This window comes from Corvus cornix, chromosome 8 (assembly GCF_000738735.6).
Source record: "Corvus cornix cornix isolate S_Up_H32 chromosome 8, ASM73873v5, whole genome shotgun sequence".
NCBI lineage: Eukaryota > Metazoa > Chordata > Aves > Passeriformes > Corvidae > Corvus > Corvus cornix.
In genome coordinates this window covers 31,056,468-31,294,429 of record NC_046338.1, presented here as the reverse complement: position 1 = coordinate 31,294,429, position 237,962 = coordinate 31,056,468, and the positions used below count along the sequence as shown (strand labels likewise).

The following is a 237,962-nucleotide window of genomic DNA, read 5'->3' as shown; positions in this document are numbered from 1 at the left end:
CCCCAGGACAGCCTGTCCCACCTGCGGGTGTGGCCGCAGCAGCCCGATGCTCCCGCTGTGCAGCGCCGGGGTGCTGGCCTGTCCCCAAGCCATCCTGACAGGGGCCACCGTGCGGGGGACACTCCGAGCCCTGCAGCGGCCTGGCCCCTTTGTGCCCTGCACTGGGGCTCCCCAGGTGTTGGAGGGGGACACCCCGGTGCCACAGCCCGGGAGAGCCGGGGCCGGGAGGATTGGGACAGCACCAAACAGGATTACGGAAAGTCTATTTAGCAGACTCTCTTTTTCCTGCCGCTTTAGGCTGCGGGCCTGTCGGGGCTGCTAATCTGGGCATCCCGCTAACCCCCTTCCGGCAGCGCCCACCTCCCCAGCCCTAATCCCCCTCACCCACCTGCTGCACCCCCTGCCCATCCCGCCGAGGTATTTTGGGGCTGAGGTAACCACGGGCAGCCCCACATCGCGATCCCTCGGTCCCACACGGAGGAGCAGCTGGTAGGGAAGGGGGTGCACGGGGGGTTATTGATGTTGGGGGCGAACCCCCCAGGGAAATCAAGGAGAAGGAGGCAGCAGGGCTGCAGCGATGAGCCCTTCCCCATCCGTCACCCGTAGTGGGCAGGGCCAGCCCCGGCCGGGGGAACTCAGCCCTGCTCCGCGCTGGGACGAGCCCACCGAGTACCCGCTCAAGGGACATGGCCAAGGCCGAGTGGGCCAGAGGTGGCAGGACAGGGGTGCCAGCCCCACAACACCTGGAGGCGTGACCACGCACAAACATTAAAGGAGAGATGGAGAGAGAAAATTTATTTCACGGGCAGGTGAGGGAGGAAGGGCTGACGGAGCCAGAGCTCCCGGAGCCAGGGCAGCAGCAGAGCCGGGCCCCCTCCTCCCCATCCTGCCGGTCCTCGCCTCCCACCTGGGCAAAGTGAAGATATCAAGAAAAAGGCTCCAAATCGGATTGACACCCCCCCTCCCCCCTTAATAAAGTTTATTATCGGCCGGGCTCTAATCCTTTTAAATCCCCCACGCGGGGGGATGGGCCAGGATTAAGGGAGGGCAGCATAATCCCAATGAATTTGTTACAGGGGGATTTAGGCAGCGCTGGGAGAGCAGATGGCCCCGGCCCCGGCTCTGGAAAACAACCATTTTCCTTAATGATTCCTAACAAGGATAAAAGGGCAGAGAGAATCGGGGACAGGCACAGGGGGCCCACACCCACGGAAGTCCTGGTCCCCAGGGATGCTGCCGTGTGTCTCCCTGCTCCGGACCACAGGCACGGTCAGCACCGAACTCCAGCTCCACAGCTCGTGCCAACTTTTTTTCCATCAGCTTCCTGGCCCCCACATGCCTCATCTCCCTCCCCTGCTTGAGGAGAAACCATGAGCCATCCCAGCCCTGGGGATGTAGCAGCTGTACGGGGGGGCAGCTGGCCAGAGGTGCATCATCCCGAAGGAGAAGGCAGGAGAAAACATACCACAATAATTAAAAATATTGAAAGGATTTTTAAACCAAGTGCTCTTCCCGGGATGGGGGGGAGGTGGGAGCAGGGACAGCAGGAATGGGGGGTGGTAGTCCAGCATGCCCACGTGGCAGGGACCAGCCGACACAGCAGGGCAGGCGTCGGCAAAAATAATTTATTCCACTAAGACAAGCAGAGAATGAACAACGGTGTGGGGAGGGGGCGAGAAAAGGTGGGGAGGCCCCGGGCCACATCTCAAAGAGGGGGATACAAAATGCATCTGAACCCATGACTGCTGCCCCCACCCATCAGCGTCCACTTTTTGGGGCTAAACCTTCACCCTCCTGGCCCTGCTAGTGGTTGGACCCCAATGGGCTGCTCTCCAGCACAGGACTGGCCTTCCCAGTTTGAAACCAGCCCAGTGCCAGGGAGCTTGAGGCCAGCTGGGTGCCAACGCACAAACCACCGTTCGCGTCCCAGCTCCCACACGCCCAAAAACATGGCACTATGACCTGAGAGGGGGATGCTCTGACACCTCCTTCCTCCCAAAAAGAGCCCTCTACCCCCTACCCTGGGCGAGGCAACTGCCTTGAGCAGGGCAGCTCCCGAGGGGGATGTGCCAGACCCCTCCCCGCTGTGGGACAAAACGCTGTCCCAGGGGTGTCCTGACTCAGCAGCCCGCCCACCCGGGGAAAACCCCCGGGCCCCCCGACCCCTGTCAGGCCACGGGGAAGCCGGGGCGGCCTTTCCGGGCGCGGGTGCGCAGGCGGAAGAAGGTGTACATGCCCAGGAGGCACATGGAGGAGAGCAAGTAGAGGGCCACGCAGAGGCTGATGTCCAGGCGGGAGAAGCCCAAGCCGAGCACCCGCAGCCAGGGGCTCCTCCGCAGGCCCTCCCCAGCATCCTCCTCCTCCTCCCGGAGCAGGACGCCGGGGGGCGCGCCGGCGCTCCCTGCCCGCCGCGGCACCGCGGCCCAGGGCGATGGTGTCCCGCTTGCTGATGCGCCGGCGCCGGCCCGCGGCCGCTCGCAGCGCCTGGCTCTTGAAGTGCTGCTCGCTGAAGGAATCCAGGTCCACGATGTCCTCGCCCCCCTCCCGCAGCTTGGGGTTCAGCCGCACGATGCTGGGGCGCCGCGGCTCGGGCGAGCCCGGGCGCCCCGGGACTCTCGCCTCTGCCTCCGTCTCCTTTTCCTCCTCGTCTGCTCTCCCCCTCTCCTCTCGCGGGCCCTCCGTGCCCAGCCTGGCCCCGGTCCCCTCCCTGGCCGCGGGGATGGGGTCGGCCTCGGCATAGTCCATGTAGATGTTGGCCGGGGAGAAGTGTGCCTTGAGGAACGTGACCACGGCGGCTGCTCCCAGGCATGGACCCCCCGCTCCTCCTTGTGGCACTGCGGACACAGGTCCGGCGGAGGCCACTGCAGCTTGGGGAACATGGGGTCCTCGGTGTCACCTCCTGCAGGGACCGGAGCCAGCAAGGGGGTTAGAGGGGACGTGTGATACTCCCTCCCCCCGTATGAGCACCCCGGAGAATCCAGCAGCTGGGGATGGGGACATTTGGAGGAGCCACCTCGGGAGGAAGGGTCCCTCCGTGGGCAAACAGCAGCTTTGGGAAGCTCCCTGTAAGGAGCATGTAAGATCCAGCTGCATCTCCAGGGCAGTCTGACACTGCGTGACCAGCTGCTGTCCCCTGGGACGGGGGACAATGACAGCAAGATGTCCCCGCTGCTGCACCCTGCAGCCATTTCCCAGATCCGTCCAGGAGGAGGGACGTTCCTCCACCTCACCTCCCCTTTTCCCTCAGGAAGCCGCTCCGACTGCCCTCGTGGCAGCCCCCCTTACCCGCCAGGCGAGCGTTGACCTTGTTGTGGTGGGACCAGAGCCAGAGGACGGCCTCCTCCCTGCTGGCCACCCTGTCCATGGACTCGGCCGCCATGGCCTCGAAGTGCTCGGCGCACTCCTGGCAGCCGAAGAAGTGCCGGACGTAGCAGCGCATGGTGCTCAGCACCTCCAGGGGCAACTCTGAGGGAGGCAGAGCACGGGGCTGAGGCTGGACCCCAGTGCCACCACCACGGTCCCATGGCTGAGGTAGCAACCCCACACCCCAACTCTCTGTCTCTCGTCCCCCACGGAAACTGCCCCCGGATGAGATGAAGAAGGGCAGAAACAAACCTTTGTCCACATGCAGCATCCCTATCCATGCCAGAGCCCACCTGGGGACTCCCTCCCTGAGCCCCTGATGCCCCCAGGGACACCAATACCTTTGTCAGGACCGTTCTGGGCAGCCTGGACAGTCAGCAGATGGAAGATGGTCCAGAGCCCACAAGGGTAGCCACGGAAGTGGCGTTCACTGCCCTGGCAGCCCACCCACGTCACGTTGGTGGGGAGCACGGAGGGGTGGGAGGCCTGGTGGACAGATGGACACGGCGTGATGGGGCTGGCAGGCAATGCCAGCCTGGGGGGCAAGGGGCAGGGGTAAGGAGAGCAGGGGCTGGGGGTGCCCACGGGCATCTTACGTCTCTGTTATTCTTCATGGCCTCCTTCAAAACGGTGCGGGGCAGCTCGGGCTCTGTCCAGTTCCTCAGCCAGGCATCCAGGGTCTGCAGGTAGGTCTGCACACAGGGGCGCCCCGGGAAGTACTGCAGAGGGGGAAGAGGGCTGAGAAAAAACAGACTCCATCCTGGGAGCAGCAGGGCAGCCCACAGGCACCCCTGGCTCACCAGGACAGGCACTGGGCAGCACCAGCATCCTCTGTGCTGGAGGGCAGCAAGGTCCTGGCAAGGTTTTGGTGCCTATCTCCCAGGGGCTGGGAGCTGCAGCTTGTCCCCCCCCTGGGTGGCAAGTCCCCTGTGTGCATGTTCAGGCTCCAAACCCCAGCCCCAACTGAGGGAGGCAAAAAGCCACTCTGTCCATAAGTCTGGCAAAGCCGATTAGCAGCTGCACTTTAAAACCACTCCCGGGAGACGAGCAGCCTGGCAGCCCATGCCACCACCAGACAGACGGACAGAGGGATCGATCTGTGGGCAGGAAGAGACACCAGCACACAGAAGTGATGGAGAAGCGAAAGGAAGGAGGAGTTTGCTAAGTCTGAGCTGTTCTTCCTCCCAGGCCCATGGGGAATCACATGAGAAGAGCCAAATTTGCACGGGAATGATCTGTGACCTGACAGTTCCGCTGCACAGTGTCCCCGACTCCTTGGACAGGAGGCTTTGCTGTGCAATCCCCTGCCCCCAGGAACCACTTATTTCCACGTTTCCCCCCTTTAATATCTCTTGGGAATGCAAGAGTTAAGGCTGGGACCTGCTGGCTGAGCTCCCCCAGGCTGAGCCCTGGGCTGGCAATCCTGGGGACGCTGCTCCGTCCTGTGGATGAGCAGGGCAATGGCAGCGCGGGCTCAGCATCCTCGGGGAAGCACCGGCACCCACCACCCACTGCTCCAGCTCATCGAGGGGAAGGTTTGCGGGGAGAATTGAAAATGGATCAAATAAAACCAGTGCTGCTCCCCACCCCAGCACACCTGTACCCACGGGCAGGGAGCTGGTGCCATGGGGGTTTATTTTCCCATCTCCGTAGTTCACATTCAAGGGAGAAAGAGCGAGGGCAATGGTTGGGGGCAAGCAGAGGAGCCACATGAAGGTCTGAGGCACGTGTTTGGAGCTGTTTCTTGGGACAGAGCAGATGGGGGTGGGAGCAAGGGGTGTCTTGCACATCAGTGAGGTCCAAACTGAGTGTGAGACCCTGGCTGACAAAGGAAGGAGCAAAGAAGGAGGGCACGGCCCCAGTCTGCCAAGCAGCCTAGGCTGTGACAGGCACTGAGATGGAGACAGGGCCCCTGCAGGCCCGGCGGAGGAAACAGCCAGAGGCAGCAGGACTCCATCGCAGCAGGAAATTAAACTGCCCTGCTTGTGCTGGCTCAAGATTCTCACTCACTTCAGCTCTGCCAGGCCCAACATAGAAGGAAAAAGGAGACCTTAAATTAGGCTTGTCTGGAGCCTGACTCAGAGTGGGAGTTCCTTTCCTGGACTATTATCAAAGGAGCCTGCAGATTGGCTCCCTGAGCCGAGCATCCAGATCAGAGTGACAAACCCCTGTGGCCATCTCTGACACCCCAGCAGGTGACAGCCTCTCTTCTGAAAAGACCTCCTGCCTCAACACCTCCTGCAAGTGCCGATCCCACTGCCACCAAAGCCGGCAGCACGCATCTTGTTTGAAGCACTCCAGCACCGCCTCGTAGCTCCCACTGGGACTTTGGGCTGAGTGTGGAGATCTGCAGGGACAGGGACAGCCTGACAGCAGCCATGCCGTACACTGAGCACCAGGACACAGGGCCCACACCTGGGACTGCCACGCTTCACTACCCACGAGCACTGGGACACGGTGGCCCACACTGTGTTTGCATTGCATGAACGGACAAGGAGGCACAGGCAGCTCCTCTCCCGACATGCAGAGCTCCTCACCTTCAATAGCGTGGCCACGTAGCACTTGAAGGCGGCCAGCTGGGCTCCGGCCAGCGCGGAGGCACGGGCAGCCTCCACCCGCAGCGAGTAGTGCAGCGCGGACTCCAGGTCGGCCATGTACAGCTTGGAGCTGGGGAGGGCAGCGCAACACGAGGTTCCATCAGCGCCTTCATCCACACCAGGGGTTTTCCCAGGGAAGGAATGTCCCAGCCCTTTGCCCCCCCCGGCACCCCCCAGCCCCGGTGTCCCCAGCAGGGTGAGGGCTCTGACCGGTCGGCTCGCAGCGGCTGGGACGCGTGGTCGGTGTCGTTGGCGGTGCTGGCCGTGGTGTTCAGCTTGTAGGAGCCGCGGGTGATGCCCGCCAGCGTGCGCAGGTAGTAGGTGTAGAAGGAGCGTGCCTCTATGTGCCTGCCGGGAAGGAGAAGCCCTGAGTCCCTCTTCCCTCCCAAACCAGACCCCAAGGAAGGAAGCAAAAGAGAAGGAGGCTCAGCCGAGTGGGTAATTCGGGCCTGGGCAGGGAGGGCATGGTGGGCCATACTCTCCACCTGCCCACATGCACCCTGGAACAGGACTGAGCCCCAGGTAGCCATGTCATGCCACCTCCAGGCAGGTGTGGCAACGGGATGGCTCAGTCACAAGGATTTTCCCTTCTGCCAGCTCCAGCCAGGGCTGGCAATGAAGTTCAGTGCCCAGCCTCCCCTACCCAGCCATGTCTCCTTCCTGACGCGCCTTCCCACAACTACAGAGGAGCACAGAGAGATGGGCACAAGGCTGGCACCCCACCAGCATGCCCGGAGCCACCCTGCTGTGTCCCACACTCACACGGGCAGGCGGGAGAAGGAGCCGTTGCGGAGCAGCAGGTATCCCGAGGGGAAGGTGGTGACGCCGAACTTCTCCACGAGCTCCTCCTCGATGCTCAGCACCCTCCTCACCGCAATGTTCTCGTACTGCAGCATGTCCAGGGCCACCTGCAAGCCCCGGGGTCAGATGGGGGGCAGAGGGATTCCCCAGCCCCACCAGGGATGCAGCAGAGCTGTTCAGTGCCCTGTGTAACATTTGGCACTGGCTAAGCTGTGTGCAAGCTGGGCAGGGAGGCTGCCTGAGGAGAGCTGCCCCGCCAAAGGCGCCTGGGAATTATCAGGCACCAAGGGACACAGGCTCCAAGAGAAATGGGGGATAAATGTAGCTGTACCCACCTCTCTGCCCACGAAGGAGTTGCTCTTCTCGAAGATGAGTGCCAAGTACTGGTCCTTGTTCCTCTGGAAGAAGGTACGGACCTCCTCCGCGCTGCAAGAGAGAGCAGGACGGCAGCAGGTGCCTCGGCATCAGCAGGACGCTCCGCCCTCCCACGCACGGGGAGCTCGACCCTCGCCCGCTGGCATCTGGCAGGGACTGCTGGGGCAGGCTCAGCCCCACCGAGCAGGCAATGCCTCCTGCTGCAGCTTCCAGCCTCCCTTTCTGCTCTGGTTCGCAGGCTTTGAGAAAACCCACGGGGCTTGGCCAAGGAGGTAGAAAACAAAGCACAGGCAGGGAAGGGCAGGGGGAAGCTGCACACTCGCCCAGGGGAAAAAACATCAATGAACTTGAACCAGGGCTGGGGTTTTTTTGGCTAAGACACAGAGGCACCAGAATACCTGAGGCATGTGCCTGGCTCGACCACTGCTTTGGGAAATCCAAAGGCTCCTTCTCAGGACAATGCAGCAACTGTTTGCATCCAGCAAGGACAACTCAGATACCAACAAAATTGTATGCTATCAAAAAAACCCTTTTTCAGGACAGGAGAAAGCTTCTAACGCAGCCTCATTCAGCATGGCATGACACTGCCGTGTCCCAAAGAATTTGGGGCCCAGGAATTGCTTGCTCTAAGTGGAGCTGATGAGCAGGTTCATTAGGAGACGCAACAATATGGCCCCATCTCATTTGGGCGATGGAAATGGCTCTGCCCTGGCCAGGTCATCTGTGTCTCCCTGGAACGTGCATGATGCAGCAGCTGCTGCTTGCTCATTTTGGGTTCAGGATTTCCCCAGAAACCTGCTCCCCATGGGACAGAGGCCATCCTGGCCTCCTGCTGCCCCTACCTTGCTGGCTCCAGCGGAGGACAGGCGGGTGGCCAGGCATCTTGGCTCTGCTCAAGGTTGGTGATGATGGCATGGCGCAGATCCTCAACGGTGGCACTGGGATCTGCAGGGGGACACGACACCAAGGGGTCAGTCCTGGGGAAGCCGATCCCAGGGGCCAAGCCGAGGGAAGCTGCCTGGAGCTGCCACCCCAGAGCTCCCAGATATTCCAGCGTGTGGGAGGTGTGGGCAGCAGGGCCGTTCACATCCGGGGTAAAAAACCCCATGGCTCTGAATACTCACTGGTAATCCTTATCCCATCCTCTGGCTTCTTGCTAAAAGCTCTGAAGAACTGAAAGGGAAAAAAACACAAGGGGAAACTGGAGTGAGTGTTTGGAGTGGGACATGAGGAAGTGCAACCCATCAGGCTGAGGCTCCCTGTAGATCAGCTCTGCCTCAGTTTCCCCACAACACTGCAGAATGCCAGCTGACATCAGCCAGCACAGAGGAAGCTCCCAGCTCTGGCCCCATCTTTCGGGGCACCCCCAGAGGGGAGGGATGCAGGCACGGGCTGGGAGCCATGTCTGGCCAAGGGCTGAGCACTGGCAGGCAGTGGAGCAGGTGTCTCCAGGGAGGCAGCTGGAACCTTCCCAGTCCTGCAAACCAGTCTCCCTGCCCCAGAGCTCTGACAAAGCAGAAAATAGGGGGTTTTCCCACTCCCAGCCTCCTAAAGTGGCTCCAGTAGCCAGGGTAGAGCCAGAGCAGCTACACCAGGTTGCATAAGCCAGGTGTTTGCTTTGCAGGCTGGGCTGGGAGCTGAGGCTGTTTGCAAAAGGTGCTTGGCAGGGACAGGATGTGAAGCAAGTGACTTCTTGGCACGGCCACATCAGCACACCTCCCGGCCCCGGGAGATGTTTCCATCAGTGTCCCAGGGCAGTGCTCGATGAGACCCCAGGGTAGGGCTGGGGCCAAGCCAACCTGCCTGGAAAACCCCAAATCTGACCCCACCTGGAGCTGGGCCTGTAAACTGGGACTGAGGGCATGTCTGATAAAACCCTTATCACTACCCATTCCATCTCAAGGCAATCCTGGTTTTAACTGCTGCCTGTAGCACCTGGAGCACTTTTGCTTCACTGCTCGTGCTGGAGCAAGGCTCTGTTTGCAGCGGGAGGTTCTGCAGAGCAGTGTGTTGACACAGCTAAAGGGCTGGGCACAGGCCCAGCAGGAGGGATGGCTCCTTGCCAGCCACCGCAGGAGGCTCCCAGGAGATGCAACCTCCCGCAGCATCCCTGTGCCCTCCTCCAAAACCTGCGCCTGCAACCTCCCTCTGCCCTCAAACAGCCTTTCCCAAGGGTTTCCAACCCAGGATTCAGATTCTCCCTCATCCTAGCAGAGATCCAGCCTCCATGTTTCGCCACAAAGCAGCATTTTGGTTTCCCCTCCTCCTTGTTGCTCCATCACCCAGCAGTTGCACTGGGTGCAGCCAGGACACAGCACTGTTTTGGGTGAAACAGCTCTGGCCTGCAAAGCCCCAAGGGGAGTATTTTGGTGCAATAGCCCTGTTAGTCCAATTGAGCAAGAGAGGGACAGGCCAAAAAGCAAAGCACAGTGAAACCCAGCAAGCAGCTGGCACAGGCAGTCTCACCTTCATGGTGGGGAAGCCGGTTATCCCGAAATCAGAGCACACTTGCTGGTTGTCCTCGTCGGCACAGTCAATGGCCGCCAGGATCACTGCAGGCCTCCACTCTGTGGGGACAGAGGGTGAGGTCAGCATAGCTCAGCACCCCCACAGCCCCAAAAACCGCCCTCCTCCCCACAGCTGCCTGCAGCGGAGACAGGAGGGATCTCCTGCTGTGCCAGTGACAGAGACCCTCCTGTCCCAAACTGCTGCTTGCCCCTCGCAGGGCAGCGACCAATGGTTTCCAAGCCTGAACACCCGGGGCTGTGGTCCGTCCTGGTGTGTGGTGCCCTACTTTCCGGGCAGCAGGAGCACAGGGAAAGCCGTGTGAGGCAGGAGCTGGCTTTGCACGCCCTGCCCTGCCAGCGCCAGAGCACAGGCAGCTCTGCCCGATGCCGCCTGCCTGGCTGGTTCTGCCTGTCCAACCTCTGCCCCAGCTCCCGGGAAGAGGACACCAGGAGAAGGGGAGGGATGGCTAACCGCAGCTCGGGGAGAGCAAGGAACACGGGCTCCAGCTTGTCTCACCCCAGACCAAGGGCACAGCTGATAACCAAGAGGGAACAACCCAAAACCAGCAGCCAGGCCAGGGCACTGCAGCAGAGCCCGCCCAGGTTCTGAGCACCCACTCCCCATTTGTGACTCCCCACCATCTCCCCAGTGAAGAGCAGCGGGTCCCTGGGGTAAAACAGATGAACAAAAGAGGGCATGGAGGCATTTTAAACAGCAGGCTCTGAAAACCAGCAGGAAAATGGAGAATAAAGCTCTGAAATGGCTTCTTTTTAGCGTAAAGGACACAAGCTGGAGAATGTCCAGCCTGTCCTTAGAGTGAGACAGGGAGGGACATGGCACTGGCACGCAGATGGAGCCTGTGCTGCCCCAGGTGTAAGCATGCTGGAGGCAGGGACACACCACCCCGTGTCTCAGGAGATGGGACAGGTGAGCTGCTTCCCACCGCCCTGGCACTGGTGGCACAGGAGGGCTGGTGACAAGCCCTGCTGCAGGGAGGAGGCACGCTCCTGGACTCAGCGGCACGTGGTGCCCGCGGCTCACCCTGGCATCCTCCCCGTCCAGCCCACTCCTACGAGAATCCAGCCGTGGGAATGGCAGCGAGGACGCTGCGCAGCACGGGGGCGGCTTCCCCGCCCTGCCTCCACGGGCACACCATCGGCGCTCCGGCCTCCGGAGCGGGGAGCCCTCTCTGGAGAGGGGCCAGGAGAGCCGGCATTCCCCCGCGGGGCCCGGGCACACGCACCCCATTCCTCACATCCTGCCCGTCGGGGAGCTCTGACGGCATCCCCAGGGAGGGACGGCATCCCCTCGGAGGGACGGACGGGATGCCCGCCCGGCCGGCCCCCTGACTCACCCGGCACCGCCGCGCTGTATCAATTAGCGCAATAACAGGGAGAAGCACCCCGGGATGCCGGGGGAGGCAGGATGAGTCCCGGCACGAGGACGAGGGGCCCAGCAGCGGGGTGTGCGGGTCCCCAGGCACGGCTGGCACCAGCCAGGCCAGGCATCAAGGTCAAAGCTGGGAACAAACCAGCTGGGATCAGCGCCCAGCAACCTGCCGTCCCCATCCCTGCAGGCACCGGGAGGAGCGGGGCTGTGGGGAGGTCTGGGGGGCAGTGGGACCCCCTATGCCTGGAGCAGGCTCCACCTGAGCTTCTCCCTACCAAAGCGGGTCCAGGGATGCTGCTAAGCCAGGCCTGGATATCGGGGGGAGGGGGGGAAACCTGGACAGCGGCAGGGAGCTGGGCCTTCCCAGAAGGCTGACGATCCAGGGAGGCTGGAGCTGGGCCGCAGGGGGGTTTTGGGGAGCTGAAGGAGGGCAGGGCAGAGCGGACAGAGGGATGGTGGTGGGAAGGGCACAGAGAGGATGCAGGGATGCTGACGGGGACGAGGATGCAGGGAGGATTCAAGAATGTGGGCGGAGAGGAGAAGGACGACGGGGCAAGGACGCAGGAGGGATGCCAGGATGCTCCTGGAGGGGAAGTGGGACTTCCCCTGCGCAGGGGCACGGGGAAGAGAATTTAGGGGTGCTGACGGGTGAACAGACAGAGACGCAGGGGGCATTTAAGGGCGCAGGGGCAGAGACACGGGGATTAAACGGCGTGCTGATGGAAGAGGACAGAGACACGGATAAGGGGTGGGGGCTAAAAAGGTCAAGGGCACAGGGAGGGATGGGGCCGCCGATGGGGCGGGCAGGCGGGGATGGGGAGAAGCGGGGACAGCGGGGCCGGGGACTCACCGCGGATGTCGTGGGCCAGGGCCCGCCATGTGGGCGCGAAGTGGATGCAGTGCCCGCACCAGGAGGCGAAGAACTCGACGGCCCAGGCGCTGGTGGAGCCCAGCAGCCGCCCCTCCGCCCCCGGCCCCAGCAGCTCCAGGGGGTCAGCGGCCGAGTAGAGGCGGCCGGGCCGCGCCGCGGGCACCCGGAGCAGCAGGAGAAGCAGCAGGAGGAGCAGCAGGAGCGGCGGGAGAGCCGCCGGGCCCCCGCGACCCCCGGCGCGGAGCCGCCGCCACATCGCCCGCCAGGCCGCCCGCGCCGCCGCCGCCGCCGCCTTTAGCGCCCGGAGCCGCCGGAGCGCCGCCCCCGGGGCGGGGCCGGGGCGGGGACAGCGCGGGGAACCCCCGCCCCGGGAGGGGCACGAACACCCCACAGCCCCCACAGCCCCGACAGCCCCCGGGCACAGCCCCACAGCTCCCACAGCACCCCGGGCACAGCCCCCGAGAGCCCCCGGCCCCTCTCGGGCGCCCCCCTATCACGGGGAGGGGGCCCAGTACTCCCCTCCCCGCCCTTTGCTGCAGTGTTGCCCTTCCGTGAGGGGACAAATGGCATAAAATGATACAGTTCTGATAAAGTGAGGGCTGCCCAGGGAGGCGGTGGAGTCACCGTCCCTGGAGGTGTTTAAGGAAAGTGTGGATGTGGCACTGAGTGCCGTGGCCTGGTTGACAAGGGGGTGTTGGGTCACAGGCCGGACTTGACGATCGCAGCGGTCTTTTCCAACCTAAATGAACCTGTGATTCTGCAATGGCGAAGGCAGCTGATTCAGCCCCAAAACGCACGTTGCCACCATCATGGGCACCCTGAGGGCAGCGCCCTGGTCAGATGCCCTGACATCAGCCAGCGTCACTGGGCACCACCTGGACATCCTGTGGAATGGGGACCCTGGAGACATCCCTGCCCTCTCCCCAACCCTGCCAGGGATGCCCAGCAAGGATATCCAGTGACACACACAAAATCCAGCTCTACATCTAAAAAAAGCAGCCTTCCATCCCCAGTGGCCCCTTCAATGGAATGTCTTCAAACTGAGACTTAGATTAGATATTAGAAATATCACCACCTGTGAGGGTGGTGAGGCCCTGGCACAGGCTGACCAGAGAAGTTGTGGATGCCCCATCCCTGGAAATGTTCAGGGCCAGCCTGGATGGGACTTGGAGCAACCTGGTCTAGGGGAAGGGTTGGCAGGATGATGGAACCAGAGGTCCTTTAAGGTCCTTTCCAACCCCGACCATTCCAGGACTCTGTGATTCCACCCTCGAGGCCAGGCCCAGCCGTGCCTTTGCTCACGCACACACCCGCGTCACCGGCTCCCAGACGGAAGGTGCCCGTTGCTCAGTGCCCCGGGGCAGAGCCAGGCGCTGCCAGGGTGGACACAGCCCCAAAATCCAGCCCTCTGCTCCCTCCCCAGCCCCTGAGGCCAGGGAGCCTCTGGCACTGGGGGTGCCCCATGGCTGCTGAGGGCTTGGTGCTTGCTCTGTCCCCAGGAAGGCCATTATCCATGCTGGGCCCCACCTAGGCATTTCAGGCGGACTCACCATGCTAGAAAAACAAGCCTGCCAGAGCCCAGGCTCGACAGGGCAGCGGAGGGCAGGGGCTCCCCACGGGGCACGGCTCCAGGAAACAACGGGGCTCCCTGACACAGCCCGGCCTGGGGGGACACAGCATGCTGGACACAACCCATGGGATCGCTCCCACCCGCCTTCTGTGGGTCCAGGCTGATGGGAATGGGGCAGAAGATGGTCTGCTCCAGCCCTGCCAGCTGTAATTAAGTCCTTAAGGGATTATCACACCTCGTTGTCTAACCAGGAGGGAGAGAGACACAGCCCAGCCTGTGCAAGGCCGCTCTGAAAGTTGGTCCCTCACTGACGGAGACCTTGCCAGGACTTGTCCTCATCCAGCTGGTGACTGAAACACAAAAATCTCCGTGTGCAGGGACATCACCACCGTTACCTCACCTTGGGCTAAAGCCTTATTTTAAGGGCTCATCAGCTTGATTAGGTTATCAAGGCAAAGGAGAGGTGCTCAGCGCCAGCGTAATTGCCAGCATCCTCCCCATCCAGCTCACCCCTTCCTCCCAGGCAGCCCAAATTCCTTGAATCCTTTTTTAGATGCAAAAGCAGCATCTAGCACCAAGGCGGAGGGGCAGGAGCCCACACCCCGGGGCTCCGGCTCCTTTGGAGGTGAGCCATGCCATTGCTCATCCCCTGAGGCCTGGGTTGGGGATGCTCCTGCTTCCTGCTGCCCGGGAACAGCCGGGGTGCTGCCGACGACCCTACTGCCCAGCTGGCACGTCCCATCCCCAAGGCTCCCCAGCTAATAGTCTCCTTCAGCAGCAGGGTGTGGAGTTTTCCAGGCACAGACTTGTCCCAAAATCCTTTCTTTTCCTTTGAATGCTGCTGCAAAGCAAGAGATGAGGCTTTTCTTCTACCTCAGACTGGGAAGAGACGTATTTTCATTGCAGAACACCTTGAGACAGGGCATGGGAAGACAAAGGTGGAGCAGAGGCTTTGAAACAACCCTTTTTAAGTTGGATTTGAAAGCGACTAAGATGAATTAATAGCAATCAAGAAGCAGTAGAAGTCTGGGGAGGTTTTAGAAATGCCCTCCCAGTGCTTTCTGCCTTTTTGTCCTCTCTGGCTGCTATGGAACCTGCAGGCAGCAAAACCAGGGGACAGGTGCTGGGTGACTCTGGATGCCGGGCTGCTGAGCCCCAGCAGCCCTAAAGCTCAGCTTTAGGCTCCCATGGCACATTTAGGGACCTGCTTGGTTTTCACAGCAAAGCCTTCAGCGCCCACCTGGGCATCATTAACTTTGGGGAGAGCTGTGCTTCACACTCCGTAGCACGGCCACGGGCTTAGGATGACCACAGAGATTCCTGTGCTGCACAGTCTCTGTGGCTTTAGTTCATTAAGCTCATCAGCCCTGAAATCTCCTTTCCCAGACTAACACCCAGCAGGAATCTCCTTGAAGTCAGTGAGGCGTGGGCAACATCTACAGGCTGAGAACCTCAAAGGCGGCCACGATCTCACCAAAATCATTTAAGCCCTGCAGAACTTGTTTCGTGCACCCAAAATGGATCATTTTCAGACACAAAGCTACTCAGATCACCTCTGTCCTGGGTTAGCGAGGAGACAAGGAAAGAGTGGTTGGATTTTATGTGTTCAGCCCTTGAAGTGATGGAAAGGACTACATTTCAGAAAGCAGAGAGAGGCTTTTATTAGCCTCTCATTTTTAGCAGCATAAATCTGTCTACAAAATGTTCAAAATGGCCAGGCAAGCAGACCCAGGGTCTTCTCACTTCCCTTTAGTTGTGTAGGTTCAGGGCCAAGGAGATCCTGAAATGGACTTTCTTCCTTGAAATTGAAGAACACGTTCTTACCTAATTGTGTGATTCCAGGAACTGACTCCAAGGAAAACACGCAACCAGTGCAAGACTCATGATACAATCATGGCAACCCCGTCACTGGCATTTTGGAGGCCATTCTGAGAGGTTTGCATCCAACTCCCCTGCAAGCGCCTTGGAAATACCAGCTGCAGAGGAGGCTCAATAGTTTTCCTTTCTCCAGACTTCACAAGATGATGAACTCAAGGAAGCCCTCCTTGACCTGCAGCACAGCACTGCATAAAGCATGCTCCTTCTGTGAATAAAAGGAAAAGCCTCATTTCCCTCAGAGAGCGAATGAAAATTGTGCCACCTGCCACCTCCCCGACATTCCAATCCAGGTGGCACTTCTTCCTCGGTGGCACAAGTCGCACCTCAGCTGACACATGGCTTCAGACAAGACCTTTGGCAGCGTCTGTGCCACAAACCTGCCAGCTTTGCTGAGACAGGGAATAACACCCCGAGTGGATGTGCTTCCCACACTCTGCATTGCCTCTGCCAGGCTGACACCTGTGAAGACCAGGACAGCCCCTGGAAGCCCCCACTGGCAGCTGGGAATTGCTGACTCCATGAGACAGGCTTGGTCGGAAATCGTTGATTTCTACCTTCCAAGCCCAACCAGCCTGTAATAACAAGAGGCACAAAAGCAAATCCGGGGTGCATTCTCAGGATGTGATGAATGTGATCACGTAGTTTGCGTCTGCAGAGAGAATACAGCGGCACCAAGCTCCTGCTATTCACCCTCTGCTGATTCATCCCTGCTCCAAAGGATGGCAGCCTCGCTGCCCTTGCTCTTTTCAGAGGAACCCAGGGAGACCAGGAGGAACTGGCCCTGTCATTGGTATGTCTGGGTAGGAAACGTTTTACCTGCAAATTTCAGATCTACTAACAGTCATAAATGATTGCCATGACCCAGGTTGCACAGAGCAGATATTTTCCAGTCCAGCTCATGTTCCCAGCTTTAAGGAGCAGATTGGAGGAGGCCACACCGCCCAGATTTGCCACATCATTATTTGGCAGGTGGTTTAATTGCAGTGCATGAAACTGAGAATACCACAGGGATGACAACGGAGCACTCCTCTCTTGCTGTGACAGTAGTCCTGCAACGTAAGCAAGGTCTCACCAACCAAGGACTGCTGTGCCCAATCACAGGTTCACTGAGCAGCACTCGCTCCATCGGTCCACAGAGCAACGCAGCCGGGCACAGACACTGGACCAGGCTCCTTGCCGAGCTTCTCAAGCCAAGCCACATGAACAGTGGGATCTCCTGCAGCCTCCTTTATTTTGCTGGAATCAAATCAAATCAAATCTGAGGCACCCCCCCCCCCACCCCGAACTGGTGTTAATTCCACCTCCAGCAAATTCTCAGACAAAATCTGAGTTTGAGTCAGTCTAGACTTCATGCAAGAGGAAGCCACTGGAAACCTGCATCAGGGAGGGAACACAGGGAGGAGACACAGGAGGTCTTGTACAAGTGGAGCAAAGGGCTGGAAAACTGGGGCCAAGAAAAACATTCAGAGCAGGAGCTAACCCCCTGCTCCAGGCCATCCTCACACAGCACACTTGGCAGGCAAAAGTAGGCATCTGTGCTTCAAGAGCCCACTCTGTGCCCCTGAACCTGCCCAACCATCACCCTCCTAAAAAGAGCCACTCTATTCTCCTCCTCCTCCCCAAATTTCTGCAGGATCTTATTCAGGAGGAGGCAGGAAGGTGCAGGGCTGGGGCTATGGGTTTTGTTTGCTCCAGTTTCCAGGTCTCACAGGGTGCCTTTCCCTCCCCCACAGGACCGGCATCCCAGAGAGTGCCCTACGCTTTCAAACTCCATTACATCTCATCTGCATTCCTGCCAGGCAATGGCCCATGCTCCGGGCTGGGTGCCAGCGGCTGGGCAGCCCCCCTCCTCTCCTTCCTGCACTCTGAAGAGCTGCTGGCGTTCGGCAGCTCCCCACCAGCTCCTTTTCTTCCGAGGGCTGTGTTAATGAGAGCCCGGACACTGCAGAAGCCCTTGTGCTAGGCAGGGCACAGGACGTCTGGAGCAGAGTCAACATTTCAAGTGCTCCAGTGCTCTGCCAGGCATTTTAGGACGTGGGATGGCTGCAGCTGGCACCACATGCCCAGGGAGGCACCTGGGAGCGGGCTGTACCTAGGAAGGGAGGCACCAAACAGTCCCACTCAATCCAGTGTACCATCGGGAAGGTGGCTGCCTGCCATTGCCCAGCCCAGGAGTTTCACCAGGTCCACAGGTGAAATGGCTGTCAGAGGCAAGCGTGCTCCGAGGGTTCTGGGAAGAGTTGCACAAACACCACTGGTAGAAAGTCAGTGACAAAGTGAAGCAACGTAGACTTGCAAATGAGGAAATGAGAGCCTTCATCACGCTGATTGCTGGGCATCCTGGGCAAGGACAGCAGGAGCAATGCAGCAGTTTGCTGCGTCACCCGCCGGAGCGCCTTGGCAGCATTCCCACCGCTTGAGCCGTTTTTAAAGGAAGCCTCTTCTTCAGCCAGAACAGCACAGATCAGGTTTTTTTTTCAAAGTGAAATGCACTCTAGGCCCCTTCCAGGGATGGATGCAAGTAGACTATTGTCCAAAAACACAGGACTTGAGGAGTAAGATCGCTGCGGGGTGAGGAAAGGCACGACATGGATGCTCTCCCGCTGCTCACTAATGAGCACACAGAGGCTGCAGCACCGCTCAGCCTCGGCCCTTTGGACATCCAAGGACCCACCGCTGCGTCTGGCCGGCTCTACCGCCGAGCCCAGAGGGCTGTGGCATCCTCCTGTGTGTCCGAGGGCTGCAGATGGTGTTTCCAGCACGCTCTGCTGAGGACCAGTCCTACTGCACACTGCCACTGTGGGACTGCAGCAGAGCAGCTTCCATAATGGAAACCTGAACGCAGCAAGTCCTCCTCCAGGATGAGGTACTCTGCCAAGGAAAAGCAAAGAACAAGTAACTGCAATGGTTTAGTTCACACAGGGCTCCACCCACTTAATGCAAACACACCTCCCAGGCAGGTGAGGAGTTGACTGTCACAGTGTCCTCCAAGCTGGAAAGACCAGTGCTGGGTTTTGTCCAGGGTCTGCAATAAATGGAAAGCAAAGCCTTTTCTGCTGGGCTGTACATTAATAAAAGGCACCAAAACACAGCAGAGGTGCTGGAGCAGGAGTGGCCACAGGCACGGAGGAGGCTCAATGAACACCTGTGCTCCCCGGCTCACACCTTCACGCTGCCACTCCATCGCCACGTGCCCACTCCTGTGGCTTGGCACTGCGGGGGCTCGGCCGTCCTCTTACAGGGCCTTTCATGTGCTAAAGTGATTCGGGCTTTTTTGTGCTGGAAAGGAAACAGCAAAGATTCAGAAAAGTTCCCCAATACATAAAGCTTCCAGGGAGCAATGTTTGCCCCTTGGTGAGGAAGGGATTGGTGCTGCTAACAGAAGCTCTACAGAGCTGTACCAATTTAGGAGCCTAATTGAGGGATATAAAACAAGACTGAGGCTCTGAAGAATTTAATTCCAAAACTGTTGTTTAACATAAAAATGTTTTAAACCATGAGTTTTTAAAACATATTTTAAATAAATGTGTGCAAGGAGTAGTTTCCCCCCCCAGTGAACTCCTGCAATGATTGCTCAATGCTATTTTCTGGTTTTATCAACAGTCAGCTTTAACAATAAGGACATTCTAATAAGGTTATGGTTATAATTAAGGCAACTCTAATGGGATTTTGTAGACTGTGATTGGCATCCCAAGTACAGCATCAGACAGAAAGAGGAACGTACAAGGGACAAATCTCCAGGACACCTTCAGAATTAGCAACTGCTTGGGTAATTATAAAGCTCCATTTTATAAAAACCAGGAAACAAGATTAATTTATAAATCAGTTTATTTACAGATTTTGTTCTCTTAAAGTACATTTCAGTTACCAAAGATATTTACACTGGTGTACACAGGGACCACCCTGGTTATTTTACAGTTCTTAATTACAAAAAAACCTCCCTAACTCCTCCACATCCTTGGGTCTGTCTACTGTGCAAAGCTGCTGTGGATGTGAACATGAGCTGAAACTGGCCCAAACCCCACGTTACCAGGTTATTTACACACACACAGTAAATGAGTTTCTTTTCAGCATCTCCACAACACAGTACACTGGGAGACCGAGCCTCCCAAAAGGTGGCTTTGCAAATGTGTATCAAAAGGCTCTGCAAAATCAAGGAAAAAACCCTAGTAAATGCAGGTTAATTACAGTATTCCTTTTCCATCTGTATATAATTTTGCATTTAACGCTTAAATTACAAATAAGTTCAATAGTTTGCTTTTCTCCATTTTAGTTGGTTTGTAAACACTTCAGATGCACTAAATACCTTGTAAGATTCAACTGTTTGTCTGCTGAAAAGTACTTTGTTTTCCTAATATTCTTAAGGTAGCAAAGAGATACGAAAGTGGGAACTGCACACAGTTCCTTGCAGAATAGTCATTTAAAAGGTCTCTGTCACTGTGCTACTGAAGGTCTTCTGCAGGTACACACTTATTCAAGTATTGCAAAAAGCTAAGGCCACTTTTTCAAGAAAGGAAAGGGAACAAGATGGGATTTTTCAATCCCTCATTCCACCTTGTGAGCAACAAGCCTTTTCTGAAAGGCAGACATACTGATATTCCAGGGCTCGGCTCACAGAGCGTCCTGCTGCTAGAGAGGTACTCGCACTCCGTGTTCCCACATGCCTGGGCTTTCCCACCTGCCTCTGAGATCCTTCCAAAGATGGAAAAGATGGAACAGTATGTCCCCAGTGATGACAGCGCTGCCCCAAACAGCTCACGGGTCTCAGCAAAATGTCCCAGCCTTGAATCTTCTTATGTGGTTACACCGAGATGCAGGATGCAGAAATACCATCTTGTTCTTACAAAGGGAAGGTTGGGGGAAAAGCAGAGAATTCAGCCTGTTTGTGGGACCCCAGGCTTCCCCATATCTCCTCACTACCAGCCCAACCCAGTCTGAACCTTGCTTCACCGCAGTAATCATCAGTCCACAAGTACTCAACCCACTCGAGGTTTTGAACATACACTCAACTCAAAGCAACTCACCACACGTGTGGTATTGAGAAGGTAATTCACGTACGTTCAAGTCATTTTAGGGTTGCTCCTAGCAAGGATTGCTACCAAAAAAAATCAGTGATGTCTGCAAAGGAACAAAGCCATTACTTAGACACAGCTTCCTTCTATCCAAACAGCTGTTAAAAATAGTTAGTGCTTCTGTGGAGGGTGCTACAGCCAGAAGACGACAGGCACACGATCTCCAAAGCACCCCGATACCTTGTCAGGCCCGACCGCACAACCTCCTCCCTGCTGCTGGACAGACCAGAAACACCCCATGAGCCCCTCAGAACACCAAAAAGCCACGGGGATGCAGGACAACCTTCTCAACACTGGCCACAGTATCTACAGAACAGAACCTAACCTGATGCTCCAGGTACAAACCTACTCTGCAGGTTTCTGTCTTCTTTCCGTAATTGCTACCTATAAAAATAGCAATCCTTGCTACTGAGAGAGATACACCCAGGAAAGGGAATCTGAGGTGGTGACCCAATCAGTGACACCATGCTGGTTAAATCTAGCAGCTTTAGTTTGCTTCTCTCTTAAGCATCCAAGGGTTTCCTGGTTCAGCATCATGACATTTTACATGAACAAATGAATCACTTGAGAAAAAAAGCTGATCAATGCTCCACCAAGACCATTTGACTTCCAGCCAGCCAGAAGGGCCACTACTGCGGGACAGACATGCATATGCCCACTGGAGGTGTCCCTGTCCACCATTACCTCCTCCTTGTTCTTCCACTCATAGAGCTCCCACGGATATGGCTCACCACTAACTCGCAAGTGAGGTGCTGGCAACACGACATCTGAGAATCTGCACGGACCTCTGGCAAATCCAACATTTCCCAGTACTGTCCCTGAAGAATTACCAGCTGTGTGCAAAATGCAAATATTCCAATGATAGCTTTCAAAAAATCCCAAACAATGAACAACCCAACCAAAAAAAAAAAGGTGGAAAAGAGAAACCAAACTGGAGCAGTAGCAGAGGTATGCACAGCAGGAAGCCCAAGAACCAAGCAGATCAATGAAACAGCTGAGATCTCCCCACCGTGCCTGTTGTGGGCTGCAGCATCTTTGGGGGGCACCTCTGAGGGCTTCAAAGTGTCTGTCTACACTCCAATGCCTGGAGAATCTGACTTTCCTCTGGGTCTTGTCCCAGGTTTGCAAACAGGGACATCCACTATTAAGGCATAAACGTTTGACCCCAGACTGTCCATGCTCCTCCAAGAAAAACACAAGAGCAGGAGGAACAGGTCAGGAATCAGCACTCAGCAGAATGACACTGCAGATGAATCCAGCACCAAATCAACCACATAACATGGTGTAGAAGTTCTGGGAAAGGAAGGGAACAGAAAGAGCTGGGAATTTTCATGCAATTTTTCAGCTCAGCCCCCTGAACTCTCCATCGTCTCTGAACCAGGTGCTTCGGTTTTCAAACTCCACTCCTAGTCCTGTCTTTGCATCCCACCCTTGGTCACTGAGGTTTGGTTCTTCCTACCTTCACCGCCCTCGTATCTGCCTCACGAAGCTGGAGGTTTTGTGCAAAGAATATGGGGCTCTGGAAGTTTCCAAACCAGATGCTCTCTCAAGTTTGTCTGTCTCAAAACACAGGACAGTGCAGCCAACTGCACAGAACACTCTCCTGCAATCCATTTAATAAATTATCTGAAAATAAATAAAAAATCCACAAGCACAAAACATGCAGACAGTCAAGCACCAGACACCGCTTTCTTTGGTGAATACACTCTGTTCTCTAAACTGTTCAAGTAACAGCTTCTCCAATTCATTAGGTGACAGTAAGGGAGAAAGCTGAGGAATTGAAGGCCAAATTTTTGTGAGGAAATATTTTCCACTCCTGCATGTCTCGTGCCTGAGAAAATCCTGAGTATCCATTATCTGGGAGCAGCTGCTGCTCCGGGAAGAGAAGTGCTACACGGTAGGAGGAAAGTTGTCCATGGGCTCATCTTTCACACTTGACAGTAGGTGGGCTTTATCTTGCTCCACCTCGGAGCAAAGCAGCAAGAATTCTTTACTTGTAGGCAGGAAGCAACATCATCTAATTTCCCTGGACTGGGCCGGCACCATGCTTGGTACCACATCACAGAAGAAAGATGAAAACCAGCTTCACAGAGAAGTGAATTAAATGGGCTCTGAAGCAGAAGGAACTGATGCACATTGTTAGGGCTGCAGGAGAAGAGGTGTTACCATTGTAACACTGTTCAGTATGGTAAGTCTCTGGTTATGACCAAAACCTGACCAAACTGTTGCTTCTCCAAATTACTCACATTTCTAAAAGACAAGCTGAGTACTGATGGCTGACCACCATTCCAGCAAAACAGCCAATATCCCAACTTAACCCAACCCGTTCAAGGAACAAGCCGAATGTGTCAGAGCCCCAGGCCGGGGCCCCAGGCAGCCGCCGACAGTTATGCGACATAACTGCATTGGCACATGAACAGTCTTGAGCACTCCTCAAAGCAGCCTCAAGCGAGGGATCAGCTTGTTCCAAACAATAAATCCGGTGCGAGGTCTCGGCAGCCAGTTCAGGTTCTTTTCATCCCATCTGAACCGCCTGGGAACCCCGCGCGTGGAAGTCCAGCCGCAGCACGTGCAGGGAGGAGAGCAGCTCAGGAGTCAGAGAGGCCCGTGACTCCGTGGTTGGCACCTCTGAGCCCACTTCAGCCCTGTCAGACAAGCAGCAGCCTCCGCTGTTTCTCATTTATCTGGTTCAGTACATCAACGGTGTCTCTGATTAAGGCCTCGAAGATCCCGTCTGCCAACTGCATCTTTACACACAGTTCGTCCTCGTCGTAGTTCACCCATTGCGCTTCTTCCTCGTGGAGTTCCTGCACCTTGGAGGGTAGAAAGGCAATACAAACATTACAATTCTGTTGCTTTAAAATAATATTGCCTGCAAAGTTCCAGAAAGAGTCCAAAGCAGAGTGTATCTGCCAACAACATATCTGTCTTTGTAAGAGATTACAGGAAACGCTTGGAATAGCAAAACAAACACAGATCTGTTTGAACCAGACTATTTCACTGTATGAATGAATGTTTTCTACTTTTCACTGTAGCATCCATTTTAAAGGCTTTCATATTCCTGCACAAGTTTTTCACTTGAAAGGACTCAGCTAATGGGATATTCTTGGCCAACAGCAGAATCTCTATTAATTAATTAGTCCCTAATTATGTATTTGCAAGAAGCTGATTCCATGAGGCTTAAACTGGTAAGAAATAATGCAAAGGGCTTGAACAGGGGAGGGAGAAAAAGAAAAGATTTCACTGCAGTTCAGTTTATAATATAATAAGAAAACTTCAAGGAAACAACTAACTTCCAATTCTTCTGCATAGGAAGACAAAATGCTTGCATGTTTTGTAAGACAGCATTACAACTCATTTGCACAGAATACTCCACACTCCGCTGGATTTGACAGCATTACTACAAATGGAATTTTGTACCAGTATATTCGAAGAGTACTTATTTCCTTCTATTACTAAACTGTTGACAAAGAAAATCCTCTTTATTGCTCACTGACAAATAGGTGGTTTAGTATCAGACTGAAATGTGTAATTTCATTCAGTAAATCAAGTCTTATTGAGAGTATCTCCACACTGGACGTCTTCCGTTAAACTTATTAACAATTTGTCTTACTGACCATTTCAATATTACAGACAAACCTTAACACAGCTCAAATTTTTTAGAAAAGAACGAATGAGTACAAACATCACTCATATTTACAATGACAAAGAAAACCTGTTGAAAGCTCTGTCTCTGCTCAGCTTCAGCAGAAACCCTCTTTGCCCATAAATCTTACACTCTGAATTCGAAATACATTTACACTGTACAAGTGGGGCAGACACCTACACACTGCCAAACTAAGGTTAAACATACTGAAAAATCCACTAACCCAGGATCAGTGTGTAATAGCGTTGTTTTCTGGGACAGGACATGAACTATAGCCCCAACATACTCTCTTCCTTTTGCCTGAAGCTAAACCTCCCAGAAACTGGTCTGTTTTGAAGCTGACAGCTGCTGTGGCACAATGATGATTCAATAACCCCAGCACAGTGTGAAGCCCAAGAAGAGGCTGCTATGGGAACCCCAGGGAACCAGCACTGCTGCAGGGTTTGCAGCCATTCATAAAGCCCCAGTTAGACACGGGGCTTCAGGCTGACAGCTCCTTTCTCCCTCTCTTAAGAGAGCTTGGGGAGAGGGGCAGGGATCTCATCCTGCAAACAGCTTTGGAAGAGTCACGCTGCCTGCTTACAAATGTGTGCTACCACAGGCAGCGCCTCTTTCCCACACTGCTGTCAAGGATGAGGCATTAATGGCTTCATTAGGCTTGTTACTAATAAGGAAGAAGCAGCACTCTTTGCAATCAAACTTTGAAGGAGTGTTGTAGGTGAAAAATAATTTAAATGTAAGCCTAACAAGTGGTAGATAATTGCGTGTGGGTTTGTGTGCGGGTGAATGTCTGAAAGAGACTCCTGAACTCTCACACAGAAATGTGCTGCCTGCAACCTGTATGTGCTGGTTGTAAATTCTGATAAAGTAAACAGCAGCATGTCCCAAATCCTCCCATCAATAAAGAGGCGTAAGATAGAAGCAGCAATTTGCAGACTGATCATGTCTTGTATGTCTGCTTCATAGACTATTTAGATAAGGAAAATAAAGAGACAGGGGCCATGAAAAGAAGAGGTGATGCTGAAAAAGGATTCCCTAAAAGCAGAAGTGGTTTGGGAAAAAAAACGGGGGGGGGGGGGCCCAAAGGGGGAAGGTGAAGATGGCTGCTGCAGGAAAGATCCTGGAAATGGTGGAAGATGCTGAAGATGAAGGGGGTGGGTGGAGACAAATGCCAGGGGATGCCCAGGGACCTTGACCAATGACTGACGGGATTTTCTGCCCCACCCTCCCAGGCCAGCAGCAACTCCACTGCTGGAAAGTGAAGTCAAGACTTAGTGAAGGTAACACTGGGGGTCGGGGGAAGCGAGTGAGTAAAATAATCAAGCAGGTTAAGAGCTCTGATCTCACTGGCCTTGAACAAACCCAAATGTCCAGATCCACACTAAGGTGCTGTTTATTCTGTCTCCCTGCTACTGTGTGATAAGACAATTTCTTTACTGTGCTCTAGGAGGGAAAAGATACATGGGATAAAGAAGTAAACAAGAGAGAAGGTACTTGATCCAGGCAGAGAAAGACTGGATATTTAACAGCACCAGAAAGAAAAGCAGTATCAACGATTAATTTTCTCTTGCCTGTATCATTCCCCCCTCTCTCAGAGGCAGAGTGCACAATTTCCTTTGGCATTAGGAGGACTTCCTCAAGCATGCTTCTTGAGAACTGTGAGAATGTGCAATTTGCAGCTGCAGGCAAGTCTTGTTCATAGTGTATTCAGAACACGTGTGGAAACGGCCGTGCTGCTTTGCAGCCCTGGCTGAACCATCTGAGCCAAGGCAGTTGTGACTCCTTTGTCTGGGAAAGGTTCGATCCATTTGTTGTGCTACCATGAACTGCCCCTAAGCAATTGAGACAGTTTCTTTAACATTTGACAACTCTCATGGCTTGCATGGAAATGGGCTTTGCCTTGTCTACAGAACTCCAAACTTTCTCATGACAAAAGTAAAACTTCACATATTTGATACCAGGAAGCAAGATCTCTATACCAGAAAGAAACTGCATTTGGGTAAAGTCAGGAAAACGACAGTTTTAATGAAACTGAATCTCATCCTACAGGAGAAGATAAATAGTGATGCACTGCAGAAGGCTGTGTGGTATTCTTTTCTGTGTGCCTTTTTTTTTTGTATGCACACTTTTTATTAAAAAAAAAACTTGTAAAGAAGGGGGGCATGCACACAAAAGAAAAATCAGGAGGTAACATGGTCACATGATCCGGCTGGCCATCTAGTAAATGTCCAAGTATCTAAAAAAGCACCACATAAAGGAATATAATCAGAAGGAACTTTAGAGAGTGAGTTAGCATGTTTTGATTTCTGGAGATTCCTGTTGAAAACCATTAATATCTCTAAAATAAACTACATTTAAGCAGTCAGTAGACTATTTGGGAGTCTGAAAAGAATAAGCATCCAGATATAAAGTAGTGTCTAGGAAGAACGCCAGCAGGAAGAAGGTGGGCAGGTGCATTCTCACAGCCCTTTGCTCTCAGAGGGCCTGGAAACCTTAAGACACAACTTAGCATGCAAGCACACTCTGAGTCTCTTCTTACTGTGCACTCCCCTTGGGCTTAGATCTGGGGCGCTGCAGCAGTGGCACCTTGAGCTTTTCAATTAAGCCAGCTTGGTGGGAACAGCCCTGCTTTGTTGCAGAGTTTCTGCATGGAGAGAAACATTCTGGCTGTTAATTCAACGGGTCAGAAGATCAAGCACTTTTCGGCACTCTGCTGGCAGGCTCCTCAGGTGTGAAATCCAAACACATAGGTTTGGCAGTATCATGTGGGCTCTGCTTTCTCAAGCTCCAGATAAAAGAGAAGGGGGACTAGGAGGGAAAACAATGGCAGAGTTTGTTCTAACCCCATGCAAACAGATCAGCACAGGGAGTTTTGGATGAAGACTCAAGTGGAAAAAAAAAAGGAGTGGAAACAACCTATTGTCAGCACTTGAACTTAAACAAGGAGATATGAGGGTTCTTGCTGTACTTTAAGGTTTTGGAAGATGCTGGCAGCCCTAATGTATGGAAACACACATTTGACAGTCTCCAAAAAGCACAGACAGCACACATGTGATAAAGGAACAACATGAAGGGACAAGAGGGGAAGAAAGCAAACACCTAGACATTCATTTAACTTGATTTTAAACAAAGCAGCAGCTTTTCATAAATGTGAATCTCCTGTACTTGTTTACTGAAAGCCAAGATTTGCTGTAAATGTTAGTAACTGGAGCAAATATCCAGCAGATCAGAGAGATCCCAGAAGAACCCCAACACAAATGCTTTCTGAGGACAGAGATGCCTGATCAAAGACAAAATGAGTGCTGCAAAAAGGAGAAAAGGAAGATGTTCTTTTGTCACTGGCACTAAAACATGACTCACCACACTGGTGTCAATGCTGGGAAAGCACAGATCAAAGTGAAAATGCAACTAAAGATGCAGCAATTGGAGGAAGCAGCAAAGCTCAAGGCAAAGCAAGGAGGCAAAGGATTAATCCATCCTGCTCTCCCCTTAGTTCCCAGCAGGTGTGACAGCCAACCCACAGGTCCCAGTGTCACAGAGATCACCAGTGCAGCACAGGCTGCTTCTCCTGCTGTGCCCCTTCCCCACAGGGATGCCCCTCCCAGTGGGAATTGGGTTTAATATGATAAACCCAGAATGACACATCCAGGCATAATCAGGGAGAGAATAAGTTCAGTAAAATAGACTGGCATTTGTTTCTGTGCCTACATAAGAAAAAAAAGTCATGCCCAGCTCCTGGGTCAGACAGTATTGGACAGTCAGGTGTGTTCAGTCCTCTCAAAATCACTAAAATACATAGCTGTCTCAACAGAAAACTGTGAAGGGATGTTTTCATTTGAAGGTTAATTTGACTTAAAACAGAAATAAAGAAACTGGGAAGACACTGTTCTCTAAGTTTAAATGCAAATAACAGAAGCCTAAGAATGTTCATCTCTGCTTTAAAAAGATCATGTTTACTTTTCCCAGTCATTGTCTTTACAAGCATCAAAAGAATGTGGAGAATCAATCAGCTCATGTACGTATTCACATGACATCCCCTACTCATTGCAGTGGTGTACACTGGCTACATCTTCACAAAAGCTGGAACTAAGTATTTTGAATTGTGATTTTCAAAGAGGATTCTACAGCACCTAAACCTACAAAACCAGTTATCATTTTCCCTTTCAGGAAATTGCTCTCTTGTAGTACTTCAATACACTTTCAACAAAATGTGGAGAATCCTACAACTGGCCTTGCAGTTTAGGGCTACCCCATGAGCTGCTGGGGATAGGCAGCAGGTCTTGTGCCTGTATATCCACTTCTGACCTTGGATCTGTTACCACAGAACTCATGACCCTAAGCTGGGTCTGACTAGGAGACAGAGAAAGCTGTCCAGGTACTTCATGTTTCATAGAGATTTTAATTAAATAAGGCAAGAGAAACTGAACATCATCCCCTTAGGTGTCCAGTTAGAAGTTCCCCACATGTGATGATAGTGCCTCACATTGCAGTTTAAGTTGGTAAGCAATGCCCCTGAGAGTGCCTTATTCCTAAAGCATGGCATGCTGCAACCTTCACAGAGTTCACAGTCCTCAGCTGAAGTTTTATTACCATATTCTTGTGAGAACAAAATAAAATTAAACACATTATTTATTAAGACAAACTTGTCAGAGCTCCATTAATCTTTGATGTCTGGGTCTGCATGTAAATCACAGACTGGGCTGTCTGAACTTCAAACTTCACCTGAAGCACTTTGGATGCCTTCAACTACAATAAATTTTTCCAGTCAGGAATCTTTCTTTCTAGCTATGCTGCAAAAAAAAAAGGAACTTGGTACACATGCATAATAGCTGTAATATTGGTTCCCTTAGGGATCTAAACATAGAACTTTTTTGTGCATGCTTTAACAACCTCTATATCCCAGAATCAAGTGTATCAGGATGTATTGGAACCTATAAATAGATATTCTATTTACATACAATTAAACCCCTGTGTTGGAAACCCTCCAGTGACGGGCAATTAAAAGACCACATGACCCATGACTCCAAATTACTTCTATGTGCTTGTTGTGTGGAATCAATTCCAGGTGTTATCAAGTGAAGCACAGTGTTAATGATGACTCATATTCCCAAGCAGAACCTTCACTATCATTATAGCCAATAAAGATATTAATCATCCTGGCAATACAAGCCAACAAAATAACTTTCAAAACCTATACACAGCATGCTCCATCTTAGGCAGTTTTAACACTGAACTGTCTCTGCCCCAGTGGCAGCTGCATTCACTAGTTTAACTACACTCTCCGTATCACCATCTCAAAACAAATAATATTACTTCAAAATAAAAACATTTTAAATTAAAGTAAGAGGAAAAACATATTCCCTTCTCAAAGAAAAAGTTTACTCACCGTCAAATATTGGAGCATTTCCTTCTAAAAATTTATGCTTTCAACTTTTTGGGAGTGAGCAAATTCATACTCCAGTTAAACTAGTAGGCAGAATTAACTCAAGTCACCTTCCCTCACTGGCACTGGACTTCTGTTCTTGTCAATAGAGCGCGCTCTCAAATTAAACCTTCTATAACACCTCATGCACACTTTGTACTCTTTAAAAAGCATGACTGAATACTGAAAATACACCCACATGCCATACTTCAGTCTGGTGGACAGGATCTCACACAATTGCTTATTTTCATCCACTTACCAGTATGTGATCCACTCGGTCTCGTTTCTTCCGCCCAAATTTCATCATCTTCTGCCAGTCTGTTTTGTGATTAGGCTCTTTCCTCAGGCTAAACAACTTCAGTACTTCAGCTGCAATGAAGTTCTACAGAACAGTAAAGGTGAGATTTATCACATTTGAGCTAAGAAATTACAGGTTTGCACAAAGCAGCTCCCCTAAAATGTCCCACTATAGAATTCACAGTTTAGCTCGGAGACATACAGTGTATGCAGCAGAAGTACACTGAAAGTCTCTCAAGCAGCTTTACACAAGGCAGGACAATTATTAAACCCAGAAGTGGGGGGAAAAAACAAGAACCCCACTGCCGTAGCAACCTTGAGAACAGAAACTTTCAGCAGTACACAAACAGAGGATTCTGACGATTCATTTTATGGGAAAATATTAAAGAAAAGCAGGGTGGGAATTTGGTGTCCTTGTCCTGTGCCCCTGCTGTCCCCAGCCACACGCTTTCAGAAGTCTTCTCAACTAACAGAGTGATTTAGGTATTATTTCTTTCTTTCTTTGCTTTTCTGGACAGTTAACGTGCTGTATCTTCAGCAGGTTAACCAAAATTTAGTCAACCCCCCTCAATTTCAGAAGAAACAGTGCAGGTGGAAGTCTTTGTTTGTGTCCTGATGAGCCATATGGAAGGCTCTCTGTGGAAGGCTTTAAGGGAGACAGATTTTTTTTCCCCAATGTCCAGCCCTGCAGGTTTAACCCAGGTCCAGTCAGGCTCTACTTTGTCCCCCAGGCTCTGGGGTTTTGTCCTTCCTTGAGCGCTACCACCAGTAACATGGAGGCCTCCTCTGGCTTGTCAAACACAACAATGCCCTCACTAGTCAAATTTTGGATTCCTCTGGGCAATTCCTGCTGTCCTCAGGCTGGCACAGGTGTGTGTGTCTGAGTGAAGAATCTAGTTCATCCCATTTGGCCCAACCCTACCATTGGATCCATTCCAGTTTAGCCATACAGAGTTCCACAGAAAGCTGCTAAAGCAGCAGCCTGTCAGCATAGCAATTTTATAAGATCAAGGTCATCCTGGCAGTTCTGCACAGAGGACTGAGGTTTAAAAACAACCAGTAGCAGCCCTAAGGACAGGGAGGCCAATCTGTTCAGTAAAAAGGGACCATTTTGACATATTTCCTTTCAGGTTTGTTATCTCCTTTCTCTACTCAACTCATCTCTTGCTGGATACACCTCTTATGATCTTCTAACACTCAGGTAAATGCCAGTTCAGTGTTTTTCATCTCACTTTCCCTGCACAACCACGATTTCTTCCTACCTTGATTTCATCCAGATCGTTTGGATCTTTGACTCGGCGAAAATAAGCAGATGCGATCCTACATGGTTTCATCCAGATGGGCTGATTCAGATTAGGATCCTCAGCAAAGATTTCCCCAAATATCTCTCTTGTTAAGTCAAATACCACCTGAAAAAAGGAAGAAGTAAAAGTTACGGCTTCTTGTGTCCATGATAAACTTTCAAAGGGCAAGACCAAAATGTCTGAAGACTGTACCTTTCTATAAACCTGCTTGTTTATGGTGTCGGTGTCCTGCTCTTGGAGGGTGCCACTAAGATCTGTTTTAAGGCTGCAGCTTTGAAGATCGTGACCCAGCTCTTTCAGTTTCCAGAGTTCCTCGGCTGCTGCGTGCACCATTCCTTCCACCTCCACCGCAGTGTGAGGCACTGCCAGGGGCTCCTCGCTCGGCTTTGGCGGCACTTTCTGCGGCTCTGCCTGGGGCAGCACTGCCGGCTCCTCAGCCTGCTTCTGCTGCAGCTTACGGGAGCTCAGGCCATAGTCCTCATCAAACCAGTCTTGATCATCTCCCAGCACACTCAGGAACTCCCGGTTGAGCTCCAGCTCTGCCAGTCTCTTGGCAAGCTCTTCCTGGCCACTGGCACCAAACACTGGACTCTCCTGTGAATTAAGAGCCACAGAGTAAATGTGAAAGTGATGTCACACCGTGGCCTACTCAGCTTACATTTTTAAATGCTTTACTGAGGTAGCTGGCAATAAACAGCTACCAAAACAAGCCATGCAGTGGGATACATAAAAACACATGAGACACATACAGAACATACAGGTAATCTCCACATCATCCAACAGAACTTGGGAGAAAAACTGGTGCCACAACACATTCCTCAGATTCAATCATCCCCAGTCAAAGGCACAAGCAAGTTACAATCTCTTAAAATCAGTGCAACATGTCTGCTACTCACTGGTCTGGGACACATGTCTGGAGAGGAAAGCTCTTCTCTGTCATCTTCCAAATCAGAACTTAGGAAGAAGTTATTCAGTCCGTCTGGAATCTGTTTTTCAGCCTGCTGGGGTGGGGTACTGGCTTCCTCCTTCGCATCACACAGCTCCTGGTTGCTGAGCTGGATTTTCTCATTCTTGATCTTCTTTATTTGCTGTAGCTGATTGACTGTGTCTTTCACAAAATCTCTAAGTAGACTGTCTGTCAGCAAACTGACCTTTTCCAGTTGGTCTTTTGACTTTTCTTGCTCTCTAAGAGGCAGGCTGAGCTGTGCTTCTAACTGGTTCTTTTCTTTTGTCAGCAAATCCAGCAGTGGAGTTGCAGGCTTCTCCACAACACCAGGAGAGAGATCATCTAACCTTTCAGCACATTCTTCTCCCAGTGTCTTCTGCCTCTCCAGTTTTTCAGAAAGGAAATCTGACATGTCATCCAACTGAACAGTAGAAATCTCATCCACAACACTAGAACTGAGAGGAGTGTGGCTGGCCTCCTCTTTTACAGCATCCTTCAGGTAATCCACCACTGACTGTTCTTGGGCAAGTGAACCAGTAGCTACAGAAATTTCCTTTATGCTGTTTGCTTTAGATGACAACTCCTCATCAACCCTTTCCTCAGCTGAGGCTTCTGAGACAGCTGCGTCCACAGGAGCTTTATCCTGGGAATAATTCTCTGTTGCGTTTCTGCTCTGGCTTTCAGCTTCTTTGCCCGGTTTGGAGCTTTCTCTATCTTTCTGCTCAGCTTTGTGTTGTTTCTCCAGTCTATCATCAAAGAATGAGTCTTCATCATCCTTATTTGTGTCTAAATGGCTATCAATAATTTCTGTAATGTGAGAGATTTTTTGAGGAGGAGCAAAAATACCATGCTTTTCTCTGCAATCAAAATATTTAATATCATCATAAGTTCCATTATTATTCCCTTCAGGTTTATCCAATTCCACACCAGCCCAAAACCCTTTGGCAAATTTAGTCAGCCCTTTGAACCGCAGTGTTCCAGGCTGGACTTTACTCACAAGTACTCTATCTCCAATGTTGAAATTGGACAAACTATCTGTTTCTTCTGGGATTGAAGCTGAGGCCCACAGTGGTGAGCAAGTAGGAGCCTGTTCTTGCTCCGCACCTCTGTGTTCAGTATTTTTCATAAGTTCTGTTGGGGACTTCAGTTCCAGCAGCCTCTCTGAGTGCATGCTGCCCGAGAGAGACCTGTCACTGAGGCACTCACTGATTTCACCATCGCTGCCCAGGCTGGTGGATCTGCTTCGGCTGGCCTGGCTGTGCTGGGACTGCTCCCTCAGGGACTCCCCATTAGCTGAGAGCAGGGATCCTTCAAAGTCATCTTTGTAGCGCTCCTCAGGCAGCATTTCTTCAGCTGAAGCTTGTTTTCTCGAAGAGGATCCTTCAAAGTCCTCAAGGTACGATGGCTCTTTTTGACTAAAGAGCTGTTCTGAAAGCAGATCACCTTTTTCCTCTGCAGACTTGCTGAGTTTGTGAGAAGCCTCCTCTACGCTTGGGCCACCTATGGCATCTTTATCTGACCGTCTCTGTTCTAAGATTTCTTCTGTATCCTGAAGACTTTCCACAGCCACATCAAACAGTTCCTTTTGAGAGTGTTTGTTTTCAGAGCAGAGAGCCAGTGGACTCTCCTGTCCTTTATCTAATGTCAGCAAGACGTCAGAACTCTCCAAAGGCTTAACATAAGAACCTCCACTCTCATATTCCTCTGACTTTATGTATTCCAGGTCTTCTGTAATCTCAGATTTATGACTAATGGTAGGACCAACACTGGATGCATTTACCACTTTGTTCACTGACTCAAGGGATATCCTGCTAATGTCTTTCATGTCTTTGAGAAGAGCTGGAGAGGGGACACTGTCTGAGGAACCACCAGATTCTGCTCTGGAACTCTTTGGTAACACTAAACCCAAGGAAGCTGTTCCAGAAGGTTCTCCTGCATGAACAGCTGTCACAGGCACCTTCTTGGTGTGCACAGACACAGATCTCTCAGTTCTTGATGACACAGCATCTTGAAGGAAAATAAAAAGTGAATTTCAGCAGATGGTATAACCCACATTGTTTTATTGCAAACTGCAATCACAGGCAGCTAAATTAATATCAAGGTTTCTATGTTAAACGAAGAAACAAACTGGTGCCTTGGAAACACATACTTCTGGCTGTCCCATGGACATGAGCAACTCCCATTCAGGTTCCAGGCTTTCTTTCTGCTTCTGTTCCTTTAACCAGTATCCCAAGGTAAGGACTCAGTTACTTGTTTGCAAGCCACAGTAACAACAAAGATTTGAATGGCAGATAATGAAGAGATAATCACCAACAGCAAAGCAGTGAAAAGTATCTGAACTCAGTGGTAAAGGAACAAGAAACAAAAGAAAGTAAAAAGGTTGTCACTTAATTACGGTTTCATGTAAACCTCAGAAATAGTAAACTAAATACTGAATACACAGGGTATTCTGCAAAAGCTGACTCCTGCTATATAAAACTGCAAAAAATACAGCTCCATCACTATGGTTTTATGAAGTCTGCATCCTCTCTTAAAACCTCTTAGTGAATCAAGATGGAAAAGGTTAAAGAATTTTAAAACAGTCAGTCTTCAAGATCTTAATCTGCAGTATGGATTTGTCCAGTTGCATACCTGCATGTTCTGAAATGGATTCCAAAGATGCTCTGGATCTCTCTGATTCAGTCAGTGATTTCCAGTTTTTAGCTGTCTCAGGCCTGAATTGGAAAAATCAAATTGCACGAATTACAGTTACACCAGGGTGTTGTTTGTTTGGGTTGTTTTTAATAGATAAAAATGGAGATACAAGCATGTATAATTATAACACCACACCAACGTGGCATTGTAATTATAATGTAAGTAGTTTGCTTTGTCAACATACTGTGACCTTAGAAAATAAGAATGGGGACAGAGAGGAGAGTCTGGAGAGTCCTGGAAAGTGATTTTTTTAAAAGACTAATCAAACTTTATCTATTTCAAGAAAAGGAAAAACAAAGAGGAAAAAAAAGTTGGGTTGTTTCCGTGGCTTTTTAAATTTGAATGCACTAAAATTGCACCATCTACTGGAGAAAAAGAAACACTTAAAAATACAGTGGGAAGTGCAAAAATCAGTTTAATTCTCTACCCTTTAAAATCTAAGATCGAAACCAGATTTAAGTTGCAAAGATGAGTGGTTTGCCTCAGACAGTGCAGTGGACATAATGAGTGACCAAAATAGAAAAAAAAAAAGCCTTCAAGGCTGATAATGCATCCAAAGCATTTGGCAGAATTCTTGCACAACAGAAAATTATTTAAAAAAATCATTAAAAAAACCTTGAAAACAGAGCCTGAAAGGCTGGGCAGGACAAAAGTGAAGAGCATATGATTACAGACACAGTAAACCTTATCTGTTTTGGGTCTGGTGACAGCAGCAAAGAGGTCAATAGGATACTGCCACTGTCTAGTGCTTTAAGGCAGAGCAGCTACCAGCTTTCCTTGCATCCATGGTTTTGGCTAAAACAGCTATCACTACAGTTCTAGAATAATCTCAAAAAGAAGAAGGAGAAATCCCAGTTACCTATGGAGTGGTGGTGCCTTGATCTTAGGTTTTTCAGCAGCAGCTGAGGATGGAGTTTTAATCTGAGGTTTGGCTGTTGGTGATGCCTCCAGATCTCGGCTCAACTCTGCTTCAGTCTTCTTGATAAACTCATCATACGACTGCATATGGAAAACAATGCCAGCTGTTAATACACCAAACCACAACTACAATTCAACGATCAAAACCTCTTAAGTGAATAAAGAATACACTTGGTTTCTCTGCAAACCAATCTATTTAACTTTCCCAAGGTCTACAGCTGCAAATCCTAGAAATTTCAATACTTCCAAAAACAAATTCCATGAGCACTAATCTTTAATCCCAGCTAGGATACTAATGTGCATAAACATACATAACCCCGGAACACTGCCAGTAACCCATTACAGATAGACATTTTAAAAGGGAATGGCATTTTTGCCTCAAGGCTCTGGCTCATGATTGGAAACGGTTGAACAGCCAGGTTGGATGGGGCTTTGAGCAACCTGGTCTAATGGAAGGTGTCCCTGCTCATGGAAAGGGGGTTGGAATGAGAGGATTTTCCAACCCAAACCATTCTGTGATTCTCTATAATAGTCACACTTCTGTCACAACAATGTGTCTTTCACAGCTGTTGATACAATATTCCGCCAAAAACATCCATACTATAAAGATTTATCCAAGGCCAACAATCTGTTAGTTTGCCCTTCTTTATACTGTTCCTAACCTCCAGCTGTTTGATCAAACTGGCTTCCTGGGCCTTCAGTCTCTCCTTCTGTCTCTTTTTCTGCTCCTTTTTCAGCTGGTAAACCACAGATTTCCTTTTCCGTAGCTCATCCTTCAGGGCCCTGATGCGTCCTTCGATGTCACTTTGATCAGAGGTGGTTTCTGAAAAAGTTTAGTTTTAGTCTTTACAAACTTGCCCCTCACAAAACAATTCTAAGCAAAGCAATGAACAGTCATTCAGTAATTACAAAATACAGTCCAAGAAAAATGTCAAAGAACTTAATGTCAACATGTTATTTAACACAGTAAGACTCTTAAAGTGGGATTTCAGATTCTAAACACTACTATGTGTGTAAGATATAAAAAGGTGTTGCATCTTACTTAATTTACAGGAGATTGGCTCTGATACACACAGTAACTCGTTACCAAGCTTATTCACACCAACCACACATATTTATGCTCTTCATCATTAGCTGCTTGTCATGTTGGGTATTGCAGAAATTAATTTTCTGACGTATTTAAAAATGCAACTCAAAGCTGCACACCAAAAATATATCTGAAACACAGGCTTACAATTAGAATATTGAGTTCCAAGTTACAGAGTACACGTCAGTGATGAGAATGTCACCAAATAGAAGTTTCTGGCCCATACAGATTTTCTGTCACCTAGACTAAATACATCTGTGAAACACAGAGCTGACTGGCCAACAGCTGGACGGGAAGTCAATCTGAACAACACAGAGATTGTCACTGTCCCCAGATACTCAGATCTAGTCCCTGCATAATAACCCTATTCTACCAATAACTCTGCTGATTTTCTTATTTCTACTGTATTTCTATTTCCTACTTTCTTCTACCTACTTCTACTTTCCTTATTTCCTCTTAGTCTCTCAGACTCTAGAGAGAGACCACCTCAGTCTCTCATTAGCTGTTTTCTCCCACCCACCTATGTCCACTTGTTTCTTGTTTTAAATGTGTACCAACACAGTGCAAAACAAGATCCTTATCCCAGATTGGTGCTACACAATCAACTATCAAAAACTCTTCAAAGTATTTACCTGACATAGCCTTACTGGAGCTTCTCCCTGAGCTGATGTGCCCTTTCCTCTTGTAGCTCCTTAGAGGAGGATTTTGGCTGGTTTGTTTTTCTAATGCTCAGTACCACCTGTAATGTTTTCTGGATGCTCATAAATGCCAGTTGCTTTACTTAATAGCTTAGAAAGCCAGTTACCGATATCCTTTGGTCAGCTAGCAGGAAGAGCTGGACGTTTCCCTAATCCATCTCATTTCTGAACATAACAAACCACCATAATGAAGGATTCCATCCTTAACAACAGCCAGTAAATGCAATCAAACTACTGTATTCTTTTTGCATTAACAACTGTTGCTAACCATTTAAAGAATTAAAAAAAAAAAACAAAAAAAACCCCCAAAAGAATGGAACCTCACTTGCTAATCAGGAGCACTTTGCGATGCCACTGTAATTAACAGCTCCTCCCTAACAGTAAGTGACCACTATGTAATTACAGCATTTCTTGATCAGCTCATAAGGGAAAGATCTGCACATGCTTTCATCTTTGACGATCTTGTCTATGCATGCATCAGACTGACAGGGCAATGACTTCATTGCTACTCAGCAGGCTAGACCATTTGTCTCTTTACAATGGAATGATTTATTGTGAAAGCAGCACCATCCTGATTGACTTCCCACCTCTCACACCTTTCTTTAGAATCTGAAATCAAAGCCTGTCAATGTTTTATTTTGCACAAGTTTATTTTCATGATCACTGTTGCCTGCTCTACATTTCATAATGGCTTCCTTATATGACTGCTGTGTCAGAGCTTGAAAGTAACTTTATCAAGGTGCTGAAAGCTTCACTGGGTTGGAAACCTGCTCTCAAGACAGAATCGCAACACAAATTACTCAGTGCAAATACCTAGGTGTTTCTCACAGTAAGTTACCAACCATCACAAACAACAGCCAGTACACACAAGAGAACCCTTTTAATTCTTTTTCCACTAAAGACTTTTCATTAAGAAAAAAACCAAGGAGGAAAATGCTATCTCATTTGCTAAGAAGTATTGTGTGGTGCTCTATCAATTGCAGTGTGGAAAACAAGATGTTCTAGAGCCTGAAAGCATAGAAAGAGTCAAAACAGACTTCCCAGGTGAACAGAGTAGACAATGGTGACCCACGGGATGGTGGCTCAGGAACCCCTGCAATCCACATGACTGAGAGCACAGCAGGGAAAGGGCTGCTCTGTTCCACTTCACTTCCAGTATTCCTCCCCTCAGCATTTACTGGCAGCCAGCTTGGGTACTGGACAAAGGGTATAATGAGTCTATATAGTAGATCTTGTATTTTATACCTCAAAATGCCACCTTAGGCCCTGCACATATACCAAACTCTCCTCCAAAAATAAACTCCTGTGTCCTGAAGCATCCACTGATTCTGCACATGGAAGAGCAGGCCCAAGGGTCTCCCCCATACTGCCATGTAACAGAGCTGTACTGCTTCTGGAGCCACGCTGGGTGCCCAAGAAGGGATTTTTAAATTCTAGGACCACCTTAACTATTGACTCTTACCTTCTCCATGTGTGTTTGCAGAACCTGCACTACTTTCTACAAGAAGAGATAATGTATAAACCTTCAGCTCAAGAGATCAAATTACATAATGGGAAAATACTCCCACCAACCCCAAGCCCTGGCAATTTCCAGGAATTTGTCTGCCTCCCCCACCTATGTCTGCATTTCAAGTTTGTTAAAAGCAAAAGCTTTGAAAAAGCAATTTAAACCCAAGTGGATATTACACTTACCTGACTGTGTCATAGATAAAGATTCATCAGACCAGTTGTGAGACGTCTGATGAGACTTCACAGGTGAACGTAGCTGTCCTCCAGTTCTGTGGCTGCCTTTGCTGGAGTCTTGCTTTGATACAGATATGCTGCTTTTGGGAGGAGACTAAGAGAAGAAAAGGATAAATAAGTAATTGCAGTTTGAAAGTAGAAGATCACTGTCATCAGGAGCCAGTTACAAGGAAAGAACAGCAAGACAAGAGAGCATCTCAAACAATAGTAGCTATACGAAGACCTTAAGAAGAATTTAATCTTTGCTAGACAGTAAAACAAAAATACCAAGAGCAGCAATAACTGACTGCTTACTTTGAGCCTAGATGTCAATAAACCTGCTTAGACTACTCTACTACCACCTAAGTGAACTGACATGGCTCTGACTCACAGGTGTTCAATACATTTGTGTCATCTTATTTGGTTACATCCGCAGCAATAGGAACTCCTAGTAAATAAACTAATGAAATCAACCACTTTATGTAAGGGGTGCAAGATGACATTCTGAATCAGTGAAACAACTATTTATAGAGCACTATTTTTCTGAGGCCAGGCAAAAATTCAAAGAGCAAATGTTCCTGCAAAATGCTGCTTAACACTTCAACATTATCCTACAAACCTTTAACACACCTTGGACATAACCTCTGGCATATATTAGACATTTTATTATTATCTTCTCAGCAAATCTGCAAAGAAAGTGTTTGTAATAAGTCTAGATAAGCATTTCTTTTACTCCACAGACACTGCATTTTCTGTCTTATTAAGCACAGGACAAAATTAGGATGAAACTCATCAAAATTATCATCCAACTAGAAATAGCAATTGGAATAGAACAATAAGGCAGAATTAAGCAGCAAGCAGACTTAATCTGAAACGCAAAGGACTGTGCATGAGGTTACAGGTCTGCTTCTTCATCCCATAGCTGCACTTTGGGATACACTACTTGCAAACAAGGCAAAGTGGAAAAACAGAGCATAGTTTCCATGGCCTCCAAGAATTTATACAATGGCAACAAGCTAGCCTACAGCTAATTCACACTGGTAAACTGGGTCAGTGTTCCACCACTTAGCACTGCATACCTACGTGACATACGCAAAATGTTTCGCAAGACTACCCACAAGTTTAAAAATATCTAACTCTGTGCGGAAACAATATTTCCCCAAGACTTCAAAGCACACATCTGATCACAATGATGACACACAGTAATGTGAAGTGGTATCACAAGCACAGAAAACAGATTTAATGAATAGTTTAATCTCTACTTTGACAACTGGGGTGGCTATACTTGCTACTTCTCTGATAGTGTGTAAGAACAGCTCACTCACCAGTTTGCCAGGCGAGGAAGAGGACTTGAACTCTTCAGAATAAGCCATTTCTTCATTAATTGTACTCTGATCTGGGCTTTCTGGCTGTTCATGGCCCATGGGCTCTGATGGGACAGACTCAGCAGCCAGACTGCCAAGATCTTCTGGGATAGAGCTTTCACTATTCAGATGAGAGCAAGAAGGCACTGGAGACTCTTCCTCACTAGCTGTTTCTGAGATTCAACAGGAGGAAAAACAAGGCACATCAGAACTTGCACCACCTTACATGCAGAGGCTGAAGGCATATAAGGCTGAAGGCATACAAGGTTGAAGGCAAACTTTCTATGCTGCCTGCATATAAAGTAGTAACTGCTACCAGTACACGTCAAACAAGCGTTATTGCACTCACCTAGACACACTGATGGTGAAATGTTTAGCAGGAACAAGCCTGCTTCCAGAGAAGTATGACTTAAAGCTATGATTTGTGTTCAAGATACACCTGGATGTGGCACTTAGTGCCCTGATCTAACTGGAAAGGTGGTATCAGTTAAGAGGTCGGACTTTATGATCTCACGAGGCCTGTTCCAACCCAAATGATGCTGTGCACCTGTGAAAACTGCCCAAGATTCTTAGTGATTGCTGAATATCTAAAATAAAGAGGTTTTCAGGATATTCTAACATTTTCCAGACAATACACTCCAAAAAGATTATTAGGGAAACCTGTCCTTCCAGTTGACCATACAGAAGCAAGAGTCACTATTAGTCTGAAGAAGTCATGGAGGAGCATATAATCTGCAGGCCAGATCTTGAATTTAGAATTGATTGCTTCCTTTACAGTAGTTGCAGAAAACATTTTAATGTTATGATTTCATCATGAGTCTCTCAAATGGCAACAAACAAAATAATAAGGTGGGTTTTCAATATTCCTGTTTACTAAGTTCCGTAGGAGTCACAGCATTACTGAGGCAGCCATGGAGAACTATTCAGTGTCTGAGCAAAGGCTGGGGAGAGGAACTTTTCCTTCTGAAGCAGGGCTGAGCTCCAATGCTTACTGGTAGACACAATCAGTAGAAAGCAAGGCTATTTCCTCACTTATTGATGAGAATTCAGCATTTGTGCTGAATTTTTGCTCATTGGAACTTATTGACTCATACACGTATCATCTTTAAAATGTCTTACAATGTCTAAAATCCGCATGACTGCTTTCAGCAACAAGTGTAATAGGGCAGTATTCTGAATTCCCTTTGCACATTCAAAGGATGTGCTGCCTACTTTCAGCAAAGTGGGGGAAAAAGGAAAATAGGTATGTTTTTAGAACAATCCCTGAAACTATCTTCTCTCACTGCAATTCAATCCCTGTGCTTCTGCATGGTCCACTTAAAACTCAACTGTAAAGTTGTAGCTTCCAGCATCTGGGAATTCAATTTTCCCTCACAATAGCATAATTTATACTAATTAGATCCTAGCATACTTTACTACAGCTACACATTTCAAACAGGTTGCATTAACAATGGAGGGAAAAAAAAACCTGTTTCAATTTTTGGAAAACACAGACAATGGCAAAGCAGCCCCTGACAGGAGCCATCCTCACAAACAGTACTAAAGCTAACAGGGAGAGACACTTTGCTCACTACTGGGGAAAATGGTTTTAACAGAGTTAAGTTCAGAAGACTACCAGCAAAAGATCATGCCATATTGCAGTATTTCTGCTTTGGAAGACAGAAATATAGTTTAAAAATTGTATGTAGAAGTGACCAATGGGCTTATGCTGCACTTTTCACTTGGGAGGATACACAGCAAAGGAGAAATACACATTTAACTATGGTGTAAAACAGGCTACAGAGTGCAGAAACTGAGATTCTAGGAGTGTCCAGAAAACAACCAAAATATCAGAAAAGGAAACAATTGCAAACCTAAGCCATCCCTGACTTGTCATATGTGTCACTTCCCTCCATTTCCCATTACCTTTGGGCTCAGTTCTCTGATCCCCCAGCTCTTTCTTGGGTATTTTGGTTTTGAGCAGCTCTTTGTCCCAGGCAGCCAGAGCCTGCTTTTCCATCCGCCGTATTTCTGCCTCCTCCGCATCCAGGCGGCGTTTCCACTCCAGCAGCTCCTCCGCGTGCTGGCGGCGCTGCATCAGCTTCTGCTCCCGCTTAGTGAGGAACCTGCCAGGCAGAGCAGAGGCCAATGGCAAAGCAGCCAGCCACACCCAGAGACCCCAACACCCAGATACTCGACTGCTGCCATTGCCAGAACCGCACTTGTTCAGTTTGCTTTCTAGGATAACACCCACAATAACTACTATCTCCCAGACTTCTGGTGTGCTGCTGAGAAAACCCCACAAGTAGACAAGGCTTCTTTTCTCTGCAGGAAGTAATGGCTATATCATACTGTAAACAGGCCGTTTACATTTTTAAAATCTTCAAAATCATTAAAAGTGCTACAAATTACGCACTAAACTGAACAGAAAAAGTTCCCAATTTCAGGACATGAAAAGTACCTATGGTATTAAACTGGAACCTTCTAGAAAGCCGTGACCACTTGAAAAATGAACTTTTCTTTTTTGCTAATCCCAATGACAGAAAAATTGTAACCTCACTTGCCCCACAGTTTTTTCCAAATATGTAAATATAAGAGAAGGTGATTCTATATTAATAGTCCTCCTGGAGCTTTAATCCTTCTTCCTTGAAGCATCATCTCTATGGCTTGCCACACTTGGAATGTTAATTGTGAGCTGACAGCATCAAGAGAATAACGATGCCAGATTGTTTCTTCCCAGCTACTAACATATCTGGCTGGTAGTTTAAGAAGAAAAAAAAATTAAAGCTCATGCTGAAAATTAGCAGATATTTTCTTTCTGACAAATAGCTCTTAGGTGATTTTAAGATGAAACCTTAGAATTGACAAAACTCTCACAGGATTTTGTAGGGATGAATAGGTTTGTGTGCACACACTTGTTCTTTTTGCCAGCCCTTGTCTCATTTCTGAGCATTGAAGTAACCAAGACCATAGCACTCAACCTTTCAGACAGTAAATTGGAAGCAAGTTCAACATCAATTGCACACACTTCCTCTGGCATGCCAAGTCTAGAGAAGAGTGCCCATCAATCCATTCACCTCCTACGCTGAAAGCGTCAAGAAGTCATAGAATCACTCTGTAGAAAGTACACGGCTTGCCAGCTAGAGAGAGTTTGTCATTGGTACAGAAGTTGTGGTGCTGTAAAAGGCAGACTTCAAAGACTTGTGATGCTTCATTTTTGCGAATGTCTTTATAATTTTCAAGCCAGCCTAAGCACTTAGCATCAAAGTTTTTAAGCTGCAAAGCAGATAATAATCTCACTTGTGCTTTTTAATCTCTCACATTTCAAAAAACCCTTTTATTTACAGAGACTGGAATGGCCAAGTGACTCATGTGCAGGTCTTGCCTGCTAAGGGACATTTCTTGTTTGCTCACTTAGTGTTTGTTCTATTCCCTGGAAAAGTGAGCTGGCAGTTGATCAGAAAGGTTAAGATTCAGATAAGTCCTCCTCTAAGACAGATTCAGACAAAGGGACCAAGTTATGACATAAAAAGTTTCAGAAGACAGTAAGAGATGCTCACAATCTTCTTTCTGATGGTCAAAACAAGATGAGGTGAAAACCAGAAGATCTCTGAACATCTGCCATCTTGAAGCTGACAGATTCCATGATTTTGTGCATTATTTTATCACTTTCTACAGACAAGCATCAAACATGGTCTACACTTAGGCAAAACTGACAGGCTGGTATCATTAACAGAGCAAACTACCAACAGTAATTGCATTACAAACATGACAGGGACAGCCATGACAATGTTGTGTCTTTCACCAGCACTATCAGATTTAGCCACTCTTACTCTCACACACACATCAGTTCCAATTAGTCCAGTAGATCATACGTTTGGAACTTGTTATGGAGGTTATTACTGCAATAACCTCAATACAAAAAGCAACTTTTTCTTCTTTCTTCACCTACTGTTTGATTCCACCAGAAAGTTTTGCAGTTTACTGGATCTTGAGAGAGGTAAGCCCAGTTGAAATAAAATGCAAGAGAAAGTCTGAAATAAATGGATTCAAAGGAGCACGTCTCCTTAAAAGCAGATGTCAAATGAATTAACCTAGAAGACCACAAACAGGAGAAGAATCAATGAAATTGCCATGAAAATAATTACCACGTAAGAATTACTTAATAAGAAAAATAAGTCAACAGAAGTGATGGGAGACAAAGAGGATTCCAACAAAAAACCCACAAAAAGAGGAGGATCAAAGCAGCATGGCCAAAGATGCAGACCCTTTCATAACCTTGGGGTTTTAAAGGCCAGAGCCACAAAATAGCAGATGCATTGCCTTAATATTTGTTGCAGTCTAGAGGGTTCCAGTTGCAATACCAAGCGTACACATTTATTCTCAAAAGCAGAAAAAAAATTGCAAAAGCACATCTGGCATCTACACAGCTGGAAATGTGGGGGAGCAATGAGGAAGCAGCAGCACTCAGATTGCAGCAGCGTGATTTCAAAGTCTGTTTCCTGGTGCTAACATCACACATTTTATCCATGCATTTCAAATATTAGTATTAACCTGCTGCTCTAAACTGTACTTGTACATTTTAAGGTATACTGACTATAAGCCCAAACTATGCGGCTTCAGCAGCTGTTCTGAAGTAGTAACCAGACAGCGGGAGCAAAGTGAACTGTCTGCCTGCCAGAACATAGCAGGAATAAGAGATTAGAATCCTGGAATGGTTTGGGTTGGAAGGGACATTAAAGATCATCTAGTTTCACTCCTCTACCATGAGCAGGAACTCCTTTTGCTAGACCAGGTTGCTCAAAGCCCCAGCTGACCTGGCCTCGAACACTTCCAGGGATGGGACAGGTTGTTTCTCAGGGTGACCTGTGCCAGTGCCTCACCAATCTCCCAGTAAAGAACTTCTGTATATTTAATCTAGATCTACCCTCTCTCAGTCTAAAACCACTACCCCTTGCCCTACCACTGCAGGCCCCGGTAGAAAGTCTCTCTCCATTTTTCTTATAACCTCACTGTATATGCTGAAGAGGCACAATAAGGTCTCCCTGGAGCCTTTTCTTTTCCAGACTGAACAAGCCCAACTTTCTCAGCCCGTCTTCATAGGAAAGGTGTTCCCCTTCTTTGATTTTTTGTGGCTTCCTCTGGACCTGCTCCTACAGGTCCACATCCTTCTTGCACTGGGGACCCCAGAGCTGGATACACGACTGCAGGTGAGGTCTCACCAGAGCAGAGTGGAGGGGTAGAACCACCTCCCTTGACCTGCTGAGATGTTTTTCCAAGCAGCCCAAAATAGAGTTGGTTTTCCAGGCTGCAAGTGCACACTGCCGAGTCATGTCCAATTTTTTGGTCCATCAGCACCCCCAAGTCCTTCTCTCAATCCATTCATTCCCCAGACTGAACTGATACTGGGGATTGCCCTGACCCACGTGCAGGGCCTTGCACTTGGGCCTTGTTGACCTTCCTGAGGGTCACGCTGGCCCACTCCTCAAGCTTGTCCAGGTCCCTGTGGACAGCATCCCTTCCCTCCAGCTCAACTGCACTGCTCAGCTTGGTGCTGAGGGAGGAGTCATCCCCCTGTCTATGTCATTGATAAAGATCTGGAAACAGTGAGGCAAGTGTCAAACACACCCACTGCTGAAGAACCTCTGGACTTTCTAGGACTGAACAGAGCATGCTCTATCAAAGAGTCTATCACTGGAGAAATATACAGTTACCTGACCAATTGGTTGTAGATATACAGCTGGAATTTGGGATGGAGGTTGGGAAAACAGACACTGAGAGAGGCCCAGTGGTGAGACGTAAAGACAGAGAAGAAGTAGTGAACAGGAGAGCAGTGTCTACAAAATAAGGAGGAAGAGTTTAAAACTAAGATAGCAATTAAGACAGAAAGAATGAGAAAAGGATAGCATCTAGCAAAGAACTTTAAAATTAATTGCATTTAACATTGTATAGTTAATACCCAACATCTGCAGTACAAAAACTATACACTGTTATGCAGAAGGTTATAGAACATACACTTACAACACTTCGTTTTCTGTTAATGAAAGACAAGCGACTTTCACACTGCTGTATTTTTCTTCAAATTTCGGAGAGTTTTATTACTTTGATGCAGATTTCCACAAGCACCAGTTAATATATCTCAGCCTGACCTTTCTCATGCTATTCTCTCAAAAGAGTTAATTATTGGTATTAATGAGCACGCTGGTTTTGCAATATCAACAATTTGCTGGTCTGAAACTTCAAACACATTTTCATTCACCTGGCGAAACCTCAGTAAAATTATTTCTACAGTAAGGTAAGCACCAGTGAAAGAGCAAAGAAAAAAGAGATTAAATAATTTACTTTTAAAACATAAACCGTTCCAGGAAGAGTCCAAGACATACCTGCCATTCACACGCTAGCTGCTAACTGGGATTTTTTGCAACAAAGTACAGACTTGATCTCAGAATATTCATATATCTCATTTGAAGTACTAACTGCTTTTAAAAAAATCTCCATAACTTACAGCTCTGCTTAAAATGGTATTTCTTGAAAGTATTACCATTTTAAGCTAATTCCTAATGAATTATCAAATTTATAGAAAAATACCATGCTCCATTTAGCTCTATCAACTACAATGCAAGCTAAGAAGCACGCTAAGGAAAAGCAAATGAAAAAAAGCATTTAATCCATTATTGCACAGATTATCATTAATGCTGCATATGCAAGGAAAGCCAGGGGAAAGTGGTTAATTCTCTTTGACAGAGCATGCTCCTGTTCACATGCAGGCTACACAGACTCATTAGTTAAAATGAAAACAGAGCTATTCTTTCATTCCCCTTTTAGCAGAAAACAAATATTAAAGCTGCCTCCTAAGTAAGGAAGCCAAAGGATTTCCACCTTGCTGTGGAGTACAGCAAATCCAGCATAGCAGGCTTTCCCAATTCCTTCCTCTAGTGCCTTTGTATTTATCATTCAGCTTCATCCCTTGTGCCCTATTTCCCACCCCGATTCCCCTCAAATGGCAGCTTGCTATCATTACATCCTACACCAAACATATTACTCTATTGTTTTATGTGTTTTACAAACAGGATATTAAAAAAAAGAACAAGTCAGCACTGTTTTTCAATCAATAAGCACTGCTATCACTACCAAAACACCTGCCAAAGGTGTGCAGCAACTGTACGATAGGAAAATCAAGTTTCAGAGAATCATTTACGCTTACACAAAATACTTCCTCCTCTGAACACGTACAACAACCCAAGATGTTTAAAACCATAAAACCAAAAATGTATGATCATATATATCACACAGAATTTCCATTTGTTCTACCATCTCAAATCCTGGTATCGAGCTTTTGAAAAGTATTCTCCAGGTGAGCAATATTTCCAACTACATAAAATAATAACCAAATGAGGACTAAAATATCTTTAAAGGTAGAACATACTTTATATCTGCTACTATCCCTTGCAATAGTAACAATTATCAGTATGTAAGTCTTTATGCAATCGTAAATGTTGCTTAGAAATGAAGGTACTTCGAAAAAGTAAGATTTCAAGACCAATATTGACAAAGCCACTACCTGATAACAAGTGGCAAAGGAAGCCTTGAATATACAAGTATATTTGTCATCGCTTTTAGTAACCACTACATTACTATGTCTCAAAATTCATAAGCTGCAGATTGTTTTTTTATCACCATTTGAAATTTGTTGAATCTTGTGTGGGAAAAAAGATAAAGACACTCTTTTAACAAAAAAATAGGATCAGAAGAAAAAAATTATTTTCTTGAAACCCTAGAAGTCAACATGGCCTACAACTCACAAGCTTTTCAAGTCCCCATCTTAAGCCATTTACCAGTCTCAAAAGATACTTTGAGAATTTGCCACTATGATGATGGGGTGGTTTTCATACAGCTTGGAATGTCAGGAGTTTAGTCGGGAAATATGTCACCTCAGAACCTTTTAATGATCAGTGATTTTGGCAGCTGGGTTTACCAGATGCTACCAGAGGAGTCCGAATAAAACAGCCATCGACTCAGGCTAGACACGGAGGCCATGAAACTACAACATGTTTTTAGTTTTTCCTACTTATACCAAAGCCTCCCTTACTGCTACTGGGTTTTATTTTCATTATATTCAAATACACGCATGTGTGGGAAATGTGCTTCTCAAATGATTGCAAGCAAACAGGCTGCTAAGGAGCCAAGGACAGCTGGCCTTTACATGGCACTGCTTGCTTTGTGATGTTTTATCCAGCTGTGTTTGGAGTCTCAAGAGAAAACACGTTACAAAGATCACCCACATGGACTAAAGTGCAGTGACTATCGTGGTTCTAAGCTCAAAATAATTGTTTAAGCAAAGACTATTTCTTGTGGCAACTGGCAGAAGCCAGACTTTCAATGGATTAGTCTCAAATAAGAATTCAGGGCTTCAAACTAATGAGCACAGGTGGGTAAAGTGTTTGAGATGTTTCGTGCACACAAATAATTCCTCCACCGAAAGGCTGCAGAAATCATTTTTTATCTAAAACAATTTAAAAGGTGAAATCAGGAGATTCATTTTAGGTTTTCAGACCCAGGAACTGCACATAGATTTTGTTATTTCCTCTGGAGCCTAACAAACATTTTCAACAGTCTTCCAACCTGTGAACCACATATCTTCTCAGTCACATACATACTACCTCCATTAATACAGACCACCTCCGTTAATAAAGAAAATATTAAAGAATTCATCCTAGCTGGTTTTAATGCAATCAGAATTAAAATTCAGCAGCTGGATAATTAGATAGAAATCACATACCTGACAACCTCAGTGCCTTTCTGTGAGCCAGACCTGAAACTCAGTTACTAGTTGTTGCATGACAATTGCTATTCTAAGTCACATTTCAATTCAAGATAAAAATTGGCACTGTAATTCCAGAGTCTCGCTCCCTATGTTTTTTCCTCTTTAAGGTAAAAGGGGAGATACAAAATAAAGGCACCATTTTGACCATTTGACTTCAGATCTCTCATTGCAAGAGAAACTCTGACAAGCTGTGCAGTGAAGCTGGAACCCATCCACATTCCTTGTACCTACAAATATCAACATCTCTTAAGCTGATGTGCTTTTACCAACTCTACCAAGCACAAAGAATATTAAACCCAATCTTCTACAATAAAACCTTGACCACTTGGTCGCCATAATGTTTGAATCTTAGTACTCATGCAAGAACTGTAGCCTTTACATTATATTCAAAGATTAATATAGTTTTATTCATGCTTCCAATCAGCTGTTTTTCAGGCAATTCAGATCAAAGCGTGCGTGATATCAACACCACTAATATTTCTGATGGCCATTTTTAGTGCAGATGCGAGCCAAACCAATCATTAAAATAGCAAACTTTTGTAAAAGAAAAAAAGATATAGTTACTTTTCATCCATTCTGCTGCGCATTTTTTTAAGTTTCTGCATGATGCTGCTGGTCTCACTGCTGGAGATGGAGATTGGGGAAGGGCTGCGTGTTTCCGCATCAGTTGGAAGTGGGCTGGAACCATTGCTCTGCTTGATGTCATCCTCGCTGGGAAGCTCCTGCAATTAAAGTGTTAAAATAAGGATATTCTACAATCCTTTAAAAATTGTGTTAATTTAGCTTGCTTCTCTCTAGATTACATAAAACACTACTTCAGAAAAGTCTGTCCACTTGCAGATTTAACTTCATTTTCCAACCTCATTTTTATTTGACACACAGCTTTTTAGTACACCCTTTCTCTCCATAATTTAAGTTTTCCCCTAACTGTATCCAGAACCAAAAAAAAAAAACCACCTCCAAAAAAACCCCCAAAACAACAAACCACCAGAATTCAGTTACCCAAACAGGAAACCAATCTTTTCTATAGTATTACTATTAAACTTGTGTCTTCTTAAAATGTTGTAAGGAGGCAGCCAGTTACCAAAACCTCATTTTGCTGCCTTCTAAAGTAGATGCAAGAAACTTAGCATAATTACACTAACACAGCAGGAAGTTTTGGGATTAGTGCTTATATTTAGGAGTTTGGGCCTGACAAATAATCAAACAAAAATCAAAGCCTGAGAGATCTAAGCATCAAAAAACTCACATTCCTAAAGTCATTAGTTCAGCCTGAGAATGAACAAACACCATCTACTGTGCATTTAAAACATTTTGCAACTTCTCCAAAGGCATTTCCTTGAGTGATGCTCTAAAGCAATTAAACAGAAATTGCTGAGATAAAGCAGTGAGACCATTTCAGGCAGACAAAACTTCCAAGTGATAGGTCCAATCTAGTAGCTTCCCATTCCTATAAACACTGAAGCTGCATAGCTGAAGAGGGAAGACTCCAGCTTCTGTGCTGAACACTCACCAGCTTGTTTTCTCCTGCAGACTTCAGTTTTTCCTGCAGCTTCATTGTAGTCTGACGGATTCGCTCGATTTCTGCCTGCTGTTTCAGGATGAGCTGCCTCTCCTTCCGAGCAGCCTTGTTTGCCTCCTGAAGACGCTTAATTTCTGCCTTTTAGGGATAAAAGATTCAGCATAAGAACACTGACAGACCTCTCTCAAGAACACACTCAAAACTGCCACAGTGCCCTTCCTATGGGTTTGACATGACTGCAATTACATGAGGAAGGAACTAGGTTGAACTTCAACAGCAAAGAACTGAAGATCAATTAATACTTCAGAGTCTGAAGCATGAGATTACAGATAGAGAAGGACCCTTTAGAACAACGTGCTGAATATGACAGAAATGCAAATAAAACTTACAGGTAAGAAATACTGCTGGTTCTCTATTCCTATATTGACAGTGCCTGAAACATTTAATGGGTACACATGGCTTTCAACAGGACTTTCCTAGAGGGCATCCCTTACCTTTTCCTGCTGTAATCTCAGCAGCAGACCACGCTGCCTCTTTCGAATAGGAGGCATCTTATCATCCTCTCCCTTGTCTCGCAAATGCCTGCAAATAGATTGGAAGAAAGAAGAGAAGTAAAAATAAAGTAATAAGATTACTTTATAATAGTAAAGTAACATGGAAGAAGTGCACAACAGGCCTTTAAAGTGAAAAATCCTTGGCATGCTCTCTGGTGGAATACTTTGCACTGTTTGGTCAGACAGGCACAGTAAAAAGGCTGGTGCAGGGAGTAGGAGATCTCACAAGAATGGGCAGAAGCTCTGAAGAGGTAGCACGCTCACCTCACCGTTTGAGAAACACAAAAGGAAAGACACTTGGCTCACTACCTTTGTCAAATCCACAATAACAAGAAATTGTAAGAAAATGTCTGCTGAACAATGGTACTCTCATGCTGAGAAAATTACTGATTAAATCTGGCCACTGCTGTTCACTAGTATCAGTGGGTACTTCAAGTGGACTTAGGAAAAAACAGATCTTAGATTGGAAACAAATCACTAAGTACAAGATGTATCCAGATTCACAAAGTGTGGCCTGAGTCAACTAAAATGACCTCAGATACACATCAAGAAAAGAAAGGTCAAACTGTTTGACAATTCTATACCTTCCTGGATTAAGATATGTAGAGTTAGCAACTACACTTGGCAACGACCTTCTCTAATGGACAACAAACATCTGATCTTCTACTGTTTCAGTGACATTCTCTTAATCAAACCACATTCAACGTAGACATCAAAGCACACTTATAACCTGAGTCCTGTTCTTTCCAAGTCCCAGTAACAATTGTACAGAATACTGACATCAGAAGATTAGTTCAACCATTAATACTTAATAAGGGAGAGGTAAGGTGGAAACAAAACCTTGAAAAGTAGAAGGGAATGGTTAGTCAGCAGTAACATATATTCAGAGCTGCCTTACTTTTTCTGGTGTTCCAGCCAAGCCAGTTCTGCCTTGGTCTTCTCCTTGAGAGCCTTCTCCCGGAGCCGGAGCAGCGAGGACTGATGAGCTGCTCGCATTTCCTCCTCTTTCATGTACTGTCTTACCATCTCCATGGTAAACTTAGAGAAGCTATCCTGCCCCCCTGAGAATGGCATGCTTAGCTCCTAGAAGGAAAGACAAAGTTGGCATGGTAAGACAGAAATGCCAAGGCATTTTTTCAATTACAAAGTGCTCGTGTGTGTGGGTATATACAAAGATACACAAAAATAGAAGCAGGAAGGGAAGCTGTTTCTTCTCTGAGCTTTCTGCAGGCCAGCTTTTTCTGCCCTGTGCTGTGCGACAGCTTTGGGAGGTTTTGGCCAGAGAGATGAGGCATCCTCTTGTGTTTCCTAGCTGTGTGTTAGCATAGTTGGAGGACTTAATCCACTGGGCTTTTAAAACCTACCCCAAGTAGTCACTCCTCCTAAGCCACAAGGTAGAGGCCTGGATGGACTCTTCCATAAGTCATCACACTTGCACAACAGTGACATACAGCATGATTCATACACCTCTGTGTTTTGAGATGCTCAGAGAACCACAGGGAGGAAAAGAACCCTCAACTCTGCAAACACAGCTAAGAACAGCTCGCTTGAAGCTTATTGGCTTAACCATGTCAGCTCAGTTAATGTAATTTAACTTAACTATGGTTGCCCAATCTACCTTGATAGATGACAGAGCTGTTTTGTCTGGGGACACGTCCTCATCAGAATCGTCACGACTGCCCCGCTTCTTCTCCAGGTTATTTCTGCGATGACTCTCAGAGGGCAGCAAAGACCGAAAAGATTTTTCTTCAATCTCATCCTCTGTCATGGACTCATCAAATTTCAGGGAGTACTCTGTTGCAACAGAAGCGGAATCTGAGGGAGAAATCAGCTTTACACTCAGGTACGCACCAGGAATGCAATTTTAGTCTGTCTCATCTCAGTAAAGTTAGGGGGGCCAGAAAGACAGGGAGATAACTAATGTAGAAAAATGGGCGTTTAGGAAAGAGGGATTTTGAGTTAGAGGACATCTGTTATCCAGCTTTGAGAGACCTAGCAGACTTGTGTACACAGGTATAAACACATCTGGAGTTGCTGAAACATCTGGTGTTGTGCCTGCAGGTTCAACAAGTGAGCATCTGGCTAAGCTAACACAGCAGGACCTCAAAGGTTCCCATCTCACCGTGCAATCCTTTGTTACTCTTAAGAGACTACCGTTCACCTGGGGTTCAGCTTTCGTCACACACATTCCCTCATTTATTTCAGAAATTTGTTCTGAAACAGCACCACCCTCCCTCCCTCCCCCCTTACCACCTTCAGACCCAGCACATACCAGCAGTGCAACCAACCTTTTTCGTCTGGCAGGGACAAAACACTGTCACTGGGCAAGGAATCATCTGCAGCAGTCTGAGCCTGCTCTTCAATGCTGCTGGTTGTCTTCTCACGGCGGGAAAGCTTCTTCTCGTTCTCCTTAGAAGACGGAATGGAAGGACTCTCCTGGCGGCTGCTGGTATTACTGTGTTATCAAGACATGATTTTTTAAAAAGACTTTGCACATTTCAAAATACTTTTATTACATTACTACTGTACACACATGATTAGCATCACAACAATAAACAACATGCAGAGGGTTTGGTTTTGGTTTTAAAATGCAGCTTGGCTACTTTAAAATTCCATGTTTAATCAAAATACTGATTGTTTTTTCACTCTAGCTTAAAATCCATGTGGTTTGAAGGTATGCACATCCTTCACCTGGCAGTGAGTAGTGATTATAAACGAATGCAAACAAATTTTCTTTCAGATTTTAAAAGAATGAGTTAGAAATTCTGTTTTACAAGTCAGGAATACTACAGAGGACAAAATTTTTCCAGTTCAAGATTGGAGAAGGGATGTGAGAAACTTCATGGAACCTAACTAAATCAGGTAAGTGAATAGGACACAAAAAGCTTCTTACCTCTGATCATGAACCTTTGATCTTGAGGACTCAGAGTAACTATCGAACATTGGTGAGTATGTCTGTTTCGAGTCACCTGTCTCGCCTTTACCTTGTGATATGGCACCGGACTCACATTTCCTAGAAATGAAAAGCATTTGGGATAAATCTGCATTGTCTTAAACATAGGAGTAATACAGTTTTCATGAGCTTTCATCAGTTTACTAGAAGTAGTAACAGCTAAGATTTCTGCTAAAGGATTTCTTAAAGCTTAAACTAGTTAAATCATCCCACAAAACATCTAGATCATCTTTTTCTACTCTTTTATGTAGAGTTTCACAGAACCAATTAATGCCACCTTTGGTGTACACTATTAAGGGCACAAAGATGGAATCTAAGTTCATCTTAAATGCTAACTCATTATGGCATCTTAAAGTTTTCTGCAATAATAGGTGAAGCAAAACCTAACAAATCTTACTTCCCCCTTCCCAAGATGTGAAACATGAAGCCAAACCTGTTTGTATCAGCTCGGGCCCTCAGCTGCTTCAGGAACTCTGAATGGTGCTGCCGCTGCTGGTCAAACAAGGTGGTGACAGGAGCAGCTGGGGCACTGACAGTGTCCGAGATCTGCGTCCGTGTTAATTCTGTCATCTGAGCACAACAAAAAACATGGGAATACAGTGAGCTTATCAGCATCAAAATGCTTCTGGAAGAGAAAATAATCATTCTGAGAGGCAGTTTAGTGATTTATAACAACTGTGTAAGATGTGGGGTTACGGTGGCTTGTAACTACACGCGTCGCCTCTGGTTGTAGGGGTGCATACTGCTCTGTGGATACGTATTCCTCCACACTCCCTTCCTTTACACATAATAAATTACAGTGTACTTTCAAAAATATTCCCAGCACATTGGTGACTCATGTTTCCACTGCTGTATTCCAGTTAAAATAAAAAGCTGTTCAACTGAGTACCTGGAGTCACTTGTGAACGGAGATGGAAAAGCTACTCTGCTGACCCAGCATCAGTGACCAGGTCATCCCCACCAGCCTCTCCACTAGCACCTCTTATGCTCAGACTTCAAACTTCAAGCAAGGAAGAGATTAAAACCCTACACCAAACAAAAGCTGTCTGTTTCTTCTTCACTGTTTCTTAAATAGTTTCTATCCACTTCAGCTCTAAAAACTACAATTGTTTCTTTGTCTTTATCCAAGACCTCACTACCTACTCTCAGTGACCAATACACTGCATCTATGTGAGGTGTCTGAGCTCTTCTGCTCCTTTAAGCCATTCTTGACTACTCAAAAATTATTTAAACTTCACATATTTGGCAGAGGCCAGAACAAGTACATCAGTATTATTCTACAGTTCCATTACTCATCATAAAACCAGCCTTGGTGAGCTCCAACACGTGCACAAGCTGTGAAGAAACAGTTCTGTTCACACTCATCAGCCTTTTGCACTACATCCCGTAACACTGACCCACAGTCACTGTGATTTCTAAACTGTGATGGAATAAGAGCATTTCTTGGTTACTGTGTTCCTTATCCATGTGTGAAGCAGCTGCTACATACTGCAACAAGAAGTATAAAACCTGATAAACTGATATAAAACCCTGAAAACTAATAAATATTCTGTATAGCACAAGAAGAACAAAGAGATTCAAAAAGAGGAAACTTCAAACTCTGTACCAAGTCAAGAGCTTTGCTGAAGATCCTCCCCTCTTCTTTTTTTTTTTTTTTTTAATTTATTTGTTCTTCTACCTTCAGCAGCAAACAAAATTGCAATTCTCTCCTTTTCTAATTTAATTTGCATATGAACCAGATACAGGATCAATCCCTGATGGAGAGCAACTCTTACAAACTAAAGATGCTGTGTTCACTGTCATCAATCTACCCTGGACAAACAAACTTCTTAACAGTTCATTAACTGGCAGATAATAAGAATATGGAACAGGGATTTAAGGCTGCTAATTGACTTCTAAGTAATGATGCCAGAGAAGCCTCCTTTGAAGTCCTATCATTTGTCATGTTATGAAAGTGAAGGAGTTGTACCAAGAATGACAGCAAATAGAAAATAACTTAAAAGCCAAAAAAGTATTCGCAGTAATACTGAAATTAAAACAGCTTTTCTCTTTCCCTAGGGCCTCACCTCACGGAGCTGGTGAGTTGCATCTGTATTGAGCAGTGCAGGTTCTGCCTGCTTGGCTGCAGCCTTGCACAGGGGCTCCTGTCCAGCCTCCTGCCATGGCTGGACCAGCTGCTGCAGTGACTCTGCATGGACCTATGCAGAAAACACAGGCAGTTCAGCTCTTCAAACTGTTCTGGCTATAGTAACTACAGATTTATTTCTCAAAATCTGGCAGAAAAAAGTTTGAAATAGGCCCTCGAGAGTTTCTTTTAGCTATATTAAACCCTTCTGGCACTTTAATGTGTTCACAGCTTCAAATAAAGAATGCCTGTAGGCATGGATTTACTTGCAGCATTTTGCCTCTTACACACTCCACATTTTTGAAGGGCAGCCTTACCTGAGCTGCCTTCTGCCTCGCCTCTTCCAGTTGCCTCTGACTTTCTAAAGCTTCTTGTTCAGCCTTGATTTTCCAAAGAGCCAAGTCCCGTTCATGGCGCTGCTGTTGTGCCTACAGATCAGGAAAAAAAAGTTTTAACCATGCCAGCTAAATACAAAGACCTGATTTGCCTTAGCCACTGGTTGCAAACTACCTCTGAAGGATCTGGATCTACTCTGCTGGGGGTGTCTCTTCTGCTGAAACAGAATTTTTAACCTACTGACCCTCTTCCTTTTTAAGGCAATGCACATTCCCCATACTCTTCCACCACAGTGCAGAAAGAAGTCTAGGAGATCAACTAATTCAACCAACTAGAATAAACAATCTCATCAATGTAAGGAAAATTCAACCGAAAATACTGTTTTTGTGGAATAAAACAAATCATCCAGCCCAAGCAACTACACTGCATGGCACTAGAACCCAACATCAATCCCAGTAAACAATCACGCCTTTATCTGTCTGAGGAACACAACCAAAGCAGTGATTCCAGCTAATGGTATATTAATGATACATATTCCAGAGTAGCTGCTTCCTTGGTGTCAACTTACAATAAGAAAGATAATGTTAATTCTAAGAAATGGACATTATCAGAGATGCCCCATCACGCCCATTACGATTTCTCTGCACTGCTAACAAAGCTTAACTTGCCCTAACTTGATTAATTTTCTTGCTAACAAACAATAAAAGAAGAAAAAAAAAAGAAAGGTTAAGACAAAGAAGTATTTTCCCATTACCTTCAGAATCTGAGCCAAAGAAACACTCTCCTGCTGGGCAAGTGAAATGCCTCGTACTCGCTCCAGATCCGAGAGCTGCCGCACAGACTCCTCGATAGCGCTCAGGTAGTTCAGCTCTGCTGACAAACGCTGCTGCAGCCCCGCGGGGGAGAAGCGCATTCCTCCTGCAGGACAACACGCACTGCTCACCCTCACGGGCCCCAGCGTCCCACACCAAACACCAACAGAAGAACGCTGGAGCTGCTCCGCCATCAGCGTGCTTTTACAAAAACTCACCGCCTGCCGAGGCCGCTCCTGCTGCACACCTGCTGGATCCCAGGCCCATGTCAGGGAAGGCTACGGTTGGCTTCAGCCCTGGGGCTGTACCTCCAGAAAAGCCAGCAGGTGACTTGACTCTTTCTGCTGTATTTCCTACAGAATCAAACTGCAACATTTTTTGGGAGCCAGGAGATGGGGAAGAAGTCGGTGTCTTCTGGGGTCTTCCCTTGTCTGAGAAACTGACAGTGACACAAAAACCGAAAGGAGCCAATAAACTCCTAGTCCAGCCATTTGATAAAAAACAATAAAGCAATAATCTTGTTCTTCCATTCTTACACACAAACAGATCCATGCAAAGGGCACAGTCTGTTATGGTTTGCACAGGCCCAGTCTGTCTTCAGGAAATGGCCTCATGAGATGGGTTTTGTCCCTAAATCCCAGCTCAGAGTTAAGTTTCCAGAGCACCCTCTTCTCCCCCAAGTATTAAGCCTAGCTAGCGCACACACACACACACACACTTTAAAAAAAAAGAAACACAGTATCTTCATGTTCTATGTGACCAGACAAGCAGTTTCAATGCCTCCTGTTAGGAGCCAGGCATGAGAAAGTCAGGATGCAATCATCTGCAAGCGCATTTTAAAAAGTGAACAGTTTACTATCAAGCACATGGATGCAACTGATTGTGACAAGCCACTGCCCTGAGTCTTGATGTCTCTCCTAAAATGGAACAGAAACCAAAACTTGACTTAAACAATTCATAACATACTATGGTAACACTTCTTGGGAGAAGACATTTCTCTTTTAAACAGAGAAAATAATAGAGATGCTTCTTAAATTTACTATTCCAATTTTATTAAGCTGAAGAGGATTAACAGTGGCTGTTTAAATCCCTTGGGAAGACATTCTGCTTTACTTGGCACATCTTAGCATGTTAAAGGACCTTTCAAACCCAATACTGGATGTCAGGAACCAATAGAAGCCAATACCTCAGAACTGCTCTAAACCAACACAGAATGAGAGATCATTCATATTATTTGATGCTTTTAGGAGAAAACTGCAGTGAAAATTGAGCGTTTCATAATCATCTTCATTGGACAATTAGCAGAAAAACTGCATTTTTAGCTAGACAAAGAGGTTGCAACAGAAAACTTCTGATTCTTTATTTTTTAATATACTCTTTTCCAAGGACACGTTCATCTCTCAAAAAGCATCGACTCACAGAGCTGGATAGGCTTTGTCAGTATTAGCTGAACACAAGTACAGCCAAAATTGTCTGTGTATCTACTGAAAAAAGAAATGCGACTGCACAGGTTGAATAAATCCTGACACACTTCTAACAGACCTCTTCGAGAAGAGAGAAGTGAAAACTGTATTTCAATGCTTAGGGTACCAAACACGACAGGACACCACGTTTCATATTTCAAATACATAGAAAAAATGTTTTCTGCATGCACATCTACTAACATTTGACCATTTCTGTTACTTCCCTATTGCATTTCCAAACACACAGCCAGTAACACTACCAAGCATCATTGTATTGGCATAAACTCTTACAACATTCCTGTTACCTCATCAGGGAGTGTCCAGACAAGTTTTCCAGTGTGCTGTCTGTATCTGGGTTCTGCTCATGCTCTTTACTAGAAATTCTGCTACTCGATAAGGATTTCTTAGCCTGTTGGGATCCCCACTCTAATCCAGACAGTATTTTATCTTCTTCCACAGAAAAGTGATGAGAACTTCCGTTGAAAGAGTCCAACCCTAAGAAGCAACAACAGTGTCAAAAGTTTGTTTGGTTCTACATGTGAATACCTTACCATCAAAAGCCCCAAAACAATTAATTGAGAAGATTTTCCCCAATTAAAGTAGATTTTGAGTTAGAAGTCTACAGATCCAACAAGCAAGAAATGTACAACTGGTGATAAATTTCTCTTCTGTGTATCATGTTCACTGCCAAAACTGTCACTCAGCTTTCATTTCAGCACACTATCAGTTTAAATAAACAAAATTCACGTTTGATTCTTTACTACTGATAATCTGAATACAGCTTAGCTTTTTGGGGGAAAGGTAAAGAATTTTGAAAAAATAGGAAGAGACAAAATTTCGAATGCCCAATCCTATTTTTGTCATGTTTCTATTGGCTTAAAACCTAGCTTTTTTATCCATTGCTTATATACTACAAGTACACCAAGCCTCAAGTTTCATTATGCTTTTGTAACATACAGGTAACCACAGAAAGTAATGTATTTATTAATTTGTGCACTTATGAAAACTAACTGTGATCCAAAGACAAAGCATTCAGGCAAATCTGTTGTCACCCTCACAAACACGGCCATAACTCAGAAGCCTTTTGGCATTTTCTCAGTACACCATCTAAGGATAGTTCCCACACAACATTAAAATTAACTGATTTATTAGAAGGCTGGTTTAGGAAAGAAAACTTCTCAATGCTGTTAACAACCTCTTGCTTATTTAACTTTAAATTACTGTATTTTAAGGTCAGAGAATAACCAGAGTCAAAAAGAACCAAAGAAGGAATCACTGGAGGAATAAATCAATCATTCTATCACTATTAGATTACAGTTTCCAGATATGTAGGACTGCAATTTTCCTAACAAGAAAAGCCTAAAGCTTCCTTCATAAAAGAGAATATTCTACAGACAAGTATTGCACTTACGCTCCTTTTTCCCTCTCTTTTTAGAGGAGGCAGATGAGCGGGAAGACGCTGCAGACTGAGCTCCAGACGAGTGCTGCAAACCAAGCTCCACAGACAGAGGCTCGAACGGAGACTTCCTACTTGGAATTTCTTCCTGAATGCTTGAATTACTGCTGCCAGCAACACTAAAACAGAGCACAGTGACAGTGACTGAGGACTTTCAGCGCCCACATTACACTGTGCACAAGAAAACTACCACACTTGGAATGAGAGACAGAGGACTAGACTGAACTAATCAGCCCATTGAGAAAAGCAGTGATTTTGAGATTAAAAGCTACGACAGCTAAGACATTGGGAAGTTTGATATGCTATTGAACATATTGAAACATGCTTCCAATAATAACAAAGACTAAAAGATGGATAGCCACCATCCTCTCCAATTTCAACTCTAAAGAGCTATTTGACTCCACACCTGAACAATATACGAATGACTCAAAATGTGACTGCATTTCAGATAATCTCTAGGCATACAGATATCAACTGCCAGAAATACGAGCAATTTTCAATAAAGGATTACAAAAGACTTGCAAAACAGAGATGTCAGTGCATCATACACTAAATAATACCAACAGAAGAAAGAGGTTTTAATGAGAAAGGAACCATTTTTGGCAGCCAACATTTTCAGTGTGCAAAGTGCCTTTTAACTTATTTTCTTCTGAGAAAGAAGTACTGGTACAAACACACTTGTGGTCTCCCCCAAGGTACCCAAAAGATATAAATATAGCTCATTACAAAAAAGGGGGTCTTAGAAAATTCAGGAAGCCATGCAGTAGACATGGAGAGTCTAGGATCTACAGTCTTCAAATTTTAATCTGAACAAAAGCTTTTAAAAGTTGTTACAGACAATTTATGTATCCATTACTAAGCAAGAACTGACAAATGCTTACTGAAAGCAATTACAGATTTTATACAAAATTTTGAAGTACTGAAGGCATTTAAAGACTTTCAAATAGCTCTTCTGTTTTTTCTAAATTACAAGACTACCCAATTGAGCATTATTTCAGCCACATGAGTCAGAGAACTAATCTTCACTGGACTACAATGAGTAACAATCTTGTCTAAAGCTACCTGTCCAGGCTAAAGAACAGCAAAAATTAGACAGGGAGCAGGAATACTAGACTCTATCTTAACTATGTTGGCTGCTATATTTATTAACTGCAAGGTCTTAAGGAAGTACTTCATCACTTTGACTAGTATAGTACAGCACAGCAGAAAAGACATCCAGCGCATTATGAAATAAAGTTTGTATTAACTATTTTCTCTTGAATTCTGTGTTTTTATTTTTATAGGAAGTCTAGCACAGTTACCTGAGGTCACGTGAGATCTTTTTGTCTGTTAAAGTGCTACTGCCCTGTGATGAGACAAAATCATCTTCGTAAGAAGCCACGCTCTCCGGAGGGCTCGTGGTAGGGAGCAAAGGGCGCAGAAGGGCAGAGCCTCCGTTCAGCCTTTCTTCAAACACTGAAGTGTGGAGAAAGAAGGGAGAGGGCAAAAATTGTAACAAATGCAAAAAATGCATCAAATAGGTGTTAAAACTGCAGGATTTAAAATGCTCCCAACCATGAGTTACAATAACTTCCTTTCAAACACAAATTCATCAGAACAGCCGTCCCATGGCAGTTTTAACATAACGTAACAAGCACATTCTTCCTCTTTTTGTAAATTACTGAATGCTTTACTTCATTAACATACTCCAACCAAAACATTCTTGAAGAGCACACTACTTTAGAGTAGAGCCATCTGCAGAAAATTTCATGCAATCATCTTTAAAGAAAATAATATGAAGGTAAAAAGAATCGAGAAAAACCACAAGAAAAAAATCAACTTCTCAGGAAACATTCCTCCTCAGAACGAGGAGCTCCAGGCCAGAGACAAAGTACACATAAAATGAGGAATAAATTTGTACAAAAAATGAAAATGAAACAAAGCATCTTGCATGAGACAGCTGTAAATAATGTCTTACAGAGATTCACGTTAGAGACCTCTGAAAGCACATTCCTTAAATGTGAAGTAAAAAGTGTATGGAGCAGTAAGACTGGGAAGGAGCAATAAGACTGGGAAAACAGCAATTCACAAGAGCTTTCAGAAATGTTTCCATTTTTACCTTTTCCATGAAGCTGATAATTTTTTGCAAAGATGTTGATGACACTGTGGGGACTTCCCTTTGCCAGTTCCTCCCAGGGCTCCTTGCTGTGTGTGTCATTTGTCTGAGTGAAAAGTGGCGAGCACCTCTCAGCTGCTTTCTGGAACTCCTTTATGGGCTCAAAAGCATTTCTCTCCCGAATGCAGAAATCCTTCTCTTTTAATGTCTCCAGCATCTTCAGTGGCAGCTGCTTGTGCTGGCCTCCTTCCTCTTCCGAGAGGTTTCCATCACTCAGGAGAGGCCCTTCGCTGATGGAGTCGATGCTGGACTCACGAGGAGTAACGGCTTTGGTCAGTGGATACGCCTGGTTCTCACGCCCTGGGGAGTCCGTCTGTCTCTTGGATAAATGTCCTAGGATCCCTTCATGCCTGTTAGCAGCAGGAGACCTCAATCCAAGGCTGACTACGTCAGTAAGAGGCCTGATGGTCTCAGGGAGCTTTTTAAACTCACTAAGGTTGCCTACCCCAGGAAGGTTGTCATCAAAGGCTGTATGAGACACGCAGGCACTCAACATCCTTTGAATTCTGGCTGAAAAAGTATTTTCATTTTCCTCTCTCACAGGAGGACTCACAGCCTTTGCCCACCGTCCATCATCCTGGTTTTCTTGCATAAATTCTGAGTTCCACATGGTACCATAGTTGATACCAGCGCCAGCCAACTTCTTGGCTTCAGTTTCAATCCTGCTAGAAAGGGAAGCAGCTGTAGCTTTCAAAGCTTCAAGGCGATCTAATTTGCTCTTATACTGGCTGGCAGTAGGTTTCACTAAGAGGTTTTCCTGTGCAGCAGATGAATTCAGGTATGACTGAGGCACCAGGGACCCCACAGGGGCAGAATGGATCCTCCTGCCTGCCAACATCGCGTCACACTCCTTTGACAGAAGGTCCACCTGCTCCAGACTCCAGTGCTGGGAACAAGGGCGTCCACTTGAGCCCAAGAGAGCTTGTGGGTAGGGGAGCTGGACTCTTGGGCTCAACCTGTCTGGCTGTACCCATGGAGGCTCCATCAAATCGCTCCTGAAATGAAAAGCCAATGGTTACGTTGATGACTTATGCAAGTATTGATGTCTTTCTTAGAGCACCATTGTCACAGATTTAATTTCAGGACAAAATACTTTTTGGTGGAATCAGAGGGGCAAGGAATGGGACAGTAAACAGATACAGAATGTTATTTAATAAAAAAACCCCAACAAATCAAACAACACAGCACCTCCCAAATCTGAACTGCCATTTATGGTGTTCTCTTTGTTTCAGGATTGTAACAAGCTGAGGTTTTTCACCGTCAGCATAAGTCTTTTCCAAACTTCCTAACTTCAAAAGGGAGAATTTTGGGGTTTTTTGCCTTATCACCTGCCCATGTCCAGAATACCAGAACTCCTCGAAAGTCCCCCCAAGATACTTTTACTCTGATTACTATGAGGGTCTCTGAATACCTTATGCAGTCCTGTGAGTCTCATCTCACCTCTAGTATTTGCAATTACATTTTTTCTTTATGTTACACTAACAATACTTACTATATGTTTTAGCAGTTTATTCTACACACAGTAGTACATGGCATTCCCAGTGAACTTCCTTCAACTTTTCCAGAAGGAAAACAGGTCTCACTGAATTTACTAACTCAGAGTACAGATATTGATGCACGTATACATTTAAGAAGCAGACATTCATTATGTGGTTGAAAATGGAGACACCTGCACAACAGGGATATCAAGGATATCCAAGAAACTTCAGGATTTTTAGTTCCTTACATCTAAATGTTTGGTTAGGCACCTTGACTTGCAGGAAGAAAATTTTGATAATACACTGAACAATTAAAAATTGGGAAAGCAGCATGAAAAGAAATAGGGAAAAGCTGGTTCCAAACAGAAGCAGAGGTTTTTGGTGCTTTATAGAGAGTAACTAATGGCTGAATCCAAGACAATAGATTAAACAGCAACACTGAGCAAATCAAGTAAGAAAAATCAACAGATACATTCATACGATCAGCTTCTCTTGCCCAATGGCAATGGCAGAGGAAATGAGTGTCCCAATACGAAATAAACATCCCACTGCTGTCAACAAAACATTGCCAGCAACCAACATTCACTTTATTTATTTACACACTCGCAAACCAGCCATAGCCAAAATTTTCATATGGTTTCCTGCATCAGCTTCCTCTTTACTGCAAGGAAAATGCTGTAATTGCTGTAAAGACAATTACTCTCACTGGAACATGAACTCAAGAGCCAAGTCTATTTTCACCTCTCAGAGATGAAAGCAGGACCACTTTCCTCTCTCTCCCAAGGCCCCATGTGCTCACCTCAGGAGTGGCTGCTGCGGTTCCGAAAGGGACATGTCACTGCTGGAAGATGCACTCGGAGGACGCTCCTGAGCCTTGTTTTCTTTATCAGATTCCCCAGATGGTTGATAACCAGGTCTGGGCTAGAGATGAAGACAACCAGAAAAACGCATTTTCAAAAGTGTGTCAGAATTTAGGAGCTCTTGCCTCATTACAATTGAAAAGGCTAATACCCAGAATTCAGCTTCTATTTAAAATAGAAAGATGATTTTCAGTCAACTTTCTAGTAGGCTTTGCTGTGCAAAAAGCAGCCACTAGCAAGGAGGCTGCACATTGAAATCATTATGTTTAAGCAAAGCTACACATTTTGCTCTTTGTTCTTAACTGATAACCAGCAGACCAGCACAAGTCACAACCTTCCTAAACAGACAACCTCCTACTCCTGCAAACAACTGCTAGACATTAAGTGAGTGAATCAGCTGTACCTGTGTTTCCTGCACCGCAGGCAGCTGAGGTGGCTCTTCTAACAGCGTTCGTTCCAGCAAGAGTTTGGAATAGGTTTCCTGTAACCGTTTGGCTGCTGAAGGCTCAGGAGGAGGCACATTCTTCACTTTAGTAACAGCCTCCTTCTGCTTTCTGTAGAGCTCTTGGAGCCTTTTGTTCTTCTGTTCTGTTGCCTCCTTTTGTGCTTTCTTCTCTTCATTCTGCTTCTTCTTCCTCTCCTCTTGCTGCCTGACGATGTACTGACGAACCTCATCACTGTCATAGTGGCGTTTCTTAGAGATCACCTGAGGCTCCTCACTGGCAGCTACCTTGTCCGGTTTCCTTTTGGTTGGACTGTGGCTCCTCATATTTTGAGTAGGCAAAACAGATTTTTGATTCTGCTTTTCCACATCTGTCTCTTGCTTTGTACTCATGGAATCCAACTGCAGGTCATCAAGAATTCCACGTATCTCCACGGGCAGGAAGTCCTTCTTTACAGAGGCATGATCTTCTTGGTTATCACCTGGAAGAGGAGCTTCCAGTTTTCTCAGATTGGTCTCAGACCGTACTCTACTTCTTGACCTTTCAGAACTTCTTGAAGAGCTTTTACGGGTAACATCCAGTCTAGAATCAGAACCTGTCCTTCCAATGCAGCCTGCTAAAGAATGAGATGTCAAATACTTCGGGTAACAATCAAATTTGGAAAACAGCTGCAAAAAGAAGGCTGAGGGAGGAGGGCAGATCTTGCTGTAAACAGGTCTTTGCTTCATTCAGTCATGGTCTGAATGTGGCAGCCTTTGCTTACACTGAGTCCACACCCTTTCTACTCTTACCAGCCCCACCACCTCACAGGCATAAGAAGCACAGCAGTTACCAGCATGCCTTATTTGCCCTGTCTGAGATTCTGGATAAATTCGGAGAAGGGCTGGTGGAGGAATCAATGAGTATTTAAGATGCACATGGATGACACTATACTGTATCTGGAAGAACCACAATTCCTGTTAAACTGGCATGCTCAGCCATAGCTTATGGATTATATACAGCATGCCTGGAAAATTCATCTGGCCTGTGGACCACTGCTAGCCATTCCTTTCCCCACTGGCTTCAAGAGGCAAAGACAGATTGCAGCGGCCCATTTTTCTGGTTGCAGCCTATATCTCACGTTTTTCAGATACCCCAAGCACCCTTGCAGCACGTTCCACCCTTCAAGTCCCATGTGCAGGGACCATGACATGAAAAAAACGTCCATAATGCACCCAGGAACAACAGTTATGCATCCCAGCCATGGTTGTGAGCAAAATTTCCCCCCCACCTCCCTCAAATTCCAGGTTAAAAACCGGAGTAATTTTGATAAGACTTCTCTCTCACAACATTCTATCTCAGAAGTCTGTTCTAGTCTGCAGACATGCAGTGTTATATAATAAAGTAAAATGAAGTAAGTCCAGTGATAAAAGAACAACTTACCAGACTTGGCAGCTCTCTCTCGGCCTGTTCTGTCACTGGATACAGCTCTTCTGTCCTGTTCTATTCTGGGAGCTGGACCCAGGATCTTTTTTACCAGCTTTTGTCCCTCCCGCCAGGAGGATGCACTTATCACACAGTTTCCACCTGCAAAATAAGGAATAAATAAAAGTCAAGCACCAGAGGATTTGCCATGGTATCAGAAAGAAGTATTCATCACAGCCATTCATAATTTCTGTGCCATTTAATTCTGCAGAAGTGGTACAGCTGCAGTTACACAAACAGTCAGCACACCGATGTCCCAGGAAGACACTCCACAGCTGCCTCACACACCCACACGTCATGCAGTGTAACACCCAAAACACACTGCAGCACAGTAAAGCCCTACAAAAACTGATTTGAAAAACAAGAACGGGTTATACAGGTCTAAAAGATCCAAACAAGCCTTACTAGGGACAGGGGTAATATTTCTAGAGCTGCTCATCACCACACAAATATGGAAAATAAGAAATAAAAACATGAAAACAACTAAATTGTTGTAACAAAAGGAACAAAAATAAATAAACCTTCCTATTAAAATAATATTAGCTAATACTCTAGAAATAAAACCCCAAAACCACTTGAAAGCTTTCTACAGATAATTAATTGGTGAGATACATGTCTTGTGAGCAGGTTAAAAAATACCAAGCAGCAGGTGTTGTACATCAACGCTAACTCACTGTCCCTTAGCTGGGATTTCTGTTCCAGCACTGAAAACAGTTAAGAATAAACCCTATTAGCTGATACTTAATTCAAGGACAGAATACCTTGCAGGTGACAGAAACCCAATCAAAATGTTATAGGATTATTTTATTCCTACATATAATTAAATGATAATGATGTCTTAGGTTTTAACTTCTATATTTTTCAAATCCTGCACTGCCTAGTGTGTAACTCTGAAGTTTCCTGTGGCCTGTTAACTGCTGTTGTCTCATGCTGGTTAGACATAACAAGCCTCTCTAAGTTTGCTTTCCAAGGACACCTAGATTATCCTAGGCCCAATATGTGCAAACTAAAATCTTAAGAAGAAGAGGTAAACTTGGGGAAATTACATCATTAACTAAAGTTATAATTAGGGAATTAACCCTGATATGTATACAATGATAAATGAACCAAACTTATAAAATCCTGGCCGCAGCCTTTGGACTGCCCAGGGTTTACCTTTGAAGGCCCTTCAAATAAATACCTCCTTTTGTTCTCTTATTCTTGTCTGGTCTCTGTGTTTTAAGTGGCCACCTCAGGCATCAATAACAACTGGTTATGGTGGCATCTTTACCCAGTATTGGGTAGATTAAATGATAGGGTTATTCAACTCACCTTTCAACCCACTAACTTCCAATATTACTAACATTTTTTTAGAAAATAATTACCTTAAAAGCACTTTGGAGAAAAACACAGTATAAAAAAGAAAACTGAAATAGATTTATTCAGATAGTTAATAATATATAAATTAATCAGACCACTCAAGGGTATTTAACTGCTAGAAAAGTACCTAACTTGAATATACAATTTGCAGTTGATTTTTAACAATTCCACTTCAGGCTCTACCTCCAGGAGCTCTGCCTAAAGAAACCCAGCCACTGCAGCGTGAGATCACCACAGCCAAATAAAAAAGGGACTGTACTGGGCCCAATAGCACTTTGAAGACAGGATAGCAACAATGTCAAGTGAAATCCAGGACAGCAGAATAATTCTTTTGGCAATCCCTGTCCTCAGTTTCCAACCTCCTTTCTTTTGTTATTGTATATAACCTTGAAGTCTGCAGCCCCCTATTCAACCCTTTGCTAACGGAACTCCCTGCACTGTAAATTATCCAAATATTTTCTAATAGAGCTGTCACTTGAAACATGTCACTACAAGCCTCTTTGAAACAGAGGCATCAGCCAAAGGGGTTCTCCTGCAGAACTCACTGTTCTCAGTTTGTTCTGCGTGTGTTTAAAGAGCCAGTGTAAAGTGTCATCTTCCATTTCAAGTCAGCTGCTTAACTAAAACCCGCCAACGGGGCAGAACACGAGCCGTGGCTATTAATAGCCTTGGCCACAGTAAGCAGTTTCTTACTGCAATGACTGGAGGAGGATGGACTAGCATGGATGTGCCACTTAGAGCTGGTTTTTGTCTTCCAGGGAATTCAGGCCATCATTTTCCACACACTGAATCCATTATAACAAGCAGTGGCTTTGTATGTAATGGAGGGGCTGGAGCTTACAGCTGCTGACTCCCTTCAAGGCAGAGAGGACTTCCTCAAGGGGAAGCAGAGGGGTGGGCACTGATCTCCTCTCTGTGGTGACCAGTGAAAGGACCTGAGGGAATGGCCTAAAGTTGTGTCAGGGGAGGGTTAGGTTGGGTATCAGGAAAAGATTCTTCATCCAGAGGGTGTTTGGGCACTGAACAGGCTCCCCAGGGAAGTGGTCACAGTCCCAAGACTGACAGAGTTCAAGAACCGTTTGGACAACGCTCTCAGGCACAGGGTGGGATTGTTGGGGGTGTCCTGTGCACTGAGCTCCTACCTCACTTGGAACTGTCATAAATATGTAAGACAGCTGAGTGTGATTCCTTAAGTAGGGACTGATCAGCATAGGAGGGAGCAAATCCATGCTTATCACTTGAAGTATTAGTATTCCTTACCACAAAATATTCACAAGCAGCTTCAGGATTTACAGCATGCAGAAGCACATATTCACTCTCTAAAAATCCTTCATAATAATTTTTAAAGAAGCTTTTATTTCCTTCAAAATGTTTACACATTATGGGTCACTGTTCATAAGGAGAAATATAAAACCTTAAGAGAGGTTCAAGAGGTGCCTAAACTTGCATATATTTAAAGAAATGAAATTGCTATGTGAGTGATTGCAGCCATAACTACTCACTTCGTATGAAAACTAAAATCAAATATGAAGCGTATCTGAAAGTCTTCCTAAGTCTTTTGCTGCCAATATCAAAGATTAATACTACTGGGAAACTAAGAATTCCACACGTGGTTAATTTTATTTTCTTCTATAAGGCACTGCTCTAGAGGAACCTGCTCACATCATCTTCTCTAAATAATTACATTGTATTTAATAATGAGTGGAATTGTCAGACAACAGTGGGGGAGAAAAGTTCTCAGTTGGTAAAAGAGATAAACATTTCTTTAAAAATACCAAGATTTGGAAGACTAGTCAGGGAATATGTGTTTACATTCTTTCACCAACTGAAAAAGCCAGGAGTGGGTTAAGCCAGAACTGAAGGTGCCGGAGAGCAACGACTTGAAATGTGGCAGAACAACAGAGAAGAACCAGAAGCATCCTGCTCTCTGCTTCCCCACTGAGAAATCATCTAAGAGAACAGCTTTGACTGCAGTCCCTCCTCCTCACCTGACAGAGGAAAGCAACTCAGCAAGTCCCATTGGCACTGATTTTAATATCATGTCTCAGCATTGCTGACTGAGCTGTGGGTCAGGCTCTAACCAGCTTCATCACAAGCAGAACAGAAACAGGATCCAGAGCAGAGCTACTGCTTCTTTTTGTCTGCGCTGCCCTGACAGATACCTAAGGATACCTCTCCCCACAAGAAACTCACACTCCACAGCAGTTTCCTCAGGGTGCACACAGCAAGTGGAAAGGCAAAAAATTAAAATAAACCACAAAAAAAATAAAAGTGCACACAGCCACCAACCAACAACAAAACCACACACAATCCCAAATGCAGCACAGTGTACAGACTCACTACAACTGCACTGATGCACATCTAAGAAGACTTTTAAAGCCATATGCTTTAATTTTTCTTTCTTGAGACAAAACTCATCTCTGAAGGACATGTGACAATCCTCCCTCTAGAGTAGAAAACAGTCACCTTGTTTGGACTCTGGACTTGACAACCGTGTCAGTTTTTGCACTTTCCGCGCTGGTCTGGTTGCTTTCTTCTCTTTGTTTCTCTCACTAGATTTTCCTTTCACTGTTGAACCCTCTAAAAACAAACAAAAGCTGTTAAGTGATACCCCACAGAGGAGAACACAGAACAACAAGCTTGCTACAACATTTGAAAAAGCAGAACTCAGAGAAACACAATAGAATTCACTGACTTTCCCAGATTATATACCCAGATCAATGACTTCAGTCCAGCACTTCAAAATCCTCACAGCACGGGAATTTTGAATCAAAGGCTGTTTACCTACGCACGGGAAGGCAGTGAAGCCACAGCAATGCCACAGCAGATCTTTACAGCGTTAATTTTCAATTCTAAAAGAAATGTTGGCAGTTTAACATGAACAACTGCTGGTTCTCTTCTGCTACAGACACTACATTTTACTGCTCTAATGTTCCACAAGGACATGTAGTTCCTTCACTCCTGAACACACAGGCTGCTGCTTCCACATTAATGCATGACAGCACATTCAGCACATAAGGAACTCTGTGGCCACTGTTATCACTGTTTTCTGGTTTCTCTTCTCTAAAGAATGTGATCAGACAGCCTAAAACAACCAAGATGCAACCCCCTCTACGGACAGATCTGAAGCTTTATTTAGATGCCAATGCAAACATTTACAGCCCCTAATTTCATCTGAATCCACTCTCTGATGGATGCTCACAGGAAGCATCAGAGACAGAACAAGAGGTTATATCTCAAAGAAGTAGGACTGGAATTTTAGGTGTCTTTCCCACCCTTAGCACCCTTTCCTTACAAATTTTCTATCTGCCTTTAAGGCTGACAACAAGAGCAGGTAAGACAATCAATGTGCTGAGTACCAGAGGCCTCAGTGACTGCATTTGCAGAAAGTTAACTTTCCTCCTCACCTCTTTTAGCAGTAAACAGCCCTTTCCTGACACCAGGAAAGTGCAGGCTGCTTCCCGCCTGGCTCCTAATTACAGCAATTTTGTTCTAGTCTTTAGTTTTATTCTAGTAACTAGTGTTTTCTTCTGAACATCTGTAAGACAAAATTACTGGAAGCTTGGGGTCCATACAGTATCCTTTAGCCTAACTGCTATACAGAGATGAAGACACACTGTATGGTCTAGGCTTACACATAAAAATCTTTTTGTTGTAAAGAACAGTGCTGCTGTAGATTGCAGAGATCTAACAGATTATTTTAGCACTAGAGAGCAAAGAACAGTTCTGATACAGCTGACTGTACACACCCAAAACACCACATGCTGTAAATTTAATACAGAAGTAACACATGGATAGATAATCTGACACCCTAAAAATACATTTGCAGTATATATTATGTGTAGCACCAGCATTTGTTTACTAGAAATCAGCTATTCAGTATAATCTTTTCAGCTCAGAAAGGAGACACGTTCCACAACAGCTGTTGTACATATGGCATCAGGACAGGAGTACGGATCAACACACACACACAGCTCCTTCCTTTTGTAGGCACTGGACACATGATCCAAATGCCATTTAACTGGATCTCTTCAACGAAGCTTTTTAAAAAAAATTAATTTCTATAAACAGCTCGTTACACTTGCCAAAATTAAAAAAAATAAATGCTAGTGTAGATTAAAAGTCTGTGGAAATTTGGCATTAATTTCACAGACTGATCTGAGCAGTGTATTTGCAAAATAATTTTACTGAAAAGGAGCATCTCTCCTTCCTGAACTATTTTTTTATGAGTGATTCCAGAAAAAGTCCTCAGTAATGTATCAAATTGTACAAAGAAAAAAGACAAGTTATTTATTGCCATACAAGACACTACACAGATACCTACAGACTTAAATCTCAATGCATTTTCCTTCAGTCTTAAATGTTTTGAGCAAAGAGAAAAGTTATTCTTAATAAGCAAGCTCTAATGCTACAAAACTAGAGGTTCTCTGGGGATTTTATTTCCCATTCCCTTCCATTTTATTCACCTGCTCTCTTCCCCCTCCCCCAGCTCAGTCAGTCAGAGGCAATTCAAGCTTACAGCACCGTGCTGTAACCAGCCTAGCAAATAAAAAAGCACGCCTGGGCATCCTACTTCAGCTCACCCAGAGGAAAGAGCTACCAATGGTACTGCAGCTTTTCAGAGTGAAAGATTAATAAAGACTGTGCCTTGAAGCAGTACATTTGAAAACAGAAACCAAAAACGGGCTTTGTCCTTTTAACCAGGAAATTGTATTCATTCACGCAAACATGTATAATGAAGTCACAAAACTGAACAAAAGTTATTCTAATGGAGACTTTTCTTTTTTCCTGTTTCAAAGAAATGCCATTACTTGATTCTTTTCAGTACTGGTTTTCTGTTAAAAGTATTTGAATGAGAGAATGGTGAGAAGGACTTATTTTGTTGTTATTTTAGTGTTCAGTGAGTTATTCCTCCTGTGTAGAGAAGTACAATATATTTAACGCTCACTGGTTCAACTTTTTGTTTCCATGACTTTGTAGACGTGTACAAAATATATTTCTCTGCCTCTTAGAGAAGGTTGTGTGGCTTAATCAATTCCACTTGTGGCTCACCTTTTAACTGGAGTGCAATATCTCTGTAAAGCTCCCGACTGATACGAAACTCGTCCACACGCCAGATCTTTCCATCTGGAGCGCGAATCCCTGTTTCAGCAGGATTGAAACCTGAAAGTAAACGATTCAAGAGCTTAAAATAACTCCATAAAATGTAAATACAGCTTTGTCAGGATGGAAGGGATGGGAAACTGCCAAGTAAAAAAGGAACTACGTGAATTTCTAATGCTAAATTAGAAGAAAGCAATACACCAGTCTGCCACTTGCTCGCAGTTGAAAAACAGCAGACTGGGTGAGGAAAAGATTATTAAAATGTGAAAGGCTTCTTCAATCAATACAATGTTACTAAGCTCAGAGACCATAAAAAAAATTACTGCAATCAACCCAAACACCAATACAGCGAGCTTCTTTTTATAGCAATTCTAAGAAGAGACAGGAAGAATTTCAAAGGAATTTGCACTTCTGAAAATTTGCAAGAATTTAGTTTTTCTTGTGATCTGTGATCAGACCATGTTATTCACCCTCATATTGCCCAAACAGAGCTATGAGCCAGGTCCATGCCTTGAAATGTTGCTCAATGGATTGAGCTCCCTCACCCTGTACAGCCAGCAGGGAGGGGATCAGCACCTCCGTACCTCTGTATGATGGAGCAGCAGGTACAGCTGTCACCTTCCTGACCTTGGGAGTCACCGTGTTCTCTGTGTTAGTGACCACGACAGGCTGCTCAGCATATCCCAAGTGCTGTCCTCTGCCACTGAGCTCCTCAGAATGTTCCCACTGCTTTCGGATCCTCTCCTTCAGCTTCTCCAACTTGGCATCGTGCTGCCGCTGTTTCAGGATTTCCAGCCTATGAGCACTGCAAATACTCGTGGCAGAAGGGGAAGACACTTTCAGTTCACTGTCCTGGGATGCGTTACTCTGAGAAGCTCTAGTGCTACTCTCATCTCCCCTGGAGCCACTGGCTTTTTCCTCTTCCAGTCTTGGAGGTGCTGCAACCCTAAGAAATGCCTCATTATTCTGCAAGGCATCGATTGTTGGCCGGTCATTCAGGTACCTCACGACGGTCTCGTCCGCAGCAGAAGGGAAGGGGCTCTCAAAGCCTCTGCTGTGCTGATCCTGCTCATCCCGCTCGTGTGCCAGATGGGCTGGGAGTTCACTCTTCCCTTCTGCTTCGCCCAGGTCCAAACCAGACAGCAGTTGCTTGGCCTCAAGCTGGCTAGAACTGTGATAAGACAGAGAACGACATATATCCCCAATGTAACAGAAGGGGAAAAAAATTCACCGTCAGAAACACGAATGTAGGACCTTTAAACTCAGCAATCACCACATTCATTAACTAAATGAGTGACTTCCTCTACCTTGGCTCCACTTTAAAGGCAAGTTCTTTTAAAGTCTGATCACCTCACACTTAATAGTGCAAGTCTGATGAAACAGAAAGAGACTTCTGTTCAAAATTTTGTTTGTTGCACTCTCTGTCTGAAAAGAACTATATATAACGTTGAGGAGTAGAAAATCGGCAAGCAGTAATGTCACCCTTCAATTAAAAAAAAAAACCCTTAAATAACAAGTGTAGAATTTAAGACAAGCATAATTAGTACATGAGCTAATCAATTAACAAAATTGATCCAAATCAGTCTCACATGCAACACGGAGAACCACCTCACAACTGACACTAGTGGAAAAAAAGACCAAAACTTAGATAATCAGGATAATAATCGTGTTCTACGGCCTGTTCTGTGTTCTGTGCCATTTTTGTTCCATGAGAAGCTGTTCTTATATGAGTTTCTCACACTCACAGAAATGGAATGTATCTTTAGTACTAGCTCTAGTACTACGCTTGCTCCACACTGTCTTGGTAATACATTTGGGGACATATACTGAAGAACTAATGAAACAAAGCTGGAAAAGCATGAGGCAATAGTCTTTTTGGTTCTTTTTACTGAAACTAAATACCTATCAAACCCATCAGGTCACTAAGGCCACAGCCATACCGCTCGATGACCTGGCCCCGTTCCAAAACAGTTGACCTTAAACTCATATTCACTGAATAAAAAATAAATTTGTAATATTCACTAAAAAGTCCAACACCACATGCTGTCATGTGGGTGGGTGATGGGAGTTGTCAAAACCACCACTATTAGCTTAAATCTAATCTTAGCATATTTTTCTTCAGCAGTCAGCTGTCCCAGCACTAACCTGTATGAAGCCAATGGTTCACGAAATTCCACACGAGTGCATTTTTTCACGTTGCTTTCCAGAGTGGTTGCTCGAAGAGGGCTGCGTGAGGACTTCTCCTTGCTCGATTTATTTTGGCTGGAGGACCGGGAACCTGAAGCAGAAACCAAAGAATCCCCTATGTATCTATCTCTCCAGAAAGAGAAAGCTCCTGGGGCTGAATAATAGACATCGTTTTTCTTGGGTTTGAGCAGCTCTCTCTCCTTTGACAAGCTGATTTCAACAACTAGGAGCAAGGCAGTAAGTGCTTGAAACAATGACCATATTTAAAGAGAGATAATAATGCTTAAAAGTCAATGCTAAGTAATTAAATCTGTGAAGTTGACCGTGTTGCCACTAGAGGCCGATCTGTCTGCTCTTCTCCAGTAGCACAGTACCAGAATGCCCTTAGTATATAAAATGAGGGCTTATTTCCTATAAGCAAATGCTCTCCTTCAGTCAGATAACAGAAGCACCAGATCCAGCAAACATCTTATCATAGTGGGGTAAGCACTACTCACTCACAGTGCGGGGCAAGTCCTGTCACCCCCTCTAACCAAATGACTGGGATAAAACACTCTCCTTTCCTAAGCTCAGGGAAGGAAACATCAGTTTCTCCTGGGCAATTAGAGTTTCAGGAAGAAAAATCACTGGCAGGAAGACAACCTGGGAGCAGGGAGAACCCAAGCTTTCCCAGAATGCAGTGGCTTTACACTGCCTTACACATTCTCTCCTCAATAATACATACCCTTCCTGCTGCTTTTCCTGCTGGCACTAGCAGAGGGCTTCTTGGCATCCATGACTGAATCGAACACAGCTGTGGTAGTGGGAGCTATTTCCAATTTGTTCTCTATATGACGTAGCTAGAATTGGAAGACAATGCAAATTAGAACATTGTTTTCTACTTTTAAGCTACATTTTTATTTCTCCCCAAACATGACAAATTTTTCCTTTTTCATGACAAACAAAACTGCAGGCAAGAGCAACTTCACAAGGCTGACATTGCAAAACTATCAGAAACTACTATTACATTTTGTTTAATAAGATTATCTAAATTAGGTTTTCTTGCATAGTTTTGTTCCCTTAAGTAGGCTGTTTTGAAAAAATTAATAATAACATGCCATTCCGAGACTTAATGCTTGGCCTGAATAAAATATTAATTCCACTTGGAAACAATTCTGTAATGGTCTCTTATAAATGGAGCATGATACAAATTCCACAAGTAAAACCCCACGCTGATGCTCAGCTATTGAGCAAAAAGAGGGACAAGGTTATGGGAAAGAGCTGAATTCCATGAAAACCCAAACTGTTTGGCCTCACTGAAGCCAGGTTTTAGAAACTACTGTATCATCTTAAGGACCTAAGTTAATTCCCACAGAAATACAGCAACTCCAACGCTCAGAATGGAAAATTATTCAATACCCTGGTGTTGCCCCAGTTTCTGACTGGTTTGAGTAAGCAGGGGAGAGCTGTTTTTCCAAGTTGTCAGAAAAATGTGATGTCACCACTTTGCTAAATAAAAAGGTAATATTACACTCAAGACTTAGCATGTATTACTACACCCCAGACTAAGCTTCCTGTGGCAAAAGCTTCTCCTCATGTGCAGGAGACTCTTTCCAAGATACAACAAAGCTCAACATTCACATACTCCAACAGCTTTGTCCCATTTACAACTTGTTGAAGAGACAGTCCCTGAGTAAAATAATACTTTGGTTAAAGCTTATGTAGCCACTAACTGATTTGAAAATGAGTAAAAAAAAAAACCCCAAGCTAAACAACCCCAAAGGAAAAAAAAGCACTTACAGCAGCCTTAGTCTGAGAAAAAGAAGCCCATGCTGCAGTTAGATCTTCCAGGGCAGAAACAAAGAAATTAATTTCTCATTAGTACATGGAAAACAATGAAGTAAAATGTTACTTCAAAACAATTTTCATGCGCTTGCTATTCAAGTTCTTTTTATGACACAGTTCCAGCCTGTAAATCTTCTCTATGAAAGACTGTTATCAGTCAAAGCTCATCTTAACAAAGCTATAAAGTATTTAATGTAACATGCTTTAAGTTTACTAAGTTAGGTTGAATGCATGATGACACCTGCAATCAAATCCACCACATATAATAGAAGATGCTTAGAAGATAAAATGAAGCTGGTTATCTACCCCAACAAAAATATCTTATATTTTTCTATTATACTATAGTTTAGCTACCTTTTTTTTCCCCCCCTTCCATTTTCTTCTTCAGTAAACTAAGCATGAATACACGGTCACTGAAAGACTCTACTCAAAACCCAAGCTCCGAACAGCAGAATTATGAACAGTAATCTTTCTGAACTGTACACCCTACAAACAAAACAGAAATAATGTTTGTGAACAAGCAGGAGGTACTAACCAAAGCCTTCTAATCTAAACAGACAGTACCTACTCTATGAGCAATCCAGCTCAGTAGGATGTAGTAGTGTTTTCCTCTATAAATATTTACTTCCTCAGTTCTCCTCCTCTTCTGTTTTCTAATGGTTCTTATAATCTAATGGTTTATAAAACACAACATCTGTGTGTCAGAACCATGGAGAGTAGTAGTAACAGAGATTTGAAAAAAATAATCTCTTCCTGATCGTAAAAGAGCTGCCAATTTCATTTCAGGCAAGATGCAACAACACAAAGGAAGAGGGTTAGGGAAGTCACACAGAAACAACTTTGCTTTGACTTCTAGAGATGGTGCTTCTTGTCCACTGAACACTACAGCTTCAAAAAGTAGGTAATTTTAAAAGAAACTGAACACATGAAATAATTAGCACAATGCCCTCTTACAGATAAAATAATAATCTTTCTCTACTTTCAAAATAACTTCTGGAGTCCAGTTTTGTCATACAGGAGATTCCATGATCGATCTTGAACCACAGGCTTAGCACACGACTCAATTGCTGTGCAGATGAGACCCTTCTTCCTTTAAGGGAAGATTCTTTCAGGGAAATACTGTCATTTTTAATTTTTCCTGCACCCTCCTGTCCTAAATTAATCTTAACAGTAAAAAGCTAACGTGATTTTCCAGCTAAGGGAGACAAAGTGCTGTAAAGGTCATCCTAGTGGAGACGTACTGCTGCGATTCAAGCGTCTTCACCACTCGGGAACCGAGCAACTGTCACTCTGGCTCTTCCGCACTTCTTTCAAGAGCCAACAGTTCCCAATTTCTGTTCCTGCACTGCTCCTCCTCTTTAAAAAAATCTGTCTCTGTGCCATCTTGGCAACCATATCCCAGGCTGACAACTGCTAATGCAGATCAGCAAATACTCCAGAGATCAGGGTACAAAACTGCTATCTGTGAAGAGGAAGCCATAGAACACATGCTCTTAGCTCTCAAACTGAGGCAGGGGAATGCTTTCTGGAACAACTCCCCAAAGTTTCAAACAACTCATGACAAAACATCTCCCAAAACAAAGCAACAGAACAAAGAAAATCCTTACCTCTGGTAGAATCCTTGCTTTGGTTATGCCTTGGATTTTGTAGAGGCACCTCATTAGACTTGTTGCTCAACATCGTGTCAATTTACCTAAAAAAAGAATTTGTCATGTAAGAATCAAAGAGGTATAAAGTAAAAGCAAACGTATCTTTGTCTGAAGAGAACATAACCTTGATCATTACGATGAATGTCCACCTCATCTGGTGACTCCAAACTCACATCATGAACAAGGTCAGATAATCAGCATGAAATCACAGATGTGGTTACAGCTTCCTGCAGTGTTGCAGAAACCATGTAATTCCATGGAGAAAGAAGGGTTTGCTTTTGTTCTCGTTCATCACAAAGCAGCATTAACTTGATAAAAGGAGACCCAGAGGACAACACAATTTAGATCAGAGTAACAAGTATTGCAACAAGTCTGAAGATGTCCACACTGGAATACTGCACACACATGGCTTGAACCTATAAATGCTTGGGGGAAATACCCGACTCCACCAATGACAGAATGAATGTGTCACCTATCTCTGGAAAAGGCAGAGCAGAACTGCATGGCAGGACACTACAGCCAGGAAAAAAGACGAGACTGGTGCTGTCATTGGTTTCCTGTGAACTTCAAAGGTAAGACTCACAGTGAATCCAAAATTAAAGTATAAACTCCCAGCCACTGTCACCATAGCAGGTTTTATAAAGGAGAAAAGGAAGAAAAACCAACAAAACAAAATAGCAAAAAAACCGCCAGAATGTGCTAGCTGAGCTGTCTTTGTAACACACTGACAACAGTTCTGTTAAGGAAAGAAAAAATCAGGTGACCACAGGAAGTTCTAGACCTCTGAAAGAGTCATAAAAGTACAATTTCCTCTCTCTTCTTTCATGAACTCCCAGATGTAATTTTCCTTATTTTTTAATTACCGAAATGTTCTTTTGCTTTCACTTCCCTGAACTGTGTGCCACATAAAAAGGCAATCAAATATAAAGACCAATCTTTTGGTAAAAGGAGACCAAAATTAACACTATCTACTGCTTATTGAAACAGATTGTTGCCCGGATATTTTGTGACAAGGATTTCTATTATATATGGTTTTAAGGACACTCACAGCGACCAGCAGTAAAGTTTGGTCTCACATTCAGTCATATATCTTGTATTTACAGCAGTAAGTTACCCCAAAAAACTGCTCTTACGCCCCAAGAAAAACTAACTAATAAGAACACAGGTCTTCAAAAGACCTTTGGTTGTGACTTTCTTTGAAGAGTCCAAGGTAAGTGTTTGAAAGAGTGTGGAAAAGGTATGTAAGCTCATATATGTAGGTACAGAAACACACCCGTACACACACATTAGTGAAGTACACAATAACACACAAATTCTAGAAAGAAAGGGTGAGTGTGTTAGTTTTTAAGTACCCAATAGTTATGGGCATCAAGCCAAGTGTAGTTAGAAATTCTGCTTCTAGGACAGGTGCTGAAGAGCTCATTCATGCAGAACAGTATTTTGTGCCTCACATCATTCAAGCTGTAAATCATAACACTGCTCTGCCCAGAAATCATCTCGCTGCTCCTCTCCGTCACTGGAGAAAAGAGCTGTTGGGCTAGAAATGGAGAATACAAATATTAATAAAAATCAGGGAATTTTCCACAGAGAACGGATTTTGAGAGCTGCTGAAAATATTGTGTCATACCAGTATCAGTTTCTTGCCCAAACACATATATAACAAAACCTACTCAGTGTGTAAATTTAGCGTACGATAACTTCTGGACAAGCAACCATCTTTTAAGGGATTAAGTATTCATCTTCATGTAATTTCCTGGGATTTATTCTTATAATTATTAGTGTAGGTAAGAAAGCTTAATCAGGGACTAGAATTGTTCTTTTTATTTTACATACACAAATCTATATTTTTTAATTTTATGTTGTTTATTTCACGAAGCCCTCTGAATGTAAAACTGTAGCACACTCTATGTATTCCTTGACTCCATATGAAAAGTACCAGATTAAAAAGTCTGAAGTAGCTTGTTAATAGCTTTCATCCTGACACTAAAAACTGCCAGTCCTTTACCAGGGCTAACAGAACTCATTCAGACAGTGAAACACTTTAGAGGAGACTTAATATAGTGCACACTATACATACTGATCATCAGCACACATCTGTGAGAGTAACAGAGTTATTCCCATAGGTGTGTGCTGATGATCATTAGTGGTCAATAATTCCATCTCAACTCCTTCAAAAGTCTCTACTGCCCCTCAATAAAAGGCCACTCAACCTCTCCTCCAAGCTGGGAAGAAATCAGGAAGCATCTTGCTGTATTTATCCTAATGCACACCTGCAGTGCCAGCTCCAAGAGTGAAGTTCGACCCTCACTGGCTTCAGAGCAGCCCCTGAGATTCACGGAGCAGTTTTGCTTAACTCAGGTTGCTGCTGATTGAACAGTTTCAGGAAGGCAACACTGCAGTAGTTTTCAGTCCTGATGCAATCGTACCTCTGAGGGCCTGGGGTTTAGGGGCCCCTCTCCCAGTCCTTTGGAAGGGTGGGAGAAATTTATGAGCTTCTCCAAACCTACGTACAAATAAATTATGTTGATTTCCCATAAACCTTTGTATTCCTACATATTACTAAAATGACTTCTCTCTATTGCTACAGCTTACATGAATAAGCAGCACTCTACAAAAAAACCAAGTACTTGTATTCAATTCAACACCCTGCCTCTGCAAGAAGTTAAACCAGATAGAAAAGAGTCTTTAATGTTACCCAAAGTAAAGAAAGAGGTGGGGAATAAAAAAGAAGTAAATCCAGACACAGTTACCATGTCTCCTTACAGGACTTGCATGCAGGGTAGTGGGCCAGTTAAACACTAAAATACACTGAAATGAATATTGATCAGAGAATAATACTAAACAAAAAATTATATGAAGGAAATTTAAATTATTTGTTAAGTACATTTTACGTCAATACAGAAGTTCTCTCTAAGTCCCATGAATAACTTTTAGATAAAATACATAAAAACTACATTCTGAAATGATTACTTCAAAGAGATCTTGTTCTGCTAAACTAAATGATTCACCTCTGTTTAATACTGACCTTAAACAAAGAGATTGAGCTCAAATGATGAAATGCCAAAGAACTTTTGAGGAGATAGCACTGATGGCAAAAGGTTATCTGCAGGCTGGATAAGGCTTTGAGAACATTAAAATTGTTGGAAAAAAAGGTGAAAGACTGCACAATCAACAGAACTAATCGCATGGTTATTGGATTGCTCACTGGGAGACACAGACATCCCACACAGGTCCATTCAAGGCTGGTTTGCCAAGCCTCTCCTTGGGTGAGTGATTAAGATACAAACACCATTGTGTTCTGACATTTCAATCCCACACCAAGTGTCCATCTCACTCTTTACTCATATGTCCAAAAAAAAAAAAAAGTACACAAGAAAAGGCACAGCAGAACTGCTACAGATGAGGACCTAAGAGGAAACACGAAAGGAAACAATTTACTCCAAACTCCTGGAAGAAACTGGGCGGGGGGATGGATACAGGACATGACAACCACTATCTTCTACAAATACTGTTCCTACAAGAAGACACTGAAGAGAACTGACAGATCAGAAAATGCATGAGAAAGCACCGGAAAGGAGGAAATGGAAACAAAGAGAAGACCACTGCCACATAAAAAAGGAACATGAGAAACCAACACATTTAATACTAAACATACCGAGGATGGCATCAAAAGGTACAACAGACAACAAAACAAGAAGTGAACGTAGTTAAGAGCACAACATTTTAAAAAGAGCAGGAGATATGAAAGTAGAATATGCTTAGCAAAGATATACAAAAATATGAAGAGATTAAAAACAAGACTGGGAAAAAGAAAAGAAAAATGGTGAGAGAAACAGGATATAAAAACAAAGAGAATAAGAAAGGTAGAAAGGTGAGAGAAATGCAATGAACTTTTGAAGAACTGGCATAGAGAGCAGCAAAAAGGAAGAAAAGAAACTTGTGTATTGGCCAATTGGGAAGTTTTTTCAAGTATCCTCGATAAGGATTTTTTTCTTAGAAGCACAGACTCGGTAAGAAAAGGAAAGAGGAAGTTCAGAAGTCATGGCACTGGAACAAGAAACAGGAGAGGAAACTGAATTGTGCCAATTCAGAGACGGAAGACATGTGAGCAAGAGATTACCCACTGCTATTTTCACTAACATGTAGTGGCTATGGACAAAACCACAGTATGCACAGGGAACAGTACTCCTCAAGACATTGTTTCTTATAACAACATAAGGGATACTAAACAAAAGGGATACCACCAAAGAAAAGATGAAGGTTTGCTAAGAGCATGGAATGAAATGAGTTGTTAACATTGACTTCTATGAGATATTCTCAAATGTTTTATCCACATAGCAGACTTTGCTACAAACTGGGTACACAGCACACAAGGACAACATTTCATGAAGTTTAAGCAAAAGCGAGGCACCAGTGCCAATAAAAGAAGCCATATTTTCCTTTCTTTATGTCTGGGTCTCTCTTGCCTTATTCAGGCAGAAAGTCAATAGGATTATATGGTAAAGCAAAGTGAACTGGGGGTCTAGTACAGGCTAAAAGAATTTTGCCTGTTCCTTTTGCTTTATTAGTTTTATCTATGTCATACTATAAGCAACAACCTCCATGCAAGCAGAACGAGAAGGGATGGAACAGTCAAGTTAGTCTCAGTCCTGTACTGGCTGTTGCTCCCCAGGAGCAAATGTGTGAAGCTGCTCTGCCTCTGCCTTGAGGAGAACAGTGGGACTGGGGAAAACAAGAACCATTCACCTTCTTCTTACCAGTGGAGACACCACTGGAGCTCAAGGGCACCATGGGAGTCTATACACCCTGCTCCAATGTGTCCCACTGCACCCACACCTCACACAGTGCAGACTTGTCTGTGGAGGAAATGGACACAGACACAAAGAACCAGTTTTCGGGATAGTTTTTCCTGTTTGCAAAAACATTTTAAGTTTCCATGTATAAATACAAAGATGACTTTTGAATCTTAAAGATCCTCCTGTCTGTGCAGCTAAAGCTCTGCATTGCTGGCAGTAACAGACACAGGTGGAAGGCACAGTCAGACCCAGTCAAGCAAATTCTTTTGCTGAGCCAGTCTACTGAAAGTGATGGAAATTATACTTAAAGATGCCAGAAACACTTTCCATGTCTTCTCAAATACCACAGACTACAATTTATTATGATATGCTTGAGTCTGGAATAAAAATAACGTTAATCTACTCATTTTTCCGGAACCCGAGTTCTTACCATATTGCATTATCCCGTTTAAGTGAGAGTTAAAAATATCCATAATACATTGTTCTAAGACTTGTTTTGGTTATGTATATGGGCTTTTTAAATGTTTTTTGATACAAGAGTAACATACTCTTTTTTTGGCCAGAGCACATTTTGAGAAAACTTTGCCTTTCAACACCATCAGATGCAGGCAATGTACTGACCTTCCTCAGGACTGAGGACAAATTCCAGCACAACAAACAAATGCATGACGTGTTTGTCCAAAAACTTCCACATCTCCAGAATCTACAGCTGACATTGCAGAATGAGGCAGGTCCTCCCTCCACCTCCTTCCAATGCTCATTTATACAATAAGCCTTCAAATGAAATGCAAAGGAAGTGAACACCAGCAATGCCCAAGGAGCTCATGAACATTAGCTGCTCTAAATGATCTAATTTTAGATAATATTCAGTATTTTGTCTTGTAATACAAGAAGTAAATATACCAGAAGAACTCACATTCCAATCATTATTACTTTGGAAAATAATTAGAATAATAAAAAAAGCTTCAAAAGAAATTAAATAACATTTGATCTGTCTTAAGCTAGATAACAAAAAAAAATTTAGGGATACTAAGGCAGTACGAAAAAAGAACAATCAAGATACACCACACACTTGCAGATAGAAGAGCATTTAAGAATTTCAAAGCATGTGTCACTACCTCTAGCTGTTAACCAGGAAGATAAATGACATAAACACACATCCATCAAATGTCAAAAAAACCAGTAGAAAATACAAATATGTTTCATGAGTTCCATGATTAAATCACTGGCATCAGTCAGCTACTAAATTTGCATCCAAACTATAGTGAAGATTCTCTATAAATGAAACATTTCTGAATCTGATTCTTTCCAACTGTATGCTGAGAAAGGACATTTACCACATCCTTTTGCCATGAAAAGACATGGCAACTTGCAAGTGTCTCTGCTTCATCACAAGTGATGTAGAAGTGATAAAAAAGATAAAACTGGCCCTAAAAAGAGACTAGTAGTTTTACTGAAAGTGAAATGCATTTGATGTCTTCGTCTGCTGCATGACGTGCCAGGAGGTACTCTGAGGAAATCTATTGAAATGAATGTTGTGACAGCTAGTGTAACTTGATTCATTGTTCGCAAAGAAATCAGAGTACGAAGGCACAGAGAATGCATCCATTTATTAAGGAGATGCACACAAGGGTTTGCCTATCCATTCACAAGTTCTGTATCTCCTTTGACTTCAAAGATCTTAGCATTTATGATAGAAAAGGAAATACCCCAGTTTCTAGGACCAATACAGTACTCCTGCATTTTGTTTCCTCAGCCTTCAAAACAAGCGTTTGTTCACTGGTTCCACCTCCAGTTACCAGAAACCGCACATTAGAAGATTTCAACTCTTGTGGCCCCTAATAAATCCATTCAGCAAAATATGCTCAAATTCTTCAAGTCCTGTCTCATCTCACAAGGAACACTCCACTGTGAGGGAGTCTTCCTAGAACTTACAGGCAAATCTCTCAGCCAAGTACAAGAACCAGACCTGTCAGTTTTGAGAAACACAACAGCTTTCAATCTCTCACCACGACCACAGACATATGGGCAGAGAAGCAACTTCATCTGCAGCTGTGTCAACTGCAGGATGATCACTATTTTCCTTTCAAAGTGCGTGAAAACTTCAGGGAAAATGTTCCAAATGCCACTTTCTCACCTTTGATGCCTCTGCTCAGAATTGCATTCAGAAGGAGCATCTAAGAAGTGTCTCAATAACAACACAAGATGTCAAAAAACCCCAAACACAAAAACCTCATGACAAGCTGAACAGTGATCACCAGCTCTGTTTCTGACCAGGCATTACAGAGGCAGATACCAGGACTCTGCTGAAAGACTTTTTCTTGATCTAGCTAAAAGTAGCAGTAAGATATTTTCCCGTATTTAAATAACACCATCCCTTTAAAAGTTTTTCTGTTTCAGTGTGAGAACTCCACCTGGTGCATTGCCATGGATCTGACTTAGTGAGAAATTCTGCCATCGGTGAGAAGTGTTCTTAGGAAGCTAAAACACAGCCAGAATTTCTGTTAGCATTCACTACGTTTCAATTGGCCTGGTATAATTGATTAGTTCATTTATTTGCTCTATTCTTTCTCTAGTATATTGACAAAGGTTTCAGACTTAGGCATACAAGTAATTTTATTCTCAATGGAGCAGTCCATTAAAGCCTATTATATCATTAGCACAATGATACACATCTATCTTCCAAGCACTTACATCTATGGATAAATTTTACACTCCTGTTCTACTCCAGCCACATGCCTAATATATTGACTGCACTGGGAAAGTTTTCTTTCTGCACTCAACTACCAAAGTCCTTCTGTTATCACTATTGCATCAGTACACCTGATCTCATATTAACACTTACTGATTTGAATAGCATGAATTAGTTTATGTACATCAGTAGCAGAGTTTAAACAGTCCTGCTCTACTGATAAAAAGGTGGATCTCTGATGTAAATTTTCCAAGTAGAGTTGAGCAGACTTAGCAGCTCCACAGTGATGAAGGAATGCATGTATTCCTCCCTACCTTCTCTAGCAATCATGTCACTCTGTCATAGATGCAACGCTCACCTGACTGCATCACAAGCCAATTCAAATCACTAACCTGGCAGAAAATTAATAATTTTTCTTTTACGGTGACTTTTCTTTCAGTTTATCAGGCTGCTGGCAGAACAGTCAAAGTGGGAGGAAAGAAGCAGCAGCAGGAGCAGCACATCACACCATTCATGTTACATTGTGCAGCTTCACTCACCTCCCAGAGATGGTAACACGGAATAAATCTCAGTGCTGTGTGCACTGACACTCCTGATTTCAAACACCCGCCTAACTGGGAACACTTTCATAGGACTGCAGCCTCATCTGAGCACTCTAAAGTCGATGAGACTAAACACATTAATGACTTTTTCCACAAGTCTGCTTGATACAAGTTAACTTTTTTAGCAGAAAGCTAAAAATGCCTGTATGTCTGGCAGACAGGTCAAAGGAGACACAAAGTTCATTACATCCAAGTCAACAAAACCTTCAGTACAGATGTAGCAACTCCAATACTAGATTTTTATCCATTTAAAAGATGCTTTTGCTGAGGTGACACAAATTACCAATAAAGTTATTTCAAGACATGATCCACATTGGGACTGGCTTATCATTAAGCGTTACCGTGGCAAACCTGAGCCATGCACCAAAGCTTAGTTTAACAAATCCACACAAACAAGACGTTTTATAGTTGTAAAATCACTTTCTTTCAGTCACCACCACACCCAGCCTAGGCAGCCTACAAGATGATCCACGCCAATCAGCAACATACAATCCTAGAACGGTTTGGGTTGGAAGGTACTTTAAAGATCATTTAGTTCCAACTCCCAGCCATGGGCAGGGACACCTTCCACAATCCCAGGTTGCTCCAAGCCCCGTCCAACCTGACCTTGGACACTTCCAGGGATGGGGCAGCCACAGCTGCTCTGAGCAACCTGTGCCAGGACCTCACCACCCTCACAGGGAACAGTTTCTTCCCAACACCTAATCTAAACCCAGTCTCTCAGCTTGAAGCCATTCCCTCTTGTCCTACCTCTACAGTTCCCGACGAAGAGTCCCTCTCTGGTTTCCTTGTAGCTCCCTTCAGATACTGAACATGCTGTGAGGTCTCCATGCAATCTTCAATGCTCCGGGCTGAACAGCCCCAATGTTCTCAGCCTGTCTTCACAGTAGGGGTGCTCCAGTTCTCTTACCGATTTTGTGGCCTCCTCTGGGCTTGCTCCAATAGCTCCACGTCCCTTCTGTGCTGGGGACACCAGAACTGTAAGCAGCACTCCAGGTGAGGTCTCACAAGAGCAGAGCAGAAGGGCACAATCACCTCCCTCAAGCTGCTGCCCACGCTCCTTTGGATGCGCGTAATTTCTATGGCACCCTGGCCCCTTGCAGAAATGTGCCATTACTACATAAATTAAGTTGCTCTGTTTAGTGGGTGCAGGATACCTTCTGTTTAAAGTAGCGTCACTCTCAAAAACCGAAGCTTTCGACAGTTTACAGTGTTCAGGTGGCCACACCCTCAGTTGCATTTAATTATCTAAAGCATTACCTAATGAAACTGTTGCAGCAACCAGAACTGTAGCAAAGAGACAGCAAAACTTACCCCGACCATGCAGACAGCCTGACAGAACACTGAGAACTTACATGCTAAGCAGTGAATCACGCACAGCTCCACACGTTTGTCCCACAAACACTTTTGGTCACCGTACTTAGAGTTTTCAAATCAGTATAAGAGTCGAAGCAGCTTAAGATGGCAACCCCCCCAAAACTGAGCAGTCAAGTGTTAAATTTTCCATTTCAAGAAACTGGATTGTTCATCTACACAATGAAGCTATTTGACAGAAAAACCTCTACCTGCAAACTTACTCAATGCGCCAGGAGATGCACAGCTGCTGAGCTAGAGCTTATATCCAGAGACAGAAACAATCAGAGACTCAGAAAGCCGTCAAGGCTGGAAGAGACCTTTAAGATCATCAAGTCCAATCATTCACCAACTGGATCCCTTACACCACTAAACCAGATCGCTCAGCGCCAGACTCAGACACATCCTCAACACCTCCGGGGACGGTGACTCCACCACCTCCCTGGGCAACCTACTCCAGTGCCTGACCACCCTAACTATTCCACAAAAACTACACCGACAGCAGGCAACATACCACACAAAACTGCATCCACAGGGAAAAAAAATAACACCAAAAACCCAACACAGTCACACTCGTAGAAAAGCCTTTATGCCTCCAAACAGGCACAGTGAATGGCACCGATGAAGTCAGAGAACGCTCGGGGCAGACGTTCCCGGGGATGTCAGGAGGACTTTGAGCGGGCAGACACTGAGCGATGCCGCAATGCCGGGGCAGGACGCCCGGCACAGCACGGGCACGAGCAAAGCGCACATTTAAACTTTAAAAGCGCCGTCCCGGTGCTCGGGGCGGCTCCGAGGGCGGCGGGGCCACCCGGGCTCTGTTTCTGTTTCTCCGCAGAAACACCCGGGGTCGGCGGTTTCCCCCACAACGCGAAAAGACAACAGCGAAACGCAACACCGCAACCCTCTCCCTTCATCCGCGACCCCCAGGTACGACGAGCAGCGGAAAACAAATTAAAACTAGAAAAAGAAAGCGACTTAACGGGTGAGGCGGATGCCGCGGAGACGCCGGAGCCGGGCGGAGCGGCCGAGCCAACTGACAGCCGGCAGCTCCTCGGGCCGGGCCCGCCCCGGCCCCACCTCGCCCGACGCCCCGGCGGGGCGGCACCGCCGGCCGACCGCGGCCTGGGGCGGCGGCGCGGGCCACTCCCGCCGCCTCCTCACCTGGTGGACGCCCGCTGCGCCGGCGGCAGGTCACGGCACATCCCGCGGAGGGCGGACAGAGGGAGGGCGGCCCGAGCCCGGTGCGCGGCCCCTCAGCGGCCCCTCAGCGCCGCCATTACCGGCCCGCAACTGACACGGAGCGGCGGCGGCGGCGGCGCACCGGAAACTCTCGCGAGAACCGGGCGGCCGCCGACCTTCCCAGCATGGCGCCGTCCCGCCGGGCCCCGGGCGCCATGTTGTGTGCGGCGCGGCCGCCCTGCCCTCCCTCAGCCTCGGGGAGCCTCGTTCGCCAATATTTCCCTCGAAGCTTTTGTTTTTCCCCTCGCAGTTCAACAGGCTTGACCTGCCGGGTAGGTCCCCTTGCGTTTTCTATGCAGAGCCCCGGGTGTTGGTGCGAACGCAGGAGTTGGCAATGCTAATTAAACGCAGCGCTGATGTTGGCATTGCTGAAGCGGCTCCAGCCGAAAATAGGGCACCGCTTTTTAGTCATTTGTGTTCATAGCTAAGTCACCTTTAGAAAAATAATTCCTTTTTTTTTTTTTTTTTTGCAAATGAAAGCGTCTCCAATTACACTCTGCCAAATTTAAATTTAAATCAACATTTGCAGAACTTCAGAGACATGACTAAGTACCACGGGCTTCATTTCACTTTTAACACTCATTACAGACACGGAAGAATTTGTTAGTATACTGACTTCTAAGGCATAGATTCCACCCCGAAGATGCATTAAAACCACCCACGTTTCAAAAATAGGTCTAAGATATTATCCAGCTATGGCAAAATTATTTCCACTGAAGAAGGAAAGTTATTAGAATAGGAAAAAAGAATTTCTTCCTACAGTTATTTTGGGAATGTTCCCTTCAGGGCCTGTCTACAACTTCCCCAGTCTGGTTTTCAGTCATTAGTGTGATTGTTCGGTGCCAAATTTCTTGGGGGAGTGTGGGGTGGAGAGTTATCTACCCCAAACACCAAGGGATCACGGTAACTACTGGAGCTACTTATTTCCTTTTTTTTTTTTTTTTTTTAAACTCCACCAAAAAGGATTAAACTATTTTTACATAGCCTCTCCTCTGGTAAATGGTCAGCGTTTTGCATGTAAGTTATTCCAGTGTGGGAACATCATAGGAAGACACCCTAAACACTGAGAGATTACAGCGATGAGGTTTAGGCAATGCAGAACTCAATCACGTCACAATTACAGGATACTCATTTAGCCTTAATTTGGGTCTTTTACATACACAAACTAATTACGGAGTACATTTACCTGCATAAGCATACCTCCTTTGAAAGAAGAGGCAAGCTCGAGATGTCAGCGGTTAAACCTTTGGAAATTATATTGTTTTGCCAGGTGAGCGAAAAAAAATGCATGAACATGGAAAGACAAGCACAGCTCCAATGGGAAAAAGTGGTAAGTAGTGCCAAATTCCCTCCTGAGTCCTCAAAGAACAACTTGCTGCTCCCAAATGCACCAGAGTGTAAGTAATAATAATAATAATAATGGCAATATCAGTCAGTGAAAACAATATTACTGCAATGTATGGGAGCCCCGATTGCAGACTAGGGCACATTAAATTGTTACATTCCCTATCATCACATAGTGTTTGCTTAAATTTACTGCTTAATAATGCTGGACTGGCAGCCTATTTAAATTATTCAGCACTTTCGTAATGCACTGCCTCTTTAATTATGCTTTTAAACATAGTTTCTCTTTTCTGCATGGAAGCAGTTAGTCTAGTTTCACGCTCCTCCTTCTCATCTCCAGGCAAACTAGGCATCACATTAGGATTTTCTCAAACATGGAAATCATTTTGTTTCATTCAGTCAAATAAAATTAAAAGGCGGTGTTTGTATTCTGGTTTTGCTTCTATTTATTCTCTGTGTCTGCCAGTGGAACCTAATTGTAACACTTTAGATTACACTTTCAAAGATTCCCTTACAGTGAGTGGAAAGCTCTGATGGGCAAACATCTTACACGAGAAGAGAAAGAAAAAGAGAAAGGCCTTCTTGTGCAAAATGCAGTTATCTTGTGAAATTCTCAGTGATTAGAAATAAAGAAGCCGTTTACCTGCAAAGAGCCACAGCTGAGAGAACAGGAGGAGCTGAGCACACTCCAGCTGGATGAGCTCCCTGAAGGGCAGAGCAGCCGAGGGAACAGCAGCGAGCACTGCCCCAGCACTGGAGGTGGTGGTTGGAGACACACAGTAAGTTAAAAGTTACGAGCCACATTCTCGTCTTTCACTACCGTGGTTATTGCAGCTTTAAGAGAGAGGTTTGGAAAGTTTTCCACTCCACACTGTTCTTGCACACCCCTTCTAAAATTAGAAAGGGGCAGCTGGCTACTGCAGCCAAGAGCCCCCAGATTCCCTCCCCCCTTTCCCTGATTGACGTGGCTCCCGAGAGCCATGGAGGAATTTGGGGAAGGGTGCTTCCACCTGTTGGACATGGAATGAGATTTTCCAGGCATACAATTATAAATCCAACTGTCAGGAGCTGACAATAAAACAGGACACAGGACAGCTGTGAGGACTCCAGGACACCCCCCTCTCTTCTCTGTACTCCTCCTACAACTTTGCAGTTCATCCAACAGCAGAAACAATGCATGAAAAATTCTTCTCTTATAAAATAAAGGCATCACTTCGGATTTCTTCCCACAGTTTTCCAGCTGTACCACAGGGTCCTAACACAGAATCTGGCAAGTTGTTCATGTATCATTACAGCCCTCCAAAACCAGATTCTTTTTCCTAAATACAGCATGCTGGCAATTGCACTGCAGATTGTGCATGTAGCTGTGTTCTGTACAGCAAATACTTTTATGCCTACCTTAACACAGAGCTCTCACCTTACCTTTTGCACTCAGTTTGAGCTGGACTTTTCATTCAAAACAGATACAATTTTCAAAAACAAGGATATGAAAACCACAACTTTTTGTTGGCTTTTTTTGGTTTTTCGCGTTTGTTGTTTTGCTTTAGTTTTTTTTTTTTAAATTTGCAGAAAGTATGATTTTGTTGATGTGAAAAAATGGGGGAAAAAATTAATTCCTGTTTCCAGACCTGCTTAGCATGTTCCAAACTCAGCACAGCACAGCATGACTCAGAGCAGGGCGTGAGAGACGAGGTAACAACAGGTGGGCAGTGCTTTGTTCTGGATCCCCTTCACGACATCCACGGCTGAAGGCAATGAGGCATTTCCGTCCTGCAGGTGCCCACAGGTGACAGCAGGAGCAGCAGAAGAGGGGCCACGCTCCCCCTTCCATCTGCAAGGGGCTCTCAGCAGCTGCAGGTCTGTCTGCTCACCAACCCAAGGAGCACTTTGACCATTTCCAGAGTGCTGGAACTCTTGTCTGCAACTTGGGGTGTAGCTGGTTCAGCCCCTCAAAAGATCACATTCTACCCAAAGTTTTTTTGCTAAAGGCCACAGAAGAAAAGGCCCCTTCTCAGCCCAAGGCAGATCTAGTGTCCTTGCTCTGTAAACTCACATTTTTTCCATCACAGACTAATTTCCTGATCTGCTGACAGTCAGGGACACTTCAACTTCACAACTGAGATTGCTCTAGAAGGAGCCAAACTATTTTACAGTTTGGAAAACATCAAATGGCTCCGTTTGCCCCAGGCAATGAAATAATTATACAAGGAGGATAGTAATCAGCTGCCTGTGAGGAACACAGACAGACACTACTCTTCACCTCTGGCTGAGTAGGAGTTGCTTAATGAGATCTGCATTAAGTACCTGTGGATATTTAATGAAAGCCTTTTAAGGACAAAGCCACAACAGCTATAAAAGGACCTGCTGCTTCAAGAGCAGAAGAGTCTTCTAATCCTGAGCCTTTCCTATGGAAAGGGCAACTGACTATACTGTCTTGTTTTTCATTTTTTTTCAGACTAAGCAGTACAATATATTTGGAAATACACCTCTGTAGGCTTTCCCCATACTTCACAACAACAACAAAAGTTATTTTCCTTTCCCAGCACAACATTAAGTCTTTATTTCCAGACACCATCCTATTTTCTCTCAAACCAGGAATATAGCTCTGTAATACCTGTAAGGAAGAGAAGGTTTAGAAACAGAAAAAAGCCTGTATTAAAGATGTTTTATTTGTATGTGTATGGAAGCTCCTGTCTTTATGTCACAACTTTGTCTTTTTTTTTTTTTGTGGTGGCCAGTTCTGATAATTTTTAAGTTACTTTTCAGTAAGACTGTCCCTCCAGTCAGTTCACAGTGCACTTGTTTGCAACACCAAAGGTACAGAACATGCAGCTAGGAGTGGAACAAGAATGAAGTCATCCCTTTTGTCAGCTGCTGACTCTTGTATCAGGCTAATGAAACAAGTGAACCATATCTTATCATTAGTTCCAGCTGAAATCAGAACTGGGGAATTAATACAAGAACACCAAGTAAAAAACAATTCACAGCCATTTCCTGAAACATTCCCTGTTAGACAAAAGCCCTCACATTATGAAATACATGCATCTGCATCACAGTGTCTACCACTCCACTCAACTTTCTCTAAAGTTCTAAATTTTGCCAAAGGTTGTATTTTAGGTGTCTGTAGTTGGTCAAAGGTGAAATGAGCAATTTAAACATGGGGGGAAAAAAACCTCTGACCACTTAAAATTCAATGGCAAGTCTTAAAACAGCTTTATAAAACAAACAAGTACATTTATTTTGAATCATTACTAAAATAGTTTACATAATATACAAACAAATATGCTATGCGGACACATTTGAAAATAAGTCACAGGTTTTTTTTTTAATAAAAAACATTTGTCCAGTGAAATGTTCAAAGTGTAAATGCCATCTTTTTCTTCCTGAGCTATTAAACATCCAGAACAACAGCACTTCCATGTCTTCTTACTGTTTTTATTTCTGCCTATTAAAATAGGAAGCATTATCCATTGCCAGCTCTCAATAGTTAGAACAAATCCACCTCTGGTTTAAGTGACCACAGCTCTGTGTCTCAAACTCTGCTCTTTTATATGCTTCAGGGGATTTTGGTTGATTCCACTTCATACCCCCAACCTTGCCTTGCACAAAGAAGCCAGAAGCTCCAGCTCCTCAACAGGTTTTCCTGGTTGAAAAGGATTTTTTTTTGCAACAGGACAGCTCAGGGGGCTTGTGAATGAAGGATGGGCCCAATCTCTCAGCTGTTACAAGAAAACATATTAATTTGAGAGCATCTTCACACATTCCCCCTCATACTCAATAAAACCAAATGTACATGGACCAATAGCTCAGAGGATGAAGTAACAGCAATGAAATGGAAGTGCTGCTATTCTCTTTATTTTTTTACACAAAGTACTTAACGATAGAAACAGGTACTTGTTTTTAATCTGGTGTGAGGAATTCTTGACATGAGAGACTAAAAAGCATTTTAAAAGCATGCTTTGCAAATCTGTTCTTTGCTAGAAATTTATACAGCAAGCAGCAGGTTATACACAGGTACAAGAAGAAAAGTTATTTTTTTAAGGTATCAGGTACCACAAATAAATAGATTCTCTCAATGCAAAAATAATTATCTTAGTAAAATGAGAAATAACCTATGTCTTCCTAAAGTTTTGTTTGGAAAGGAGATAGTATGTACACAGGGCTGACATTTTATCATTTCCATCCAAATTTTAAGACTGGCAAAACTTTGAAAAGGAGTCGAGAACTCCTGCAAGCAGCCAGGCAAAGAGGTACTGAGGGATTATTTAACTGACACTAGCACTACTGCCTTTAAGCAACCTTTGTACCTCAGCTTCCCTCTCTCTCCAGACCTGTTTGGGGCAGGCTTGTTTAAGGAAGGAACGCTTGCTGGAAGGTTCTCTACAAGTCACAGATCTTTGAAACAATTTTGCCACTTCTACAAGTGGCCAGAGATAGCTGCATCTATGTTGTGACCTAATGGATCAGGAAAAAGCTTGTGCTTAGACTCACATCACTTAATCATCATTTTCAGTTTATTTCCTATCTTAGAAGAAAAGTAAGCAATTCTGGCAGATGAAGGTGATGTTTTTTACATTCTTGTTACCTTGTCAGATGTGCTACCAGCTCTATGCGCCACCAGAGAAGGATCCTCACAGCAAAGCCAACAGTGCATCAAGGCAGGTTCAGAGGCAGATGAGCGACTCTGCAGTGATGCACAGCAACGTCCAGCCCCAGGACACCAAGGCTGAATGCATCACTGAATGCAATTTACCAACAACCAGCAAGTTACACTCTGTAGTTTACTTAGAGAAGTCCCAGTTGCTTTGGCAGAAACAACCCTGCCAGTTGGTGGAAAGTCTCTGCACAGAAAGGACAGGTTTGCTGCTGCCTGAGCTCAGCAGCCACACTAAGTTCCTCCCTGTTCTGCCTTGCAACACACATTTTGCATCCTCCTCCTTTCCCAAGTGCTCTCTAGCAACTTTTATGTGCATCCCTCCAGAGGGAGGCCTTTTTCAGGCCAAACAGGCAACACAAGATGAGATATCCGGCTCCACAGTCCACTCAGCTTATCTGTGTCCATGCCATTATAAGAACTAGGAACATCTGAACCAGTGAACTTTGCCCAGAGGAAATCCCGGACTTTCTCCTCCACTTCTTGAAAGGTGAAGCTCTTCCTCAGCGACTGCTCGTCCAGGAGAACTGTCAGCAGAAGGGCCACGTCCTTAAAGGCTGCATTTTCATGGTCACAGTACTTGTAAAAGATCAAGGTGGAGCCTGCAGGCAGTGACTCGAAGCGATGCACCACTGCCACCTTCTTGCCTTCTCTGAAGCCGGAGCTGAGCGCCATGTCCACCTCCAACTTGACGAGGTCACTGTCCAGTACAGCCTTGTCCACCCCGTTGATCCTGATCGTAGTGGCATTCTGGGAGGAGGCAAAAGCGTCGGCAATCTCATTACTCAGGCACCTCAGGGCCTTCTCAGCTTCCCGGCCAGCTGTCAGCAGCAAGATAGCCGGCTCCAGATGCACATGGGAAGCGTTCAGATGTTTCTCAAGGAACACGTGAGCTCTTCTCCACAGATTGGGGTCCTGACTTTGGTAAGTATCTTTTAGTTTCTTCATCCGGGCCCGAAACTCTTGCAGAATTTCAGCATCTCTACTTGAGGAGGTTCCACCCCAAAATCCACTCCACAGGACATAAAGCAATGAGACACTAATTAACAGAACCAGGAACCAAGTCCACATCTTGTGAAATCCATTCTGCGATTCACCATCATCTATGGAGAGAGGGAGCAAACAAGAAGAAAACAATGTTTTAAAAGGCATCAGAAGTCAACAAGTGAAAGGAAAATAAGAGGAAACTCTGAAATCATCCCATTCTCAACAGTGGTACAGTAGTTGAAGAGCACAGAAAAGACAATCTAGTTAAAAAAACCCAAACAAACCACAAAACAAACCCGAACACAGTTTTGAACTTCTTAAGCAATTTTGTGAAGTGACAGCATTTACAAAAAAGAACATTTTTACATGTTCCCAGATTGACTAAATTAGACCTTCTTCTTAAAAAGGAGCTCTTAAAGTTCATCAATATTCCATTCAATTTAATAAAATCCAAACCACGAGCTTAAAATGGTTCTGAAAAAGGTCATAGGTTTTCCTACATTTATGCTCTGCAGAAAATGTCGTATAGAAAACCTGGCTGCGCCAGAAAGCTTTCTGTTATTTCTCTTTCCTGTTCCTGTAAGGGTAAAAATAGTTCCTGCAGCAGTATTTGCATCTCAAACACTGGTGGTCAACACTATCAGAAAACGTTGTGGCCTTTGGAGCAGTGAGCTTCACAAAGAGTACACACAGCAAACATTGCACATCAAATACCAGGTATTCGGATTTGGTTTCGTATTTGAACAGTTAAATGAACACTTGTTTCACGTACTACAAGCAAAAGGCTCGATTCTGTTCCCAGTAAAATGAGTGACAAAATACACCAATCTTCCTGGAAACAGGATGAACTGCATTCCTTTTGCTACCTTTTTATACCCTAACTTTTATCAGGGCAGCAACACAACAATGGTTAAATAACACCACCACCACTAGCCCTGCCTCCGTTTTGATTTTGTAAACATTACAGATGAAAGACCTTATATTCAGGTGAAAATGTTACTCATTATACAACACCCTTCCCTCCTTCATGCTGATGACATGTCCTAGCAAGCAAATCATCTGTTCTGGCAAGGACCCTCAGCATAACACCAGCTCCCCAGAACTGTAATACTTGGAAAGGCATGAAAATGGTTAAATGTTACAGAAGCATGAAACAGAAGTGAAAGCAGAAGTCTTACTTTTGGCCAAAGGCTGTGACTGCTTCTCTTTACTAGACTGATTCTGAAATTTACTTCCGCCTGTTAAGAGATTAAGAAAGGAACATGAGAAAAACACTAAGCCAACAATTACAACCAATCTTCCAGCACGGAGTTGGAATCACCAAACTGCATCATTTTCAACGAAAAGCTGTTCTTAGTTATGCTTTTACATACAAAATTCCACAAAAAGCTTACAGGAAGGGTAACAAAGCACCTTGCTGAGGCAAACACAGTCCTGCTAAGCCGGAGCAAAGGTGAGGCTGTCACCTCATCCCAGGTGGGGCTGTGTCACGTACAGGGGTTTCGGTTCTTTTCCACATCACTCGCCCCTTCTGCTCCACAGATTAACCTTGAGCAAGGGAAATTCACCACCACCACCCCGAGAAGTCTCACTCGGCTGTCAGAGCAACTCTCCATCTCTGCTATTTGCCAAATGCCAGTTCCCAAGCCATCCTGACAATCTTGCATAGGATGTGCAAGTCCCCACTCCACCACAAATCACCCCCAAAGATTTTCAACTCTTGAAGAATTATGCAAATAATACTCAATTTCAAGTACAAGGTGACAGAATGGAAGAGATTTAATGACCTGTTCTTTTCTGCACAAGGATCCCATGTCCCGATTAAGTTTCCTGATTTTGCTCAAGAATTTGAGAGACATAAAAAATGGAAACTTAATTAATGGACACACTAGAAAAATAACATAATGCAAGATATAAATAGCAAAACCAAAGCAATATGTTAAATGCATAGCCTTATTTTCCCTCTCCATGTAGCTTGGGTTGGAGGCCTGCTTCGTCAGCAGTCAGTTTCTTGGGATGAATTATGCTTTTAAAGCAAAATGCAAGCTTTCAACTTCAAAATATACTTTTGGTCTATTTATTCAAATGGGCTCAGAGAGCAAAGTACAAGAGGCGTTATCCATAAAGTGTTATGAACAACTTTCCCAAGAGACCAGTATGAATATATACTGTGCAATTTTTGGTCAGCATGTTTGCTGCATTTAGCCAGTTAATTAAAAAGACAGGAGAGTTTCTGGCTCCTTGTGAACTACAGCAACTGGTTCAAAGCTGAAGGCTCTTTAATAATATATAACCAAATCAGGGCACTGTCAATGGCACTATTGAGAATAAATTGAACAAACATACCCTGCAGTAGTTATTTAAAGACACTGAAATAAACTCTATAACCTTGTTTCTGTATGAATGTAATCACAGAAGGTGCTAAAAGCAGCTCTGGTTTAAGCTGGGGCTTAACTGGCTTAATGAACTGCCCTATTCTGTAATTTCAACCCCCCACCCCAAAAGGGCACAGCCATGGAGCTTGTCACTGGCTAAGCTTATCTCAATCTTCTAAGTGTTAACAGCTCAAAAATCACCTCGATTCTGTAATACTTCACAATGCAGCTCTGTTTGCACAGATTAGGTTTCATATTTAGGTGATAGCTGTAACTCATACACTAAAGGAAAAAATAATTCAATAAACAGCCTAAAAACAGATCCTACTCTGCCTAAGAATCATGCCTTATTTACAACACAACGTGCACAAAGGCCAAGTAAATTATGTCTTGCTTAACTCAAAAAGTATAACTTCTGCAGACACCTTAAAGATTTCAGTGTTTTAAGCCATCTTCTGAAGTTCTTCACCCAACTAATCACTCCTGCAGCACCTGGAGTGGCACAGACAAGTAAAAGTACCAGACTAGAGAGAAGTTCCAGCACAGATCCATTTTTCAAAGGCATTTCACAGATGTACAGCTACCACAAGATGAGCTTCTCTTCCTGTAGGCACCATGGTTTAATAAACAAAACGAAACAAAAATGCAAACAACCCCTGCAGGTTCTTCAGACTGAAATCTGATTTACAAAACTTTGTTTATCTATACCCATACCTGTTGAGGACAGAAACAAGCACCCAGACATTACTAAGAAGTCAGAGTATTTTTTTTTCTTCTTCTTCTTTCAAGTACTCTTCCAACGGGGGGGGGAAAAAACAAAAAAAAGCAAAACCAAAAAAGCCCAACAAACCCACAAAAACAACCAAAAGTCTGAAACACTGGGAGCTGGTCACAAGGTGAGCAGACTGGATTTTGCCAGCAAAGAAAATGCTGCTCCTTTGCAGGAGTATAGAACAACTAATTCAATCATAGCAAGCCACCACTTCTCAGGGAAGGGACAAAAGGGAAGGTTTGTGTACAAACTAACATTCACTGCCACCAAAAGGTGAAGGTTTTGTTCCCTTCCTCAGCTCACCCCCACAATGCCTCTACGCCATGCTCTGCACTTACTGTCCCATGAGCCAACTCCAAAACGAAAAATAAAAGAGAAAGTGGAGCATTTTCTGGGGTCAGCAAGTTGAATAACCTCACAGAAAGGCTCTGACTGGAGTGTGCTGCCTTCTCCAGCTTCTATTTGAATCTGCCTCCTGAGTGTCTGTCCATCTTCCCAGACAGTGTCCCAGGGCACAAGAAAAACCAGAAGCAGAGGAAAGGAAAATAATTCTGTCCTTTTCATCTAACAACAGAGAAAGACTGGGTTCTCTTGTTTTACTTACTCAGTGGTGTCGATGTTGAGTAGCACCCTTGATTTTTCTCAAGGAAGTCAGCCTTTATTTCTGAAACCAAAGCACAAATGAAGAACTCAGTTACCACATCAGAGGTCAGAATAAGACAGACCAGCCATACATGCTTTTAGGTCTTTCTATGAAATCCTCAAAGCTTATTAGGGCAGGAAGATATGCTGTGCTGACAAACCAAGCATACAGCATACAAACAGCCTCTTGGACCCCTCTGAGCTGGAGAAAGCTACTGTTATCTATTAGAAAGGGCTTAATTTGGCCCTTCACCCTGCTTTTGCCAATATGATAAATCATTCTTCTAATGTCTTATTTTGAAAAGACACATAACTACCTTCTGTGGCTAAAAATGATCGCATTTTTTTCTCACTGAACCTCCTCATTGCTTCTGTAACACACATCGAGAAAATCTCTGAGCAACAAGCAAAGTGCTCCCGCACTTTGAAATCACTTGGTGTAGTCAGCTTCCCCCTGCTAAAGTCAGAGATAACTCACCTTTTTAGAAAAAGAACAGTTTTAGTTTTCTTTGCCTGAGGCAATTAAAGATCCACTCTCATCAGTTTTTTGAGGCAGGTATGATATTACTCTTCTTTTTGTTTTGCTTGATAAACACCCGTGTGGTTTTTGAAAAAGTTGGAATCTGCATTTTCTTGAACCTTAAGGTTTTACACCCAAGCAGATTAACATCATACTACAATCAGTTTTACTTTGGCTCAGGCAGGAGTACACACTGAAAATTTTTTTAAAAAAAAAAAACCCCCTTTTTCATCCACTCAGATTTCAGCTCAAAAACTTCCCCTTTTCTAACAGAACTGAATGGTTGTCATTTTAGTACATTTAAGCAATCATTTGTTACACCATGGAAAAAGTACTGATAAAAGGTGTTACCTTTTAACGGTGTACAACTGTTTGGTTTCTCAGTTTTGTTACTGTCATAAGCCTTTGCATTTTCCTTTACTGGATTCTCTTCAGAGTGAATTGTAGTACCACCTGTCAGGAGCAAAAAAAGAACAAAGAGAGGATTGGCAACATCATAAATCTGAAGGACCAAGATGTAGTTTCAGAACAGCCATGATCTAAATCAGTGATCTTTCAAGTTGTGAACTCCCAAATGCAACAAAAGCCAACTAAGACTTGAAATGGTTATGGTACATTTGAATTCACTAGAAATACAGCTGTCTGCACCACCACACACTTCTTTAAAAAAAATCAATTTTTAGGAGTTCTTGGCTTAAAAACATGAATACTAGGAGCTGAGAAATTGCTTACACTAAGGGGATTCAGTGCAAACCAGCAAATACATGCCATGGGAGTACAGAGAGTTTTTCCCACCGCTTTGGGCACTCAACTTACAAACAACAATTGTGCTGTCTTATGCAGCATTGGGCAAAGGGGAAAAGAGACAGAAGCAAATACAGAAAATAAGTCCCCTTTTAAAGTAGTCCAAGCCATCCTTTAGTTGGGTCTTGTTCTCTCCTAACAGAGAGAACGACAACCTAATTTCACCCTTCAGGTAGCTGGGAAGAATCTAAACCAACATCTTTCAGCAGGTTTGCCAAATTACAGAGTTGTTCAGCTGTGAAACCCAGCTTAGTTAATGTAACTAACTAGAAAGAACAAAGCCCTGTAGAGTATCAGAGGTCACAGAGCAAAGGTCAGGGCTGGGAAGCCAAACACAGGAAAGGATAAAGTACAATCCCAGAAGCAAGGGGCTGATAGTGATGCCTAGAGAGGCAACCTAAAAACAGAGACTAGACAAGAATAAGGGAATAAAGGTAGGTGTTTATTCGAAAGGCCTTCAAAGGTACCCCCTGGGGAGCCAGAGGCTACTCTCAAAACGGACCCAAGATGGACAACAGGTCAGGAGTTCTTCACACTTTTATAAGTTTGGTTCATTTGCACATCAGGGTTAATTCTCCAATTAAAGCTTCAGCTAATGATGTAGTTTCCCCAAGCTTGCCCCCCCCTTTAGAGGTTTTTGGTTTATACTTTTGGGCCTAGGACAGTCTGAGTGTCCTTGGAGAGCAGGCCTGGAGAGGCTTTGTTATGTCTCCCTAGCATGAGAGAGCAGAAGTCAACAGGCTACAAGAAACTTCAGAGTTACACACTAGGCAGTACAGGATTTAAAAATATGAAAGTTAAAACCTAAGGCATCAATAAGAAAAAGCTCAGGTATAGAATAAAAAGCTGTAGAACAGCTGGGGGACAGAGATCATGGCACAGCTATCAAGCATCAGCAAAGCAAACAGCAAAGCGAAGAATACAATTGGTAAATTTTTTTCTAACATTCACTCTGGGCCCTTTTACTCTTTAAACAGCCCAGGGTTCTCCTGGGGTTTAATGTGTTTCTGTAGCTCTTTTACCATATGCCAAGGGCAATGCACAGCTTGCCACCTAGTGTTTAGGGATTTTACTTCAACAAAGAAAACAGCCTTTTTCTAACGTGTTCTGGCAGTTCCAGCACGCCAGTGTATGTCAAACGTACAAAGGAGAAAAACAAAACCACTGAACCCACCCAAACCACAAAAGACGGGAAAAAAGCTCTAAGTTTTAAACTGTGGTAAATCACAGGTGCAACACTGAAGTATCTGCACACACTGAATGGGCCCCTGTGTTTTAAATCCATCTTAAAAAACTGTTAGTGACTGATTTCCCACAAAGCTCAGAACAAGGACACTCACCAAATTACTTAATTTTCAGGAATGCCAAACCACATATCCATAATATTTCATTATGTACCAAGGTTTACAAGGGAAATCTCCCAGTAATTGTGACCAGAAAACCAAAAGGATCTATGAGTCTAAAGAGGGCTACTCAGGCAGTCCCTACTCTTAACTCCTCTCCCCTTCTTGGCATCAACCACTACCTAAAGAGTTAGAAGTTGAAGAAAGGAAAGGTCTATAAAAGACAATTTCCATGGAGATTGCTACCATGTATCTTCAGCTCATTGACCTAGAAGCTGCCTGATTCAATGCACTGGTTCTTAGGCTCTTAAAACTCTTCCAAATTCTTCTTAAAGCTTCTCAGCTCCCCAGACAAGTTGCCTAACCTGTATTTAAAACCTCTTAGCAGAAGCCAGAAACCAGTTTCCCAAGGTGTGGTTTTGCTTCCATTCTGTTCTCAGGGAAGCAGGACAACTATGCCCCCATAACAACCCACCCTGCTTATTCCCCTGCCTCACAGGCCATCCCCTAAACTCTGCAGGAAAAGCACAATACTGCACATCTACAGATGGGGGGGACTGTGAGGGGGGAAACTACTCCTCTGCTTCTATATAAACAATTAGAGTCTGTTATCACACTTTTACACCTGTTGTGACTATAATCCAATACAGCTGTTAAGAGCTGGGGAGGGTGGTGCGGGGAGACCAGCTTCATTTTTAGAGCCATCTAATTAAAAACCCAACCCTCAGCAGTACCTCCTGAAGCAGCACAGCCACGTTTAAAACACTAAGCCTATTATACCCTGTCAGCCACCCTGTGGGAGCAAGAGCTTGCCACTGCTTTTTTCACAGACAAACCTCTGTATCTTCCTAAAGAAATACTTATAACCTTGCTCTTCCTTCCTCAAGATAAGATTTTTTTCCATGCCTCCTGGAAATTCTGCTTCTGGAGCAGAATACGGGGAGACAGTTCTTGGTGACAAGAACACAGGTGGGAATGGAGAACAGTCCCAGGCTAGCCCAACTCATCCCTGAGCACTGCAACACACTGGTAATGTACAGCTCCAAAACAGAGTAAAGGGGAAGGAAGTACAAGTTATTCACAGTTTCCTGGTGCAAGGACAGGCTAAAGCCCCATGACTGTTACACAGCGCTGGGATGTTTCTACAGTTTTGAGAAAGACACAGGTTTCATCAACTAAAGCAACAAGTAGGTGCCACACAGTACTAACACAGCAGCTTGTCCAGCCCAGTGGCCAGGAGCAAGTCCTGGAGCATGCCTGGTGTTTCAAAGGAAGGACAAGCCCCAGTTATGCACTTCCTCATAAGCAATGCTGCTCCCTGTAAGGAGCACAGCCACTGAGGGATTGATTTCTGCAGCTCAGGATGCCTTATTTAAATCCCGCCTTTTAAAACCAAGCAGTCCTAGTAAAATCGGATGCTGTGATAAAATACTGCTCCAAGTGATGCATTAGGAAAAGCAGCCCCCTAAGGGCTTCAGCGTGCTCGGCATGCACCGATCCTTTAGAGAACTGCTTCTCCTTCCATCCCTCGTGCATGGGGTAAGAGCCACCGCGGGATCTCCTCACCTGCGTGCCAGAGCCACGAGAACGCCTGCCAAGGAGCCAGAACCCAAGAGATGCCATTTCCCCAAGTTTGGGTTATTTCAGCCCCTTGGCCAGCGGCGCGGACTGTGACCTGCGGGAGCTGAAGCCTACCTGGCGATCTGTACGCCTTTATAGGGGGTCGCGTCAGGGAGTCCGGGGTCCCAAAGTGATGCTCGTCCCCTGAAAACGAGAAACGGGTGAGGGGCACAGCCGGCAGCTCAGCTCAAGCCCACCGGGCCCCGGCCAGAGAGCCTCGCAGGAGCACCAGCCCCACCGGGACCCCCGCCGTTTCCAGCTGCGCGGCCCCGTCCCGACGCCCCCGAGGGAACGCCACGGCGCCCGCCCGCCCGCCCACTTCGCGCCGCTCCGCCGCGCCCTCAACCACAGGATCCACCGCGCGCCGCTGCGCCCGCCCGCGCCGCTCACCCCGCAGCGCGCCGCGCTGGGCCGCGCCGTCCACCTCGTCCCGGGCTCGTCCGGCCGCGCCGCCGCCGCCAGCCGGGGGCTCTTCCGCCGCCGCTTCAGCCCGGAGCCGTCCGGCGGAGCCGCCTCGTCGTCACCGCCGCCCACCATCGCTGCCGCGCCGCGCCGCCTGCCCCGGCCCCGTCCCCGGCCCCGTCCCCTGCCTCGCCCCCTGCCCCTTCTGCCCACCGCCGCCGGCCCGGGCCCCTCGCTGCCGGCGTCCCGCGGGGGCGGCTCCGCGGGCCTCACTTCCCGCGGGGCGGGACCCGCGCCCGCCGCTTCCGCCCGCGCGCGGAGCGGCCGCCGCGGCGTCACGTGGTACCACGGCCGCTCCGCCATGGCCCCGCCGGTGCCGCCCGCGGGCCCCGACCGGGCCCCGGCTCGCGATCGGGATCGGGATCGGGATCGGGCCCGGCGGGAGCAGCCCGGGAACGCCCGTCCGGCGGCCCCGCGGCTGCTGCCCCCCCAGTGAGAAAAATGCGGGACGGCCGCGGCCCCCAGCCCGGCGGGGCCCCGCGGGGGCGGCCCTCGAGGGCAGCGCGGGCCCGGCGCCTTCGCTCCCCCCCTGGTTATTTTCTACAGCGCTAGTTTTGCATTTCTCGGAGGCAGAAAAACCCGTAAAATAAGCGCAAATAGCGACTGAATAGCAGAGAGGAAACTCGGAGGTACTTTGAGGAACGTGAGATCCTCTGGCGCTGATAACGTTGCACTACTTTGTTCCTTAGTGTAGGAATCATTTTGGTTAATCAGATGTAGAATAACTCGCTAGGCATTTCACTTTTCTTACCCATTTGTTCGCATGCATAACTGGTAAACAGGGATTTTAAAACGCATTTGATTGCATTCTTGATAAAGCATCTTTACCCAGGCATGTGGTAGAGTTCCTGTGACTGGAGGTTTTCAAGATGCAATTCGACGGGACTACAAGATCTCCTCTGGACTCCCTCTCCCATGCAAGTTTGGAGCAGATGATCTTTTGAGCTTCCTTCCAGCATGAGCTGTTCTATGTTTCTGTGATGTTTCTAAGCAAAGAAATAGCACCTTCTTATTCCACAAACACACACACATCTGGACTGCTCACTGAGTTCAGAAAAGTGTCTGTGCGCTGCCCAAAGCTGGGAAAACCAGGAACTCAGGGGTGCTCCTATGTGCCAGGGCAGCGAGCAGCTCAAGACCACCTTGGAAATGAGTTGCTAAGCAAATACAGACCCTTTCACAAATTCACAGAATCACAGAACTGTTCCTGTTGGAAGGGAGCTCTGGAGATCATCCAGTCCAACACACCTGCCAAGGCAGGGTCACCTGAAGCGGGTGACAGAGGAACCAGGTAGGCTTGGAATATCTTCAGAGAGGGAGACTCCAGGCTGTCCCTGGGCAGCTGTTCAGTGCTCTGCCACCCTCAATGTAAAGAAGTTCTTCCTCATGTTGAGGTGGAGGTTCCTGTGTTTTAGTTTATGGCCACTGCTCCTCATCCTGTCACTGAAAAGAGTCTGGCACCATCCTTGACACCCCTTCGAGACATTTGTATGCTCTGATGAGATCCCCTTTCAGTGTTCTCCAGACCAAACAGGCCCAGCTCCCACAGTCTCTCCTCATAAAAGAGATGCTCCAGACCCCAAATCATCTTTGTGGCCTCCGCTGGACCCTCTCCAGCAGTTCTTTGTCTTTCTTGTACTGAGGAGCCCAAAAGTGGACACAGCACTCTGGATGTGGCCTCACTAGGGCCAAGTAGAGGGGCAGGATCGGTCCCCTTGAGCTGCTGGTCACACTCTTCCCGTGCACCCCAGATTCCCAACTCCGCCAGGGCACATGGCCGGCTCATGGTTAACGTGTCATCCACCAGGACCCCCAGGTCCTTCTGAGCAGAGCTGCTCTTGCTGAGGTCAGCCCCTCATCTGTACGGGTACTGAAGGATTTCTACACACTGAAAAAAGTCAAGAATGAGGAAGACGATACTGTAAGAGCAGTAACTTCATCTACAATACCCTGGAACACCTGTGCTCATGTTTGTGAGGTTATTTTGTTATTTTTCAGGGTTGTAAATGGAGTAGGCGTGTGCATGTTCTGTGCAATCCAACAGGAAGGCTGGGTGAGGGAAGTGCCTTTCAGCCTCCACTCCTGCGCCTGTCTTCTCTATACAAAGATTTCAAAACAAAAAATATCTTAAATGCTTTACTAACACACCATAAATGCTGCAGTTTCACTCAAAAGCAAGTGAATATTTGTGAGTTAAGTTAAACATACCTTCTTCTATATCAGCAGTAAATGTTGTCCGTCTTTTCAGTCCTAAAAGCAGAACACACACATTGAGCATTGTTTTCTAAAGCAAGAACTAAAAGAGGATGTAACAAATACCACACCAGGAAAAAAAAATCAACATAACAATGTCAAGATCCTTTTTTGTAACAGTTTTGTGATGACTTCATGCCCTAGGCCAACCAGGTAATTTTCCTGACAAACGACTTTTTGGGAACCGGGTTCTCAACCTGGAGAAGCCGAAATGACCCCCTGATTTTGTCACACACTTGCCACCAGTTTTGTGACACTTGTGCTTCTGTGGAAAGGGTGGGCCCTCAGCCCCAAACACCTGCTGTGTTGAAGGGACTGGATGGTTTTAGGGACAGAGGGATAGAAAATACTTGGATTCTCACGAAGCCCTTGACACCTGCAGCTCCTCTCTGCTGTTCCTTGGCTGTTCCTTACTGATGCAGTTCAAGTCAGTGTGCAAGATTGATGGCAGGCAGGAGCAGGGCCCTCAAGGTGACCTTGGCCTCTGTGGATCAGCCATGCCAACTTTTTCCTTCCTGCTTTTCCATTCTCCTGGTTTTACAGCCTCTGCTGCACCTGGTGAGAGGTTGGTCACGATAAGAGAATGTGCTGAGTCTGCCATGGCCACTGTCCCCTCCCTGGCCCTGCGGATGACAAGGAAACCGCTGTCAGAACTAAGGTGCAGCCCTGCCTCGGCTGCGTGCGCTGTGCCCAGCACACCTCGCCTTCTCATCACCCTCCTGACACGAGCAGCATCAGTACTGATACCTGTGCCCATGCTGACAGCCCTGGGTAATGTGGCACACACATTTTATTGACCCCTCTGACGCTGCCTCTGTGCTCCATGAGCCAGTAAGGGTTCCTCCACACAGCATAAAGGAGTATTTTTTTCTGCCCATTTGAACCCAACCTCTTACCTGTTTTACAGGTGCCTCAGGTACTAGCAAGGGGGGGATTTAGTCAAACTGAAACAAATCAAACATTAGCCAAATGTCCCCCTTCAGCCCTCTGCTTCACAGACTGAGGAGTCTCAGCCACTCAGTGCCTGCTCCTTCCCAGCACCGTTTCAGTTGCCTTTCCCTGTGTTTTGCCTCAGCCATTTGCTGCTGGGCTCCTCTGGGGATGCTGGTGAAAAGGCAGCAAGCTGAGTTCAAGGGGGTTTGCTGTCTCTGTTCTGCAGCTCCCTGTGCTGCTGCCTTCCCCCTGGCATGCTCCATGCTGCTGCTTTCCATGAAATGTGTCCTGCGCAGGGGGAATAGGGAAGGGGTTGGAACACACCCATGCCTGTACATGCCACTGTGCAGGCACCACAAGTTAGAACATAATTTTTTGGAAAAGCATTGCCTGAATGAGGCCAGGGGCTGACACACACGCTCTCAGACCTTTTCCCCCGGCTTGCAGTCTCTGGACCACTTCAGGGAACACTGGGTGGGCTCTGCGTCCCCTTCCCTCCAGGCTGATGCTGAAGACCATCCATTTCACATCCTCCCCAGCCTCCCTGCACTGGCAGTGTGACATTTCCACAGTCTGGGCTTTGCTACCTACATGTTTGGGTTGCTTTTCTTGTAGCCCTTTTCCTAAATCAACTCTCAAACCAGTTCCCCCCTCACTGTGGTTTCCTTATTTCAATCCACAACACTGTTACTGAATGCAGGAAGCGCCTGAAGGAAATCGCACAACCACGGAGTCGCAGAAATACAGCCAAAAAAAAAAAAGGAGTTATTGTTTCCTGACCGCATCCGAGAACGACTGTGGGAAGGAAAACTACAGCTCCCAGCAGGCTGCCGGGAGCCAGGGAAGGGCAGAGTTCACCGTCACGCTTCCAGCGGAGGCTCCAGGGTGTGTGCTGGTGTCCTGGCCCCGAAGGGCCTCTGGGAAGGAGGGCAAGGGGAAAGGCCAGCGCTGGCCTCCTCTTGCCACCCCTTTGCTTCTGATCGGCGCCCTGACCGGCTCGGAACCTGCCTGGGTAAGCGTCCGACTCCACTTTGTTCTCCTGACTTCCTTCTGCTGCGGGAGCGTCAGCATCGGGAACAGGGAGGGGAGGGACGAGAGCCGGGCGGCGGAGCAGCGACTGCACCGCACACCCCCAAATCGCGTGTGAGAGACAGTGCTGGGAGGCAAGGTGTCCGTCCCCCTGTGCCGAGCAGCTGCTGAGGAGCCTGGGCTGGAGGTTTCGGTGCCGAAAACCGCACGGGCCACTCTCCGGCGGGGAAAGTTTCTCGGGAGTTTTTCCATGCCGCCTTAGCTGTGCTTGGGAAAGCCATCGGCTCTCCCGGGTTACACCAGCGAGCCCGGCTCCGGCTGTGCCCTGTCCCAAAGTGCTTTAGCCGGGGGGAATTATCTCTGGAGGGGTGCAGGAGTCGGGCTGCGGCTCCGGGCTCGCCGCCCGGGCACTGCCGAGCCCGCGGGCGGGTTCTGCCGGAGCGCTGCCGGCCCCGCACGCTGGAGGCCGGCGGCTGCGAGGAGCAGGCTCATCGCTCCGTGTCGGCCTGGCTGTGAGGTACCAGCTGCCCAAAGGCACACGGGGCAGCCTGCCGAGCCCCGGACTGCGGGCCTGCCGTCCGGGAGCACGGCGGAGTCCGTCGGGATGAGCAAGCAGTGCCTCACCCCCCTGGCATGTCCCCAGATAAATGCGGCTTGCATTAGCCCCTGGACTGACGGGAAGCGAGATAGCTGACAGCCCATGGGCTGAAGGTTCATGGTTATGACATCCGCCCATTTTCACCTTGGGAATCGTGGAGGAGGAGCCTCCTCCGCCGTGAATCACTGCTCCCGTGTTTCTGCTTATCAGGGTTTGGGCGTTGCGTGGAATGCCCCGGCCCAGGACGGGATGGTGTCTGTGAGGGGGGTAGGACTCGGTCAGCCCCTCGAGCAGCAGGGAGATACAGCCCCGTGTGAGCACTGGAGAAAGTGAAACCAAACCGTGCAGAGGCCAGAGCTCCAGGGGAAAAGGAAAATGGAAGAGAATCCAAGCATGGATCTGCCTGGAGGTAAGTGAATCCTACGCTTACTCCATCTGCTAGGAAAATCCCTTTGCTACAAGTTTTCAGCAGTGACATGGGAAACCTGTGCAAAAGAAAAATAAACCAGTAAAAGAATCCCATCTTTTCCAGGCCAAGGAAAGCAAGTTGCCGTCATTTTTTAAAGGGTGAAAGATGAACAAGTTACTTTCAGTTTTAGATTCCTATCTGCAGGAGGTTTAGACTCTGTGTCCGAGATGGCAGCACAAGGAATGTTGAAGAGAGAGATCCAAACTGGAAGAGCTTTCTTCCCTACATCCTGATGCTTCCCATCTGCAGATGCTTAAATAATAAGCCAGTTTTCCACCACCTGGGGTTGGAAAAACTCTGGAAGAAGCAGGGCAAGGAGTAGTTTGTGCCCAGCTGGAACAGCAGGATACCTCCAAGTTCCTCATGCTTCGGTTTCTACCGTGTACTTACTTTCTGTGGGAGCGTTGTTATGACTCGTACCTACGAGCGTGTCAGTGATACGGTGATGCCATCACCAGCTCAGGTCTGTCCTAGATAGTCAGAAGTGTTACTGTAATAATCAGCAAAGAATGTAAAAATAATGTTCTGACAAGTGACAAGTGCAGCTTTTTCTCTGTTTCCAAATTAGAAGGGAATGCCTTGCCCTTTTTGTCAGTGTTTATTCTAATTACAGCGTAATCATTTATGTCACTGTAATGCTTGATCATTCATAAGCAATTTTTCACAAATAGTGCCTGAAATTTGAGCTGCACTTTGGTTCTGTAAGAGTCAGAATATGTCACAAATGCTGTTCAGTCTCAGCATCTCTCTACTGAACCATGCTCCAGTGTTTGTTTCTAATTAAATAGTTGCCATGGCTCCTTGGGAGAGCAGCTCCAGGACAGAAGCAGACAGAGCATGAGCAGAATTATCATTTACGTTCAGACAGATGTTTGAAGTGCATTGGCATGACTGTACTCAACAACAGCCTTAGGAATTCTTCAAATCCATAGCTATCTGTGAAAACCCCCTATCTATGGAAGGTGTGGTAACATATCCTACCACCTGACAAAGGAATTGCCTGCCCACCCCACCTAGGACATGAGCTGGGATTGAGTTGGCTTTAGCATGGCAGCTGTAAGTGCTGTGGTTTGGATTTGTGGGTTTAGGGAAAAAAATGTTGAAAACAGAGCAGTTTTGGCTATTGCTGAACTGTGCTGGCACAGCATCAAGGCCTTCTGCCTCTGCCCAGCCAATACCCTGGGGTGGGCCGAAGACTGGGCAGGGACCAAAGGTGGGAAAAGGGTTATTGAATACAGTGTAGCATCATGCTCAGCAACAAAAACTAGGGCATAGGAGGAAAGGGAGAAGAGGGTGACTTCCAAGGTGGCCACTGCTGGGAAACTGGCCTGGCATCAGTCTGCTTGTAGAGGTGGTGAGCGACTGCCTTGGCATACTGATTCCCTCCTTCCCTTCACTCAGCTGTCTGGATCTCAACCCAAGAGTTTTTCTCACTTCTGGTCACTCTGTTCTCTCTCCTGTCTCACTGGGGGTAAATGTTTCTGCAGTGCCAGAACTGGGAGTTCTGTGGGTGGTGGTAAAGCACTGGGCATTCTTGACTCCTGTGTGGCTCACTGGGCTTGTGAACTCTGATCCCAACAGCTGGACCAGCCCAGGGTGAGCTGGGAAGCACAGCAGAACATCCTGTGCACCAGGAGCCCACCCGGGAAACATCTGAGCACCAGGAGCCCACCCAGCAAACCCCTGAGCACCAGGAACCCACTCGGGAAACACCTGAGCACCAGGAGCCCACCCGGGAAACATCTGAGCACCAGGAACCTGCCTGGAAAACCCCTGAGAACCAGGAGTCCACCCAGGAAGCACCTGGGCACCAAGTGACAAGCAGGGGGCCTGAGACATCCTGCAAACCAGAGGAGGACTCTTCAGTGTGTGAATCAACTGCTGATGGGGGAGAGACAACACTGTTGGGTTTAGCTGGTCCCACAGTAGAGGAGAAAGCTCCCCAGGAAACTGAAGTATTGCTGGAAGAATCTGACAAGACAAGAGAAGGTGTCTCAGAAAGACCCCTGGAAAAAGAGGACTTGGATGAAGGTGAGTCTCTCCCCACCCTTGGGCCTGATAACTTGGGCCTTGGCTTAGAGGAGGCAGAGCGGGAGAAAGAGTTGTTGGTTCTTGGGCTAAAAGGGGTCTGTGAACTTTATTCCCCACAGCTGGGCTGGGCCATGGTGATGTGGATGGCAAAGGAGGCAGCCCTGTCCACCAGGAAACATGGGAGCACCAGGAGACAACTGGGCAGTGTGAAAGCCTCCACAAAGCAGAGGAGGATGCTTTGTCAGCAAGCAAGGCACGGAGCTCTGAGAGTGAAATGACACATTTGGATGTGACTGGGGTGGAAGATGTCCCTGGGGGCCTCTTGGCAGAGAAGAGCACCAGTGCCACTCTCCCAGACTGGGAGCCAGAGGTACCCAGAGAGCAAGAAACACAGGAGAGCAGGTCTCAAGGCATGTTAAGGAAAAGACCAAAAGGTGAGCTGGTGGCTGCACACTGCTGCTCTTCCTCTGTGCCCAGGCCTACACTTCCCATGGGCATTAGAACAGTAGTTGGGTGAGATCTCTAGAAGCCATTGTCACTTTTCTGGAGTCAAGTAGGAAAGAAGATATCAGAAATTAACTGGCTTCTCTCTTTCTCTCTGCTTTGGCTCCTGTCGTGCTTTGAAAGGCATGAAGCCACACTGCACTCTGCATTGGCTTTCTCCTTGCCCAGCCCAAAAGGAGAGAGCCAGGACTCAGGGCAGTATTAACCCAAAGCAGTATTCACTTCTAACTCTTCCCTCAGCTGGGAGCTCCTGCTTTTCTTACTACAGCTCCATTTACCTGTTCCCTCAGCAGTGAGTGGCACATGTCTTTTCTCTTACTGCAGGGGACACAGCCCCAAATCCAGAGACTCGGTCTCGCCTGCAGAATGTCACCACCCAAAACACAGAGCAGGAGAAGGCCAAAGAGTCCCTCCTGTGGAAAGGTGAGGAAAAGAAGCTTCCCTTGCATGTTACTCATCGACCAGAAGGCACTGATCCTCCAGGAGCAAGTAATGAAGCACATTTAATTAAATTACTCTTCTCTCTTGGGACCTTTCACAGCCTCTTCTGAGGGTTTGAAAGAAAAAAGCATCCCCTTAAATACAGGCTCAGTTTGAGCCTATGGTAGCAGCTTTCCCTCCAGCTCTTCAGCCTCAAAAGCTGGCAAATTTTGTTAATCATGCTGTGAGTGCCCTGGGATGTCCTGGGAGGTCTGGGGAGCTACTGTGCTGATTATTACAGCCCTCCCCAGTCCTGCTCTGTCATGGGGCTCTAAGCGGGGGCAGTGATGCTGATCTGCATTGCACACTTCTCCTGTTACCAAGAGACCCTGCTTTGCCATGGAGAGGGACACAAGCCATTGTGTCTGGACCTTGCTGCCTTGTGTTTTCTGAGCAGAAGCACAGTGGCCTTTGTTCGCTCATAGCGTGGAGGAGGGCAGCGAACGCAGCACTTTACCTGGGTCAGACACCTCCACAGGTGGTGCTGTGAACAGCCACAAACCCTAAAGAAAACAGAGGAGGGGGAAAGAGAAGAAAGCTAGTGGGCAGCTGCAATTCCCTTAGGAAGTTTTGCACAAAGCTGTAGCCTTGCCCTCATCCCTGGAGCTGCAGCCCCCTTGCCTGGTGTATTGGAGTGGGAGTCTCACAACACAGAGCCAGCGGCCCCTTTGCCTTTCCTGGCCAACCTGCTCCACTTCCCTGGTGCAGGGGGGAAGGTCTGAGAGGGGAAAAAGAGCCATTGTAGCTACCTTCCAGAGTGTCACTGCAGGTCACTCGGGACTGACTCCCGTTCCCCATCTCGTGTCTCTCCCCTGTTGAACAGGGCTCGTCGTCGTGGGCCTCGCAGTGCTCGGCTTCTGCATATTCTGCTTCGGCAGCCCGACCTCCAGCTCCCAGCAGCCCCGCAAGAACCCCGCGGTGGAGGCGTTCCTGTCCCAGTTCGACCAGCTGCAGCACAGGTTTCCGGGCCAGAGCCCCCACCTGTGGCTTCGTGGGCGCAAGTTCCTGCAGAAGCACCTGAACGCGTCCCAGCACACGCAGCCGGCCATCATCATCCTCGCGGCCGCCCGCAGGGGCGAGTGGACGCTGCGGTGCCTCAGCGCCCGCGTGGCCGACTCCTACTCGGCCGCGCTGCACGGCAGCACGGTGCACATCGACGGCAGCGACAAGGCCGGGCTGCACAGCGACCGCGCCAAGCTGGAGGTGGACTCGGAGCTGAGCTCGGCGTTCCAGGCTGGAGGCCGGGCCGCGGTCATTCACCGCTTCGAGCTGCTGCCCGCGGGGGCCACCCTCATCTTCTACAAGTACTGCGACCATGAGAGCGCCGCCTTCAAGGACGTGGCCCTGCTGCTGACGGTGCTGCTGGAGGAGGACGTGCTGGAGAGCCAAATCAGCCTCCGGCAGGTGGAGGAGAGGGTCCGTGACTTCCTCTGGGCCAAGTTCACCAGCACCGGGACCCCCAGCTCCCACGACCACATGGACTCTGACAAGCTGAGCGGGCTGTGGAGCCGCATCTCCCACCTGGTCCTACCCATCCACCCAGTGCAGACCATCGAGGAAGGGGGCTGCTCTGCCAAAGCCTAGGGACAAAGGTGGCCGGAGCCCCGAGGAGGGTTGGGATGATGGTCCTGGCTGGCTCTGGTACCGGCAGAGGCACAACCGGTGTTAATTCTCTTCAGTTTGTTTCTTGTAGATTGCTGGGAAGAGTTTGACAGGCACAAGTTGATCCAGGCCCTTTGGGCAGCTGAGTCCTGGAGGCGACACTCACGCTTCCTTCTGGCAGAGGGGAAGAGGGGGTATTTTAGACTGCTGCTTGCACAGGAGAACATCGAGGTGTAGGGAGGCAGGAGGGAAAACAGGACCTTGCAGGTAGCATTTCTATCGAGATACAGACAAATAATGTACACAATCATTATGACAGAAAGAGACTGTGATTCAGCAGCTCTTTCATCTCTTCCTGCCCCTCAGCTTGCTTAAGTTGCGTACATCAGCCTCACAATATACTTTATCCAGGGAGCTGCTAGAACACAGAAAGGTCAAATTCCTTAAAGCCCAACATTTTGAAGGCATGCTTCAAAAAGAAAAGTGGTTTGCCAGTCAAGGGTTTGACCAGTCAGCCCCGATAGAGTCCCACTTGCACAGCCTGATTGACCCCAGGCAAAGCCCAGATCCTGAAACAAACCTGCAATTCAGAGATCCCCTAAACATCAATTATGAGAAATTCCAGGTTGTCAGCACTTGAACACTACGCTCATGGCGGGGATCCCATGAGAGGATCCCGTGTGCCAGAGAACAAGCTCCAGAACCAGAGAGCAACGAAACAGTTGCTGTCATCCTGATAGTGTGAAGCCTCAAGGGATTACACAGGAAAAAAAATTAATAATACAATGTAACTTAATGCTACATCTTTCTAAAAAACGTCCGTTCGGTCCCTTTGGTACACAAAGGCTGTGACTCTCTCCTCGGGCCGATGCTTTGGTCCCACACGACAGATTGTTCTTCCCCTGGATCCCTGATCTGTGTGCAGGGCTGGAAGCTGCCTGCCAGCCCCTCCCCAGGTGATTTCTATTGATGAATGTAGATGTTAATGCTGATATTTCAAACCATGTAGGGTGGCACACCAGGTCCTTGCCCTCCAAGGGTACATTTGCCTCCCTGCCGGGCTCATGGAGCTCTGGCATCTGCCAAAGCAAGTAGGAGCGGAGCTGGGTTAGCTGGTGAAGACAAAATCTCTGCCATTAACACTAAAAATCCTTGACAAAGGTTAGCTTCTTACCGTGCCTCCTTCTCTGCATCCTAGGAAGAGAAATCAAAGTCCTGGAAACACTGTGGTTCCCCCCCCCCCGCACACTGTTTCTGCAGGTGCTGTGGGGCAGAGCAGCCAACTCAGGAACACCTGGAGAGCAGGTGCAGGTTACAGCATTTATTATAAGCCAACAGGCAGCCCCAGTGCCAGCCCCGTGTGCCTGTGCAGACGGAGCAGCTGTAGCTGATCATGGCTCATTTCCACAGAGCAGCACAGACCGAAGCCTTGCAGAGCTGGGCTCTGTATCCAAACAAGACCAAATCCACACCACCATGGTGTTTTTTAGGAGCTGCACATCTGTCCTGTGCTCCTTACAGCAACTGGACCCTGCTGTTGCATGGGTCTCCTGCCAACAGTGCCTTGCTGATCTGCCCCACCAATGGCTCGGGGAGGCGCAGCCCTGCACCCTAAAACCACAGCCCGTCTCCTCCTTCTCCCTGCCGTGTGCCTTGACCCGTCTCAGGAGATCAGTGGCCCTTAACTTGGAGGAGGGAACAAAACAAAGGAAGAGGGAGGGTTATTTGTCTGTGTTCTGGCCAAAGAACAGACTTTCTGGTTGGTTGGGGACGTGAAGACGAGACCACAGGGCTTTTAACTTTGATAAACGCTGGGCTAAATGTGAGAACTGCCTGCTGGAGCCCAGGGCACAGTGTGGTACAAGATACAGGCTGCTTCCTCCTCTCCCTCTCCTCTCTTGCTGGATGCTACTGTGGTGAGAGAAAACACTATCCTGCTCTGCACGGTTCAGTGTGGGTGTTGATGTAAGAACCAGCAGAGCACTCCTCGTGCTGTGCCAATATTCTGGTGGCAGTCTGGATTCTGATGTTCTCTCTCTCTGTTTTGCACGCTGTGTTTGCAGTGCACTGCCCAGGTCTGCAAAGGCAGCTTGCCCTCGCTGAAAGCGTCACCCACCTGAGCTCTTCCAAAACGGAGACGTTTTCATGGCCTTTTAAAGACAAAGTATCTGCTTGCTTCTGAAACAGGACTTCTATTTAAAAATAAATGATGAGATTGTGAAAGAAGCCAGCAAAGTGAGGCTGGAGTCTTACTGTATTCCATTCCTTTTTCTTAGCTATTTTCATTAAGCTGAAGAGATCATTGTATTGGACAAAGTTTTATCTAGGTCAGGGCGGTAGCTGTGCAAACAAAGTGAATATTTTCTTTTCCTGGAAAAAAAACTAAACAACATTTTTCCCAGTTGTTTGGGGCAAATATTTGCAGCTTTTTCAACTGAGGCAAAATTAAAAACAAAGCCCCAAAGAGCTGCTGGATTCAACCCCCAGGCTGAAATACACTGGGGTTTGCATAATACTTAATAAATGAAACTGAAATCCACTGACAACTGAAATGTTTTAGAAATACAAAAAGCAAATATTTCTCATTTCAACAGATTGGTTCCACTTGATATTCCACCACCGCAGCACACACAAAGGTTTACTTTTGTGATGAATTATTTTGCCCAGCTCTAGCCTAAACAGAGAGAGGGCTGGGAAAAAAAAGAGGATTTACCCTATCAGTTTGGATTTTCTCCAGTCCCCTGACAACAATACTCGTAACATTGGCACCTGCCTTCACATAGATGTTAATGTGATTGATTGCCAGAAGTAAACATCACTCATCTCCTGTTGTCTAATGCCAGAGGACAAGATTTGGTCATACCCCAAAGATTTACATGAAAATCCAGTGTCCCCAGGTGCAGCGATGCTGCGAAAACCAGGCTGCTTTTTAAAGTCTTGCCCACGAATCCGAAAACGAGGGAATAAACTCAGGGGCAGAAAGGTGTGCTGGTGGTTTTCCCCTGGATAATGTGCTCACCATGATCTGTGCTGGTGAATAGCATCATCATCCCTGTACCTGCTCCAAAACCAGGCTGAGCTGGTGCCTGCGGCTGAGGAGAAGCAGGACCCCTGGCAAGGTTTCTCCCAAACAGGGATTCCAGTTCCCTTCTTCCCAGACTTTGAGTCGATTCCCTGGGGCACAGGCACAGCAGCTGCAGAGCCCTGGTGGGGGACACCACTGGGTGACACTATTAAACAATGCACCCCCCCCTTCCCAGCTCTCCCTCTTTTCTAAGTCCCAGTCTCTGTGGCACCGGCTCTGCAGGGAAGGATGTGTTGCCGCAAGGTGCTCAACAATCCCAAAAATCACCTTGAAAATCACACAGGAGCACAACTGAGGGGCAAAACCAGTCCTGGGAGGCCAGCCTGGACTGCTCCACCACAAAATTAGTGCTGTTTATCCCTGTGAATGTGCTGCTGTCCTGCAAGCCAATGGAACTTTGTCATCCTCAGCCTGTAAAGCCGAGTGGCCCAGGCAGTGCTGCCCAGGCGTGGCACCCCGTGCTGCCTGCAGCATCCCTGACCCTGGGACAGGTACATTCCTGCCACATCTCTTCTCACCTTTTTGCACCAGCACGGGATGGAGCTGGAAGAAGGCAGGGCACAAGGAGGAGGAGTGAACCCAGTGCAGCCACGTCTCTCCTGTTGAGCTTTAACCTCTGTGAGCTCATCTGCAGCTTAACCCTCCTGCAGCTCCATGCACAGGCTCGGCTGCCACAGGGCTGCTCCCTCGGGGGCCGCATTTTGGCCTACAAAACCTCCATTGTAATTGAGATTTGCAGATATTGGGAGCTCGAATCTGTTTTCATTCCCCACCTTCGAAACTGCAGGGGAAGCAGCCGTACAATGAACCACACAAAGGAGCTCGGCCTCACCCTGTGGGATGTGGATCCGAGAGCCTGCGATGAAAAGGCTCAAAGAATGCAGCTTAAAAGTGTGCTCCCCACAGAGGGAGGGGGCTGAGCCGTGGCAGGCATCCCGCTGGCCTCTCGCTGCTGTAGCTGGGCTGTGCAGTTGTGCTGAGGCTGAGGAGAGGCTCTGCTGATCCCTCGGGAGGGCACTCCAGAGCTGAGGATCCTCTCGGAGCCGGAGCAGAGGCATCAGGAGAGTGGGATGGAAACCGCCTCCCCACGGCACACAGTCCAGGTCTGCTCCAGCCTCTGCCCCAGCAGCCCAGGGACCGCTCAGACACCTCTGGGAAACAAAAACCAGCACGTGGCAATGTCCACGGAGGAGCAGACCTGGCCTCTTCCCACAGTGACAGCTTGAGCTGAAGGAAGCCCCTGTTCTCTGCGTTAGCAGAGCTGAACCCTTAGGGCTGCTCAGAGCAGGAGAAAGAAGGATCAGCCACAGCCCTGGGCAGAGCTTGTGCCTGCAGAGTGCCTGGACCACACAGGTTCCTCCTCCCAGGGAGGGAAAAGTCCAACTGTTTCTGCTCCCAGGGCCAGGAGGGGCATCTGTTCAGGGACAAGCACCAGGCTCCCTCCAGCAGGCTGGTCAGCAGAAGGAACACACACAGAGAAATAAAGAGGTGTCTACAGACCTCTCCCCACCAGGCCAGTCTCACATGCGTTTTTCTAAACTCTCAACCAGTATAATTATGATCCCAAGACTTTCCCCATGAGAAGGCAGCTGTGACAAATGAGTTGTGAGCAGAATAAATCCCTTCAGGTCACGTCTGAGGATGGTGTTCTCCAGCCCTGCAGGACCTGATGCAACAGCAGCCACAAACACCGCTCCTCCTTTCCAGAGGCAATACGCTGTGATTCCCTTCCTGACTGTGTTTGGAAGATTTTTTGAGAAACTATTGGCTGATGGAACCAAATTCAATGAAACAAGAGGTTGAAATAATCCCAGGCAACTTCCAGAGGGCAGGGGATGAGTGTGAATCAGTCCCTCGTGTCCAAGAACAGGACGGGCATCCTACAATGGAAAGCACTGGCTATGGAGAGAACGTTGGGATGAAACCGTGGGTGCTAGTGCAGGGGAGATCCTCAACCTGGTGAGCCCTTTAAACTTTGCCTGGTGGCAGCACAGACCTGCTTTCTGTTAACAGGACACATGGAACTGGGAAGCAACTGAGGAAAAGCCCCCTGTAATGGTAGAGCTGAATGCAAAACCACAAAGGGCTGCTGCACGTGCCGGGCTCAGTCTATGCACACGTAACAGAAACCACAGCAGAACCAGCTGGCCCAGTCAGAAAGTGGCAGCTTTACTTTATGGTCTGAATAAAGACAGTAGGGGAAAAAAAAAGAATTGGGAGAAGTAGATTGGAAATTATTAGGAGACTGGGAGTAAGCTGTGGTGGCTTTGTTAACAAGATTTAAAATGCATGAATCAGTTGAGCAATACTATCAAACCTTCCCATACACTGGTTACTGTGGGGGTGTCTCAAGGCTGCAAGGGAACCTTTATCTCCCTTATCCTTGTTCCCATGCTGACTGAGAGTATTCAAAACCTCCTCGACACCTTGAGGAAACAACCACGCTGCCTAAACTCAGGATGTGAAATGACAAGCAGCATTTTAAATGCTGTCTTTCTGCGTTCCACACTGCTCTTGTGTCACCCCTGTGAGCACAGGAGGCTCAGGAGTGATGAAAGGGGATGAAAGCAGGACTAGCAAGAAGGGTCAGGAGAGAGGGAGCACAGAGGGGCCCTGGAGGGGAGAGCATCGGAGGCCACCTGGATTTGCCCCGTCACGCTCCCTCGGAGCCTCACATGCAGATCCCCCTCTCCAAATCCTCTGTGCTGCACCGCCTGCTTCTGCCTGCCAGGGCTCCTGCTCGGACACTGCTTTTGAGAGGGGCTGAAGAAGATCAGATGCACTGAAACTCGCTCAGCTGGAGCCAGCCAGCCCCCCTTTTCTTCTTCGGCACAGCCTCTCCCCCATCTCCGTGCCTCCCCCCAGCTTGGTTTATCTGCGGGGCCGGAGCTGGCTCCGCAGCAACATTACCCGGGGCTGCAGCAGGGCAGGACAGCCAGGAGTCGACTGAAGCTTTTCTCCCCTCCCTGCTTTTGCAGGCACAGCCGTGTTCTTTGTCAGTGCTTCTCAGCCTCATTTTCTCCAGCTGGGTCAGAAGCAGATCGCCCCCTCCTCCCCTTGCCCCTCCCTGCCAGCGAACAGCTTTGATCAGGAGCCCCCAGTCGTCCCCCCTTGCTGACATCCCTGTCCTTCCTCTCCCCTCCCTCCACCTTAAGGCTGAAACCCTCGGTGAGGGAGCGATGAGGACAAGGGTCCGCTCCCCACACCGGTTCCAGCACATCTGGCAGGCAGGAGCCGCTGCTGCCCGGCTGCCCGCCCCGGGCCGGGGACACCGGACGCCGTTTCTGCACAGCCGGTGTCCGTGGATCGCAGCGGGCAGCTCCCGGAGGGCCGAGCTGTGCCAGCATGGCTACGGGCAGCATCTTGCCAAAAGCTGCCTGCTGGCCACCAGCACAGCAAGGGGCAACCCAGAAAGGAGGAGCAAGAGACCTTAGAGCCTCCTCCAGCGCCTAAAGGGGCTCCGAGAGAGCTGGAGAGGGATGTTTTGTTAAGGGCACGGAGTGACAGGACAAGGGGGAATGGCGTGAAACTGCCAGAGGCGGGGTTAGATGGGGTGTCGGGAAGGAATTCTCCCCTGTGAGGGTGCTGAGGCCCTGGCACAGGGTGCCCAGGGAAATTTTGGCTGTCCCAGCCCTGGAAGTGTTCAAGGCCAGGTTGGATGGAGCTTGGAGCAACCTGGGATAGTGGAAGGTGTCCGGGAGTTGGAACTAAATGATCTTTAAAGTACCTTCCAACCCAAATCATCCTAGGATTCTGTGATTCAACCACCACCCCAGCAAGAGCAGCTCCCCCTTTTCCTGGGGGGTGCTGTGCTCTGACCCAGCGGCTCCAGCCCGGGCAGAGGGATGCCCTGAGAAGCAGAGCTTGCCTACAGAGGGCAGGAAGGAGGAATCGGGCAGCAAAAGGGTTTTGTGCGGGGGGGAGACGACCGGAGGGCTCCGCTCGGGAGCGGCGGGTGGCTCCGCAGGGACCTCTCGGTGCCGGGGCCTCTGCGGGGGCTCGGGAGGAGTCGCACGGAGCGGCGAGAGAGCTGCGAGCCCCGGGCGCGGCGGCAGCAGGGCGGTGCGAGGGGCAGGCGCGGCGCGGCGGGGCCCGCGGAGCGCCCGGCCCCCATCCCATCCCATCCCATCCCATCCCATCCCATCCCATCCCATCCCATCCCATCCCATCCCATCCCATCCCATCCCATCCCACCCCATCCCACCCCATCCCTCCGTCCCTCCCCCGCCGAGCGGCCGCTCCGCGGGTCGCCGCCCGCCGCCCGGCAGGTTGTAAAGTCATTAACTCCCCCAGCCATGCCGGCCGCGCTCCGCGGGCCCCGCCGCGCCCGCCGCCGCCGCTGGTGGGCCCGAGCCGCCTCCTCCTCCGCGGCAGCGGCAGCAGCAGCGCGGCATGGCCGCCGCTCCCCGCCGCCTCCGCCTCCTCCTCCTCCTCCTCCATTGCGCCGCCGCCCCCCTCGGCGATAAGGGCGATAAGGGCGATAAGGTAAGCGGCGGCCGCCGAGCCTCCCCCCGCGCCCTCCCTCCCTCCTGCTTCCTTCCCTTCTTCCCTCCCCTCGGGGAGCCGCGGCGGGGCAGGCACGGAGCGGGGTCCGACCCGCGGCCCCTCGCCCTTCCCCGCAGGTTTCAGGTTCCCGTGCTCCGGGATCCCCGCGCTTCCCTCCCTCGCTCGTGCGCTGCTTGCGGAGGGGCTTTCGTCGCCTCTCCCCCAGGCTGACCCCGAGGACCAGGCTGTGCCCGCTCGCCGTGCCTGGCACTAACAAAAGGCTGATGGGGGTGTGAGGATGCAGGAAGAGGGTCCCAGCATCACCAGAAGGACCACGGAGGCGCAGCGCCTTTCCCTGGCTGGGGGTTCGCCCGAAGCTGCCCACCGCGTTCATCCCTCCACATGCGTCCCTAGCAGAAGCTTGGCTCAAGTTTAGGGCTGGAAACAAACAGATTCCCCCTTCCCGGTCCCTCCCGCCGCCCCGAGCGTGGCTTTAGGCAGCTGCTTTCCGCACTAACCATGGGGTGCGCGTCCGGGCGTCAGAGCCCCGCGCTCCCCTCATCTCCGCTCTCCTCCACAAAGGACCCCTCAGCCTGGCCCTCCTCCTGTGGCACTTGTTTCACAGCAGCGCCGAAACCCCTGTGCCTGTCCCGTCTCCTTCCCGAGCCCCAGCCGGGGCGAATCGTCCCCGTTCCCGTGGCAGGGCCGGCAGGAATCCCGGCAGGAATCCCGGCAGGAATCCCGGCTTCGCGGGGCGCCGGCGGTGCCCCTGCCTGCATGGGTCACTGCCTGCATTGTGCCTCGGCGCTCCCGTTTCCTCGAGGGGAGCCCGGCCGGATTTCTTTGCTGCCTAAGGAATTCTGCTCTGCTAAAGGAAGAGGGTTTTGGGTTGCGTTTCCCTCCCCCAGACTCAAGGCCGGGATAAAGCAATCTCACATGGGCCATTTTAGGCACAGAGAAGACCAGACACTGCAACTGTACTGGGGATAACTCAGGTCTGAGGAGCAGCAGCATCTCCTGTTCAGGGGTTTGTCTTAATTTTAAAGCTGAAGTGTCTCATTTCCACTTTGTTTTTACCTTCCTGCACATCTGCTGCCTGTTCTGTTTACCCCTGAGCTGCAGAGCTAAGTCAGAAGCTTCAGGCAGAGCAAGCCAGGTCAAGCTAAACAGATGTGAAGCCCTTCATTTGGGACCGACCTGGATGGAGTCCTCCATCAACACGTGTGCACAAACCTTGGCTGCTCGTGTTCTCCCTGCCCCCAGCAGCTGTGTTTGCACAACACCTAAGACAAGGGCATCCCCGGGTGGGAGGAGGGCTCCCCAGGACAAACACACACCAAGTTCTGTGTCCAGCTCTGCCCTGAAGGTTCCCTTGCTCCAGGAGATCCCCACAGAGCAATCTGACCACAGATGATGTGGTGCGAGTTGTCCTGGTTGCTGGCACTGATTGTTGTCGATCTCTGGTGCAAGGCAGCGCACAAAATGTTCACTGGGGAATTAACCTGTGCTTCTTCCTGCCCTCCCGTTTTCCATATAAAACTTTTCACAAAGAGTGTCAGAAAACCTCAGTCCACAGTTTGGGCAAGCAACTTCCTGACTGACTTCCTTCCTAACTGCATTCAGTGCCTCTGAAATACCCGACAATAGACATCTCTCATGCGCACTGCCTGTTACTCCCTTCTCCCCCTTCCCGGTTTTCCATCCTTTCTACGGGCTTGCCCCAGGATAAGTGTGTTATCCCGCTTGCAGGGAATGACCTAACTGACTCGGACCAGGTATTTTGTAATGACGTGCAGCACTTCCCTGTGACCTTTCTGTCATGGCAGGATCACGAGCAGAACTTGGTAGTTCTCCGCTGGCCTCTCTTCACTGGTTTTCTAATTTGCTTTTCATCTGTGCCTCATTATACATCCAGATTTCTGTTACTTATCTGCTGCAATTTCACATCTTTAACAAGCCTCCATTTTCCCACAGATTACTGTTCCTCCTGATCCCTTAAAAATTATTCTGCATTGCTTGTTTTACCTCAAGGTACCTTCCCCTACGAAAAACTCAGATAGCTTGTTTCAGCTTTTCTAGGGAAAACTTGTGTCTGCTTCCAGTATTGAATCTCTCACACAAACTATCTAGTCTACCCAAATAGTGTAAAACAATGACAGGATGAGAAATAGCTTTATGCAAACACCACTTCTTTTGTAAAACATCAGGGCATAACTGCAACTGCTATTGTTTTTTCTCAGGGCTGTGGTAGAGTGTATCACCACAGCTTTAGTCAGAGAATGAGACGGGAACCCGAACCAGGGGCGTTGAACACGGTCATTCATTCCCAGATAATAATCTGCCATTCATTCCAGGCATTCAGACATCTGAAGCTGCTTAGTACTTCAGTAAGTAGTGTGGTTTGCTGTAGAGAGAAGCCCTTAAGTGAAGGGATCGTGGAAATTTCTGGTAGAGGGCATGCAGTTAACGGCCTCGGAAAAGGTCTGGGAAGAATTTATTTCATTTTCAGCTGCTGTTTCGAGTTGTCTTATGCATTGAGACAGGGCTGAGCAGAACATTTTATGACAGCTACTGTGCCCTTCAGTGGTGGGCCAGCCCTCAAGGCTGCAGCGAGAGCCTTCCCCCCAGCTCCTCTATTAAGGAGGCATGTTTGTGGTCTCTCTTCCCAGACAGCTTTTTTCCAGGAGCCAGGCTCTAATGAATCTCAAGATTAGGCACAACAATAAGCAACACAGGAGCCTGGGCCACCGACATGGTAATTGCAGTTATTCCCAGGTTTCTGGGAAACCCAGCGTAGCTCCGAGCTGGTCCAGAGCATGACAGAGAGTCTGCGGAGAATTTATTTTATCCCTTTCAACTCTTCAGAAGGGCCGCCTGGAAATCCGATAGGATGTCAGGCCAGGCCCACCCTTCTGTGCAGGGCTGAAGCATTTTGCTTGTGGCAGCCTTTGTTTGGCAAGGGGGAGAGGGGAAGCAGCTGCTGGGCCTTTGCTTGGGCAGACAGAGCTTTCAGTAACACTGGCTCGGAGAGTGATGTTTCCTTGACACTGGCAAATCTGGAGACGGGCATTTTATCCTGGGAAGGTTCCCTGCCAGTTGGGGTTCCAAGCTCTGCTCCCCCAGCAAGGGCAGCCCTCAGCTCCTCCAGCCTCCAGCGCAGGTGTGGAGGCACAGAAATCCCTTGGTGAGCCTCAGAGAGGAAGAGCTGCAGCTCTGTAACCATCAGGTGCCAAACCACAAGCACCTTGGGGGAAATTCTTGTGGAGAGCACCTGGCTGAACTGGAATATGGTCTGTCTTTCCTAGGGATGGAAATTCTCATCACCTAAGGAGTCATACCTGGCCCTCTTACCTCCTTTAGGCAGAGCCAGCCTTATAAAGGCTGGACCCACGTGCATCTCCTGTGCTCTGGTGTTCCTAGCCTGCTCCTTTTCCATGATTCTGCAGCAGAGTGCAGATTGGAGCAGCTCCAGCATCTCCCATAACCAGGACAGTGCAAAAGAGTTCAAAATCCAGCCCCTTTGATTGCTCCCTCTGTGAGGAGTAGGTGGGGAGGGGATTCATTTGTCCGGAATCCACTCTTGGGATTTGGTGAGAAGCTTGGGAAACTGAAGTTAGGAGTTAATCTAATCTGGAGTCTGTCCCACAGTCCTTAATTTATTATCTGGACTTTTGGAAAATGCATATATCTTCAATTAAAAACAAGAACCATTTGTGTGTCATGGTCAAGGCAGATTTCTTTCTGACAATACAATAAATTCAGCACAGATTGGAACCAGCTGCCCCAGCTCTTAAGTACCTGAAGTTCCCGCTCCTAGTCCAGGCCTAGGACTCGGATGCAGCCATGCCATAAGGGCCAAGGGGACAGCTCAGCATTGTCCTTGCTTACACAAGAAAAGAAATGCTCCTAGGGAAGGTCTGGCAAGGGAGCTCGGTCATGGAAAACCTGAGAGCCAAATCAATCTAATTAAAAAGTGATTGATTCCTCCAGCACAGAGAGGAAGCAGGAACAGGGATTACGGATATGGGGAACACATTCTATTAAAAGGACGAGTCTCCCTGAGTAGCATCTTTCAATAAATCTTCGTCTGGGCTCCTGTCAGTGAGCTGCAGTGCAGAGATGTACCCTATTCTGTCGGTGAGAAAGAAGCTCTCAAAGGCAGGGATGCTGATCTTCCCCACACCTCAGCCGTGCCCCACATGCCCGATCCCCTTGCATGCAGGCAGGACACCCCAAGAGCAGGAACCCCGAAGAGGAGCCTGCAGCTTTGCACCGCTCCGAACACACAAGCCCTGCTTCGTATCCGGGGGAGATCAGCAGAACAGACTATTTCACCTCACCTGCTTCCTGCCCCATCTCACCTGTCTGGGTCACAAGGTCCTCAGGGCAGGACTACCTTGTAGGTTACAGCTACACAGATTTTTATTGCCATTTGGGGAAAAGCTGTGCAAATATTGCAGCTTTTGGCCCACACGCCTTCCGTCCTGGCAGTCCGTGTGCCTCGTGGACTCAGGGAAGGGGTAAGACACCAGCTTTGGTTTTTCCCTCAGCTGTGGGAGAATCAGTTTTGTGCTGAGCTCTCCGCTCAGACACCAGATAAATCACTGGAATTCTCCTTCCTGACAGCTGTGAAGAGCTCTTCCACCCCAGCCTTGAAATGTTTATCACAAAGAAGCGTAGGAGTGGCCAGGGAAAGATTTTAGCCGAAAATACCTTACAATGAGAGACTTTTGGTTTGTTTCCTTTGTAAATGTGGAAGCTGCATAGTCAGAATTTCCATTTACAGTCTGATAATATACAGTGAGACAAAAATTTTCATAGGAAATTGGTTGAGATGGTCGTTTGGAAGAACAGAAAAAGGTATTTTTGAAAACATGTCTGTTTCTTTTAATTTCGTGTTCCTAATGAGCAACTCAGCTGCTGGCCACACCATTTGGTCCCTGTCAGGCAAGTCAGCTCCAGCCAGAGCACTGAAGTACAACAAGGAGTATTTTGTCATGTTGTTTTTGAAATCAGCTGTTGCAATGACTAGAGAGCAAAGCCTCAGGTAGCAAGGTGCTTTTTTTGCAGCAGAGCAGGTTTCTTCCAATGTGCTCTGGCCATCAAGAAGAGGCACTATGCACATTTCAGCCATTTAAGTTACAACTTAAAAACATTTGCATAAACCAGCTGCTTCTCCTCTGCCCAGAGGCTGGTCTGTTGGCAGGAGCTGAGGAAACACAAGTTCTCAGGCAGGAATTACACCACAAAATGAAGAGCACTTTGGCTTTATTACACCATGAAAGAGCATCAAGCCAAGAGACAGTCAGCCCAAATAGTGAGCAGAGCACATTTAGTGATGAGCAAACCCTGCTGAGCTTTCTCTCACACCCATCAGTTCTGCTTTGCAGAGGGTTGTTTACAGCAGTACCATCAGCCACTAAACCCAGCGTGTTTTGCTAGCAGTAGCACTGATACCATTTCCCTGAGCCCTTGCTTTAACACAGCACACCTCACACACACACTGAGTATTAATTTTTGTCCTTTAATATTTAAACACTTGGCATTTCGCGGGAGAAATCCCTTCCAGTCACTGTCCTGTGTTAAACTCATGGCTGCATTCTACCCTGCTCACAGCTGTGCTTCAGTAAACAGCAGATTAGTTCTTGCACAGGCGAGTTTGCCAAAGTCCCTGGGAGCTTTTAGACCATGAGACACTAAGCAGGAAAATATTGCCAGGAAAAAAACCCCAACTAAACCAGAGAATTGCTTACCTGCTGGGAAGTGTGGAGGCACAGCCAACAGCAGCCTGCTGCAAGAACCGCGCTGGGGCCAGAGGAACTCAGGTTTGCCAAATTTAAAGGCTGAGCCCCAGCAAGGTGTGCTGGGAGAGGGAGCATTCCTTCTCTGGGCATAGTGGGGTGTGTGGGGAGAGGCTCTGGTTCTGAAGCCCTCTTGAAAATGACCTTTGTGAGGGTTGGGGGATGAAGTGCCTGGATCTGAGCTGCTTCAGTCACAAAGGGAAGGTTATTCCCGGAAATGCAGCTCCAAGGAGCGACACCTGCGTGCTCCCAGCTTCCCTGCATGGCCAGGAACTGCAGCTCTTCCTCTTCTCTCCTGAGCCAGGCGTGAGCTGTGCTCTGCTGCTCTGCCTCACCCGGGCTGGGAGGGATGCTGTGGGGCCAGGCTGCAGCTGCTGGTACTGCCACACATGACCAGCCCAACAGCCCTTCTCTGTACCCTGTGATCCCAAGGCATCCTGCTTCCCGTGCAGAACTCAGTCTCGGAGGGAAGTTTTAATTTTGAGATGTGTGGTCCTGGCGTGGCCCCACAGGACTCATATCCTGGCACGTTTGTCCCACTGCTGGCTGTTCAGGAGGCATCCAGGTGCCAGGACAGCTGCCTTTGGTGGTGAGGAGCCAGGTTCTCCAGCTAACCATGCTCTGTTTCTGTCAGGACAGTAGTGAGGCAGCAGATGGAGCTGGCGCCTGGGATGAAGAGGTCACCAAGTGGTGGGGAGAGTGGAGCTCCTGGTCCACCTGCTCCCGGTCCTGTGGAGGGGGTGTGATGTCCCGGGAGAGGCACTGCTTGCAGCAGAGGTGAGTTGTGTCCCAGGCTGGGCCCGTGGCCAGCTCTCAAGTGGCGCAAGGGAAACGGGGTGCCCCAGACCTGTGTTTTGGGGCTGAACCTCCTGGGTTTGCAGGGTGGGCCATTCCCTCATCCGTGGCCTCTGGGGAAGGAAGGCAGCTGTAGTCTGTGCGCAGTGGTGGGGAAGGATGGCAGGAGAAGCAGGCTGCAGTGGGGCAGGTGGCAGGTTCCCTGAACACGTCACCCACTCAGCTTGCCTCATCTGATGGGGAGCAAGGGGTGGGTCCTCTCTTGGGGTCCTGAAGATGAGGGGCTTGTGGGCTGGAGAAGGCTGGCTCTGTTCGTCTTCCCCTTTCCCTCACAAGCCCTCATTGCCACGGCTGCTCTGACCAACCCAGCCCAGTTCCTACGCCAAGGATGTGGGCACAAATTGCCAGACACCTTATGGGGACTTGATTTACTCCTGGCAGCAGCCAGCTCAGCCACATCTCAGCAATTTCCCCTCTTTATTCCCTGCAGAGCTGGCAAGCATTTTCCCCTCTGTCATTTGTCTGGCTGTCACCTGACAGCATCTGTATTTGTCCCCTACAGCTGCTGCAGTCCCGGTATCAGTGGGGTTGGGTTTGTGGGAGTGGGAGAGCAGGGGAGCTGCAGCTGCCTGAACTCCTGCTGTCCTCTCTGGACTACCTTGCCACCAATTCCCCCTCCTCCTCCTCCTCCTCCTCCTGCAGCAGCTCTGTAACCTGCTGCTCCAGGCTGCTGGGCTGTTAATGAGAGCGGCATCCTGCAGCACCACGAGCTTTCCCTTCTGCGTGACTGCACTCCTGAGCAGAGCACGCCCAGACCAGGGCCCCGACCTGCCCTCCTTCCTGCAGTACAAAATGTCTTTCGTGTGAGCACGGGGAAGGTCCGGCTGTGCTGCAGGACCTTCCCTCTGGATGCGGCCTCCCTGGATGTCTCTGCTGCTGCTCCTCTGCTCCAGCACCCTGGGAAAGCAGCGGGGAACAGCACGGGGAGGGAGCCTGGGCTGTCCCACACCCCCACGGCCAGAGCAGCCCTTCTGCCCTTTGCCTGCTTCCACAAGAGAGATTTTTCTCTCCACTTGGTGCCAGCTCTGTCCTTGACTCCATGGCTGGGGAGGGAAGGGTGTGCTGTGCTGTGGTGTTTTAGTCCAGGGATCAAATCTGAATTAAAAAAAGAGAAATCCCATCATGAACCCAGCCCAAAGGTTTCTGCAGCTTTAAGGTCAATGGCTTAAGTGTGAGCCAGGTACGGCCACAAAACAATTTCTTCCTGAGTCTGCAAGAAGCCTCTGCTTCTGAAGGGCATGGCACTTTTGAAGTCTTACTGCAAATTTAGGCTCTGCCTGTGCCATGTAAAGCATTGCTCTGGAGGGACAGCTGCAGCACCTGCAGCCAGTCCAGCCTGAATGTGCTTATGGTGTTCCCTGTATCCTCAGTTCCCAGTGCTGTTACCACGTTGTCTGCTGCAGATCTTTACACATTGCCTGAATTATTTTGCAGATCATTACTGCATTGCCTTAGCCTGTGGTCTCAGCCATTCTCCATATGTCTTCATGGCTTTCAAGAATTTTTTCTGTCTTTGCATCAGTCCAGGATCTCCTGGATAACTCACACTGGCCAGAGTGAAAGCTTCAAGTGTTGAGAAATTCCTGTGGTTTTGGTCCATCACCTGTGCCAAGCCTTCCCTGAAAATCTGTTGGGGTGGCCAGTCCCCCTGACGGCACCATCTCTCTGCCTATTGCACAGTGGCTTCTGAAATCCACTCCCGCAGTCCCTGAAAATCCTGGGCCCATCCATGGGAGTGATGGACCATCAGGTTCTGTCGTCTTTTGGTCACGTCAGCCCTTTTGGAGCTCAGGGCTGAAGGGACACAGGGTTGGCAACACTGCAGTTGCTCCATGTCTGCTCAACCTACCACAAAACAAGAACAGCCTAGAATCAGAGCCCACCTAAAAGCACTGGAGAAGTGCTTCAGAGGAGGTGTTGGCCAGTCTAGAAAGCTCTGCTCTGATGAAACACCTGTCTTGTTTCTCCTGTGACTCCTGTGTCATCCTCAGTACTTGGGTACTTCACAGACCTCCAGCTCACGTCTGGAAATTTCTGCCTTGCAGGCTCCAGATGCCCCAGGGAACAAACAGCACCATGTGTGTTGGTCAGGCCAAGCACTACCAACTGTGCCAGCAGAAGGTGAGAACCACTTCCAGTCCTGACTGGTCCTCACTGGGGGGTGTGGGACTCAGGGGGTCCCACTTGGAGCTGCAAAATCACCAGTGCTCAGGGTGGGACTGGTCCCTCAGAGGATGGAGACAAGGGATATTATCCACCCCTGGGGTGGTGGGCGGTGTGCCTTTGAGGATGTGGGAGATGGGCTCTATTCCTTGGGACTGGGAGATGGGGCAAAAGAATGCCAAAGCACATTTGTTGTGGGGTGAGGGGAGGGATGAGGTATTTCCAGTATGCTCTTCCCATTGCTGGAAGGAGTTTCTGCAGGGCTGTTAAATGCAGCTGTTTGAGAGGCCCTTGGCAATGAAGGCCTGGCCTTTCTGCCGCTGTGAGGGGACTTCCAAGTCCATCACCAATTCCTTCCAGGGTGGACAGGGCATTTTCATCCTGAAAAGGTGTAGCAGGGACAAGCAGCTGTCACAACAATGCTGTGAGATAGGGAGCTTTTTGATTGCATTTATTCCCTCCATAGCCCTGCCCAGCCAACACAGCAAGCTTCAAACAGCAGCAGTGCTCCAGTTTCAATGCCAAAGCCTTTGGGAAGCACTACTACCACTGGATGCCCCTCTATCCAGGTGGGTTTTCACAGCTTCACACAAGGGGTGAGGGCCGGGAAACACCCACGGGATCTTCTTGGGCACAGGAAAGTCAAGTCCTAGGGGACGAGGGATGGATGCTCCCGGCTGCCCTGGGTTGGTCTGAGCGGGATGCTCATCCATTTCCTGCACAGCGACTTCACATGGGTGTCCACTTGTCCCTTGAGGCCCAGACTGAGTTCGCCTAAGATATCACCCTGTTTCTGGACTCACCTGTTTTTCCAGTAGCTGCCAAGGGGACTTGGAACATCTGCACCTCCAGCTGCTCAGGTGAACGGGGCATAGCTGGCCACAGCCCCGCACAGTCAGTGCCCCTCTGACAGCCCTTGTGCATTTATGTGTGGCCTGGGATCTGCTGATGCACATTCCCATGTCTGGCGCAGCGGTGGCACTACAAGGGCATGGCAAGGAAGAGGGTTTGCCAGCAAGAAGTGTTTCTGCTTGGCACGGTCCCCAGCACAGCCTCACACCGGGACCCCTTCACTCCTGTAAGATCTGCGGCCTTGGGGTGTCCTTGCGAGTAGCAGGAACATCCAAGGTGACATCAAACCATCAGCAGGGATGAGGGGAAGGTCCCCTTCCTCACTGCCCATCTCTGGGCACCTTGACCTGCCTGGTGACCCTCTGCCTCTGTCCCTGCAGATGACTACACCAGTATCTCCAACAAGCCGTGTGACCTCCAGTGCACCACCCGGAGTGGAGAGAGGCAGCTGATGGCCCGAGCACAGGATGGTACCTCCTGCAAGGACAGGACCTACCAGGGGGTCTGCATCAATGGGAAGTGTGAGGTGAGGCTCTGGGAGGAAGCAGTGGAGAATCTGGGATTGTAATTGCATGGGTGGATCTCCTGGTCACTGCAAAGCCAAGGGGTCCCAGCAGGGAACTGAAACAGAGGCCTGGCATTGGATTCATTCCTTACAACTCCCCAGAACCTCCCCAGAAGAGCACAACAGCATTTCCTGGGAAAGACCCTGCCCCGTGGAGATAAGCTGGCCCCAGGAAACCCTCTCTTGTTTTGTCCTTTGCAGCCAGTGGGGTGCGATGGGAGCCTGTACTCGCCCCGGACCATGGACAGATGCAGGGTGTGTGGAGGGGACGGCAGCACTTGCCACCGTGTCTCGGGCAGCTTCCGAAAGGCAATCTCACAGATAGGTACTCCCTGCTACCAGTCTGGAGACTTCACCTGCTACTTCTTACCACCAGCTGGCATGGAGGGGGACTGGCTTCAACGTGGGTAGGAGCTTTCCCAGCTGCTCGGTGGAAAGAGTTGAGGAGTGCCACCACCCCTACTTAAATGCCTGTGTTTTCCCCTTCTCACTTAATCATCAGAGGAGATTGGTTTGATGTGCTCTGTATTAGGCTGGTAAGGTTTCCCTTCACCTCTTTACAATAGGAAGCAACTGGGGATCTATTTGTTCCTATTGATTTTGGCATCTTGCCCACCTCAGACAATGTGAAGAGACCAATGAATCTTCTTTCCTTTGTGCTACGTGTTCATTTGAAACCTAAGCTATGATGAGGGTCACAGCATTTGTTTCAGCCTGCACTCAATCTCCTGCTTTCCCCAGTCCTGTGGCTGAGGGACAGTCCCCTCTGAAACCAGGCTGCAGCCTGATGGCCCAGTCCTCCAGCCCTGGGAGGAATGCGCTGTGGTATGCTCATCAGAATTAATTAACTGTGGTTTGAGGATGTTTTGGAACAACATTTCACACGGTTGTTGTTTTACTAGTTTGCCTCACTCCCTGCAAGCACGGGACTAGAAAAGCACTCAGGCCCCTTTCCAGGGCAGGGGTAATGGTGCTACCCCCTGTACCAGTGTGGGTACTGTTCTGGCCTCCCATTCCAGCCCTCATAAGATCTTACAGAGCAGACAGGACCCGCGTTTCCAGCAGGAAAGACAAACTGCCAAACCACGCAACTTTAAGAGCCTCTTATTTCCTCTCCCTTTAAAGGTCAATTTTTATGTTACTCCTGAGACAAATTCCATGGGAGTCAGGAGCTGAGGGGACCTATGGTCTTTTTCCACCCTCTGTTCAGCATCAGCCCTGATCACTACTAAGCCTTTTTTCTGTGCTCTTGCCAGAAAGAGTGTGAAAGCACATTCATCCACACCCCCAAAGCCAGACTGTTTAATTGTGCAGCTCCTTCCCGACTCCAAACCCAGCAGTGCTCAGACTGACATCCGTAATGGTGATCTGTAATAGGATTTCAGAGGTCTGGGATGAGAGCTCACAGACTGGTGCAACATGCATTTAGGTCCTTGGCACCCTGCTCCTGAAGGGCAGCGCTGCTTCCCTACAAACACACTTGTCCCATGAGCTGCTTTTCCCACCCAGGCCTTTTTATTCTGTCCTCAGGGTCTCCTCACGCTCTGTTCTGTTCCTCAGGCTATGTGTTCATCACCAACATCCCTCCTGGTGCCACGGACATCCTCATCATTGAGCGCAGGAAGACAGAAAACATCCTGGGTGAGCAGAGGAGCTGGGTGGGTGTGGAGACCCCGGTTCAGCTGCCCGGGAGGCGGGAGGAGGCTCTGTGCACTCCCACCTATGCCGTGAGAGAGCTGCTGAGAGCATTTCCTCCAGGGTAGCACATGGGTGCTTCACCTCTCCAAAAACCAAGGCTGCCACATCTCCAGTGGCAGGAGAGATGTTTGGAACCCCAGTTCGCTATGGGCAGGGCCTGGGGTTCTGTTTCTGCTGGGCTTCTCTCGTCCGTGGCCTCTTTGCTCTCCTCAGTGCCAGAGTTCTGCAGAATGTCCCACTTGTCTGTTTTCTCTCTCTCTGAAGCACTGGCAGATGAATCCGGGCATTTCTTCTTCAACGGCAACTCGGCCATTGACAACCCTCAGAACTTCAGGGTAGCTGGCACCATCTTCAAGTACCGGCGGCCCTCGAGCCTGAACTCAGATGGGCTGGAGTATATCATAGCTCAGGGGCCCACTAACCAGTCTCTGAATGCCATGGTATGTGAGGAGCCAGTTTTAGGGTTTCCTGGCTTGCCTGTCTCCCTCAGATAACAGGAATATAACCTGGTTCCCAAGCCAGACCTGCATGTGCTGGTGGGCTGAGGAAGCCAGACAGGTGGTGGGGGGCGGCTTTCCCTTTGGATTTATGAGGATGCTGTCTTCTCTTAACAACCACCACCAAATGGATGTGGCTAGAAAAGGCTTTTGGGAAATTCATACCCTCAAAGTAAAAGTGGTTTTGTTTTCTTTCCCCGTTTCCTGCAGTACTATAACTTTAATGGGAAAATGCCTCACATAACTTACGACTACACCGTCCCACGGATGCCGCCTCTCCGAACGGCAGCCCCTGCTCTCGCCAGGCCTCTCTATCACCAGCTACCAGAGACCAGCCAGAACCATCCCATTCCAGCCAACTCCAGAGCTGCCCAGGACTTCAACGCCACGTGGCTCTCCCTGTCACCAGATGACACCAGTGAACAGCTTCCTCTAAGAGAAGGGCGAGAAGATTTAGACTTTGGTCCCCCTCACTTCTTCCAGACCAACTCTACCAGTCAGACCCGGGACTGGGGCTGGGAACAAAGTGAAGAGAAGGAGAAGTATGACTTTCAGATCAGACACATGTACCATGCAAACACAGCAGGAGAGGAAGAGGAGGAGGAAACAGCAGCAGTTGGTGGAGAAACAGGGTTGGGTTGGTTGCTTTGTTCTTCCTTCTCCCATTTTATTGACTGAAAGCAGACATTCCATGGTGGTCTTCTTGAAATCTAAGGTGTCTTTAGCATCGGGGTGGGCAGGAGGGAAGGATGGTTAATAGTGGGGTGGAGACAGGGAGCAGCAAGGGCCAGCAGCTCTGTGAGGGAAGGGGAGGCTGGGAGAGAGTGGCCACAATCCGGGTGAGGCAGGGCACTCACTTGGTGCCTGAGCTTGGCAGGCAGGGCAGTGACAGCAGCAGGGCCTAGCAACAGCCCAGCGATCATCGGGGACAGCAAGGGGACAAGTCACATCTGAGGTCCATCTGGGAGAGCCAAACAGCAATTCAGGAACAAAGTACACCTGCAACGTTGTGCAGCCCGGGACTGAAGGCCCAGGCTGGAGCTTAAATGGGGCTCCAGGGCAGTGGGCAGACAGAGTGAGGGGTTGGTCAGGGTAATTAAAGCCTGTTGATGCTCCCAGGTAGAAATTTATGACTTTTTAAGCTGAACACTGAACGTTTTTTCCTTGTCAAATGCCGCATGCTGAAGCACAAGCCATCCAGTACAGTTAAAGCATTCCTGTGTTTTTCTTCCAGCGCTCAGGTTCAACCAAATCTCCATCAGCACGGCTGTGCCCTACAGCATGAGGAGGCCCGAGCTGTCGGAGCACGGCCGTGTAACGTCCTCCAGGCTCCGTCTCTTCAGGCGCCTCTGTCACCGAGACCCTCACAACGCTGCCTTCTGCAGGGAGCTGCAGCCCCTGGCAGCCAGGCTGGCCCCCAGGAACTCCACGGCCGGCCTCTGGGCCGGGGCAGCTGCCCGCTGGCCACAGGGCCTCCACAAAGCCCTGGCTCGCAAGAACTCGCTGGAGGACTTGAAGGTGGAGGCGTTTGCTGGGAGTCAGGGGCAAGCAGCCAACTCCAGCACGATGGCATCTGTGGAGAGCCCTCTGCCAGGGGCCAGCCCGACCGCGGACAGCAGCCAGGCAGAGCCTCTGCGAGCCCCTGGCACGGAAAGGTGGCACCTGATTTCCTGGGCAAAGCAGAGCATGGTTGGCTGGCGAGGGAGGGAGGGAGGGAGGGCCGAGCCAGTCCTCTGGGAGCCTCCCTGCTGTCCTTGATGGCCCCACGCGCCAGTGCCTGTCCGTGGCAGCTGCTGTAGGCGCTTCCTCCAAAGACTGATTGTTGCAACTGGCCTGACACGGAGCTCCTGGAACGTATTTCAGGATCCAGTTAAATGGGTGCTGAAGGACCCGTGGGGCCAACGCTGGTGTGGTTGTGAAGAGGGCCAGGGGTCCACAGCATGTCACATGTACACATTTACCATCATGTCACGCCCCTCCTGTCCCATGCCTCTGGGCACATAAGCTTCTGAAGCTTCTGCAAACATTTGGCAGGAGACTGAGGACCAGCTTTTAAATATTTCTGGCAAGCCACATATGAACTCTCCCCACCACATTATATGATATGAGAGGGACCTTGCTTGAGCTTCCCTTTCCAACCCAAATCATGCCTCAGGGTGAGGTACGAGCTGAGGCTGAGGGCACCCACGTGGTTGGCAAACCGTGATATACACAAGACTCCCTGTGAACGATGCTTCCTCCTTGCTAGTTGAATTCGGGAGGTGCACCAAGGCTTTACACTCTCTGTTCATCAGTGGTCTGCCTTGCCCAGGGTGGGGGAAATGGAAAGCAGAAACCCTGGCTTTCTTCTCATCTTCAAAGACAGCAAGGAGGAATTTCCCTGTATTTCATGTTCGCGGTGATTTTTTTCCTTTTTAGCTCACGCCACCTCCTTTTCCCACAGCAATGAGTTCGATGTGAGCCCCGTGGGCCACGATGACATCAGCTTGGCTGACATGTACCGGTGGAAAGTCTCAGCTTACGCCCCCTGCAGCTCCACCTGCACTTCAGGTAGGTTTGGCTTCAGGTGACTGATCACACGAGGTCCTTTTGGGCCGTTGAGGGAGGGAATCCTGGTATTTTTTACATGATGGGGAGAGTTTCAGATGCAGTGAGCACTCTGGTTATTTTCTGGTGGTGGGAGGAGGCTGTTGGGTCTGATGGAGCATGGCTGAGGGTGCTGCTGGCCCAACAGGTATCAGCACCTCCTACGCGATGTGTGTGCGCTATGACGGAGTGGAAGTGGATGAATCCTACTGCGATGCCCTGACCCGACCAGAACCTACTCACGAGTTCTGCACAGGGAGAGACTGCCAGCCCAGGTGAGTGGAAGTGACATCAGCTGTCCACGGGGAGATACCTTCCTAAGGATCATTTTCTGCTCAAGGTATACAGCCATGTGTGGGATGAAAGGTACTCTTAAACTTAGAAGTCCTTGTATCGCCTTGTAAGCAGAAAGAGGGAAAGAATTTGGGACCTAAATTGCCTGCGAAGGGCAAAGCTGGTTTCAAGGCCAGCCCCGCATTTACACAGACACAGCCCTGCCACCCTGTGCCCCTTGTCCCCCTCACCTGGGTGCTCCTTTGTGCTCTCTCTGCTCGTGGAGGTGGGAGACCAGCCGGTGGAGCGAGTGCTCCCGGACCTGCGGCGAGGGCTCCCAGTACCGCACCGTGCGCTGCTGGAAGATGCTGGCGCCGGGCTTCGACAGCTCCGTCTACGATGACCTCTGTGAGGCAGCGGGGCTGGCCAGGCCCATGGAGAGGAAAGCCTGCAAGAACAAGGCCTGCGGGCCCCAGTGGGAGCTCTCCGAGTGGTCCGAGGTAGGCTTTGCTCCCAGAGCTGGGCAGCCAGGGCTGGGGTGGGGCCTGGAGGAAGGGGCTGGCAGATGTTGGGTGCTGAGGAAGCCCCTGGCCAGCTGCACCCTGGGGAGACAAGGAGTGCCTTTATCTGCAGCTCCCCTGTTCTGGCACTGCTCAGCAGACAAGGGTCATTGCAAAACATTTTTCCTAAGGTCATTTCTCAAGCAGAACAGTGACCAAGTGAAAGCCCTGCCAGCAAGAAGCTTCCTCTTCTAGAGGATCCAAACTGAGGGCCAGTTGGGAGACAGTACCGTGGAGATACAGAAAAACTAAAAGCCCATTGCAGTCCCTTTGACTGACTTCCCATAGCCTGCTTGGTGTGCGGCCCAGTGACTTTGAGCAGCACTTTGGGCATCAGCACACCAATGCGCTGGAGCTCTAGGTGCCAGAGTAATGAGCAGCAAAGAAAGAGACGGACACACCTTTTTCTGTCCCTGCTGGGGCGCTTCCCCTCTCTCCTGGAGCAGCGGGAGGAAAGCGGGAGGTGGCACAGCTGCTTCCCCACCCTTGTTGCCTGGCCCCGAGCCCCGGGGCTGACTCCGTGTGGCCCTTGCAGTGCTCGGCGCGGTGCGGCTCGCCGGGGACGATGAAGCGGGAGGTGCGCTGCTCCGTGGAGGCTGCCCTGTGCGACGAGTCCCGCAAGCCCAGCAGCGAGCAGCCGTGCACGGGCCCCCCCTGCGACCGCCGCTGGACCGCCTCCGACTGGGGCCCCGTGAGTGCGGGCACTGCTGCGCCCTGGGCACCAGCGCGGGGCTGGAGGGTGGGAGCAGCTGGGCAGCCGTGCTGCAGCTCGCTTTCGGCTCTCTTCTGGCAGAGGCCAAGCTAAAGAAGCTAAAATAACCTCTGGTTTTGCCTCTCCTTGCTGTAAGTTTTGGCTAACTGTGAGCTGAGCTCCATTCGATAATGTGGGAAGCTCACGGCACCTGGAGAATGGAAGCCCCTTGGGGTCCAGTGCCTCAGTCCCTGTGTGAGGGCTGCACTCTGGACTCGGCTCTCCTGGCACCACCAAGCCGACCTCTCCAAATCCCTGCTGTCTGATGTGTCTAAACGCCTTTTGCTCTCCAAGTGCTCAGGTTCGTGTGGCGAGGGGCGCATGAGCCGCTTCATAGCGTGTCGCAACCTGGAGGGCAAGGTGATCTCCAGCTCGCAGTGTGACCCGGCCACCAAGCCCCTGGCTGTCCACCCGTGTGGAGACAAGAACTGCCCTGCACACTGGGTGGAGCAGGAGTGGGACCAGGTAAAGCCAAGCCCAGCCCTGTGTCCTCAGACCTCCTTTCCATCCCATATCCCCCAGGATGTCGTGGGAGCTTGGTTCCCTCGGCAAAGCACAGTTGTACAGTGTGACCTCCAGACATGGATCTGTATTCTTGCGCCAGCTGCTTTGAGAAAGAGAAGGAGTAGTGAATATCCCAGCTTGTCCCTGCCGTACCCCCTAGAACACCCCAAAGTTTGTGGGATTTGCTGCCTTCTCAGGGAGCTCCACCGGAGGGCAGCAATGCCCTAAGGAAACTGCTCTCCCACCTGGCAGCTGCAGACACCTCAGCAGAGCCCTGTTTGCTCACCCCCAGACAGGACATGAGTTTCCCACCACTAAAGAGAAAGTCAACAAAACCAGCTTCATCTCTGATAAGTAACAGCTGGGGGCAAACCTGAAGCAGAGCTCAGATCCTTGTGCTGAAAGTCACATCCAGACCATAACTGTGTGCTTGCTTCAGGGATTCCAGGCCAGGGAACGTGGCCCAGGTGCTCTGTTCCACCCAACAATCAGTCTCTGCACATCTCTTTACTCTCTTTCTGTTGCTCAAGGCCTAAAGACTTCGGGCTTCCCCATACAAGCTGATCCAAATCCCAGAGTATTCAAAGAAACACGTTGAGTCAGTTGCAAGGCTTGGGCTTTTCCTTTGAAGTCTTGAGCAAAACAGGGATTCATATAGCACCAAGGAAGAAGGTTTCTAGGAAATAAGAGAAGCAGCCAAGCCCTCTTCCCTTCAGTCATGGCTATGCCTCTATTCTCACTGTGCTTCCTTTACAGCTGCTGACTGCATTCAGCTGAGTCTCCTCCAGCACCAGTAACAAGCACAGGCTGGTTAAACCTGGCAGTTCTGTAACCCTCCACACCTCCGTGTGGGTCACACATAGTCCTGAAGTGCCGTTTTCAGCTGTCACCCAGCTATGAAACTCCTCAGAGCTCTTGAAAGACCAGCTGAGCTCCCCACCTTTGCCCATGCCAGCTTCTTTGCCATGTTCTCTCAGCTGATGAGCTCTGAGTTCTCAGCATGACTAAGGGCAGATGCGAGCCAGTTGTGCTGGCCCCCCCTGCTGTGGTGAAAAAGGACTCCAAGCAGTGAAATCTCAAACTGGCAACTGCCTCCATGGGCATCAGGGAGCAGATCCTGTCTCCTGCTGCTTCTCCTGGTGGTGACCCGAGGCAGAAAGCCCTCCCAGCTAAGCCTGCATAGCTCTGGGCTCAGCAGCGCTTGTCTGTGCACATCACCTGCACTGCACCACTTTGGTCCCCTTGGGCCCACACAAGGCTTGGCAGCGCACCAAGATCTGGATTGCTACACGCATATGCTATGTGGTTTTTCAGAACATAGATACACATAAAATAAGACAGAAACAGCCTCCTGTAGTCTTGCCTTGGCTGCTCCTGGTGCCCTGTGGTAGCTGCTCTCGAGGCCAGCCAAGGTGAACTCAGCTGAACACTAATTACCAGCATCTGTCCCTGCCCCTATGGCCTGGGCAGCACTTCCCTCTGCTGGACTGGTGTTAGCACAGGCATCAAGCCTTCCTTCTGAGCAGAAAGCCCTCTTACCTGAGGCTGAGCACCGTTTGTCACCAGGCTGCTCTGTTCCCCCCACAGTGCGACGCCAGCTGCGGGCGAGGGATGAGGACCCGGCTGGTGCTGTGTGCGGGGCTGGAGAACGGGCTGTACAGGGAGTACCCCGAGAAGCGCTGCCAGGCCTCCCCGAAACCTGAGCAACAAGCTGCCTGCTTCAGGAGGCCGTGTTCAACGTGGTTCACCACCTCCTGGTCCCAGGTAGGGCTGGGGGTGGCAGGGAAGGGGCAGGGGAGGCCTCGGAGCCCTGGTTGGTGGCGCAGGACCCGCGCTGAGGCTCTCTGGCAGCCTGCTCTGCCAAGGATCTGCTGAGTCTGGATGGGACCCCGAGCTCTGCTCCTCTGCAGAACAGGCAGCAGGTTGAGAGGCTGGCACATGCAGGCTGGAGAAAATCTTGGAGCATGGGGATTATTGCCTCAAGCAAGAGCATGCGCCACACTCCAGGCATGCGGGATGCAGCCGTGTCTCCTCCTCTGCCAGGAGTCCATGTTTTGTCTTTCCCCCCTTCCTTTGATGGTAACCGGTGAGCGTTTAGGGAATGGGAAGACAGAGGAGCTGGGTCTGGCTTTCAGCAGCCATTTTCTCAGTTTTCTGTCACAGCATCAACGCTCCAAACAAAAATAGTTCTGAGCTGCAATAAAGAGATGAAAAGCAAACTCTCCCTTGCTCTGTCCCAACTCCAACTCAGGGATGCTTTCCTCCGGCAAAAAACCAGGAGAGTGAGTTTGAGATCAGTGTGGTATTTGACCCCAACCTCCTCATGAACAGTCTCCAAAGTAGGGATCGGAAGACCTCAGTAGAGCAAAGAACTCGGGAGCTTGAGCAAAACAGAAAATGCCTCTCATGCTCTCTTTCCTGTTTCCCGACCCCAACAGTGCAGCAAGACGTGTGGTGCTGGCGTGCGACTGCGGGAGGTGAAGTGCTACCAGGGGGAAGCGCTGGCTCAGGGCTGTGACCCCTCTGCCAAACCAGAGGCCAGGCAGACGTGCCAGCTCCAGCCGTGCCCCACAGAGGCACCAGGTACGTCTGGGAGGGCAGGGAGGTGGGGGAGCCCTCGGCTTTGCTCATGTCCATGTCCATGCTGGGGAAGCACATCTCCTTTTTAACCCCTCCTGTGTGTGCTGCTGCTCCCCAGAAGACGCCTGTGAAGACAAAGCGACGGCCAACTGCGTGCTGGTGCTGAAGGTGAAGCTGTGCTCTCACTGGTACTACAGGAAGGCCTGCTGCTGGTCCTGTCGGCTCAAGGCACCCTGAGCGCTGCCAGGCCGTACTTCCCTTCCCAGTTCAAGGGCAGCAGCCCCCTCGAGCCAGACTTTCCACTTGAAGCCACCCCACCTGGCTTGGCTGTGGAGCCAGTCCCTGTGGAGCAGCCTGCTCAGCGAGGAAGGATTCCTATGACTTAGTCATCACTGTTCCCTCTCCACCAAGAGGGTTTTACACAAGACAAACCACCAGTGCCTAGAAAGCTACTGAGGAGTGAGTTGGGAGAGCCTGTCCCTGCTGTCACCGTCTCTGAGGGTGCTGGCTGGAGGCGGTGGGGCACCGAGGCCAGCCCACGGCAGGGCAGGGACAGCAGCACCCCTCTGCTCTGCCCTGCAGGTTTCCTACAGCAAGGGCAACTGCCAAAACACACCGAAAAATTGTGTCACAATAAAGAGATAAACTACAAAACTGTGGATATGGGATGCGTGTGCCTAGGCCAGAGTCAAGGGAGGAGCAGGGGACACAAGAGGAGCAAAAGCAGGAGCAGGAAGGGTGGGGAGGAAAAATGCTTGCACCAGTAGAGCTTCCAGGCAGCACTGGATAAAGCCCTTTTGGTGTTGCCTGCCAAAAGAACAGAAACCATTCCTGGTTTGTATTTCAAAGTCCTCGTTTATTTCTGACATTGAATTTGGACCCATAGCTGAGCAACAAAGACACAGAATAGTAACAGGAGGAATCTGAAGTGGAAAAAAGTCTGGGATCCCTGCCCCTACCCCATCCTATTCCTCCACCAGCTCTCAAACGTTCTAATCCTCAGCTGCATCCCCCGTGTTTCCAGCCCTTCCAGACTCACCCATTTCCCTGTAGCCATGCCAGACCCAGGGCATGTGTTGGCTGCAAGGCCAGCCCTCATCTTGGCCATCTGGCTGCTCTGGAACTGCCGCCCCAGCCTCGGCGCCTCGTTAGCCAGCAACAGGTCACGCTTTATTTGCTTGTGACGAGGATGACAGTGGAGTGGCCTTCCTTTCACCACAAGGGTGACCCACAGAAGTGTGTTATTCCCACCCTCCCCTGGGGGTCACGGCGCTGCCGTGGCAGTGGGAAGCCTTTTTGTGTGCCAGGAAGTAGAGTTGGGTGCCGGGAGCCACCGTGTCCGTGTGCTGGCTCTGTGCCAAGGGGACTGCATCACGGGGCCGTCTGGCAGAGACCATACTGGGACACATTAACTTCTCGTGGCTCCCAGCATGATGAGACCTAGCTGAGCAGATGCTCGAGTGGGAAAGAATGGGATTTATCAAGTTAGCCAAGATTTTCTTCCTGTTACAGACTGTATTTTCAGGGAGGAGCACTGGCTGGATGGGAGGCAGCAGGAGCTACAGACTATTGACCAGTGGGATCCAGAGAGCTTTGCTGCTGCTAACTTTCATCTTCCCTCCTGCCTGCCCTTAATGTAAGAGGACATTAAAACCTGCTATCACTATTTGGAGAGTGGAAAGAGACTCTAAAAGCAACGCAGCTAGACCGAATCTCAACATAATGGAAATGCAATGTCTTTTTGGGCTGGAGGTGGGGGAGATGGTGCGTAACACTTGCTCAGAAGTGTGTGTAAAATGCAGGCTGGGGCAAAGTGTTTGGTTACAAGGATCATCACCACGTTTTGTCTGGCTCCTTTCTTCAGATCAGAGGTGCCAAGGCATGGGCAGGTCCAATGTGTACATCAGCCTTTTGCCTGGTAACGTGGACATTCGAGGCTGGTGTGCTGTGTGTCTCTGTGCTGAGACCTACTTTTTCTGTGTGTGAATGGGGAGGTCAAGTCCAAATCCTTCTGTGAGCAGTGGGATGATTTCTAAATTGCAGTGGTGAAAATAAAACCCCACCACTCACATTTCTGAGCAGTCCTACCCTATATTGCAAAGGCGTGGCAAGGGTTTCCTGCCACTACCTCCAACAGCATCCGCAGGGATCATTGCTGTCCCGGTCCCTCCTCCCTGCCGTGAATGGGAAGTGCTCAGCTGAGCAGTCCTGCACTGGTTGCTATGGAAGTGCCTGGGAATGGAGATGAAGATGGAGATATCCCTTTAGTAATTTTTCACCTAATTTGATTTATGGAGGAAGAAGAACCTTTCCCACATTCGTTTTTGCAGAAAGGCAGAGTCACTGGCTGTCGTTGCCAGCTGCAGCGCCAGTGAACCCACGTTCACAACATGTTCAAGACACATTTGGGTCTTGTGCCCTCTTCTTCCAGAAGCAAAAGCAGGGGGACCCCGACCACCTGAACGTCACTTTCCAGTGGGAGGCTATGGGCAAAGGAGATGTGACCCAGTGGGTTCTGCTGTTGCTGTCAAAAGCAAAATCCATCCTAAAGCCAACCTTCCTCTGGCTGTCGGAGCTGTCAGGGTGGAGCTTTGAAAGCTGAAGGTGACCAAAACTGCAGTTATTTAGGAATTCAGTTCTTCCCATAAGTAAAATCTTGCCATATTCATGGGTCCAAGTTAAAATTGCTCCTAAGAAAGCCTGTGAAGAGTAGAAGAGGTGTGGGCTTTGGCCGCAGACGGACCAGCCCGTGCCTGTTTGCGTGGGTGAGCACTTTTGCGAGGAACTTTGCCTCCCGCGGCAGTGACCTAAATTCACGTCCTCAACTTCTTCAGCACGTGCAAAGACCGAAGCAGGTGGGAGACGGTGCCCTATCTTACACTCGAACAGAAAAGCTTACTGCTAGCGGCAGCTGACGCAGCACGAGGGGAGCAGGATGACCTGGATCTGCCCTTCTTCACTTCCCCGTGGCCGAGGAGCGCTGCCATGCCCCGCTCGGCACGGGGGTTCGGCGGGGACGGTCAGCCCGTTGCTCCGTGTGCCCAAGGCAGTGGGCATCACCTCGGGTGGCTGTGCGGGGACACCGAAGGCCTCTCTGGGCTCAGGGAGCCAGGGGAGCCTGGGGTAATTAAGTTAGGTTTTACTGTACATAGCCCTCGTTAGACAAGTCCCTTTGGGGGAGAGAGTAGATAATAATGACACTTAATGATGGGTTCGGAGGCGGCCGGTTCGGCGTCGCCCTTCGAGGTCTCGCTCGCCTTCTGGCCCGCAAGGCTTGGCCGTGCCGGGCGGCTCGGCAGGATCGTGCTGGCCTCGGGCTGGGCGTCCGGGCTCCTCTCCTCAAAGACAAGTGAAAAGCCCCTTCCCCGGAGCGGGCGCCGGCGGGGGACACCCCGTGCTAGTGGCAATGGTGCCTACACCTCCGTGCTGATGGCCCGCGGGTTCGGGAAGCTGTCGCGGAGCAGGCCGTGGCGGCTCACCGTGTAGCTTTGCAGGGTGGCCATGTTGAGGGGCGGCCCCATCTCCTTGTAGCACGCGGGGGTGTAGGTGACCCTCTCGCCCCCGTTGCGCACCATGTCGGCAGTCCGGATGTAAAAGGGGGAGCCGTACGGGGAGCAGGCCGGGCAGTAGGTGTGAGCCCCGTGCTGGTTGAGCTCGCTGGGCGGCGGCGCGGGGCTGCCCTGCCCGTCCACCACGCGGGAGCTGCACGCGTTGCACATGCCCAGGTGCGAGTGCGTGGGCAGCTCGGGCTCTTCCTCCTCCTCCTCCTCCTCCTCCTCCTCCTCCTCTTCCTCATCGGAGTCATTTTTCTTGCAGCAGTAGTACTGCAGGAAAGGGAAGGGGTTGTATGAGGGGAAGCGGAGCAGCCGGTGGGGCAGCCCTGCCACATCCCCACTCCCCTCATCCCCCTGCCAGAGAAACCCTCCGTGGCCTCTTGCTGATCTGCTCCACCATTCCTGGGTCCTGTGAAGCAGCAGAAGCCGGACAAAACCTGGACCTGAGCGTGCTGCAGGAGGCAGTGGCTGGGGCACTCACCGCCATCCCCCTGTGAGGTTTGCAAGGGGAAGGTGTTTCATCCTGCCAGCTGAAAACTGCTCCAAGTAAGCGCTGTGCTTTTCATCACACGGGCATTGCTGCATGGCACAGACTTCACATTAACTTTTAAAGAGCAGGAGGTTGCAGTTAGCTGTTGCTGAAAGCCTCCTCGTTTAATTTACAAGGGGGAAAAATTATATAAAAATCTCCATCTGGTATTGCAAACCCAGCCAAGCCTGCACCTCAATTAGCAAGTGCTGCAGAGCTTCAAAAGCCTTAGGGCAGTACCCCCCACACTGAGGGGAGGGAAGGACATAACTGCAGCTCCTGGGGGGGGATAGGAGGTTTCAACTCCCTGCCATCACAGGCAAAAAAAGCCCATCCAGACCCCTCCTGCAGCAGCACCTTGGCCCGGGGAGCACAGAATCATAGAATATCCCAAGTTGGAAGGATCGAGTCCAACTCCTGGCCCTGCACAGGACAGCCCAAAAATCACACTATGTGCCTGAGAGCATTGTCCAAGCACTTCTTAAGCTCTGGGAGGCTTGGGGCTGTGAGCACTGCCCTGGGGAGCCCTTTCCAGTGCAAGGTAGGGGTGGCAAGGCAGAGGACACTCACCTGTAGCCTACAGTAGCAGAGCACAGCAATGATGCACAGTAGGATCACCGTCGCTAGGATTCCCCCGGTGATAACAACAGTTCCCGCTGTCATCCGACCAATTCTCCATCAAACTCTGCGAGGCAGGGACACAAAACTCACCTACCCTGGCTTTGTCATCACATTGTGGATCTGATGCCCACAAGCCATTCCAAAATACTGCATGCTCATTCCTCTCTCCCCAGCTGGAAAAGTATCATCCAATATTATCCTCCTCCTCCTCTTAGTGAGAGGACACACCTGGGACACAGCATCACATCCCCTCACTGTTACTGCTGCTCTGGCTTGGGGTCTTTGTCAAACCCCCCACAGCCCACTGGCAAAACCTCCCCCCCTTGCTGAGCCAAAAGGGACCATTTCCACCCTCCTGGCAGAAAATCCAGTTTCTGCTTCAAAATGCAGGAACAAACCTGGGTTTTCACCAGGAAAAGCCAAAGGGCAGCCTCTGAATTCCACAACAGTCCGAGCCCAAAAATTGCACCCCAGCTGCATGTCAAGCATTCACAAGGCTGAGCAGCTGCCACCCCCATCCCTGTGCCATGGCACCCAGGGGACACTTACGTTCAGTGACGGAGGCGTTGGACCTGGAAGAAGTGGAGGGAGAGGTTAAACATGGCCTGAGAGCACCCCTTGCACCTGCCTGCCTTCCCCCGTTTCCCAAGAATTTGCCTTGATTTGGGACCTGCGGGAAGCCCTGCTTCATCCCCGTGTTATTTTCCTTGATTCAAAGCAGGGAAAGGAGGCATTTCCCAAGCTGGGAGAAGCGCTCTACAGGAGCAGGGTGCAGGCCTGGCTTAGTCAGCACTTGGCCTTTTCCACTTGAAAATTTATTACAAGGAAGGCGGATGCATCATTGCGCGAGTGGCCGATGTTTTAGGTGCTGCTGGGAAACGAAACTGCTCCTCCATCCCCTCCAGGACAGGCGAGCATCCCCCATCACCCCACAGACACTCACCCGGAAAAGGACAGGCAGGAGGTCGCAGTCACGCTGGCCCCGGGGCGGCCGGTCGGGACGGGCAGCACCACATGGCCAAGGGGAGACTCGGCGGCCCTGGAAGGGAGAACAAGGAGAAAAACTCCACTGTCAGCTCATTCCCCTTCCCAAAGAGGCTGCCCAGCATCCCCATCCCCACCAATGCCACCCGTGTCACTGCAGTGGGGCTAAGAAATTGCTTTTTTAGGGACACTGCTGGGAAATGTGGGTGCTGCAAAGGTGGGTAAACCAAACTGCCAGGAAAGGACGACCCCGTGCCCCAAATCTGCCGTTTCACCAAAATTGAGGACTTGTACCAAGAAGTGGGCGCAACCATGGCCCCATCACCCCCTGCCCCCCCCCGGTGATGCCCGGCACAGCCGCATTTCATTATTGGCCCCTGTGTCCCTCTGTGCCTCGTCCAGAGCAGGGATAATTGATAGGGCCCAAGTGCCAGCCCGCTGCAACTGAGGAGATCTAATTACCCACTCGCCACGCAGCCCTAATTAACGGAGAAAGGTGGCAGCTTTCAGGCGAGACCTTCCCAACTCTCCCCTGGCCCCTCTCGGCTGCACGTCCCAGCAGGCAAAACTTGGAACCTCCCTCCCCGAAAATCACCCACCCTCCTCGCTCTGCTGTGATGATTTGCACATCCTGCCTGCCACAAATTGATTTTCAGCTCATGGGAAGTTCCTGTAGGAAGCCAAAAGGCGGGCACGCATTGGATTTCCTCCTTGAGCCGCTCTCACACATGAAACAAAGGAAAAAAAAAAGCCCCAAAGAAATCAATATGTCCATAACCCAGCTAATATCTCCATCCATCAGGAGACCCAGCACAGGGCTAATAATAGAGACCAACACACTCAGCTCCTGCTCCTTGTTACCAAACCGTACCCTGAACCTCTGCCAGGAGCGTGAGGGGACACACAGGGAGCCTTTGGTGTGGCTGTCACTTCCCCAGGTGCCTTCCTTTAACAGGGAAAAGGTGACAGTGGGTGGCTGAAAAAGGCAAATGCTGACCTTTGATGACCCCGAGAGGGACATGCTGTGAGCTGGGCAGTGACGGATGATGCAGGCAGCTGTTCACATCCAGAACATTTCATGGGAGCTGTGATTTGATTTAGAGCTCAGAGAGCAGCATCCAATTAGCCTGAGGACTGGAGTGAGCAGGCAGCCCTGGAGAATGACCCTGGGCAGGGAGGGACTAGCCTTGGGGATCCTTCGGTCACCTCCGAGACCTGAGTGTCTGATCGGGGCTGCCTCGAGGATGGCTGGGCTTCCACATGCCCCATCTCTGGTATTCCCATTTCTGGGAGTGCTGGGATCAGCATTTCACTAGCCCCACACAGGAACTGGGCTCTTCCTTAATAAAATAGTGACTGCTAAATAAAGGCAAAAATGAAAATGAAGCACAAGAGAAGCGCTACCTTTCCTCTTTATAGGGGATGTCTTCCAAGAGGAGGAAGCTCCTACCCTTCTCCTCTTCCCCAAAGCCTGCGCACCACCAGTCCAGAAGTTCATTTTCCACCCAGTTTGTGCCTATAAAATAGCTTTCTCTAGCCCACAGCTCTCTCCTGCATGGATGAAGAAGGGAATGTAACACCTCCCAGGGAAGGAGCAAGAGCCACAGTCTCGGGAGTAACTGGGATTTTGGGGATTATAAACTAAATATGCCCAGAAAGGGGCAGGACGACGACAGCAGCCTTTTCACACCTCTGCCACCAGGAACCAGCCCATACCTATTTTGGGCTCCACTGGCTCAGCTGCACACGGCCCCACCACTCCATCCCAACAAAAAGGCCATAGATTTTCATGGATCCTGTAAAAGCCTGGGCTGCACTGTGAGCTCAGCTGTCCCGGAGCAGGACAGGACGCAGAGGCATCCCAGGCGGATGCCCAAGCCCAACTCCTCGAGGCACAGCCCCATTTCTCCTTCTGGCTTAAAAAGTGGAGTCGAGAGCTGTTTAAATATTTCAATATCCCAGGCTGAGCAGACTCCTTGGCACCCGCTGCTCCCCGGCTCCTGGGCGGCTCAGCAGAGGCAGCAGCCCAAGGGTGGCCGTGGGGACCCTCTGGCACACAAATCATGTCAGTAAAACCAGGATTTATAGGCGCAGGGCTGGTCCCTGCCGTTCGGGGAGTGGCCGGGGCGCTGGCAGCGGGGTCGCTCTGTCGCCGGGGGTCGGGAGCGGGCGGAGGGCGCGGCCGTGGCGTTATCGAACTCCTCCGGAGGGGCAGGCGGGCAGAGCCGCTTGCTGCAGAGATACATCTCTTTATTGATGTTGCCTCCCGGCGCACAGTCACGGCCTGAAAAGTGACTCTGGGAACGCGTGGCATCTCAGCCTTCTATATTTATTCTCCTTCAGTGACGTCCATAGCAGATTTGCACGGTTTGCAAGTCCACGGCGAGGGTTTTGCCAGCCACCAGCACTCCCAGCCCAGCTGAGACACTCCCGTCCTTACGGGTGTCCCAGCAGCCCCGAGCTCATCCCTGCCACCCGGCAGGGGTCGAACACCCACACCAGAGCTCGGGAGCAGCTTTGGGCCGGGGCAGGGCACGGGTATACACCGCGAGCATCGTGCCGAACCCCGCCGCGAGTCCTGCCCCAACCCAGGCTCTGCTCTCCTGGTTTTGCTCTGCAGCTCACGGGATAATTCAATGAAATGTCTGCCTGGTAAATTAGCGGCCGCTGCCTCACCAGAGTCATCTCCCAGGGCCTAATTGGAAAAAACCAGCATCAGGGGCTGCCTTTTCAAAACAGATTATGGCAGCAAACAACAGGGCAGCTCCCGGGCAGCTGCGACCTGCCCCGCACAGCCCAGCCCGGCGGCAGGGGGGGATCAGCCCTCTGCTGCAAACCCCCAGCCACGGGGCAGGACGGGTGCTGGGCAAGGCTGGGCTCCTGCCACCTCCCTGCATGTCAGGTGCTCTGCTCTGAGGGGACAGACCAAGCCACGGGGGAGCAGAAACAAGGAGAGCCCACCACACAAACGAGCCGAGCCACATGAAATTGTACCCACAGCAATGGCAATGTGGGATGCAGCTGGCAGCCCCCCAGTAGCCTCCCTCTGGGCCCAGTGCTTGCCCCCAGGCTTCCTGCCCAGGAGGCAAACCCCTGGGGCACTGTGAAACCTTTAAACTTCTAATGAATGCATCAGCTGAACCTGCTGCTGGTTCTGCTGGAGTTATACTGGAGTCTGGACCAGTCCGCAGACAGAAATCACAGCAGCAGTCGGGAAACCTTTCATTTCAGCCTGCTGCAGAGAACTCCAAATAAGGTTTTCCCCAGCAGAAAGGGTGTTTAGTGTGACCCATTTCCTCCCCGAGGCTTTTTTCCTGCTGTGATGCCTTTGGTGCCTTGAGCCGTGTGGGTTTTTCCCAGCAGTTTTGCTGCAGCCAACACCCTGCTCCCAGCCACCGCAAGGACAGCGAGGTCGCAGAGGTGACACTGTCCCCCAGCCGAGGCTCCAGTGAATCACAGTCACTCATCAAAACCAAAAATCCTGTGCCCTGCTGCAAGTCTGCCCTTGCTTTCCCTCCACCACCTGGACCAGCTCCCCAAGGCCCCCCACTGCCTCTTCCCAGCCCAGGGATGGGAAAGACAAAATACCAACAAGGATGTGAAACCAGCTCTTTTCTTGCAAAAGCTTTGTGGAAAAGGCAAGATATTAATCGCAATTAAAACAATCAAATGCCTTCAGTGGTGGAAGCTGCCAGCCAGACCCCAGCTCCAGGGTGGGCACGAGGGGCTGCGCTCCTGCTGTAACACTGTGCTCCCAACCCACTGAGCCCAGGAGATCCCTTCTCCCAGCCATCAAACTCTGCCAAAAAACACCTTCTTTCCCACCCAGGTTCACTGCCTCCCACGCCAGGCCTCATCCTGCCCTGTGGGAGCCCAGGAGAACTTCCCTGCTGACGTCTTTACAGCCACAAAGGACCAAGCATCCCCCTTCGAGCTCCGTCCAGCTGTGTGAAGCCCTGGCACATCCTGGCACCAGCACACGCTGACTCCTTTCCCTGGGAGGCCTCGCAGCACTTCTCAGACTTCCGGAGGAAGGGCAGCTTTGCAGGCTGGGACTTCTCAGGCACGGATTATCCCGGTATCTCGTTACTTGGGCATCTCATCCGCGCTTTATCTCCTTAAGCGACTATTCAGATCCCGTCTCGCCTGCCTGTGTGGATTAACCGCAGCCACATATACGATGGACGGACACGGAAGGGACTGTCACCCCACCCTGTCCCCCCAAACACACACAGACAGCAAACCCCATGGCTCAGCCAAGGCTACATCTGGAACAAGGCAAGCCTCTATATAATTCCAACCCCACTTGCAGCTCCTCCTCACTGCAGGGCGGCTTAAAACCCAGGATATGAGCGTGACAGATCCCTCCTCATCCCCCCACACGTCTCGTACCCGCTGTGTTTGCTCGGCCGGCTCCCAGTCAGCCCAGCTCGGGAGCCCGGGCGGGTGGATGCGGTCCCGGGAAGGGGGGTGTGCAGCCCACGGTGGGATGCAGGATGGGAACACCCTCGGCCTGACCCACACGGCTCATCTCCCGCCGCTGTGCCAGGGCTCCTCCCGGGGCAGCTCCTGGCAAAAGCCCCGCATGGCCGAGGCCAGGAACGTGTGCCGGGGAGCCGCTCCGCCGTGCTCCCGAAATAACCGGGGACAAACCCGTGTGCCGGGGAGCCGCTCCGCCGTGCTCCCGAAATAACCGGGGACAAAACCGGCGGCACGAAGCCAAGTCACACAGAGAAGGGCTTTTGAGATTATCCCGCACGTCAGATCCCACGGGCGCTCCGGAGCCGGGCAGCACTCCTGGGCAGCGTCCCTGCCGCAGGCACCGGCCCTGCAGCACCCGCACAGCCCCGGAGGAGCAGCGCCCGTGCCGGGGCGGCAGCGAGCCGGGACGCTGGGTGTGTCCCACGTGAGGCCGGCCCTTGCCAAAAAAACTGGAGAATTTTCCCGCACACGTGTGCCAAAGGCTTGGGAGCTTGCCTGTGGCCACGGCCCGAGGAGAGCCAGAGCCCGGGCTGGATCCTGCCCCCCGTACTGTGGGTTCCTGGAGGACACAGACCTGGGAGAGCAAGGGCTTGGATCTTACTTGCACCCCACGTTGCCCCGTCACAACGGGTGTTTACTATGTTCAGCGAAAGACATGGATCCTTGTGAGCTCGGGAAGGAGCAGGAAGGGTTACTTAATCCACCCCGATGGCATTCACACCCTGTGCTGCTGCGGGTATCCCAGGACTGACTGAACCCCGTGGCAAGGCACCAACAGAGCACGGGTATTCCCCAGCATCAGCCAGCATTCCCAGCACTTGCCCCAGGCTCTCCCCAGCAGTGTGATGGAGCCGGCCTCTCTTCAAGGATGCTCCACTGTTCATTCTCCAGCACCCTCACTGCTCCAAGATGAAACCTTCAACTCCTCACACCAGTGGGCTCCTCCCATCAGGGCAAGGACATGACTAGGTCAGCCAAATCCCTCCATGCCCTGGGGGCTGCAAACACATTCTGTGGATATGCAGTCTTCTCCCCAGTCTGATTTTCTTGCTCCTCCCCCACATGAAGGTGCATGCTCTGCTCTCCAGTGGGGCTAATTCCACCGGGAACTCAGTGACACCAAATGCATCTTCATCCCGGGCACACAGTGGAAGAGGAGGATCAGTCCCAGAAGCACTGTTCAGAGAAACCCCACAGAGCATCCCCAACAAGATCCAACCAAGCACAGCAGTGAGTTTCCCTCCAAAGATTTTTTTTTTCATTAGGCCAGTTTCTCAGCAGCTTTCTGTGAAACAACCCCCAGGACAGCTTCTCCTCCAAGGCACCACTTCATTATCACCCTCCTTGCCCTGGACATCGGTGCCATCTCACCCTTCCCACCTCATTTCCACCATTCCCATGAAAATTCTTTCCCCAGTTTCCCAGTTCCCACATGGATCTGTCCTTGCTGCCCTATCCCAGTTCCTCCCAGCCTGGCACATGAAACACAGCTTGTGCATAACCTTTCCGTGTAGCAGCAAACTCTGCTCCCGAAAGCAAAGCCCAGGGGAGAAGCTCTGGATGAGGCTGGAGCCTCTGTAATCCCATCAGCTGCAGTCCCCCCTGCACAGCACACCGGGCCATGCCACCCACGCCGTGCCAGGGCGGACCCGCTGTGCCTCGGCGTCACCCAGTTTACGTGTTTTGCTAAAACAAAATGCAAAATAAATTCTCTGTCTCACCCCCTGCGTTTAACCTGTGCCCTCCCGCAGCCTGGGGGCTGGTGGCTGAAACAGTGACAGGTGTCTGAGGGGTGCTGCTCCTCAGGGACCTGAGGTGTCCCCCTGTGTCCTGCCAGCATCTGCCCTCCTGCCTGCAAGCGTGCCAGCTGGACAGCCACTGTGGGGGGATTCAATTAGCAAAGACATCATATCGGGTAATTGCACTGTTTACCCGTTAAGAGGAATGAAGGGAGATGTTGTGTTGGCCAAAAGGTGAGGGGCCACCACCACCCCTCTTGGCTCAGGAGGCCTTTAAATCCCATTTACATTAGTTAGGATAGCTATACGTGTGCCTATCGGTGATTCACTGCACTTCCCTTTCACATTTTGCTGCTTGCCTCATGTTCATCTCCATCCAGCCACAGGGCCAGCTGAGATCTCCCCCAGCTGCCCACCAGATGCAGGTAAGGGTTAAGCAGGACATGGCCATCAGCATCTCTAACAAACCAGGTACACCTCTGCCCACTTCCAGCTGGGCAGGTGCCCTTTGGCACCAGAGAACAGACGACCCTCCAGATCACAGCTCCTCCAACAGAAAACCCAACCCTAGGGCTGGTTATAGCTTAATCCTGCTCTCACAGGAGCTGCTAATCTGCATGGTGCTTGGGAACTGTCCTTTTGTCCAAGGGAAAGGGAGATGGAGGGTGCCAGCCCTGGGGAGGAGGGTGTGGAAGGGCAGGCTCTGCCTCCGAATGATGCAAGACCTGCTGCTCCGACTGTCAGCATCCCCCCAGCATGTTCGCTTGGAGTAGAAACAGAGATTTATTTTAATGACTCATTAAAGCCTAATTGCATTCAGGCAGCAGTACAGAGAGAGGAGCCTCCCACGTGCACCAGTACTACAGTTGGGAGGGCTCTCGGAGCCTCCCCGAAAGCGCAAGGCAGACAGACTGTCTCTTTTTGGTGGGGCCAGACATCAGGGCCAGCTGCTGGCTCTGGAAGTGTGGCTTTGTGATTGGGATCCAGAAAACAACCCAGAAAAGTCTCTGATCTCCTCTTCATTTGCCTCTGTCTGCCCAATGTGGCAGCTGCCACCAGCTGCTCATCCCTGAGCTCCAGGGAGGAGATGTGACTTGCCCAGAGCTTGGATGCCCATCTCCAGGGCCTCTGGGTGACCCTTTCCTAGCCTTGGGGACACACGTGTTTGTAACTTCCCCCTGGGCTTTTAAGGCCCCCATAGCAGGAGCAGGGTGGGATTTGCACGGGAGCCACCGCAGGTCACCCGGGCAGAGAGCTGGACACGGCACAGGGATGAGCTGCCCTCCCATCCCGAGGGCACCACAAAGTGGCCGTGCTTGGAGGGGAACCAGCCCAAACCCCAGCACTGGCGAGCCAGGGAAACTCTTGGTACTGACACCACCCACAAGGAGCCCACGTGCCTCATCCTTCCCAGTGGGATGCAGGCCCAGTAACAGCCACGTCACCCGTGGGAACAGGAGCTTACAGCCACTCTGACCTCCAGAGATCCCTCAGAACAAGCACTGGGAAGCCCCTCCTGCCCTTCTCACCCACAGAGCCAGAGTGAATCCACTGGTATCCACCCGAGGTTCTCTCCTCCTGGAAAGGTGCCCCATGCAGGCATGGGGAAGCCACGGGTCCCCTTTTCTGCTCTGCAGTTCAGACACCCACAGCGATGCCAATGGTGTGCTGTGGGAGGACAGCCCATCTGGAGACAGACACCCCCTGGGATGGACAGAGTCACCCAGCCACAGCTCTGCTGTCCAAGCCACCAGTAATCCATCTCAGAGATGGCCCATCCATCGGGATCCTGGACCACGGCCCCATGGCTGCACACACCAGGGAAAGCTGGAGCCACACGTTGCTCTGGGGTCAAACGCAGGGCACAGCACCCGACCCAAACCCCATTGTCTGAGGCACATCCAAAAGGATTCATTCCAGGATCAGGCCCAGGACTGACTTTTCCATAAAGCTACGGGCAAAGCTCACCTGCAGTTGCTTTACAGGACTACTCACACTTCTTTCACCCACTGCATCCCACCAGAGCAAGGAGGCGCAATGCAACCAGGCACAGACGGGCCGGCTCTGCAGAGCCCAACTCTTTGCTGGATTTCAGACCGGCTATTTTTTTCCTCGCTGATTTATCACACAGCAAGGCTACAGACTCATCCGTCACTCAGGATGCTCCACCTCACGCAGCCCGATCCAGCAGGAGCAGGGCTGGCCGGGGTGGTCACACACACACTGCCACACGCGCCCAGTGAGAAGGAAAACCCAACGTGAAGTCTGAATGTCTCCTGCAAATGAAGTGTGAAACTTGCTTTCAAGAAAACAAGGGTAACGGAGCCACAATAAATACGTCATCCTGGTGGGAAAGCAGCGACAGGGAAGGTTAGGAGGGCAGAGATGCCAGGAGGGATGGGGGCAGCAGGGATGGAGGATGGAGGGGGAGAAGGTGGAGGCAGCTGGGGCAGGGAACAAAGGGAACACCATGGCCTGACCTTATTTCTGTTTGCCACTTGCCCTGGGGGCTATCGGATTTGAGGCATGACCACAGAGCAGCTCCCAGGAACAGGAGCATATCTTGTGTTCCTGTTTGTGCCCATGGCTAAGGTGGGTGGTCCTGCACCAGCTGGGAGCAGAGCTCCTCTCAAAGCTCCATCCTAACTCTTCCCAGCAGACACACACAGCTGGCTGGCTCTCCTGTAGCTCCATGCGCCCAAAATGCCCCATGCAAAATGGCTGGAGGATGCTCTGCATTTCTGCAGAGAAGAGGGTTTGCCAAGCAGAAAATCCTTCACATCTGATTTCCACCCTGCAAAGGGTCTTTTGGGCTGGAACAGTCCCCAGAAGGGCTGGGCTGCCTCTCCTAAGCAGGTCTCTGGAGCTGGCTGTCCTCAGGCCTGTGGCCAGGCTGAAATCCAGCACTTAGGAAAGAGATGGACAAGGATTTCACATCCCAGCGGAGATGGTGCCAGAATAGGATTGGACTCACTGACCCGATGTCCGCCATCACATTGAGAATGGCAGCCTAGTGACACTCTCCCCTCTTGGCTTCTCAGCAGGTGAAAAAGTCCTTCCTAGGAAAAGCCTTTTCTCCCAATCCCTGGCAAAGCCCAGGTTAGAACCCTTTGGATCCTGCAGGAACAATGCTGAATGCCAGCCAGCAGCCCCAGGACACACAGTATCCCTCAAACAGCACCACAGGGAGTTCTGAGGCTTAGGCAAGCAAGGGGCAAAGCTGGGAAAGGGGAAAAATCCAGCCCCAGAAACACAAGCCTCCGTCGGGGTGGAATATTCCACCACTCCTTAGAAAATCTCTGTGCTGGAGAGACAATCAATAGTACACAAATGAAATATAGCTGAAAACACTAAATGTTCCCACATGCCCTTTTGGAGGGAATAAAATCCTCCAGGATAACCTTAAGAGAAAACAAAAGCTGGGCAAATAGCTCAAGTACAGGTCTCCTTTAATTACTGCAGCCCGGTGAGAGATAAAACAGAGATCCTTCGGAATAAACAAAAGGATTTGATTTCCTCCACTTCAGCAAAGGCAGCCACCATTTCTCTGGAGAGGTTTGGTGGTGAGGTTGAGGATTTGATGGGCTGGCATGTCCTTGATGAATGGCTAAGCTTTGGGCTCCCGGAAAGGGAGCATGAGGCTAAGCCCCAGGCTTGGGATTCCCAAAACTTCAAGTGGCTGCAAAGAAGTAGGTTTAGAGACGGGAAAACTCTGTCCTACCCACCCGAGCTGCCATCAGAGTTCACGGGGACTGAACAAACCCAGCACAGCACAAAGTCGGACCACACAACCCTGAGAAAACGAGTCAGGATCTCGTAGGGCACCACAACCTCGGAGCTTCGCCCAGACGAAGCTGTGGCGCAGGGGCTCGGCGCTGCCCCGGGATGCAGGGAGCAGGACGATGCAGGGAGCAGGACGATGGCGGGAGCGGGGCGATGCGGGGAGCGGGGCGATGCGGGGAGCGGGGCGATGCGGGGAGCGGGGCGATGCGGGGAGCGGGGCGATGCGGGAGCGGGGCGATGCGGGAGCATCCCACCCGAGCATCCCAGCCGGTTGTGCTCCGCGCCCCCCACCGCCCGGGCTTCCCCCTTCCCGTCGCAGCCCCAATCCCTGCCAGAGCCTTTCCCTGGCCCCGACGCCCCTGGAGAGCCGCGGAGCGGGGCAGGCGGGGTGCCCGAGCCGTACCTGGGGCGCCCGGCCGGGCGGGAGCGGGTGGCGGCGGGTCCGGAGCGCGGCGGCTGGGGTGGGGACGGGCCGGGACGACGGGGGAGGGCCGGAGGAAGAGGAGGAGGGCAAGAGCAATAATAGCGGGAATAATAAATAATAGGAAGCGGAATAATCACCGGAGCGGTGGAGGGGAGCATCCAGGCGGGTCCGGCCGCGGGGGAGGAGTTTGCCGGGGCCGGAGCTGCCGCCCCCAGCACCGCCCCCGGCCCCACGGCAGGGGAAAAAGGGGGGACGCCCACTGAACACACACCAAGCCTAATCCTCTCCTGGGGAGCACACACTGGCAGCAGCCCCGAACTCTTGGGTACCTTCAGGCCACCCCCAAAGCCAAGCCCTGCAGCACCTCAGGCACTGTCAGACCTGCAACATCCCCATGCCCAGGTCCTGCAGCACCCCGGGCACCCCAAAGCCACTCCTCCAGTCCCCCGAGCACCTCCATCCCTAACAGCGTCTCCTGATGTCACCACTGCCTCGGCCCCATGCTGGGTGTCCAGAGGCTCTGGCTGGATCCATTCACCATGTCTCAGCTACTCACACTCCTCTGCCTCTACCCCAGCCAGGAGAAAAACCCATCCCACACCACAGCCACAGGGATGAGCCAGGGCCAGGGGTGGGGATGCCAAGCCTATCCACCATTTTGCAGGCAGAATGACCCCCCCTTCCCATGACTCCCTGTAAAACACATCTCTCTTAGCAGACACTGGCTTCCCAGCGTGAGGCCGGAGGCACTGCCGGCTTTGCTGCAAGCTCAGCCCATTGCTGTGTGCCCCAAGTCCATGCTGGCACTGGGAAGCCGCATACACATAAAAGATATTGCCCCCAGTGAGAGTTTCCAGCTGCTGGGAAGCTTTGAAGCTCCAAACCAGGAGTTTAAGCTGGAGAAGGTACAGCTTGCAGTTGGCATCACCTTTGGAAGCGGAGTGCTGCTCACTGCTACGATAATGATAATTGAATCTCATGCCTTGCACCACGAGCTGACCGCTGCGAGTGTGAGGATTACTGTGCCAGGAGAACTCGTGTTTGCCTGTTTCTCTCTGATTTTGGTCTCAACAGGGCACGAAAGCCATGGCAAGGCAGTGCAGCTTGGTAGGATGAATGCAGAACCTCTCCTACGGCGAGGCAGTAAAACTCTCCTGTGCTTCAGTTCCTAAGCACAAGACACCACTGATACTTTTCCTCCCTGCAGAGCAAGCTATAAAGCTGGGCAGAAAACACCGCTCACCTTCTCCGTCAGCTCACCGTCCGTCAGGGCATCCCCGTTGGGCAGGGATTGCTCTCCCCGTTCTTCCAGCCCAGCCCTTGCAGCTGCTCGCTGCCGGAGCCAGGAGCCCGAGCCGCCGATTTCTCCCCGGGATCCAGCAGCAGAGCTGAGCCGGGAGGAAATAAATGCACGTCTGGATGCAAACGGCTCTGCGCCTTTAGCAAAAGGGCAGGATGAATTATGAAATGCAAAGGCGAGCTAAGTGGATCCTGTCACAGCACTTACCCTCTGTACTGCAGGATCCAAGCGCCTGCTGGCTGAGGGATGAAGGAAGAGCTGCTGCGGGATGAAGGAAGGGCTGCGTGGCACACACAGACACCTGCACACAGCCCGGCCAGGGACAGCCTCCCTGCTCCCCTGCTGAAAGGAGAATCCACATCATCCACTCCAGCACATCAGAGGGCTGGCAAGTACAGAGAAGCACAGAGCGAGAAAAGCGAGCACGCGGAGTATTTCTGTGGAGGGTGGTAGAGATGCATTTTCCCCTTAGCTGGGCTTCAGAGCTGCTGGAGGGATGGGAATTAGAGACATCCAGGCGAGCATGGAGGAGGAGGCCAGGAAAAGTGACAAAGTCATTTCCTGGGCTGCTCTGGGCAGGATGCGAGGAGGTGATGACAGCCCAGGATGCAGGGAGAGCCACTTCTCCCCTCAGCAAGAGCTGCCAGGGCCATGGGAGGCATTATTACAGCTAATTCAGAACTGACATTTCGCTGTTTCCATGGATGGACATGGAAAAGAGTTTCTTTGGGATTAAGGAGTCACTCCGCTTACACAGAGCTGAGATTGCCCAGATCCAGACGATGCTCCTCCATCACCCCCGTGGCTCCGGCCCAGAGCAGGCAGGCGCTGCAGGAGATCACAACAAAGCGAATGTGAAACAGCATCGCTCCAGCGAGCAGGTTATCAGCTCGCCTGATTCCAATGCTGGTCTCATTTTTTCCCCCTCAAGCTGTCTTTCCTATTGTTGTTTCATTATTTTTTAAAGCAATGCATGGGTGACCAAACAGAACAGAGAAGGTGGGATTCCTGCTTGGTGGTGGCTGGGAAACGCTCAGAAACAGGAGCACCAGATGCTCCACAACACGGAAGAAAATTAAAGCCGAAGTTTTTGCTTTCAGTCAATGTGGTTTTAAATAAAGCACATGGTTTGGGAGGCTCAGCTGGCATGTTCAGAGTGTTTGAGGTTAGCACTACTGGCAAATCAAGCAGCAGTTTGATACAAAATACTTGTCAAGTTCTTATTTCAGTTTGTTTTGGGGCAAGAGCAGCACAAAGCACCTGCAAAGCATCCTGTCTTGTTGGCATCTCGGGATCAGCTGCTGCCAGGGCACCACAAACAGCTCAGCATGCCCAGGCACAGGCACACAGGTACCCTGGCAATAGAGGGATCATGAGCCTGCCAGAGTCTCCCCCTCTGCAGCCCTCAGATGCTGCAGTACCCACACGAACAATTGACTTCAAGGCTTGTAAGTGTTGCAGCTAATCCCGTATCAGCACGGGAAGTTCTTGTGGGTTGTACAAAATTCCATCTTTCCCGTGCTGAAAAGGATTTCACTGACTAGCTTTAAAACAAAACCATAAAATACTTTTAGTTCCTTCTGGTTTTTCTCTGCTGTAAAAAAATCTGAGCCCCCGGACTTCTCTTCCCACAACGATGCTTCACACCCTTATTCATGAGGATGGACATTCAGATAAATAACTCAGCGAGTCCTTGTTTAGGTGCTTCCTCCACGACATCTGAGCATGCAAAGCCCACGAGATGCCCGGGTGTGCGCACGGAGCTCCAGCCCTGCTGCGGAGCGTGCCGGGGCCTGGCGCTCCCGGGTGCCCTTGCCTGGGTACACCTCACCCCCTGCACACTCCAGCACATCAATCATTTCCTTCCTGTTCAGGCCAGCATTTCCACCAGCCCAAAACGCTGATGCCAGAGGATGCTCAGGAGCTGAACCTGCAGTTGCTGGCAGGAGAATTTATTCCGTTCTGTGCTAGATCTTGCTTTTATTTTCATTTCAGCGGAGCCCAAGGCTGCTGTATCAATCAGAAAAAGCCTGACAGTGCCAAATTCCATCCTCACCAGCGTCCAGCCTGCTCCTCACAGGTTTCAAGATCTCTAGTTGCCTTGTGCACTCAACACCAGGGCTGCTGGGCTGAAAATGGGGGATTAAGACGTGGAAAGGTCCTTGGGAGTCAGGTGGAGCATGTTTCCGTATTTCTGGTTGGGGGATGAGGGTATGTACAGGTTACAGTGTCTCAGCACGATCCTGTGATACCCTCACCCCTCCCTGCCTCTCATCCCGATCCCGGAGCATATGGCCACAGCCTCCCAAGTCTGCCTGCTCCCTGGGGAGAGCTCAGGGGAGCTAATGCACAGCCCTGCCCTGCACAGCACATTTCCCATGCCAGATGTGCATTCGTTAGTCATTGTACACCTCGGTGGCTTCGTTTTTTGCCTGCACAAACACTGAAAAACGGGCTCAGCCTCACAAGGAACATTCAGCAGGAGCTGCTCAGCAGCCCCAACATCTCCATTATCTGAGGGATACGCCCATCCTGCGACCCAGAGATCACACATACCCGTGCACCAGTGTCACAGGAAGGTCTCCGTGCAGCTGCACTCCCTCCCTGATCTGATGTGTTTAGGGGGCTGCAGAGACCCCCCCATCCCAGTGGCACCTGTGCACCCACTGAATCGGGCAGATGGCTGTTTTCCCTCAGGAGCTGCTCAAGGGAGGGTGCATTCCCCAAAAGAGAATCTTTCTCCATCACTATGACTATCTAGGAACTCCAGCCCGAGTGTCAAGGACCAGGGCTGTCCACGCTGCGCAGGGACACGCAGGGACACACAGGGCTGCCCATCCGTCTGCGCCGGAGGAGAGACAGGATGAGCCTTGGGTAATGTCGTTAGCCAAGAGTTATGCTTTCTCCTTCCCAAAGATAAATATCATTAAAGCTCAGGCTTGAGTATTTTACATCCAGAGCTGCAGTGATGTTCCCCCGGGGTGGGGGTTTACAGCTTTGGGCTATGATTAGGCAGCAGGGTAGTATTAACCCCTCACACTCCCGGAGCATCAGCCTGGGAGCAAGAGCTGCTTCCCTCCTTCAGCTGGCTCAGTCTCCCCATCCCAGGGGCATGGGAAGAAGCTCAAGAGTCCAGGGGGATCAAGGCACGGGATTTAAAGCTGTGGAGGGCAAATCTGGGTAGCCCATGGGGTGCTTTATCCCTGTGCTCCTAGACCCTGCCAGGAGCTGTGGATGCACTCTACCTTGAGATAGTTCAGATGTGGGGAAAATATCCCATATTCCATTTTGGACTGTTCAGTCAGAACCTGGGATGTTTGCCCTGAGCTGAGTAAACACATCCCTCCAGGTTCTTCCTCCCCAGGAGACACAGAGGGAGCCACACAAAGGAAACAGGCTCCCTCGTGTGGGGTCCGGGCAAGTTTGGGATAAAAAAGGGGAAAGGGACACCACCACCAGCTGTATGCACTGGGACAGCTACGAGAATGGTGGTGCCCGTGGAAAACTTGGAGAAATTAAAAAACCTGTTGATTTTCACCCTCCTTGCCCAGCACATGTGAGGAGGCAGGGTTTTTCCCAGCCAACACAGGGATCCCACAGGGAAAGTGCTGGCACCCTTTCCATCACCAGTGGATACAACTCTGGCATGAGACACCTTTCCTTTTGCCCACCCACAAACGTGAAGCCTAAATACTTGATGGATCTGAGCCGCTTTTCCTGGCTCCAGGAAAGAAATGCCCCACCTTGTGAGCAACCTGGGGCTCTCCAGCAAGGAAGTTTTACCCTGCTCCAGTGCTCCTGGAAGAGCCCCTGGTTAGGGGTGCTGCCAGTCGGCTCTCACCAGAGCCAGGGATTTCCTTGGTGCATCGATCGCCGAGGGGTCTCTGTGCCTGCCAAGCCACAGCCCTGCTTGTCTTGGCAGAGGCCCAGCGATCACTGTGGGCACTGGTAGGGAAAACATGCCCAGTGGGATTTGTGGTTCACGTGGCTCCAAGCAGAGCCAACAGCAGGCACAGGGAAAAGCCCATCCCAGCCCCAGAGGGGAGCTTGGGTGATGCTCAGGGGAGTGGGGAGGACAGACAGAGCAGCAAATTAACTCCTTCCAGCCAAGCATGACCTTTGCACACATATACCGACCACCTCTCCAGGCTCATGGTAACACAAGCTCCGTGGGGAAAAACCCACAGCGAAGAAGTCAGGCTCATCTGCTGACAAGCTTCAGGAGCCATCAGCGAGGAGCAAGGGGTGCAGTGGTGCTACCCCAACCCAAAGCAGCACCCCTAAGCCCCAGCACAGGGCTGGGCTATGACCTCCACTGGAAGGTTTTCTCCCCTCTTTCTTTAGGGAGCAGAGCCCTCTCCAACCTTCCTGGCTGCACAGGAGCCTTTCAAAGTCACATTCTGGCCACAACCAAGACAGCAGTGCCTGCCCAAACCCTGGCACTGGCTGCTCCTGGTTGTTGGCAGAGAAGCCTGGCTCTACTCTCCTTCAGCACAGGTGAGAGGGAGATCAGGGAAGATTGAGACATAACCCCAGTGACCACCCAGCCAGCCCCCAGGAGCCTGTAGGGCTCTGGCTCTCTGTATTCCCACCTTCCCTGCCCATCCTCATGCTCTTGTCATATGTCCTTTTCAGGTAACTGCAAGCCCACGGGCAGACAGAGCTTCAAAACTGCTGTGAACATGCCCAGAAGAGCAAGGATGAGCCGGGCTGGTCCTAGGGCAGCCTCCCTGCAGCGTATGGGCCTGGAAATCAGGGAGCTACTCAGGGGGCATCGGTGGGCAGGACAGGGATGAGCGACAGCAGCTTACCCTCGCACTGCCGAGCCGTGCAGCCCACTTCGTGCGGCCGGGCAGGACGCTGAGCCCCGCTTTCGGGCCCGTTAGCTTCCCTTCCCTTCCCGCAGCCCCCCGCTCCGGCCGCCGAGGAGCCGCATGCGGCAGCAGGGAGGGATGCCCGGCTCCGCACGCAGCCCGGCCACGGCCGCACGTGTGCGGAGGAGCGCGGGGAGGGCGGCCCCGGGGCACCCGAATGCGGCTGGAGCAGCGCGTGGGCTGAGGCTGCGGCGCCGGCAGGTTTCCAGGCACCTTCAGTGCCCGGGGAGTGGCTCTTGCCGGGCTCCCAGCTCCTCTCCATCCTGCTCCCGAAGCGGCCAGGCCACCAAAATGAGCTGGTCTCACACTTCTTGCAGCCCCTCTCAACGTCTGGAAGTGCTGGGGAGAGCAGTGGGGGCAGCCAGGGCCCCGAAAGCATCCCTGCCTCGCCGGCCCCTGCCCGCTCCAGCGTAGCCCAGACTTGTCCTCATTTCAAGCTGGGCAAACGGCGGCCCGGCCCCGGAGGTAGTGAGATGATGCCAAACCTCCTAATGGAGCTTGACAGCAGTGGGATTAAAAGCACAAGTGAGATCGCAACCCCTCTGCAATCAGCTTCTGCCCTGGAAGAGCTGAATCAGAAGAGAAACCTCCTGGCAGCAGGGAGGGGATGAGGAGCCCGCTCACACGCAGGGTGAGCGCAGCAGGGGCCGGGGGAGCCTCGTCCATCGAGAGCCCTCCTCACTTGCCCTGCCAGCTCACTGTCAGCAGGAAGAAGCCAATCTTCACCTCCTGCGCCAGGGAAGGGTTTCACCAGCAGCAGTCCCAATTCCAACTGGTCCTAAACTTTGGATGCAGAACAGCCCACGCCATCTGCCCCCCTTCTTCTTGCTGCCTGCGAGGTGAAGGCATTCCACAGCATCCACAAGGAGCTCCCTCCTTTCTCCCTCGCCTTCGAACGCTGTGCTTGGAGTGGGTGCCACTGATGCTGGAAACAACGCCTGAGCAGCTAGGTCCAAGATGGAGAGAAGACGGGAGAACTCACTGGGATGCAAGGGGTGCTCAGGAGGACACCCACAGCCCCCGTTTCTGTGGGACGGGGCGTGCACAGATCCTTGCAGCCAGCACCAAGCCCCAGAGCACAGCCCTGGTTCAGCTGAAAGGCAGCACTGACCCACTTCCCGCCTGAGGGATGCTCCAGCAGCCTTGCTGCCCCACGTTTCCTTCACATTCCTTCCTGCCAGCAGGAGTACATTGGCATTTCCCCCAAAGTCACCCAAACGGGCCTTAGCAAAGATGCAGTGGTGGCCAGCTGGCACGAACCATCCCAGGGATGTCCCCCAAAAAGCCAGCAAGGCACAAGCACCATCCTGATCCCTGCTCATCTGAAACCCAGCGGCCGGAGGCTGCTCTCCTGCCTGGCAGTCGTTTTCTCCCAGCAAAATGCAAGGCAAAACCAGGGCTTTTTACTGCAAGAAAAAGGGAGCCACTCCAGGGACTGGTGGGAAGAGCTGATGGGTCTTGGCACAGCGCTCAGGCTGAAGAGCTCCAGCTCCAGACCTTGTTTTGCAGTGACCCGTACCAAGATTTGGCTTTTCCCTTTTTCTTGCCAAATGGAAAGAAAAAGAAAGCCTTCCAGGTCAGAGGAAAGAAAAGCATTTACTCATGGGTCAAGGGAAACAATCTGATGCAGGGTTGAGTGCACTCTTATCCTCCCCAAACAAGGAAAAGATTCAATTTCCATCTCAAAAAAAGCCCATCTAAAAATAAAAAAGACAAATGTTTTTAGGGTCAGAAGCACTCAGTTTTGGTTTTCAAGCCCAAATGATTTGCTCAACTGAACCCCATGTTGCAAAGCATGGCTTGACTCAAAAGTGTAGAGGGGTGGGGAGCGATGGGCTGATGCACTGATCTGGAAAATGTCCCCCTTGCTGAGATGGCGCAGCCACAGTGACCACTGCAGGGCCAGCCCAGGCCCACCCGTGTCCCCAGTGACCACCCGTGTCTCCCCAGTGACCACCCGTGTCCCCAGCTTGCAGCCTGGAAACCCCGAGCTCCGCTCCTGCCTGGCCACAGTGCCAGGAGGGAGGGAGGGAGGTGTTTGGCCACCTCTGCAGCACGCTGCTCATCCAGAGCGAGCTGAGCTGTCACTTTCCATCCTCCTCGCCAGCCAAATCCTTCCTGACATCCCGTTTAAAACCCAAAGCACCTGATTACCGCCGGGGCCAGGCAGCTGGGAGAAACCCTTCCATAAAGACACCCCCCAGAACAAAATCCCTGCCCAGAGCACTGCTCCTCACCCTTCCCAGACCCACCCACGTGCCAGGGGCACCAGGATCCCTCTCGAGGCAGTCCAGGTGTGGCTCTGCTCTTACGTGTGTGGCCCCAGCCACAGGGACATCACGTTTCCAGCACCTGCTTCCCCCCACCCCAGCAGGGAAGAGGCACCTGCCCCAGCTCCATCCACCTGCCAGGGCTGAGCCCAGACCCCCCACCACCCCCAGTCCATTAGCAAATCCCTGCAGCACAACACATTGCTGGTGTTCTGCTTAACCCCGGCTTTTAGGGAGAGCTGCAGAGCTACAGAACCTTTCAATTTTTAATTTCCTCTAAACATTTTGGTCCTCTCCCCCAGGGACTCCAAGTTGATTGCCTCTGCTGGCAGCAGGGCTGCCCCACAGCTGTGGGGCAGGGGGAAACCAGGGCAAGGGAAGGGAAAGAAGCTCCACGCAAAGCTCCTTTGAAGGAGCAGGACCCCTTTACATGCACAGCCTGGGATGAGGGGCATCCACACCGGGCTCCCCAGTGCCCCATGGAGATGCTCCACAAGGAGGGGGGGGATGACTCCGGACCCCTCTGGGAGGGACATGCCACCTGCAGGGACAGGGCTGTTGCAGAGCAGAGCACCCTCCTCCTTCCATCAGACACATCTGTGGGTCTGGGTTCCCCCAAAATTGACGAGAAGGTTTATCCCAATGCCTGGCACAGCCACCTCTCCTTCCCCACCACCCAGCACTGGCACACAGCAATGCCCCAGAGCAAGGACATGAACACAGCATCACTTTCCAGTCCCTGAGGCATCTTTCTCTTTTTTCCACTGCCTTAGGCAGCAAATGTACAAACAGAGACCTGCTGGGCATGAGGAATGTGAGCTGAGCTGCTCTGGGAAGGGAGATGCCATCACAGGCCGGGAAGAGTAGCTCAGATCAACCTGGAGCAGGGGAGCAGCTCCAGGCGGGTTTTCCATCCCTCAGGTGCTAGTGGGGGGTCCAGACTCAGGGTAAAGGTTCAGTTCTTCACTTTTTATCTTGATTGAAAGTGCATGGAAAACTAACCAAGCACTTGCACACAACATGTGAACGGCAAAACCTCAAAGAAAAAAGAAATCCTGATCAGTGAAGCACGAGGAAAGGTACATGGGACTGCAGCAGGGCCCTGTAGCCCACCTTCAACAGGTACCCAGGGTGCAAAGAGTGATGTGCCCAGAATACGCTCCCTCCATTCCCAAACTGGCAGATGTGGGAGTTCCCAAAACACAGGGATACTGTTTTAACACTTGCTGGCTCCCTCCCACAAACTCGCTGCCACCCTTCTGCACACATGTAAGCTCCCAGTAACCACACAGCACCTTCCAGACCCCATAGCATCTCCGCATTCCCAATTTCTCGAAACAGCAGTGGGACCCATCCCCGAAGCTCCCAGTCACATGCCCAGGCAGCCTGGGGACCTGCTGCAGCCCAGGCAGGGAGCAGGACAGAGGCAGCTCCTGCTGGGCACAGGGCCTGCCCACTCAGCAGGATGTTCTCCAGCTCCTCACCTGCCCGCCCTCCCAGGCCCCCAGAGGAGTTTCAGGCTGCAGGGAGCTGAGCTGCTGAGCGCTGGCCTCGGCTGCCATCTAGCAGTGACCCAGCAGCAGCAGGGACACAATGACAGCTCTTCCAGGCCCAGGCCCCTGCTGCAGCCCAGGGAGGGGTAGAAGAGGATTTGGGGGTCTTCTCAGGACACCCCACCCGCCACCTCCCTGAAACCAGAAACTCTGCAGCAGAGGGTGAGCTCCGAGCAAGCTCAGCCCCGTTGCAGTGATGGATGACAAAAATGTGCAGTGAGTGCCCCAACCCAAACGTGGCACCAGAGAAGTCAGGAAACCTCTGAATCTCCCCACAGGGTTGGACAGCCCCTGCTCCTCAGCATTCTCCTTCCATCTCCTTCATTAGCTTTCCCAGCAGCTGCTTTCTAACCAGCAGCAGATTCTCGGTTTTTAGCTGTTTGACATCCCAAACCACCTTTAAATACTGAAATTAAAAGTGAAATCATCACACAACAGTTTGGGTTGGAAGAGAGCTTTAAAGATCAACTAGTCGAATCAACAAACATCTTATGCTGGGCTTTTACCCATTCCAGTATTACTGCTAATATTACTGAGCTTTTCTTGGTGGTTTGCAATGAAAGATACCTCTGGTGTTGCTGCAGGTGGGCACAGAATGGCCCTTGAAGCCCCTGAAGATCTGAGGAACACTCCAGGCACCAGGATGCCAGCATTCCTAACCAGGACACTTGTTTTCACAGTTTTACTCTGCATTAACACCCATTAGGATCACTTGCCACAGGCAAGAGGCTACATTAACATGGTCAAGCTTCAGGCTCTCTCTCACTGGATCCCTAACAGATTTTATTCCGTATCTTTAAGATGAGATTCCTGACACTTTGTATAGAAGACAAACAAATCACAGCATGTTCTTCTTGGGGAAGGAGGTTTCTTTGGCTCTCCTCACAGCAAGGAGTGGGTAGAGCAGCCACTGCATTAAAAACCAAAATCACATCCCCACATGATGTCAAAACAGCTCATGCACTGAAAGAGGGAGGGACAGGCAGCCAGTTTCCCTCTCCTAAACTTAAAGGATATGTAACACAACATGACACTTGGATGTTCTCCTGAACCATTTATTGAAGTAACTCAGTAACACAACTGGTACAACAAAACCGAACTATTTTCCTGAAAGGAAAACTAACATTTATCACACATGCTGGGCACACCTGAGACGTCACACTCCAGGATTTTTCAAGGGATTAAACATTTCTGAACAAAAAAACCCCTAACAGCATGGTCAAACAGAGTTTGTGCTGCTCCAGACAGCCTTCCTTGGCAGCAGCAGCTCCAGCTTCTCCCCTCTTATCCCACCTTCCTTCTCAGGCTGCGGAGCCACTGGAAGTAGGCATGGGAAGTGGCCAAAAGAGCAGCGCAGGAGGACACATGGCTCCTGAGGTGGCCCTTGGTCACACAGCCCAGAGCACCACAGAGGCCAACCATGAGACTCCCAAGAAGGTCTTGGTCTTCGTATTTTCTTCATCTGCATAAAGAAGGACACAAAAAAGAAAGATCAAATCTACACTGGCAAATCCAAGAGCTCCAGTTTAGACTGAAATCAGTTTTTCCTAGACCTCACCAGGCCATGGAAAGAAGACTTCCTACTGCACACCTATTTGGTAAGTCTGACATGGTATAATGCAAGGACCTCTCTCCCTCTCCTCCACCTCCACCTCCCCAGAGGCAGGGAAACAGATGTGAATTCAGTAGCTCGTGTCTAGGGAACTCCAGGGAGAGGGCTCCAAGGCACAGACAGCCACTGCCTTTGGCAAGTCACTTAATGCACCTTGCACATTGAGCAACTCTTGTATGGGTGTTGTAAATGCTTCCATTGTTTGGAAGATGGAAGACAAGCACCCACACAGGGACCTCACAGGGTTTACAAAATCCTTAGTTCCTTATGGTTGAGAGACTGAGAGACTCAGTATGAAATGAACACTGGAGTGGAGAAACAAATACTTCTGCATGCAAGCAGCAGAAAGGCTAGAAAAGAGAACAAAACCCAACATTGAGAGAACTAACCCTCAATTAATTTCTTCCCATTAAACCATTAGAAATCCATTTCGCTGCACGAAGGTCACCTGATGCATTGCATCCAGCTATTTACTGCTCCAGCCCACAGAAACACCAGCATGTCCACCTGTTCCAGCAGCAGCAGCCCTCAGATACACACCCAGGAGGGACTGCACAACTCACAGCACAGTAACACACTGCTCAGCTTTCTGTCAGTCAGTTTTGACTGACAGATCTGTTCACACTGACAAGGGGGCCCAGCATGAACGGTACTGCCCTGAGTACAGCACCGGGATGTACGGCTTCACAAAGCTGGGCCTTGCTGGAAAAACTTCCCATCTGATCTGGGCCACCTTGCCTCATTTCTGCTGGTTGCCTGGGGTAAATAAAGGAGGTGTAAAGGTCTTCTGCTGACTTGACTGAGACAGCAGGCACTGAGGACTCTCCCAGAGAATGAGATGTCTGCAAATGTGTGTAAATAAACTGAGAGGGTCCAATTAGTGCACACTTAGCTCATTAGCTGCCCTGATCTTAATTATCTCTCAAAATTTACAAAGAAGTGGAAGGTCAGCAAATTGATAATTAAAAAACCACAACAAGAAGACTACACAACAACAATAATCCCTTAGTGTAGCAGCTTTTCCTGCACAGCAAGCTGGAAAGAGCCATAGATTATTACAAGACACAAGGCACCCTCTCTTAGCAAAGAATTAACAGCTGTCTCATCTCTCAGCAGCCCCACACAGAACCAGTAATGGCAATGACAGAGGGAATTTCTGCAAGGAGGCAAGAGCTGAGTCAGAGGAAGCCCCTCTGCATTTTTGCTTATGAATTCAAATTAAATTTAGGTTTCAGGGATGTTCACTCATGTCTCAGCCACAGACTAGAGCTGATGTTTGTATTTTTTAACTCAGCACGGAAGAGAAAACTAGTGAAATGACAGACAAGCAGCAATTCAACCACAGCTGTTCAAAAACTGAGTACTTGCTCTCGAGGCTGCTTCTGCTGTCAGGGCACAAGAGGACTGAGGCACCCCTGCAGCAGCAAGGACAGCCACATGGCTGGGCAGCAGGAATTCAGTGCTGACAGGATGCCAAGACAGGCATCACTAGAGCCCAATTAGCCAACTACTCAGCTGGATACCAGCAGCCCACTGAAAGCCTCTGCTTAACATGCAGTAAAAAATATGAGTGCTAGGACAAGAACAAGGTTACAAGGGGATTTTTATCTCTTCTTGCCACCCACGCCATTCTCACTGAGGGACAGGATGCATTTATATTCCTCCAGTCTTCAAATCACCAGCTATGTCTGACATTTATGGATCTTGCTTTAGTCAACTAGGTGAGGAACTCTCCAGATTCCTGCATTTGAAACACAAACTCAGATTTGCAGTCTTCCCCACATTACCTTCTTCCAAATACATACAATAGGATGACAGTTTATGTCTTTCAGCTCATTTGATAAACTGACAGAGCAAGGACATTAATATCCAAGCCACACAGCTCACACAGTTTCTCTAGCACAGAAACCTAAGTTGGCTAGACAAAAACCTAGAGAAAATGACTACTTTACAGTAAAGTGACTAGCATTACACTCACTTTGACTCTTATTTCAGAGCAATGTCAGAAACACAGCCCCAGAGCAGGCCCCCTGCTGAGCACTTCAACAGCTGACATTTGCCTGGAAGGTGCTTTGGTCCCTGCAGTAAAACACCTCATGAAAATACAACAACTTAAATAACACAGAAAAGGGGAGAGCATCACCTGCAGACAAGTGTTCCTGGTGTTCCTAATGGTACTACCCTAGACTGCACCCAAGACCTGGGGTTTCCTCCCTCCTTAACCTCTCTGTTCAGCAACTAATCAAACTGTTAAATAGCCAAGCGCTTCTCTTTTACCATGCTCTGAAACCCAAGGTGTAAAGCATACACATATGCTTTACATTCACCCTTAAGAGTTATTAACGTGTAGTTGTACACAACCTCATCTCCAACAACAACCAGGACTGCAAATCACTTCCTTTCCGGTCAGTTTAGGATGAGCAAGACCCTTTAATGCAACTATTCACCACCAGTACTTCTGGTCTTTTCCTGCATTTACAGGCTGCCCCAAGTTATTACACATCCTTTGCCAGACCCAGAGATCTAAGAGGAAAACACACACTTCCTGGCTCCCAGGGGTGCAAAACCATGGAAGTGCCAAGTCAAACTCATCACAGCAATCTGGCACAGGTCTGAGCTCTCAGAGCGCATTCTCAGACTGAAACATTGTGGTGCACCTACGGGAGGTTGGAGGGACCACAGAGACTCCCTGAAGTCTAAAATGGGATCAGAGGACAGGCAGCTAGGAAGGTATTTATGGTCCACATAAACAATAGTTTTCATATTACGTTTCTGCTCGCTTTTGATGAAAGAAGAAAACCAACTTCACAGAAAACTTGCACAGGACTAAAATGAGACATCTGCTGAGCCCTGGAACTGATTTCATGGAATGACAGCTGTGCCAAACCCTCACCTGGTCACAGGTTGGCCCCATCCAGCTTCGAGGTTGCTGTTTCACTGTCTGCATCTCGAGATTCCTGCTGGAAGCGAAGGTCTGGCTCCACCACTTCAGCATTCCCCTGCTTTCCACTGGGCTGAATATACAAGGCTAAAGGATTCAGTTCCTCAAATTCCTAGAACAAATAAAAACCACACCAGTATAGTAAAAAACCCCTACACTGTAACTACCACGAAGAATAAAAAGGATTCAGCAAATCTCTAACAGGTTTTGTGAAGGTGTACAACACCCAAGAGTTAGCTCCAAATTCCTGCAGGAACAGCCTTATTATGAAAATCAACTCCTCTTCTGCCAACAGCAAAATTTCTCAGCAATGCCCCTCTCCCCCAAAACTGGGCCTACACATGCAAAAATACCATCATAGGATCTAATCCTGACAAAACATGCAATTCTGCATCTGCTGAATAAAACAACAGATAGAAGCCCTCCAGGCTGTAAAACTCAGCTTTCTGCCGAAATACAAAATCATGGCAGTACCTTTCCAAGGGTTTGCATAAATCCACACAGTTCTTACTGAAACTGAGTTGAGACACACAAATAATGGCACAGCTAAGCTTAAAGCACAAATGCTCTGGCTTTCAACTGGTGTGTCTATCCAAAGACAACAGGCAATCTACCATGGTCATGCCATCCAGCACTGTACATTTCACTGGCAAAGTATGAGAGTTGTTAAACCAAGATCACTTCCATATCAACTTTTAATTCATTGCTAGAAGACAGGCTGAAAGTAGCTTGTTCTACTAAACAGAACATCTCTGTTGTATCATCAGATTCCACCTTAAGCAACAAGCAAGCTCTCACCACAGAGTTAGACACTCTGGGATGCAGTCACAAAATGACAGGCTACAGGAAAGCAGGGAATACCAGTTTTGCTCTTCACAAAACCACTTGCTTCAAGGGAAGAATCTTCCCATTACAGGCACCCGAACAGGGATCCTTCCCTTCCCCTTCCTTTCAGCAGCACACGCCTCCCTCCTGACCTGGGAAGGAATGTTCTCTCCACAGACATCAGCATATCCCATATCGCTCAAGACGGAGTGGAAGTAGACATCGTCCTTGGTGGATGTGTCACACAGGAAGAGGTACAGAATACCATTCACATACTCATCCACGATGCCCACAAGTTCCTTGAAGCGACAGAGATCCTTGAACAGGAGAACTGCAGCACTGGACCATGTACCCTGAAGAAGAAACAACATAAAGTTACTATAAACAGACCAACATCCACCCACCTGAGACTTTTCCTTCTGGTGGGCCCTTGCCAAAAGCCAGCTGAGCTAGGCCAGGCTAGTGATAAACACAGGAAAGTCAGGCAGACAAGCTTCCCAGCATGAAACTAAACCAAACTACCCCAAAGCCTGCAATTCTCATTACACTCAGAATGCCCTTTCACCCCAAGTACCTACTTCCAAACGTAGTTCAATGGCATCCACCAGTGATTTTATCCCGATTGCCTAAAACACAGCTGTTTGTTGGTTTTGGTTTTTTTTTTAATTCCTGGAATCACAAGACTTTACAAACATCAGAAGTATCAAAAGTTGTTAAGGAAAACTGTGATTAACCCTCAAAACTCAGGGGAAATAACTTTTTAAAAGCAACATCTTTAAAAACACAGAGGCAGCAACTCTGGTCACATGCTTTCCTTCAGAGCTTGTACTTCTCAGGCTTCTTTGAGCAAGAGGATTCCCATCACAGAGAAACTTTCTTATGACCTCTGTAACTCTCTGGCTGGGCTAACTGCATCAAACCAACTCACTCAAAGCTCTGTCACAGAAGAATGTTTTAAAACAGAGCGTTGGAGCTACTAATGCTTCAGAAGAACATTGGGGAACTACTGGCAGGGAAAGGAACAAGTTTGCTGCGTTGCTTAACAGCAGCCATCTGGTTTCTGCAAGAATACAAAGCAAGAATGCGCTGATGGTAAGGAAAGCAGTGGAAGGGTGATTGCTTGTAGAGCAGAGGCTTACCCAGCACACTCTGCTGAACATAACAGCACCAGTTCTGCTGTAAGTATCAACAGGACCCGACTTCATCCAAATGTTTGCCCTTAGCAGGAGAACAAATCTCTACTTGGTAACTCCTGTGCCTATGTCAGTAAACAAAACTGCATGTGGACACATACCTCCACGGGTTTTACCCATGCCAAGGAACACGGGATGGCCTGAGCAGGGAGCTTCGAGTAGCACCACCTAAAACACACAGCAAAGCCATTACAGCAAAAACAGGGATAAATCAGCAGGAGTGCAGAACTTCCTCCTCTTCCAGGTTTTAGGATCAGTTTAGGAATACAGAAGCATACATTGGATCGTGCACTTATGACTAAAACCCAACAGCAGCTTCAGAAAACACTCCATATCCAGAGAATGGGCACAGCAGAAGCAGCAGTAAAAACTGGTCCCTTATGCACCCCCTGACCCAAGCACCTTCCCATCAAAACCCCTTGTGCAGACTGAGTTACAGAGAGCCATGGCTTTTGAACCAAAGAATGCCAACGACCAGGCACAAGGAGAGGCAAACAAGGGGGAAGACACAAACATGGAAAATGTGCTGAACTGCAGAGAACAAGCACCTCTGACACTGCAAATACATCCCACTTGGACTGATGTGCCTTCAGGAGAATGTGTATATCCATTCATGCAACCCAGGAAGGAGGAATAGGGAGCTTGCCCCGAGGGGACAGAAAGCAGCAGGAGGACAGACTGAGGAGTGAAGGCAGACACAGGAAAGGATTTAGCAGTGTACCCCAGGGTACCCACAGTCTTCGTTATCAACCTGGGTGACGGGGGAGAGTCTACCCTCAGTCTGCTGATGACACAAAACTGGCAGGAGTGGCTGATGCCCTAGAGGGTCAGGTTGCCATCCAGATGGATCCTGACAGGATAGAGAAATGGGCAGACAGGAACCTCACAAAATTCAACAAAGTCCTGCACTTGGGGAAGAACAACACCATGCATCAGCACAGTGTGGACAGCTGGAAAGCGTCATTTTTACCAGGAGGGTGACCAAGCACTGGAATGGGTTGCCCAGACAGGTCATGGGATCTTCATCCTTGGAAACATTCAAAAACCATTTCAGCATGGTCCTAGGCAGCCTGTTCTACACAGCCCCACCTATGACAGCAGGGAACTTGGACAGGATGAGCTCCAGAAGCCTAATCCAACCTCGACTGTTCTGCGATTCTGCCGCCCACGTGTAATTTACTTACTTGAGGAATCTCAGCTGAGACCTCTGGACAATTTGGAGCTGTCCATAGTCTGCGCAGAACACCTCTACTTCCTGGTCATTGATCACACGGTGGATGACCACACGGTACCACCACTGGGAGATCATGACGCAGCAGAGCTGCCCAGGCCGCACTGCGGACTCAGGCATGATGTATTTATCAGAAGCAACTTTATATGAGTAAACGTGTCTGTAAAAGATCAGAGTGAGGAACTGCACTCAGTAGGATGCAGGAAATGAACCAGGAGAAATATATGAGACATCAAAAGAATCCTGACTTTTCAAAGTCCCCATGACATGAATTTTCAGGAGTTGTTTCAATAGGCCCTTTATATCTCTGTTCTGCCACACTTAAACTGAAATGGCAATAGAATTGCAAACACAAACTTTTAACATTTGAATGATACTCTTAGGGTCTGACAAAAAGTTAAGTAATGGGGACTGATCAGAGGCTAAACACAATCATCATAATCATTACTTTTTTACCATTACCTTGACATACCAGCATTTCTCATGAACCAGTTTCTGCAGTACTGGCCCAGGTGCAGTGTTGGAGGTGGAAGTAAAAGCATGAACCGAGCCCATTAGCAACAGCTGCACCAGACATGACAAAGGAACCCTTCAAGCTCCTTTCCAGGCTTATGAAGTTCAGAACTGCTAGGACAAACTACAGGAACTGCTGGTGACCACACTTACTGCTTGTTAGTTAAAAGGAACAGATAAGCGTTTTGAGTAGTGAGTGTTTCAGGACAGCACCAGCATCTCTGTACCAAGCAATGAAGCCAGCAGGGGCCATCGCCAAGAGCTGGGTGCCCTGTTCCCTCAGCACAAACACACACTGCCCTGCTGTAGCATGCTCCCACCTCATCTCAATCATCATATCCTGCAGTTCATAGGATGGTTCTGCGCGGCAGATGTGGATGTAGAACTGGCTAGGAGAGACGACAAAGTCCACAGCGACTCCCACCAAGGACCTTCTCTTCAGAGGTGGCAAACCACAAAGGCTTTTGTCCTGAACAGCATCTGGAGGGATTGCTGGAGTTGGTGGTAACTGCTTAAAACGTTGAAGCTACAAAGGGTAAGTGGGAGGTCTCGTCATGCACTGAACACACAGAATTGGCCTTTCCATTAATTTAAAAAACAGCTCCGCTTTCCTGGGGACTTGTGAATTACTGAATATCAGAGAACCCCAACAAATTGGATGAACTTGGATGAAAACTCTCCCTGTGAGGGAAACAATCATTTTTACACTCTCTTTCTTTCTTCCCTCCAGTGTTAAGAGGGGTCAAGCTACAAAAATACCGTGCTCATATTCCTGCAAGGAATAAAGGAGAGGAATTGAAGTCACATCACATATTTAGACAAAAGTAGTGAATGGCTATTGCCAAAAAAGCAAAACAAAACCAAACCCAACCCACCTCTTTGCTGGATAAGGAATTATTTCTGTGTTTCACGACCATGAAAAAGTACATGATTGAACCAGCAAAACTCTCTGAAAATGATTCAGAAATGACAGAAGATGTGAATGCAACCCACCTTCACACTAGAGCTACTTCCCAGAGACAAAACCAGTCAAAATCTACAAATTCTGTTCTTTTCTCACTTAAGACAAATTTGTACAAGTGAGCTGTTAGCACAGCTTTCAGTTTTTCCTTATTCTAACTGCTGAAAATATTATTTCACTAGAAGTGGTACAGACGGGAGACTTAATCAGACATCAGCTACTTTCACTGCCTCAAGAGCTTTCTTTTGTGCCAGCAGACAGCGCTTCTCCAATGATCAGAAATCAGAAATACTTCAGTTTTACTCACTGTGAACACACTGCAAGTTATCACTGCATCCTACAACAGGCAAGGTGTGGGCAGCTCATATTCCAGCACATTCCCCATTGCTTATATGGCTAAATTCAACTGCAAACAATGGGGTTTTGCAACAGTGGCTCTCTTAATCCCTTTGTAAAGGTGCAGATCATAGAATCATGGAATATTCTGAGTTTGAAGGCACCCACAAGGATCATCATAGTTCAACTCCTAGACCTGCAAAGGACCACCCCAAGAATCCCACCACGTGCCTGAGAGCACATGTCCAAATGTTTCTTGAATTCTGGCAGGCTTGGGGCTGTGACCACTTCCCTGGTCCCTCTTTCTGCAGACTGAGTAAAGCCAAATGCCCTTCAATTTTTTGGAGCTAAAAATTTTGACTAAAACATTTGAGTTAAATAGTGAGTTAACATTTTTGAGTCTAAAAGCAACTAGGAGAATTCTGGCCTGAGCAGCAGCATCACCTCTACAAAACCCTTACAATTTCACAAATTTCCTCTGTGCAGCGCCTGTGAATGGTGGCGTTTCTGATGGACAATTTTGCTCTGAGAATGCTCCTCCTATGAGACTGTTAAGAGCACACAATAGCTTTCTAGTCTAGCTCACATGTTGTTAGTGACAACAGACACTTCTTTGAAAGACTTACAGGACGTGTACTCGAAAACATGCTCCCAAAATACAACAAAGTTATAAAACAATAAAGCAAGAGAACACAGGGTAAGACCAGGCTTTATAAGAGGTATAGCTTGCAAGAGTGGCTGACTCCTTGCCCCAAGCTGGACTGGCAGCTCCCAAGAGTGGTGTGGGTGACACTTTTCCTTCTGTCAGGGCAGCAAGAAAAAGAGAGCAGCAGCTCTGTATTCTTTCTCCTTCTTGCAACTGGACAGATGGACTCAGCCCTTGTGCCCCATCTGACCCTGAAAACACTTCCAGGATTAGTCTCGGGATACCAGGCAGCAGGGCAGGGATCAGGTTGCATCTTTCCTCTCTACTTGCAGCATCCTGATGAACAAATTGTCCATTGCACATCCAAACGAACAAATTTCAAACTGCTTTCCTCGTCTTTAGAGCATTTTTAAAACAGAACAGCAAACTTGGTGGTTCATGACAAAGAGTAGTTGTATAAACATCCTCCAAGTCTTGTCGGGATCTTTAAATGGGTTCCCTCTGCAATTCCTAGGAGCAAAATCTGGGGCTACCTAGACCATATCCCCCCTTTTAGAGCCTTCACACAAGCAGACTTGTGGTTTCACCTAGGGGAATTCCCTGTGGACCTCATCACACCAAAGTAAAATTTCTTTAAAGGAGCAGCACAGGCTGCCAAAAATCTCTCAGGGGTATGCTTTATCAAGTGCTACATGAAATCCAACTCGTAGTTCCAGGCTTTCAAGCTCATTAGTAGACAAAACACCGAAGGGTAGAACCCTCGGGATTCTTTCCGTGCCTGTAAGCTCCAGTTGTACAGCTGGGTACAGCCATAAGACAAGCTTGGCAGAGGAAACAACTCTAAGAAGAAGGATTTTCCTGAGACAAAGAAGGCCTAAAGATGCTCAAAAGAAAAAAATAAAGGAGGGACAGATTTCTGAAAGAAAGATTTAGCAGTTCAGAGCTTTTGCACTGCTATTCTCCATCCCTGTCTAAAAATACACTGTTAAACAAAACAAAATAATGATAATTTCCTACCAAATAGCAGACTTGAGACTGCAGGAATCAAGGTCACTGAGGAACATTCCCCAGCTCTGTCAAAATGGTTGGCACTGAAGCCCTGTCAACAACAGCAGGGGAAATTTCACACAACTTGTCTCACAACAAAGTTATTAAACTCCAGTTACAACTAACTAAAGCAAAAGGTTATCACCACTGCTGTAAGCAAGCACGGTAACACTTAACCAGCCTTGGATGATCTGACAGACCTCAAGACCAGAAGGAGACAAGAAAAAGACTGACTTTGGATGTCACATAAAGCTGTACACCAGGTCAATATGAGTCTGGTCGCCTCCAGAGTCATCTAAAACAGGTACAAAAACGTTTGAAAGCAGCAGTGCGTCAGCAGTGCAAACTCAACAGAAACAAGGATAGTAAAAAGAGTACCACCCCTTGGAATATGACATGAAAATTCTACAGATTGTTTGTCCAGCCACTTACTTTTTTGAGGTAAGCACTCAAAATGGCTGCTTTTGATTGCACTGGCTGCGAATCCATCGGAAGTGCTGCCTGGTAGGAGCTCTCTGTCTCACAGGTGGGTTTCGCAGGAGGCATCTCAGCTGCAGATGCTGCTGCAAAGACAATTTAATTTGCCTGTTATTCTTTGTTGGACTGATGCAGTGTTGCACATTAAGCAGTAAGGGAAAACATCAAAAAATGGAAGTCTGAAAGCACTGGTGTTGTTCTCCTCACTACCTGCAGCATTCACAGCCACCACATTCATGAGGATTCACTGCGTCAGTAAGTTAAAACAAAACAAGAATCACCTGCTCTTGTAAGCAAGCTAGAATAATGTTAAAATGAATTTTCCCTGGAAAAGCTGTGAATTTGGCAGGAACTCTACGTGATTATCCATCCTCTCCCACAGGTTTTAAGGGAATGCTGAGGGCATCTGCAGTGGAACACTGCAGCCGTGCCTTTCAGGCCAGTGTTAAATCTTCAGTCTCAGAAAGCGTATGGCAAAGGCTTTACCAGCCTGCAGAGCAGACATTCAGAAGATCCTTCTAGTTTTTTCACCTGTTGCCTGGAGTGACTGGAAATTCCAGTCCTACCCTCACATTCAGCAAGTCCATACTCTGAATGGGCTGATCATCCCTTCTTTCACCTCCCCCCCAAAAAAAGGGTGGCAACATGATGAAACCTTCCAGTTAAATTCTCTGCTACCAAGACAACTGCCTTGTGACAGCTGCTCCTGCAGCACACAACAGCCCTTCTGTGCTAAACCCCAGGGGAATCAGGACTTCCACAGCAACTGGAAACGCAGCAACACACTTGAAAGCAGTTGCTTGGCCACAGAGCTTGCAATAGCTTTCAGTTAAACACACCACCTCACCTTGCAGCATCTCTTCTTCCTGTGCTTTATCCTGAGGCATCTCTTCTTCCTCAGCCTCACCTTGCAGCATCTCTTCTTCCTGTGCTTTATCTTGAGGCATCTCTTCTTCCTCAGCCTCACCTTGCACCATCTCTTCTTCCTGTGCCTTATCTTGCAGCATCTCTTTTTCCTCAGCCTCATCTTGAGGCACCTCTTCCTCTTCTATGTTGCTTGCCAAGTACTTCCTCAGGAGTAGCAAGGAACCCGCCTTTGTCTGCTCAATGGCAATGGAATCAGACACGCTTCTGAGGACCTCAAAGATGGACGAAAATCCGTACTGCCTGTACTGGAACGCCCGGCCAAAGCGCCTGAGGAAGGCCCTGTGGAAATCCCTGAGCAGAAGTGGTGAGGAACTCAGCAGGTCCTGCAGCTCAGCCTTCACCATTGCTGGCAGGACAGGGGTCCTGGCACTCAGAGCTTGGAAACCCTGTGGATTCTTGGAATTCTTAGTGGGAGAAGTAGCATTCGCCTTCGTAGCAGTTTTCTTTGATGCCTTACTATGTGTGTTTACTTTCTGGCTGGCAACCAGCTTGGCAATCCCTCTGGTGGAGTCATCGACAATGGCTACAACAGAAAGAAATAAAACAGACAACCAGAACAATGAACCATTAAAAGCTCTACACTGGCAAAGCTCCTCTTAGTTCCTTTCCTTCCACACCCTTTCCAGAAGCAGTTGTCTCCTCCAAAAGCAACTACACTAAATCATGGCTGATTTCCAGCAACCTCTTCCCTTTGCAAACTGGACTGAACTATTTTTAAAAGCCAGCAACCAGTTTCCATCCTCATCCCTAGAAATTCAGACCAGGTAGGAAGGCAGGTCAAATTCTTGGATGCAGGATCACAAACAAAACCCAAGCTGCTGAGAGTTTTGCTGGGAAAGCAGAATCACTGTAAACTCTCATTACAGAGCACCCCTTGCCCAGGAAAGGTCTCCCTGGAGAACAGCTCAGGTCTTTTCCAAGCTTCTAAGCAACTTTTTCTTGTATTACTGCAGCACTCAAAAAGCCCCCAACCATTTCACCCTTCCCAATCAACTCTTTGCAACTGCCATTTGTTTTCACGACTCTTCCCTGTCGCTGTTATTCCGCAGAGAATGGCGAAATCACCACACCAAGTCCATGTTGCAAGGTATGGCCGAAGCCCTCGTTTTATCACCCATAACATTTATAGCATGGTTTGTAAAAGAGAAATTACACGATTGGCCTATTGGCCCGCCACCTTCAGAGGTGACAGGTTGAGCAGTAACACTCCCATTTCCAAATATTTTTCTCACAAGACTGAAAACAATTCCAGTGTTCTCACAACAACCTGCAGGTGCAGAAATGGGTTTACATTCTTACAAACTGTTGTCCATCCAGTTCTCATGGGAACGAAAGCTTTCACAGAGAAGCTGTGAGAAGCTGGATTTCTCTAACTGCTTTCTTATGAGAAGGGAAAGTTTCACAGGAAAATTCCTCTGTCAGTCCCTGCTAGCATCCACACTTCCCCAAAGAAAAAGAAAATGAAAAAGGCTCCTTGATACAGGCTGAACTTCCTATGGGGTCAGGTAGGGAAACCTTCACAGCTTCTCTCGAGAGGCCCTATCCCTGGTTTTGGCTCCTGCTGTAGTCTGCATTTACAGGAAAAGTGATGCTTACCAGTTCTAGCGTACTCATAAGGAAATGCTACCTCAGCTTCTAAACAAAGTGTACAAAAATAATTAGAAGCCTGGGCAACTTTTTCAGGAGGGAAGAGCACAAAGGTGTTAGAAGGCAGATCAAAATACAAGAAGAAATACCAAAGACAGAAACTTAACCAGTCGTATGAGAAACACATGGACAGATATGCGACACACAGCTCTGCACATCTGCAGAACGCTTCACACCAGTATGACGTTCCAAACAACTCCTCCACCCATTTGGAAACAAAACCTCACCTTTGAGGATTATGGTGCCAGTCTTAGAAGAAGAACAGACTCGGACAACGTCAGGCATTTGTGTCACCAGCTCCAAGGTGGACTGGAAGCCCAGTTCGCGCAGAGGGAGAGGTTTGCAGACCATGGCCATGTACTGCTCCTCCAGCTGCTCCGGCGTCAAGCCCGCTTTGGCAGCTATCAGCAGCGCCCTCACCTCCTTCTTCAGCACCTCCATAAGCCGCGCCTGCTTCGACGCCTCTGTACTAAAGGGGAACACGCACAAGCAGATAACAACTTATACCACAGCTGCTCAGAATCACGTGGAATTTCGACCTTGTCCCGCTTAGCGGCTGAAAGCTGGGAGGGGGGAGCTGGCAGCAGCTGCACCAACAACCCCTGTACTCACTTGCCAGCACCCCCGGAGTTTAGTGCACGCCTAAACCTCTGCTCTTTACAACCCCTGGCACTCGGAACACCCTGCGCGTCCCTACCGCTGCCCGAGGACAGCCCACCCAGCCCCGCGGCTCCGTGCTCCTCGCAGAGCCCCAGCGCGGGGGCTCGCCCCTCGGAGCCCGGCAGGGTCACAGGGCGGTAAAGCGGCGCGCAATGGCTGCTCCCTAATGCTGTAAACGAGGCTGAGACTTTTAAAGGAAAAGTCAACTCGTTTATTTGTTAACCGCTGAGAGCGGGAACCCAGGATAAGCCCAGGCTCCGCGCGACGAGCCAGAATAAAACAAAACACAAAAAAGACAGCGAGACTCACTGGGCGCCGCCTCAGACCCCACGTTCCGCAGGAGGGTTCCCCCCCCCCCCCACCACCACGGGTGCAGGTGGCTTTTTAAAGCCTCAGGTACCACCGGACCGGGGCCCTTTTCAATCCTCGCGCTGATTGGCGCCTTCCCTGTTCGCTGGTTGGTCTGTCCCTCCGTGCATTCCTCACCAATCATTTCCAAACAGGTCCGCTTCATTGGTTGGCTCGGTCTCCAATCCCAGTCCAGGGCCTCGTCCTCATCCCTCGTACACTATGAGGTAATGTACTAGAAAGTTCCTTCCACTAAACCCATTGGGTCCCTGTTACATCCCCATCCAGTGGTCACATTCCACCATTACACCCGTGACAGTCTCGCAATAACAATTAACTCGTTAACTGCATATACCCCCCCCAAAAAAAACCCAAAAAACTTTTGACCATTTATTACACTAAGGGCTCACAGATACCTGCACAGCTGATTTCCACGCAGGAGTACTTTTCGGACTCAAACAGGAGCTGAACCTGTCAATTTTGGGACACCAAAGGTTGCTCTTAAAAAATCTCGTTCCAAAAGTTGGCAGCCAAACACATCTCCCAGGCGCGGTGGAGTCAGGACCCGCTGGTTGAATAAAACACCAGACAAAACCAGCATATTGCAGGTTTGGAGGTGTTAAATATGTCATGGTGCTTTTGACAAGACACCAACTGGAATCCAAAACCAGACCTGAGCTGCCTTTTGCTGTTGCTGCTTAGAACACCACCTGCTTTTTCAGCAGCTGGTGACCATCTCTGCCAGTCCCATGTTGGCCAAGTGATAAACACCAAGTGGAAAAGGTTTCTGGAGCAGTTCCAAAGAATATACACTAAAAATTTATTCATTATATCCCTTTTACACCCAGCTTTTCTCTGCCTTTAGCCCTCTCCATCCATCACTTCCCTGGTGAGCTGCTGACACGGCACCCAGCACAGCAGAGAAAGCAGGCACCTGGTGCTCCTGCCCTCCCTGCCTGCAATATCCTGAGTCTGGGTGGAGCACAAGTCTCCAATAAAACAGGAATCTGTGAAAAAACAAGATCAGCACCTCCCCAGCTGTCTTCCCAGCTCCCTCCAGCCCGTCCTCCGCATCAGGGACTGGAATCCCTGAGCTCAGCCCTGCCCTGCTTTATGTCCCAGCTGTGTCTTGCTGAAGTGCAATTTCTAGCCAGGTGCTGATTTCTTTAATACAGTTGGTGACTTTAAAAGTGTTTCTTCCACAGGTTTTTGCAGATGACAACACAGGCTGAGCAGCATGAGAGAGAAAGCTCCTATGTTTGCTCTGCCATGCTCCTGCTGTGGAAAACTAGGGAGGCATTTAGGCACAAACTCTTCTGGCAATTTAGATTCAACAGCTCTGTGATAGCTGTCGTATTAACATCCATTCAGGAAAGTTGGGACCCGTTGCTTTCCCTCCTGGCTAAAAGGTGACCCTAGAGAGAAGGGGGTTGCTGCCAATGTTCCTTCACCGTGCCAGTCAAAGGGCTTGTGGGGAGCAGAGCAGTGTGAGATGGTACTCGCCCAGACATTCACCGCAACACCCCCTCCAAACACTCCTGAGTAAGCCACTGGTCTCACCAGCAAAGCTTTTTCACCCTGGTGTCTATTCTGGGCCACTCTCACCTTTTGATATCTTTGGGGCCCCATGCCTGACAGCTGCTTTTAGGTTGCTTTTCAACAGCTTTGCAGAAACAATCTACTAAAAATCACCAGAGTGCTTCTGATTGTATTTTATTTCCAAAAGTAGGAAGACGCAAATAGAATATCCTCCCAGGGCCCACCCTGTCCAGGTCTAATTTTCCTTCTCATCTCCACAGCAGTGCATGATGAAAGCAGAGCAGCTGGAAGCAGCTTGCTCACTTCACTGTCCATTATGCCTGACAAGCGTGTGATGAACTTGAAACGAGCCTCCTTGATGTCACACCTCCCCTTCTCTCCTCCCCTGCCTGCTTTTCCTGCCTGCAGCAATAAATTCAAGCACGTACTCATTCCGCTCCCCAGGCAGCTGCGTGCTCCTCGGCACAGATGAGGATGGATAAGAGGTCTCGGAGCTCTTCCAGGGAGTCTCATAGGAGACGCAGAGAGTCCCCGGCTACGCAGAGCAAACGAGAGAAGAGGGATAGCAGCAGAGAAGCTGGCAAAGGAAAGGGAGATATAAAGCAGGAGAAAGCCAAGGAGACCAAGAGCACTGCGGGGACTGATGGTAGGGTGCATACCTCCACGGTGGTGGACGTGGATGATGTGGTGTCTGATGAAGAAATGGAGGCAATGGCATTGCTGGATAGTGAGCAGCAAGAGGAAGGTATGGCTTAAAGATGGGAAGGGGTTGGAAAACTGTGGGCTCTTTGATGCTGCGTGGGTCGCAGTGTGACTGCTCTCTGCATGGTGTCATCACACCCACCTTGCACAAGCGTGGTTATCCTCAGGATAGGATATGGGAGACTCCAGCCAGCCTCCCAGCCAGCTTCTGCAGGCTTATCAGCACCATCCAGCAAAGCAGTGAACCTGGGTACAAGCAGTTACATTCACAGCATCCTTCATGCTTCAGCTTGCTACTCCCCAGTTCTGTTCATGCTCTTCCTTTTCTTGCTTGGCCTCCTTTAGGTGGATGGCATTGGCCTTACTGCCAGTTCCTAGCCCAAAGGACCTCGCTTCAGGGATGAACTGCTCTTGAGGTGCACACTTGCAGCTCACTGGTTTGATGACCTCTAAGAGCAGCTCCTCACCAGGTGTTTGTTAGGCACATTCCCAGCCTGCTAGGAGCTGGGAGGAAGGGAGCATCGTGGTCCTTTTGGCAATACACCTGGGCCTGTTTGGACCCAGCACCACCGCAGGCATGGCAGATGTGTATTACAAGAGCCAGCACCACTTGTGCCCTTCCATGCTAGCACCTCTGCTGCCCCAGAGTGACACCAAGGTTCAGACTTGCTCCTGACTCTCTGGGAGTTTTTCACAGCTTCCACTTTCTGCCTCCATTACAGGAATTACAGCTGTTGAGCAGTGCTTAGGAGCTCTAGTGACCACACAGGTTCTTGGGATCTGAAGTTCCCTCAGGACCTGGTGGTTCTGCAAAGAATCCCAAAGGCAGAGGGACAGGGATGGAAGGGTTGGAAGGGATTAAAAATGGGAGGGATGCTAAGTTCACAGTTGAAAATCATGGTCTACTCTCTGGCTCCATTTATTTTCATGCCATACCTGCTGATTTTTCCCTCAGACAGGAGCACAACAAAGGGCAGCCAAAGCAAGATGACCCACACTCAGTTTGGGGAGATGTAGAAAGTAATATTCGTCTGGGCTGACTGCCTCAGTCAGCCTCCAGCACCTTGGGGTGACTTCTTAGAACACAGGAAGATTTCACTGGCACCAGAGGCTTCATCCCACTGCATTAGGGAGCTAGCATGCAATTAAAATCCTATTCCAAAACAACCTGAAATACTCTGATAGAGAAGGGCACTTCAGGCTGTGCATGTTTAAAGCTCTCTCTTATTTACAATCTTTGTCTTTAGCTCATCTTTCCAGATAAACTTCAGGGACCCCAGCTCAGCAAAGTTGCCCACTCCAAGCCTTTCAACCCTGCTTGGTAGCCCCAATTCTTCAAGATAAAGTCTGCTCTCTAGTCAAGCAACCATGGAGAGGCATGGCTCAATTTTTGTCAGTAAAGCAGAGACAAAATCTATCCATCCATCCTTGCAGCTCCTGGCAATCTGGAGCAGGGAGTGTTCCTTAACTCACCTCCAGAGAGAGCCAAGTGGTTCAGTTATACTGAGTCCAGGCAAAGCACAACAGTGAAGGCTGTTGTCAGTGCAGGCACTTGTCAAGCTATCAGTATTTTCGGAGCAGTCCTCGACTAACACAGTCCTGTTGGGTTCCTCCCTAGGTGTAAAGACTCCTGGCCTGGGTGTCTGTGAGTGGCTTTTGACCATCTTGTCTTTCCTGTTCATCATAATGACCTTCCCCATTTCTGTCTGGTTCTGCATGAAGGTGAGAATAGCCATGGGGCCTCTCAGTATTTGGTGTCTGATCTGGGTGTCACACACTGGTTCACCATGTGCTGGACATGAGCATAAAGCTTTTTTGGTCTAAGGCCCTATTTATACCTCTTCAACTCATCCTTAATTTTGTTTTCTCCTTTATCACATGTTGCTACAGCACAGGGGTCCAACCATTGCCTATCAAATGCTTCTGCTGAAATACCAGCATGCAGAAACTAAGGTTTTTCTTTCTTAAAACAAATTGCAAGTCTGTTCACTTTCAGACACATCCTTCAGCCTACCTAGCCCAGAGATGGCTGCATTACAGCAGCAGGGTAAATAGGCTTTGAATTAAAAAATTTAAGAGAGATTGAGCTCTCAGTTAATAGAAGATTTCCCCTCTTCCTCTCGTTTTTATTCAGATTTATAGCATGGCTACATGGAGGCATGTTTTGATTCCCACTTCTCAGGAAATTTCACATTCATATTGTTATCAACAAGAATGCCAGTATTACAGCTCAGCTCTTGGGGTGAGCACGTTTGCCTTGGAGGGAAATGAGCAACACAGAAAATTTTAACTTGGGTTATTTAAGTTTGGCCAGGCTATAAGGAAACAAAATGCTGGGTCATCTTGGGAAACCCTGGGTGGGTCTAACATGGGCTGCTCTCACCAAATTCCTGTCTGTCACAGGGCTCCTCATATACAAGGCAGGCCAGCCATTCTAGGCAAAGGGTACAGTGACTCAGTGACAGGTGATGCCACAACCTGCTGAAATCCTCCCTTTGCAGGGCTTTTCCAGAATAAACTTCCTCCTCTGCCAGCGAGGCTGCTTTTCCCAGTCCTACTTCCTTAGCTCCAGCCTAGCTTTTGTTTCCCTCTGCAGGTAGTGCGGGAGTATGAGAGAGCCATTGTTTTCCGACTTGGGCATCTCCTTCCTGGCAGAGCCAAAGGACCTGGTGAGGTGTTTACTGAGCTCCCCCCAGCCACACTGCTCCTCTTCTGCATGCCTTACCAAAGCTCACATGCTGGTGCCCTCCAAGCAGGCATGGCCAGACAGGAGATGGGATGGTTTTTGTTCCCTTCCTTTCAAGGGCCAGTAGTTCCTAATGGCTTTTCCATCACGGAAGCAGCCTGAGAGTTTGAGCCTGTGTATTGCTGTTCTTTTGTAGTTCTGCATGCTAAACCCTTCCCTGTTCTCCAAAACAGAAGAGGTAATGTCTGTAGTTCTGATGATTACCAGCTGTCTCTCGCTTCCTCCCACAGGCCTTTTCTTTTTCCTTCCCTGTTTGGACACCTATCACAAGATAGACCTCCGCCTCAAAACCCTAGAGATCCCCTTCCATCAGGTATGGCTGACACCCCCTCTCTATATTAATTTTGGGATCTATTTAATGTTAAATCTGATGCTTTCTACCTTCATCCTTGCAGAGAAAATTTTAAAAAACCAACTCAAAGTAACCTCTAGTTTGCCCAAGATCCATCAGTAGCAGAGGTGGAAGCTACAAAGACTTGACCATCCAGCTCATCTTCATCATTCTCTCAGTTGTGTGCTTTTCTGTGCTACCTTAGAGTTGCCAGAACCAGCTCCATCTCCCCTAATATCTTTTGCTTAGGTGGTGACCAAAGACATGGTTACTTTGGAGATAGATGCTGTCTGCTACTACCGGTTGGAAAATGCCTCTCTCCTCCTCACCACCCTGACCAGCATCTCCAGTGCCATCCAGCTGCTGGTGCAGACCACCACGAAGCGCCTCCTGGCACATCAAGCCTTCTCTGAGCTTCTGCTGGAGAGGAAGAACATCAGCCAGGAGATAAAGGTGCTTCCATGGGGAGGGAGACAGCAAAGCAAGGGGTGAATTAAGGCTCTGCAAAGAAGCCCAGGTGGCCAGTCCCTCAGAGTCACAGACACTGGTTTGAAGAAGGCTTCTGCACTTGGAATAAGTGTGGACTCTAGTTAAGTCACCCTAAACCCCTGGGGTAAACGCAAATGGGAAGGAAGGGCAGTAATTTTATTTCTGAGGGGCCTTGCCCAGTAGCACACTGAACCTGATAAATCTGCCTTACAATCCTGCAGTTAAAGTCCCTGCCCTGTCTTGCTCCCCGTGAGGGGGCTCGGCCAGTGCTGCTGTTCTCCCATGCTCTAAACATATTCCTCTTCATAGGTGGCTTTGGATGCGGTCACAGGCTCCTGGGGGATCAAAGTGGAGAGAATAGAAATGTAGGTAGGAAATGCTGGTAGAAGGGAATTCTCTGTCCCTTTGCAAGGACCTGTCCTGTGCTGCTCGCTGTGGCCTGCTCCTCTTCCTGCTTTGCCTCTGGCCCTCTCCCTGCAGGTGTTCTGCAGAAGGTAGAGCCTTTCACCTTCCTATTTTCTCTGCCCCTTTCAGCCTCTGCCTCATGTAAAATTTCCACCTGTTAGAAGTTCTTTCTCCTGCCCTGACAGCCAGAGCAGGATCCTTGGCTGGGATCTAATCACCATTTCACTGCTGCTGCAGGCAGTTTGCACCCAGTTCTGGTAGCCCAAAAGGCACAGCAGGCACTGAACTCTCCATGTCCTGTTCTGGATCAAAGGCCCTGGGGTCTCAGCACTGGTAGGGATGGGCTCATCACTCAAGTCTGTGCAGGAAGGTGGGACTCACTCGTCACATAGAGGGACATGGGAGAGAGCCAAGCAGTGAATGAATACAGAACATTCCTGTGCCTGTCTTGAGAGCAGTCTCCTAGGGGAGTCTCTGCTGTCTCCCAAAGACTGAGCTTACCCTATAAGCCTCAGAGGCACAAAGAGGTCTCCCTGCTGCCTGGTGATCATGCAAGCCTGGTCACTAGAAAACCAGGCTGAAAGAGAAGGATGGGAATGGAGGTAGAGGACTAAAGTGAGACGCGCAAAGAGGGACACCCAGGGGGCGAAGAATATGAATGAGCAGCTCTGCAGAGATCGACTGAGCCCATCCCAAGCCTCAGGCTGAGCATCCAGTGCTGCCAGGAGAGCCAAGGGCCCAGCTAATGCCTGTCTTTACTCCCACAGCAACAACGTGCAGCTGCCTGCTGAACTCCGGCAGTCCCTGGCTGTGGAAGCGGAGGCCCAGAGACAGGCCAAAGTGCGGGTATGCCAACATCTGACTACTCATCTCCTTCCAAAGCATTCCTCCTTCCTTTCCCACCTCTGGTTTGAGGTCTCTGGGACATGCCACACAGGCACACAGCTCTGGGTTGACATGTTTCCTTTAATTCCAGAACAAGAGCTGAGTCTAACAAGGGGAGCTCAGTTGCCGAGCTCTGATGGGCCTAGTAAAAGCATGCTAGCCATGAGCTTCCAAACTTCTGGCAACACCTAGAGGCCTAGTACATGCTGTGATCTTCGAGGAGCAGGAATGTTAGAATCACACTGACCCTGAAAATTTCACCAACCTGCCTCTGTAACAAACAGTCCGTGCCCCCTCACTCCCAGCCTCACAGAACCTTCCTTCTTCCCCTGCTTGGTAGGTGATCGCTGCTGAGGGGGAAAAGGCTGCTTCCGAGTCCCTGCGAATGGCAGCTGAGATCCTGTCCAGTGCTCCAGCTGCTGCTCAGCTCCGTTATCTCCATGCACTGCACTCCCTTACCACAGAGAAACCTGCTGCTTTCATCTTGCCCTTGCCTCTGGATGCCATGAACCTGGTCTCTCCGGCTGCCCACAGCCCTCCCGCTGTGAGCAGCCTCCTCACAGGCACCACAAAGCTGCCAGAAAATCCAAAAGACAAGAAGGACTCCCCCATGCTCTGAGAGAAATGGTTCCCACATTGCTCCTGCTCAGAAAGGAGCAAGAAGGCTGGCCCACCATCAGGTTCTGACCTGGAGGCAGGAGGGAAAGCAGCCCAGGCCTGCAATATAAAGTGGATTGTACACGGAAAAAGCCTCTACTTGTTTTGGAAAGGAAAAAATGTGGAGTACAAGGAGCAGGCCTGGCAGGTGTGTGAGCAGGGGGTTGAGGGAAGTGGGGTGTCACTCCTTCTCCTTCACAGAGCCAGATGCACCTTGACACCTTACAGCCCAGCTCCCAGGGTCTGATCCATCTTGGCCCACGACCTTGGAAGGAAGGACAGACCCTCCTCTATGCCCTTCCATGGCCCCCATCCGCAAACCAAACAGCTGGGCAGGTGGGAGTGGGAGTACGACAATCCGTGGGGGAACAGCAAGGGGCTCGGCACGCAGGCAGGATGGTGGGTGCTGCAGGGAGGGAAAGAGCTGGGTCCTGTGGTGTCCTGGATGTGGGATTTCAGTAACCACCCACATACATCCACACAGCCTAGTTTAGCCCTAGTTCTGAAGCAGGAGGAAAAGGGAGAGGAGGCGAGGGCAGCCTTTAAGGCTTGTGCTTCCCTGCTGAGCACATCTGTGGCGCGGAGGAAAGGCTGTGCTGCTGCCCGCGTCCACAGGGTGGTAAGGCAGGACAACGTCTGAGCTCGGGGGCGCTTAAAAACATCGAGGTGCCCCGTTTAACCAGCGCCTACTGAGCTGACGGGGGGGATCCGGCACCGCTGGCCGAGAGCCTCGGAACAGGAACACTTTCGCCCACCTGCAGCTGCCTTGGTAATTTTCACACACAGAGAACGAACAGAGTGAGTTCTCAAAAATCCTAGAAGCCACAAGCTCCTATGTGTCTTTCCTGCCTACAGCTGTTTGAAATGGCCAGGAACCTACAGGTATTGCAGTCCTTTCCCTTGGTAAAGGTCTGGAGCTCTGTCAAAGGAAATATCCCTGCACTCAGATTCTCTGGTCCTGGTGCCCTTTGTGTGGATGTCAGCTCTGCTCCTGCCCTTTTACTTGACCTACAGCATCTCCCCTTGCTTCAAAGCAAGATCTCCCTGCACAGCCATTCCCAGCACCTCTGTTCTGCTGTTGGTGTCCTGTAGAGGTCAAATAGAGGGCACTTTGTGGCCCTTCTCTCAATTGCCCCCACACTGTTGGTCATGATGCCCGTGCCTAGGAGGGGTTACCCAGCCAGTCTCACTCTTGAATTTTCACTTATTCACAGCTCTTTGCCTGCTGGTAACACTAACTGCTCCCATGATACTCAGTCTACAAGTATTTGCCAGCATCTTTACAGCAAGGACACCTGGCCAACCAGCCCCCTTACAAGTGGCTGGGAAGTGGTAAAAATCCACCTCTGAACTTGCTGGTGACCACACAAGCACCTGAGCTCCAGGTGTAGCCTCCCATCTACATCATTGGCCACTGTAACCTTCCCAGGGGAGGGGGCAGCAGGATCACTGTGGCTCTTGCTGGTGAGCCTGTGATAGATCTCAGCAGTGATCTGCTCATGGAAAACTAGCTCTGGGAAGTTGAACAGCTCTGTCATCTTCCACTGGGGAACGTGAGCTGTGCACTTACTCCTCTAAAGCTGGTTCTGGTTATTTCTCATGCTGCTGGAATAGGCCCTTCTTTCCCAACCTCAAGAGCATAAGGACAAAAGGGCATAATACTACGGAATGAGCTGCAGCTGATTCTTTCTCTGAACATTTCTCTGGCTGCATTTCTAACTCCATGTAAAATGATCCATCCCCACCAAGATTCTTGGCACACAAAGGACCAACAGCTTTACAGATAATGTCTCAAAGGAACAACACTTAGCCCAAGAACTGACTGTCGGGAGACACGCAGCACTACGTCAGGGCACACCCATTTCCCTGTGTGCACTTGTATCTGCAGAAGCCAGGCATAGGTTTTTCAAACACGTAACTTTCTTACAGAAAGGCAAATTATAGCTAAGAGCATCCTCAGCTCCAAAAAGCATGCCTTGTTCCAGCAGGATCTTCTCTCTTTTACATGTACAGAGCCAGCAGAAACTTGCCATTTTACCATCAGGAAATATTATGTTCAAAAGCCTTGCAGAAGGAAAACACAGTTAAGAAATGTACTTAAGGATTAGTGGTAGATGAAGTTTCCAAGAGAGAATTTACTCTGAAGGAGTGGGCAGGTGTTGTCTGAGCTGATGTAATTCCGGACAGTTTCACTGCCTGCTCTTCCAAGCTGAGAATGGGTCAATTTGGAGAGTCATCCTGATTTTTGTACATTTTCCTCCTAATCAGTCAGACAGCTGGTAGCTGGATCATCTGAAGCTCAGAGGATGAAGAGGGTACCCGTTATCAGATACATAACCAGCCCATGCTGGCACTGAGGTAAAAATCTCTTGATATGCGAGGGAAGAGGTGCAAACAACTTGCTTGCGTGATCCAACAGGGATGAGGCAGAAGAAAATAAAGCAGCAGGAAGAGATCAATGAGTGCAAACAGGAGGGGCACAGGCAAGAGAGATGTGTTGTGCAGAAAGCTGAGGTAGCAGTAGTTTTACAAGGATGACAAACTGCATACTGATACTAGAACTGTGGGAGGAGGCAGAGGACAAGCAAGACACACGTGGAAGTGGTGGAGGCAGGAAGAAGAACAGCATAAATGCTGAAATGGCACAGAGATTAGAGGTAGTAGGTAAGGAGTAATGACAGCGGATCAGGGGGAAGTGCTGCTGGGAATGGGCACTAAGACGCTACTCAGCCATTGCTGTTATTCAGTGTTTGCTTTTTCTGGATCCCTTGGGCTGGCCAGAGGTAGAAGCTTTGGGAGTTGAGCAGGCCATGGCTTCTGAGATACTTTCTTGGAAAATTTTTCTGAAAGAAAAAACAGCAAGCCAAAGCCATTAAAAATACCACGGAGTTAAAATGTGCCCAAGGTATCATCACGTCCTTAACTAATAAGTTAGCCCCTCCTCCCATTTTGAAGTCAAAGAGATAAGATATGCTGGGAAGAAATTTTAATTCCTATTCTTTCTCCTTCTCCACATTTAAATCTTGTGGATCTAGTTGGGAAAGAGCACAAGGAGAGTCTTTCGTACCCAATAAGCTTATGACCTAAGGAACTCACTGCCACACCATATGGGCAAGAACAGTAGGTAATCCGTGTTCAAATACCTCCTGGAGAAAGCAAGGGCATCCTGTGTTATAAACACAAAAGGTCTGTGGCCTCTGGAACATAATTGCTTTTCTAATCCAAAATCAGTGATCCTAAACAGATCTTCTTGACTGTAACAGGGAGTACTCGCTCACAAGGAACATGATGCCAGTTACAGTGACCTCCTAGATACAGACCCTGTTACATGTCAAAATCAGAATTAGTTTCTCTCAAAACCAGACCATGTTCAGCAGTTTTTTCTGCCCTGATCTAGAATCACGTTAAAAGCCTCTTTGCTTGACCACTGACAGAGTCGAGACAAAACCCCCGGATGTGTCCAGTAGGGGAGGGTTCTGCATTAAACAGGTGAGTGAGGTGTCCTCAAAGACTGCTTCAGTCTCCAAATCTGGAGAAAGGTTCAGAATATTGATTATCCTGACTTTGCCTTTCCTTGTCTGTTGCTTCTTGGATGACTTTCTCATTTTTCTCCAGCTCACATTCTAGCTCTTGATTCCCTGCAGAGCTTCTTCCTGCTTCTCTTCAAGACCTTCAAATCTTTCCTCTACATTCTGAGCACGGATCTCTGTTTCTTTGAAACACAGAAGCAAAGTTAATGCAAAAACCTGAAATCCAAGGAGCTGCTGGCAGGAGACCCAAGAGAAAGATATAGAGAGCTGAAGAGCCCGGGGGGATTGGCTGACTCTGTAAAACATGCTTATGGTTTCAGAGAAGGGCACTGTTAAAAGATCTACAAAGGATTTCATGGCACATCTATGGAAACGTTGCAAATTTAATTAATTTTAAAATTCAGTGGTTGCTAGCAAAGGGTGAGATGCTGATCTTTGCTGTGAGAGGATAAAAACAGAGCAGAGTCAATTCTATTAGCAGAGCTAATGAGATGGGGTTTCCCTGGATGATGCAAGCTCTCAGACAAAACAAGTATGAGGGAACATAATTCAGAGTGCCCGAGCCTGCTTAGGCATGGAAGAAGTCACTACCAAACACAAACCTCGGCGTGATTCTGCACGTGGGTGTCCCTTCACTGTGTTCCCCACACTGAGGCACAATATTGTATGGCTGCACCTACCAAGCTTCAGGGGACTGGCAGGCCGTGGAAAAGCTCAGCTGCATTCATACAGCACTCTGCAAGTGCAAACAGGACCTGTAGAAATAGAAGTCTTGCAGAAAAAGATCATGAATACCTCTCAAGTGTCCCAAGACATTCTGAATGAAAGGAAACACAAAATTAAGCCATCAGATATTGGATGAAGCAGAACCTTATCAGAGAGCAGAACCAGCACCTGCCTGAAATGAAACCCTGCCCTGATCAGGCCTCCAGTACAGGACCAGTACTCAGAGCAGCTGCACTTGCAGACATTCCAGTGCTGCCAGAACTTCAAACTCTTCCAGAGAAAAGGGAGGGGAGGACTTGTTGGTGGTCACCTCCCTCTGGTTGGAAAGGGGAAAACCTTTGTTTAAGTGAACATGAAACCAGCAATGCCAGATTTCATCAGCAGTGTGGGCCTGGCTTGATTCTGGTGTCTCAGTTCACAGTACCAACCCAGGCAAGAGCTCTGTGTCAGCAAAACATGCAAAACCAGAGGCGAGTTTAGGCACTGAACACATCCTGGCATCAAAAACAGACTGCAGGCCTTTTCTGATGCAGATGTGAAACTCTCACTGGCTCGTAGTCTTGGATTGCTGGTGCAATCACTGGGTTACAGAGGTTGGACATGGCTGTAGCTCGACCAGGAGCGAAAAAACCCCAAAACACACACCAAAATGCTCAGAGAGCAGAAAGAAGCAGCTCCTCACAGGGTCCAACAGGCATAAGTCAGCTTTCAACCGTGATTTTTTGGTAAAAGTAACTGTTGAGAGGCTCCTGCTCTAAGCCTTGGAAGGTAATTGTGATTTCCATGGATTTATCTCTGTAAAACAAATCAAAGTCTGTAAAGAAATGCTCCTGCATCTTCCACTGTCACTCAGAACTAGCTGCACACCTCTAAAGCATGAAGGGCAAGGCATGCTAGGAATGCAGTGTGTGTAAGGAGTGGGACTGCCCAGTGACAGTTTGCTAAACATCCACAGTTCCTGTACCTCTTGGCTTCACTCTGGATGACTGACTGGCCAGGGAATGACTGCAAAAGGCAGGCCCTATGGCTTCTGGAGAATAACTTTATCAAAGAGCACTGTCCTGAAGGCTAATGGACAAAACAAGACCCTAGGAGGCTGCAACAACTTAAGCTTCTGCTTCCCTGTGTTGTGGGATCCCTCTGAACCTCTAAATCCTCTCCAGCTCCTCCCATGTGCTCAGCACCAAACCATTTTCACCCTCCCAGCCTCTGCAGACTACACACATCGCCCATTCCTGGTCCCATGACAGACCTGGTCCCACGACAGTGATGTGTGGGTCAGGAGGACGACTTGCAGCTGTGGTAACTGTGCTAAGATTATTGAAAGTTGCAAGAAGAGAGGAATCAGAGAGAACACCAGCACCTTGCACTGACTGGTGCAGGTCTGACACGAGTGTTAAATGGGGTCTCATAACTGAGTCTGAGTAGACAGATAAAACCCAGCACCAAGGCTCTGCCAACAGGCTAAAACCATCCGTGTGGTGGAGACTCCTACCCCTGTGACCAAAATGACATCTGATTTCAGAGACTTCAGGTTGACGTTGGAGTCATGCCCTACATATCTGATCATGTCTGCAAAGGCTTTGCTGTCCTCGGTCAGACAATTCATACCAGCACCTGGCTGCTGCTGAGAGAGAAAAGGAAATAGGAGAAAAGGAGAAAAGAAAAGAAGTCGGAGATACCACTGGCCTAGTGGCATTCATGGCAGCTGTAGGGCCACGTGTCACATCACACACTATGAGTAACAAATAGAAAGGTCCTGCTGGAAAGTGTCACATTGCAGCTACTATAGTCACCTGCATAATAGCAACTTCCTCTTTTACTTCTAATCTTGAGCTCTTCTTGAGTTGAAGGAATTGCAGCGTCCTTAAACTTAAGCTTTAGTTGCACTTCCCCTAAGGCACCCTCAGGATCAGGTTACAGATGTGCTCCATTTGTCCATCCAAATAACCTAGGCAAAGCCAGCTGGTCTCTGACTTTCTCTTGCATGTATTTAGACTTAAACTCCAGCCACCTCAGGAGTCCTGAGTAGAGATATTTCTAAACACTAATGAACATGCTAATTACTTAATATTACATCAGCAGCAAAAAAAAGGCAGCATGAGAGCTGCAGCACTGGCTGTATACTGCAGTCATGAACAACATCACTCTGCCTTGGGATTGAGTCAGAACCAATGGGAACAAATTGTCCAAGACAATAAATCCAAATCCATTTCCTTGTCACCTGAATGTAACCTGCTTTTTCATGAAAGCAGGCTAATGCCAGGCCAACCATCTATAAAGTGCATCTCACTGTCACAGGCGGTCTCAAACATCCTCCCACCGAAGGAATTAAATCAGAAGCTCAACCTGATCTTCTGGGCAAGGCAGTCACCAGAACTGCAGCAAAAGTCCAGCTCAGTGGGTGAAGCAAAAGCCATCATGCACCATGGGGAACTGATCTGCCAGGGGGGTAAAACTGAGACACTCACAGGACAAGCAGTTCTGCTGTCACATCCCAGCAAATCCACCAGCCACAGGACCAGTTTTCTGTGCAGCTCAGTCACCTGCACAAAGCATCAGAGCAAACCTAAACCACTAATGAATGAAATGACCGGTCTTGCCAACTGATCAGAAGTCAGTGTATTTCCCGTAAGTCAGTGTCCCACCTCATCCAATTTGCAAACTGATCTAATGACAGAAATGTTTGTTTTTACCAATTTTTTCTTCTATATTCATTACAAACATATCTTTTCCTACTAGGGATTTATCCTTCTCCCAGTTCTTGTTTAGGATCATATGCTGCTTATCAGCCATGCAGTGCGTTCTCACATCCAGAATTCAGCAACAAACCAAAAATCACACACCACACTGCAACCCTAGGAGAAAGACTCCCTAGGAATCTACAACCCTAGGAGAAGGAAGTAAAACCACAGAGCCAGCAGGCACAGCTTCTCTCTGAACAGGAAACACCAGTGTTATTTCAGAGGAAATGCTTGCTGAGGGTGAAACAATAAATTTGTGCTCATGCACTGTACTGGAGACCTCGCAGCTATTTTTAGAGGAGTTCTCCTCTGCTCCTTTGGCTGGCAGACAAAAACCACAGCTCAAACAGAAAAGAAAGTATCGAAAGAGAAACAAGTATTCTTCACAACTGTGCTCTGGCCAGAGGGAGACAAAAAGAAAGAATGGATACTTGATAGAATGCTCTTATCCATAGCAACTGCAGTCTTGCACTTCCTTTTTTGTTAAGAACGTCATTATTGCTGAATCATCTGAAAAAAATTCCTAGGTACCACCGAAGAAAGCCCCAAATCCAGAAGCAAAGTGACCTCTAGAGCACCAGACCCTAAGGATCTCCTGTCTCAAAGGTATCTTTTGCTTCCCAGCTCAAAACCCCCCAGTATATTTAAGAACACCAGATGCTGGAAACCTGACACAGGCTTTTTTGTTAATGCTCTAGTTGTGGGCAAACCTGGCATTCACAGGGAATCTTGCACATGCACATTATCTATCTGTTCTGCAAATGATTTATTTCTTGATGATATTTACTAAAGACAATGGAGCACCATGGAGAGGAATATGCCCCCACATATCTATATGACTCTATATGAATCACTCATTTTGTTTGGTTTTTTTTCAAGTGTCAAGATTTCCAAAGCAGGTGGCAGTTCTGAGGGAGATGGGGGTGTTCCAGGAAGGATATTGAAATCTCCAACTGTATCCACAGGTATTGCCAAACCAAAGCAAATGAAAGGCAGTCACCAATCATTTTAACACTTCAGCTGATCACGTTTATCCCACTGCCACTTTCCTGCACCAGGGTCCCCAGAGAAGGACATTTTTCAAGTGTAGGTTGAAAAGGCTAGTCCGGATCCAGTTAGCTCCTCTGTCCTTACAGGAAGGGTGGTTTATCATCACTCTCAGCTTCATGCAACGGGCTGGAGCCTGTACAGCTCCTCACTGCATCCACCTGGGCCAGTCAGGCAGGAATCTTGTGACGAAATGCTGGGAGCTTGGCTTCGTGCATGCCAGGACCTCACTTCAGCTTTCACACCTTGAGCACTTCTCCCCAGTGCTGTCAAAAACCTAGCTGTGCCTGTGGGGGAAGAAAATATGATTTTTAATTATGATTCCTTCAGCCAACAAAAATAAAGCTGGTTTCTGTGAGGGATGCCAAGAGGGATGAACAGCCTATGTGGGAACAGGCTACACTTAGGATTAAGAATGAGCTGTTTAATAAACACTGAATACAAAGCAAGCTGAAAGAAAATAGGCTTGATGTGAAGCCCTGACGTCTTGGCAGATTTGGCTCCCTCATTGCATAAAGGCTTAATATAATTCTTTTTAAAACAGCTTTGCAGTTATAATCACATTCTTCAAAGATGCAGGTGATACAGTATGAACAGATGTGCAAAATGCCTGGACAAGGCAGTGTATTCCTTGTTCATTCACTTACCTGGCACATGCTGATGGCAATTCCCTGTTCCTTGGGGAATATGCCCGAGATGTAACAATGCTTGCTCTTGATAGTCAGTGTTTAACCTTAGTGAAAATCCTGGGGAGGTCCTGGTCTCCATGACACCTTGCAGCAAAGTTGGCATGTTAAGCACATGGTGGCAATGGCAGTTTTTTTGTATTTCAATGATTTTGATGCATGGCTTGGTTTCCCCACTGCACAGCTGTGGAGTAGGGCTGCTTAACTTCTCTGGTTTGGGAGAAGCGCAGTGAAGCAGAGTTGGGATGTGCAGACTGGTGGGAAATGGAGTCATTTACCCTCTGTAGGATGGAACTTTTTAGAATGCACAGTGGGAACTCCACAACCAGGCATTAGTTTTAAACAATCAGGAGGCCAAAGAGAAGCAGCTGGAATGGTAATTGTTTAAGTTTTCCTGCTGTGCAGCATCAGCTTAAGGGGCAAGAAAAGGTGGGTCCCAGGAGGGCATGGGAGGAGGCAGAACAGTCACTTGGGAACACTTCCATGGGGGTTGGCCATATTAGCCCTTACAAGTATTTCGTTGTCCTTACTAAACAGCAGCTTGCTTTGGGAAGGCTGTCTGTGTCATTGCATTGATCTTAAAACTTAACTTGATGCCGTGATGATTTTTTTGCCTTTTCTTTTATAGTCCTGTTACACCTTTTTACAGCTTCTGTATTCTCAGTGCTTTTTGACTACTTTCTTGGACTTGTTTGTCAAGCTGGAAACTCAACATCTTAGAAGCTTCATAGTTAGGGATCAGTGTGCCCCAGACCCCAAGAACACATTCTGTAAATGAAGATAGAACCATCCAGGGAAAGGTTCCTTGGGGAGGGGGGCTCACTCGTGCCTCTCATTGGGGAAATTTTGATAGATATGCTAATTAGTAAGACCTATGACATACCAGATCTTTTGTGGGGTGTGCATTGTGGTGTGCATTGAGGTGTATTCGACCTGGACGTGTGCACCTGAGGATCCTTAAAATTAATACCAAGGTAAAATCCCTTTTTCCCTTCTAACCGTGTATGACTCTTGATTTTAAGACCAGGAAAAAGCATCTAACTAAAACCCAAAAAAAGAGACACCTAAATGGAGCTCACTGGAGAGGTCACTCTAGTCCCAAGTGCAAATTTCAGAGTAAAGACACACCTTATTCTCACGATGAAGGTACTCTCTGAAGGCTTTAAGAAGTGATTAAGGAAGACTGAATAAAGCTAAGTCCTCAAGCCAAACCTTATTAATTTACAGGAAGTACTTTCTTACACATCCTTTCTAAAACAATCTCATCTGTCATTGTTCTCTCTCCCTCTCTCATCCTTGTCATCGAAACCTTTGTATTTCTGTCACATGCTGCTTGAGACCAGGTAATTAGGTCATAGAAAATAATAAATACTTCAGGTAACTGAGTGCCCTTGCCTTACAGGACAAAATTACCACGTTCTCAGTATTGTCTCTTACCCATTCTTTATAATCTCTCTCATTTTCACTGTTTCTTACCAAAGAGCCAGTGTAAAGAGAAGGGATACCTTGTGTTTTCTGCTGAAAGGCCATTCATTACATTACAATGCAAAAATGAATCCAAGCCTTGTATGGATCAAGAGAACACCTTTCCCATGGCCCTGTTCCCAAAGTCTTTGTGAAAATGAACTAAGATTGCTTTCCCTGGACTCTGCTGTCTGAAGCAGTTTTGGATCAGATGTCCATGCTGTGCCTGTGCTCAGACCATGGCTAACCATGGAGGCTTCTGACAATCTGCTATTAACCTTTTGCTATGCTGGTGTCTGGCCAATTCTGGCCCCATTCCTTCATCTTGCTTTCCCCTTTCTTAGGACAACTACTTATTTCTTTCCTTTAGCCATCTCAGCTCCTTTTGTAGGCTGAAATATGGCATGTGGCATAAGACAATGTAGGGAAAAGGACAGGGTAACCCTGAGTGAAAGAATAAGATGGCAGTATGAGAAGCAGCTCAGCAAACCTCAGTAGCATATGTGCAGTTTGGTTTTAGTCTGAATAAAGGAAATAGGATGGTTAAAAAACCAGCAGAGATGAAGAACTTTTGAAATCAGGAACGAGTCAAGGTCTTGCAGAGGCAAAGGTTGAGAAGGTTAGTTGCAAATTACTCAACAACTGTTTATCTCACACAGGAGATGATGATTTTATATCAACAAAGAAAACATTTATTTACATACTTTATTATCAGGATAATTCAGTATCTAGATGAAGATAACTTGGCATTACTGATAAGGTAAAAAAAACTATTACCCTCAGAGAGTGCTATCTGGTTAATGATCTTCAAAGTGATGTTTTACTTTACATTTGAAATATCCATCCTTTCCTTTTATTTTCCTTTCCCTAAATCATCCCCATAATCACAAACCACCCACTCTCCCACTGAACATATGACTTCCCTGTGTCATATCTGCACTGTGTGTTCTCTGCACTGTATCACACTTAAAATTACAGAAATTCTTTTCACCTGTGACTGCGAGTTAAGTTCCTTGGAGTTTATCCCTTGAATGCTCTTGATTCCCAGCACATATCTGGGGGTCATACTTTAGCTTTGGAAAAGGCCAGTACATGTTATGCCAACATGTCCTTTATTACCTGCTACTTTCCTGACATGCCCAAGTAAAGGCTGAGCTACAAAATGGGTCATTCCTCACCATTCCCCCACTTTTCCTTACGTTGGAATCCCAGTAGAGTTTACACGCCCTTTGGTTTATTTCTTCCAGGGCAGGCTGCCATGGAGACAATGCCTCCCTACTGCCCTAGGTCTGCTTTTAGCACCTGAAAGAGGAGCACAAGCCTGCCATGCCCCCAAAAGCTGGACCACCCTTTGGCAGTGCCAGAAAGGTGATGGAAATCAGGCAAGAGATCTTGTGAGGAATCCACGAGCATAAAGATGCCACAGTGAGTAGGTCACACAATGAATTGAAAATCTACTGGTGACAGTGCTGAGCATTTCTACCAATTAGTGTAATTGATCAGTCACCAGAGCTGTTGATCAGATAGTGCTGACTTTAATGCACTGGCTGAAGTATGGCACTGGTCAATCATAAATTCTCATGTGTGGACTCTTGAGCTTCAGCACAAAAGGTTTGAGCTGAAGTGGTTTTGTTCACACTTGTGATGGACTTAGATGCTCCCTAGGGCTCAGCTAACACAGGGTTGTTTGCTGAGCAAACACTGCTCGGTAATACATTCAACCTCCCAAAATCTTGCATTTATCAACTTCTTGATGTCTTGTAGGTCTTCATCATCAGAGAGTAGCTAAAGCAGAGGGAAAGAAGGGATGAGAGCTGAGGAGAATCTCCGTTAGTAGTCAAGGACTCTTCGAGGATGGGGCAGCCACAGCTTCTCTGGGCATCCTGTGCCAGTGCCCCACCACCCTCAGAGGGAAGAATTTCCTTCTAATATCTAACCTGAACCTGCTCTCTTTCAGTTTGAAGCCATTCCCCCTTGTCCTGTCACTACCTGCCCTTGTGAAAACATGAAAGATGTGCACATACTCCTGGTTCCATCCCACAGAGGACGCAGGTTTGGCAGCTGGGAGAGGGAAGCTCAGATAATGGCTTTTCACACTGCTTTTACCTTTCCCACTGCATGATTCAGAACCCGACAGAAACAATCTACATCTGAAAGCAGATGGAAACAGCCAACCCTGAATTGTGCTAGGGAAGCTGATGAGTTTTAGGATCAGGGTAGCCACAGGGATGCATGTACAAAGATGTCCCTTCTCCCAGCTAGTGATACACCCAGAGAAACAGCTGAGTGACAGCACTCATGTGTGACTTTTTCTGTGCTCAGAAAAAGAGCTTCTGCCAGTCATTGCTTCCTTAGATTCTTGACAAGTCGCAGTGTCACACACTGATAAGAAACACCCTGAAATGGAGGGGAAGATCTTGTTCTCCAACCCACCCCACAGCAGCCCACCACTCCCTCACTGCAGCCTAAACCACACACCAGTCTGTCCTGCTCAGCCTGAGCCTTACAGCCAAGGCTCCCTCCCTTGGGTCAAAAAAGATGGATGAGATCATGGTTTTTAGGCAGATTAAGCTTGCATTGCCTGTGGTTGGCCAAAGACCATTTTTCAGTCTGCTGCCAATGCCCTGTTGCCTCCAAACCAAAACATTCCTCACTGCCGAGCACCGCTAAGCGTTGCTTATGCACAAAGAAGTGTAAAGCTATTCCCTGCTAAGTCTATTAAAGCCAGGAGAGCTTCTTTCCTTAATCATGGATCACAGAGCATCCCTGCCAGCCTGGCATCCTTTGGAAGGATGGTTCTCAGAAGTACTCCCAAAACATCTTTCCCTCAAGTCTCTCAGCTCTCACTCCGACAGGACTGCTGGCCCATTCCTCCAGCCAGATCAGGCAGCACAGCCACCTGCCATAAGAGACTGAGGGAGAGACCTTGCTGTGTGTTCCCAGCTCTATCTTTCCATTGCCCCGGGCTCCTTATCCCTTCTTTGCCTGCCTTCCAGCACCCATCAAACTGACAGGGTGGTCTGTCAGGTGTCTGAATTTGCTCCAGCGATTAGGATAATGCCAAAGCCGATCTGGCATTTGCAGGCAGCTCTGCAGACAAGGCACACGTGGCTGTCACTATTGAGCAAGAAACGTGTCAGGGAGTGGGAGAGGTCAGGGTGACCATCTAAACAAGCTCTGTGTTGTTATTTCTTGGGGATAAAGAAACCAGTGTGGGCAAAACAGCCTTGGCAAGGGATTGACACCAGCACCAGGGCGTTTCTGAGCACGTTTGCAGGGACTGGAAGGTGGCACTTCAGATCTGTGTCAAATGGTGTGGCTAGCAAAGTGATGCCATATAGGATAAATTTATCTTAGGAGGTCAGCAAACCTTTTGCCCAGGGAAGAAACACATGCCCTAGAGAAGACTATTCTCCACAGAAAAAGACAGGAACTGGAAATGCTCCCCCAAAGCCCCCTGGGGCTCTGGTGGTTTGTGGGGACTGTAGGTACCCCAGGCTGTGGAGAGAAGCACTGGCACAGGTCAGGCTTTGGAAACCTCCTCTGGAACAAAACTACTCTCCAGGAAGAACAAAACACGCCTGGTGTGGTCAAGCAGCCTGGAGGTATCCCTCAGCTCGGGGATCTCTGGAGAACAGCACATCAGAACTACTTCAGCAGCATTTACTCCGCTGGTGAAAGAGAAAGCAAAGCTGAGGATAAAATATGGGCTGAGAAAATCTGTGACAAAATTCCTGGTCCCTTACCCTGAAGCAGGATCTAAACCACAGGAAGCTAATCCTGTGTTTAGTGGTTGTTGGATCTTTGGTGAAGCCTAGGACAAGTTACCTGCTACCTGTAGGAGATAAAGCATGGACACCAAGGGATGCTCTACATCAACTTCTGTCCCTGTGTTCCTGTAAAGCCATTTTCCTTCTGGTGGACTGCTAGCAGTCAGCTTCCTGCAGAGTTGGGAGTGCCCTAAAACACCAGCAGTTGCATAAAGAAAGGCAAAATGTAATGCAGGGAAAGATCCTGGGATTAAAGGGAAGCTGGAAGGATGGAAAGTCAGATGTAGAACCCCACAGCCTCCAGCCCAGACCCACCTGACGAGTCCTGACCAACTGAGCCTTCCCAAGAGGCTCCTCTCAGCTTCCTTCCACTGCCTTTTGGTCCAGGAACAGGCACTCCAATTGTAGGCATGGTGAGTGGGGCTTTTTTAATGCTTCACCAAGAAAATTTGCAGTAATGAATGGTCCAGTAGCAGAATTAAACCCACATTTGTACTGCAGAGGGTTAAAGGGGGTTTTTGCTATTATTTATTGTGGAAAGCCCCTGACACCTGGCAGACACTCTGTGCAGCTGTTCAGGAGCCCCCGGTGCTTTGCTGCACCCTCCAAAGGGGCACTTGGTTTCCACCTACAAACTGCATGAAGCACAGCTGCTTCTTTCACAGATCTGACTGGGCCAGAGATTTAATGGTATTTGTCACCAATTATTAATCTTGCCATTCTTTCTTCTTGGAGGTGTTATCTTCCTAATGAAAAAAATATCTTTCCATTAATCTCGTCATCCCCATGAATTCTCTTCTGAAGCCTTTCTCCCCTACCAACCTTGCCAAGTGTGTAATTTTTTATAAATGCTTCTGGTACGAAGACTTTTTGACCTCCTTATCAGCTCTGTCCTTGTACTGTGGGTTTTAATTACAATTACTACATTTCTCTGCCTTCAGATATGTGTTTGTGGGTATAGGTATAATCTGGAGTAACCCTGACAGGCAGTTGCTAAAAACTTTTGACAGAAGTTTTGTTTTCCATCTCACACCTCTTAGGCAGTACTTGATATTCCCCCCAGAAAGAGTGAGAAGATTAATGGCCTTGTTCTGTAGCTGTTACAGCTTAAGGACACAGACAGGACTTGGGAACATGTGGTACACAGCTGGAAAAACATCACATTAAGGTCTTGGCTCACAAACCCTTTTCAGGCCCAAAATAAAGGCAGAAGTCACCAACATGATATACATTTCACAGCTGCTCCAATTGGAGGTGCATTAAATCAGGAGAGGTGAAAAACTCTGGTCTGTTCCACCACCTCCTTCCCTGTGCTCCTGTCCCGCACCTCAAGGATGTCCTTTCCCCTCTCGGGGATGCTGTGGCTGATACAAAGCTTAGGGAACCCCAGCTTCCCTTCTCACCTGGTCTTTACCTTGGACATTTCATGCTCCTTTCCAGGACCTAAAGAAGGGCTTGTGTAAAAGTTTCTCCCCACACACCCAGCCAAGATCTCTCCTCTACCATTCCATGATCCTGCCTGGTGCCTCTACGCCAGGGTCTGCCACAGCATGAATGTCTCCATCCCTCTCCCCTCCCTGTCCTTGGAAAATGAGAAGCCACTTGCAGCCCCACAGGAGGCAGCTGTGGGCACAAGCAGCTTCAGGCTTCCCTTCCTCCACAGGGCTCTCTTCCCAACATCTCCCCAGAGCAGCCACCTTTCCCAGGACAGGAACCCCGCATGTCTTACTCCGCTCCCAGTCCCATCCTCTGTCCCCCCAAACCAGGAGCCTCAGAGAAAAAACAGGCCAAGGCAATTTGTTTTCCTCCCCTAATAGCAAAATATATTTTAACTGCTGTAATACAGTAGATTATAAACAGCTCCTGTATGTGACAGGACGTGGACAGGTTGCATCGTGGGATGGCCAGGGCCAGGGCTGGGGTGTCCCCTGCCACAGCCAGGGAAGGGGCACCGCGGCTGGGGGCACTGGGAGAAGGGAGAGCCGAGGCTGGCTCGGGGGTGCCGGGGAGCACCTGAAATCCTGGAACCCGCTGTCCCTCGGGCACAGCTGCAGTCGGGAGCAGGAGCTCCAACAGCTCAGTTTGGGCAGGCCAGGTGCAACCCGGGCCACGTCAGATTGAACAAATCCATCAGGATTTCCCCCAGCTCCCAGCCTGTGCTCGGAGGCTGTCACAGGAGAGCACAGAGCTCACAGACACAGGACTGCTTCACCCCCCAGGCTGGCAGCCACACACCCCAACAGGAAGGATGGATTTGGCATGAGGGTTCCACAGAGCTTTGGTCTTCCCAGGAAGAGATCGTTTTCTGCATGAAAACCAGGATGCGCTTTGCTGTACCAACGGTGATTGTCGTGAGCTTGTCGAGCAAGGAGCTGCAGCTGTACTGGCTGCCATTCCAAAGCTGGAGGATTCCCACCTCACGACTGAGGGAGTTACCATGGAAGCAAGCTGCACAGTTCTTGTGTTGGAAGGAACCACAGAAAACAGGATATATTATATTACATTATATTAAGAGCTCATAATGGGCAGGTTGGGAACCTTCACATCCTCACCGCTGACCAGAACACCGCACTGCTAGCTCTGGCACTTGCAGTCTAAGGAACTCAAACAAGGTATAATTGACTCTTAATTAAACAAGCAATGTGCAAAAGACTTAGTATTTCCCCCCCAGCACGCTTGAGAAAACTGAAAGTAAGCCCAGGTTCAAAAGCAATTTAAAAAACCCACAAAATGGAAAGTAATCCAAATTGTTAACGCCCTGACAGCACGCTTGCCAGACGCCTTGATCTACAAGGCTGAAAACCTCAACTTGTCAAAAACTAAGGCTAGTTCCAACAGCTGAGCATCCCTTTGTGGTTGCCTTTTGCTTGCCAGATGCTCAAGCCCTCAGGCTTCGAACAGTGATGATGCTGACGTGGTAAATGCTGATATTCCTTTTGGGCATACAACAGTGCCAGGTGTGAGGGAAACACCAAAACAGGGCACAAAGTGCCATCCTTTGGTCTCTTTTTGAAAACACTGAGACTGTATCAAGACCTGCCACAGGTATCAAGATGGCAAACCAAGTCCCTAATCCATCCCACCCTCTCTGAGGGCAGTTAGTTCTGTAAGTGTTTTGAGCACCAAACAAAAAGGAATTGGAGTGAATCTCATCCTATATCAAGGAGGTGACAAAGCTGTTTGGCCAAAGGGTGTTTTTTTGTCTTTTTGTCTGTTTTTTCAATAAGGAAGCTTAGTTGTTCCAGAACGTCTGTTCTTTCCTCCCACGAAAAGTATGATAAAAGATTTCAGATCACTCAAGCTGAATGAGGATAAAGTAATCAATTTAATGCTCAATTTGATTTAATACTGCCAAATTTGAGTATATACATGAACCCCTTCCTCTGAAATTACTTCAACTATTTCATCAAACATTTTCTAGCAGGAGATGTTTCCAAAAGAGAACCTCACACAGAAACACTATTTGGCAAATTTGACCCGGTACAACGTCTTTTCTCCAGAGCATGATTCCTTCTTACAGAGGACTGAAAACTTGGAAGAGTTAAAGTATTCCCTAGCTTTCATGAACTTACTTCTGACATAGGTTAGTGAAAGCAGAAGCCCAAAGGAGAGTCTGAAGTGGCTTGGGAGACGAGTCCATTAATGGTCCCAATACTGCTGGTATGAAACACCCAGGGCTGTAAGGAAATGCTGTTCTCTACTGGCAGTTTCTGGCAGCATTTGAGTAATTCTAAAATCTTTGTCACCAAAGGTCTGGATTCTCTGTCAGGTGGCCCTTTTCACCAAAGTTAGGGTATGTCCATCAGGTGGCTCTGTCTCCAATAACAGGAGCTGCAGTTCCAGTAAAACTGGAGCGATCTGTACCCAGACACACTGGAAGTTCCCTGTTCTGTTTAGCACCTGAGAACAAGGGAACTGAAGGGACTCTGATTGTTCTGGAAACCCCAAACTCACACCTGCCCTTACTGGTGTGTATGGGAGGATGTCCTCCCTCTGCACCAAGAGGACAGTACCCAGGAAGCTGATCTCCACCTGCAGCCCCCTCTGATGCCAGGGCAGACACAGGCAGGTGACAAAGCAGCTGTGGGCCAGTCCTCCTTCCTCAGCAGCATTAGAAGCTGCTCCAACACACATGGGCACACTGGACTGCACGTGGCCATTTCAAACGAGATCATGCTCTGTACCTGTAAAGCTGATCCCATTTTCTTATGGTTGGGTCAGAGTATTTCAAGTTTTTCTTAATAAAGAAACCCTTAGCAACCTGTATACCTTAAAGCACCTGCCAAATTAAAGCAAAAGCTCTTCTACAAGTTTATCATGTTAAAAAACTGATTATCTAGAGCAGGAGAAAGGAAGAGCAAGAAGAAAAAGTATTCCTCAACTCACAAGGGCCTTCAGAGAACAAAAATGGTGTAAGGCAGTTGGGAACTAAATGAATACAGAGAAAACAAACTTTTGGTGTAAAAAGTCATATAAAGCCTGCACACACCACACCCTGCTTCTGAACCTGACTCTGCAATGCAGCCACAAGCACAGTGACAACCCCTCTTCCTCTGCCCATTTTATATCTGTTGGCAGCCAACATACACAGGATACAGTTTGAAGCAGCCAGGAAAACTTTGGCCATCTTCAGAGCAAGGAGGCAAACACCCTGTTGCTCTGCCATCTGTCCACGTCTCAGTGGCAGGCAGGATCATGAAGAACACAAGTTTTGTAGACATCCCATTACAAAAAAGGAGAAAAAAACTGCAAAGGGATGGCTAAGAAAGATGGACGGATACCAACAATGAGCTACCAGCAAATCTGACTAGCTTGCCTCTTGTCCAGAAAAGCAGCAACTTGGGGGGACCCCTGGATGAGTAGGATTCCAGTAGACTCCACCTTCAGCTCAATGTTTTACTGGCATGGAAATGGCTCAAAGTGGGACAGCATGTAATAGATGCTGCCTTTGAAGTCTGTTGCAATCCAGGTCAACTGGTTTGCTCCAGCAATGTTTTAAAAAATTACAGTTTCTCCCCAATAATCAGGAGGCACAACTTCCCTTAGAAAAAGTCTGTAGTGAGTTAGATCATTGGTCCAAATACTTGGAGGACACCTCTGTTTTTCTGTGATGACATGGCCAGAGCACCCCATTTTCACATCTTCATATGACACGACCACGAGCGTGGCTTTAAGTAGTCCAGGAATGTGGGCTGCAAAACATGGAGAGGCAGTAAATTAGTCACATGCCAACAGCACCAGCTGTGCTACGAGCTGCTGAAGTCAAACTCCTCTAACAGGAAAGATCAAACCACATTTCTGCACTCTACAACCCTGTTCTTGCCCTCACTGAACAGTGCCTGGAGGGTGGCTCCAGCCACAAGTTCTGTTACATCAGGTAAACACTGTGCCTAGTAGCCCATTATATCAAGAAGCCAAGTAATTTATGATGGCAAACTCTTAATTGAGGAGAATCGAACTTAAAATAGAGGCTGCCAAAGATACCTTTGGTTAAAACTGAAATCAATTAGGACAGCAGGAAGTTTTATCTAGAACAGAATCTGGTACCAAGAAAACGAGTTCCAGAAAACACCACCAAAACCCCAGACTATCTACAGGTCACCACTTCTCACCACCACCCACTCTAGCCTGGGAGAGGCACAACAGGCGCAGTTTTTGTGGGCTTCCCCCAGAAGTTTCTCCTGACTTCACTGGCCAAGTGCTGCAGTTGCATTGCCACAGCCTAAATGAGGTCTAGCGTATCCTGAGAAATGTGCTAACACCACCCTTGGTTTCAAGTAGTGAAATACCACCAGCACAGAAGGAGCACTGCTGAAAGCACTTCTGTTAGGCAGCCTCTAGGCCAACTCACTCTAAAGGAAGGGATGTAGCACGCTGCCAGAAAGGCTCACGCCATTTAACTTCCACTCTTCCTGCACAGCAAGGCAGGACAGGCACTCCCACAGCAGCTTATCCCACAGGAAGGGCCAGGCACTCACGTTTTCCGTGGGGCAGTACTGGCGGGCATACCACTCCTGGCTGTAGAGGCAGATGATGACACCTTGGCCCAGGAAGAGGGAAGTCCACATGATCACATTCCAGAAGGGCCCTTTCCGACGGTCATTAAGGGTGAAGTTGAAGACCACTGGAAAGAGGTGACATGAGAAGCATTACTCAAAACAAGCTTAAGATTCAAGAATTAAAGATCAACCAATTTTACTGGATCTTCCCCTCCTTTCACTTCATCTCTGGAGCAACAAGGAAACTCCATGAAAATCCAATGATGCTTGGCAATAGAGCAAATACTCTGAGCTGGTTCTGACATTACTTCCAGTAAGCTTGCCAACAAGCTGGCCTGGCTGTGTGCCTCTGGGAATCAACACTCTTTGTGCTACTCTGGTCACCAAGGCATGGCAGGAGTGGCCTAGAGTTTATTAGAGCCCTCTAACTCAAAACCCAAAAAGAAATGCAAGAGCTCTGACTTTTAAATGGGCTCTTCCTCACTGCAGTAGTGAAGTAATACTTGCCTTCCACTATGACTTTAAAGAGGAAGACTGACAAGCTGCTGACACACAGTGATTCAACCCCCATCTTGGCAAAGAAGAAGCAGTGCTGTTAAACTCTGTGCAGTGTCACAGGAACAGCAGTATATCGTACTCTCTTCCTCTCCACCAAGCCCCAAGCTTCCAAATCCTCTGTGTATAGATAGGTGTGTGTCTACTGAGCTGCAAAAATCCATTCACAAAGCTTGGACTCATACCCCTTGGACAACACCACTGTGCATTAGTGCTCATGGAACAGCTGGTGTCATTGCCAAAAGCACCAAGCATGCTTCTCTAAAAAAAAAGCCACAAACCCCCTCCCATGCTCTCTTCCTTGGAACTTACCTCCAAAGCACGTAAACAAGCAGAAGAGAACCGGATAGAAGAAGCCAAAGCAGATGCTGAGGACGTACTCGTGCACAGCAGCTGACACGGTGAAGACAGACAGCATGGCTGCTGCTCTGAACTTCTTTCCAAAAAACTGGGAGAGAGGAGAATGCCAAGTATTAGGAGCTACTCTGCTGTGGTTTTTGTTTGGTTGTTGCAACGCACTGGATTTTCCTCCCCGAGCTAAGAAGGCTCTCCTCCAGCCGAGAGGCACATGTGAAATGCTAAGTGCCTCCCAGAGCACCTTGGGGTTTAGATGCTTTTGTTCAGGTGTATTTGTGGTTCCCTGCCTAAGTACTTGTGCTGAGCACACTCATTAAATGCCTACCACAGCTCACGGAAACAGTGCACCCTGAGTTCTGACTGCTGAGCCAATCCCTGCACTCCCACATCTCAGGCCCACGTTTTGCACACTTCAAGGACTTGGCACTGAGCACTGGATCTCTCTAAAAGCACAGTGGCTCCCCACAACAGCTGATGTGAAACATTTCTGTGCTTCTAAACAGACGGGGATGCTGCATCTTGACAAATGTACCATTTTGCCCAGTAGTTAAATGTTTAATTACCAAATGAATACATCTGCTTGCTACTCACCCAAAGGAAGTCCCTGTAGGCATAGTAATAGAGCCAGTCATGTACTACCACGTTCCAGGTTCTGTAGTAGTTTGCATAGGACGTGGAATTCCACCAGTCCTGAAAGCACAGTTGAAAGACTATAAATCTAATTAACTATAAAACCTTCTAGAGGGCTTTTCTAGGACACAATAATACCAAGCTAACATAACAATTTGACCAAGCTTTCCATCACGCTTTCAGCATTCCACTTGGTATATTAAGGTTTGGTTTTACCCCAAACTGCAGTGGCTGACGTGATAAAGGAACATGAAGAGGGTAATGGAACTGCCAGGTAGGTCTGGTGGCTGCTTCTGTTTGTGCACAGGGCGTTTCACCTTCAGCAACTCAGACTGCCAAGCAGAAATCAAAGCTGTTCCACAGCACAGCAACAAACTTACGCCTTAACAGCATAAACCAAGCACAATCCCACGGCTGCTTTGTTTGGTAAAACAATCTTCAGTTTCCTCCTCTTTTTTTTTTTTTCATGATGACAATGACTTTCAGAAGCTTTATGAACTACAGCTCCTGCTTCTTACCTTGTAGAACATCCTGTCTGCGAAGCGCAGCATCTCGGCAAACGCGTTGAGCCAACAGTGAAGGAATGCAAAGAACACCAGGAAGAGAATCAGCACACCTAGGAACAAGGGACATCCACACCAGTTCTGTAGTGTTTTCTCTCAGCCACAAGCCAGAGCACCTAACACAGTCAAAACTGGTCTCACAGACACTGACACAGATGAGCTTTACTGTTTTTACAGGTAGCACAACAGCATTTCAGTTTCTCACCACGCCAGGCCCTGCTCGCCCCAGAGGGCAACAGCAAGGCTGCCCCAGAGCTGCAACTTGATTGGAAGACAGTTAAATTCAAACCCAGCTTTTATTTTGTATTGCTGATTTTGAAGTTTTACCCCTCAGTGCTGACGTCTGCCCACAAGATCTCCTTTGCTGATCTCTGCCTGTCACGAACACATCTCAGATGAAGCACTTCTCCCTTCCACGTCTTGCACCAAGATAAAAGTCACTCGTGGATCTGGGCCCTACCTGGCAGGATGGAGTTGAAGATGCAGAGAACCAGCCCTCGGAGGTTGAAGGTTTCCTGACTGCTGTTGCGAAACTGAGGAATGCAGAGTCTCACAAAGATGTAGTAGGCATAGAAAAGTGAACCAAGCACCTGGAACAAAAATACCCCAAAACCTGACTTCATAACAGAAACACACAATTAAAATATCACCACTTGCCAGCTCTAGGAGAGAACAGCAGCTGCCAACACAAGCCAAAAGAATTTATTTTACACTGCTGCCAATAAACCTCCCTAAGGATCCAGGCAGAAAGCAAGCCACAGCAACCCCTGGAGCATGCTGACAGCCAACAGCAAAATCAGCTTCTCTTTTCTATTACAGCAGCTGTCAGTTTTTCCCAGTCCTATCAACTCAAAAGTCTTGACACAAAAAATCCATGCCACTGCCAAAGTGGGAAAAGTACCCTTGATATACATCCAGGATAAGGGCAGAAATAATTGAGAAATACTTACTGTAGTTAAATCCAATATTACAGCTTATTTTTCTTTTATCCCAAAGAAGACGTTTACAGGCCAAAGCACCTCAGGCTTTCTCTGGCTCATGAACCCACATTGTGGATGTTGAGGTCAAAATACAAGTTACTGTTTAAGTACCTTGATGTAAGGCAGGTGTGTGCTCTGTCATCCTCTGCCCAACAGCAAGCAGCCAAAGGCCTGTCCATGCTGCCCTTTTTTAAAAAATTGTTTTGCTCTTTAAACCATAAATGCATTGTGTGACAGTGAAGGTTTCAGTCACACAAATCCATTACTTGGAAACACATCCACAAGAAGCTATGGAGCTCACGGCCACAAATGTGAAGAACCAGTCAACCTTGAACTCAAACGGGCACTGAGGATTTGGACTCCAGGCCTCATTATTTCAGAACTGCTCTGAATATCTGCAGAGAGGAAGCTGTGCCAGAGCACTACAATCAGGGTGAAGAGGGCATGGGTGTTGCTCTACACATAGAGAGGTTTTTCCATCTGGGGGCTCGTTTAAGCAAAGATTTTAAATGTTTTAATCTTTGGCACAACCATCAGTGCAGCAAGATCACAGTTTATTTGTTAGTCACTGAAAAGTATTCTTTACTGGTAAGCCCACGCCAAGCAGGGTGATTCAATGCCAAAGAGAGAGCTGTTGAGCAATGCATCTGAGATGATCTCCAAGAGTGTATTCTGCAGAAAGCTGCACTACTCACCTGTGCAAACTTGGTGGCCACATAGCCCCATCTTATCGTGGGATTCCTAGGAAAAAGAACAGGGTATCCCAGCTGAACAGGACCTCAAAGCAGCAAACCCCTCCCTTCCATTACTTGAGGGAATTTACAATTTTACTGACGTATTCTCTGAAAAAAAAATGGCTTTTGGATTCCAGAATTCTTAATCTCCTGCCGTCCAAGGGATGTCTGCCCAAATTGCTGGTTCCTCACTTTCAACTGCAGCAATTCCATAAATGGGAAGGCATCTGGAGGGCAGCACCGTGCAGTTCCGCAGGAGGTGGGGAGCTGCCGACAGTCATGTAAGGGACTGCTGACTTCACACTGCCAAAGTGCAACCCAGCCATGGACACAAGAGTTTGGGAGCTCCCACTTTGAAAGGCTTCAGCCTCAAACTCAGGGACAGGGCTACTTATTAGCACCACATAAAACACTTGGGTTCCTATTGCAGGAAGTGTCTATCACTACATAATCTGTAGCAAGCTCTTAATTTGTTGAACTTCAAGTGAGTTTCCCAAAGAAATAAAAGCAGAACTCCACGAGCAAGTCTCACCCTTGCCAGCTTAACCACATCTTTATGAAAGCTCTAATGCATAAATTGATCACACCCAGGGGTGCCTAATGTTGGCTTCAGTTTTCAGACTACTTTAATGTTGTGTTGCTGCTCACATTACCTGGGATAGTTGTCTCTGTAGATGAGGGTGGGAGCAAAGAGGAAGTACAGGTACTGAGAAATTCTGGGAATATGTACTGTGCCTGGGAAGAGGGGGAAATAAAAGAACACTCTGCAATCTGTTTACTGACAATTCAGTTTCCCCAGTACCCTTTCACAAAACAGAACCCTTCTCACCTCAGAAACCTCAGTCTGGAACTAAAGGTATGGCATTTGCAGAGAATAAAACAAACTCAACCTTTCAGATGGAATGCACGAAGCACAGTTCACAAGTGAGGGTAACTAACTCTCTGCTAACACCTAACATTTCCTTTCCTCCTGGGGAAGATAAAGCTGCAAGGCCGGTATCAAAACATTCAGCCAGCTCTAGCATGCCTTGCTTAGAAGGCCTTTTGTTCTGTGATTGCTGTCACTTCATCTAGAGCACTGAGCTGCAGGTGTGCAGGCAGCACCTTTCACTCCTAAAAGCAGAAATAAGGAACCCTGGAGAACAAAGACTTACGATCCAGAGAGGACTTGGACCTGAACAACAGTCTAGCTTGTTGTCTAATACAACTGAATAAAAATGAAAAGGTTCAGGCTGAAATTATGATGCAAAACCTTTGACCTCCCCATCCACAGACACCTATTGAAGTCTCACCTCTCCAGCTGATGAGGGCAGCTCAAAGCAATGGGGGGAAAACTAGAGCTGGCTATGCCAAGTGAAGCAGTCACTCACCAGACTTGTCCTTTACCGAGGACAGCACTCTGGGTACGTTCTCCCGGATGAAGGAATGACCCTTCATGACAAGACGAACCTGTAAGGCCAAGAGAAGAACAGCTTAGTGCTCTCTTTTTCCCAGCTTTCCAGTGAAGACTGGATCAAGCATTTTACAGCAACACCTTCAGCATCTTGGTTTCTTTCCAATTTAGCCCTTCTACAAGGAAAGGGCTGCTTCCTCTGCCCACAAGCCTGTTTAACTGGCACGAATTTCAAACTCTGCAAGGGGAAACATGCAGCAGCAATCATAGCTCAGGAGAGTCAAACACATCTCATCTACACTTGCAGGACCACCACATACACAGGGACTCAATAACACCAGCAAGTCACTAATCAGCTAACATTAACTTAAAATTGAAGGGAACCCCTCTCCATTTCAGCAGGCCTGGATGTTTCAAAGTCTAGATGACTCCTTGAAATTACATGTGTTGTACAGCAACTATCACTACCTGTGTATAAGGTGGTGCCCCACATAAAAAGTCCACAGCTGTTGAGCAGGTTTTTAAAAAAAAATTTGTTTTAATACTGAAGAACCAAAAGTAGGGCCAGTCCAAAGTTAATTCTTAAAACTACACTCATCCCTGACCATCCTTGTTTTAACCTGATGGTCTGACCAGACCTCCACTCTTGCACTCTTCCCCTGCTCCCTGCCACAAAAACCAGTTCCACTTCCAAATAAGTTCTGACTACAGAGCCAAGACACTGACTTCTTGGGAACAGAAATGCAAACAGGAACCACTTCTTGACTATGTACTTGCTTTTTTGGGTTTGTTTTTTAAAGAGGAATGTTACAGCTTCCTTGTGCACTGTGGCACAACATGTTCTTAAAATTGGTTTTGAACATTTAGCATCCACAGGACAACCAGAAACAAATGGAATTTCAGCCTTGAAGTAAAAGCCCACAGTAAAATCTTAAATACAGGGTAAAAACCCACAAGTGGTTTCCAGGTCAAAATTAAGTTTATTCTCTACTCTTATTAGATTTGCTGCATGTGACTGTCCTCAAGTCTCAAGAGATACTGCATCCACAGCCCTGGCTTAATTTAATGAATAAAAGTAACATTTAACTCCTTTAGGAAGAAGGACCCTTCCCACTTTTCTTTGAAAAGAAAAGTCAGTGTGTCCTAGGACACAGAGGATACAGGGTAGGGACTCACCTGTTCCAGTATTACAATGAAGCGGGAAGCTGGAGGCAGGGCATAGGACACAGCAACATAGGTTGGTCCAAACCCAAGCCCAGCTATTTGGAAGAGTGTGAACAGCATCCCATAGAAGAAAGAGTGGATTGCACGATGGGAGGAACTGGAGTAGCCTTGGGCCCACCAGACAAAAAGGTTGTATGGAACAACTACTGTGGCACCGAACATGCACAGCCAAGTACAGAAGACTACGGGGAACTTTCCAAAAACAAAGACCAGGAGATCAAATCCAAGGACCAGCCTAGAAGGCACAAGGAAAGAGACAATTTTCAGTGTCCATTGTTTGATTAGAAATACTTCTGCTCCACTAAGTGGCTACAAAACACAAAGCTCCCAGATCATAGTTGTCTGACAGTCTGGACAGAAGTGACCATGGCAATTTGAGCTCAGAAACAGAGGGCTGTCTGTGGCAGCACCAAGTGGCCACCCTCAAGTATCCCAGAAAATAAGAGAAGGACTGATGCCATGAGTGCTGTCAGGCACAGCTTACCTTCAAATCCCACAGGGCTTAAGCACATCTCTAAGATCAGCATGTGCTTTAAGAGTGGGCTCAAGCTCATCCCTGCTAAGAACAAGCACGTGACTGAACAATCCACTGCCGAACCAGGGTCTGCCAGAGATTTTGGGGAACTCTCCCAGGACACCACCACTACTGCACTGAAACTCAGTTCCTCCCAGGGCTTTAAGCCTAAAGAGGCTTTTTCCCTGCCTCTATAGGCATGGGGTATTTTAACAACCAGCACTCAAACCTAGTTTAATCCTTCTTTGTGGGCATTCCACATGGACTCAGTTTGGAAGTTCCCCAAAAGGCTCAGGGTCATTAGAAGGTCAGGCCAAATATGACCAACTGGTGTGCACCAGGTACTTTAGTCCATTAATCAAGCTTAAAACATGAGGACATCAACAAAAGGCTGATAAACTTTACTGCCTCTCACACTCATCAGAGCTTACTCCTGCAATAAGCAACTCTTCTAAACTAAGGTCAGAGAAGATGACAGTACAGAGTACACCAGCAAAAGTTTTTTCTTCTCAGGTGGAGGCTCAATTGCAAACTGGATCCAAGTTATCAGATCTGGCTAAAACCACAGATACCATTTTTAAAATTATTTTAAAAGTAACTGGGGAATCCAGCCCTAGTTGACTGTAAGGTAAATACCCATTCTCCCCCAATGTCCATGCACTAGTAAGTTAGGATCAGCTAAAAAACATTCAGCAGCACATGAGCCTGTTCTTATACCCAGACCAAAGGGACAGTGATTATAATCAAGATACAGCTCTGGTTTTGTACACTGAAGAGCCAACAATCAGCAAGATAAACATGTAATCCTACTTGTGTACATGAGATATAGCTTGCCAAAATACTACTTAAGCAACAAGTCAGTGTGAGGAAAGCAGTCTTTCACAATCTTGTTCACAACTGGCTACCTGCAAAGCACTATCTCAGCAGAGGCTGTGCCAACATCCTTGAGATTTTTCCCCAGGAAAAACAAAGTTCTATTTTTATTTAAGTACAAGTAGAGTGCTTCAGAACTGTCATTTTTAAACAGAGGAAGGACTGCTGAAGTATTTAAAGTTTTTCTAAGCAGAGTCCTTCTTCGAGCAACACAAGCAGCTGAAAGCTACTGTCTCATTGAAGATATTCAACTAAAGTATTCCACATTCCCTTTTGCCAGCCTCGTGATGAACTAAGCACATTGGGCTGAACTGTGCTGGCCACAGTTCTTGTGTAACACATCAGTTAGCAGTGTTTTCCTAATACCCAGCTATCTGATTTGAAATGGTCATAGCCTCTCAACAGGAGTTCCAGCATATATTCTAAGTATGCCAAGTTGAAACCCACACTTCCAACAACATCCCAAGAAGGATTCCCCCTTTCTTCTGCACTGTTCTGCAGTTTCGTGTACATCTGGCACTCTGGAAGAGCTATTCCCAGCCCTTATCCCTGTCTTCCCAAAGCATTCTTACCTTCCTTCATCAATGAAGTCTACTAGAAGTGTACTGAGGATGAAGACAATGAGAAGAGCGATGAACATGTGGTAGATTGTCCTGATGTGACTCACTTCAAACAGCTCACTGAGGAAGAGACCAGAGTTAAGGTACAGTTGGGGTGCCACAGACACAGACACTTCCTCAGCTTATCCTCAGACAAAGGATAATTAGCCATGATCCCAGTGGTACTGAGAGGGCTGTAATTAAGGTTTATATTTGCAAGATGTAGTACAGATATTATAGAAAGAGAGAAGGTCGAACAGATTAGTCCCTACGGATTTGAACACAAGACCATGGGTAGTGGCAGGAAAAGAACCTCAAAGCAAAGGCTCATTACTTTGCTATCAAGGGCATTCTCAGTCAATTTGATGAAATTAATTTGATGAAGTTACTCACTCCAAGAGGGACCTCCTGGCAGTAAAGATTTTCCCATGTTCTGGAGGGGCCCTCGAATTCCTGCAAAGAAATAAGAGAACGTTTGAGACAAAAAAGGAAATAAAGCTTCCAGGAAACATAACCTTGTTATAGCAACAGCTTAAAAGGGACTTACTTGGCTTTGTGCAGTTCCTTCTCGGCGCAGGAAGCTGGGAAAAGGGAGGCTGGAGATGAGGAGTCCAGGAGTGCTGATTTTGCCACCAAACTGTTCACAAACTCTGTGAAGTGACTGTCCACCTCCTTCATGAAAGCTGGCTTCAGTTGCTGAGAGAGTAAAAACACAGCAGTAAACTGTTTAACTTGCTGGGTACATTTTCATACAGTAATTATATTCCTTTTTCTCTGGAGCAGGAAAGAGCAAGGCATCAAGAAAACATTTCTGTACCATCTGCCAACAGTTGGAGCTTACTTGGATAAGACCGAGGTTCACAAGCCCTCAGGCCACAGGGCTTTGAATAACATTTATCTTCTCCATCAGATTCAACACAGAATCGTTCTGGCCTTTTAGAAGACTTATCAGACTTGTGAGAACTCAGTTCCTTAATGTTTAGCCCTCAAACACCAAATGGGACCAGCCTAGTGATGAAGCGCAGCTGAGAGCCAACCCCCGAGCTCCCGAACACTCTGCCAGACAGCCATCACCTCCGGCAAAAGGCAAGCTTCAAGAAATTACTTAAAATCTAATTGCATATTTTGCTTTGTTTTCTTTATGCAAGTGTTTACTAGCCATATTTGTCTGACCATCCTTTGCCTGGGTTCCAGTTTGCCTCCAGAGTCGAGGTGCAGGTCCTCCTACGTGATAACTACGTATCATCCTTTCATCTGGTCTTGCTACTGATCAGCTGCTCAAGAAACACATGTTTCCCTGATCACTTCCAGAATTCCCAACTCCTATCTACTGTCTCATCTTGAAGGCTGAAAAGGAAAAAAAGCCTGTTTTCAAGGAGGTTTCTGAAGAAGAGAGGGTTGTGTGGAGACCTCACAGCACCTGCCAGTGTCTGAAGGGGACCTACAGGGAAGTCAGAGAGGGACCTGTCATGAGGAACTGTACTGACAGGACCAGGGGCAATGGCTTCAAACTGGCAGAGGGCAGGTTTAAATCAGATGTTAGGAAAAAATTCCTTCCTGTGAGGGTGGGGAGGCCCTGGTAGAGGCTGCCCCATCCCTAGAAGTGTTCAAGGCCAGCTTGGACAGGGTTCTGAGCAATCTGGTCTAGTGGAAGGTGTCCCTGCCCATGGCAGGGGATGGAAATGGATGATCTTTAAGGTCCTTTCCAACCCAAACTATTCCATGATCCTATGAAATCCATGAACAGATGATGTATTCTTACAAAAAAGCTCCTGTTTAATGTGACAACAGCCAAGCAAGTTTAACTCTCTGGCAGGAAATACAAGACTATCTGAAGTGAGACCACATCCAAGGAGAAGACCCTGAAGTCAAGATGGACCAGAACTCTACATTCCTCCTGTTTTACAGTGGTCATATCCAGAGAGATCTCTTGAAACAAAAGCTGCAGTAGGAAAAGGAGCACATTAATATTTAACTTGAAAAAACATTTCCCCCCTATTTAGCAGCTTCTAGAATAGACTAAATAAGCTTCCCCAGTGCTTAACAAAGTTCTTAGGATCTGGCTACTTTTAGATTATGCTTTTCTGGGAGGCAGAGGATTGTCTCTGCAAGAGATAGGAACTTGCTCCTTTTAAAACAGGAAAAAAAAATAAACAACAAATATTGACTACTTGTGAACACAACCTGTAACAGAAGACACTGGTGCTCCCTGGTACGGCCTAATTTTACAGCACACATGCACATATCCCTACCAAAAAGTCAAATAGAAATTCATGTTTCTCTTGGACTGCTCAAATTTCCATGCCAAACAAAGCACTATTCATTCCCGACTTTTTTTTTTTTTTTTTTAAATAGTGTCTCCCCTTTTTTAGCCTAACTCTCCTGAGGCTTAGCAGGTGATATTTCCTTAAAATACCTCTTCCCTTTGGCTGGCACTCTGCTGAGATTGCCTCCTCCTAACACAGCCCTCCAGGGCTGATACCAACACGTGCACATGCTTGGATTGGGAGAGCAGGCCATGAGTTCTTAATAGACTAAATAAAATACAAATCAGAGTACAGACCCTACAGTAATTGTAACTAACTGCAATTACAAACCAAAAACCATTAAAAGAATGCTATGCTGTCAAAAGCAGAAGCTGGCCAATACTAAGAATTGATGACAAGTCAGGGATTGAGGGAAGTGACCCTTCCTTATAAAGTTGCAACAGTTCCCCAGAGCTTTACTCATCCTACCAGATTCGGTAATTTTGGTCACTGACACGTGACAACACCCAGCCCTGACCTAGAGACAGAACACACCATTCTCAGCTCTGCTTAGCATGGACAAAGGACTGCACTTCTAGAGTGCAGGTGCTTGAAGGCCTCCTCTGCATGAGCAACACCCAGCTCCTACAAATCCCATTTACACCTGCAGGAGCTGCCAGTGACCAGGCTTTCCACAAGTCAAGCATCTGCCTAGAATTCAGATACCTATCACAGAAAAGATAAACTGCAGTCCAAGCCTCTGTTCAGGGGTTCCCACAACAAAAGGGCCCAGCACTCCAGAAATTCTCAGGTATTTTGCAGTAGAGTGTTTTTTTTTTTCTCAGCCTTGAAGCACCTTAAACAAATCTGCAAGCTGCATGGCTCAGGACTTAGAATCTGAACTCCCTATGTTTTGGGAGAAACTTCAGCAATTAAAACACCAGTGACCTACTGGTTTTCTAGGATTCTCTTTGTGGGTAAGAAATCACTTTGTCTACAAACTGTGTCTCAAAGCTGGTGACCAGGAAAAAAAATAAGGAACAAGAGACACTCCTGAAAAAAAGAAATCCAAGGTCAAGTTGTCCCCTTGCAACCAGCTAGTGCTCCCTGGAACTTCCAAAGCTACTTGTGCTTTTTCTCCTGCAAACACCCACTGCCACCACAGTGATTAACAGTGGCTGTTTTGTCTGCAGAGAAGTTACCAGGCTTGATCTCCTGTTCTCAGCAAGGATAAACAGGATAAGACAACACCCAAAATAAAATTCTGAGCTGGCTATCCTTCTGATGGGCTGAATTTTAGGAGTTTCAGCAAAAAAAAGCAGCACATGCTTTGTGGAAGACATTTAAATACACTTTAGTTATATCTGTTACAAATTACACACCCCCTATAGGGGTGGGGGGGGGAACCAGGAAAATATCTCAAAGGTGCAAGGTATTTTTCTCTGTCTTCTAAGTATCCACTCCCTACTATACATGTCAAGCTGGCACAATTAGATCACTTCAGATTTACCACGGAATTTTCTGCAATAAAATTCTGCAAGAGTGCAGGGTGATTCGCCCTGGAGAACACAGGTGCCACAAAACAATGGTTAACAAGGAGGGTGCAGCTCATCCTTAGCCAATTTAATGTAATTTGGGCATAAATCACCTTAATGTGATCTAAGAAAACGGCAGCCCACACAGATGCAGATGATGCCAGAAACACCCAGTGCTATTTTCTCTGAGGATATTGTTCACTGACAGAAAGAATGAGACCAAAGTTCAGGAAGGTCATCTCCTTACTGTGAGCTGTGGGACGGAGGCTCCATGCTGCCCTTTATTCAGTGGATAGCAGGACACAGAGCATTTTAAAGGCTCAATATGCAAGCAGGCTGGCTAATCATGACACTGCCCAAAGTCAGTGGTAAGGCAATTTCCATTTTATTTACACGTCTCAAAGTTCATTCTTATCTTTGGACTTCAACCTATTGGGGTCAAGTAAGACAGAACCTCATTATATAACACTACCCCTCTTGTGCAAAGTGGGAGAGAGAGAGGGCTGTGGAAAAGTCACTGCACTCAAGGTAGGACTGAATAGGGCTGTTTGTGTTCCAGGGCTAGTGACTCTCCAGATGACATCCAGGGTCAATTGTCCTGCTCCCCACCACAAGCAAGTATTGTATTTACCTCAGCTTCTGCTATTAGCTGCATTTTCCTCGTTATCACGTGGTCAACATCAACCCAGCCTAAGGAAGGAAAGCAAACATTGAACATTTTTAGTTGCACATCTGAAAACACAGAAAGCACAGCATACAGTAGCTCAGACAATAATTTTTCAATAGCATTTCTGACTTCTAATAGGTTCCCACTAAACTCAAATCAAAGCTGCAGGAAGTTCATAAACTATGACCACGTATTTTAGGATCACAGCACTGTAAGGCAGTCAACAGCTGATAACATGCTGGATTTTATTTTTCATCAGCAACTCTGCAAATCTTTCCAAGGTCCCTAAACATATTCAGCCTTGAAGCAGCAATCAGAACGACCCTTAGAAGGTCATATCCAAGTGTGCTGGTTTTTTATCAGAGTTTTATCTTACCCAGATGCAAGGTTAGTTTGTCTGGAGGTCTCTCCATTGCCAATAGACAAGGCAGTCAGTACAGCTGTCAGTAAAACACCATGGTCAGCTCTAAGACGGGCTGAATGGCAAGCTGGACAGTTATCCTGTGGTCAGATCTGGCTATTCCCACTCCTTTAATCCCCCAGAAGTGCTAGATATCAGTGTGACTGTATTCCTGTGTGTTTCACAGTTTAAGTAAACAGTCAGGCTAACATGCCATCAATATAATCTGACTTTTGTCATTACTAACACCACTGGCCAATAGGTGAAGCCTGAAATGCCACCTTTCTTCCGCACTAAAAACCACACATCTGAGATGCCTCTTGACATCGAGGGGAACAACACCCACAGGTCAGACACTTCGGACCAGTTGAGTTTTAGGACAAGCACAAGCTGGTGTTTCACTTCTCCAAAAAGAACAGAAGATAAAGTTACTTAAAACACAGAGTCTTGCACATGAAGGAAAATCAAGATTGAAGCAGCAGCAGCATCCACCCCCCTAAAATACTAGTCAGAGTGAAAAGATAGCAACAAACCTTGCCTTGTGCATATCCTTTGGCATTTATAGCTACAGCACCACCTTACACACTGACACACAGCCAGAATTACAACTTGCATGTTTGGTGTCTCAGACAACATTACCACTTTTAGAAAAAGAAGGTACTGAGTTGATTCCCTAATAAGATTCCAGGGAAGCATGAGCTAACAGATTTGCTGTAGAGGTGCCAAAGTTGTGCTGCTGTGAGACAAGAAGGCAGACTGATAGCACTACCACGGTGCATAACGCGGCCTCCTTGCATGAGAACAGCCTCCACACAAAATGCAGTTTCGTTTTCAGAGAAGGAAGTGCTTCTGTAATGCTCAGGAGTCTCAGTCAACCTGTTTGAGCAACTGGTTGTAAGTGTTTTAGGTAGCCCTGCTTCAGAGGTGACTCCTGTTCCAGTACTGGAGAAGACTACAACAACACAAGAAGCTTTACCTTTGGTGCAGCTATGCTCAGTTGTTAGCATTAATTCCCCTTCCCACCAATCAAGCAGGAATTTTGATTTTTGTCTGTTTGGGGGGATTTTGGTTTTTGCCCATCTGCTACACAGGCTGTAGGATTAAGGACAGACCAGCAACAACTGCCTATTACTTAGCAGACTTCTAATGTTAACAACAAACAAGGAAACTGCTTAACACCATTGATTTTGGCTGCATGCAAAGATCCATTTTTACAAAAATAGAACTCCTGGTTGCTAAGCATCTCACCTCCAAGAAAAAAAAACCACCAACCCCAAACTTCAGTATTTAAGCTCATGGTGCTGTTACATTTGCAGAACAACAGCAGTCTGGAAAAGAATTTGAGAAGAATGTAACATACCCTTGACCCATTCAGCTCAGGCACTTTGCTGGTCTCAAACAGACACTCCCCCAATACATTAAAAAAATAAACAAAGTTGTTCCACAAGCAGCAGAACTGTGCCCCTTCATAAATTCTCAGTGGCTCTACTCCCTCACTGTGCCACTCCACAACTGTATTCCCAGCCCCCTCCTTCCATTACTACTCTGGGAAGAACCACCTTGCGCTGACCTGCTAGAAAGCAGAACAGAGGAGCTCAAAGAACAACTAACCTTTCCCTTCAAAAAACTAAGAATTTGTGTCTCTTACCCAGCTGCCAGTCTTCAAGATGATATCAAGTTTGCTTGAAGCCACCCAACACAGCCAAAGAGAACAGGACACATGGGACTTAAGGAATTGCATTATTTCCTTTAAGATAAGCTAAAAATAAAATAACCAGTTCTTTGTCCATATATTTCCTGTCAGATCTTGCCTTTGAAGCCTCAGTCATTAAAAACTCACATTAAAAACTACCCAGGAAATAAAACACTCTTTTAGACTACAGGGCCTTAAAACTGGGTATAGGTTACATACACCAAATGTCCAGCTTTAATGGTTGTACAAGAAATGAGGCCAGTCTCTGACCTGCTGATGCTGTAATTGCTAAATTGTATGCAGTGTCCTCCTGTCACTTTATTTGCCCTCATCCTAGTGTGCATGCACAGAAAAGATTAGAAACACAGCATCTTTTAATAGGTTTTAAAATCAACATCTCCGTGGCTTCAGTATAAGCATCTCACATGACAAAGTCAACTCACCTGTGAGCTTGTCTTTTTCAACACAAAACCTTGTGCAGAAGAAAAGTCACCCCGAACCAACCCATTCTGCTGGATTGCATCACCCCATAAAGCCAGCTGTGTCACAAGGCAGATAGCAGAGAACAAGCACATCATCTTTAATCATTCATCTTCCCTTGCGCAAGACACCACTTCTGTTCTGTCAAGTCACTGGAGAAGAGATTCAGCACACGATTTTCAGTCTAAAAGGAAACGTGCACTGCTGAGAAGTCCAAATCTTCCCTTTCCTTTCACCCTGCAAATGAAGCCTGCATCCCTCTGTATCACTTTGGGATTGCAACAGTATTATATAAAAATGGACTCAAGGCTGCACTATACAAGCAGGGACATCTTTGCATTTAAAAGAAGTTGAGATTCTGCCTTAAGAAGGCAGAAAATATATTTAAAGTCATGAGAAAGTTGTCTTGAAGACGAATATGAAATAGTGGGCACTTTCAGAGAAGACTTAAGCAGGGCTTGCTTCGGAAAACTTTGTTCATAGGAAGAAGTTTTTACTCAATGGCATTGGGTTCCTTTCCCATCAGCAAGGACATTAACAAGATCTTTAAAGGACCACTTGTCTTGAGCTTGATCCTTTCAGAATGTGACTCCTCTATGCAGACCAAATTCCAAGCAGGCTCAAAAGCCAGAAGAAAAAATGCACGAGCAATTTAATTGTAAGTTTTGTTTCCCTATGAAAACCAAGCTAATAAAAAAATCACCTGAAGATTGAGAAAGCTTCTTAATTGTTGAAAAGTTGAGTAATTCAAGTTTCACAAGATTGACAGCGTACCTTTTCTAAAGGATCTTGTTGTCCCTTTTTCAACCCACTCTTGCACATGTTACAGATAAGTGACATTTGAGATGGGTAGAGCAGAGAATCACTCATATGATGTTGGTGCTGCAGCTTGGGATCCAAAAAAAACCAGCTTTGTTATTTCTTGATAAGACAACTTCCCATCCAAGAGGTTAAAGCAACACAGGCAGAAGGACTTCATCACTGTCAGTGACCTGGATTTAAAGGCTCCCTCTCCAAAAACACCGAAGATGTTATCAGAAGCAAAGCAATATTAAAGCCAATCCAGTGCAAGGCTACTGTAAAAGAGGGGAGGAGTTCCATATTGCTACAATACAACACACGTTAATAATTTGATGCTAATGAATGTTATTCTTACTCAGGATAATTTATTTGGCCACTCAGCAAATAGAGGCAAGTTATGACTAGACTCAGCTGATCTGTTTAAAGAATTCACAGGCCATAGGTCACTGCACTGCAGCTGGGTGAGTATGTAGCTTAAAAAAATCAGTGCTGCAGGGACATGGAACCCAAACAGCCTCTTCACCAGCAGGAAGGAACACCAGCATTCTCCACATTATGCTACCATGTCCGCAGGCTCTTCACAAGAGACTGCTGAGCCTCCACCTAACCCACAGGTTCCAAAACATGACAGCCCCTAGAATTGCCAGAATCCACCTAGACAAAACAGCTTTTTGATCTATCCCTCAGAAACACATCCCAGATACTCAATTCAAGCAACTTAATCTGCAAGAACAGCCTGTTGAAACCCTGAACACTCACTGCTGTGAGTCACACAGCAAAGGCTAAATCTTTCCAAATTGCTCCCTGCTGGAGAGCTCTCTCCTCCTCCATCTCTCTGTAGGCACACACAGTTTGTGCATCACCATGAACTTCTGCACCAGGGATGATCGATAGTAACCTCTCCACTGGAAGATAACAGCCCCTTTCTAAGATCAGCATTACCAAACAGGCTTACTCACACCAAACAGATATGCCACACAGCTTGTTTGCAGATCAGCCTCCAGAGACACTTCAGGCCTTTCCTGATTTCTGGGGAAACAAGAACAGACTCCAAACCCACCATTTTACTGCTCTGAACGGACTAATCTGAGCATTTTAGAGGCATTCATATGCACACTTATGACCCATGTCCTCTCTAGCCTTTTAAGATCTGTCCATGCAGTTTCTATTACGCTCACTCCAGGTGAGTTTTCTTGCAACCAGTACTGTCTAATACCAATATCCCATTAAGCAGAACAGTTTCATATTTCTCTTCGTATCTCCTGCTGAAAACATATAAGACTTATCTTATTAAGGAAGCCTGGCTTTTGACAGGGGATTATTGCCACCTAGATCATCTGCTGACTCTGAGCCAGGACCAAATTAGTTGTTTAATTACAACACTGGAGCCAATTCAAGGAGGAGAAATGATGTGTAAGACTGAAGTTCAGCTACTCTGTCAAAGTGAAATTACAGGCTGAATAGTCACAAGATAGAAATAAATCAAGGCACAGAAGATTCCTTCTGGCAATCTCAAAAGTGTATTTCCACGCTTCTGTAAAATTGGGTGTACCTGAGTAAAAACTATTTCATCTTAGAACCCAAGCAATGAGACAGTCTTCAGAAGCATTTGAAGAGCCAAGAAAAAAAATAACCTCAACTGTACAAATGGAAGAGTCAGACCTACTGTAGCTCTAAAGCCAATACATGTATTAAAGGTATTCCTCTAAGCAATTTCAGATCAGCCAATGCATCCGAGTTTTAATGAAGAAAGGATTAAGGGCCCAAAAGTTTCTGTAGAAAGTTCACACACTTCTGGAAACAAGTCAGTTGGCCCTGCCACATCAACTCTTACCGCAGAAAGCAGGCTGTGTTTGCCGTCATCAGAGAAGATCAAGGGTGGGTCATCCTCACAGTTTCGTTTTTCTGCAGCAATAACTGCCACAAACATGCTACAATATTTACTTCCACACACTCTTGACCTGGCTAGAATCCCTCGACTGCAACAAAACATGCATCTTGTCTAAAACTCTTCATAACACCCAGCATTAAGCTGTTAAGAGTACAAAAAGGCTGTTGCCAGACAGCAGATCATTAGCCTCACACTGCCGTTGTTGCATATCAGCACTAATGCCTTAGAAACAGCTATTCAGGAGTGAATAGCCAGGACAAAAGAAAGAAAAAACATCTATGGCTACTTCTTTTGAGAAGTTCTGACACCTCAGCCTTGAAAGCCCTCCCTAGTTACAAAGGCACCCTGGGCTACATGAAGGGGCCGCTCTCTGCAACTCATGAACACTTCAGCTCCATAGATCTTCAACCTTTGGGTCACAGAGCTGCTGATTTAACTCCCCTGTACACAAGAATTCCTGACCAGAGGGATGCATCTTTCTCCCATGCCTCAGGGCATCAGATTCATGCCTCTTACCTCCCTGTGTTATTCCTGTTGTCACCAACACTGAGCTGAGCAAAATAACACTTTGTGACACCTCTGCTCAATTGGCAGCAACCTTGGCAGGTTAAGATGCACTTAGTCTTGACTAACCAGGATTCCTCCCTGCTGTCCTTCACTGCAGTTTGTACGGGATTAAAACCACACTGCACCGTTCCAAGCCAACACACCAGGCACATGGACACCGTCAAGAGATCTACCCCTGGATGTTTATTTGCTACACACTCACAGTATCCCACCTGCAGTGGTGTTTTGCCACATCTCAGAGGTGTTAAAATGAACGGCCTTTAAAGACACACCCACCCATCAAGTCCTAATTATCACTGCTCTATTTATTACTTACCCTTCACTCACAGCAGTTAAGGAGTTTCCACACATGAAAAGGTTAAAACGGTACAAGTCTACTCCCAAGCCCAGCATCACTGGATTCCAGTAGACACCAACTCCCTGCAATTTCCTAATACAGTCACATCTGATCCAATTAAAATTACTGTGCCACCAACATCTTAAAATCCCAGTTCTCCAAACAGCTTGTGGGATGGCTTTCTCTTCAATGTATTTTATTTTCAATAAGAAATCTGACTTGTCCTAAACTTAAACTTGCTCCAGCTTCCATTTCAGTTGAAAGGAGTACTATGAAATAGTGATGATGTCCAGAAGTGTTATCAGTGAGAATTATCTCCTTGAGTCACTGGCACCAGGGTTTAGGATCTTGTACTCACATGGCACCTTGTGATAAAATACTTCAGCTTTTTGCTTAATGTGTCTCACAAAGGGAAAGGAAACAAGCTGCAGTTACATCTCTAACCTTCTTATCACCGGGCTGGAATGTGGTACAGCATAACCAGGAATTACAGAGTCCACAGGCAAAACCACTCATAGTGCCACACAACTGTCCCTGCAACCCAAGGGACAGGGCACGGCAGCAGCGACCCTTCCACAAAGCCAACTCTAGGCCACGTGACTTTTAGGGTGACCACAAAACAAATGAACACAAACACAACTGTTTATTGTTCTGTATTCTGGCAGCCAAGGTTAAGTCTGAATAAAAGGGAGCTGTCCTGACATGAACAGAATCCCAGAGCAGCAGAGAATCATTCTCTGTGGCATCCCACCTCCACCTGTCTGTCAGGTGGATACACCGCCTTAGCCTGGTGTGTTAAAGACCATTTTCTTCCATCTTGACAAGTCACATACTTACAGGTTGTAAAGCAAGTGAGATGAAGTCCCAGAAAAAGCATTTACCAGGATTACTCAAAAGTGTTGCCAAGGAGGCATTTGCACCGTTTACAGCATTGATGCATCTCTTCCTCCTGTGACAATTAATCCCTGTTTTAGACCCCTGCAAGCACTGCAGTACACAGCTCCTGAGGGAAAGCTCTGCAGGACAGCACCTCAAACAACCCACACCTGCTGAAGGGGTACAGCTGGTACACAGGGAGCTCCACCTTCTTTCCAGAGACAGAAAAACAAAAATGAAAGAGTGAAGAGGCAGAGCCATGAGTAGAAAAGGCACTTCAGAGGAGATCACATGCCAGAGATGCAACCAGTGCCGAGCCAGCGAGTCTCACCATTGCTTGAGTTTTGAAAGGACCTCTCGCTCTCAGGTCTCCTCTGTGTCTCTTCATTCTCAGGGGTCTTGCAGGTTGCAGTGGAGCCAGACTGGCGTTTCCTTACACAGTCATCACCTGCCATGGTTACCTAGCTAGATCAGAAAAGGAGAGCAAATATTTAATGACAAAAACCTCATTTATTTTTCAATAATATATTTACATAGCCTTTTTTACATTGAAGTTAGACTTTCTTCCCTTCACCATGAATTCAGAGCAAGGATAGAGAAAATTCAGCACACAATTGAATTAGTCATTTACTGTTGAACACACTTCCTTTCCCTTCCTACAAGCAGTACAAGAACAAAGTAACCAAGTACATTCCCACAACCAAAACATCTCCCCGTACCTCCCTCTTTTCCCTATAGACTTTGTAACTACCTAAAATAACTTAAGCTTTTGCAAAATCTTTACAAGGCCAAAAAGCCCTTGCAATCCTTTCTGACAGTCAGGTTGGCATCAAGACTTGTGTTCCACGAGATGTGGCAGGTTTATTTTGCAGAATCACCAGCAGTATTTGGCCTGAGCCAAGCCCCTTCCTTGTCAAGTTCTCAGTTGTTACAGCAGGAACAGCTTCCTCAATGGATCCCTGAGTTCTGCTTGCCAGACAATGGTTGCAGTGCAAACCAAGGAAAAACAGGAAGAGAATCAGGTTTGAACTACACCAGTTCCCGTGACAAAGGTCACTGCTGGGGACAGAGCTGCCAGTAGGGAACACCTGAAGCACCACATACAGGATGAAAACAAAACTCTCAGTTAATGAAAAGCGGATGAGGAGATTCTAACTTGGTCACAAAGTGATATCCCAGAACACTCTCCATGAAATTCAGCCCAAGAATCTCTTGGAGATGTAGCTACAACAATGTGCAGATTTTTTCCAGAAAACCTCACAGGCATGTATGCAACCACGTTTTCAAACCTGATATATTTTTTCATCTCGACACAAACTCTGCAGCAGATGTGTTTAGCTGCTAGTGAACAGCATCCGTGCACCAGCACATATGAGCTGTTACAGGCAGGCCAGGAGAACTCATGCACTGGTGAAAAAACTAGTTAAGGAGGGATTTCCTCAGAATAAGGAGGCTGGCACATCTGCAAAAGGGAAATAAAACTATAACCAGAGGTTTCCAGAACTCAGCTTCCTGTGTTTGTCCCGCTAGTAGGACAGTCTCCTATTCTCATTTCAGGCTTCACAGCATACAGGGGAGAAACACCACCCACCACCAAACAACAAATCACTAACTGCGTGAGTTTTCCAGCTCTAACAGAGAACCACAAGTTTAATTCTTGTCTCAGTACACTTTTCACCTTCCTCAAGAGGTTAAGAAGGCACTCCTTCCTCACCAGTGCAGAGTGGTTATAGTATCTCACTGAAAGGTTAACAGAAAGGAGTTTAAAATAACCAGTCTTGGGATGGGGGAAGGAAAAGTCACGTGTGGGGTGAAATAAAAATGAAAACTATTAACCTAGAGAGTTAATAATTCAGATAGGCTATGTTATCACAGCACAGCCTTTTTCACATGGAAACATGAAGCCTGCTAAAGAAAACCTATGAAAACAAACATTTTCCTAGTCAGGTTCCCATATGAACAGAGGTGCAGCATTACAGTACCTAAGCAATTATCAGCACATCAGAGCCTAAAGAGGGCATCGGCCCTTCCCTCCAACCCCTGCTAGAACCGAATCACTCCTGACACAATGCCAGGATAACTTCAAGATGTTCACCACCCCCCTCGCAAGAGGAAATCGCTCCTCACGATTGGTAAACAGTCACTCTCCTTTCACCCCACTCTGAGGGCATCCACAACTGCAGATGTATGTTTGTAGAGCCACAAACCCATTAACAGATTCGCTAGCAGGAACTCCCTGCTTTCACTGGGACCTGATTTACGGTACTCGGAAAGGGCTCAGAGACCTTGAGCTTCTCCGTCTTCCCTTTCGACACCCTGGTAATTAATTAGAAGATGCCTTGGGAGAAAAGCAACACTTTATAGGAAGTTCATCTCTGCATTTCAAAAGACTCGGTGAAGAACAGCTAAGAATCACGGAATAGTTTAGGCTGGAAGGGACCTTGAAGACCACCTAGTTCCAACCCCCTGCCTGCAACACCAATCACAGTAAATAACAACCTTGCCCCAAAGACTTTCAGCTCTCTAAAGTTTTCCTGCGACTCTCGGCCCTCGGGCATAGCATCACCTCGCGGACCCGGACCCTCAGGATCTGCAGAGCGAACCAGACAGGGACCAAAACAAAGTTAAGGTCACTCCGCAAACCAAAGTTAAGGTCACTCCACAGCCCATCCGCAACGCGCAGAACACTCGCCACGAAAGGTTTTTTTATCCGAACCCTGCGGACGCCGCTGGGAGCTGCCCAAAGCGCTGCCGAGGCTCCGAGCCAGCCCCTGCCCCGCTACCTCCCCGCACACCCCCGCGCCTCCGCCGAGCCCCAGCCCCGAGCGGCGGCGGGAGCCGCTTCCCCGGGGACGGGGCGGGACGGCGCGGAGACGTTCCCGCCGCCGGTGCCGCGGCCAGGGCGGCCGCCACCCCGCGGAGCGTCACCTCAGGGGCTGCCGAGCCGCTGCTGCCTCCGCTCCGCTCCGCTCCGCTCCGCTCCGCTCCGCTCTGCCCCGCTCCGCCCGCTGCTCTCCTCGCGCCGCGCGCGCGGCCTCTGCCGGGGCTCGCGCACGTCACGGCGCAGGGGGCGGGGCGAGCGGCGGCTCCGCCCATTGGCCGAGGAGGCGGCTCCGCGGGGGCGGGGCGGGGCGCGCGCGCGCCCGGGGTGGGGGGGGCGGCACGTGAGGCGCACGTGGGGCGCGCCCCCCCCCCCCGCACCCCCCCTCGCCCCTCAGTTTCCCGCCTCCCCCCGCGGCCCCCCCACACCCCTCTGCTGCCGCCGCCTCCTCCCGGCGCGCCTGAGGCGGCAAGGCGAGCGAGGGAAGAGAGGCGCCACAAATGTGATGACCCTCCGTTGAGGGTAAGGGAGCGCCCAAGGTTGGTAAATGCTCGAAAGTCAGAGGGGCCGCGAGCAATGGAAGGTTTATCAGGAAGTCACATACTCGGCATGGAAATTGGTATGCTGATCTACTGTAAGAACACGGCAGTGGGCTTCGGATAAACGGGTAGGGGGAAAGGAAAGAGAGAGAGAAAGAGAGTAATTAAAGAGGGAGAGAGAGAGAAAGAGAAACAGGGAGAGAAAGAGAGGAAAAAAGAAGGAAAAAGAGATCACGAATCCTGGTTCCAGCCTCAATCCAGCTGAGGGAATGTCAGTCCTGGTTCAAGGGTGTCGATCCCAGCTGTGACCACCCAGTCCAAGGTCCGGGTGGGCTCAGTCACCCCTGCGGGCCCTGAGGACCCCCCTCCACATCCCCGGCACAAGGAAATCTTACTTAAAGGAACTGGGAGGGCACCGAATTCAAGGCCCGGAGGGCCCAGCGGCGTTATCTATCTTCGTCCTTCAGTGGGAACACACGGGTTGCTCAACAATGCTTCCCGTGGCACTCAGGCTCAGCACAAATGTGTGTCCTACCCCCTGAGGTTCTTCCAAACGGTAGCCAGGGTAGGTGTTTTTAGGGAAGTAAAAATGGAGCGTCCCCCAACTCGAGTAGTCCCCCAAGAAGTGGTGTTTTGTGTCAAGGGAGTGTTCTCCCTCACAAATGTTACCCTGAGGAGTGGGAGCTCAGATCACCCGTTCGGGGGAGCTGAGAACGGGCCCGGCTGGCGGGCTCTCCTTTTAGTCCCAGCTGTGCTCCACAGGGACAAAAACTGGGACAAAAGCTGCTCCAGAGGGCTGAAGATGGGACAAAGGCTGGGGTTTGTACCTTGCCTTCTCTCTCTCTCCCCAGACAGACACAGGCTCGTGATGGAGGCTGAGTCACAGAACACGTCACCAGCAAACAAACTCTAGTAACCTCCTGTGAGCTGCATTTCACACTGTAAACGGGAAAGGAAAATTTACCCACTAATCTCGTACCGGCAAGTACAGGTCTCTCATCCTCCTCACGACATCAGGGCTGTGCTATGCACAATATGTCCCCAGGTGCAGCTTGGAAGGTCACCCCAAACCAAGGTACAAAGTTACAATGGGGTAATAAAATATTTCTGTCACTTCTCACCTATCAGACCTGTTACTAAAATTTATTTTGACCAACACACACCCCAGACACACATTTAAATTGTAACTGCTGGAACTTTCAGAAGTTGTTTTAAATATCTCTGGGGACTCTGAGCAGAGCCACTGAGTGAAAAAGTCCGAAACTGATTTATTTTGCAATGTGTGTTCACGCTATTATCCCATCACTCATCTTTCGTGATGCTTAATAAAAAACTTGTAAAAATGAAAAGAAAAAATGAAAAACTTTATCACTGCTGGAATGCAACGGGTGAGAGCAGCAGGAATTTTCACATAAACTTGTCCCTGTTCTTAAGAAGTTGACTTTAACACAGTGCTGCTTAGAGATACTCTCAGGTCAGGCTGTATGTGATCTGTGGTGCCCTCACGCCCAGGGCAGCTATTTACAATGAAGTTGTGGGGCCAGCACTGGCTGGGCGAGCAAGTGTAAAAAAAATAAAAATCAAAAACCAGCAAAATACTCAATGCACAATGTACAAAAATATCCCAAAGTTCAACTTCTTGTTGAAACTGTTTCATCCAATCAGTAAAAGCCCGGCTCTGGGTGGTAGGAAAATGAGATTCCTTTAATAGAAAGAAAAGTGCAGCTAACCTTCAGAACAAGTTTGCTTTGCTTATTTTGCCCTAAAGAGGCTGCACAGAGGTGCCACCAGATTTTGTTAGCAGCTCTTGACAAATCTCTCAGGCCAAAGCAGCGCAGTGTGACAAGCACTGAGCTCCCTCCCTGGTCTCTGGGTTTTTCCCTGGCAGAGCTTTTTCACAGCCTTCCTTCCCCTTCTCTTTAGAGGCTGTTTACCTGCAGCCCACCGAAAAACAAAGTGGCTGCTCTCATTACCTTCCTTCCCATTATTTACAAGCAACTGGGAGAAGGCACTGCCGCCTCTGCTTCCTGCCACTCACGCCCATTGTCTTTCCCACTCTAAATTGCTGCACTGTTTCATCACCAGCGTCGTTTATCCTGCTTGTCACCACGGTGCTTGTAATCCTGATTTTCTGGAGTGTTGTACATTAATCCTACGGTTGCATTGCTCAATGATTGCCCAACCACAGCTGTTCCTGAGCACTCCTGGCTGAATCACCGCGTGGCCATTCCCATTGTTGACGTGGGAACCTTGGCCCCATACCCAATTTCTTGCCTCAGCTTCACTGGCTTTCACCTTCCCAGCGCCAGGCAGCAACTTGACTTTAGCAGCACTGCTTGTTTCCCTCCTTTCTCTTTCTTTCTTTCTTTCTTTGGACAATGCTCTCAGGCACAAGGGGTGGTTTTTGGGGGTCTCCTGTGCATGTCCAGGAGCTGGACTTGATGATTCTTGAGGGTCCCTTCCAACTCAGGACATTCTATGATTCTTTCTTTCCTTCTCTTTATTTCTGTGCTGGGTCCTGTTCCTTCCTGTCATTTTTGGCACTGCTGTAAAATAGATGTGATTAACACTGCCTACTTCTAATTCAGTGTAACTAATTTATTTTCTGTTTTAAGATTTTTGATATCAGGCAGCCTAGGGAATGAGCAGCCGTCGCTCTTTCTGATGCCCACATTTATTGACCAGGATGATTAATTCCTTTAAAACTTCTATCTTAGCTTTAAAGTCAGTCACTTGAGAGCCTCAATGCTTTCACATATGTCAGCAGATCCTACAATTAACTGTTTAAAAGTGTGGTTTAGAATTTCCCTATGTGCAGGCGCAATGGGAACAGTCTGATGGATAAATGAAGGAGCTCCCTCAAGTGGTGAAAAATATTGTTATATGTTCCACGTTAATTTTTCCTCTTAAAAACGTTAAGAAAAGGACAGCAATGTCAGATTTAGAATGTAAAGCAAGTTATAAATGTAGCATTGAATGAGCTTCCATTTCTGCATAACCAGAAATAGTGGCCTGCATGTAAGACTGAGGCCAAAACTCAGTCAGGCAAGTGCTACAGTT

At 48.2% G+C, this 237,962-nt stretch overlaps 9 protein-coding genes and 1 long non-coding RNA gene across 19 annotated transcripts; 4 read left to right on the top strand and 6 right to left on the bottom strand.

Annotated features, from left to right (window-relative positions):
- Positions 1–1,473: 1,473 nt before the first annotated feature.
- On the bottom strand, positions 1,474–12,178 carry QSOX1 (quiescin sulfhydryl oxidase 1). Its single transcript, XM_039556217.1, is given in 14 exon segments — positions 1,474–2,375; positions 2,377–2,798; positions 2,801–2,899; positions 3,286–3,465; positions 3,705–3,849; positions 3,960–4,082; positions 5,901–6,030; positions 6,171–6,308; positions 6,723–6,868; positions 7,097–7,187; positions 7,979–8,081; positions 8,261–8,309; positions 9,603–9,703; positions 11,884–12,178. Coding segments are annotated over 14 exon segments (2,211 nt in total). The 5' UTR covers positions 12,161–12,178; the 3' UTR covers positions 1,474–2,168.
- A 6,984-nt stretch (positions 12,179–19,162) lies between these two features.
- Positions 19,163–91,867, bottom strand: CEP350 (centrosomal protein 350). 8 transcript variants are annotated; one of them, XM_019290048.3, is made up of 39 exons: positions 91,741–91,867; positions 79,027–79,112; positions 77,375–77,418; positions 76,320–76,434; positions 75,554–75,686; positions 73,993–74,579; positions 73,358–73,468; positions 70,772–70,885; positions 66,905–67,048; positions 65,443–66,098; positions 64,979–65,100; positions 62,645–63,696; positions 61,848–62,001; positions 60,502–60,665; positions 59,396–59,585; positions 57,846–58,066; positions 57,570–57,733; positions 56,797–56,907; positions 56,421–56,552; positions 54,788–54,924; positions 54,295–54,414; positions 53,690–53,856; positions 53,020–53,216; positions 52,300–52,484; positions 51,342–51,429; positions 50,839–50,985; positions 49,890–50,047; positions 46,216–46,338; positions 42,428–42,627; positions 40,484–40,695; positions 39,129–39,273; positions 36,314–36,474; positions 35,593–35,732; positions 34,671–34,753; positions 31,990–34,046; positions 31,286–31,687; positions 31,052–31,198; positions 29,752–29,874; positions 19,163–23,237 (listed from the first exon to the last, which is right to left on the bottom strand). In XM_019290048.3, the coding sequence occupies exons 2-39, from the start codon at positions 79,097–79,099 to the stop codon at positions 23,073–23,075; spliced, it is 9,444 nt and encodes a 3,147-aa protein (XP_019145593.3). In that variant the 5' UTR covers positions 79,100–79,112; positions 91,741–91,867; the 3' UTR covers positions 19,163–23,072. The 8 variants fall into 8 exon arrangements, with proteins under 8 accessions (XP_019145593.3, XP_010404587.3, XP_010404590.3 ...); XM_010406285.4 differs by lacking the exon at positions 91,741–91,867 and adding an exon at positions 89,676–89,772; XM_010406288.4 differs by lacking the exon at positions 91,741–91,867 and adding an exon at positions 89,676–89,772 and having other exon boundaries at positions 53,020–53,195.
- LOC120410395 lies at positions 89,897–94,493 on the top strand. Its single transcript, XR_005602511.1, has 2 exons — positions 89,897–90,025; positions 91,024–94,493. It is a non-coding gene; the product is annotated as an uncharacterized LOC120410395 (long non-coding RNA).
- LOC104693576 (torsin-1A-interacting protein 1) lies at positions 93,812–105,351 on the bottom strand. The gene is made up of 6 exons (XM_039556218.1): positions 105,205–105,351; positions 104,890–104,958; positions 101,399–101,500; positions 100,490–100,549; positions 97,917–97,976; positions 93,812–96,854 (listed from the first exon to the last, which is right to left on the bottom strand). The coding sequence occupies exon 6, from the start codon at positions 96,820–96,822 to the stop codon at positions 96,061–96,063; it is 762 nt and encodes a 253-aa protein (XP_039412152.1). The 5' UTR covers positions 96,823–96,854; positions 97,917–97,976; positions 100,490–100,549; positions 101,399–101,500; positions 104,890–104,958; positions 105,205–105,351; the 3' UTR covers positions 93,812–96,060.
- A 3,953-nt stretch (positions 105,352–109,304) lies between these two features.
- Positions 109,305–117,414, top strand: LOC104693577 (torsin-1A-interacting protein 2-like). 2 transcript variants are annotated; one of them, XM_010406295.4, is made up of 6 exons: positions 109,305–109,474; positions 110,300–110,498; positions 112,140–112,589; positions 112,709–113,023; positions 113,418–113,582; positions 114,397–117,414. In XM_010406295.4, the coding sequence occupies exons 2-6, from the start codon at positions 110,465–110,467 to the stop codon at positions 115,155–115,157; spliced, it is 1,725 nt and encodes a 574-aa protein (XP_010404597.3). In that variant the 5' UTR covers positions 109,305–109,474; positions 110,300–110,464; the 3' UTR covers positions 115,158–117,414. The 2 variants fall into 2 exon arrangements, with proteins under 2 accessions (XP_010404597.3, XP_010404598.3); XM_010406296.4 differs by having other exon boundaries at positions 109,306–109,474; positions 113,418–113,516.
- A 5,183-nt stretch (positions 117,415–122,597) lies between these two features.
- Positions 122,598–143,087, top strand: LOC104693636 (ADAMTS-like protein 2). The gene is made up of 18 exons (XM_039556305.1): positions 122,598–122,745; positions 129,181–129,323; positions 131,447–131,522; positions 132,031–132,133; positions 132,797–132,942; positions 133,183–133,306; positions 134,542–134,622; positions 134,944–135,119; positions 135,387–135,813; positions 136,411–136,831; positions 137,620–137,726; positions 137,911–138,037; positions 138,322–138,535; positions 139,131–139,286; positions 139,641–139,811; positions 141,438–141,614; positions 142,289–142,433; positions 142,549–143,087. Exons 1-18 carry the CDS (start codon positions 122,653–122,655, stop codon positions 142,665–142,667), a joined length of 3,006 nt encoding a protein of 1,001 aa, XP_039412239.1. The 5' UTR covers positions 122,598–122,652; the 3' UTR covers positions 142,668–143,087.
- Positions 143,088–143,265: 178 nt separating this feature from the next.
- Positions 143,266–159,940, bottom strand: FAM163A (family with sequence similarity 163 member A). The gene is made up of 6 exons (XM_039556306.1): positions 159,790–159,940; positions 151,932–151,934; positions 148,078–148,173; positions 147,684–147,706; positions 147,084–147,198; positions 143,266–146,254 (listed from the first exon to the last, which is right to left on the bottom strand). The coding sequence occupies exons 5-6, from the start codon at positions 147,174–147,176 to the stop codon at positions 145,844–145,846; spliced, it is 504 nt and encodes a 167-aa protein (XP_039412240.1). The 5' UTR covers positions 147,177–147,198; positions 147,684–147,706; positions 148,078–148,173; positions 151,932–151,934; positions 159,790–159,940; the 3' UTR covers positions 143,266–145,843.
- Positions 159,941–169,582: 9,642 nt separating this feature from the next.
- TDRD5 (tudor domain containing 5) lies at positions 169,583–184,073 on the bottom strand. Its single transcript, XM_039555626.1, has 11 exons — positions 183,960–184,073; positions 183,512–183,765; positions 183,127–183,368; positions 181,173–181,775; positions 180,281–180,411; positions 177,179–177,384; positions 176,299–176,505; positions 175,216–175,282; positions 174,074–174,274; positions 173,049–173,208; positions 169,583–170,005 (listed from the first exon to the last, which is right to left on the bottom strand). The coding sequence occupies exons 1-10, from the start codon at positions 184,071–184,073 to the stop codon at positions 173,053–173,055; spliced, it is 2,181 nt and encodes a 726-aa protein (XP_039411560.1). The 3' UTR covers positions 169,583–170,005; positions 173,049–173,052.
- A 1,813-nt stretch (positions 184,074–185,886) lies between these two features.
- On the top strand, positions 185,887–191,708 carry NPHS2 (NPHS2 stomatin family member, podocin). 2 transcript variants are annotated; one of them, XM_010406297.3, is made up of 8 exons: positions 185,887–186,191; positions 187,767–187,870; positions 188,745–188,817; positions 189,125–189,207; positions 189,475–189,678; positions 190,024–190,079; positions 190,887–190,965; positions 191,345–191,708. In XM_010406297.3, the coding sequence occupies exons 1-8, from the start codon at positions 185,915–185,917 to the stop codon at positions 191,621–191,623; spliced, it is 1,155 nt and encodes a 384-aa protein (XP_010404599.1). In that variant the 5' UTR covers positions 185,887–185,914; the 3' UTR covers positions 191,624–191,708. The 2 variants fall into 2 exon arrangements, with proteins under 2 accessions (XP_010404599.1, XP_039412473.1); XM_039556539.1 differs by lacking the exon at positions 189,475–189,678.
- Positions 191,709–208,121: 16,413 nt separating this feature from the next.
- SOAT1 (sterol O-acyltransferase 1) lies at positions 208,122–234,527 on the bottom strand. Its single transcript, XM_039556013.1, has 16 exons — positions 234,471–234,527; positions 231,874–232,007; positions 224,462–224,520; positions 220,597–220,745; positions 220,443–220,502; positions 220,023–220,130; positions 218,016–218,298; positions 216,817–216,895; positions 216,100–216,181; positions 215,408–215,453; positions 214,193–214,322; positions 213,688–213,785; positions 213,131–213,229; positions 212,495–212,630; positions 211,607–211,752; positions 208,122–210,820 (listed from the first exon to the last, which is right to left on the bottom strand). The coding sequence occupies exons 2-16, from the start codon at positions 231,995–231,997 to the stop codon at positions 210,764–210,766; spliced, it is 1,656 nt and encodes a 551-aa protein (XP_039411947.1). The 5' UTR covers positions 231,998–232,007; positions 234,471–234,527; the 3' UTR covers positions 208,122–210,763.
- Between the last annotated feature and the right edge of the window lie 3,435 nt (positions 234,528–237,962).

Excerpts from the sequence above, each read along its gene's own strand:
- SOAT1 (XM_039556013.1), bottom strand. The coding sequence starts at position 231,997 with ATGGCAGGTGATGACTGTGTAAGGAAACGCCAGTCTGGCTCCACTGCA. Across the intron at positions 224,521-231,873 it reads CTTTCAAAACTCAAGCAATG|GCTGGGTTGATGTTGACCAC; the intron begins GTGAGACTCGCT and ends TTCCTTCCTTAG. Across the intron at positions 213,786-214,192 it reads CTTCAACTCCATCCTGCCAG|GTGTGCTGATTCTCTTCCTG; the intron begins GTAGGGCCCAGA and ends CCTTGTTCCTAG.
- CEP350 (XM_019290048.3), bottom strand. The coding sequence starts at position 79,099 with ATGTTGAGCAACAAGTCTAATGAGGTGCCTCTACAAAATCCAAGGCAT. Across the intron at positions 42,628-46,215 it reads ATCTACAACCAATTGGTCAG|GTTCCTCACTAAGCGGGAGC; the intron begins GTAACTGTATAT and ends TCTGCCTGGCAG. Across the intron at positions 34,047-34,670 it reads ATCCATTTCAGAACATGCAG|ATGCTGTGTCATCAAGAACT; the intron begins GTATGCAACTGG and ends TTTTCCTTCAAG.
- LOC104693576 (XM_039556218.1), bottom strand. The coding sequence starts at position 96,822 with ATGTGGACTTGGTTCCTGGTTCTGTTAATTAGTGTCTCATTGCTTTAT.
- LOC104693577 (XM_010406295.4), top strand. The coding sequence starts at position 110,465 with ATGGAAGAGAATCCAAGCATGGATCTGCCTGGAG. Across the intron at positions 110,499-112,139 it reads AAGCATGGATCTGCCTGGAG|CTGGACCAGCCCAGGGTGAG; the intron begins GTAAGTGAATCC and ends TGATCCCAACAG. Across the intron at positions 113,024-113,417 it reads GTTAAGGAAAAGACCAAAAG|GGGACACAGCCCCAAATCCA; the intron begins GTGAGCTGGTGG and ends CTCTTACTGCAG.
- FAM163A (XM_039556306.1), bottom strand. The coding sequence starts at position 147,176 with ATGACAGCGGGAACTGTTGTTATCACCGGGGGAATCCTAGCGACGGTG. Across the intron at positions 146,255-147,083 it reads TCTGCTACTGTAGGCTACAG|TACTACTGCTGCAAGAAAAA; the intron begins GTGAGTGTCCTC and ends CCTTTCCTGCAG.
- TDRD5 (XM_039555626.1), bottom strand. The coding sequence starts at position 184,073 with ATGAAGCGGACCTGTTTGGAAATGATTGGTGAGGAATGCACGGAGGGA. Across the intron at positions 176,506-177,178 it reads GATATGATGATTGAGATGAG|ACACGTTTACTCATATAAAG; the intron begins GTGGGAGCATGC and ends GATCTTTTACAG. Across the intron at positions 175,283-176,298 it reads TCTCAGCTGAGATTCCTCAA|GTGGTGCTACTCGAAGCTCC; the intron begins GTAAGTAAATTA and ends TGTGTGTTTTAG.
- NPHS2 (XM_010406297.3), top strand. The coding sequence starts at position 185,915 with ATGAGGATGGATAAGAGGTCTCGGAGCTCTTCCAGGGAGTCTCATAGG. Across the intron at positions 188,818-189,124 it reads TGGCAGAGCCAAAGGACCTG|GCCTTTTCTTTTTCCTTCCC; the intron begins GTGAGGTGTTTA and ends TTCCTCCCACAG. Across the intron at positions 189,208-189,474 it reads TAGAGATCCCCTTCCATCAG|GTGGTGACCAAAGACATGGT; the intron begins GTATGGCTGACA and ends TCTTTTGCTTAG.
- LOC104693636 (XM_039556305.1), top strand. The coding sequence starts at position 122,653 with ATGGCCGCCGCTCCCCGCCGCCTCCGCCTCCTCCTCCTCCTCCTCCAT. Across the intron at positions 122,746-129,180 it reads AGGGCGATAAGGGCGATAAG|GACAGTAGTGAGGCAGCAGA; the intron begins GTAAGCGGCGGC and ends TGTTTCTGTCAG. Across the intron at positions 133,307-134,541 it reads AAAGGCAATCTCACAGATAG|GCTATGTGTTCATCACCAAC; the intron begins GTACTCCCTGCT and ends TCTGTTCCTCAG.